This window comes from Hirundo rustica, chromosome 3 (genome assembly GCF_015227805.2).
Source record: "Hirundo rustica isolate bHirRus1 chromosome 3, bHirRus1.pri.v3, whole genome shotgun sequence".
Lineage (NCBI taxonomy): Eukaryota > Metazoa > Chordata > Aves > Passeriformes > Hirundinidae > Hirundo > Hirundo rustica.
In genome coordinates, this window is record NC_053452.1 from 45,074,912 (window position 1) to 45,357,792 (window position 282,881).

At 41.4% G+C, this 282,881-nt stretch overlaps 3 protein-coding genes and 2 long non-coding RNA genes across 6 annotated transcripts; 2 read left to right on the top strand and 3 right to left on the bottom strand.

Moving 5' to 3' along the window:
* The first annotated feature begins 27,822 nt into the window (after positions 1-27,822).
* Positions 27,823-198,318, top strand: SLC35F3 (solute carrier family 35 member F3). Of its 2 annotated transcripts, XM_040059258.2 has the most exons (8): positions 27,823-27,923; positions 28,186-28,415; positions 149,330-149,654; positions 185,443-185,662; positions 191,300-191,425; positions 193,767-193,959; positions 195,513-195,602; positions 196,647-198,318. In XM_040059258.2, the coding sequence occupies exons 1-8, from the start codon at positions 27,871-27,873 to the stop codon at positions 196,889-196,891; spliced, it is 1,482 nt and encodes a 493-aa protein (XP_039915192.1). In that variant the 5' UTR covers positions 27,823-27,870; the 3' UTR covers positions 196,892-198,318. The 2 variants fall into 2 exon arrangements, with proteins under 2 accessions (XP_039915192.1, XP_039915193.1); XM_040059259.2 differs by lacking the exons at positions 27,823-27,923; positions 28,186-28,415 and adding an exon at positions 133,991-134,124.
* Positions 198,319-205,514: 7,196 nt separating this feature from the next.
* On the bottom strand, positions 205,515-208,240 carry LOC120750612 (uncharacterized). Its single transcript, XR_005700071.2, has 2 exons — positions 208,178-208,240; positions 205,515-208,068 (listed from the first exon to the last, which is right to left on the bottom strand). It is a non-coding gene; the product is annotated as an uncharacterized LOC120750612 (long non-coding RNA).
* A 118-nt stretch (positions 208,241-208,358) lies between these two features.
* Positions 208,359-210,114, top strand: LOC120750174 (cytochrome c oxidase assembly factor 6 homolog). Its single transcript, XM_040058485.1, has 2 exons — positions 208,359-208,564; positions 209,645-210,114. Exons 1-2 carry the CDS (start codon positions 208,421-208,423, stop codon positions 209,738-209,740), a joined length of 240 nt encoding a protein of 79 aa, XP_039914419.1. The 5' UTR covers positions 208,359-208,420; the 3' UTR covers positions 209,741-210,114.
* A 522-nt stretch (positions 210,115-210,636) lies between these two features.
* TARBP1 (TAR (HIV-1) RNA binding protein 1) lies at positions 210,637-242,565 on the bottom strand. Its single transcript, XM_058419768.1, has 30 exons — positions 241,728-242,565; positions 241,539-241,636; positions 240,665-240,734; positions 239,683-239,831; positions 238,963-239,015; positions 237,933-238,030; positions 236,716-236,851; positions 235,567-235,663; positions 234,648-234,737; positions 233,795-233,933; positions 232,026-232,122; positions 231,549-231,724; positions 228,443-228,540; positions 227,647-227,808; positions 225,895-226,088; positions 224,963-225,218; positions 224,677-224,865; positions 221,301-221,500; positions 221,077-221,148; positions 219,914-220,034; positions 218,979-219,089; positions 218,277-218,426; positions 217,057-217,143; positions 216,297-216,493; positions 215,705-215,786; positions 214,186-214,357; positions 213,728-213,919; positions 212,665-212,789; positions 212,042-212,178; positions 210,637-210,988 (listed from the first exon to the last, which is right to left on the bottom strand). Exons 1-30 carry the CDS (start codon positions 242,563-242,565, stop codon positions 210,823-210,825), a joined length of 4,752 nt encoding a protein of 1,583 aa, XP_058275751.1. The 3' UTR covers positions 210,637-210,822.
* Positions 242,566-258,671: 16,106 nt separating this feature from the next.
* LOC120750689 (uncharacterized) lies at positions 258,672-278,736 on the bottom strand. The gene is made up of 3 exons (XR_005700103.1): positions 278,631-278,736; positions 261,802-261,886; positions 258,672-258,801 (listed from the first exon to the last, which is right to left on the bottom strand). It is a non-coding gene; the product is annotated as an uncharacterized LOC120750689 (long non-coding RNA).
* Positions 278,737-282,881: the final 4,145 nt, after the last annotated feature.

Here is a 282,881-nt window from a genome sequence, read left to right on the forward strand (position 1 = left end):
CATGAATTTGCCTTGTAAGCATTAAAGATCTCCTAGCCTGAAAATCTGTACACAATTTGTTGTTGCACAGTCTTTCTATTTCCACCCAAAGTACCGTTTAAATGAAGGCTACGTTAAGGCATCCATAGGCAGCACAATATTGCAATTTCATGGTCTGTCACAATGTCAAGGCTTCCTATATGATAGGGTTTGGTTTGCAAAAGTAATACTATCTCAATGCAATTTTTTTAGCAGCACAGAGGCTACTGATGCTGAAAAACCATCTTCAAGGTGGTTTTCATGCTCCTGCTGGTTCCAGGCTAGATTAGAGTTTGGAGTATTTTGGGGCAAAGCCAAACAGCAACTATAGCAGCTCTTCACAGTCATTTGAGGCTGAGGCAGTGACAGGAAAACTGTATCCTCTGCAGCATTAATCTGCTCGAGCCGTGAGCTCATCCTTTCTGACTCATCTGCGGAGTACTTTCCAGTTCCTACAACGGGCACAGGAGTTGGTTTAGCAACTTGCACAGACTTAGTTCACTCTGCAAGCAGGTTCATCCCATGATCTGAAGGAGGAAGGTCCTGTGCAAAGCGCTGCCTATAAACACATGCCACCACCCACAAGAGAGTGTGCGGTAAGCACGCCATGGTAGAGCTGCCAGAGGAATAGTAACTACTCTCCTTCCTTGATTTCCAAACATTTTTCTTTCTGACCTCCTATTCTACTCTGGTGTATAATAATTTTAAGTGCAACATCTCTCCTCACCATACTGAACAGCCCCTGCTACACAAGTAATCCAAAAATTAATTAAATTGTGTTTAATCAAAAAGTAAAATCTCACTGTCCAGGATATGCCAGTCATCTGCTTCATCTATTCTATTTCTTGTTTGGAAGACTGCAGTGTCTCCAAATTCCTGCTCTTGCTTCAGAATACCATGAAGAAAGGTAATAAAATTCATCCAGGTATAATACTCTGTGCTATAGGCAGACAATTACCATTATACTTTTAAATATCTTTCTGTCTTTATACAGAACACATTAAACTTAAAATTATGCATTATTTTTATATGATGAAAATCAACTAAAACATGGTTCAAGTATGGGCTTATACTGGCATGAAATAACTGAATGAGTCACACAAGACTCCTTTTGATAATACAACTTTTTAAATTTTTTACTTCACTCCATCACAGCTCTTTAACTTCATCCTCCCTCAGATAATGCTATTTGAGTAAAGGGATGTTTCCATGAAAGATCTTGTGACAAGGAAAAGTTACATTAAAATGACACCACTAACAGAAAGGCAGCATAGTCTTTTCTTTTACATGTGATGTTTGCAGCTCAAAACCCTTGAGCTGGTTATATACTTTGGAACTGTTTTGTTTCACGGCTTAAAAATCCTAGTGTTTTGCTTTCTAATACCTTAAAATAGACAGAATAGTTTAGCTTAATGATCCCTCGGAGGCTGATGAGTATTCAGCTAGACTCAAAGCTACATCCCAACAAATTTCAGGGGAAAGTGGGCTGGGATGTTCATTATTCAGAGAAGCAAGGATACCCTTCCAAGGAGTTTGCATGTCTCAACACTCAACTGGGATAGTCTTGAGGAAAAAAAACCCATAACTTTTCATGAAGTTGCAAATGGACCTGTAGAAGAAAAGTGCTGAAAAGCAGGACTCTCCTGGCAGAAGTAACCAGCTTTCAGTCTAGTCAGAAGGAGAGACACTGCATAAAAACATGCTTGCTGCACACATCAATTCTGATTCATCCCACAGAAATGTGGAGAGACATTTTAACAGTTATTTTTAGGATTTGTCTTGGTTTGCAGACCGAACCACAGTCCAGCCACCGGGCGTGCTCTGGTTTTATTTCAGGCAGTAAGGAGAACTTGACAGGTAAGATAGAGATCATGTATATTGAAAAATAAATACTCTTATGGATCCTAGTAAGAGCAACTATGAGTCTTCAAATGAAAATAAACTATTTTCTCAGAAATAAATCCTATCTCTGTCTATTTCCCAGGATTTCTATCCATATCACTGTGAACATCATACTATGAATGGTAACTGAGAACCTGTCCATTCATTTTATTATTGTAAGTGAACTATAGGAATAGTGATGTTTCTTACATACAGAAAAATACACACCTTTTACAGTGCCTTTTTTTTAGGAGATGAGAAATTTTCACCTGTATTCCAGTTCAGCAAAAATGCTGAGATAAAATATTCTTTAGCTTATTTTATGGAGTCCAACACAAAAGATGCTGAAGTAGGAAAATCTAAAGTCTTAGGACATAGCAAGCTGTGTGAAGAAACAAATGAACTGTAGGCTTCAGCCTTCATACCAGTTTTCAACTGGTTTCTGTTTTCATGGGTTTTCATTTGTTAGGTACTTGGGTTCAAATACCAAAAAGGTGCATTGAAGCAGACCAAAATCTTGCACATTGCCAGTTTAGAAACAAGTAGCACGCAGGGGATTCAGCATATTTGGAAGTAATATGCAAAACCATGGCAGAAAGATAGTTTCTGTGGAGGTGACGTAAATGTGATTGTCAGTTTCTGAATATTATCTTGAAAACTCTGAGGAGAAAAATACCTAAAGCAAGGACAAATAATTATAAGTGCTCTTAAAGTCATTCCCAATACTGTAAGGCTGCAAAATCACCTCTGCAGAGCTATTTGGCTCCATGTGTAGGAGCCATGACATAGACATCTGTCATATCCACAGGTGTTCCTCCCATAAATAGAACTACTTTTTTTTTTTTTTTTTTTTTTAACTTCCCAGGTTACTTGTCTCTAAACACTGATTATGACAATTTTTGCTTGCCCAGATTAATACCACTGTCAGAGTACAAGTGGAAGTATTTACAGAATACAAACTGCAGAAAATCATGGAGTATATTCTACTTGCAGCTGCTCCTTTGCCACAGTTCAGGTTCTCTTCGTGTTCAAGGATTATAAGTTTAAAGCAATGGATTAGCAATACTGAAAAGGTTAATATTCCATTACTAATGCGTATTCCCAGGTTTTAAGCAACATTTTTCAAGCTGGTAAAAATCTTTATGTATGTATCTGCTCAGATAAGTCAACCAACAGCTTTGTGATACTGAAAATTGGAGCCTAAGAGCAGCTCAGTATTGGGAGGACAATATAGGATATCAGAGGACTCTGTACCCTACCGGCAGATCTCCTAAATCCTCCTGATGATCCACATCAGCCTTTGCTCTATCTGTCCCAGATCCCTGTTGGAGCAGAAAGAGGCACAACAGCCCTGGGGCCACCTGGAGTGCAGCCGTGAGGTCCCACAGCAGCACACAGCACATCTGCCAGAGCTCTGATGCTCACTTTGCAGCCTGCTGGATGCTTGTTACCTCTTCCCAGGTAATGAGGAGGACTGTGTTTTCCCTGGTGACTTCTGCACATCCTGCATAATGTCTCTGTGTGTCTGTCTCTCCTTGCCTCCCACTACCTGATAAGCTTCTGTCCCCTGTGGCCAGCACTGCACAAAATGATCGTGTGCAAAAACAACTCTTGGCCTGGTCTTACAGCTTTGAGATGCATGGGAATACTTCTGCAGAAAGTTGCAGGTAAGTTGCAATCACAGAATGGTTGAGGTTGGAAGGCATCTCTGGGGATGATTTAGGCACTCTGGGGATGATCTAGTCTAGTTGAGCCTCCTGCTCAACAAGGCTTTTGCTAGGGCAGGTTGCCCAGGACCATGTCCAGATTTTGGATAGTTTTTAAAATACAGAAATAAAGGCCACCATAGTAGCCTCCAACATCTTTCAGAATAGAAGGGACAGTCTACAGAACTGCAGGAGTGTACCAGACCATGCTCTGCAATGACACAGTGTCACATGAATCAAACCCCTCTATTCTGGGTCGGTAGCCTGTACTGACCCAAAAAGTCATCTGAAAGTAGGATGGTTCAGTATACATTCTGCCCTAAAGATGTGTTTAGACAGGGAGAAAAGGCATGGAGCTCATATGTAGAAAAAATGATGGGAGGAATTAAAGACCCTGTTCTCCACAAACTAATTTCAGCCCAATGCAAAGACTGACTGAAATACACTGGTCCTTCTGCAAGTGTAGAGGACCCCTTGCAAAGAGCCAGCATGAAGGAACTACATTGTGTCATTTTTCTGTTGTCAGGGAAATGCAAAAAATGTCCAAGTGTTTCTGGAAATTCAAGCAGTTTTTCTATCACATTGGCGTAAAAATACATGCTCCTAAGCATTTGTGCAAAGGCATCTGCAAACAAGAAAAGTGCTTCTCAAGACCTTCATCCTATGAAAAAGATACTACATGGTGTCCTGCAGTATATAGAATGGTTTAATTATGAACTGAAATGATTGTGTTTTAGAAGAAACACCTTTGCCTTCTTTCTTGTCATGAGACGTTGCCATCCTCTACCAAATGAAAAGACCACTTCTTCCATTCTTTTCACAGAACTCCTCCCATGCTTAGTTATTTTGGGGTGGGGAAGGGACTGGTTTGGGGTGTATGTCGGCATTATAAAATAGTAAAAAGATCTTATTTTAGTAATATTAAATGTCAGTCAGTATGTTATTTAATTTTGGTTGGTTTTTATAAATGAAGAAACAATCTGCTTTCTGTGAAGAAGAAAGACATTTTAAATTCCAAACATTGTAAGGCTCCAAAGAATTAATCCAGGAGATAAACCAACATATTCTTCTGAAGACACTATTGATTCTATAGAAACATGCCTCCATCCAGAACTTTACTGTGAGGTAAGAAGAGAGAATTTGCTTCATTAATCATTTTTACTCTCCTGTCACAACTTGGTCACTGGGGACAATGGTAACCACATGGCAGGGAAGCACAGAGGTAAAAGCATCTCCTGCCCTCCTAAGTAAAAACAGACTGAGCAAGGTGCAAGCTGTTGTTCAGAGCTGGCACTGTGGGGGCTTTCCTTCAGCCACCAGGTTGTGTGTTACAGAACCTAAAACTGTCTTAGTCATCTCCTGCTAAAAGACATCTACAATTGTGTCATCATAGCTTCAAGATTTAAAATGTCAGCCTGTAGACCCTGTGAACCTGCAGTGTGGTCATGCCCCTGCCTTCTTGCACCCTCATTCAAAAAAAAAAAAAAAAAAAAAAAAAAAAAAAAAAAAAATTGATATTTCTTTAAGCAGACTTTCCTTAGCTAGGGGGTTGCACTGCTGGAAGTCACTGAGGAAAGTACTGCGACGTGAATTTTTGAATTGAATGGACAATATTATTACTAAAGTTTTATCTAATATAGGAACACAAGGATGTAACAAAATCCCAGGCTTTAGAGAGTATGAATGCTTTCCTCTGCCATTCCACCACTCCTCTCTTTAGGTTTTAATAACGCTGCACATATACTTCCACCTTCCCTGTTGTCATTTTCTCTAGAGCCATCGAAGGCCACCCTCTACATAGGCAGAACGCCCCCATAAGCCAGAGCTGGGCTGGTATTTTCCTTAGACAGAATTTCAGTGATTTAGTTCTAAAAAAACAGGTTATGAGGCGGCAGGTTGTTGGCCAAACAGAACACAGAAAGGCAGGACGTGCCTGGGGTGGTATGGAGACTTCCAGTGGTTTAACTTCTGTCTCTCCATGGCAGTTTCCAGAAGCACACCATGCCAAGATGCACATCGATAGAGTTGGTACCCATGGCATTCTTCGCTGGGAGCAAAAGCTGCCTTGCTGAGAGGACAGCCCTGCTCTCTGGCCGCTACATACAGCTGGCTGCAGTCTGCTGGATTTAGAAGTCAGGGAGGAGCTAAGACACCAGAAAACTTGCTCGTTGAACATTCCATTAAATTTCTCATGCTCCCTGCAAAGTACCACAGAAAAATTGCATGTGAAGATAGGAAAGGACCTTTACGTACAGATCTTTCGGGCAAAGTTAGAAAGGAGGGGGCACGCGCAATGGCCGTTTCTGACCCAGGGATCGCCCAGGTTTTCCAAGTAGCAGGCCACATCCATATACTCAGGGCTCCATTTCAAAGACAGACACACAGCAGCAGGTGCTGTGGAAGAGATCTGCACCGCGCTGCATCCAGCGTGTCCCGAGCCTGGCGGTGCAGCAATCCAGGGCTCCCCGCGGACCTTCTCAGCTGAGGCACATCGTCGCCCCAGTGTCACCTGTACCACGAAGGGCAGCAGGCTGCTCCAGAGAGGGGCCAGCTGAGCTGCTGACTCCTCTCCACACATCATGAAGAAGGTAAAATTATGTAAAATTATGCAAAAGAGGACACAATTTCAACCACAGTTAAACTTTCTTGGAAGGCTCTTTACAGGGTTTAATAAAGGTTAAAGCAGTACACTGCTTGAAAAACTATTGCCACAACTACAGAAGTTAATACAGAATACCTTCTCTACTGAGATACTTCAATAACATCTATTTAAAATGCAATTGGAAGGATGATTTAAGTTCCCTATACATATTCAGAGAACTTTCTAAGGAGATCTGCCATGGAGAGAACCTATTAACTTTTATATCAGATTCTCTAGGAATCTCCCATAAATTGATTAGCATCCAAACCAGAAAGTACGTGACTTTGCCTCTCTTTCCCCCGAGAAGGAGTTTATTTCTAGCCCTCCCCTGCCTCTTAGTCCTAAAATGTCTTTAGAAACTTATCATCCTTTCTACAAAAAGATACTAAATGTTGGGTTTCTGCCAAAGTCATAATTAATAGTCAAGCAACCAGATTCACATACTTGCCTCATCTTTTCTATGTTTAATAAATATATATTCTAATATGGATAATATTTTTTATTGATGACACAGAGTTATAATGATTTTTATATTAAGGGAAGCAAAAAAAAAAAAAGAAAATACTACCAAGCTATAACCTCTGAAATAATTAAGATAAAAAACAAAAAGAGGAATACATAAATTTGTTTCATGGGTGATTCCCTGAGAGTTAAATTTCATGCAAAGTTAAAACATGAGCTTTCTCATTTGAAATTTTTTATTTTTCTGGATTACATCGATAACTACTGCAGGGATTTGTTTTCTTTTTCCATGCAGACAGCTATGTACTATAGTCAATATTCTTAGGCTCACTGTTGATAAAATAAAATAAACAAAGTACATTTTTAAATCTTTCCCTGTGAGGAATATGCTTCAGCCCTTTAATCACTTCACAACAATTCTTTGCACTCATTTGATTTTGCAACATCCTTAAAAGAATGGAGTAGGTAACCACAATGGTCTATTGTAATATCAACCTCACCAGCCCACAAGGAGTTCCCCTTTCTTCTGCACCCTTTACTCCTAGACATTGGATGAGCCCACTTTCCAATACAATTGCTCTAACACCTCATAACCCATGTGGAGGTACAAGCACCCTTTAATTTCCACTGTAGCAAGCAGCCTCGAAAGGGTTGAAAGGAGTCTGCTTCCCCCTCTTGCCCAGATCGCCTATTAGGCAGGGCTGCTCTACAGGGAAGCTCCTCAAGACAGTCCTGGAAAGGATGAAAAATGAGAAAGGTTCATAAGAGATCTACATGTAGGAAATGAAAAAGAGAACCCTTTGCAGGCTCACACGGGAAGAGTAAGGGGTCTTATTCCAAACAAAATTCCCCATGTTCCTCATACCAACACAAAGGAGGTCCGGAGTCCATCTGCTGGTACAAAAATCTCACCCATTCTTGCTCTGGTATCAATGGTGCTAATTTGTGGTTTCTTATTTGAGGCTAGGTGGGGTAGGCATCTGTGCCCCAGGCACCCTGGGAGAAAGGGAGCCCTAAAAAGCCCTTGCCTGGGCATTCTGCAGGTGGCTGTGGGAAGAGGGAGGTGCCTGTACTTGTGCTGGGCAGCACAGCAGGTGAAGGCTAATGGAGGAGGTGCAGTGTGACCTCAGCTGGGAGATGTCAGCTCTGAGTCCCTCTTCAGCAGCAGTGAAGTCGCAGAACTGTGCTTCAGGAAGCTGCCAGTTGCTGATAACTGGTGAGCACAGAATGAATAATTACTGATGTGGGTCCTTCAGCCTGCCCCTGCATTCAATCTCTTCCTCTGGTTTGGTCTAGTCATCCAAAACAACTCCCTGCTTCCTCTCCTCCCAAAACTTGGTAGCTGGCACATCATAGTTCAGTGTATGGGGACTGTGGTTGGGTTTCCCTGTTTTGCCTGTATATAATGTACAAAATTAACTTTGCCTCTTGGGGTTTTGGATATCAGGAACACACTGGTGAGAGGCTGGATGGGAAAAGAAATGACTCACAGCAATTATCAGTTGAAACTAATACTTTGTTACAAATCCCTGTTTCCTACTCAATCTTATTATTGCAAAGTTCCTATGCTAATCAGAATCACAACTTAAAAGTATCAAATTTTAAAACAATAAGAAAAAACCAATTTCTCAAGCTTCCTTTTAAATAAATATTACATTACTTGTTTTATATATTTATTTCTTTTTATAATGAGGTTTGGGGGTTTTTTTTAAATATCATTAAGTGCAATCTTGCTTTCACCAGGGAGACCGTGTTTTGTCAGAAAGACAATTGTTCTTTTGGAAGTGTTAGACTGAAATTTGTGGAAAGTGTTTGCATGGATCCCTGAGACCTAAATTCACCTGTAGTGTCACAGCTTAGGCTGCGTAAATCTTTATGATTTGCTTTTTTCTTTTGTCCTTCATAAAGCTCTAATAATGGTCCCGGTTGCAAATAATGGCACAGACCTAGGAAAAAAGACATAATTGATTTTCATGATGAAGAAGAAAATTGTGTTACAATAACTGACATCTTTATTACTTCCCTACACTTTACACCTTTTTTGAGTATTGTATGAATAGGTTTATGCAAAGTATGTTCCCATGGGTTTGCTTGAAGACTGCCAAGCACTCATGCTAAGTTTGTTTGGACTCTATCATTTTATGTCAGTCATACCAGAAATAAAAAGGAGATGTGTTTGCCACTGAAGAACACACCTATAAATTCACATAGAACAAGAGAAGACAATGAGGGAACTGGAAAGGAAAAACTTAGAAGAACTAAGTTTTACCTGACTGGACTGTGTAAGACACAGAGGGTCAGGCCCCTCTTGTAGTTGTTACACCTCCATTGCACAGCAGGAAGCAACGAAGTGGGATTTTGAAATAATGTGAATAAAGGAATTGGTCTCACAAGGTTTGAGGGAGGCAACTGCATATACTTGGGCATCGACAAATAAATATTCTCGCCTGAGTATAAAGATACACATGCCTGTTGTATGACAGGCTGTCAAAGAAAACAAATTAGCAAAACTGAAGTTTTGCTTCTGTTAAACTGTTTTGCTAATTTGTTTTCTTTGACAGCCTGTCATGCAACAGGCATGTATATCTTTAGAAATTTAATCTAGAGGTGGCTAGACTTTCTTATATTGCCCAGTCCATAGACCCAGAATTCCTGCAGATGAAGGTTTGGGTGCATGGGTCAGTGTCTGCTCTTCTGGGTAAAATGAAGACAAAACCATCCTTGGAACTACACCCAACTGATTCCACAGAGAAGGGGCTTTTTTCTGCACTTTTTTCCTTCCCCAACCACCCACTCTATCTGCTGCACATTTAATGAGGTGCATGCAAAACCTTATTTATCAGAGGTGCTCAACTCTCTTAGAAGCTCTACCAATAGGTAGATTGGTATGTGCTCTCTCTTTTCTACCCAAAGAGGCAATAAAGAACTGCAAAACAGGGTACATAGTAGAGATTTATATTATAATTTGCCTTTGATGTTTGTGTCAAATATTTCAGCATTGGTTTCAAGCTTGATTTAATTCCCTAAATGTGTTAACAACTAACAACCATCAAGTTTTTTTCTAATGCAACTTATTAAATGCACAATACAATATACAGTAAGGATTTAATTACATGTGCATGTGATTATGCTCACAAAAATGTATTGCAATGAGCTTTTCAATTTATAGGCAGGAAATTAAGTTCTGTGATTATGTGACAACATAAAATCAGAGCGGTGAAACTGGAATCTGGTTCTTTCTTTTTCTTGGTCTATTGTCAGCAGACGACTTTGGCCCATTCTCCCTTCCATGTAGCTCAAAAGAGATTTCTTGGTGAGAATCCAGTGTGAAACTGGTAATTTAGAGACTTGAGAAGAATGTGTTGTTGCCTGAAGTATGCAGGGGTATCTTGCTTCAGTGCTGGTGAGCAACAGGGCAGTGCCCCACATTTCCTCAGCTCCCTCACTCAAACATGAGGCCTTTTAGAATAGAATACATATTTTAATCACAGCAAAACACCCCTCAACACAGAACAATTAAAGCTGGTTTTGGAATATGCTCTGTTCTAAGGTTCAATCATGCCATAAGATATACTTGTGAGAGGGAAAAGGACAAGCTCCACAACCCTCCCTGTCCCACACAGAACAAGACTTCAAATCGTAAGTCACCGAGGATGAACACGTTGAACCTCTGAGGCTGCTTAATTGTGAAAGTATGGCTTACGAAATACAGTACTGATACCAAGATGACATGATATGCCAGTTTCGTATAATGCTTTTTATAAAACATTTAACAGAAAGGCTACAAGAAAACCAAATTGATACTTTCTGAGTAAGGGATTCATTCTTATTTCAGAAAAAACACATTGAATAAATATTGCGCCTACAGTACAATAAGCTCTTCATAACAGTGATACTCTCTGAAGTAAACTTTAAATTAAAGGATTACAATTAGCTCTATGTTTCCACAAATACAGTCTGGACCTACTGCATCTGTATGAATGCTTATTACCGAAGTGTATGACCCTCAAAAAAGGAACAGCTGTGTCTGAATGCTCTCAATAAGAATTCTCCTTCAGCTGAAGTATCTGTGAATACTTTTGTGATCATCTAACTGCAGAGACTGGAAGACAGAAGGAAACAAATGGAATAAGGTCTTTGCTGGTAAGGGTTGAGACATGCTGGAGCTTCAGCATGAAAAGGACTGCTGAAGGACAGGTTGAGCTGCCAAAGGAGCTATTCCTTGAAAAACTTGCTTCTGGGCTATGGATGGGGATTTTATGCCAAAGATCAGTTAGGCATATGCTGAGAAATACTGATAATGAATCTAGGACTTGGATTTCTCATAGAAAGTAGATAAACCCTTGTTAATTGCTAGGAAAACCACAACATTCAGGTCTTCATTTCAAAGTAGCCATTATTAAGATACTTCTAGTGACCTTTCCCCCTAGAAGCTGATGCACTTCAGGCACACTTCCAGCTCTACAGAAGACGTTTTATGTGATTGCTGAGTATCAACTGACCTTTGTACAGAACTGCAGAACTTAAACATAATGTGGATCAATGCTGATTCCTACTTACAGTTACATAATTCTTATATGAAATTTCTTTGTACTTGTATAATTGTTTTCAGTACAGTGAGAAGAGAGAGTGCTTGCGATCCAAGTAGTTAATCTTGATTAAGCTGCAAGGGGAAGCCACTTATCACACACATAATGCATTAACTGAGTTATAAAAACTCTTGAATCAGTGATCTCTAGCAGGTATATTCTGTGTTAGGCTGCTGGTATACTGCTGTGTTATGGTTTACTTGACCTAATAGGAGGAATATATTATAACAATTTTTTAACTATCTTAACAAGAAATATAAATACTCTATCTGGTTCTTCATCTTCATGATCATAGGACATATCGCAAGTTGCTAGTGGAATACAAATATTCATTATGTTAACAAGAAGTAGGATATGTATCTTTGTAATACAGAATACTAAACATTGAAGTATAGCTTTTTAATGTGGGAAAATAGATATTGCATAATCTGTGTTAGTAAAGATAAACCTTCCAGGTGTTTCAAACTGTATTGCATAGGAGAATACAGGTCTCTTGCTTACTCTAAAGTCCTTGTTTCCTCTTTGCCTGAGAAGATTGATATTATGGAGGAAAAGTGGGACTGAGGAGATGATGTATATCTCACTAACATTGTCAGGTCATCTTTTGAGTTTTTACTCCTATCCAGAGTGAAAAGGAGGACTAACATAAAGCTGGTAATAATGGTTACTCTGGCATGTGACCTATGTGCTCAGCAGGTTTCTGTTGCCACTGCTGAGGGATCCATTTGAGCCCATTCCCATTCTGTTTCAAAGTGTCTGTTTGGGTAAGCTGTATTTGATCTTCAGTTTGGTTGAAAAATAAGCATTATTGCTGCATCTTACAGACTGCAGTATAAATGAGATCTCTGCAATAGTTAACACTGATCTGATGGAACTGCAAAATTAAGAGATTTGTCTTGTGGAGCTATGAAAACCATAAGAAAACTCAGTAAAGGGAACCTCTGTAAACATCTTTGAGTATTTTCCTGTGCACACTGGTTTCTCAGATTGTCCTCTCTTCCACGCTTCACGAAAAGCAGGTGAAATTTCCCATTTCCTTGATATTGATTAAATAGTTCTTTATTTTTCTTGCTCCTGAAGACAGATAATCTTTAGAAAAGTATTCTGAAAACCGTGTGAATCCTGTTGAATGAGTTGGAGGTACATTATCTTCTCAATGATCTCAGAGAAAATGCCTCACTTTAAGTCTCAGTAATGCTGTCTATCTGGCACTGGGAATGCTTACAGGGAGCGGCAACACCCTCAACCAATTTGGGACTCTAGATAGGATTAAAAGTGTAATGATGAGGTACTGAGTTCTTCCCTACATTCTCTTCCACATGAAGGTATGTGGCTACTGCTGAATACAAAAGTTCATCTTCTAAAGGAGTCCGAAATAGGCAGTAGTAGATATACACACAAAAAGGACCTGACTTTATACTTTTGGAATATCCTGTCTTGGAAAAAGGTATATTAGATATCTACAAATACATTATTTCTAAAAGGCTCAGGTGAACATCCCATGTTCTAACTTTTCCAAAAACTAAAGACCTGAGCAAGTGCACTTATTAATATTTACATAACCACAGCACCTGCCCAAATTCTTCTCCATATTTCTAGATCTCCTATTTCATATGAAGACTAGACAAACTCTTTAATACTAGAATACAGTTTGGTTCTACTGTACTCTAACAGGGCATTTTGATTAAAATTAACAATTGAGCTGCTAAGAACAGGTAAAACAAAGTCCTGGGTTTCTTGGTTTGGGGTTTTCTAATTAAAAAAAAAAAAAAATCAATTAGGTGGGAAAAGTCCTCTAAGATCATTGAGTCCAATCTATGATGAAACACCACTTGCACACTAGACCATGGCACTGTCAGTCCAGTCTTTCCTTAAACTCCTCCAGGGATGGTGACTCTACCACTGCCCTGGGCAGCCCGTTCCCATACAATCACCTTTTCTGTGACAAAGTTTTTTTTTCTCATGTCCAACAAAAACCTCCCCTGGCACATCTTAAGACTAAGTCCTCTTGACCTGTCACTGGTGCCTGGGAGAAGAGACCAGCCCCCAAATGGGTATAACCTCCTTTCAGGCAGTTGTGACCCTGCGCTCATTTTCTCCAGGTTAAACACCTCCATCTCCCTCAGCCAGTCCTCAAAGGACTTGTGCTCCAGACCCTTCACCAGCTACATTGCCCTTCTATGGATATACTCGAGCAACTCAATGTACCTCCTGAACTGAGGAGCCCAGAACTGGATGCAGTTAACTTGTTAAGCTAATGTGCTTTGAAAATTGAAACTTGGATGCAATCTTTCTACTTGCAGATTAACGATATTTAAGTTTCCAGTTCAGGCCAGGACAGTGAAAAGTTATGTGGTCCTGTTAGGAAAAAGAATTCTCTACAGGTTATGTTTTGAAAATTAGAACAATTTTTCTACTTAATGTCTCTGACATTTACTGATATTAATGAATGCCAACTATAAAAAAAGCTTACATGGAGAAAGATGATATTCTGGACTGCTTGAATGGTCAAGCAAATGTTTTCAGAGGTGTTAATTGCACCATTCATCTCAATAGGATTCTGGTGCTAAGGCCAAATAGTGACAGCCTTTTTAATTTCCTCACAAGTGATCAAAGCAGCCAAGAGGAGAAAAATGCTGTTAAAATTGTTTTTATAAGATCTTGATAAAAGCTCATTTAGTTGAGGCAAATGGATGGTATTTTGGAAAGTATTGTAAAGTCTGATCTGCTTTCCCTTCTGCTCAAATGCATTTTCTCCCTGTAAATGAAGAGTATGCATGAGTCAGTGTCAGCCTTGGCATTCCAGCCAGCAAAACAATTCTTAGAATTCAAGTGGCTCAATATTTTTCAATACCAAAATCCTTTTGTGCTGATGGTCAAGTGGAGAAATGTGGTGGGTTGGTACTAGCAGGACACCAAGTGCCTCCCACAGCTGCTCTATCACTCCTCACATCAGCTGGGAAGGGGGAGAAAAAAACATAATGGAAGGCTCATGGGTTGCAGTCAGGATGGGGAGGAATCACTCAACAACTACTGCAAGAGGCAAAGCAGACTTCATTTGGGGCAATCAGTTTTAATTTACTACAAATCACATCAGAGTAGGATCCTGAGAAAAAAACCCTGCAATCTTAAGACACCTTCCCTTCACCCCTCCATTCTTCCCAGGCTTAATTTTACTCCTAATTTCCACTATCTCCTTCCTCATGAGCAGCACTGCGTGATGGGGAATGGGGGCTGTGGAAGACTTCATCATGTTTTCTCTGCTGCACCCTCCTCAGGGGAAGGAGTCCTCACACTCTTCCCCTGATGCAGCATGGGGTCCCTCCTGTGGAGGAAAGTTCTTTGTGAATTTCTTCAGTGGAAGTCTTTCCAATGGGCTGAAGTTTTTTACAAACTTCTTCAGCATGAGTCCCTCCTGCGGACTGCCAACAAACCTGATCATTGAGAAGCAACTCCTTCCCTTCTTTCTCTGATCTTGGTGTCTGCAGGGCTGTTACTCCCACTCCTCTCTCCAGCTGTAATTGCTCTTGCACAGTAACTTTCCTCTTTTTAACTAATTATGTTATCCCAGAGGTGTTACCGTGACAGTGTTTTTGCATGTCTGCCCATAACAATCCTGAAGGGAAACTGGTGCAACTTCACTGGCCACAGAAAATAGATTCTCTCTCACATTGCCTTTAGGTCTATAATCTGATCAAGGGTCTGTTCTGAAGCTCTTACTGAATTTCTGTGATGGATAAAGACGATGATTATAGTCTTGAATATGCCAGAAAAAGAGACACTGAACTGCAGGATTCTAGAAGCTGTCGTTATTAAGCTGGTGAATGTTCCTTTGGTGAGAAATCTCAGCTGTACATCTCTGACTCAGAACCTCCTTGGAATCCAGAAGAAATATTCTTATTCTAACAAGGTCAGTAGTTACATTGTAAGAACCTGGGCAGCAGACTCTAGTCACTCTAGAAAATGCAAATCTAGCCACTGACTTAAACATGTCAGGATGGAGATGGTGATGCTATAAAAGCAGTGCAAGTGTGAGTCCTATTTTCACATCCAATGTGTGCTGGAGGATGTTCAATCCTTAGATCAGTGCTATAACCATGTGCCAGAGGTTTAGGAAGATCAAAGCTCATTCAATCAATCTTATAAAGTTCTTTTATTCAGGTATTGTTCAGTGAGCCATTAAGGGAGAGAAGTGAAAGAAGAACACATAATCCTGAAGTTCTACACTATCTTATTAGTGATTAGGCTAATCACGAATAAATTATTAGGGTTTCTTCAGGAAACTGGACAGGTGGACACAGACCTGTGTCCTGTTCTTGTTGAGTGAAAAATGTTGAAAGACTCCTGGTGAAAGCTGCAGACAGGGTCAGCAGAAAAGTGGCAGGATATAACTGACTGAAATAATAATGGTGAAGTGCTAATGAAAGGCATATTCATTTGTGTTTTAAAAGCATTGTCTTCATGTCAGAATGAAGGCATGAGTTATTCTGCTGTTTTACAGGGTTTTCATTTTTCTTGGTGCAGAGTGCTAACATAAAACTTCAGTGCTTCCACTGAAGAAGAGCTCAAGAAGCCAATCTAATTTTTTACACAATCATGTCAATAAAAATGCTCTGGTGGGCTTTTACCTAGCAGTGCTGGAGGCACTAGATGAACACCACCATCAGCATGGTTTAAGACACATGGCAGTCCCAGTCAGCCTGGGAATCCTAGGATTTTATTAATCTTCTGCAATCTTTGTCTTCATTTCTTAGAGCTTTCATCCATAATTTTTGGTTTAGCTCTTTGGTTTTCTGTTTAGACTTTACCTTTTCCTGTCCTCTTTGAATTGTTTTGCTCTCAGATGATGCTGCCTATAAAGACCTCTGCAATTAATAATCAATATTCAGTGCATTCAGCTTCCATGTTCATCTAGTCAAAGGCGAGCATGCACCATTATTTCCTCTCAAAAGTTTCCAAAATGTATGGTAGAATGCAATTTAAAAAAAAAAAAAAAACAACAAACCTCCAATAAAAGCAGATGATGTCTATGTGATTAAAGTCACAAACAGCTGTCATATTTAGGGGCAGTGGTGCTTATGCTATTGCACTTTGTAGGCCACTGAGCCAAAGTATTTTGCTGTTTCGGGAGATTATTCTGATCAAATGTTGGGTACTGAGATGCATAAGTACACAGTTGTTTTGGTCTACTCCAAAGTTCTTGCTCTTTGACTCCTGCAAGTTTTCATAGTACTAGAGATAAAAATTGTTCAGTTAGTAAGCTCAGAGTTTGCTTTGGCATAAGCACGGAATGGTGGCTTTTAGAATTACTGGAGTTATTTGATCAGCATCTTTGTAGACTCTGTCATGTTTCTAATTTACTCTAAAAAGAGAGCTCAGTTTCTTTTAGCCTGAAGTAGAGATCAGTGCCCACAAGCAGCCCCCTCGACACACCAGCTAGGATATTAGTATGCAGGGCATTTTCACAGCAGAGCTATATTGTAGTTTTGTATGTGTAGACATGAGAAAATCAATATGCTCATTGTAATCTTCAAAGCAGTGGAAAACTACAAATGCATGAACAATGGAAAACAATGCTACTATTATTCTAACAAGCATGCACCTGGTGGAATGAAGAGGTTTGTGTCAGTGTGGTATTGTTGATTTTCATTCTAACGCTGAATCTTGTAGATACGTTTTATTAAGCTAATATTATAACATCTTAAACAAATTACTGTATTTTATTGCATGGACAAGAAGTGCTAGTAATTGAGTGTGGCAAAAAGTAAATGACTCTCAGATTCTGAACTGAGCTCATTACAGTTGCATCTAACCATGGTCCACAGAGTTACTGTTTACCATAGAGTTGGGGTGGCAGGGGGAATAGAGGAAGGAAGACAACTATTTACAGAAGCTTCTCTAGCTTGACAATTAGAGCAGAAGCTGCAGACTAGCCAGAACTAGAAGCTGCACAATTAATTACCAAGGCCTGCAAAACCTAATCTCTCCCCAGGAGACAAGCAGAGCTGAAAGTTTCAAGTTCTTTCGAGCACAGAGTGCCCTCACCTCTTGTTTGGCCCTTTTCCATGTTCTTGGCTCACTGCTGGAGAGAACAGCCTCCAAATAAAAGCTGTGTCACCTGCCCACCACTCTGCAGCACCTGTCAGTCTCATTTTAAGTGATGATATAGCTCAGCATCCCTACTTCATGTTGTTATGGTGACTGTGGGAACCTGATGCCGAGCACTGCATCTGTCTGCTTCTCTACTGCTAATGATCCTGCTGTGTACAACTTCAAAAGGAGCGGAACCAATGGGGTGTTCTTTAAAGCCTGCATGATCAAAGAGGTCAGCAACTACAAAACTGTCCTTCTATTAAAAAATTTATTCTTGAGTTGGATCCCAGGTAGCGGAAGGGAGGGTAGATAAATCTCTTGGTACACTGCTACAGGTAGATTCTTTGCTTATTTAGGGTCCAACCATGTTCCTGCAGAACATGGCAAAAAGGCCCATTTGAGCAGCCTCCCGTAGGGCCCACAACTGGTACAGCAGCTTGGAGAAGGAGATGATCAATGCCGTGGTCTCGAGCTAAGTGTGTGTTTGTGCAGACACACATACTTTATTGGGAAGGCGCTAACAGAGGGTAAGAACACGTATATGTTGGCACATGCCTCGGCAGTTTCATATTACAGAATTGCACAGTTCTCAGGGGATATTTTCCTAACATCCCTTCAGCTCTTGTGCCTTTTGCTTAGCGCTGGTAATTGAATCTATGTAGGTAAGTAACTTAAAACCAAATAAAATCAACAGGTGCTTAGGGAAGGTATAGAAATGAAGTACGGGTTTAGAAAAGAAGTTTTTTAAACTCAAGTGAAAAATATAATTGATCAGTGAACAACATAATGGTTACCTCTTCATCCTCAGCCACAGCCATATGAGAGGCCTTACCTACCTCCTTTATATCCCAAGAACTTTCTGTAAATCAGATTATTTGGTCTTTCCCTGACCTTTCCACTGTATATTTGCTTGTCTCACTGGTCTGTGTCAAGTAATACCACAACACAGATGGCATGAGGTGCAAACCGCTGCAGTAAGATGGACCTCAGAAGATAAGCGGGTGCTCTGCAGCCATCCTGCTTATTCTAGAACAAGGTAAGAGAGGGAAGGCTGAACCTCAGAAGAAAATGGCATGCTGATAAATGTTATCACTGGTGGACAACTACAGGCCTTCTTGTATGATGCTCAGCTATTTAGATTCCATATTAATGAGTTCTCAAGGATGTTCACAATTTTTTCATCCCAAAATTTCCTTTTTCTGCTTCTGAGTAGTAGGAGGAGGTTCTGTTTTTTTCTTGGTGCTGTTTACTTTTCCCTTGTGATTGGGATGCTTCTGTTTTGTCATTTTGATGACTGCCTCACTCATGTGACTGCCTAAGTTCAAGAAGTGTTGGGACAACACTCTCAGGCACATGGTATCATTCCTGAGGATGGTGTTGTGCAGGTCAAGGAGTGGGACTTTGATCCTTCTGGGTCCTTTCCAACTCAACATATTCTACCACTCCATGTGGTGAAATTGGAGCCATGGAAGCAAGCAGCAGTGCTCCTCCTACCAGCTCCCTGCACTGCAGACTGCATGGAAATCTCTTTTGTGCCTCATTTTTATCTTTACAAAATGTCACCAAAGAACCTTTCTGAAAGTTAGTGCTACAAACTGCATTTCTGAAAAGCATGACACAGATAACAGATAAAGCAGCTCTGAGCTGGCTCATAGGCCATAGAGCTGATGAGCATCTATGAGTAAAGCATGAGAATCAAGAGAAATTAAATTTTATCAGATGAAATGATAACTCTGGAGGGGGGTGAAAAAAGCCTTCATATTTAACCAGAGAATGGGCATTCAGAAAAGGGAAAACAAGTCATTACACAAGCCCCGGGATTTATTTCCTTTCAATCTTGTTTGACAACTAAAATGTAATAAAATGGAAAAAGCAAGGAGGCTGCAAATAACGACGTAGCTATTGACTAATGCAACACAAAACATTAAATGTTATAATAGCAGCAACAGCAGCAACACTTCCCTCAAAATCTAATATTGAGTCTGTATTTTCACTGGTGGGATTTTGGCCTGGCACATGAAATAGCTGCTGCCAGTGAGCAATGGAAATTTATGTCTCTGCTGTGGAGAAGAGATGGACAAGACTGAATTCATGCTTTGATGTGTGCGTCCCGCTACTTCCATAGTGCTGATGGAGGCTGCACCAAACATGCCTAAGGAAAATATTTTGTTGTTTTAGGATGGAAAACTGCTGTTGGTAAATTTCATGTTTGTTGTATATCTGTTCAAAGTCACGAGCAGAGCTGAATATTTCTGTGGTGTTTTTTTGTTTGTTTGTTGTTGTTGTTTTTAAATTTGGCTGCTAAAATTAGGCTTTAAAAAATGGCTTCTGTATACTGCAATATCTCTGCTTGTGTATAATATTGAGGAATATTACACCAGGTGAAGCAGAGAACATCCACAACCACTGGAGGAGGGAGGGAAGGGAGCCTGACTTGGCTCTGCAAGGACAAGGTGATTAGTTATGGACTAATGCAGCCAAACTGAACGTGAGGAACAGAACAGCACAGCCACCTCAAGAACTGCATTGTGTGGGTGGGCTTTTGTCTTGAATGGTATCATAGTAACTCACAATTCAGCAGGTGGGAGGAGAAGACACAAATAAAGGTCCTTTTATATATGACAACAAAATACAAATTTTCTTCCTAAGTGAAGTCAAAAGCCAGGCTAAAATATGTTGTGATGAGAATTTGTTTTGTTTTAGTAGATAAATATATTTAAGGTTACAAGACAATAATTTTAGTCATAGCTGAGGATTAAAACCCTCGTTACAAATGTGTATAAGTACTGGAGGTTTACAAAACACTGTCTGTAGCTCAGTGTTCAGGAAGTAACAATGCCTGTGTTTTATTGGGGCTACTTTATTTTTTTTTTTTTTTTTTAATGTTTATAAAAGTTCATTCAAGGCAATATAAAAATCCCATGTGAGACACAAAAGATGCAAATTACATCTTCATTGCACTGTAAAGCATAAAAAGTTGCTGGTTTTCAACTTTTTAATATGTGAAATATCAACTGCAGGCGAACAATAAAAGAAAAAATATTTATTCTATTTATTTGTCTCTTTTTATCTATTTGATAGAACTAATTTTTTTATTTCTGGCAGGCATTAAAAAATCCAGTTAGGGAGGTTTGTGATATCCTTGTTTTCTCTATTTACGACAGATTCTAAATGTCAAGGCTAACATTTTTACTTATTTCTAAAGCCAAATACTCAGTTAAAAAACTCCCAGTGACCTGAAGAAGACTGTGGGAGAGAAACATTCTTACATATCCTCTGTTTCAGGCAGCACTGCCATTTCCTGAAGTGCCATGGAATTCTCTAACTTAAGAAAACTTGTAATTTTTGTCTTTAGATTACTTTTTCAAGGACAACATTTGTATTGTAAGACAGATAAGGTGTCCCTTTTCTAATGAAGACTTGTAAGCATAATGTGATCTCTTCCCTACCTACATGTATGGTTTTAGTTTGCCTTCCTCATATTTATCATGTTGTTAATAGGGCTCAATTTTTCTTTGAATTTTCTCACATTCCCCATTTTTACTTTAACAGGAATTTTGCATGGGCCAGCAAAGGAAAACCTTTATACGAGGAAAACCTTTAGCTCAAAACCAATAAAGGTAGCCCAGAAAAAGGAATATAAAAATGTACTTTAGAAGAAACATTACCAAGAGAGGAACACAAGGTTCTACGAACTTTTAAGAGCTTTATGTGCTTAGCTTAAGCAAAAATAGAAGTTATGATATTTGCAATAAAATTTTATCGCGGTCACATTTCTTTTGAAAATACAATAAAGAGACTGATGACAAAAAATCATGTCACCCTTCACAATGAGAGCCTACCTGTGAGTTCAGAGATTAGACACTGAAAGTGACTCTACTAAGCTGATGAAGTTTCACCAGTATGAAGTAGGTTAATTGAGCTTAGAGGATAACTTTGACATAAATTTTAATGGCTTGAAACTAGTGTGCTTCTGTTGAGAAAGGCAGTTGCTTGTGTCTACATAGAAAAAACTATTTCTAACTAGGTGACCAGAGGTAAAGAATGTCTTAGCTACCTGGGACATTCACTTTGCATATTTAAGCAAATAGTCTAAAATAGAATGTTGAGATCTGTTTTATAAGCTGTTGTGTATTTGAATTACAATGCAATTTACTTGACAATAAAACTTTCTGTAGTTATTGTGCCACAGATGAAGGATTTTAAACAATTATGTCATTAATCTTGATCTTTGTGATGTTTTGATAGGCATGATTATGTACACATGCTTTTCATCCACTTTGTCCATGTCTTTCTGAGCTGTATTTACTTTTACAGACTGTGAGGCAATAGTTAAAGTGGTGTGGTGTATCTGTGTGAATTCTTGCAAATGAAAATTTAGCTTTAGACCATCCAGTGATGCTAGCATAACTTCTAGCTACCAAAAAAGAGAAAAAGAACAAATAAAACACAAAAGCCCTGCTAGAGGACATTGGCATATGTGGCTTTTTCAAATCTAAGTTTTTGCATGTAGCTTTCCAATCAGCATGCACAACAAAATAAGGCCTGATGCATTGAATTGCATATGGAGAAACCATACTATTTAACATATTGTTCTGTGTAGTAAGCAGCACTGGCATGAATGGGCAGAAGGGACATCTGGACAGTTCAGGACTATAGCTCTTGCAAGGTCATATTCTCCTGATTCAACCTTTAAGAATATGATTTAAAAGCTTTCTGACTTTCTTCAGCAAATGGCCTTTGGCAGGATTAAGCTGCACCACTGCCAATCCAGCTCAATACCAGGCATGTTAATGAGGTGTATTAGCCTTTTTATTAATTCTACAAGCAGGGTAGTACATTCAGCAGTGACTGAGAAAGCTTAATCAAATAATCTCATTGTTCCAAATTTATCACCACAATAAAAGCATCTACTAAGGAAATACAAGATGAAAGAATTCATTTTTAATGCTATATCATTTTCCACTAAGAAGCAGTGCAGCCTCCAGGCTCACAGTGGTGCAAACATCTACCTCTCTGTGGGTATGCAGTGTATAGGGGTGTTGCAATCTGCCAGAGCGACCTGCATAGCAAATTGTTTGCCCCTGGTTCTTACTGTTGCTCTCACCAACAATTTATACCCTGAACAGATTTACTTTTTCTAATGAAGTCTTTCAATTTCAAAAAACATCTGGAAAAAAAAGTGTAGCTAAATACAGTGTTTATCCATGATATGATGAAATCTATCCATTGCAGGTGACAAAAGGTGAACAAAATACACCTTTTTGCATATTGTGGGAAGTGAGGTCTGAGTTGGTCTAACAGAATAATTACAGTAGCTTCCAAAATTAATTCCAGGTGTGGAAAAAGAAGTATGCTTAACTTACAAATAGGACTTAAAATGCACACATGAAGTAAGCAGCTTTGCCCCACACTTTGGAACCATATGGCAAAAGTGTAATCCTTTTTTGATCTTCTATGCTTCTAGATCAAAAATTCAGCTGTGGGTTTTTTAATGTTTCAGGCACATGTGCAGCTTCAAACAGCTGCCATTAATTTCATACAGTAAAAATTGCCTGTCAAATCAGTTTCCAAGTGTTCCCTTCTCTTCAGAAATCTCTCCTGCTGAGAAATTTGTGCAGTCCAAGGCTAGTGACACATTTTTTTGCATAGCAAAAAAATTCAACTTTAAAACACCTTCAAAACTAGAAAACAACCCATAAATTTATCTGAAAGGTGAGAATTATCAGGTTTTCCTTGCAACTAGCACAACTTCCAGATAAGCAATTTAAAACACAACATGAATATTGTGCTCTAGTTTGCTAAAGCAACTTCATTCCCTGAGCACAAATCCAATAAAAGTTTTCTCTCAGGTTCTTTCTGGAATCCTTAATTCTCTTTTGTATATCTTTCCCCCCCTCCCTGGTCATTTGGCTCGCCTTTCAGCAAATCTGTGGGACAAGGGCAAACTAGGAGTCATGCAAAGCTAAATACAGAAAACTTGCAGTACCTCGGTTTTGTAGCCCATTATTCTCTAGCACAAATAACGTGAAATGGCAGAGCATGAAGGGATATCAAGGCTGTACAGCATACCAATGGACTTTGAGATTGAAACTTCTGGCATTTCTCAAGATACGGTGTATTGAAGAGATCTGTTGTGTATTCTTTCATTAACAACTCCTACAGTCCTTTCGGGGCTCTTGCTGGAGGATGGAAATGATACTATTTTTCTGCTCTTTGCATTTCAGGTTTTGATTTGAACTGGGAAGGGCTCGTACGCCACAAAGACATGATGAGTTGTCCTAATTTTTTTTCTGCACTTCTCATCTAACAATGGATATCAAAACAAAAAATAGGTCTGTTTTCCATTCCAAATATAAAGGACTTCTATTTTCCACTGTGTCTGTCAAAGAAAGAAATTGAACAGCTTATATTCAACCACTTCAAAGTAGCAGATTAAAATCAGCTTTCTATAAAGCAGCATACCTCCCAGGAACTGGGACACTAACTCTGTATGGCCTTTCCTAACCAGAGCAGGCAGCTACATTGTGATTTACAGAGCTTTCCAGTTGCTTTCAGCAAGGTGTCATGACAAAAATTCTGATGCTTATTTGGTTTTGCCATGCATTGCAGAGGGATCCGAGCAATGTGAGAGCTCACGTGAAAAATTTGCTCCCACTTGTCTTAAATTCATCTGACTGCTCTCTCAAGCACAGTGTAGGTTTCTCTACTTGAGAGAGCAAGGGTGATTCTGTTGGAGGTGGCCAGGTTGAGTTTTGCTTCTAATTCAGTCTTCATTTGGCCGTTCTCTGCCTGCTGTATCAGGTTTTTTTAGTTCTCTAGGTTTATTTCAACCATTTCAAGATGGTGTTAAGTATTTAAAAACATGAATGCAAGTAAATACCTAGAATGGACTAGAAAGTTTCTTCTTTTTTTTTTTTTTTTTTTTTTTTTTTTAATTGCTGATTCAAAATATTTTGTATGTGAAATGAATTATGCTCAGAGTTGCATTCCTATTCAATCTAAACATGCTACAATTAGTCCCATGGATAGGACTGGAGTAATTTGGGTTATGCAGCAGCATTATATTTGTGTGGATGTCAAATCAGACCCCAGCTGGAAAAAATTAATAGCTTTGCCATACAGCATTTTCATATATTATATAGGACTTTTATCACATATATTGTATTTCTGTCCAATGCCCAAAAACCCTTGGGGCAGGAATATCTGATTAATGGCTTGGGCTTATACCTTCAGTGCTAAACACACAAATACTAAGAAGCAGGACTATGCATCAAATGCAGGATATTTGGTGAGAAGGGCACTTGCTTAAGTTTTTCCTTAAGGAGGGAGCTAAGTTGTCTTCTAAAGACTCAGGTCCTAAGGCTGATTTTTATGAACTGGCAAAGAAAGAACACATCAACTTCATGCTGTTGTTCATGTAGTAGTGATTGTTTTGTTGCCCTATGAAACATTGTTGCTATCAGTCTAGTATGTCACAGAACCATTTAAATGTAAAACTCTTATCTTGGGATGGGGGTTGGAAGAAATAAAAAAAATGCAGCTACCTTTCTCATGAAATGAGTAGTATTTTGACAAATGTAAACTTCCATCCCAGAGAATCTTCTGGCAAGCTAGTATTGATGTGAGGTGAAAATAAATACAGTTCAAATTATATTTTCCTTTGATATGGCATCACACTGTAGACAACATAATGCTAATATATCTTAATGGCTTGTGCCTTTTAAGAGCTGAATATCTTTCAAGTATATAATTTCACGTTGCCTGGAAAAACATAAAAGATAGTATATAACAGGACAGAATAAGGCACCACACTCTAGAATAATTACTTATTGTTCCCTTGCTATAGAGCTCTGCCTTTTAAAAAAATACAGTTTCCTAACCCTTCTGTGTTTGAATGATTACAGGTGTTTTACTAAAGTAATAAACTCTCACTAGTAAGAGGTCCAGAAAAAGCTGTTTATTGTGGCTCCAGCTTGGTGTTGCATATCATTTTGCCCATATTCCTAAAGCAGTTATATTCTGCTTAGCAAATTTTTTTCTTACACTTTGTAGAATTGCTAGAATACTACAATATTTTCTTCTCCTTTTATTCAATATCTTAAACAGCTACATAAATCTACAAATTCCAAGTCATGTGGAATCCCATACTTTATGCTTTAATGTCCAATACCATATTGTAACATTTCAGTTTTAGCTACAATGCTTGAACAAAATTTAAAAAATATACATGAGAATTTTTACTTGCATGTCTCCAGCAACTGCTATTTTTAAAGAAGAAACATCACCTACAGCAAGGTTTGGTAAGATCCTAAGAGGCAGCTGTTGGTAGATGTTGCTGTTGCATCTTACTACAATTTTGAAGTGTCACCTTTATTAAATGTTTCAGTGAATTTTAAGATGTTCACTCCCATGCTTTTTTTTTCTCTCTCACAAGATGCATGCTCACTTCAAGTTTGTCAGTGCTGCCACCCAAGCTGTCCAAAGTCACTTGTGTGCGTGAGAGGAGAAACACCCATCGTCGTTTCATTTACACCTTGGAATGACAGCAGCTGGGGAGGAATAAAACCACTGAAAAAAATTTTACTGGGTAGAAGAATAAGATGGTTCTGGTGTATTAAGGTGGATATGTGTGCAATAGGGTCTTTGACTTCCACAGCTGCTCTGTGGTGCTATAGAAGTTGGGCAGCTAAACACATCAGTGATGGATGCAAAACTTCTAGCAGGGCTGAACCAGCTTCTGCTAGTTTGCACCAGCCCAAGCCAAGAGACAGGTGAGCGCTCAGCAGGTGTCAGTCACTATTGGCTGGTCAACGTTTGGTTTACTTCATTATTGGAACCCTTGCTGGCTCTGAGGCTGTGTTTTATTTCTAGACCTATAATCATGGAGGAATTTTCCACTAGATACATGCAGTATTACAGGAATTCTCAGAATAAATCCTATCCTTGTCCACCACTTAAAGCCAGAGAGAGCATGGACTGTGCATATCAAACGAGGCTGGTCCAGTCTCCAGGCCTTTGGAGGCCTGACTGAAACAATCCCATTCATGCCTGTTATCATCGTTCCTGCCCTAATGCCTTAAAGAGACTTAAGTCAAGACAGTTATCAGTATCCTTAGATTTAGTGAGCATTGTGGTTTTATCCCCTCATCTTAACCAAAATCATCATTTGTCTACCCTGCTAGGAGTTCTGCCATTGCTGGTGAGCAGCATCAAACACCTGTATGATTACTCTATGCACTGCTAGACCACTGATGTTTACCTGTAGTGGATTTTGGAATTGGCTTCCTCACCAGCAAATGTTCTTTCTCTTCACAGGCTCAAAATAAGGGTTGGAGAGGAAATAAAATTAAGTTAGGGCTTTATTCAATACATGTGTATTTAAGATGATAATTAGTTGTGGGTTTTTCTGCCTGCTGGATTTTTTTTTTTTTTTTTTTTTCACTTTCCCTTTCTGACTGATAATGGTGCAGTGATGCTGTGATGTTCCCTTCAGTGGCAGTGAAAGGTTGCATTTAACTGATCCAGCCCAATTACACATTTGATACCTCGGTGGTTTAATGTTCCAGGTAAACTGAGCTAGTGCAGTGCTGAAAGGTAACAACCTTTTCTCCTTGGACTTGACTTCCCCCCCCCAAATATATATGGACACATACATACAAAACACTCTTTGACTTCAACTATCTATTCTTCTAGGTGACCAAAATTTTCCCAAGAATTTATTATCAGATTTTAATCTTACTCGTTTGTGAATGAATTCTTTGTCTAAGGCAACACCTATACTCACACGTTCATTTAAGCTTAACTGCATGTTTGCCACTTAAGTTAGGTGGCGTGTTAAAAAATTAATAAAAGTAAAGGTGAGTTGATAGAAGGCTGTGTGGCTCCGGTGCTGGTCCGGCGGTCTCACGGGAGTGACCAGGTGGGTGCCCTCGTCAGAGGGGTCCACGGTCACTTCAGAGCCAGCCCTGCTCGGGCCGCCCGGCCCCGCGGCGCCGTTCGCAGCCCGCGATCCCGGAAGGGAGGCGGGAAGGGGCCCGCTGCCGGGCCGGGCGGGCGCGCCCCGGGGTGAGGCCTCCCGCAGGGTGAGGCCGCCCCGCCCAGGGCCGCCAGCGGCGGCGGCGGGCCCGGGGGCTCCCCCTGCCGGCGGCCGGCGGGAGCGCGCGGGGTGGGGGGCGCGGAGCGGAGCGCGCCCTGCCCTGCCCGGCCCCCGCCGCCGGCGCTCCGCGCTCCGCAGGCGGCAGCGGCTCGCAGGCGGCGGCGCTGGCCCGCCCGTCTCCGTCCCTCCGTCCCTGCGCGCCTCTCTCCCTGCCTGCCTCTCCCGCCGGGGCCAGCGCCGGCCCGGGGACCCTCTGCCACGGGGGCGCCGCCTCGCCGCTCGCTCCTTTCCTTCCTTTCCGCCTCTTACCTGGCCGGTGAGAGCCGCCGGCTCGCCCCGCCGGGAAGCCTGGGCGCCCCTCAGCCATCGCTGCTGCTCCCCATGGGGATCCGGGAGTTCCCCAACGGCTCCGCGCGGGGCAAAGCCGCCACGCTGTGAGTACCCGCGGGGCCGGGCGGGCGGGCCGGGGGGAAGGGGACGCCCCACACCGCCCCACCTCACCTCACCCTGGCCGGCGGCGCCGCCCGCTCCCGGGGATCGCTCCGGTGCGGGGCGGCGAGGAAAGTTGTGGGCGCCGCGGGCTCGGGCCGGCTCCCCTGCCGGCGGGGCTCCCGCCGCCAACTTCGCCCGGGGTGGGCGCAGGGCGGCGGCGCTGGCGGCGCGGCCCCGGGCTGACGCCCCTCTCCCGACCCGCAGCGGCATGCGGCGCTCCCCCGATGTCAGCCCCCGGCGGCTGTCCGACATCAGCCCTCAGCTGCGGCAGCTCAAGTACCTGGTGGTGGACGAGGCCATTAAAGAGGACTTGAAGTGGTCGCGCTCCGTGGAAGATCTCACCAGCGCGTCCGTGGGGCTCACCTCCATCGAGGAGCGCATCCTCCGCATCACCGGCTACTACGGCTACCAGCCCTGGGCCGCCAGCTACAAACGTGAGTCCTCGGCACGGACGGACGGGCGGGGGGGGATTGCCAGGACAGGGGCGAGCGGGCGCTGCCTGGAACTGGCCGAGGGATGTGGGTTCGAGGGGCCGATCGCTTTACCGCTGGAACAAACCTCACTCTTGGAAGGAGGTGCCCTCACTCTCGGCGAGGAATTCTGTGCCCGCGTTGCCTTAGTCCTTTGGCAGTGGCTGGCTCACGAGAGCGTGGTGCTGGGAATGATGACAGCTAAATTCTGCTAAAAAATAGGTCAAATATTTGTCTTCATGTTGCAGGCATGCTTAGCAACGGTGATTACCGTGGGTTGACAGCTGTGTAAAAGCCCCTGCACGCTCATGCACATACCATTTCCACTAGTAATGCATTATCGGTGTGTGTTTCCGTTGTTTTAGGACTCTGTCAAATTTTCTCGGCACTTGAGCTGGATGATCTGTCTTTTCCTATGTCGAGTGGAACTGTTTCTTCCGTATGGATACACTTGAGAAAGAAACTTCAGATGATAAGGAGAGGTGTAGCTGTATTCCTTCACATACATGATTTACAAAGGAAGCATTACCTTGAGTCGGTGTAGTATATCAACTAGTTTGTTGGGGTTTTTTATGTGTAATGCTCTATTTTTTGTCCATCTTTTATCATGTTTATGTCAATTGTATGCATTAAAAAGTTTTAGAATAGTTTACCAGTTAATTGAAGTCATAACATTAATTTGGTTGTTTTAAGGTCGTTTATAACATCACAGGGATTTCTGTTGATGAAAGGATTTTGCTGTAGCAGAAATCGTCGCTTTGCTAGAAACACTGGCTCTGATAAGGTGGTTATTTTCGTATTGTACTTCCCTAAGTATTAAGTGCAAATGGTCTGAAATATTTACTACCGGATTATCTATGTGGCAGTGTGTTTAATAATGAAATAGAATGATACATGGCACACAGTACTAGTTTGTTTTTTCTCTGAGGAAGAGCTGCTCCTGATTGCCTGAAAATAGGACTCTACTAATAAATATTCTAATACTCTTCTGTGAGAGCCTTTTAAAAATTTCTTTCTTTGATTGCAGTTATGACGGAAAAATCAGATATTTGCTACTTTACTCACTAGGAGTATGGTATTTCTATAGGAGCAATTCTATATTCTTGCAATTCTATATTCTTCTGTAAGTGCCTGGACTGTGGCTGTTCTTGAGAGTAAAGCTTATTCAGGCCAGTTTTAAGGATCAGATCATATGTGGATGCCAGACTGAGTTGGATGTTAATGATTCTATCTGACAGAGTGACTAATAGTCTAGCTGAAGTCACACTGAGCTGCTATGGCTGAACCTTCTGAAATAATAAAGGTCATGCTGGCTCCTCAATTATAACCTATTTGTTGAAATTTATAACTCTGTCTGAAAAAGTTAATAGCAAGCCTAAGCCTGCTATTCTAGTTACTTTTTTTTTTCCTCCTAATTCGATCTGAATAACAAAATTATATACTTGAGTTATAATGGTGGGGAATAAATATTCAAAGTGTCTGAGTTTCATAAATGTATGTCTAGAAATAATAGGTTATGTAAATTTGTTGCCAATTTAAAATCTGAGTTACTAGGAACATAGAAGAACACATAGAAGAAAAGAGACATCTCTACAGCATGGCTTAAGGAGAGCCATGTTGATCTGCATCAGCTGAATAGCTGACTGAATAGGGTATATCATCTAAAGTGGGAAGACATCCTCGTCACAGGCACTTTGAAACATCTTTGGATACTCTTTCAAGTTGGGCTGATGTCTAATTTTGTGATATGGACTTGTGACTTTGGAGTTAGAAAATTTTTTTGGCTCAAGTACTGTGAACAAATGATTTTTGTTAATCTCAAATTGCAACTTGGGTACTTCTTATCATCTTATTTTGCATCCTCGTAGACATTTGGATGCACTTTGATTATAATTATGGACTGCATTAATAATGGACCTGTTTTGCAGGAAATAAGTCCATAATATTGTCCGATCTAGATTTATTTAGTGTATTCCTCTTGGTGACATACTTTTTATTGCAACTAAATAGCCTGGAGGGGCAGAGCTACCTCTTTTGCATTGGAGCGTATTCCTTTTGTACTTTATTTAGACTGTTTATATATATATAAAGGGGTATGTATGGATGTATAAAATTGAGAGATTCAGAAAGCTTTTGCTTATTTGGTTGGTTTTGTTTTAGCAAAACTTTATTAGGGAAACTACCACTGATAACCTGAGATATTGTTACCACGACCCCAAAACTTGCTTGGAGAACAATTTGAAACATACCAGGGTGCCTCAAGGTTATATAGCAACTCCAGTATTTAATATTCTTACAAATTAGTCAGAAAGAGAGGAGGAAGAAATGAAAATGTGCTAAAGACACAGACTGGTCTGGATTGGACAGAATGAGACAGGACTCGTGACATTGCTGTAGGGACACCTGTCCCAGCCAGGTGACTCACTGAAATGTCAATAAATGTCATTCAGTTATCACAAACAGAAGCCTCACATTTCCTGAAAATGCTAAAATTGCCTGCCAACTTTCACATTACATTGGCTGGTGATTTTGGGACTGTACACAGCTCAGGGAAGACCTCTGCTGTTTGACTGCAAACCAGATTTTAGGAACTGGAATAATGTAATGTAGCTCCTGCGTGTTAGGATGCTTTCTGCAAATTTAGTGAACTACTATAATTATGGTTATCTGCTCTCAAAAAATATTACAGAAGGCTCTGAGATGAGCAAGGAGAAAGAGTACAGGCAATCTGTAAAGAACCTCAGGAGTTTTTGCTGGTTACCTTAAAGAGGTTGAAACAAAAGTATTGGAAAGTACTGGCACATGTTGCTTAGGCAGATAGAGAGTTTTTCTTCTTATTTTATCATAAGAGAAAAAAGGCAGACTGGCAAAGAAGCTGAAAAGCCATCAATGAAAGACTGATAGAAAAAGAAATAATGTCATAGAAAACATGTAATTTATTCTTGAGATGAAGATTTCAAAGGATTATAATAGCAGAGACAAGATCTAGAATTTGATAAAATGGGGAACATATTGGAGAGAATATTAAACTTCATTATCCAAAATTTGAATTACCCCCTCCTTAGGCTGTGAGGAAACTTTTCTTGAGGGTTTCTTGTGCTTCCCTCCACAGCATCTACCAGCCTTTAGAAAGAGGAGTGTCCCCTGATCTAATCTGGTGGTTCCTGTTTTTCTGAATTCTTTGATTTCCAGGGTAGCTAATTATGTGGTTAACTGCTCTCCAGTCTAAATCAAATATTCATATGTGTTCCGTGGGGAATATTTTGCAGAATGTGATTTGATTTTTCAAGTATAAAGGCAGAGGGGGAGAAACAGATAAGATGCAGTCAGATTGTAGATTCATACTCTTATGTAGCTACCAATGTAACAGAGCTCAACAGCTGTGAAATTCTTATTATCAGTAAGAGGCATGTTGACTTCTATTTTTTCTTTTAGTTAGAACATAGGGATCAAAGACTTTAATAAAACAAGCTCCCAAAGCAATGCCATGAGGTTTGCAGATCCCGTCAACAGTCTTCTTGTTGTATGGAGATGAAGCTGTTGTTAGAGCTGTATTAGCACTGCTGTTCTCTTCCATAAAGGTTATGTGAATTCTCATGATTTCTGCTTCCGGAAGCCTGGGACTTCAGTTAAAGAGCAGAGGCAATTTTGGAGGTAAACAGCCGTATTTTAAGTTTCCATTTCACAGCATTGTCAGTTGGAATTAGTTTTCTAAATATTTTTCAAAGTATAGTTCCCTAAGACCTTTTCTGCACTTGAGAAATGTAGGTGTCACAAAACCTTTGTACTGTCCTCCTGGTCAGTATGGAAGGCTTGTCTGTTTTAATGATTGTAGCAATTGGCAGGGTGCTTGTTTCCACAGGAAATGTTCACAGCTCTCACCTTTGCCAAACATCCATTTTTCTGTAACTAGGTCTGTTTTCTGGTGATTCAATATCTCAGTGTGTCATTATGTGATTAGTATTTTAAATACTTGAGTGGGCTTGAGCCAGCTATCCCTGTTTTGCAATCTTCTTCCTACAGATCACCTGCTTCTACTCCTTGTTTAAGATTAGGGCTTTTCTTTTAAAGCAGGGACTTTTATATATCCTTAGCATGCGTTCATAAATACAGACTTGTTATGGACAAATCAGGATTATATGGGCCTTGGCCTCCCTCTTTTATTCATTTGTATTCTTTGTGTGCCTAGACTTTTCCCTACCTGCATAAAGAAAATTAAGGGAATGGTATGTACTTTTAACTCCACTTAGTTCTGTTTATTAGGAATTGACTACTGTCTGTGGATATGGGCTTGTGAACATACATTTCTTTAAGACTTTGACCTTGTGAATAATTCCAGGTTGTCCCAGTGATAACTTTTAAGACACATGATGTTCAGATGAAAGGGAGAGATTGTGTCCAGTGAATGAAGTTCTCTGGCTTTGCTTCTCCCTGCTACTTTAAATATTAATTTTCATATTTTTGATGTTTCTTCACAGTTCTGTCAGCAATAACAAAATAAACCCTATAATTTTAATGTACAAAATTTCAATATGGTACTCATCCACTGTGTAGTACATTAGGTCTTGACCTGAATGTGGAGTTTAGGTGCTGACACCAGTATCAGTAGCATACTGGAACACATTGGCTGAATAACCTGAAGATTGCTCAGAAAGCATAATTGTCTGATTAGGCCAATCACAAAATTATATCATAGAATGATTTGGGTAAGAAGGGACCTTAAAAGTTATCTAGTTTCAACCCCCCCTGCCAGAGGCAGGTACACATTCACTGAGGAACACAATCCTCATCCAGGTTGGCCTTGAACACTTCCAGAAATGGGGTACTCCTAACTCCTCTGGGCAGACTGTTCCCAATTACAGACTTTGATAGCCTTTCAAGGTAAGCATTTAGTGTTGGTTTTAGCTAATTAAATGTATGAGTACTGTACCCTTATAAATATTAAGAGTATCAGTTATACAGCTAAAGACCAGTGTTTCCAACGGCTCCCCAGTGTTCCTCCTTGTGATTTTCTTTTCATGTGCCACTGAATGCTGAAATTTCACAGTTGCTAAAAGCAAATCCAGCGAGGATATGAATCAAGAGAAATTTGTGCAAATACCACTTTCATGTATTCGCATCTGAGGGAGAATTTAACTTACTTTTTGAGGTGATGTACTCCAGAAATTCAAAGGTATAAGTTGAAGACTATAATTTTCTCTGGGAAAAGCCATTTTCAGGCCAACTGTAAGCAATTAATTTAAACTGATTGCTTGCATAAATAGTGGACTTTAATAAGTTTATAACTAATGCAAGGCTTGGTGGCATCGTTCCTGTTGCTGTTTCTGAGGTCATATGATTATGTGAGAATCTTGCTTTTTAGGTGAAAACATGGAGTAACGTCTAGGTGTCTTGCTCAGTGCAGCTATCCAAGTTTCTCTTCCCAGGGTCAACCTATAGGTCAACAGCCCTTCTACAACACCCAATCTGTAGGTCAGCACTGAAGCTTAGAAGATGAATAAAAATATGTGCTATATATATATGTTTAATATAGGCTTATGGTGTCTGAGGCCTGATTTATTATTTAATCAATGCTCTTCAACTCTTCATTGTCAGTACTAACATCAGTAATTTTTATGTTACCAAGAAAACCTAAGAAAACACGGGAACACCTACAGGCAGGAGAATGCAATGGTGATGATTTGCTTTGCAGATTTAAAAGTACTGTAGCACTGTTGTTTCAAATGTCAGTTGCAATTATCTGCTGCAAGCTAAATTGACATGTGGTGATACATGAACCAGGAATATTCCTGACTTATGTCCACATGACAGCTCACACAAAAACTTCTTAGGCAATTTCCTCCTTACGAAGCAGTCACTGTGGCTGAGAAGAGCTGTCCCCAGAAACAGTCTCATTAAGTATTTCAGAGACGTAATCACAAGTCTGTTTGTATCCCAGGTACTACAGGATATGTTTCTCTTTTGAAAGGGAACCCATTGGCTCTCGTGGGTTTTAGATCTCTGTGTGGTCTTACGACTGAGAATGAGCACAATCTGGCCACCTGAGGCAGGCCAGAGCAGTACAGGTACTGAATTCTGAGCAGCTGCAAAGATGCCAAGTGAATATTTAAAGAAAAAGCTTTTCAGAATCTTCTTTTTCAAGACAATTCCAATAGAGAAGAAACATGAGGGTTCTTAGGCTTTTGAATTGGTAAGACTTTTTTGGCCAGTAGTAAGCAGAAAACTTAGTTCTGTTACACTACAGAGCTTAATTAATCACAAGCTTTAAATTTCTTGCTGGCAAGCCAAGCAAATTCTCACTTAAGCTGGTTTGCTAAACATTTTTGATTGTTTCATAAATATTTAGCGAATGGTAAATGCTTAGTGAATATTTAGTAACTTGTTTACTCAACAGTTTTAATTGTGTAGTGTTAAGTAACCACCACTGTTAACTAGGCAGGTGAATAAATATTTTGTGGTTTGTATCTAGTTTTTATGGTGAAGAAACTAAAAATTACTGCCTGCAAAATGGGCCATCTTTTTTTGTTTGTTTGCCGCTTAAACAAATGAATTCGTTGGTTTCAGTATTTTTCAGTGCAGATTTAATTGCATATAATCTTCAGCCACTTATGCAAAACAGTTAATGGGACAGCAATTAAGAATCTGTTGATTTCCAGCATTCATTTTATACCCTTAATGAATGTTATCATTGAATGCTGCTGTGTTAAAATATACCCATGAAGTCTCCACCGTGAAAACCTACTCCTAAATCTAGCTGTACATCTTTGCAATGTGAGGACCCATGTTAAGAGTTTTGAAGAGTGTTACCTGGTATTTGAGAATCCTTCCACTGGAAAACTGCATTTATTTGTTGCTAAAAACACATAATACTCTGAATTGATATGGAATAACGAGGGACCAAGTTCATTTTGAAAAAGTAATTTGGAAACTCTCAAGAATTATGAACGAATACTTATTTATTTTTGGAACTATTTTTATTGCAGACTCTTCCTCAGGGTAAATTTCTGTAGTAGTTCTGGAGCGCACTGTGTAATGGATATTTGCAGCTTTAAATAATGATTTCTTTAATTAAAAAAAAATGTACAAGATAATAGTATTGAAATCACACTAAAAAGCCTGTGTTGTCCTATTGGGGTATCAGATACTGTTGTGTTATTTGAATTTTACTGAAACAAAAAGCCACAAAAGGACAACGACCAGCAATGCTCATTAGCTTAATAGCTAATTTTACTAGATTCTAGCTCATGTCAGGGCTGTCTTCAAGGTGAGTTTTCATGTCATAATCTCTCTTCCGTGTAATGAGGTGTTTGTGTTTCGTATTCCTTGTGTAAATTGCTGATCATTTCTGCCATTTACTTGAGATAAAATAAGCCTCAAGAGAGAAAGACTGCAACCGGGTATAGTGGCAGTATGTATCACCTGCCAATGGCAGGGAGCTGGAATCAGGCGATCCTTAAGGTCCCTTCCAAACCACATTGTTCTGTGATTCTATAGAAAGTTATGTCAAGGCCACTTTTGGGCAAGCACCATTCTTTGGAACACGGGGGTGTAGTTCTGTCCCTCTTGCTGTTTTGAAAGCTGAAGCCATAGACTTTTCACTGTTGAATGTGAATGATGACTACTCTGAGAAGATTAATAAAATGAGTACTTAGGTTCGTAGAAATTTATCTGCAGATTATGGTTCCTACCTAGGCAATAGCTTGCCTTCATGTGGTACACCTTACTGTAGAAACCACTTCCCTTAGTATTTATGATTCCCTGTTTGTCTTCACTACGCACATGTTCTTTCATCTCTCAGCACATCCTTGGAAGAAAAAAAAATGCTGTGATTGTGTGGGAGACCACAGAGAAATATTTTCTTTATGAACCACTACATGAAGTATCCCTAGACAGAAGGGATGCAGTGGAGATACGCCTGATTTAATTTTCTTCAGAATTTGAGAAGCTTGTTCTCCACTCAGTCAGCTCCCCATATAAATAGTGCATCTGAATCCTTTCAGACACCTCTATTTTTCTCTGGAACTTGAGGCCCTAATAAGGTTCATTTTTTTACCAAATGTGCCTTATTTTGTTTCCTGTCATTTTGTTTCTGTGAGCGTATCTGGCCAATATAGGAGTTGGGTTGTTTTCTGAGAAAAGCTCTTCCAGCAGTGTTGGAATTTAGGCGGCCTCACATTTAGAAAAATAACAGTGACATCACATAGCCAATAGGATATATTAACTCAGCAAGCCAATCATTTGAGGGAAGAAAATTTGAATATTTGAGCCTCTCCAGGATACAGGAATGTAACTGGTTTCTAGAGGAATAATAAAGTCTTAATCTTGTAATTAAATTTTCTTTTTGCTTTGCTGTAACTGGCCTCTGTCAAATAACTCATGAAAAGTGCCTTATTTGTCTAAAGGAAGAAACCAGATTTTCATTTTTGAACACTGGTGCAGAGTCCTATCAATCCTATCAATTATATTGCAATATGATTTGATCCAATAGTGACTACCCAAAGAGGTTTTTTCCTTGACTCTTACGTCAGAAATACCACAAATTTGATGCTTTTCCTCACTGTCTTTTCACACCCGATAAGGTACCAAAGTAGTGTGGAAATTGACATGCTTTTCCACTGTCCAAGTTGAGAAGGCCAAGTCATTCCACCCATTCCTCACTGCTGTCTCGTTTGTAGCCCTGTGGCAGACTGGGGGCTCTGCCTTGTCCAGAATATCTTGCTTTGGCTTTGCCAGGTCTGTACAGTTGTGTGAACAGAGCACAGGTTTGTACTCAGGTGGGAGGTAAATCAAGGACCTGCTCCTTCAGAGTTGATGAGCTTGTGTGAGGATGGTGATGGTGTATTCATGATCCTTTCCTGAAAGCTTGGAGTTGTCTTTCCTTTTCAAACAGTAACTGCTTTCCAGACAATCTTGTTCATTGGGTGTTCAGTAGGGGTTATCTACTTGCAAATTTTTGCCCTAGTTGAAATATGCAGTGCCAGGATTAATATCAATGGTGCAGTGTTTGCACTGTGAAACAGGAAATACAACTTCATGGCTTTATGATTCTGTTGTCTCTCCTGCTCACTTTATGCAATGTTTTTTGGAAACTTTAAGACTGATTTAATTAACATGAAGCTATTTGTTTTGAACAAGTGAAGATGGTAATCATGCTTACTTTTTCAGCTTAGATGCTGACTACCGCTTATGCTTTTGGTTAGCACTTTCCATGGAAAGGAAATTAATGACAGAAACCATTGTTTCTTGTATTTTTGCTGAAATGATTTTTTGCTGCATAGAGTTTAGTGTTCTACTGGCTTGGTAACTTCTCAGCTGCAGGTCTTTCTTCGCTTCAGACACAAGGCATTTATAATGTAAATAAATATGTTTAGGCTTGATAACCAGAGGCTAGTTAAAGAGAAGAAATTACAATATAAAGGTAGAAAAAGGCAGTCAAGAAACAAGCCCCTTAAAGTCAGTGGAGCCATGGAAAATGTCTTTAAGTTAGTAGATTTGATTACTTTCAAGTTGAGCAAGAGGAGTTAGAAAAGAGCAGGAAAGCTATTCTTTTTACAGATTTGGCTTCCTGACACTTCTACATAATATGTTGTGACTAGAGGCCTCTGTTTTTCAGGACTTGTTTTTCAGGTATTTCTTGCATACCTTGCAAGTGTATTCCATGGGCCTGAATTTGGGAGCATGGGTTTTGTGCAAGCCAGAGATTATGCCCAGACAAGGTGAATTCTGGTGCATTCAGGGGTTCAAAAGTGGTTTAAGTTTTTTTGTAGACATAGGAATGACAGATGGGTCTTGACTTGGAAATGAACATAAGCTCACATTCAATTATTATTGTAGGTATGTCATGGGACTCCTACATACAGCCACGTGAACTTTTTTCAAATATATGGGAAGTAAAGTCCTCCTTATCAGTCTGGGAAATTACATGAGTAGGAATGAAAACTTGGTTAACATGAAGGAGCGGAGCTACTGTGTGCATGGCTTCAGGGATTTCAGGAGGATATCTGATTCCTGCCTGATTTCTCCATCTTGCCAGGTTATCTTGGGAGAAATACGAAGAATGCACAAAGACACCTTAAATGACTGCCTTCCCATGGTTGTTGGCTTGTAAGACTCACAAAGATCCTCTTAGAGGGTGCAGTGTGGAATTGGATCTCTGGTTCCAGTTCATAAAATTACTTCACAGTCCTTGGGAAGTATTATTTGATACACAATTTTTTAATAAAAACTTTCTGTATTTGCTTTTCTTGTTTCAAAGAAAACTTGCTTTCAAACTTTACAGCTTAGTAATGTGTAGTTTAATAGTTGTAGGAAAATCCTTGTCTTTTGCAAATAGTGATTTCAAGAGGTAGAGGTCTGTATATGTGGTCTGACTTCATCCAGAGTGAGAAGTGGTTTTGTGTTTTATAATGTTTCTCCAAATGGAAACAAAAACGGGAGTAAATCATAGATGCATGGATGAGTAATTTCTTTATAGAGAAATGCATGGACAAGAAACACATCTTGTGCTGGGAACAATACTTCGTGCCTTCTGTGGCTGTTATGCACATAGTAAAAACTGCATCTCACTGGAAATCATTCTGGCAAACAGTATTAGGCATTCTGTATTTATTTCTACAAAATGAAAAGAGTTTTGCACAGCATCTTTTTAGGAATCTTTGCAATTAATATTACTTTAAAATGATACTCATATACCAGAATGTTTTATCTCTGCACATCAAATTCTTTTACACTCTACAATAACATTTCTCTAAAGGCACAATATCTTATGTCTACATAATGAAAATACACTGGAAGTGGTACTGAAACTAGAATCTTTAGAGTATAAGCCTAAGCTCACTTACAGCTCTCTAGGTAATTTTTGTGATGAGCTTACTGAACAAGGGAAACAGGGAAATGCATCTCAGCATCAGTACAGCACTTTTTAATGTATTATTTAGTTCTGATAATAATGAGAGAATTAGAAAAGCTTTTGGGGTAAATCCCTGACTCCAGCCAAGCCCATGGTACTTTTCTTAGTAACTTCAGCCAAGCCAGGTTTCAGCTACCAGGCTTAAGTCTTTGAGTTTGCCTTTTAAGCAGGCTTCCTGCTTTGTAGGCTGAACATTTGTTCCTAAGGCAACTGCATCCAATTACACCTACCCATACATGGTCTTTATTATATGTTCCTGAGCACTACTGAGGAGTTCAATTTAAATTATAGAATAATTATTTCTTTTAATAGATGTGCAATTTTAAATTTCTTTAAACTTAGTGTTTAGTTAGTACTTAATAGCTTGTCCCAACATCAGTAGAAAGCATCTACAGGAATTGAGAAGAGGCCACTCTTTCTTCCCATTGCCTAGGAAACTGACAACCAGAGCCCGGGAGCTGAAAGGAGAATAAGCATGCTTACAATTGTTTACAGCTTTAGGTTGGCAGTAAAGGATTGAGACTTCTAACAGGGCATGCTATAGAAGCACCAGTGTAGGAAAAAAACTCCTCAAACAGGTCTGGTACCAACAGAAAATTTTGAATTGCCCTAGGCTCAAACTCATATTTTTGCTAAATAATAAAACACTGTTTGTGTCTTTCCACTTCAGATGTAGACAAACAATATGCCCGTACTAGAGTGGGCGTCACTGAATGAGTCTGAGGCAGAAGCATTTTGAAACAGTAGAAGCAAGGCATTCTAGTTCATCATTTGTATAAGCAGCAATTTGGAAGCCAGTTAGTTTTTGACAGCCCTGGCTCAGTCAGGTAAGGAATAAGAACATATAAACCCGGAACTCCTTGCAAATGTAAACAAAGGATAGTGTGCATTGGGATGGAGTTAGTGTTCTTGGAGAAATTTGAAATGTTAGACATAACAGAATGTTGTACATCCAGCTTAGGTTTTTGGTTTTGTTGCTGTTCTTGTTAAATTATCCCACCACAAAGCCATATGTGTGATGGAGAAACTCGCTGGTGAAGTTTAAAATCTATCTGATGAAGCTGTTTGAGTTAGTGCATTAACCTCTTATCTCTTCATTTTCAAAGGCCAGAATTGTTCCAGCTTCATGTTGGTAAAACTGATAGAAGCTAAGAGGAATTTTGCCTAACTAAAACCAGTAACTAATGGCATGAAGGAATACTGCAGTCCTGAAGGGAATTGAGGGTTCTGGTCTGACTCTGTAATAGGTTTGTGAAAGTTGTGCGGTTTGGCAAGCTTGGATACTCTTAAACCTACAGAGAGTCCCAGAGCATGCTCACCAAAGTATTTTTACAAACAAAATATACTATATTACAAGGCTAGAGTTTCTTTTGCTATTAGAATTTGTTCTGCGCTTTTCAAATGGAAGTGCAGACTGGATCTGGTCCCAGCTTCCAACTGGGAGCATTTGTGTTGCAGCTATCTATTGATGTAAACATGTATAGAAAATTCCCTTCCAGCCAGGAGCATTCCCCTAGTGAATGTCTAGTGAACACTTGTTTCCTTCACATTTCTTCCATGCAGAAGGTAATTAGACAGTTGCTGTTTTTGATCATCCAATTATCTATAAGAAAATGATCTTTCTTACTTATGCTAGCTGAGAGCAGCATGGGAGCAATGAAAGAAACTGCCTTTCTCTCTGAAGCAGTTCAAAGAAGGAAGAGGTAAAACAGTCTCAAATGTTGAGGTAATTAGGACCTTGGAGGGAGGTTTGGAGGGAGGTTTGTAGAACCTATGCAAAGTTGCCTGCCCAGTTGTAGCAATTGTACCAGAGAAATAAGAGATCAAGAGGCATAAATACCCTGGATATTAGCTGCTCTAGCTGAATTACTGGCATTGTAAAATAATTGGAAGATACAACAACATCAGCACCTTGCAGAAAGGCTTCTTCAACTTGAGATGTATAGCTCTCAGTTCGAGGTTAAAATAGTTGCACTGTAATCTGCTTTGTGTAACAGCTGTAACAGCAGCTGATTTTACTAAAAGATAAGTGGTTATATAAATCCCAGCTCAGTGTTGAAGCTGATGAATTTCACTGACAGATTTCAATAACCAACCTTGCAAGTCTGATCTTTCTTGGTTTTTTTGTTGCTGCTGATTTATTTCCCATTAGGCTGAATTATTGTTACCTCATAAAGATTATTTCATTCTTTTTTTTTGTTTTTGTTAGTGTTAAAATTAGAGCAATTCTCAACCATTACATAATACAAATAATAATGCGCAAATAATTTTGCATTTATAAGCTTTTGGGAGTAATTAATGAAGTATAAGCATTATAGTAGTTATGATAAGGTAACATTTCAGGCATGTCAGCATTGAAGAAGCATTTGGACAAAACCGATAATTATATGTATTAACTTTTGGTCAATGCTGAACTTGGCAGCTGGATGAGATGATCATGGTAGGTCCTGTCCAGCTGAATTTATTCAATTTTTTTCCTGCTCTTCATCTCTTATAATTTTTTTATGTTAATGTTACACCATTAAAATATTACTGACCTTATCCAGTAACCAAAATAATAGCCTAAAACACCCATGGGTGTAATTACAGCATCATGCATCTGCTTTGCAATTGAAAAATAGGTCTTTAGCAGTTTTATTCAGTTAAACAATGAGAAACTATATTTCGTTGGACTTACTGAGTTGCAAGGAAATGTCACTGCAACGATTTGATACCTAAGTTTCAAGCCTGCAGAATTACATATGGGTACCTTAAGCTACGCAGAAGCTATGTGGCTAAAATTATTTGTTTGTACTGTTAGCTTTGAGAATGTTAATTATTTGTATTGCCCCAGGCAGTTGGTTTTACCCAACAGTAAATGCAAATTTATTTTTGAAAGTACTAATTTAATATTCTTCACATTATAAAATATAATTTTTATTTGTCTTTGTTAAGTATAGCTATCTAGAAGATTGCATCTTTGCTCTCATATATAAATTCTAAATCAATTTGTGTGTGAATAGACCAATTTTGGTTTTGGTGCAAACATAAATAATTCCATGCACTGTCAAAATACTTGAGTTCTCTTAGTCATTTTGTCCTTTTCAGCATAATCACTGATCTATGCTTAATTTTTTTCAACAGTCTGATCTTGTCATTTTTTCAGAATGTAATATAATCCAATGTAATTTGCATGCGCTGAGCAATTTAGCTTGACACAAAGGTCTGTCTATATGGAAAAATTCTTGTGACAGGGTTTCTTTGTGGTTATTTAATACAAATGAAAACCTGTATAAATTAGTGTTTTGATGGATGTTTGACTTATTTCAGAAAAATGTATTTCTTCAGGTAATAAATATGTGTGAGCAATTAGGCATTGTTGCAAAAAAATCCTCCTCAAACCAAATACATCATTCATTTTATTTAAATTGGTTCTCTGTTGACTTTAACGAAGTAAAGAACTAATTAAGCAATACAAGCTTGTAGAATACAGCTTAAAATAAGTAGCTTGGAAAAGACAAGTAAAGGGAATTATCAGTTGTAGGGTTTGGGGGAAACAGCATTAAATTTTCAGATTTCTTTCTGAAATGTAACTATCATTCAAATGCCCTGGATCCCAAATGCAGATGGGACAATGTGACAAGAAACTGTAGCTACCTTTTCCTGGTGTTTTTGTTTTGGTTGGTTGGTTGCTTTGTTTGTTTGTTTTGTTTCTAGTTTTTTTTGTTTGTTTGTTTGGGGTTTTCTTATGTGTTCAGATTTAACCTGGGTCAGGGTTTTGGAAAGAGATTTTGTTACACATAAGTCTTGTAGACTGTACAAGATTTAAAGTCTCTTATGTAGAACACAACTCTTCATGTTCTATATAAACAACACTTGAGGGACAATCATCTTTAAGTAGCCACTATTAACCACACTTTATTTGCAAGTGATTAGCTGCAATTTGAACAAAGAGAGTGTTGGGAGAGGGAGAGAAATTAATCTTACCTGCTGGGAGGTGTCCTGTGGGAAGCTGTACTGTTACTTTCTGTTCTCCAGCCAGCTCACTCTCTTACTCAGAGTCCTCAACTTCTTCCTTTCTGCACTCTCTATCCCATTTGCCATTTCAATTGTCTTTTCTCTCAGCTACTGATGATATTTTTTTTCCTCTCCTGTTTAGGTTTCTTATCTGTGATGGTGAGATCTCTTTCATTTTCTAACAGCTGGCTGCACTTCCAGCTGCAGTACTAGTCATGTATGGATAGACCAGACCTAAAAGAAAAGGAAATTCAAACACTCGAACAACATTCTGGACACTGATGTGCTAAATAAAACCCCAAAAAACAAAAAAACCCTGCTAATATGTTCTGAATTTTCCATGGGAAATTCAAGGAGATAAGGTGGCCAGCGCTAGAAAGGCAACTCACAAAGCAGTTGGGGAAAATGGCAAAGGGGGAGGCTGGTAAATAATGAGTTGTACCAGTTAATTTTAACATTTAAAATGAGTGAACTTAGGTTTCTAAATAGAGACGGTGTACAAATATTATGAATGTAAAGTAGTATCTGTCCTGCAGAGGAATATATTTCCCAATTTGTTTGTGTGCAGTCAGTCATCTCTAAGAATGAAATGTTAGTAAACTGTGTTGAAGCTCTCTCCCTCCTTTAAACCAGTGTTTTCGGAAGAGCTGGACAAACTGTCTCACCTTCCCTCACGGCTCCTGCAGGCGAAATGAGAAATGTCGGTTCTCGCAGCAAATGTCACATAACTCACCTGAGTTCTGGTTTTGATAGTCATGGTGTGTTGGGCTATTGATACGCATATATATGGCAGTTAACAAAAATGATTTTGGCAGTAACAGAGCAACAGGGATTAAATATGGAAATCTGAGGAAAACACACTGAATCAATTCGCTAAGTAAAAGATTCAAAGCAAAATAAAACACAAAGTGAAAGAGATTTTTATGGAAGTGTAAGAGTACGTGGGTGAGATGCCATATGGAGCATTGGGTTGCGGGCAGCCAAATTTGCATCTGATGTGAGGTCTGTGAAAACTTGTAAGGAAATAAATAGGATAAGAAAACACTGAAGAATAGCTAAGGCATGGGAGAGGTCATGAAAGTTTCAAACAGGTCTGAAGAGCTAGAACTGGAAAGAAAACCAGGCTTCTCTTCTGTTGAGAATCTCAGAAGTGTCAAGGTTTCTGGTATCTTCATACATTTGTTATACTGTTATTTAAATGCATGATGAGCTCGAACATTAACACATGAACTGATTGCACCCCAAATAAGTTTTGTTAAAAGGTGAGTACTAGCAGGGCTGTGTTGCAATTGTACTCTTTTGTTTTGTATGTAGACAGAAAGAAAAAAGCAACTTAATCTGAAATAACCAAATGAAAAATCCCACACGGTCTAGTATCAGTAAAAAAATATCTTTGCGTATAGCCATATAAATACTTACAGAGAATGTTAAGAAGTTTCCTTCAGTTTGGACATTTCCTTCTCTCTATACTATATCCTAAGCATCCGCAATAAAAAAAAAAAAATAGTGGTCAGGTCTTGGTTATGCTTTTTCTCACCTGGTATTGTTTCCTGACTTAGAAATTTGTTGGCCAGCAAACTCAACTGTCCCTGATAAGGGACAGAGAAGAGAGACATCTTCCATGGAAAGTAGATTCTGTGGGCAATGAGGTACAATTGTGTGATCTTAGAACAAGCAGCAGGGTCTACCTGCTATTTTCTACAGACATTGTTTAGGCTTGTATCAGTTCAGGATAACAGGAATACAGGGAATGGGGTAATATATTGATGTGGTCTGTGCTCTAGAAGTGGTTTGTACTGGAAACTTTTCTGAGAAAGGTAACCCTCCCCTTCCTTCCCAGATAAATTTTTCTTGGCAAAGTACACTGGAATCCACAGTTCTCTCACCCTCCTTTGCTTGTTGGCTGAGCCTGTCCATATGCAATATTCCAGATATCCAAATCAAGATTTTAATCCTGATGTTACAGCGTTCTGTGCTTTCCATTGATTTGAATATAAATATGATACACACACACGCAAACCAAATATATGTGTGTACAGTGCTAGAAGCCAGTGCTGTTGGGCTTTTAGTGTTACCTTGGTGAAATATGTGTTCCTGAACAGAAGCAGCTATGTTTTATCAGAACAAGTGCCGCAAGAGGACATTATGTAGTGATCCCCACTGCAAGCTTGGAGAGTTTCTTTATGCTGTCCAACTGTTCTTGCAATTAATTCCCCTTCCCCTTTTCTCACAATTTAATTTTTTCGCTTGTATAAAGCCCATTACTTTTGCACTGAATTTATTGCCTCTGTCCCAGCTATGGATTTGTTCATCTAAGCATATTGCAAAAGTCTTAATTTAGCCTTTTTTACAGTTGGAGCAATGAATATTGTAGTTTGACAGCCAGTTATTTCAACTTGCATAGAGCACTCCTTGAGTGGTATTCACAGAGAAATGGAAAAATTAGTAAGGGAGTTTGAAAGAAACTCTGTTTTCCTGTCCAGAAGAAAAAAGGCAAACCTCTTTAGGGAAAAACAGAGGCAAGGCATTAGGAAAGAAATTTGTGCCATTTTCCTATGACTAAGCTGTTCTGCTAAGAAGTGTGTAAGCACCCACAGTGTACTAAGATCCCTGTTTTGAATGCTCAGTGGAATTCAGAGGCAGATTTTTAAAAAATTATTATTATTTAGGAGTTGGAATGTGTATTGAAAATTTATTTCAAAATACTGGAAATTTTTGTGTTTTCCACAATGCATAATGTTGAGTGGGTGATGAATAAAAGTATAATTTGAAATAATATGACAATACAGTTATAATGGGGAAGTTTGAATTTTTAAAATGGCTTCTTACTCAGTAAGGTTTAGGATCCACAAACAGGGTACTGTAACCAGAAAACACCACAATTACATTGCCAAGCCCCAAATCAGATATGTTTATTCTGGGCTGGTACAGTCCTTTTAAATTAGACTTTTTAACACCTGGATATAGCCTATTAGCCCTTAGAATATTTCTTTTCAGTAACTCCTGTTACTTGAGGATAGAAATACAGGAATTGCCATGATTGCTCTGAGTTAAGTCCCATCTGATTGTTATTTAGCTACAGAAGGAAAGCAAAGTTAGGCAGGTCTGAGAAAGTATTATGAGAGAACTTGTCCAGAAAGTTGCTGTTAGTTTTTTGTGGGGGGGGGTGTTGTTTGTTTTGTTTTGTTTTGTTTTGTTTTGTTTTTTTCCTGATCCCTTAGAGTTAGATGGTAAAAATAGGAGTTCACATATTTAAATTCAGGTTTTGAATGTTTTGGCAGGTGGCATCTTACAGGTTCAGATAGCATCTTAAAATAAACTAACAGCTTGCCTTGGTACATTTAAACTGCAAAACAGAATATATTGTGCCAGTTATGATAAATTATATGGAATAATTATCTTGGGCCATGCAAATAGCAGTGGAGTTTACTGATTTGATTGTCACTAATTTACTTCAGAATTCTCAAATACCTGACAACGTAGAGCAGGATTGAAAGGTAACAGCAATCTGACCATGAAATAATGTTTTGCTAAGCAGTAAAAAAAGCTTAGCTGCCAAAGTAACAGTGAAAAAATATCAGAACATGATGTCATCCCCCTTTATGCCATGTGTCGTAGGAAACAAACTTGTATGAAATGGGAACACAAGCAGGTGAACCAGATAAAGGAGTATAACCTAAAATGTTTCTGTGTCTTAAAAGTGTAAAAAGTAACTGCATTGATGCCTAGGCATTCCACACAGTTTTGGTGAAGAAAAAGAAGATTAAAAAAGTAATTTTTAATTTTCAAAAGTATCATCAGAAGATAGGTATATTTTCTTCTTGGTCTGTTTCTCAAATTAAATTATGTGTATTTTTTTCTGCCATCAGGAGGCCTTTACAAAAGTGTAACTACTGTTCAGTTACAGGGGCATTCATCTCCATTAAGTAAAAAGCAAGCTGGTCACAAACTGTTGAAAAATGCAAAAATGTCTTTGAATGTAAAGTGTAAGTAAAAATTCACTTATTCTGTTTCACTCTTGTGAAAGTTTGACTTTGTCTTTAATAGAGTTCAGATTTTCAGTTATTGTTATGTTTTCTAATGTATTTAGCATGTAATACCGAAACCTTGTCTCTCATGCTAGGTTTTTTCACATACTGAACCACCTCTTGAAAAGTTTTTCTTACATGGTGTCCAAAAAGATTTGTAACCCTGATAACAGATACTAGTTTTGAATATTCTCCCAGCTTGTCCAGGCATCAGATATATTTTGTGATTTTTGCCGCTGTGTTTTCTCCCCAGACCAGTTCTGTTTGTCCCCTTGTTATACCCTCATTTGATCCTGTTTATTTTGTACTATTGGGGGAAAAGTGTTCTAAATAATAATTCTGTTACTAATGGTCCCAGTTTAGCTGGATTCTGAACGTTGTCATAATATAAATATTAATAAGTTGTGCCCACTGCTTGTAATGCCAAAGCTTGGTGTGTTTCTTGTCTGACATGGGGAGGCTGCAGCCCTGCAAACCTGTCAAATGACGTATGTTGTGACATGGCTGGGAAGGAGGGATTTTGTGTGGTTTAATGGGAACTAGCTCATGGAGTCAGACAAAGCATTTGTGCTCTCCTGGTTTTGCTGGAAAAAAGACATCTGTATTAGTTGCATAAATGTTTTTCTTTTCTTTAACAGAAAAGGGTAATTGAGAGAACTTTCCTGTTTATAACATCTATAAATATGAGATGGGGTGTTTGGATTTGCTGTAGAAGTTTAGAAAATGCTGTAGGTTAGAAAATGACTCGAAGAGGAATGCTATTCTCTTTTCACGTGTCCTGCAGGATAGGTTTGGACCTTTACATGTCTTTATGAGTGACCTGTAATAACCACGCCAGAGGTGAGTGACCTCAGACTGGGGGCAGCCTGGATCTTTCAGGTGCACGCTGCTCCACAACTTGGATCTTTTACACATTTTTTAAAATTTCTTTTTCACCAATTCCAAGGTGGCTAATGCATTCAGAATGATTACATCATGTTAATTATCAAGAAGTATTTGACAAGTTGTGTTCTTTCCCAGGGTGGAAGTGTGAAGTGCAGGAATATAAATCAAGCCTTGTGCAGAACAGGCTGAGATAGGAAGTGACTAGAGATGGGACAGAGAATACCCTTATTTTGTTATAAGCAAATTAAAGTCATCTTTGAATCTAAGTTCAGGAGGAAGGGAATGACATTCAGCACATCCTTGGCAGTGATTTTTCTTAGCGCCTGGTGAATTGACCTGTCAACAGAAACGTGCAGGAAATGGTGACAACCCAGCAAGGGAAGTGAGCAGCTTGAATGATGACCTCTTCCCTCTCTGATTGCTGTGGCTGATAGCTCCCTCCTGTATGGTTTTTCCCATTATGTAATTCTTTTATGCATTGCGCAGGAAAGGGGGCATACCGAACCAGGAATGAATCTCTGAGAAAATTTCTGGTTTTGATGTTGATGCTTCTTCAATATGATGGCATCTGCAAGGAAGGTATCCTCTCTTGATCTGTCAGGCTTAGCTATCCTCTGTACGACGCAGTTGAGAAAGATATTTTTCACTGCATGGTGGTCTTTTTGGGGAGGGATATGTCTAGTAGAACAATTTATAAATTAATGCAATTATGTTTTAATTGAGAAGTATTCTGATGTAGTAACAGGGTAGGGGGTTCCAGTGGTCTGGACAAAGTGAGCAGACTTGTTCAATTAGTAACATTGCATGGCATTTTTCTCCTTTTACAACAAGAATGAGATCTGCAAAAGCCTGAATGCTGAAGGCTGGCATTTCCCCTTGTTTTTTGGAGGCTGTGTATTATGCATCTCACTTGCACCTTTGGAAGTTTACTGAATTGTCTTTCATTCTTAAATGAAATTGAACCATTCCTCAACTCCAGCAGAGTGGGCTTTTGTTTCAGTCCTAGATTTGTTAGTGATGGGCATGGTAAACTGCAGTGTATTTTCTTTCCCTTAAACAGATAAATATATAACATTATTTAAAGGGCTAGGAAAAACTCTCATAAGTAAAACCTAATTTTGAAAATTTAGGGAACTTTATGCCTAAGTAAATACATTATAATTTATTCAAATCATTCCAAGCAAGTTTCTAAAAGTGATCAGTGTAGCAGCTTTGCTTGCTGCTGAAGTGTTAAGAAAGGTCAAAAGTGAAAGAGGTAGCAGTCCCTGGTTGTTTAACCAGGACTGCATTTTTTGAATGGCTGAGCCCACTTTTGGTATTTGTAATCTCTTCTGGAGGAGTGGAAAGAATTTTCTTTTGATTGAATAAATCAAATGAGTAAGCTTGGAAGATGAAGATCATATTACAATAAGAAGCTTCTTTTCTGCTTTGTGAATGAACATGCAGTATGTGATTTTGATTTTGTTGGGTTTTTTATGTTTATTTTATACTAGCTCTCCAGATTCTCTTGAGCCTCCTTTTTTTAGTCTAAAGAAACCCAGTTCCTTCGTCCTCTTCTCATAAGGCTTGTTCTGTAGATCCTTCCCCAGCTCAGGGTCCTCTGAAGTACTACAAAAATTTGTTCAGTGTGAGCTTATTCCATCCGTTCTCATAAGTTTATATTAAACAGTTTTAAGCAAAAATGAAAAATAAGCAAAGAGTTTTAAATAACCTGACTTAACATTCTTTCTCTTTAATGAGAACACCCCAACTCAGAAGCCACTGTGCTTTATTCTGTCATGATTCCACATTTTCATTATTTTTCAGTTACCCATCAAAACCTGAGAATCTACAGTAATTTAACATAAGGAGAAACATTATTCATATCTTTTATTTAACACCTCCTTCTAAGCATCCTTCGTTCTTTGTACAGAGAGAATAAAAGATACCAGCTTTTTTTTATTTGTTTGCTTTTTGCCGTCTTAGTGATTTTTTTAGGTTCTTGTCAGTACCTGAAAATGTTTTCCTTTCATTCCAACTTGTGCAGGTGATTTCTTTTTTACTGGTATTATTATTACTTTTCCTTCCTTTGGTAAGAGTAGTTCTGTAGGTAAGTGTGGATAGAATTCAATGCTGTTTTTCGGGTCAAATACCTTATTTCATTCTAGCTTTTTCTGGAACTTTGAGACCCTACTAACTTTCTTTGTTGGCTGAAGCAGCAAACTCAGAGATTGCCCTTATTTGGACACATCACTGCAATGCTTTGTGAACAGTGAGAAAAATTTGGTTTCTGTTGAAGGGAATGTGACTGTTTGGATGAAATTATCAATATTCCTGGTGATTGCTTAAGTATATTTAACCATGTGGTTTGCCTTCAGTTTTTATACTGCTTAGGTATAAATTATTACATTATAGTATTTCTTAGAAAAGAAAAAATTCCACAGAACAGTTGTATGTGGTTAGCTTCTATAGTTTCTCATTGAATTATTTGTCATTTGTCCCCTTGGTTGCTATGATAAATTAACTATAAGTAGTTTTATATGAAATCTTTTTTTTCCTTTTTCCTTTTTTAATATTTCTGCTCTGTTGATATATTTGGTATTTTTCCTGACACCTCCTGTTTGACTGTCTCTGCATGTTTCCATCTTATGTAAAGTGTCTGTAATTTCATTTTCATTAGACGTAGGATACAAGGTCTCTTTTTAATTAACAGAGGAAGACATAGTCATCTCTAATTCTCACAGAATTTTTAGGTGACCTTTTAAATCACTGAAACAAAAATAAAATCAACTTTCATTTAGACTTTCACCTGGAACTTCCTATCTCTATTTCTTATGTTTCTCCTAGAGTAACCTCAGTTCTTCCTTATGTTTTTCCTTTAATGCCTTAAAACTTCTGGCTTACTAGATAGTTGTGTTGATGTTGTTGTCGTTTTGGGGGGTTTTATTCTGAAGTCAGTGTTACATGCATAAAGCAGTTTTCTTGCGGAAGCTGTTAGGTATGTGCCTAATTTAGTGCTCTTGGTCCCAGTGGATCTTATGCATTATATTCACTCTTCTTTTGCAGTCTTCTTGCTTGTCTTTCCTTCAGAACCTGCATCTGGCTTGGGGGTGTTGTAACCTGTAGCCTCAATACATCTCAGCTGTTAATGCAACCAGGTGGTCTGACCTGCATGTCAAGTGCTGGATTCTAAATGACATATTTGCTGCATAGGAGCACTGTGCACTACCACTATGCTTTCCCAGCACTGCTGTTCTTCACAAGTGATTTCGGGTTTTAATAACATTGCTTAATTGAATATTTATCAGATGCCCTTGCAAACTGTTGTGTAGAGCTTCTGTAATTAAGTTTTAGAACTGATGAAATCATCTGCTTCAAATAGTACAAAGGAATTGTTTATTTTTCATAACGTAACATGCTTTTAATTGAAATAGGCCAAGGGGATGTGGAGGATATTGTTCTGTGGCAGGGCCCGGTTATATTATTGACAAATTGGGTTTTGCTGGAATTTTTATGGTGCGTTTTTTGTTTACTTAGCGTTTTGTAGTTTGTTTGTGCTTTGTGATTTGTTTTCTTTTCTAGTCTTATTACACAGTCATTGGTGCCTGTGAAGGTGATATCCTAATTAGTTAGCAGAACACGATTAAGGCTGTAACAGCCACAATTTTAAAAGAGCAAAAGTGTTAGTTGTTCTCTGGTTGGCATGTTACTAAAAGATAGGAAATTCTGTTGTAAAATGAATGGTATCTTTTCATTAATCTGAAATTTATCTCAGAATCTCTCCTTAAATGGGGAGAAGAATTATTGGAGAAAGTAATACACTGCTAATAAAGCTATGCATTTAAGACTAAGTCTATGGAATATCAATAGGACAGTAAGTAATCTAAAAATACCAAAACAGTTTAGAAATATGGACAGATACAAAAGCTGAATTTGAAAAATTGCTAAGTCACATCCACACTTGTGAGAGTTTTACTTTATACAGTTTAATTTTTTTTCAACATAAATATTTGTTAGAAAGAGAAAATACCTGTGACACAGCAGTACTGAAGGCTGTCTGACAGTAGGAGAAATACCATAGACATGAATTTATAATGAGATATATATGGAGGAAAAGTATGGCTTTTCATGCATCATCATCCCATCCTGGCAAAAAGGAAATTGAAGCAATGAGGGAATTGAACTGCATATATACTTAGTTTGGTTCTGAGCACCATCTCCTTGGTATATTGTCAAACTTGAATGAACCCAAAGGGAATAATGTATTTTGTATTAGGTGGCTGGAGGGGGACATGTAAGAGAAGAATTGCAGAAATTAATACAGTATTTGGCTTGCTTAGGAAATAAAAGGGACTGAAACACAACACATGCTTAATTTAGCATTCACGTCTCTGGAAATAGTAAAGGAACAACGATTCTGTTTTCTACAGACTCAGCATTGCCTGAGACAAACACATTGAGGAGTGGATTTGATGTGCTTTTCTGGCTGTGAAGTGGAAGAAAATGCTTGGGGAGGTGTTGGTGGAGTTGTACATCTTTGGTTTGTTAGTGGTCACCACATGTAATGTATCTACTGAACCTTCATTGTGCAGGAAAGTATCTTAAGGAGTTCACGTGTACCACCATTGCATGCTTAACAAATAGGTCCTGCTCTGTTTGCAAGCACATAAATACATCGTAGCTTTCTGCAGGATCTTGTAAGTTATTAAAAGGCAGTGTAAGTGATAGAAGCTAGAAGAAATTTATATCCACGTGTCATGGGCTGAGACAAAGCAAATGGATCAAGGACATTGAAAGCCTCAGGAACTCAAGAAATGAGTGAGTCTCTCTACATGTTTGCTGCAAATAGCTAAACTTACTTTGTTTTCCAGGTAATTTAAGTTAATTAATATTGAATTTTTACCCATAATCATGACTGATGGCATACTCTTTGTCCTGAGGTTGACACCAGATATTATTCTCATTGCAACATTGCAGAGTCCCAATCACTTTAGCACATTTCCTAATAGAAGAATATTGCTCTTTTTACTAGGCACTCCAGTTTCTCTTACGATATTCAAGTATTCTATCAAAGATGTAGTAGTCTCTAATCTTGTGAGTTGCATCAGAAATCATTGCTTAGAAAAATTAAGGACATAGTAAAAAATATTTATGAGGCTTTTTTGAGGTAATCTCTGTGTCTAGCAAACTTTCTCCTTTCTGAAGAAGAATTTTTAAAATAAAATGCTTAGTTTTTAGCTAAAATATACTTCTTATCAATGGCTGTAGTTTTTAATGCAATATCAAAGCTGGACTTGCAGTTATGTTTTAAAATGTCAGCTTTGCTTTAAAAGAGAATCCATTGTGCATGATTGTAATCAGAACGAAGTACAGTCATGGAGAATTATAAGGTAAATGAAATGAGACCACATAAAACTCACTTTTTCATGCAGTCATTTCATATGCCTGTTTTTTATCTTGCTATTATTTGGGGAAATTTAATTTTCTATTTTTAAAATTATTTGGAAATAATTTTAAGAAATATTTTGTTTGAATCTTACTCCATTTGTTTCCATTTCTCCTAAGGTCAACATATCTTCCTTTGGTTAGATTTTTGGTGTACTGATGTGTCATGTAGGTCACTGAGGTCACATCCTGGAATCTCTTTTCTCTTATTCCCTATATGAGGTGTTTTGAAACATTTGCTTTGTCATTATGTTTTGTGAATTGTCTGAATATGACTTACTGTGCACTACAGTGGGGTTGTAGGTAGAAGACCTGTCATATACTACGCAACACATATCAGGGAAAATGTCAAGAAGCTTTGGTGTCCTGCAACATCTTGGAAAACTTAACAGGGAAGATGAAGGTTCTCACAGTTTCATACTTGGATCTACTTTTGTTCCCATAAACGTCAATGGTAGAATTCTCCTGGCTTCAGAGCAGTCAACGCCAAGAACTATGAATGTGCCAAGAGGGGCTTTCAAAAGCCCTAAAAAACCACAATTTGATTAGCTAAGTGACCAGTAGCCCTGAGGGAATCAACCAAACAAAATCTGTACTTCCCTACATTCCACTCAGGTTCTTCAAACCGGTGACGGTTGTGACTTTGCTGAGCGGTTGTGAGAGGCATATCTCAGGCACACTGCGCACAAGTTTTAGGTGCTGTCACCCATAGCCTCGAACCGTCTGGCAGACTTGGCAAGAGTTGCTAGTATGAAAGCCCCTCAGGACAGTCCTGTTTGCAGTGCACGTTCTTTGCTCAAACCCAGTGTCACCTCAGCTTTTAGCTGTTCCAGGTCAGATACTTAAAACCAAAGCTTTGCATGGGGATGGGTGAGCCATAGGTGCCTATTCTCTTCTGCTGCTGTGTGGTAGGGCAGGCAGCACAGTGGAAAAACGAGCTGGAAATAGTGAAATCGTGCACTCCCACAGCAAGATTGCCACAAAACATCTGTTAATACTTTGGCAAGTTGTGGAGGAGCTGGATCATTTACTGTATTGTTGCTGAGGTTATTGATAGTGCGTAACACTGCAACTGGTAATTGGTGCCATGTAGTGGTAGATGTACCCATCCACATGGTTATTAATTGGGCTTGTCTCTTGTTTTTTTTAAGAGAGGCTGGGAGATACTAAACATGATGGAAATTATGTATGCCCTACAGTACCAATAATTTTAATAAGATCTTACATTAGTGAGATACCCTGTATGTTTATGAATCTCTTGTACATGTTTTCCCAATAGAAGCAGAATAACTTAAGCATGCAGAAGAATTCCCTGTATTTCTCTAAGAATTCCCATTCTGCAAAGTGCCATGGTGATACAGGCTTGGTCCACATAAGGATGAAGAGTAATGTCAGTTCACTTTCCAATGATGCCCAACCTGTGGGGTTTTTCCTACTGTTGTTTCATCTACTGTAATTTCAACCTACTACCAACTACAGAGACATACACTACAGTGCAAAGCTTAATTATAGCCATCTGAAGAACAGTGACAATGAATCAGCTCTTCACCAGGCTGAATATTAAAATGACTCAAAATAAAATATTTGCAGCATTTACAGATGTAAAAGATTCTGTGGTTGCTGAGCAACCAGGGAAGAAAAAGCAAACAGGGGACACTTTTCTTCAGTAGTGGTGGGGAGCACTGATGCTTCCTTGTCACTGGCAGTAGTATAAAATGGAAGACCACCTCCTACTAATGTAGGTTTCTGCTCAGATGAACACATCCACCTCCTTCTGGATGACTTGACCTTCACAGAAGGTCATTAGCTAGAAGATCAATCAGCTGTGAAAGCACTTGCACAAATTGCGGGTTGTGTAGCCAGCCTTGCTAAAGAGAATGTGTGGAAGGGGAGTCATCTCTGTAGCAACTTCATTGGCCTTTGGTTCAATGCCTCTAAGCATTTGACTCAGCTATGCCTGTGCTTGCTATTTTGTCATTAGACACCTGTCAGGGTGATGAATAGTTCATCACAAACATCAAGCCTGGATTCATCTAAAGCTCACTTTTTATTCTTCCCTCCGTGGATTGCAGACCATTACTCCCTTCCCTGTTGCAGTACCTTTTCATGTTTTGTTAGGTTGTTAATATCCTTGTCTCCCCTTTGTATTTTGCATCCCTTTGACTTCTGTGTGTAGGTCTCTGTTGCCTGACTTCTGATGGTCTGATTCTGTGCAGGTGTCTGCTTTGTGGTTTGTAGCTCCTCTGGCTGGGGCCTCAGCTGCACTAAATGTTTGGCGCTCCTTTCCTAGATGCCGCTCAGGCTGCAGGACTGCAGGCCCGTGTGGCGCTTTAGGCAGCAGTGTAGTGCTGTGCTTAGCTTACACCTCGTGTGTGGGTCCAGTTGCTGGAGGAGGCTACAGGTGGGTCCCTCCCTGTGCCTTCTGGCCACAGCCTCACCATAAGGGAAAGCACTCGGAGTGCATCTGTACTAGATGTACCCAGTGAGTCTCCAGGCTTCTCTTCTTCAGACATTCCAGACAGCAGTATGGTCCCAGTAAGTTCTGTTCAACTTATGATCTACAACAGCCTGCATTTCTACAGAAATGCTACTTATTCCATATTAGTGTTACTGGGTTTTCCCACCAGCACTCAGGACCTTGCAGTTATGCTTGCTAAACAGCATCCAGCCTTTCCATCAAGGGTTTGGTGAGACAGCACAAACTCAGGTGGTGTTTGGACAGCTGTTTCTGCTTTCCCTTGTGTAGAAAATAATGTATTTGATGCCAAGTGAACCAGGAAAGTGAAGTACATAATCACATAGGGAAATTATGGCAATGCCATAGGGATGGATTGAAAGTGAACTTTAGCAGATGCCTAGTGATTCATAGGAGTAATACTATCTTCCTCTGCTCTGGATTTAATACCAAGGAGAAGTTTCAGTGATGAGATCGTAGAAAAGTAATGGAAATTCATGAAATTATTCTCTTACAAAGGAAATGGAAATGATAGTTTCATAACGTAGGAAAATTCAATATTGAAAATACATTTTGTATAGTTTTGTAGTGTGTGCAGAAAAGCTTTGGTGTACTTGCTATTTGATGCTACCATCAACCCCTCCTTCTTCCCTTTTGAAAATATATTGAGATTGGGTTTGCTTTTGTTCGTGGCAGAGTAAGACAAAAATCATACCACTGGCTTTTGTTTTGTTGTTTGTTTTTTTTTTTCTCCTTGTGAGAGTTCTGCTGGTAGGAAGAAGAACTATACAGGGCAGTGTAACTTACCTAATATTCTGACTGGTGCTTAACAACCATCTTCTCAAATGAGTACACATCCCTGGCCCCACACTACAGTCATTTTCATAAGTCTGTGCTTTGTAACTGGCCTTTGTATTTTCCCAGTGAATTCCTTCCACATGCTTTTACAACCTGGATAAAACTGTGATTAAAAAAATGAGAATCTTGAAGGTTCTTTATCTTCTGTGTTTTATAAACTGAAATGTGTAATGTCTATAGATTAACTTACCTAACTGTGAAAGCCTCAGATTGTATAGGTCTTTCTAAAGTTTCAGATTGTCAGAATACTTTTCCTACTACTATGTTTGGTTTTAAATGCTTGTCTAAGCCACAAAATGCAGTTCCAGGGCTTCTCAAGTATCAGTATCCCAGACACATTATAGGCAAAGCTGGGAAGTAAATGTTGAGGGGGTTTTTAACCACTGTTGCTATGTAGTAACTTGCACTTCTGCATGTCTGGATGAGTACTGGGGCTTGTGCTTCCATGTCACTTATGCTTTTGTGTCACTTAAATGCTTTTGGAAATTTTTCTTGATGTGTTTGACCATTAATTCAGAAGTCACTCAAAGGTTCTTAAATCTATCTGTATTTCAGAAGTTCACCATAACTGTGCTGAAAGTCTGAAAATCAAAATTACTTTCCTTTCTTAAGGCTGTGCTGTTTTCTTGTAATAGAACTAAGTCCTGTGAAATTAAAATATAAAAAGCTTCACTTCTGATTTTGCAGTAATTCTCTACATGCTTAATTTCAAGTACAAAAACAGTTTGTGAAAGATTTTAGGAATAATAATGTGAGTTACATTTCAGCAGTGTGTGTTTTGGCCACAGAGACTGGGGGATTTTTTGTAAATTGGAGAACCATTTTCAATTTGCTTTGTTTTAACTGGAGGAGCCTTTTCAATCTCCTTTATTGTAGAAGTTTATCTAGAATTGGAGCAGTAAAATTGTTCATATAATTTAAGGCTATGAAAAAAAATTTGATAAATTATTTTTTAAAACCAAAGTAATTTCAAAAGGCAAGTGCAATCACTGCTCTTTGGGTTTTTTTCAGTCATTTCCCTCCTCTCCTGCCTTTGTTTTCTTTGCTGTTCAGCTACCTCCAGGCTACCATTTTCCTCATCCATCCATTCCCCTGTTGTTGTATTCTTTCTTGTCTTTGTTTTACTGTTCTGTTGCTCTCTGATGCAACATTTCTAGTTCCTTTGATTTGCTTAAACAAATGACACTGCAAAAACAGTACCTGTGTGCTGCAGGTTTGATTTGAAGTCTGAGACCTCTCTGAGACCTCATTGTCCTTCAGCATTGAGAACCGCAAATATTTTAAGGACATGCTGCTCAGCAGCTGTAGCATTTTCTCTCTTATGACTGGTCAGCAGGATTTTCCCTCTAGACTTGAATCTGTAGGCTCATAAACTCTTTTATAAAGTGTCTGGCAACTGTTCACAGGAAGGTGATTCAGGGATAAGCAAAACCGGTATTGGTAAATGAGATTATTCATAGGTGGGTTTAATAAATGATCTTGTGTGTTGAATAGCAAATGTAATTAATTATGCTTTTCCTAACAGTGGAACTATTTCAGCAGCAGAAATAATCTGTTCACATCCACAGGAGTGCAGACATACTTGGGGTGCTGCTGGTAATTTTCAATCAGAGCAGTTTCCCTGGTAATTTTAATATCATTGCCAGGGAGCTCATGGGGAATTGAAGGTGAACAAGCAGATCTGCGCACGGCAGAAGCTGCAGAATGTCCCAGCATAGCCACTTTGCCTTTGCTCTGAAAGCAAGCAGGTGACACAGGCCACAGTAATCCATTACCTGTCAGAGTCCAGATGTTGCCCAGGACCTGCTGCTGCCAGCCAGGCCAGAGTGCGTTTGTGCATGTGTGAGGAATAGGAAGGCTGAGCAAAGCAGTGGAGCTGGGGACATCAGCTCCAAGAGCCCCAGGATCTGTGAGGCACTCTGCTGTGGTGTGAGACAAGGTGTGGTGTTTTTCTGCCAAAAGGTTGAAGGGCCTCTCCCCAGGAGATGAGCCATCTGTGAGATGAAGTGAAAACATTTTTCTAGCATCCTGTAGATACTTATGCAGTTTACCTCCCTCTTGCCGTGCCTTTGCTTTCAGATTTAGTACTAACAATGGCAGTAATATTGAAGTGGCCTGGCAGTGGGGGATGCACACAGTCCCAGTGTCTTAAAATATTTTTATCCAACAAAATTGGACAGGCATTGCCATTGGCAAGCTAGCTCGAGTGGGATTGACATCCAGTCTGTCTGCAGCCAGTGTGCCTTGATTGCTCCTGCAGACCTGACCTTTGCTGCAGGAAATACTGAACGATGGCCATTTGTCCAGAGGGGATCTAGGTGCTTTGCAGAGGCAGCCACCTTGAAAAACCTAATACTAAGAAGTTTTAGCAATTCTTTGGATGACACAGAGAAGCAGTGCTGGTTTATATGTTTGCGTATGAAGATAATTTTGGACTAATCTGTGTATAAAAGCAGTTGTACAAAATGCAGGATGTAGCTTGAATTAGACTTAAAAACCACCAAATCCATCAAGCCAGAAGAAAAAAAATGGTGGGGATTTTGTGGTCAAAAAGCCAATTAAAACTTTACAGAGCTTATAGAAGAGATTTAAGCTTAAGGCCTCCATGAAAGCTTCAGAACATATGCCAAAGCAGAAAATTAGCAACAGTTTGCAATAGCTAATTCTTTCATTGAGTGAACTCTGTCATCTTGAGTTGTTAGTGTTTATAATCTGAATTGACTATACTTGTTTGAAATGAAAAGTTGAGGTGGGGTAGATAATGGGGAAATAAAAAAAATGACTGTGTGTGACCAAACAGCAAAAGTAAGTAATCCATATCTGCAGTCACTGGTATAATGCCAAGTTCAAGGATGATAATGGATAATTTTGAAGGAAATGATAAACAAATTCTTGTACTATAATTCACCCACTGTGCTTACAAAGGTCTATAAATTTGTCTTATTAAAGAATTTGTTTAGAAACACTTTCCATACCATTGTGTCAGGGGGGGATTTGTGGGCTGAAGATGCACAATCCCAGCACTTTGAAGGATCCTTCTTTTTTATTTCTCCTCCAAGGGGAAAACATTGGGAACCACAAAATATTTTGTAACTTTTAAAAGAACAACTCTTTTGTATGTAGGCTGTACCTCTGGAGGATCCATTGTGCTGGTCCTGAATGTATCGAACTAGGAAAGGGGTGTAACCAAATGCTTCAGTAGGATTAGTTCTCAGTACATGATACTAATTATGTTCAGTAGATAATGGAAAGTGTTGCTATTGCAAGCAACCAAAGGTGTTTTCAACATGAGTGGGTATTGGAGGCATCACCTGTGGGCAAAGACACTGCTTCTATTCACTGGGTACAAAGTGCTTAATAAAATGTTTTATTCCTCTTTATGAACAGCAAAAGTATGATTAATATTAATAGCAATAACAGTATCTGGCAAATAGTAGTATTTAGCAACCAAGTCTATTGGAAAAGAAAGTGTCTCAGGAACCTTGCATGGCATCTGTGATACACTGTAAATTTTTCTAAGGTTTCTATTCAAAATATTCTTAGTTATAGAACATTCTTAGCTGGAACAGCATAAGGACAACTGTTCGTGTGGATTCTGACAAATATCAGGTTTATACGTATCTAGGTCAAATTGATCTTCTGGATTTGTTAGGATGGATCAGACTGTGTTGAAATTGGCATTGATCTGCATGAGGTTGGGGAAAGGTATTCTGAAATACTTTCCATTTGCTCTTAATACTTTTTCCTATCAACAATCATTACAAAACCTCAGACGATAAGGCCAGATTTATTATCTCAGTACTGTCTTATTCCATTTTATCTGATTCTGCCATTCACCTTTATCTTTTTATTACCAAAATTCTTGACTATTCAAAGGAGTTAAATGTTTAAAATTGGATGTACTTTTAAATGTTTGTTTCTATTTGCCAGCTGAATTTTTCTTTTAAATAATCCACCAAGAAAAAAAAGTAATCCCTTGATTCATACTAATTCTATTGATTTTGGTGGGATATAGACTTACAAACGTAACTTTCTAATTATTTCAGTTATTACTTTTAGAAGGAAAAGGAAAGACTAGGATTCAGAAAATGAGTTAACAGAATTGTGACTGAGATAGCATAGCCAAGAATGAATCTGGTATCTAGAGACAATTATGAATGGCGCAGATTATGGAAGGTCAGACATCAAGGCTCTTCTTGGGAAAAAAACAACAGCAAACAACAAAACAGCAGAAAAGTCTGGTTCTGCTAAAATATTCTCCCTTTTAGAGCTGCAAATATGATCCAGGATTCATGAATCTTGATATTCCTTAAAGTTAACAAATAACTATGCAAACCTGTGCTTCATGCTTATTAGTCTATGCTAATCACGTGTCTAGTGTCAATTCTTCCCCTAGTACAAGTAACAGAGAGATAGTGCATCCAGAAATATTTCACCTTGCTTGAGTAAAGTTTCAGTAGGATACTGTGAGATTATTTTTTTTCTCTTTAGTTTCACTTTAGAAGTAGCAAAATACAGAGAAATTCTCATTTAAAATAAAATTACAAAGACACAAAAGTGGAGTAATTTGCAAATGCTAGAGTTTAAGTTGACTGTAGAACCTGGATGTGACCCAGTTTGTGTAGGTGAAGCCATCAGAGTTTCTGCATCCAGGACACTGCAGACTCTGTAGGCAGTCAGTAGCTGGTTAGGTCAATCTTCTCCATGTGCTTTTGCTCACCACTGGCCTTAAAAAAATTTTTGATCCTGTACTGACCCTTTGAAAAAATTAGACTGATTGGAAAGGATGCTGCTCATGTTTTAGGTTCTGCAGTTGCTAAAAATTTGTTAGCTACATTTTCCCTAAAGCATACCACAAAGGAGGGACAAGACTGTGTTGTTGTTCTGGACACAGAGTGTGGCATGTCAGAAGACACATCACTCGGCCACATGAGAGATTCAAGGTTTGCTGGGAATGCTCATGCTCCACCCAGATATACAGAAGGTATGGTCTATAACCATTCCCAAAGGAAATGGGAGAGAACCCTGTTAGACTTGCCAGGAGGAAAACAATCAGCTAAACTAAGAGAGACTTAGAGCAGGGCTCTGCCAGCACCTAAACTAAGAGAGACTCAGAGCAGGGCTCTGCCAGCACCCACCACACCGCCCTTTGTTACATCTGCCTTTTGCTCCAGGACAGGAATAAACGGCAGCCACCATTGCAACTGCCCCAGGTAGGAGGTTTAACAGTGTCATCATACCTACTGAAGAGGTGCTTGACTTCCTCACCACCCACTTGGCCACCTGCAGGATGGGAAGCTGAGCAGCTCTGTGGGGCCTGCAGACCTGCATTCAGAAGAAGGTGACTCATGGCATTTATACAGCAGTGGATATAAATTTGTGTCTCTATCCCAAGGTGCCGCTACAACTGTGAGCTTTGGGAGGAGCTGACACTGCAGCAAGCTTCCAGCTGCATCCTTGTATCTTCTGCTTTATAGTCCTCTCTTGTTTATCTTATACAGATAGAGCTGTTGCTGCAGGATCACTGTAACAAAATGGAGTTTCTCTTCTGTGGCACCACTTGAAGCTTGATTACACTTCTGTACTGACTGCTGCATTGTTTTCTTCCTGTTATCCACAATTACATGGTTGTTTACAAATAGACAGAAGAACATGCTTTCTTATTTACATATCTTTGTGTGTAAAGCTCTTCAGCCTAATGTGTTCATGGCAATGCTGTTACCTTGCATGTGAACCAAATGTTGATCATTCAGATTTTTAAATCCCCTTTGGCAGGCAATATTAGAACTTTCTGTGTCACTTTGCTGTCTTTTCCAAAGTCAAGCTAGAGATTTTCTAGCTAGGCTTGATACAAGTTGTAGGAAGTGGTTTTGTGGTTAGAGATGATTTTAAATGCAATTTGTTTGTTTAAGACCACAACTGGAATTCAAAAATCCTTCTGATACTCCATATGATCCTGTTAAGAAAGGGAATGTATTGTGTAAAAGTCAAGAAATGTATGTGAAGAGTTATAAATGCAGATTTGAAGGTGCAATTCCTCAGAGGATTTTTTAAACTGAGGTTCCTTCCTGCCTTATGATTGTCGAAGTAGTAATTATTCCAGAAGTGTAATAGTTGAGTAATATTTGGGACAATTTTCCATTCCTGAGGTTGTCACTGAAGAAGTAACTGAATACACAGTGGTGTGTTTTTGTATTTAAAGGAAAGAATCATGAACTTTTTACCATATGCTAGATAATTACTTTTTCATATGTATATATGGATATAAAGGAGAACAAAAAACCTCTGAAAAACATATCCCTCTCTTGCAACTTTGAATTTCACTTTGCAGACAAATGTCTTAGGTTTTCTTTGTCAAACAAAGATAATACAGAAATTGAAGTTTTTTTAAAGAGGTAGAACTTTATTATCTTGCTGAATAAGAGGAGGGTGAATACTGTGTCTGTGAAACTTATAGATGATGTGGAGGTAAGAGTTATTATGAGGACAGAGAAGTGCATAGGAGTGAGAAAACAAAATCCTCTTTTAGAAATGTAGGGTAATACAATGAGGAATTTCAAGATGAATGTGGTAAAAGCTGTAATTTATCAGACAAGATTAAGGTGTTTACTCATGAGCACATCTGGGAATATGTTGCATTAGTCAGAACATGCCTGAAGCTTTTATGACCTCTTAAGACAAGGAAAGTATTAAGAATATTTTTCTAGATTACAAGTATTTTGATGTTTTATGAGGAAATTATTACCACTATGTTTTCTTAAATGCATTTGAATGATAATATGAGTGCAGACACACTGGTAAATAGCAGAGTTTTGGCTCCAGATTCTCTGCTTTTCTTGCCTGGGATTTAGTCTGGAAAAAATCACAACTGGAGAGAGTTTGTGGCTCTTATATTAGAATTACCTAAACCACTGCATGTGGTGCAAAAGCAATATAGACAACAATATATTTATGCTGTGTTTGCAGCCATCATCTGGAAAGCTCCAAGAGCAAAACCAGACTTTAGATTGACTGTCTGGCCCTTCCAGACAATGTTGTGAAGAAGCTGGGGGTAATAGTTCCAGTATGAAACCTCTGTTTATGCAGCACCCCACCCACACTGGGTCTGACTCTTCTCTTTTACTAGTGTTCATAAACATCCCTGCTTACAAGATTCTCCAACAAAATATTTTAAAGAGTAGCAGACGTATATTGTGCATCTCTTCTCAGCCTCCAGTGAAACTTCCATTTAGTGTAAACATCAGGCAAGTATGACAGCCTTCTTCCTGTGAAGATGATGATGAATTCTGACTTCAGGGGCAAATACAGCTCAGTTATAGTCAGTGGCAAAGCTCCAACTGACTTGAGCGGAACTACTATTTGGCCCTTGGTGTTCATCACATCTCTAGCTAGCTAAGGATAGAGTAAAGTCTGGAAATCCATGTGTTTATACTTTGCAGTTGTTCCTCAGATCATTTTCTGTCAGCTCCTTAAAGCTCTTTGTGGTTTTTTTCAGTTCAGGAACTTGAATTTCTGCCACATTCATGCTTGGAAAATCTCAAGATTTTCAGTGTAGTCCTATCTACATTGAAAGATGAGTATGTGGCTCAGATTGGTACAGCCGTGGGCACTTATCTTAGAAGTTAAAATGTGTTCTTAATTTTTCTTGCTCCTACTTGCCTTGCAGAGTGTATTCACAATAGAGCAGGTATATATCCTTTCCACTGTTGCCATCATCAACACCTTTCCTTTTCCTCTTCTGTAAAAACCCCTGCAGAACGTCAGGTGATGGATCACAAACACTTCTGAACTGCATGAGGTAATGACCAGGACATTGTACTACGTCAGTGTGGCTCAGACTTTGCCAGCAGAACCTTGGATGGGAGACAGAGACGTGGGATGCTCCCCACCACCAGTCTCTTTACTTCAGGACTGCAAAAGTAATTCTGTCTGAGCTAGGACTTGAAGGGGTCACGTACGTACTTTGGAGCTCTTGTTTCTCACACTCTGTGTCTCCACGTGGCTCAGCGCAAACCGCGCCATGCATGTAATCAGGTGGCTAGAAACAGGCTTTTAAAGGAGAGCTGGAGACTTCTGTTTTACAGAAGTGCAGAAACTAGGGCGCTAAACATACCTTATGAAATTAGAGACACAATTCCTTTGGTCCAGGTTGAGTTTTGGATGCTAGCAGCTGAAAGTTGTTTTTCATTAGCAATCCAGGACGCCTTCCATCTGTACAGAATGCAACTCGTTACCTTTCACTTTCAAAAACTATCTTAAACGTTTTTGCTAAATAATTTTCATAAAAAGATTTGATTAGCAACGTATACAGGAATATGACTGACAGCACTGTCATCTTTAAATGCCATTAGAGATGCTTGCAAAGAATCCATTTTATTCTGACTACTTGGATATAGGAAGGAAGAAATTAATTTATTTTTTTTTTCCTTCAGACAGTGTATGTTTTTGAAGATCATAAATAAATTAAGAAATTCCCATTTAATCCTGCTTGGCTTCAGTGATGTAGATCTTTTGACTTGCAACCTGAGAAAGCCATGGATTATGTTTTGTTTATCAATGTTTTTCTCAAATTACCATCCCCAAATTGGAAGCACAACTTGATAAAAAAACATGCTAACAAAACCCCTCCATGCAACAAGCAAACCCCAAACATAAAAACCCACACAAAACAAGCAAAGAAAATCCCAAATCTTTATCTCATCTTGGTGTGGTCAGTTTGCCGCTGACTTGCATTTATAACTTTATTTTTCCAACAATTGGAGCATATAAGGAAGGACCATTTAAATACTGGATATCATTGTGACCTCTGCTAGAAAGTCTGAAGAGACCAAATATCAACTAAGGGAGGAAGAATATAATAGCAAATGATTGCTTAGAATGCTGAAATATTGCAAATAGAAGAAAGAATCCCATTTTTCTAAACTGACTCCGGGGAAAAAAGGTCCTTTAGAGAAGCTTGAGAGAATGAGGCCTGAAGATACCTTTTGCCATAACTTTCCTCTTACTTGAAACACATTCTGCCTTGGGTACATTATTTCCAAATCTCCCCGTCATGTTCTCTTTCAAATCAGTCCACTAAACTACCAGCCATGCTGAGTCTTACTATCAAATTTCTGAAAAGTGTACACAGTGAATTTCCATACGTGTTTGCTGTGCTTGTTACAGGATGAACTTGTAGGATAGTAAAAAGAATTGAATGGAAGCATAAGCAGGGCATTTTAGTGAGGGTTTCAATAGGTGAAAGTACGTATGGATGGAAGTTGGTGGTTGGAAGTGAACACTAAAGGGAAGTGAGAGGATGAGAACTAGGTAGATGCATAGCACTACAACAGGAAAACTGTTGGGATGAAAATGCAGTAAACAGGTCTTGATTACTTAAATTCTTGTTGCATAGCAGTGAGGCTGAAAATAAATTTCTTCCAACTTATGGAATAAAATATTCTGATTTCTACCCCCATATTGTCTCCTTTGCTCTCAGTCTCTGTGATACCATCACGCTGTGATCATACATCACACTGTGAAAATGTGGTAGGAGCTGAGCCCAGAAAATATATTGGAAACGCAGCTCCCACCCTGACCATCTAGGTATAATTTCAAGAGAGCTTTGAGATTAAGAAAACTAGAAGTGTTCAGTTCAGTGGAAGCTGTAGAATCAGTGGAGGAATTAATTGGAAATTAAGAGAGAAGTAGACAGAAAAGTTATTTGTATGCAAGTCATGCATTAATCTAGCCATGTTTCAGTTTTGGATGATAGTTTGAAATCTGTGGAGAAACAACAGGAAGAGGATCTTTAAAGTCAGGGTTTGACTTAGCACCAGAAATGAGGAAGCTTTGTAAATTGTTAGCCCAAAGATGGGGCACTTACAGATTAAGGGCTGAATTACAGATCTTGGGGAAATTCACAGAAAATGTAGACACATCAAAGTTTATTCATGATTAGATCAGTGATTTAAAGCATTATAGTTCAATTGGCTGTCGTTGGCAGACATCAGGTTAGTTTATTACTCTTCCTTTTGATGGGCACTCCAGTGTCAAGCACCACTAGGACAGCCTTACTATATCTCTTTTTCCATGTGTTCCTGTACAGAGGAGTTATCCAGACTGCGTAAGCATAATTTTTTTGTATGATAGTTAATTTTAAAATTTTGCTAAAATCTTAAGGTGCTGGAAGGAAAAATAGTATTTGTTTGAATAACTGAAGGTTTCTAACATACATTATGAATTACTTCAGTCTTTTTGCATAATACTGTTTATATTTGTTCAGTTTCTGGACAAGTCTTACTAAATGAGTTTTTTTCAACATCTGACAGTGATGGATATATTGTAAATGTGAACACAGACAAATTATAAATTTATTAAGAACAAACTATTTTTCAATAGAGATCTGTCTTCTCCCTGAGAGTATTTCTCATGTACCTACCTATCCAAGATTTTCAGTCCTCCTTAAGCTTTTTGAAATAATCTTGTGTTTATTATGTCCTTGGACTGCTTTATTTCTTTGTTTTCGTGGTGTGTGGGTTTGTTTTGTTTTTTTTTTTAAACAAACAAACAAAAACGGATGTCTTTGATTTGGCAATCTTTGTTCATCTGTTTGCCATAACTCTAAAATTGTGTTGCTGTAGCAATACAGAGGGAGACGTTGTAGTTTGTGCAAACCTGTCAATTTTTTCTGACTCCATGTAAAACCATTGTAGAAAATCATAGGTCGGTCTAACTTTAACTTGTGTAATTTCTTGTGGCTATTATCAGATATTTTGAGAACAAGGTAAGAGCAGGACACACATAAAATAGGGGTTTCCTGGTAGGGAATTAATTCCCTGTTCTTGGAATTCATTTGCTTAGGGTCGTAGGATTTCACAGCGAAGAAGAGTACACAGTACCTCTTTTCACTTGAACAGGGGGAGAGGCAGCAACCTGACGGTGTGAAAAGGGAGAAATGGCTGTGGACAGCAGCTACTGAACAACACCTCATGTGAACAGAGCCTCTTTGTGTGAGTCAGCCCCGAGGACTGTGGAATGCTGTGGCTCTTCCCTGTTCAGAAACCTCCTGTGCCTGAGGTGGTTCACAGATGAGACTGAGCAGCTGTGCTAGCACAGGTAGCAACAGGGCAAAGACAGCTTGAGCACAAGCTGACATTGCTGCCCATGCAAGACAATGCAAGGGTCCTAATATATTTTAGTCACCGTTTTCATTTTCTCCATGAACCTATACACACATAAGGCACATACTTCTCTGTAACCCGTGTAGCTGCCCCACCTACATGATATAGACTGTATTTTTTATTAACTAACTCATTGGGGGATTTTTGTTCATTTTGTCAGGCTTTTTTTTCTCTCTACTTGAAATGATGCCTTAGAGACTTCCAAGTGGCATTCTTCTCCCTGTCACATTTCTCTTGCCATTGATTTGTTCTCTTGCTTCCAGTAGAGGCAAAATTTCAACCAATTTTTTAGTTCTTTCCTTCCATGTAATAACTGATGCAGCAAACAATGTCCACACAGCTCTGAGAGTATCGTTTAAGTTGCATGAGTGCAAAGATTTTCAGAAATGGAAGTTCATATGTTGTAGCTATAACTTAAAGACTGTGTTCTTCAGATTTTATTTTACTGTTTCCTGGCAACAGACTGGGGTTTTTTTTGCTTCATCTCTCTTTAGTAGGTTTTGGGAATACATTTCTAATCATTAAATAGCTGAAAGTTAGTGAAAAAAAAAAATGCCTATGCATTCTTTTTAGAACATTATATTCTTAAATTAATTTGTTCTCTTCCTCATCTAGAGTACTTGTGTGCTGTAGCTTCCATATCTTTAGCCAAAGGCAAAAGTCTAACTGATGTCTTGAAAATAAATAATTGCTGCTCTCTGGATTAACTACATCTCATGAGCCAGCAGTGAGCCCAGGTGGCCAAGAGGGCCAATGGCATCCTGGCCTGGATCAGGAATGGTGTGGCCAGCAGGAGCAGGGAGGTCATTCTTCCCCTGTACTCGGCACTGGTGAGGCCACACCTCGATGCTGTGTCCAGTTCTGTCCCCTCAGTTTAGGAGGGACGTTGAGATGCTTGAGCGCGTCCAGAGGAGGCAACAAGGCTGGTGAGGGGCTTGGAACACAAACCCTGTAAGGAACAGCTGAGGAAGCTGGGGTTGTTTAGCCTGGAGGAAAGGAGACTCAGAGTGACCTTATCACTCCCTACAACTTCCTGAAGGGTGGTTGTGGACAGCTGGGGGCTGGTCTCTTTCTTCAGGCAGCAACTGACAGAATGAGAGGACATAGTCTCGGGCTGTGTCAAGGGAAATATAGGTTGGACATTAGGAAAAAGGTTTTCATGGTAAGAGTGATAAGGTACTGGAATGGTCTGCCGGGGGAGGTGGTGGAGTCACCATCCCTGGACGTCTTTAAAAAAAGATTGGATGTGGCACTCAATGCCATGATCTAGTTGAAGTGTTAGGGCATGGATTGGACTCGATGATCTTGAAGTTCTCTTCCAACACAGACATTCTGTGATTCATCAGGAAATACTGAAATACTGGCAGATATTAAATGTAAATGCTCCTGGATAGTAAATGTATATAAAGGAATAAAGCAAAGCAACTCAAAATTTAGATTTGGGGAAAAAAAATCACTATTTTATTGTATAGGATATGTCTGAATGTACAGTGTTTGATGTCTTGCTTCTTTAGATGTTGACTTGTGCGTTCTCCTTTTTTTTTTTTAATGTTCATCAGTTCTGTGTGAGCCCAGATCTGAGGGAGTGAAAGCATGTGCATACAATGCATAATATAATGCTCCTTGAGGAAGTGTGTTGTGTACAAGAAGAGCTATACTTGGTCATATCAAAGGCCCGGGTACTTCAGTGTCTTCACTCTGTCAGTGACTGTGAACTGTTTTCTACTGAGGAGTAAGGTCAGGACAAGCCCATACTGACACCTGTTTCTAATACTGCTTCCAATATCTGCATCTCTGTGACTTCCTGGGCAAGATGTTGTTGCTCCACTCAGACAGCATAATGAAGGCTTAAAATAAACATAGATGTAATTTGAAGCACAATTTTTTACCATTATTGTTTAAACTGCTTTTGATAGAAGGGATAATCAGCATCCTTATTTTGAACAGATTTTTTTTATCTGTGGCTAAAAAACAAAAATCATAAACTATAATTGTGTTACTAAGAACAATCTGAGGCCATTTCAAAATGAAGCTTGCATTACCATAAAAGAAGTCCTGCTATTCCTTTGTCTAGAATATACTCTTTTGTTGGCTGTGTCCTTAGAATTTGAGCAAACTGAGCATAAAAGTCTTTTTCCCCTAGAATGTATTTCAGCACAGACTCTTTCACATTCCCACTTTTTGTTTTGCTCTATCTATACAAGTGTCAATTACTGTGAAGTACCTGACCACATTTGCAAGTAGTTTTCAAGCTTTTGAACTCTCCCAGATCTTATAAGGTATTAGTTGCATTCAGATTTGCCACACTGTTTTTATTTTTGTATACTGGCACATAACATCTTTAAAAAACCCCAAACAAACGCTTGATGTTCTTTGATGAACTGCTGGATTGTGTTTTATTATGAAGTTTGCCTTGAAAAAAAGGATGAAAAACATGTATTAACCCTTTCTGATGAAAAGCAACAGAGACCGTAGGGTATTTCCTCTCTTATGCCCGAGTATATCAGCACATAAATTTGCCCTTGCATCCTCCTTGCTTCCATAGGACTAAACATCAAAGTAAAGTTACTCACCTCTCCTTCCAGGACTGCTTGTTTTTTAGTATTAAACACTCCAGTGTTGGTTGGAGCGTTTTGTATGTTTGGGAAGAAGAACAAAAAAGGGAATTTCAGTAATCTCTGGAATCCTGGTATCTGTTCTCCTGTATGAGTACACTGGCTTCTCTAGCCATCTTTCTTCTGTGTTTCAAGGATATACAGCTCTGTTTCCCATAACACGTTACCTTTTGTAGGAATGGCAAATCCACACCTCGATTCCAGATCTGTGTGTAAGTCAAGGTCAGGGCACTCCTCTGGGCTGTGTCCTGGGAAGCCATCTCACCCTGGCAGAGCTAAGTGCAGTAACAGGAGCCACAGGGAGCCAGTGCTAACTCCTGACGTGTCCTCTACTCCATTGCAGTTGCTGAACTGCCTAATTTTACCGCCTGTGCTAACCCGTGTGCCCCATTCTGTCACTCCCCTCCCTCTCTATGGACGGGGGCTGGATTCTGCTCTCAAAGCCCAGCATCACCGTATCTAGCATCTTTTTGTGAAGCAAATCCTTACTATCTTTTCAACTCTTAAAGCAGAGTAATGTCACTTCAAGACATTTTAAAGTCTCTTTGCAATGTCAAATGTTGCTGTGATTAAGCGAAGTATTTGTGCCAATGTATGGTATCTCATGAATCATTCAAATAGCTAATAATGGACAATCTGTATTCTGTAGTTTGATCACAGATTTTTTTGCTGTTCTTAGGGATGAAATGTGAACTCTGCTGGTACAGACTGTCTCATTCTTGTTGATAATAAAGAAGCTAAAAAACCTCCAGACATCGCATTAACTTAAATTTCCCAGAATCAAAAAAAAGGCAAAGCCTTTTCATTATGAATGAAGAAAACTTAGTAAGCATCAATTTCTCATCCAGTTGACTTGTCTTTTCTGCTGAACTGATTCTGTGGCGGGCTGACATTGCCTGCACACCAGGAACCCACCAAAGCTACTCTATTACTACTCCTCCTGAGCTGTACAAGGGAGATGGTTGCTAAGTTGCTGTACACATCCTAGGCAGAAAAATTAAAAGAAAACAAAAACAAAACAAAAGGAAAACAAACAAACAAAAAAGCAAAAAAAAAAAAAAAACCACACCCAAAAAACCCCCACACCCAACAACAACAAAAAAACCAAACCCACCCCACCCAAAACAAACAAACCCCAAATAAACTTCTGGACAGTAATTTTTATTGTTGACCAGAGAGTTTAGTCAAAACAGGAGGAACTGTGCTGTGTGCAGTAACAGACCCCTTTCTAGTGCCCACCCCAGCCGTAGAATTCTCTCCCAAGAAGTGAAGGCCCTGGGAGGTGCTGCTAAAGTTTCTGTATAAAATCCTTTTTATTGTCATTCCCACGCAAAATGCACAATTACATCAGAATAAAACAGGAAGAAGCTTTTCCGCTTGTAACTTCATATATTGATTAACTGTGCTCCTTCCCAGCCGATGCAGTCAAGTTCCTGTTAAACCCAGGTGTGTTGCTTCCTCCTTTTATGTCCACAGAACAGCCTGGCTTGCACCTCCCTGGGCAGCTGTGCTCAGGGAAAGAGGGCGGAGAATCATGATTCACTTTGACAGTGCCATAAAACTGAAACATTTGTTCTATACACACAGAGGACTGCTGATTTACTTCATGTTTTTAGGTTCATAACTCAGGAATCTCTGAAATTTGCTTCTGAATCTTATACATAGATCAATTTGCTTTGTTGATCAATTGGTATTTTGTGAAAATACAGCCAAGACTGTATTGTCAACAAATAACGTGCACAATCCTCTTATTTTTCAATGCCACTATGAAAGACGTTTCATATTCAATAGCATCATTTGAACTACGCTCAAAGTTATGTAATCATATATTAATGGAAGTTTCAATGTCATTTTACTATGGAAAGCTATTTCTAAAGACATCTGAACTTTAATGACTAAAAATAGTAATAAAAAAAATATATATTTCATTAGACTTGTCTGAATAATTCTGATTTATACGAAGAGATATAAATCACAATTATGGGGTATCTATCATTAAGCACAGAAGTTAAATCACGGTATACATTTTACTCCAATGGGCTTATGCCCATTTTGAAAGCAAGTCACTTACGGCAGTATAATTCAGAAGTTCCTACTATGCTGTTTATAAAACTATTCCTAAGCATGTTCCTAATAGTTAGTTCCTAATTGTTCAGATCATTTTTACAAAGAAACTTCTGCACTGGATTATCATCTGTATTTTCCCTGCAATAGAGAAGCACAAAAATAATCTCATGGGCTTCCTCTTGAGTATGATCATCTTTCAAATTCCAGCAGTTGCAACAGCCATGTAAGAGTTGGTGTAGGCTCTGTTTATTCTCTCAGTATTGACCTTTAGGCAATTGCTGGAATTTTTAGCAAATTTAAAAAATAATATGGGTATAAAAAACATGACAAACCCCAAGCTAGAACTTGCTGGAGTCTACCTCTCAGTGACATACATCTTGAGTTATCATACTTCCTTACTAGGGAACAGGAATGTGTCTTCATGTTTCTGCTGCTTTCTGCCAGTGATAGCATAATCCGTTGACCTTCCTCTTTTTTCTCAGCCCCTTGGATCAGAGTGAAACATGATGGGAAATTATAAAAGTTGATCTTTCTTTTCTCTCTGCATTTCTATTGTATAAGATATTGTCTAAGATAATTTTCTTTCCTGTTCTGTGAACTTTCTTTGTGTAATTAGTGTCTCTGAGGATACACTAATATTAATATTTACCTGTTTTTTAGCAGAGCAGGAAGGCCCAAGTTTGTAATTATTTGCTGATCTAAGTGCCAGTTTTTAGTTTTATTTTACATCCTTTTATTATTGTAAATGCATTATCGTAAATTTTTTGGTCTTTGTCCTGTATTGGCACTTTAAATGTGGATATAAATGTACTGAGAGTGGAAACATCTGGCACTTTGTCTTGAACTGACTCTTCACAGCAAGATTTTTAACCAAAAAAAAAAAAAAAAAAAAAAAAAAAAAAAAAAAAATCTGCACACTCTTTTCTTCCCCTTGGAAGAAATCAGTAGGTTTTATTTGTGCAAGAGAAGTGTCCAAGTGTCCTCAACACAAGAGTTAAGCAACCTTCTACTCAGGATGGCATCCTTGAGGTCAAGAGAAGTTTGCTTCAGCTATTGCTGACAAAATTTAATCTTTGAGGTCACAGAAAAGGGAGATCTTTACGGGAGTGGTTGGGATCATGAGATTTATCCTGTATCCATTGTGTACCTGAAAAATGACATGGGAAGTTTCTTATCAAAGTTAATTTGGTCCAAGAATTTAATTTTCAGCCAGATGGCCGAAGTTATTCCACCTGTTAGTGAAATGATAACCATGAACTAACACTTCTCTACCCCATTCTGCATGATGGCTCTTCCATCACCAATCTCCTGAAACACATATTACTTTTTCTTTAAATTTGTGATTGTATGGATAAGCTTACTTAATATATTGAGGCATGGTTTACCTGTGAATGCCGCCCATGTTAGGAGAATCCTTAGGAGCTGTACTGGGATTAACCAGCAATGTTAGCAGCTGAATATTGTAGTGCAGAAATGAAGCTCAAAGTGGAATTGTGGAGAAATAACGACCCTGTCCCCCCTCCACTCTTTTCCTTGATACATCTGTGATAATTAAGGGTCTTTTTAATTAACTTCTGTGTCAGACAACCTCCAAAACTCTTAACTCATAACACACTGAAGTAGTAAAGTGCTGTCTCTTGATTTATATTGTTATTCAACACATATTCACTTCCAGACTACATTAAAGTGAATTTTTTAGTGTTCTGAAATGTGAGTCCAGGAGGTACAATCTTCAAGTGAGTTGGCTTAATATCAAGCAGAGTAATTTCTTTAAGCTGCATAAATAGTTAAGTTGTCAGCATCCAAACCAATGTACGCAGTTACCCACTTCAAACCTGTGGGAACAGTGTGGTTGCATAAATCATCTCTCTTAGGAAAAGCAGTTGTGTAACTGGATTTGTAATTTTTACTAGAAAATGAAAACACCAGTACTTGTAGGAAATGCTCTTCGTTTTGATAATTTGAATTTTTCTTGGGCCATCAGAAAAGTTATTTTGTGTAACAATGTAGTATCAGAGCCTTCAGCTGCTCAAAGCTATAAGAAAGTGCTTAATACTTCACAGTATTTTCAACCTTTTCTTAAAATAATTTTGCATACACACTTCATTGCCTCAATACAAAATAGTTGAAAAGCAGCTTAAAAATAATGAATTGTTTTGTGGGAGATTGTTTCTGTCCCATCTGGGGTGCCAGTTGTTTCTGCCCACTCAGGGACGGCAGTTGTTTCTGCCCATCCCAGAGACGCCAGTTGTCGGGGGCTCCTTTTCAGGAGCTTAAATTCCCCGGCATTCAGGTGGTTTTAGAGTTCTGGCCCTCTGCAAAGCTCTGTGCCAAACACAGGAAAAGACGGAGTCTTCAAGGTTACATGCTTCGTTTATTAGTTCTTATCTTACAATTTTCTCAGTGTCCAAAAGATGTTTGCCGCGGCTCGGACATCTAGTGACTCCTCCTGTCTCTGGGCTGTCCTTATCTTTTATACTAATTGCTACGTATTCTTTATTTACTATTTATTACCAATGTCTATCACTATTACTAAAAAGGTCATCTTTACTCTGACCCAGTCCTCACAAACTACTTTGTGCCAACGTCACTGCAGAAATGGAGTGAGGGAAGAAGAATGAAGGAGAAAGAGACAACGCCACAAATTCTCCATCTTGCCCCATTCACTTCAATGCCAAAAATTCCAAACCCACTGTTTTTTCACCCTGTGATATACTAAACTACTATTTTTTACACCCTTGTGGCCTGCAATGCTTCCTGCAGTGCAAGAAGCCTCTCCCATGGACTGAAATCAAATCCAGTGTCTCTCTGAGCTCTGGGCTCTGGGCTGGGGTCCCAGACCCCGCTGCCCAGGTCTCTGACCCTCCAGGGCAACCAGAGGAATGCCCTGGACTCCCAACAGGAGATCATTGAATTGTTGATAATAGTTACTAATATGTTGATTGGTAATTTTATTTGAAGGGTAATGTCATAATTCCAATTTGTTTTACAAGACAACTTTGTAATGGTGAAAGTTAATTTTTGATTCTGGTTTATTTTAGATTCTGCTGGCTGATATTTAGAAAATAGTCCATTGAAATGTCTGAAGGTTTTCTACTTAGCTACATAATATAAGTTTATTTCTTTCAACTGACTGAATTAAAGAAAAAAGTAATTCAGGTTACTTTTTAAGATGTCTGTGTACTTTTAAGCTCTTCTATAAATTTGACTTGTTCTAGATGAAATTAAAAATCTGAGGTAAAAAAAAAAAAGTCTCTTGATAATTTTGCTTTCTTCCGGCTCTACTTTGGAGAATTTATATTAGCTTAAGAACTGTATATCTCTGCAAAAAAATTTCCTACAAGTAGTGATTTCCTAAAGATTTTTAATCTTAGAAGTAGATGATACGCAACTTTGCAGTCTGTCATTTTTTTCTCAATTTGCTAATGTTACAAGTTCAACTAACAATGAAGATCGCTTGTAATCAAAGGTAATGAAGGAGAAAATTAACTTCTTTTTTTTTTCAGAATATGCCTCCTTTGCATATATGGTTTATAAGAATATTACTGTGTGCATTCAGTCATTTTCCATTCTGATTTATGGTATATTTTTTACAAAAGAAATGTAGAAGAGGGAGAAAACGAGACAATAAATAGTACAACTGCAGATACTACCTGGAGGAATTACTTATATTGTAGCTAGAGGGGCGTTTTGTGTTTCTTTTTCTTTCTAGAAATATCAGAAAGACTTCAAATTCCGCTTTCTTTAAAATTATTCTATATTCCAACATTTTTATCTGATCTTTCAAAAGAGTTTTTTTCTTGTATATTTTTTAATTCAAAAGCTTGCCAGAATGTGTTCCTGTATTTTGTAAGGGTTGTCCATTCTGCAATATGAGGAAATGGAGAATATGATGAACCTAGAGATACAGGTTTCAATGGATGTCCCAGCCTTTATCCAGTTGTTAATAATGAATCTGAGGAAGATGTCTTTCTAATGCATAGCACTTTATGTTGCTTAACTAGGTTTGGGTAGTTTTTCAAACACAGTTTTGTTGAGGAGGAGCTGGCTACATCCTGATCTGAAAGGTACTGAGGGGTTGCTTCTAGGCCATACAAAAAGCAGTAGAAATTATGCTGTACCTTTTGAATGAAAAACTGAATTAATGTGTTTTTCTCAGGCTGATGATTTAGTAAGTTTCTAATCTCTGTGAGCTCATAAATATGATTGCTGTAGGTGCTGTGTGGCACCGGAGCATCTGGCCTTTGCAGTGTTTGTGGTTGTCATGGGTTGGCATAGTTTGGTTTTTAGTTCAGGAGGAATGTGGAGTGTTGCCCTGTCAGGACTTTGGAATCGGTTTGGAAAGGACAGGGACTTACTGGAGGCTAGTTTTACATATTGCCATCTGCTTTGGCCACTGAAAATGTTGAATGCGATTTTGGGAAGTACCTATATAAATCCTGATTTTGTTTAAGTTAGTCTTTTTCTTTTTGGCTAGTTGAACAGGTGACATTGAGTTGGGATGTGTTGTTGGCCAGCTGGGCCTGCCGCTCCCCCCACCTTGGGGAGGAGAGGTTGTAGTTTAATAGTAATTACTTTTAAAATGTCTTCAGAGCCTTGGAGCTCTGGAGCAGGGAGCGATCTCTGCTGCACTTTTTTTTCGGCTGGGCCGAGGTTGCTTTGATTGCTACTGAGGGGTAGAGCTCTCCTCCCTCTTTTTTTCTTCTGGTGATTTTTAGGTAGAAAGGAAAAAAGTGAAGGAGGAGAAACCCAGGCCAATCTGAGAAGCAGCGGCAAGTAGAGACTGCTGCCCAGCAGAAATCACATGGGCACTGCAGGCCTGGGCAGATTTAGCCTTTTCCTGGCAGCATGAAGCTTCCAAGGCCTAACCCTTCCCTGAGAGAGAGAAGAAAGAGACAGAGTGGATGTAGAAGAGACACGGCATGAAGTCAGTGGAGCAAGAGTGAAAGAACTGATAAGATTCTTATAAAAGGGATTGAGGATGTGGACATTTTTAACTGGACTTCTCTGATGTAAACTATGGAGAAATGGACTGTTTCTTGTAACATCTTAATGTTGTTGGGGGAATGCTGGTTCTAGTCAAAAGTTGGGGATTTATAGAATTGGGATTTAAGTGAGAATCTTAAAGCCCCTCGCTCCTAAGGTAAAAAGAGGTCTCAGCCTTTGAGACAAAGATGATTTTAGAGAGAAAGTGATTTGAAGCCTTTGGCTCCTGGGGTAAAAGGAGGTCTCTATTTCTTTTAAGATGGAGATGATTTTAGAGAGAGAAGAGGAGAATCCTTGTTTTATACTAGAAAAAGCATTCTTAAACAGTACCCAGACACACTGAGAGGCCCATGAGTAGCCAGGGGAAAGTCTGCTAATGGCTGGAACAGCACAATCTGCAAAAACTCCTGGCGGTTGCAGATTTGTGACATTGGGAGCCACCAGACTGTTTTGTGGCAAATGTCTCCATAGGACTTTAGAGAGTCTCCTCTCCCAAAGTGATGGAAGATTATGTTTAAATGGTGAAACTGACTGAAAAATCACAGGTTGTGTCTCTATATGTTGTTTGTAAGAAAGTTAACCATTTGTAAAGGGAGGGAAAAGTGTTTTGAAATTTCATTTTGTTGGGTTTTTTTCAACTTTTTTACCTTTTCCATCCTTTTAGTGTGTGTTAATAAAACTATTTGTTTATTTTTAAGCTTGAGCCTGCTTTGCTTCTCCTAATCCACTTCTACGGGGAAAAAAAAAAAAGAGAATAAACACTAAGACCATTACACTAAATTTAGTAAACAAAATTTGGCGAATGTGAAACCATTACAGTGGTGTACAAGTCTGTGGCTGTTGTTTAAACTTCAGCTCTGTACTCGGCCTTGGAGGTGGGGTAGTGTGTATGTGCGCAGGTGCTGTTTTGAAGTTTGGACAGGGAAGGGGAGAGCTCAGTTAATCTTTTTTTCTTTCTGAACTCTCCTGCTACGGGTGGCATGTTACTGACACCTCAGTGGTTCAGCTTACCTAGGCAGTAGCCCTATAAACTTCTGCGGAACCTAGTGAACTTTCTGAAAGGACCAAACTTCCAAAACCCCATTTCTGCTTTTTTCTACCTGTTTTTGGTTTTTAACTGGCCATCCACTGCATTAAACTGTTCCATTAGTTAGCAGATGGAAATAAGATTTTAAAATATGCTGCCTTTTCCAACATTTGCAGTGCTAAAGCCAAACAGTGCTGAAGAGGAATATTTCCCTGGCTTAAAATGTCTTTTAAAAATTGACTGCTTTGAAGTTTGAAGTGTTAGAACAAGTCCTTGTCACAATGGATTAGTGAGCATGGAATTTATCAAGCTGTCACCAGGGCTTTAGGACTTAAGAATGGCTGTGACAGTCCAGACCAGGGATCTGTCCAGCATGGTATCTTATCTCAAACAGTTCCCGTGGCAAGCTTTGAGGGCAGAGTCTCAGACAGGGCAGGAGTGCAGCTGTAGCTCCCCAGAGTATTCTCCCTGGCTCCCATGGTTTGTGTTTCAGGGATTTTTTGAGTATCATTGTCATTAGTTGCCTCTGGTAGGCACTGTCAATGCGTCACAAAGTGCTGCCTGGACAAGGAACCTTGTGTGTGTATCAAGACATAGCTGGTTACTCAGCCTGGTGTGCCCTGAAGGAAACATGCATATGTACATGGGTTGGGAGGCAGCAGCTCATTGAGTCTAGTCAATCACCGTGGGGTCTGCATGCCCTGGAACTGCTGTGTTTGTTGACACTGGTGTGAAGATTCATGCTCATCGTTGAATTTTTAAGATTTTTTTTTAAGAAAAACTAGAAGTTAAAAAAAAAGAGAAAATTGTATGCATAGATGTCACAGCTTTGTTTTCAGGATTTGAATCCTGGACCTTACGTACTTTATTAAATTCTGGTTGCTTGAACTTTGAGTGTCTCTAGAATGGTTCACTGTTTTCAGTTCACGGTATTGGACCCAGCAGTGGGACAAAGTACTGTGGGACCCTTGGGCCCGAAACTTGCTGCAAACTTAGTGAAAAGGAAAGCCCTGTGGAAGCTGAGCAGGGTGAGAGCCCGCTGGCTGACTGGATGTCCTAGGGTGACTCTGTATCCCCCAATCGTCTATTGGGTGCAAAGGGGAGGGAAGCGCAGTTTGTTTTCCCCAGGAAAACTCTGCTCCTCGGAGTGACCTTGAAGCAGGGGAGTTGGAACACTGCAAGACCAAAGAAGCTCTGTTGTTTTTTCCCCCAGGAGTTAGTTAGTTAGTTTAGCGCTAGCGTAGTGAGACCCTGTAGAATAGCTGAAGCATTTTTTTCCCTTTTTTCCCCCCTTTTTTTTCCCCTTTTTCTCCTTTTTCTGCCCTCTCCTCGGAACTGTTCCAACCTCTCTGGACTAAGGACCTGGGGGAAGCACCGGGGGCCTCCACAGGGGACCCACCCCACCAAGACCAGCCCTGCACATCTCCTTTTCTCCCAACGCCAGCGGAGACGGAGTGGTGGAGCACAGTGACTATCTTCAAGGAGACTTTCTCTTTTTGTTATCCCTCTGTAAGAGGCATGAAGCTCTTGTCATCGGGTATTGTGCTGGGAGTGCTTTGCCTGTTTAATAAACAGGTTTTTTCCACTTCTCTCTGAGGAAGTCTTTTCCTGAACCGGTTCGGGGAGGGGAGGGGGGCCCCGTGGGAGGGTTTCTCCCAAAATCTGCCTGAAACCAGAACACTGGAAATGCCTGTAATGTATTCGTGAATTCACATTAGCTACTGTATATGCACTGCTTGCAAAGACAACCCATGTGGGTAGACAAGTTCACAGCTGGCTTTCTCCTCCCTAGCAGGGAGGCTGTGGAAGGGGGAGGAATTGCTTCAGGCTTTTCAATGTAAACAACAACAACAACAATTGCAACAACAACAATATTATATTGGTTTGTTGTTTTGTTTTTTTTTTTCTCTGAGATACTTGGGAACTACTGATCTTGCTTTCCTTTTTGTCAACTGCACGTCTGAAATCCACTTTGTGCTCCCTGAATTGGTGTGAAACATATTTTGAATCTAGTAGGCAACGTGAATAGGAAGATTCTGCCCTGGTTTTCTTCTCGTTGTACCTTCTCTCTTAAACATGAAGGATTCCATCATCTTTATATGCTGTGTGCACACAGAAAGAAACTTGACCTTAGATACTTTACATATCTGTGCAAAAAGAGTGCTCAGAATATGACATAGATTTTACATTCACTTTTCAGTATGGGTGTAAACTCTTTACAGTGGTATAAGCACAAAGCTATCAAAAATCAGAACTTAAAAATAGGAAATCTGAAGCAGAAACAATTAGCCAAGTCTCATGTAGGTACAGGTGATTGAAGTTGAAGTTGAAAGTCTCCCTCTCAGAAGTAATGATGGAGCCAGAAATATCTTTAAAAAAAAGAAAGTCTTCTCTAAATGTAGTCATGGTGCATTCTCTTAACTGTTCGTGACATTTCTTTCTTTTCAGGACTTACTTGAATCCTAGCCCTTACATTGTGCTTTCATTTCTTGTTAATCAGGGTTTTTTACCATTTCGCATTCTTTTGATCAAAGGGTCTTACATGCTGTGACTTATCACTCAACCAAATCATGCTCATGATGTCTCACCTATACAGTACATTATTTTATTGATTTCCACACCCCCTAGCATTTTTGGTGCTTATCGCTGCAGTATCTGAAGCATAACAGCGTAATAGATTGAAAGGAAACCTTCAAGGCAGTGTTTCATACAGGGTCATTCTAGCAGTAATTTTAAAAGAAAATAAAGCAATTTTTCTGTCATGATAAAGAGCATTCAGGAGGAGGAACAGAAAGAAGAGGGAAAGAAACAAGAAAACATTGTTTACATGAGGAAACAAAAAGATCAGTTGATAGGAGAGCTAGCACAGGTAGTAATTATTCACAGAGCTATGGGCTTTTTCATACAGGCTTTAATGATTAAGGTCTAAGATGTGAAGTGGGAGTGGTGAGTGAATTTTAAAGAACAGTGTCTAAAGTCATACATTTGAAAATACTAGGTTGGGGTGGTTGGTTGGTTTGTTTTTTAAAGAAAAGGCATAATGATAGTTTGTTTCCTTCCTGACATTACCCTGATTTGTAGGTTTATTTTCTCTCTTTTTATGAGTACATGTCATTTATTTATTTTTTTTTCAACTGTCTGTAGATGACTGTCTAAAATAATGAGGATAAATGTTGCGTAATGTGCAATATGTTTTATCACAAACACACACACACACACATATATATAGGTATATAAAATTCTGGATGTGAGCAAGAAGTAAGCTCTTTGGCATTACTAAGCCCTGGGCTTTGAGCAGTTGCATGGCTAAAGCAGAATTGAAGGTTGCATATGAACAGATCAGGCAACAGAGATGTGACCACAAACCCGAGGACATGGTCAATGACACCTCCATGAAAGTGTTTTGTGTGAGCTCTGGTGGGTTTTTAAAACATGTAGCATGCTAAAACTGTTTGCTAGATAAAAGGATCCCCTTGGCCATTTCTGTCACATAATGCCAAAACCATTTTTCAGCTAACCATATATGTTTTCAACTGTATATTGTATATTTTCCAGCCTTTTGGGAAAGTTTGGCTGTATTTGAAAGGGTTCTGAAATTAGGGCCACAGAGGCACCATTGGGATTTGAAAACAGTTAAGGAAAGAAAGCACCACCTCTTTTTGCAGCGAAGTCTTTTTATAAATTACCCTGCATTTATCTTTGCTTTTTTTCATGTGCCAGTTCCTTCTGCAGACATCATCTTACACTTCCCTCAAAAGACCATGAATCAGTAAATCACAGTCCGTTACAAGGTCTCCTGTGCTCTCTGAGAGTTTGAGTCTACTGTGGGAGTAGTAAAAACAGCAGGTTGCCTCACTTGCAGGCCCCTATTTGAAAAATAGCATTGTTACACAGTGGGTAGAACTATCAGTCTTCATCTGGAGCTTTCAATGTGAGTAACTTGTAAAACAGAAAAATTGGTTTTGTTATTTGAGCCTCAGAGTGCTCAAGCAGTGAAAAATTATTATGTAAAATTTGGCGATATACTACTAACGCGACTGCCTTTAATGACTATCCTGATGTATGTAGTTCATGCATACTTAGCTGAAGAACCTGTGTGTGCTTTTGCACTTGGGCACACATGCATTTTGCATATTCCATCACATGTACCAAATTCACCAAAATAAAGGGACTAAAAAGTACAGAAAGAGTGTGGTGAATTAAAGCTAAAAACTTTCACACGCTTCAGATTCATGAAACCACTGTAACATGAGACAGAATCATAGAGCAGCCCAGACTGGAAAGGACCTCAAAAGATCATCTGGGATTACCTAGCACCCTGTTCCATTGCATCTTGAACACCTCCAGTGATGGGGAGTCCTCTCACCATATCCCTGGGGAGGTTTTTTTGGATGCCTGAATGACATCTTAGTACCAGGATATGAATAGCCTGGAGAGGAAGCATTCAAGGAGAAATGCTGAAAACTGCCTTAAGGGGAAGTAAGAGTGATTTTTCCTTGTTAATTTTGTGTGTCAGAAGCACCTAAGCGGACCAGATATGAGTTGTCTTGTTACCTTTTGAGTACAGAAAGAATATTTATAAATTGTGTGCTAGACTTCACATCAGGCAGTCAATGGGGTAACAAAAGCTGATAAAGTGCCATCACAGCAGACCAACAGAAGAGGAGTCAAATGGCTGCAGGTAACTTCAAGAAGGTTATGAACTTCAAGGCTGCACTATACACGTTTATTTTTTAATGCAATAATTTAAAGTGGAAAGAGGGAGCTAATTGTACATGGTCTTGATTTTAGCAGGATTCCACTGAGAAAACATCCTGCTGTAGACATACAATTAGGCTGGTTTGACTTGCTAGAATCTGTCTTTTCAGATTACAGGGAGATGCTTCTGAGACACAAGAAGTGTTGCTAAGGCAAAATGCATTAAGAATTAGATTCAGTGCTTCAGGGCACTGAATAGGCATTTTTTACCCTTAGAATTTACTTGTTTGCACTTTTCACAAATTGCACTCAACTCCTAGGTAGAGCTGGTGGTGGAGAAAATAGGCAGGTTTTTGTAAATTCTTGATTTCCAGGTAAAGAGCTGATCTTTCTGAAACATGGGGATTAGTTTTTCATCATTAGAAAGGAAAATCCATACTGAATCTGATATGAAAACTCTACTGTGAAAAGAAATTTGTATCTTCAATTCATAGTCTTAGTTTGGTCATAATAGCTACAGGTTTATCAGCTAGATTTCAGAACAGCTCCTCTGGAGATGTAGTCATGGACTGTTTTTTCTAGAAACCACATTTCAGATTATGTCAGTTAGTGACGAAAAACCTGCAGCAGGGCTTAGGAACCTTTTTGATGACTCTGTGATGTTGAAGCTCACCCAAGAGGAGAGGGCTTAAAAAGATTTATTACCTCTCAAGCTTAGCAGATTTCAAGGGTCTTGAGGAGGTGACGGGCATCTCTAGACAGAGAACTTCTCTGTCTGGAATATATCTTTTCTTATGCCTGAAGTGCTCAATTGTGACATTTGAGATCTAATTTTGCACTGAAACTCAGCTGCTTCTTATGTTGGATTGGGCTTCTTTTAAGTAAATGAATTGCCTTAGGCTTTCTTCCTTAAAATATGACTCCTCCAGATGCCAGTTTTTCTTAAAGGAAAAAGAGCCTGGTACTAGCTACATTTGGCAAATGTCTCTCCCAAGAATTTCTGCAAAACCACTTACTGCAGATCTGACCAGTTTCAGCCCCAGGCTTGAGGGAGATTTGCCTAGCACTTGTCTGGAGATCTGAGCTATTTATTAGCTCAGCATTGCTTTTTATTGTGAAAATATAAACCCCACAGTGTTAATGAATGCAAGTAATAATAGAGAGATGTATTTAGTGTAATATCCAGAGTCAAAACGTGGCTGTCTTTTGATAATGGAGCATCTCTATAAGGTTTTGTATTGATTAAGAGTAATAACGGTGAAACAGAATCCCAAGTGTTTCTTGGTATTGAGTGACTATTTCTATCCCAAGTCAGCTGCTGATGCCAGCCATGCACCCACTGCTTACATTGTTCAGACAAGCGCCTTTTCCTTCCCATGCTCTAGAGATGCAGATTGTGCTGAACAAGCGGAGATTCAGGTCAACTTTTGGATTCAGTGAACTCTGTTTGGGCTGACTTCAGGAGAGATTCTCACCAATGTTGTTTGTGGTTGTTCTTGGGTGGAACAGAGGGTACATTCACTTTCCTAGTATGATTCATCCATTTTCTGTGTTTCTTTAAACAGTTCTAACAAAAATTGTCTCTCTGCTTATGCTGAAGAGGGATTATGTGTGAATAAGTCTATCAGCCTTGAGACAAATAGGTTGTGTCCAATGCATGGATCAGCAAGCTTTGAAAAAAATAAATGCCTAACATGGAACATTCAGCAATTCTTTTTCCCTTGAGCATTTCAGCTACTTTGGCTTCTCTTAAGAGTATCTTGAGTCTCCATCCTTTGAGAAAAGCTATAAATTGTTCCATTGAGAACAGTATTTATGTGGTTTGAATGTTTCCTGGTCTTCAAGCCCAGTCTGTAGTCTAAGTGGTGTAGAGCTGAGTTCTGTAGCAGTGACAGCTCGCAAGCAGATCTGTCAGCTTCTTCAAGAAAAGCAGTAGCACCGTTAGAAAATATGGAAATTTTTCAAGTGACATATTCCTCTTGTGATGGTGATACATACTGTGAGAACACTGTTATCAAGAAGATATTCTTCACTGTTTAGAAATCAGACAAGATTTTTCTTATCTGTGCTTTACTGAAAAACCAGTGGAAGTTCCCCAATCTCCTTTGGTTATTTTCTCAGGGACTTGTACATTCGTAACATGAACAGGTAAAAATACATTTCTCTGTCTTTAGAAATCTCACATACATTCAGTGGATAAAAATGCCTCTGCTGGGACCTTTTAATATCTAGTCAGAATGAACAGCAGGAAAACCCCTTCCTAACAGAGCAAAGCCTTAGGGATTCTGTTTGCTGCCTTGCTTTGGGTGGCAAGAAGCTTTTTGTAGTGGTGTATACTCTTGAGTTCTCTGGTTTTGCACAAGCCATTGAGGGCCATCTCAAATATCTTCTTAAGAATCATCCCATAACACAGTGAAAAAAATACTATTTTAACTTGTGACTTTAGACAGACATGTGGTTGTTGACCATCAAGGCCTTCCATATCCAACTTCCTTGCATTTCTAAAGAATACCTACCATGGAGGAAATTTAGTGTTCTCTGCTGTAAAAACATTCAACCATGGAAAGATTTTTATACAAGGTTTTGCTTATTTCAGAGGATCCCTTGGGAGCCCAACTCAGAGAAGCCCATCAAGGAGTTCTGGATGGTTTCAACTTGCCTCAGATGTCATTGCTAGAGGCTTCTTCTGGCAACCCTGAGTTATTGCCTCTATCAATTGCAAGCAAAAGGGGATTTTTCATCTTATCAACCAATTTTGCTAACAAGTGTGGCTTGACAGCTCCATTCAGGATGCTGATAGCTTTCATTCCAGGCTTCAGAATACAGTGCCCAAGGGAACACTCAGTGAGCTACAGCAATTACAACTTTCAGCTGTGCTTTCTTCACTCCTTTTGTTCAAGCACAGGGATTATCTGACATAAGTTTAACCCTGTCATCAGCTGACATATTTGTTTCCCAGGGTCTCAGGTCACTGCTGTTGGCAGACCGGCGCACACATCAGATTTCCTGGTATATGTGAGTCAGATTATATCTTTGTGGCTTAAACCAAACTGTGTCTAAGCACTACAGTTTAGTGCAGGCTCTTGCAGACCTACAGCAATGTTTACAGAGTGCTCCATCTAGGCTAGTTTACCCTGCCTCGCAGACAGGCTGTTAGGCTTAGGTGCCATAAGAAATGCCATTAAATACCAATGCCATGCCCAGGACCCAGTTTAGCTAATTAAGAACCAGTTTGTATGTCTCTACTAAACTCCATCATGCAGAGTAGAAATTAACTTGACTCCTATATAGGTATTGTGAGACAGAATTGCCTATTTGGCATTTCTTATTAAAATGATTATAGGAATGTTCTTTTCTTGGGTGGTTGGTGAGGGCATACATCTGCAGGCCAATGGGTACTTCTTAACTGAAAGGTTTCTCATCATGAATTGTCACAAGTTCCTAAGTAATATGTTTTGTTCATATTTTTCCTTTCACTCAAGAATATTGGATAGTTGTGACTTTTCTGTTCCTTCCTGGCGTTCAATGGATTTAGTAATGGCACTTGCATGAGATGGAAGTTGTTCAGATTTATTAGAAACTGCTGCTTTCTGAGGCCAGTGGGTTATGTATTAAGTTTAACTACCACTGTCCCTGCCTGGCTGGAGATTTCAATTACGGATACATAGCAGGGCCAGTGATTATGAAGTATTTGCCCACCACGGAGTCCTGCATTCACATTTTAAGCACAAGTTCACAGCCATAACACATGGGAGGTAATACACGTGGATTGGATCTGAAAGGAAATAATGTTCTCTCACAAGGAGGCACTTTTATCTGGAGATGAATATTTTGTACATCCAGATTACTCCTGAGAAACATTGTCACCATCCAAATTAATAGTAGAGGCTTTCCTACTAAATGGAAATTCTTTGCAAGTGGAAAGCATTACTTTCTCTCCTAGCAGTTCTATTAATGACATTTCTCTGGGGTTCTCACCCTGTATTAAATCTCTCAAACCTGCCTTTTGATGTCAGCTAAATAGTAACCATTTTTCAACTATAACCCAGTTCCAAATTTCTTTCCCTCTTGCCTTCACAGAAGTCTCTGACACTGGGTATTTTCCTAGAAGTCTGGTTTTAATTTTATTCCTTTTTTCTTTTGCCATTTGACACTTAACAAGGTGACTTGGCCTGGTCGTAAATTTAGGAATACTACATTCAATCTGTAGATAAACCAGCTTTAATATATCTTGATATACAGTTGATCAGCAAGAGAGCAAATGGTTAAAAGTTTGTGAAGATGTGCTCCATACCTTGGAGCACACAGGGAAAGACATACAGGCACTCCAGGTCTATGTGGAAGAGCACACAGTTGCCCTGAATGAGCCTGCTCTAGAGTCAGGAGCTATGAAATCATTTCAGCAGCGCTATGCTCAGCCTGTGTAACGCCATCAGGGAATGGATCTGATAATCAGCCGAAGGACACAGCACTCTTTGGTCTCACCAGGCACCAATCCGTGCAGAAGTCCCTGTCATTTGTGTAGTTAGCAGCCCACATGGACATTCCCAAAGCAGTGTTCACCAAGCTACTGAGATATACCCACAGAAAACTTTCAGGTTAGTCCTTTGCTACCTACACAACAAAGCAGTGCCCAACTTTGTGGTCTCTTACATGTGTGATGTCCCACATTAAGTTCACCAAAGTCCCTCCTTGGACTTTCCATGCAGTGTTTGCAGGGAAGTAGCACTACTAGCAGGTAACTCATAAAGTGAGTAGGGGACAGGTGTGAAAAGTACAGGGTTGCAATACTTTAAAGACCATGCTGAAATTCATAGCATTTGTCTCATATCTCTTTGATCTTTAATTTCCTTTTTGCTGCATAATTTCACAGTTGTGTGCTCAAAATGAGTGTGCTCAAAATGAGGGACATGAAAAATCAGAATGAAGAACTAAGCATATTGTGTCCTACCAAAAGGCACATAGAACTTACTTTAGGCAGCCTGAGTGCTCTCATTTGCATTGAAACCTCTTTCTGTAATTCTAGTGATGTGAAGAAATGTTAGAAGCTATATTTACATGTAGTTTATACCCAGGGAAGTATAAAGGGGTGAAGGCAGCTGTCATGAATATAATTAAGACTTTCAGTGGAGGAATGTTTTAAGCTCTAATGAGCAGAAGACTTCACAGACCAATGTAGAGCACTGGTACCAAGTTACTGAATTCTCCCGCCCTAAAGATGAGTTGGGAGCTCAAGCTGTCTTGCTCCAGAGGGGTGACAACAGCAGTGTTAAGAAAACATCTTTCTTCTGTTTTCAGTCCTTCTACTTGCATGTTTCCTGCCAGGATTTTGGGAGCAGATAAGACAGGTGCTAGAGCTGAAAGAAGGCCACTGCTGCGGGCCAGTGTGTCGCTGCTTGAGCAAAGCTGTGAGAGGTGATGGCAGGAAGGTTAGAGAAGGAGCAGCAGTAAGGAGGGGATAAGTAGGAGAAGCCAACAACAAGAGGCTCTGGTTAAGAGGGATTAACAATAAATTTTTAGCACACTGCTGTTGCTCAGTATTGAGTTTATTGCTTTATTATTTAAAGATGGATAAATACAAGATTCAACAGTCCTAGGAAAAGTAATTTGATATAACCCATTGAGATTTGTACTGAGATGACTTTATAGCATCCTTACAGTTTCAGGAGCTCCATAAAATTGATGGAAACATGGCTCTTGTTAATTGTTATACATTTTCTCCCTACCAAAGCACTGGGAAATTAACTCAGTGTGACTTAGGAGCAAATATGTTTCTCCATACCCGGAGCTGGCAGCCAAATGGGTCATGTGTAAGCTGGCACTGACTGTGCAGGTTCTTGTTTCTATTCCTGGGCACCAGCTGGGAAGAAGCAGACTTTTCTCTCTTCTGAGGACAGCAGCACTGAATATTGGCAAACATTACTGTGCAATTCAGGAGCAAAACATTATGCCCTTTCAAAATGCAAATCCTTTTTTTCAATCTGAAAAAACTGGCTTTGAGTACCGTTTCATGACAAGATGCTCACTGTCCCCAACAATCCTTGCAATGGGATTGTTGCACCTTCCCAGTCAAAGTAAGTGAAGAAAGAGGCTGGTGCATATAAGACTTACACACCTGGTGATGCATAATTTGCAATTATTTTCCAACCAGCTCATAGCTGTACAGCTGAGCAAGCTAAGAGATGAAAAATTAATCACTGAGAAGCTGGATTTGTTAGCGCTGCTGAGAAGCCTGAGACCTAGGGAGAACCTTTCTATTATCCTGCTGTTGGCATTTCTTGGGCCTTACTAGCTTGGATGCTGGAAATGCCCCTGCTGAGGGAGTCTGTGTACTGCCTGGAGGGTCCATGTTTCATTTCATTTTCTGACTAACTTGTTCTCTGTGGAACTTGAAGCTCTCATATCTTTTGATTTGTGATGAAACAGGAGATGTAATTTTTTGTTTTCTTTACTCTTTCTCTCTGTTGGAAGGCAGAAGCCCTTCTAGTCACCTGTAGGTTCTGGCCCAGATTTTTGGGATTATATACCCAGGCCTCCTTTTCAGTTTATACTGCAGTAACTGTACAGCTACTGCAGTAGCTGTATCTGCTAGGTTTTTTGGATGTCCAGTATTTTAATCACTAAGATTTCCAGAACTGACAGTCAGAAATCCACAAGGGAAAGCTTTAAAAGCAGCAGATGATGATAATAATAATAATAATAATAATAATAATAATAATAATAATAATAATAATGATGTAACATTTTATTGCTCTTACCTGTTCATTTTGTCATCTTGTGACTGAATCCCAGAGTGCATGTGCATCAATTTTTGACCATGTTTCCCTAGCCAACTGCACTAGGAATGTTTGTAAAGGTATTTCAGATTCTCACAGGGACACGTCCACAATTGTGGTAGAGGCAGAATAGCAGTGTCTTGAGAAACTGCATGAAATTGGGAGAATTGCAAATGCTATAGATTTCCCTCAAAAGTCTGGCCTTAATGAAACTGATACGATTCTTTGCACAAAGATTTCATTGTTTATTGCTGCACTGGGATTTTTTGCAGCCAAAAGCATACGCTTCTTTTTGGTAGCGTCACAGTACCCACAGATACATTGATAATTCCCTCTCCTGTGTAAACTAGCTAGTGGGCAATTGTTTCCTTTGTGTCTTTAAAATCTGCAGTTTCCAAAGGTACCCCTCACAGACCCCCACATTCCCACAGGATGCTCTTCTTGCTGTGCTATACCCTGCTCGTCTCATTTCTTACCAGACATGACAATTTAACGCCTTCTCATCGCTGACACAATGTGGTTTTGAGCCTATGACAACAGAGTGGGAGTCAAGTCTTCCAGATTATAGCAGCCCAGAGAAATTCAAGCAGCCGTGTAGCTGCTCTGCTTGGGATCAGAGTGCAGCAAATGGAAGATGGCTCGGTCTGTAAACTGTAACCACATTCAGCTGAGCTGAGCCTTCAGCAGAGGCACAGGGGTCTGCACCCAGACGTGAGCTCAAAGCCCCAGATTTGTCCTGACAGCCCTGTCACTGGTGCAGTCTGGCCAAGATCCGTGCTGTGTGTGATTGTCCCCACCTGTAAAGGGAGATTTATTTCCTTCTTTGTAAGGGGATAGAAATGTTCACTCTAATTTTAGATGTGGTAAAACACGCATATGTGTGCATGCATACGTATAGATGCAATACATGTACATACATATATGCACACATAAACTCTCTAGTCCTCCAGGATTTGTTTCAGTCAAGGATTGAAAGTCATAACTTCAGGTCTGGGATTTTTATTTTTTTTTTTCCCCTGAAGAAACCATAAATCCTGCCTGATTTTGAACTCTTATTTCTCAGACCCTAAATCACCATCCATTTATCTTGAGATTTCATGCATTGTCTGATGAGGAGTGTTCTGAATTTCAAAACAGCTTCCATAAATTATTTAGAACTGAAAATGCCATGTTAAAAAAAAAAGGTAAAAGTAAATAAACTGAGTATCTTTGCTGGTGATGGAGCCCTGAGAATAAAAGCAGAGAGGCTTGTGCTCCCTCTTTCGACCATGGCCGGGTCAGAACATCCTGAAGCTCTGGACAGCAAGATCTTTGGCATGACAGAATGTGTGGAGAGTACATATGTCAAGAGACTTTTCATACTTCAGGAATGAAGCTGATTTTGCAGCTGCAGTCTGAAGTAAGGGAGAGAAAAGAAGGCAGCTATCTTGCAAAGAGTTTGCTAGCCTTTGGATTTCTCTGCCTAAGGAGTAGTCGCTGTGTACGAATGTTTAGTTCAAGAAATGCAGATAGGCACATATTAATAGAATTCTACCAGTCTCAATGGGAGTCTGCAAAACACAAGCTCAAATTAGCAGAAATGTCAGAGTCTTTTGTCTTGCATCTGCTCTCCTTCCCATCTTGCTTTTTGAACTGTGTTTTGTTGAATCTCACAGTTCTTTAAAGCTGTGGCATTCAGTGAAGGAAAGGCTCACACATTCACACTTCAAATATTTAAAGTCCTCTTTAAACTCAAAAAAGTAAGTTGCACTCTAGAGTGGAGGGAAGCTAGGACTGCCAAGTGCTGTATTGTATCAGCTGCTTGATCTGGGAATGCTCCCTCCACTCTGGCAGAGGTGGTGAACATCCTGGAGAACCGCACTGGGGCTTTATGGTGAGCAGTGACACAAGTTGCCCAGAGAGGTTGTGGAGCCTCCATCCCTGGAAATATTCAAGATATATGGATATGGTCTTAGGAAACTGGCTCTGGCTGACCCTGCTTGAGCAGGGTTTGGAGTAGATGATTTCTAGAGCTCCCCTCCTACCTCAGCTCTTCTGTCAGTCTTTGATGAAAATGGCTTTTCATACCTTGGAATTAGCGACTTAATTCAAGTCTTCCTGGCTTGAAATGGCGCTCGACAGACTTGTTCTGAAGTGCTGACACACAGCACTTGGCAGTTTCCAGAAACATTGTTCATGCACCCTGGTTATGGCCAAGGTGTGTCTGGTGGTGGTACTGCTCACAATCCTGCATCATGCTGCCATCTCCTGGGATAGCCACTTCGTAACTCCTGCCTCAAGCTACCTGGAACCTCCTGGTCACTCTCCTGTCCTTCCTCATCTTCACTAAACCACAGCATGCCTCTGTGAGATCAGCAGTGTCACAGAGGATGCTACCACGCCATGGGAGGTGTTTCCCGTTTCAGGAGGCCAGTGGCTGGGAAGGTGCTGGTGAATTGGGTAAAATGTGAGGTTTAGAAATCTCTGCATCATGTTCCATGACTCATTCCCCGGGACAATGCCTGTATGGCTTTGGCACCCTGGAAGGGATTGCTCTTGTTGGGTCCCTTCTCTGGAGCAGCCTCACAAAGCTGTGCAGGACTGATGCTCTGTAGAAGAGGGCAGCAGTGCAGTTAACTGAACCAGTTAAGCTTTTCTGATCGTAGGCTAGCGCCAAGCGGTGCTGCATGTTTGATAGTCATACCACAAGGGATGAAACAGAGCCCCATGCCCAGCTAAACTCCTGTGTGCACCCTAAATTCATCAGGGCTGCACAGTAGATGTAGATGTACCTACTATCCATAAATTCTCGTTTATATGCACCATTGGTGCATCTGCTGTATCTGGAGACCTTATATAACCAGGAAACTCTTGAACTGTGGTCATTAAACTTCTTCAAAAATATGTCTAGATGTAAGTAATATATACTTATAAACAAATAAATCTGCTGCTTTGGGGGTTTGAGAACAACATCTAGTTTCTTGTGATGTTGTTGAAATGACCTTAATATGCTGAACTTCAGTGGAGTTCCTTCACCTGTGCTACTAGTTTTGTGAGAAATTTCAGGGGGCTTTGATAATGATTACCTATGCTTTCCTCACTGTGTTACCCTGGAATTCTGCAAGTTTTCTCTTATGGAATAGAAGTGACCTACGTTAGTGTTATACTGCATATAGAATGACTGCTTGTGTTTTCTCACCAGAGTTTTTTGCAGTTAGAAGTGAGTTGCTGGTAAATTAAAAAAATCTCCTCTGTGTGGAGAGAGATTAAATCTGGACCTATACTTGCATATAGATCTTTGTGGCCTGTTGTAGTCAGGTTAATGTAATTTGCTTGAATGTTTTTTGCAAAACACTTTTCCTTGAAAGTTCCAAAATGCAGCAAGTTCATTCACTCTTCAGGGAGTTTTTCTCAGTTTATCAGAGAAATTCTTAACTGCCAGGTACTGTTGCAGTTTAAGGAATATCCCAGCTCTAGAAGGATCTGGGCTCTGAACTAAGGTGTCTGGAACTCCTTCCTTATGGGAATCATAAGACTTCTGGAGTCTAATGATAAAAGAAGCAGCTTCTCCGATGTCCAAGGAGATGTTAAACTGGTATTGGGGTGAATCCGTTTCCAGGGCTGGAAGGCTTCATTGGCACAAACGTTTGAGGGGTTGAAAGGATTAGAAAATGTATCTGAACACAAGGTGGCACTGTAGGAATTAGCTTTACAATGTTTAATTCATTTTCTGAGTTAATGGGGTTTTTTTGTGGTGCTCTTAATAGGCCCACAGAGAGTATTCTTGCTTCCACATCTGTGTTTTCAGGAGTTTGTAAGGGCATATTTACTGTAATATTAATAGGCATCGACCACAGCAGTGTGGCTTAACCGATCACAGGCTCTGCAATTTTCACTCTGAAAAAGCTGAACAAACACAATGCAAATACTAACCCCATCCCCACCCTGTTTATAAAAATGTGGAAATATAGAGACTGAGGAGCACCTGTAGTGTTGACTAACTTACTGACTTGCTAAGATGGGCTTGATCTGTATCATCCATCTCCTCTTCCTCTCTTGGTTGCTTTGCCCTATGTATAAAATGTATGATCATTGGGCCAGTGGCATTACTTTGATTCTACTTTGCATGCTGCCTCATGGGGATATCCAGCATGTGATCAGATTTCTAGCATGCTGCCTCATGGGGATATCCAGCATGTGATCAGATTTCTAGCATCTATTAAAATATACATCAGCTTCAAGTTAAAAGCCACGCTTTTAACTATTGCCAGTCTCAGGAAGTTTATCTCAAGGGCTCTTTATATCAGTATCTTCAAGTTGTGATAGCCACTTAAAAAATCTGTAAGTTGAAGTCAAACTTACTTTATTGCTGACTTGGGTCTGGTGATTTCACGTCTCATTGGTTAGAAATGCAGTGGAACAAGATGTTCTATTGAATTTACAGAAGATTTTCTGAAGTGTTTCTCATTTCTTCATTGCTCTTTCATTTTCATAGGCATGAAAATGTTTATAAATACACATTTGGTCATGGTTTTCCTTGTTTGATGTCATAAAATATACCATGCACATACAGCATTTGGGCTGAGAAGCTGCACAGTATTTTTTTTCAATGTGTTCACAGATGCTGCTCCAATCAATAGAACTCAGAATCCTATCATCAGCCACAAGCACTCAGAAGCTGTGAACTGATCGTCACAGTGATGGCATTTTCTCCCAAATACAATATGCTTATTTCTACTTATGGTCCCAAATGTCACATAAATGTGTTTTTTGAGCCTGGTGTCTTAGGACACAAATTGTACTTAGATGGTTGGTTCAACCCTTCTTTTCACAGTGTTATGATCTCTAAGCATTTTTATTGAAATACCTTAAAATACTCATGTCATCAATTATCCAAGAGCTAGAGCTGTAGCAGAAGAAAATATGTGATAGAACAATAACTGCTGGAAACATGTTCAAAATTTTTTTCACACAACTGCTGTGGCCCTGAAATGTGAAGCTGTAAGTTTCTCTGAATCTCTTCAACAAGATTATTTAGCTGTGAATGATTGCCTTCATACAATTAGAGAGTTCTTTATTTTTCTGTAGTTTTTTTAGTCCCAGAACTTCCTGCACTGCCTGTCAGTCGTGGTATCACACAATGTTGATATCACAATGACTAAAAGCAATGTCCCTTGTCATGTGGTGCCAATGCCTGCCAGGGTGTCCTAGGTTACAATGTAAAATGTGCCCAAAGTATGTATTCTATCACCATCTACATGAAATGTTGAAACTAGGTTGGGCAGTGTTTCCCCTTCCCCCTCCCTCCAGACTATCTTCTGTTAATGGCCCATCAGTGCCCTGCTGCATGACTCATAGATAACTCCCTCCAGGAGCTATCTCTGTTTAATGGGCAATCAAGAACCCATTACAAGACTGATAAAATGAGGTCAGCCCATTGTGAGATGCTCCGCCCAGGGGGAGGAGCCAAGCATTCCCACCTGGATATAATCTGGGATTTGGGACAGCACAGGCAGCCTTACCCACTGGATTCCCAGAGGACAAGAGCTACCAGACCTTTCTGCAGGAACACTGCTTCAACAAGACCACTTCATCTGGACTGCTACCACTACGGTTTCAGGTTGTATTTCTGACTCTGTCAGTGATCTTTTGTACCTTTGCATGTGTTTTATTTTATTTTACTTTTTTTTCTCTCCTATTAAATTGTTTTTTCTGACTTGGAGTCTCTCGCTGGTTTTGCCTTCAAGCCAGCACACAGGGAAAGTTACTACTGGGAAAGATCAGGGTCCAGCTACTAACCTAAACTAAGAATTTTGGTCTTACTTTTAGTTTGTGGCTCCATCATATGTCAACGAGTCCATGTCAGATAATTGTATCAGTCAAGTTTTATATGATTTTCAAATAAAAGCTTGCGTATAAATGATGTATGGTACCTGCCAAGGAGGTTTGAAGGCTGTCCACTGATCCAGAAGGACTGGAGTCATCTGGTCTTCCTTTAAAATATCTCTAGTTTGCACAATACTTCATAATCTGGAAAGAGAGAAATTTTATAAGGAGCTGCTGAAACCTCCCAACTCAGTGCTAGTGCATTGCTTAACCAATTCTCTGTCAGAGCCACCATATAGGCACTCTCCAAGAAACTCAAAACCATTTCTCAGCTATGGTATTCCCAAAGTCAAAACTTGTAGGTGGCGCCATGTCTTTCCATCTTCATCTGTACATCCACCAGCATGCTGAGAATGTCTCACAGCTGGAAAGAAGATGAGAGACTTGTGTCAAGAAATAATCTTGGCTCCTGGGAAGCTGTAAAGTTTAGCCTGTGTTGGGTCTCTGAGCAGCTATTTTGCTCACAGGTGGCCCCGCTCCTGAGGATGCCTTGTGCTCACTCAAGGTCCTGTGGCAGTGAAGCCGCAGATTTGAAGGTGGTAGTGGTACCAAAGTGGTGTATAAGCACCTTCTGTGTTCCTCTTAGTTTTATCATCTAGGCCTCTGTTCCTAGGGAATCATTTGTCCGGCAGATGTGAGCTCATTGACACATGCTGGGAAGGCTTGGCTTAACTCTACTTCATAAGGAGGATATGGGTTTGGCAGTGATTTGTAACTAAATAGTTGCAAGCCTTTATTCTCAAACTACTTTGAAATGTGACAGCAGCAGACATGAAAATAAATATAAAAGCTGTATTTCTGTTTTTCAATTTTTTAAAAATTTTATTTTACTCTTTCTAAGTGTTTGAAAATGAAGCCTGGGTGAACATATGTGTATTTATTAAAACACTTAACTAGGAAATTCTTAGTGAAGTGAATCATCTTGTCTCTGGGCAGGAGGGATTGTATAACTAGGTAATCCTGAAGGTACTTTTCAACTGAAATGATTCTATAATTCTATAATATCAATAGTTGAAAGTGTCTGTGACTGTATCATCTTGAGTGTAGAACAAAAATACATATTCACAAGTTGATTTTCTTATTTACCTAACGAATTAGGGAAGTTTTTAAATTATTTAGACTTTACGCTGTTAATAACTGTCTAATTTTACTGTTGGGTGTAGTAACCATCCAGTTAAATTAATATTTTATATATGCTAATCACAGCAGTGATCCATGTAAGACAGTTTTGGCCATATTATGTTTACTCTTCGATACTACCTAAAGCAAGTACAGATTTCATGTGCATTTATTTCAATTGCAGCTTCTGCCCTACAAGAAAATGCCTGGTTATTAAATAATAAAACTCAAAAAGTAATACTGGTGGGCTTAATTTTCAGAATTTTTTAAAGTCCTAAATAAAATGTCAGCGAACAGAACTTCTCAAAAAATGAGATTTCCAGAGCGGAAAACAGCAGAAAAGATTGTCAGTACAAGGGACTGAATTCCCATTTTTCCCTGGTTTGGGCTAGCAGGTATGGTAGGGGGTAGGCAACAAGAGAAGCGTATTATTGTGGCTTAACAAATCAGTGCCAACCAGCTGGGCTGCACAAAGTACCACGTGCACAACTGCTTAATAAAGCAGCTGGAGAGAGGTGCCAGCTAATGCATTTTGTCACCCTTCTGGAGCAGGTGGTGAACATCTGGAAGGCGCAGTGCTGTGACGGTGTTGGGGGGAGGCACAGCACCTCCGTGGGCACAGCTGGGGAGCAGTGGGAACAAATATCCCTCACACCTTGGAGGTACACAGGCCTTGTACCTATGATTGCACAGGAGGGACTCTGGCCTGGAGCATTCCTAGTTATCAGTAACAGAAAAAGGTAATGAAAATGAGAAGTTTACTTATGATAATTCAGTGGATCTCAGCTTTTTCTAAATACAAGACCAGTAGTGTAAATGGCACGGATTCATTTCACAGGAACAAAGCCTTTTAAAAATAAATATTTAGTTACCTCTTGGAAGTTCGTATTACGTAGCTGAGGAAGAAGAATCAGCCTGATTTTTTCTTTTTTGTAGACAGAATAAAGGCTACTGATGCCTCTGTTGACATACATAGGTGGATACTGTCAGCTCTTATCTGAAATGCTCAGTGATATAAATATTTCTTTGTATTGGTCTACAATGTGAAAGGAAAATGATCAAATATAAGCCTAAGTCTCATTCCTCAATGATAGATTTCCTCTGCTTTGTTCATAGCAAATTAAAAAGACATTTGAAATCAGGTAGGTTTGAGATTTGATTTGGAAGATGTAGAACTCTAGCTTATAAATAATAATTTCAATTGATCTATAGCAATTATCTGCTCATGGTACATTACTTCAAAAGATGAAAACTGAAGTGTAGGTTAGAAAAAGCTCTATGTTGCTATAAATAAGCCAGTCACTTTTTGATGAGACAGAATTTCTCTTTTAGTCAGGAACTTCTGCAGATGTCCTAAATGACCTGGCTGAGACATCTCTCTGTAATCTGTTGCGCTGCCACTATACAGCACCTGGGCTCCTTTCTGAGGGGCAGGTGCTGGCTCAAATGTCAGCTCAGATGTGGAGTAATCTTAACCAAAGGACTTGGACCTGTTGGGTGCTAACTTCCTCCAGGTCCTCCCTTAGGCCTGAACATACGATTCTATACCATGTTTAAGTAAAGCAGGTGATGCTTTTCAGGATCTTTAAATCTTGACAGTTTAAATTGAAGTATAGCAGTCCTATCCTTGTGCTTCAAGGAGACTGTTTCCTGCTCTCTTTGTTTTAGGCATTTCTGACCTGGCCTTTCTGCCAGAGGTTTCTGTATCCTAGAAGGATGAAGCAGGGTTTGCTTCTCATTTGGACACACTGCAGCTTAAAACAAAAACAAACCAAAGAGAAACCAGGGAAAAAAACTGTGGAATATAGAGATTTCTTAAAACAATAGGAAGCTTTGTCTAGGAAGACTGAGAAGTTCACATTCAAGGTAACATGGTCACAATTGACTCCAAACTTTTCCATTAGAAAGTATTTACTGAAGCAAGTGTAGAAGTCAAAATGCCTATCTTGTATCACATATTTACATCATTTCCAAAAAGCTCTATCATCTGACAATGCTTTTATTAATTTTTTTTTTTTTCTTTAAGTAGTCCTGTAAGGAGCAGGGAGTTGGAATTGATGATCCTTGTGGGTCACTTCCAACTTGAGATATTCCATGATTTCTATACGTAACAGACAACCTAAGGAATTTACAGCGGGAAAGGAACTGCTAAACAAAGAGAGGAAAATAGTTCCTCTTTCATTAAGCTCTCTGGCTGCAAACTCCTGGAAAGCAGAAGGATACCACCAGAGATGCCACTGTATATTCTCTCTCTCCTTTACTCCTCCAAGCTCCTGTGTACAGTGTGCCCAAAGACACCCACAGGTGGGGACACTCATAGATGCTATACGTGATGAAGAGTTTCATTAGGGTCCTTGTTTCTGTTTTTCACGTGTGTAACACAGTGACAGACGCTCATTTCCCTGCAAGCTCCTCTGCCTGACAGCAATGTCAATGTTTTAATTGTACAGATAGTAATATTCTGTGTAAGGTTTTGCAAGGTGGCTTCCTAAACTCATGGCACATTCATATTTTAAGTTTGAGGTGGAAAGCCTTGAAATGGTATCTAAAATGAAAATGAATTTGTTTCCTACTTTAAATAGTTAAATTATTGCAAAATTTCCTGAAGAGATTTCATTTCAGTTATGATCAAAAAACCCCAATTGTTTCTCAGTAATAGCACTGCATTTGTGATTTCTCATTAGCACTGTGACTGTGGTGAGTGGTACAGAGTGATGGTTTCTCTCTTCTAATGTGAGAGAGAAGGTCTTAATACTTTGTATTTCTCAATAAAATACTGTGGGTTGGTTTTCTTATTGAAAGAGTTTATATTCACTGGAATGACACAAAGGATCACAACCTATTAATGTATTCCCACCATTTATTGAACGTCTAGTGAAAGTCTCTGGGCATTTGTAGTCTTACTTTACCGTAAGAAAAGAGATGGAGCAATCAAGATATTTCTAAAAAGTCTCATAGGAGATCATCTTCCAGGAAGCTAATACAGGCCCATTTTGTGAGCAATTTGCCACTGGCAGAACTTGCAACCCTGAAAAACTGATTCACAGTAGTAGGAGCTCTTCTTTATTATCTTCACTGGCACTGTTGGCTTCCATCAAGGTTTGTGTAACTTTCACCCCTTGCAAACCAAAGAGAAAGCAAATAGGAATTTACAAAGGTGAGAGTCTAGACACTCCAAACCTTTTGCCACATCGGCATCATCTGGGCATCATGTGCATGCATTGGGATGCAGGAGATAGTGGAGAAGGTCATTCTAAGGGCTTGAGCTTACCCTTTCTCAGGTAAATTGCTGCTAGAAACTTCAAAAGTTTTGGATTAATAAGGTCTACAAGTATTTTTTAACAGCACCAGTTTCAAGCAATGAGGCCAGCTCCAAGGCAATACCATTTGCAGCCACTCTACCACCCTTTCCCTGTATTGAAACAAAATGTTTCAAACTTTGTTGGCTGTAGCTGGCATCTTAGGTCTATATTATAGAATCACAGAACAACTAGGACACAGGATAAAAATGGTAATAGATTAATGAAGCAAGCTTCAGTAGCAACTCACATTATTCATATCTGATGATCGAAACCGTGATTTTAAACAAGTTCTGTTCGCAAAGAGAAAATGCTTGCCTTATTAGTAAAGTGGCAGCTAAAATACGTGTGTCCTACACATATCTATTGTGTCTATCTAGCAAATAGATTTGTCTACAAATGGCAACATCTTATCATAGGATCACAAATGGGTGTGGTGGATCATCAAGGGTGAGCCAGAGCAAGGCAAAATTCTATTATAAACATCTATTTTTGTTTAATAACTGTGATAAAGGTCCCTTTGTAAAGGTCTGACAGCTATTTGCTGATGCTGGCAATGTCTTCTTTTTTCTAGTTGAAAGAAAGCCCTGTGGATACAGTTAGAAGCCTTTTCATTTTCTTGATCTTGGTGGTCCCAATGTAGAAGTTTAACATGCAAAATCTTTCATTATTAAGGAGTTAGATTTTGCAAATTTAGAGCATTCTGGCATGCCTGTGTTGTAAGGTTATATTGTAATAATCAAACTCTCTTTTGTTCCCAAGACATTGGCATCCTACTTTATTTTCAATTTGAAATGTAAATATTTTTCCACCACTCACACAGGCATAAGCACACAAATTGATGCATTTGTATACAAGTTGTCTAGGCCCAATGGAATTGTAATAAAAGAAGAGCATATACATGGATCTTAATATTCCATCTCAGCTGGCAGGGAAGAAGAGTAGTTCTTAAAATCTGTTTCTCATGTGAGTCGATTCTGGTTTTCCAAGGTACATAGCGAGCAGTATCTTTTCTTTTATTGACATGGAGATAAAGATTTGAATTAAGAAATTGGCCCATAACAGGCAACTGAGAAGGAAAAATAGCAAAGTGAGAAAGGAAAATATTAGAGAGTGGCCCAAAACTCTACAGCTTCAGGAGCTAGTGTGCAATTTCACTTTTGGTTGATCATTTTAAAGAGCGGGATCCTGTTGGCACTTGTTCCAGTATATTTGCTTTAATCTTCAAAGTACTGAGTTGAGAAGGAGGTGTGGCCGGATAAAAGAATTTGAATTAGAAACTCTTTAGAAGCCCATTAAAGAGGTTTACAAGATATATTTGAGTTTCCCTACCCTAGAACTCTCTCTTTGAGTGTCTTGCTTTCTTTTCTTTCACAATCTGTCTTAGAAGCTATTCTGTTAATTAGGTAAAATGTTAACCTTTTTAATGCTCTACTGCTCTTGTTCTTATAGGTCATTACTCTTTCCATATCACTTAATTTACACTATTTTTTTTTATACTGATTCTTGCAAATACGTAATAGTCCTTTCCCCACATAACATCAAATTTAGAAGACTTGTCTTATGTCAAACTCATTGTTCTTTTACATCTGACTCCAGTGGAGTTGTCTCTCACTTTTAAGGAGCTCATTCTCCAGGGATCATAGTCTCTGAGGGACAAGCCCCCTGGATGTATTCACAAAACAAAGTCAGTAGGTAAACACTATATTAGCCAAGTATTTCCCCCCTGAGAGCTGGCATGTTGTGCACCTGCGCTGTTCTGCCCAGAGCCAGGTGTGTTCGTGTGTTTGCAGGTTTTATGTCCTGTTGCAACCTTTGGGATTTTGTGATGTTGGCAGCCAAAAAGTCAAAAGGAGATTCAGAAGTGGAGGGCCTCTGAAGCATCTCAAAAAGAAAACAACATCTGTGCTGTTTTCTGCACTCTCCAGGCAGGTGAAGGGCTGTCAAATGTACATGAATTTTTAGGCAGCTGTAGAACCTTCCAGATCAAGTGCTAACCTTGAAAAGCACAGTTGGGCTGGAGGGTTTCACTCAAACTACAGAATGACTTATTTAAAAATAAAATTACATACAAACGTAGAGTAACTCTGTGAAATTTAGATTGTGCTTATTTACTTCCACAAAACTAATTGGTATATAGAAAGCCCTTCCCTTGTAGTTTGTTTTAAAAGTTTACCAACAATAGAAAATTATTTCCGTGACACAAGTTATGCTGTATTTAAATGTTTTGTCTGTTTTCATGAGAGATAATAAGCAAATACTTTGTGTTTGAATGCTGTACCTTGGAAAAGTCACTGTCAAAATTAGTAAGTCTAATAATATGTATTTCAGAAAGGACAGCTGGAATTAATTTATTTTCTAGAATGCACATTAATTTCTGGTGAGTAATGCTTCCTACAGAGTGATTAGTCCTATTTTTATATCCCCCACAATTTATCATGGTCTGCCACGTGCCAGATGTATTCATAGCACGGCAGCTTTTTTTTGACAAAGCTGTCCACAAAGCACTGTACACCTTTGATTGACTCTAACCTGTTAATGAGATTTTCAGATAATTCTTTCCGGTGCTTTGGAAGACGTTTCATCATTCCATTGCTTCACTTTATTTGATATCTTACAGACTTTTTAACAGTACAAGACACAGATAACAATTAGTTCTTCTAAAGATGTATGACCCCATAAGAATTAATTCAGAGCAAGTGTTCAGCATAACACCTACAAGAAATGGGAATGCGTGGGAAGTGCAGCCTCCTGTGGTTTGTGGGGTGTGTTAGAACAATGCTGTGAGCAGCTTTTGCAGAATAAGGAGTAGCAGGATGCAGCAGGCTTCTGGACAGCTGTCTGGGCATCTGCTACCATCTTAATAGCAGCTGGTCAGCTGAGAACATCTGATAAAAAAATCTCTTGTCACAAAACCAACATTAAGCGAATGTATCGACTTGTGGAATATATGTACTTCTATCTAGAATAAATATATTGTTTTATTAATAGGGAAGTGTTGCCTTCAATTTTGATTTTACTCTTAAATTTATTGTCTTTTTTGCTACAGTTGTTGTCTTGGGTGATGAGACTATTTCATCCAAATTTGTATCATTTAATTACTTTCCAACTTGAGTTCAAAATTCTTGTTTAGAATTGTTTCATTCTCTTTCTCCAATCTTCAGAGTGTATGATCATTCATTTGGACATTCATACTTCTTGACCTCCTTTCACTGTCTGTAGTTGCAGGATGATGTTGCCTCATTATTTGGCTTTTGCTGACCCAAATACAGTCTGAGTTATAGACTCCAAAACTTTTCATATCAGGCTGTTTTTCAGGTTGACAGCAATACACGGTAATTTTCCTTACCTACTTAAATTTTTAATATTTAATAAATCATATTGAAATTCTAAAAACAGTTCAGAATCTTAATGGCCATTTGAAGGCAGAAAGACCACTGGGAGAGACACTTCACTTAAGGCCATCTGTCTTTCATAAAATGTTAATCATATGGGGTAAGACCCAGCTTGCATCTATATATTGCAATTCTGCATCCAACTGTCTAGCTTGGATCTGAATTTTAGATGTCTGGTGGAGAAAGCCTCCTAAAATAAGCACCTGCCTTCCATGTCAAATGAATGGAAATCTCTGAAGTGCTCCAGAGGGACAACCTGCCTGCTTGCATCCAAGCATCTAAGTAGGTATTTATCTCTCAGCTCAGTGGTGAAATTGAAAAGGTAAATTTTGCTTTAGTAACTCAATAGGTAATCTGTCACCAGGTGTAAAAATAAAACTAGCAAGTTAAGATCGGCTTATGCAGCAGTGGCACTGGCATGAAGAGAAGGCATGATTTAATCTGTTCAAAATTCCACCTAAAAACACTACCAAGGGCATTTTATCTGATGCCTTTTTTGGCCCAGTTCAAAAATGGTTATTTGTGAAAACTTGCTTTAGCTGGAAACTAGATAAACCAGAAAACATATTTGCCTCACTTTAAAGGTCCCTTCAAAGGATATATTTTTTAAAATATTTTTTAAAACAGTTGAACTATGGGTTAGTTCAACAGCAATACCTATGCACACGACCTTAACCGTTTAGATGCGGAAAGTTTTTGTAGTAGTCCAAACTTAACACTGTCAGCAATCAGCTTGATTGACAGAAAAGATTCTTATTCTATAAGCTTGTAATTTAAAAGTAAGCTTTCAGCAATATTTTCCAATAAGAGATGTAAGAGTCCATCCTCAACAAATAACAAGGAAAAACATAGATAAACTTTTAAAATAAAAATATGAATCTTAGTAGAATTTCACATTGTGGTGGTATGAGGCATATTTTTTTGCCAAAGGATGTGGACAACATGGCGTCCTAAGACAGCTTTTTGAGTAGCCTTTAGTTTGACATGGGCTGGCATTATTGACTTCAATCTGAAGTGATCTGGAAAGGGTTGAGTCCAAAGAACAAACTTGATTTTTAAAATAAATCATAGAAAAATATGCACAATCGGAATTTGACTGATGTGTTCCTGTTACTTCGAACAGGTTTTGATATACAAGTCTGCTACGGTAGTTCTTAATTTTAAAAAAGGCTATTATTCTCTAAAAGTCCATGAACAAAACAGAAGATGAAAGGCAGTGTTGTGACCAGTGCTATACCAGCAGACACCCTCCCTGACCATGGCCAAGCTGGCTGCTCGGCACTCTAGACTGTCTGAACTGCTTTGGTGGTTTCCTGGGAGGAGGGCAAGGGTTGATTGGTTCAGGACTGGCAGCTTGTTTCTATCTCTTCCTTAATACCTTCAGTATGAAAGGAGAAAGTACTTGACTGAGTTGCATATATCAGCTGGGGCTGATACGGGCCAGAAGGGTCTGTCCAGAAGCCTCACAGGAAAGGCGGGGGCAGAAACATCCCCTCCCAGCCCAATGCATCCTTTTCCCCGCTTGCCACTTCCCCACACTGGAAGGGGTGTTGGTGCTGGTTGGCAGCATCGAGGCTGGAAAGTGCATGGACAATATGGACCACAGTATTACAAAAAATTCTCTGAAGAATTTATGTTGTTTTTACTATTCCTGCTTTGCTCAAGAATCTTCATACTGCAATGTCATGTTGCTTTCACGTAAGAAGTAACAAACTTTTCATCTATTTACAAGATGAAATCAGCATTTCTTCTACTTCAGTAATTCTATATTTCTTGTAAAGTTTCCGTGTTTGGAAGCTTTTTCATGAGAAAAATATGATTTTGCAATAAACATATTAGGTCTATGGAAATGTGTATCAAATCTATAGTCAGTTAAGATGATACATGTAAAGCTTAAAAGTAAAGCTATTGATTTGAAATGTTTATTGGGAAAGAAGCGATGTGGATGTTCGTGAATTATGGATGTTTCCCATTGCTAAATATTGCCAGTAAGCTTAATGGTTCCTCTTTTACATTTATTTCAGTTTCAGTATCGGTTGTAACACATCCTAGGATTTAAATAATTGGAGTAATTTCCAAACAGAGTGTCATTGGTGTTTTCAGTTCTGAGCTAAATGTCAATTCAAGTGCAGAAAGCAGCAGCTGTTAAAAGGGATTACAAAAGTCAATATTTAGACTATTGCCAGTGTCTAATAAAGCTGATTCTTGAACGTATTTACTGGGTATATCAAGTGTATAGAAGGAAGGGCCTATTTGTCTACAAAACACTTGAAAGAATAATATTGCTGGCAAGTATTGTTAGAATAAATAGCCCTATGACAGTACCTTCTGCTTGAGGAGTGTATGTGTTTATATGAAATTATTCAAATCATGTTGATCTTTCCCATTTTAATAGTTCTAAAAACAATTCTAATTATTCTTCAAAAAGTACCTGTCTATTCCTTATGTACCCTTGAAAACCTTCCCCTTCAGTTATTGTAACTTCAAAAGAATCTTTGGCTCCTGAATTAGTCAAGGAACATTTCACAATGTGCTTCTTTGTAAGTTTTGAATGATTTCTGTGAGAATATATTTAAAATCTTTTGTATGCCTGATCCCTCTTACACATGGTACTGACAGCTGAAAGATGAATATTTGGCCTGGCATTTAAAGTTAATGAAGCACCTGAAGCTGTAGAGAGACACCTATTGTTATAGATGGAGTTTTGGGGACCTTAACCTCTTTGATTTCCATTAATTTCAGTGGAAATTTGGCATATTATCAGCTTCTGAAGTTCCTCATCTATACATACCAGTACCTTCAGGCTTCTGACTTTCAAATATGTGACCCTCAAGGTACACTGTCTTTAATAAACTCAGCTTTGTAATTTGCTCCTTGAACTTAGCCACTCGAAATTCCTTTCGGGAAGACCAGCATTACGGCTGCAATCACTTGATCTTACAACGTTTCCCAACAGGAAGATAAAACACCAGCTAAGACAACAACAACACTAAGATTTTCTTCTGCATGTCCTTCTGGGTGCCTGACTTTTGTCCCACATCCACCAGGATGCTGTGCCCTGCCCAACACGCTCTGGGCCGTGAAGGGTTTGCAGGAGCAGAGGTTCACCAAGCACCGTGAGCAGCTCCTGCCCCTGGAGAGCAACCTGTGCCTCTCAGGGGAGGAGAGGGTGGGTGATTGGGGATCACAGGTCACAGCCCCAGAAGTGAGAGGAAAAGAAGACAGCCTAAGTGGTGTAGAAATTAATCAAAAAGGGTGAAATACACTTTCTGTCTAAAGGGCATTTGCGTTCTACACAGAGCATGTACTGGCATGCCTCAGCCCAGTGCCTACCCTGCAGTGGCAATTTCAATAGCCTTACATCTCTTCTTCACTGCAGCTGCAGAGCATCCCTGCTTCTACTGTGGCACACTTATATGCTGATAAGTAAAATGTAGTTTTTATGTTTTCTACTGTAACACAGAATTTCATTCAGTGACTTGTTTCTGTTGAATTATCCCCAAAATTGTCCCTGCTATGATTTTGGAAGCCGAATCTAGTGATGCCTTGGTTTGACTTTACATCTGTAGGCTGGGGATTTGGTGGTTTCCTATTACTAACTAAACCACAGGCCGCTTTCAGTAATTCATAGGGCAGAACCCAAGTTATATGTGGTCTCCCCCAGCTCAAAAAAACCCCCCAGAAACTGAAAAGAGAAGAAAAGAAGAAAGGTTTTTGATTTATTCATTTCACACAAGTCTGTGAAATCAGAAGAAGTAACTTGGCGCAAAAAACAATTTTAAATAATAGATTTCAAGGCTCAAAATAGTCATCTCGTAACACCTAGGAAGTGCTGCTCCAGCTCAGTTCTTGAGTGTCTGTAAAATTCCAGTGAATTTAAAATCAGTAAAGGGAGAGAGAATCGTTCCTTCAGCAAACAGGGTTAAAGAGAGGACCCCATTTAAAAAAAAAAAAAAAAAATCAGGATACATTGGCAGTTGCCTTTAAGATTAGAACCAGAATTAGTTAAGTGAATAGGATTCTATCAACTCAGAAGTTACAATAAATAGTAATAGCTAAACTATTTGTGGAAATAAAATGAAATAAATCAACATATTTTAAGTCTCATGGAGAGCACTGGAATTCACTGTATATACTTTAAGATCTTTGCAGATACATTGCACCTCAGTTGTTAATCATGGACCAGATTTTTGTCTAATAGTGACCTGATACGACATCAGACAAGAAGACTGTGTGTGTCACCACCAGTAGATCGCAGTCGTAATGCTGAGTTGGAAGTATCTGGTTATGGATTGCTGTCAGGAACTTCAGAAAGAAATGTAACCGGTAGGTTCAGGTTGTGCACCTTCTCAGCACATTTGCTGAGAGGAAGGAGCACACTGTTGTGGTTTAAGCGCAGGTCTGGGAGCCAGGAGGTCTGGATCTATTCATGGCCATGTGCTGTGACCTTGGCTAAGTCAGGTTATCCTTTCTGGGCTCCTGCACATCCGGTGTTATAGCTATGCTTAGATAAACACATTGCAAAGTGTTTCTATTGTGGTCACTACACTTCTCTTCTGAGGGCATCTTTGCCTTCAAGGCAATGGCAGTGGTAGGGGAGGAGCAGGAGAAATTTGGGGGTTTTTTTCCCAGGTTGAGTCAGTAACTTCCCCAAGTTCATAATTAACTTCAGTGTTACGTGTGTCTTTCCTCCAAGAACTGTCACCCTGCATGCCCCAGTCAGCTTTGGTGGGACTTGGCTGTTCTCCCCATCCAGTGAAACAGATAGGAACAAGTAATGCATATCTAGTATTTAATAATCTGAACTCCTTGCATGCTCCTTTGCAGTACGTAAGGCTGTAAACTTCCCTGCTGAAAGGAATGCTGAGACGAAGCAGTAGCAAGAATCTCTCTTATTTGTGGACACTAGAGGGCATTAGAGGAATATTTTACTAATAAATATATATATGTATTTAAGAAAAAAACCAACACCTAGCGGGCAAAATAATTCCCTAAATCTCAGAAGTATCAGTAGTGACGCTTGCGGCTGGAGGGTTGTGCCAGGGATTGACATTTTTAGGTGCTTACCTGGATTGTTAGCAATCCATCCATTGCTATTCATACAACATTGCTAATCTCTCGTATCTCAGGTGTTAGCTACAAAGGACACTCTAGGTCCTAAGATATGTGACTGAGTAACATATTTGTGGCTGAACAAGGCAAAAAAATAGGGGATTACGGATTTGGTTGTTCATATTGTGGCTGATCTCAGTCCAACCACTTCTGCACCGTGCTTCCAGATCAGGTGGGGAAGGAGAATTTGCACAGAAGTGACTGCATCTTTCCCTTCTGGACACAGAGCAGGTAGAAAATGATATTTTGCTTTGTCTCTAGCCATGGACTGGATGCTAACAGTGATGCAGAGAACAAGAAAACAAACAAATAACCAAAAACCCAAAACAGAACAAAATAAATCAAACAAAAAAGAAGTCAGCAATGTTGGATCACTAAAGCCACGGGAAGATGACAGTGTTCTGTGTACAGCTCTGTTGGGGTGGCTTTTGTGCAGAAGGTGGTGGGTGGTTCTGATGTTCTGCTACCCTGTGACGGTGAGAAAATAATAGTTGGAATATGGAAAATAAGAGCTGTTTTCTTTACTGTCTGCGACAGGGAGCTATGAAATTCTGTCAGTATTAATGTCATAAAAGGCAGAGCAATGTTTTCATTAGTCTATTCTGCTACAGTTTTTCTTTCCTGTGGCAGCTCTCACAGATAGAACAGCAGCAGGAGAGAGTAAAATAAAAGGAATTAGTCTGAATTTTTACTGCAGGCTTTTCATCACAGAACACGAGTGGGAGGCAAAAATAATAGGAGCATACTGCCATCAGGTAGAAAATTCATAATGTAGAAAACTGCATAAGAACACACACATTTGCTGTCAGATGCTGTGTAATGGGGTTTGTCTCTCACTGGCGCTCACGATTTTCTAAGAACAGCTGAGAAGGGGCCCTAATGCCTGAGCTCATTGCAAGCACTGATTATTGAACCTGAAGGAAGTTCTGGAATTGCTATATGAGTCACAAATTTTGAGTACATTTAGTTTATGATTGCATGAAACACCTGTACTGAGACACAGAAAACACTTCATCTCAGAAAGCTTTTGTCTGGTTGTCTTGGCATCACCATCAATGTATTTGTCCCCACGTCACTGTCATGACAGTCTGATCTTAGCTGGAATTCTCAGCTGTTGCTATAATCCAAAGACTAAATCCTGCCTCCCAGCAACCATGCCTGCTACTGTCTCTGTTTGAGGAGATTTAAAACTTCAGCAGTTCACAAGTCTGTGACCAGTGGGCTGAATGGGCTTATTTTACTTGGAATTTAAAGGCAGTTCTTGATCATCCTTTTTTGTGCAAGTGTTGACAAACTCATCATTTGCCTCTGCTAAAGAAGGTTTGACAGATGTGGCTGCACTAGCAGAGTACAACCCTCCAAAATTTACTTCTTACTAGGAGTGATTTTTTTCTTGTACAGCTTAATCCAGAAATGAAATCAGGTGGGTCAGCAGAAGTGTTTCCTGCCAGTGTGACAGCCATACTGGGCCATTTTCGGGGAAAGTTGCATGCTTTATGGGCTAGATAGTGTTTCACAGTCCAGACTGGTGCCCTCGTTCTGGAGAAGTCTCTGGTGTGTAGGTGAGGTCTCGCTGATGCCAGGGGCTGTACTGACTAGTAGCAGATTCCCTCACTTGACTGGGGCCTGAAAAGGAGAGGCGGGTGGTTCCTGCCATTCCTTTGGGAAATTAGGGGAAGGAACAGCTTCCAAATTTTTCTGATACTAGAGCCCATGCTGAACAAACAGGGGACATGTCCATGCATAAAACAAAAGTGTGATACTTGCTCCTTTTTGCCAGCCTGCTCCAGCTAGCTCTGAGGACACGGATTTGAGCAAACAACCTGCCTATCAGGATCCCCAGAGGCTCCTGCTCCCATCTTTAGCTCGTGCAGACGCATTCACTGGTGCCATCCCTCCCCTGTCATGGTTCCCCTAGCTAGCATGGCTGACCTGGCCCTGGCACTGACCGAGCCTGCCCTTGCTCTGAGGTGCCAGCAAGCCCTCAGTAGCCCACACAGAGGGAAAACAGCCTTTTGCAACACCTGTGCAGTGCTGTGATTTTTAACTTCTGCGTTTGTGTGTTTTAAAGCTTTGAGAACTCACACTGTGCCCTGGATAGCTGATCTTTTCCTTACATTACCTTGCATTTCACCGTAGCCAGGCAGTGTTGTTTAAGTTCTCTTTCTTTCTCATACAGAAGGCCAAATAGCGATAAGCTCCTTCTCCCCTGCCTTGCCATCAAAGTCTGCTCGATATTTACCTACCCCTCAAATTGTACTTTAAGTGGGCTTTTTTCATCCTTAGGTTGTTAATAAGTTCCCAGCTGAAGGCTTTTCTCAGATGGCATTGCAAATGTTATCTCAATTACACAGTGCTGCGTTCAGGGCACTTGCAGTGGGACGAGATTGTCTGCCACAGAAATAAAGTGTTATTTACAGTAAAGACACTTAATGGATGCTGGCATATGTGTCTTTGTAATGTCGTATCTGCATGACTGACAGTGAATGCCAAAGAGAGCAGCAAAGGTTTCTTTCCTACCTTTGACTCCCACTATTTGGCAGAGGAGTGCAGACAGCCTAGCTCTCAGAAATACTATTTTTGTTTTGCACAGAAGCAAGGGAATGAGACTTTCTGCTGGCATGTGCACTTGATGCCCATTTTTTATCTACTTGAACATGTGCAGGAAGAAAAACCATGGTAACAGAAACTAGTTATGGATGAAACATCCTGGTGAGTATTTCTTGAAAACAGTATTCTGAACTGTCTGAATAATTACAGTTCCTTCTCTCTGTGGTGCTTTCATCAGATCATGTTCTGCAGTGTGGTTTTGCTACTGTGCATTATGCATTACTGATTTAATTCCTACCACAAAAGAGGTGCAAAGTCATTTCCAAAGATGCATAGATACTGGCATGAATTTAGACAGGAACACTGAGGTGACAAACCCAAACTAAGCAATACAGTCACCAGTAGATTTAAAAATCGACTGTGATAAGGCAAATCTTGTCCAGACATGAATGATATTTTGAGAACTTCAACTGCATGAAGTTTATTCTGGTCAAATTAATTTCCACTATTATTTCAAAATAATTCTCCTCTAAACAATTAGACTGGGAATAGGATGTACCTACAATAATATTGAGAGAGTGTTTCACTCAGTGGACCATTGTTAAAGACCAAAAGTTAGAATTCATATTGAAAGCAAATGGAATTGGAAGTAATTGGAAGTAAAACAGTAGAGTTGTGGGCCATATGGAAGCAGTTGTGAGTGTTATGAGCAACTGATAGGATACAAATGTCTATTTTTGTCTCTTCCTCCAGTAAACACTTACAGAAGGAATCCAGCTTCAAACTGTACACTTGCTTTGTGTTAGCAATAAACAGCCATTTGTTAACAATGATCTGTTTTGATAACTCTGTTCTTTGACATTTCAGGGTTTCTATCTTTGAAAATGTTCGTCTGTGCTACCCAAACTGCAGTTAACTCTTCTCAAGTCACTTACAGAAGAGCTAGAAGCTCATGTCCTCAAATTCACTCATGCTGCTTCATAACCAGAACATCTAATAATCTCAGTTTTAACATCTGCTACCCCAGGGTGCTTCCCAGCACAGTCAGCAGTGCCTCTGTATGGCTCAGGTATAAGGAAATGGGCCTCAGAAGGATTGGAGGAAGAGAGGGTCAAGCTGCAAGGAATTGACTTGAAATTAAAGGACAGAAACGGGGTAGAAGAATGGCACAGGAATGAAGGGGAATCACGTTTGTTTGTTTGGCTGAGGCAGAAAGGGGTCACCAAGCAAACATGTAACGCAGACCGTGACTTGCCAGGGGACAAAATAAACTTTCGAAGGCAAGGCAAGCAGGAGCCTGCTTGACTTGTTGACTTGATCAAAAATCAGGGATGAAGGCCGAAATGGGCAGGCAAAAAACAGGACATAGGGAACTGTAATGCATAAATTCACCAGTGTGACTAGTTATGGGCAGCCAGGCAGATGCTTCCTTGTCTCTCTCATGGCTCATTCTGATTACTGGAAGGTAAAGCCTGCTAGGCTGACTGTAACTGAAGGCAGCAGCTAATGCTAGAAGATTGTTCAGAATTTACAGCCTCCAGTGTTAAGTACTCGTGTAGCAGTATTACAGAGAAAATACAGAGATGCATTAGGGATTATTTTGGCACTTTCCTCATACTTGCAAGGTGACCAGAGATGGCAAGGCCACCCCAAGCACTCTGTGTTTTCATGCTGAAAATTACTCCACTGTTGTAACTTTTAATAATGCTTTGCACTTTCATGAACGCTCACCTGATTCAAAGTTCCACGAAGTAGTTAAGAAATAAGGGATTTATATTTATTTCTGGTTGAAGGGTGAAATCATGAACAGAACAACAGTTACTTCCTCTGTTTAAATTTCAGTTGCTTTGTTTGAAACTGAAGCTCAAGGCAGAAGGCTTTGAAGCTTACCTTTAGTTATTTTAAGCATCATGTGGGCTGCAGCAGAGTAGGAGGGTATCACTGGCAAATAAGCTTTGTATTTTTGACAGGGAGACTTGTGGTGTTTCAGTAAGCTGGATCCTTTTGCAGCAGAAAGACTGATATGTGTAGCAGCATTTCTGACATGTGAGGTTTTTCATCTGGAGAAGAAACCCCTTCCTTTTGTAGTAAGGCATCTTTTGCATCATTCTTGCAGGATGAGAGAGGGAAGCTTCCTGGTTCATCTCCTGTGCAGGCTGACCTCAGATAGCATGTCCAAGAGACATGCCGTAGGTTCTGCCTGACGATTTGTAGGCAATGTTTAAATATCTAGGTTGGTGTAAGTTAATTGTTCAAGGAGACTTTAAAGTAAAAACAGGGTTGACGCTGCTGGGCAAAGCTTTAGCATATCATAACTGGGTTTTAGGGTTTTGATGAGCTTCAACATGTCAGGACAAATTATTCACTTGCATAGTGGAAGTTTCCTCTTCCCCCTCCTCTCCAAAATACAGAAAGCCTAAAAGGGAGCCAGCTTCTATTAGTCTGTCCACATGTCTTCCCCACAAGGTCTGCAGAGGTTCCAGCTCAAAGCACATATGGAGAGTGTATGAATACTCAGTAAATTTACAAGAAAAATGTGTCGTTGTTTTCTTCCTGAAATATAAGGTCGCTTGGGATCTTAGGCAGGAAAGATTTTAACACATTTGCATGTAATACAACTATTCATACTAAGGATTCCAAAGTTGAAATTACCTGGAAAAATTGTTGATGATGTGCGAGGCAGAAGACAATCTCAAACGACTGCCCTTAAAACTGTGCCAGCTCTGTAGAGCTAAGACACTAAAATAAAATTTAGATTGTGGTTTTCACCTGAAATGGATGAATTATAGGGCAAAAATATGTATTTTAATAATCACTTTGCTCTGACTCAGTAGGACTGAAAAAGGAAAGTTAGAGATGCACTTGAATTCTGGACTTGGCAGTGTACCATGGCCTGAAGAAGTGGAACAAGATGAAGGACACTTATTAAACTTTGAGGGTTTGACATAGTTGCGCTCAAGTGCCACAGAAATTAAGAGTCAAGGGCACTCATTCTGAAAAGCAGAACTTGGTTTAGGAACACATGCATTTTGGGGGATGTAGAATTAAGAAAATGATAATGGAAAAGGATACCATAGTGTATTTAAAATATTACAAATGTAACACAGGGCAGTATTTGATAGCTTTTATGCTATAGACTTCATAGCCCAGTTGAAACACTTTCTTCTTTAAATCTTTCTCATTTGTTTAGGCATTGAATAATATGAGGCAAAATATATTATTAGCTGGTCATTAGGCAGTTTGGGGGGTTTACTCCCATCCCTCATATTTCTTTCATGTTACATATTCTTCCTACCTTATCAAAGCTGACAAACTAATGAACGGGGCTAAAATTACTTCATACCGCTTTTAAAAATGCCTTATTTTTAAATATACAAAGATGGGTGAGTAGTCCTTATTTTAAGGAGTGGAAGGAGAAGCTGCACATTTCAGACTGTTTTCTCACTTACTTAGCATAACCATTCTGCAGGTGTGCATGTCCTGTCACTCCTAAGAAAACTCCTTATTTACAAGGTGGTCAGGAGAAGCTCCTGATGGTGTCTGAGAGAAAACAAAGAGGAATACATGGGTAACAGAAAGGAGATGTGTTATTCTTGTCTGAAGTGCTCGCTGGGTGTAACCCTTTCACAGAATGTGCTTTGGATGAAATCCTCTCTCCCACAACTAAAACATTTCATCTTCACTTCAGTGCAGACACAAATTTTACCCAGGAGCTTTTTCCACCAATGCTAATTACCTTTGGATCATTCTCTCTGCATGAAAGGATTGTCTGGGGAGTCGGTAGCAAGGTAATTTCCACTGCTAACAGCTCTTCAGAACAACTAAAACTCAAATCCCAATTTACAGTGTTTGTCTTTTGATCTGTTTTTAATACTGTCAGCAATGGAAGTGCTTCTACACTTCACTGCCACATACCCTACTTTCAAACTAATTGATGTACCCTGCACAGCTCAGAGTAACTAAACTCTGCTTCTTTCCTCTTGTAAGGAGAGATTAGTCATTTATCTTCCAGCCTTACAAGTTTCTCCCCTTTTCCAGGTTTCTGGAATACACGTATCTTTCCATGCAAAGATATTTTTGTTAACCTGGGGGTCACTGAGGTGGTAAATGAACAAACCCTTACATACCTTTGCCTGTGAGGCAGGACTGATTTCTCCCCAGCACTTGATCATAAGCACCTCCAGGGCCTTTGGGTCTCTTCATGGATACCAAGCTGCAGACACAGTGGGTCCAGACCCCTTTTCGTCTGGATCCTTGCCTATACAGGAAGAAAACTCAGGGATATTAGGTTGTCTCAAATCTGTTTCAAATATTAACCTAAATACCCCAAGTTTATTCTGGTGAAAAGTGGTGCTCCAGAATCAAAATGCGAAGTGGAAAACAGCAGCCTGCATTGTCAGAGTACCCCACCTGCATGGCAGCCAGGACTCTGAGTGTGACCTCAACAGTGGTAGCCAAGTGTCCTTTTGGCAGCAATCCCCTCCTCATGGAGTGAGTCTCCAGAACTACCTAGCACGACAGGGCAACTTAGTTTGCCACTTTGATTTGCTTTGGGAGCTCTCGTCTTTTTTGAATCTACCCTGTTCGTCTTTTTAGGGTGGATTCCATCTTCTGTCATCTCAGTCTTAATATTCACCATCAGGTAAATTTTGTGCTTATAAGCAAATGACTGTGATGAAGCAGCCTTTTACCTTCCTACCTGGCACCAAGCTCTGAAATAAAATGATGCTGATATAGCAAGTGGGGCCTTCCTTTTTCCCCACGGTGTTGCTTAATTAGCACATTCCTTCAAGCTGGAATGGTGGCTGCAATTTGTGAAATAATAACTGTGCTAGTTACTCATGGTAACTACATTTCCAGGACTGCATCATATTTATAAATCATGTGTCTGAAATATTCCCTCTGCCTGTACTAACAGACTCAGCTTTCTGTTTGCTTAGAGTTGTGCAAAGGCAGCACACACAACGTACAGCAATACAGCTGATGTTTTTACCAGCACTCCCTCCATGCACCATCCTGCCCCCACTTTCCGTCGGGGGTTTGTTCCCATCACAGCGTTGTCGCTGCTTACGTGGCTCCACACTAACAACAGCCACACATGGCTGCAGCCAGTGCCAAATACACCTAGGAATACTGCAAGCAGAATGTCTTGTCTCAGCTCTAAAATGCATAACAGAGCCAAATCAGAGCAATCTCGAGGTGATTGTAACAACCAGCCAAAATGGCTGAGTGAGGAGGAAAAGCCCTATCACGCTTTGTGTGAAAGTCTAAAGCATTTTGGTGACTTAGAGCCCAATTGTAGTGCTCTGACAAAGATGTTTTGTAAAAAGCAGAGCAGCAGTTTCTGCTGCTTTTATAGGGAAACTCAAACTGAAGAGAAGTATTTGAGATAGGCCATATTTTAATAGCAAAATAAGTCACTATGCAGTATATAATGAGTTCTAAAATAATAATCTTTTCTTACTTGTTTATTATCATGCACCAGTTATCTATGAATGCATAGACATTTTGAGGAAGCAAATAAAATTAGATGTTCTGTCACTAGAATTACTTAAATAAAATTTTCAAGTTTTTTTTTTCTCTCTTGCCTTCTAGTTCAAAATTACAGGGAGTTTTCTATAAAGTGTGTCTGCATGACATTTAACCTGTACATATGACATTTCAAGTTGTCATGTGTACAGGTTATAAATATGATGTTCTGAATACCTACACAATTTTTCTATACTTCTCATAATGTTCTTTTATCTGGTAACCCAATGTCTGGTAGCTGTTCACAGATGGAGCATGCCTGGTGTGAGTCCTTTGCTCTGTTTTTTTCAATCTCCACTTCTCCAAAACCTTCTACACTTTCCAGCACTCCCAGTGGTCCAGCTCACTGGCGAAAGATAGTGGTTCACTGAATGTTTCCTTCTGTGGGACTTCTATTCTTCTACAGTTCCATGGACTTCAGCAGAGTAGACCAACTGTGCACTTGGTGAGTTACTCGGAGTTGCCCAAACCAGGAGCAAGTTTTCCAGAGATAGCAGCAGAAGTTCCTCTGGTGACTCCTGTGGAATTTGGATCTTATCTTCAAGACCAGGCTGCAGATACCTTTTTCCTGGAGGGTCAATAGGCATCGTTCACACAGTCAGCTTGTAGGCTTGTACAGGTATGCTCAGGAAAGTCAGGACATCGCCTCATTCAGGTAGCAAACTGAGCTTCCAAAAGGGAAAACAGAACCTTCCTGCTTCACTGAAATTCTTTGAACGCATCTTTATCCCTATATGATCTGAAGAGAAAGCAGAATATACATCCATAGAAGTAGCAGAGAGGGAAGTACTTGGTCACAAATTTTGCCTAAAAGCGCTGTCAAAAGCTGCAGGAGTTCTGAGGTCTTCACCCAGGATGGCTGAGCACGACCTTGTACTGGCAGAGCTCCTGGGTGTCTGGGTGCACGCATCTCCTCTCCCCAAATGCCTTGCAAGAGGCTTGTGCCTGTGCAGAACATTTGTGCTTGGTCTGGGGAGCTGGGGGCACCTGTGCTCTGTCACAAATGGATTTCCACAGGCAGCGCTTCACCCACAGCAGTGCACACTTCCCTCAGCTGCTGCTGCTTGGAAGTCCAAGCGGCGACTTACTCTGCTGGCATCCACAGCCTGACTGTAATACAGGTTTATCTCATCCTTTTGCTTCTGAGAAAGTAATTTATCTGTCTCAGGAGATTTAAATGATGGGCATGTGTAAAGTGAATGAAGACAAATGTTGTCTAGCAAAGCAATAGGCTACATTCTTGATCATAAATGTGAAAACATAGTTATAAATAAGAATGCTAAATAAGGAAGCTGAGATAAAATCATATATATATGTGAAATATTCTGACTGTCTTCTAATCTTTTTCTGAGACAACTCTTAGCTGTTACAGCTGAGTACTAATCAAGAGTTCAGCATGCTGCATTGTAGAGTGTAATAAATTGTGGGCTCTCCTTGCACAGTCTTTGTCTTGGATTTTCTCTAATACTTAACAGCTGTCAGGATTACAATGTGTATAAATGATATGTCAGAGCAATTCTAGGACCTCTGCTTTCCTATTAATCCATTTAGGGAAAAGTATTGTATTTGCAGCCTGGGTTGGCTGCAAATGTGCTTGAGACATTATAATGGATATAATGAATGTTCTTGTAATATTGTTGAAACCTGTCTAGGCTGCACTGTGCAAAGCCTCCCTTCATAGGAGAGGTGACCTTTTACAACAGACATATCCTCCTGTGAATTACATTGCAGGCTCTTCCTGTCCCAGACAGAATGACTGTAATGTGAACATTCCTCCTTTCTGTAGGTAAATGTGATTTACGTATTATGAAAGGCAATACCTGTACAGCATTTTGAGCTCATGGACAGTTCTCTGTCTCTCTTAACATTCAAAACATTAAAACGTGACTTAGTGTTTTCGGTTCCTTCTTTTCTTCCTCTGACTTCTGTCAAAGTTGTTGGCAGGATTAATCACATTAAATCAGACCACTAAATTTAAAGAAACACAACCCTCCCAGTCTTTCTGGGTTCCACACTGAAGTAGCGTAATTCCCCGTAAGTATAAATTTCTAATTTATTACATTAAATTTGTCTTTTGTCCTCAGTTTTGTCCAACAGTTCATGGACCAACTCCAGCAGGAATAGGAGAAAACAGGAGGGGAAAAGACCAGAATCACAGAGAAGGTCCAGAATCAAGAGAGGATGGAAAGACAGAGCTATATCATTTAGAGAAGGGTTAAATAGGAGAGAGCAAAGTGAGTGCAGAGAAAATAAAAAATGGTTGAGGGATCATGTTTCAGTCTTCTCCTGTTTGAATCTTCTCATAAAACAAGGAAAAAAGGGAATTGATTTGGATTACTTAGACAGTAAAACAGATAGACAGCAGCTGTGAAACTGAGAATAGTGTTTTTCACATGGGACAAAACTAACCTGTAGGACTCCTGCAATGAAAAATACACTGAGACTGTAAGTTCAGCAGGACTCAGGAGAGGATAGGACTTTTTGGGTGGACATCAAATGAAAGGGAAATGCGTGTGTCAAGGGTTAAATACATGACATGCAAAGGAGGAGGCAAATCAGCATCAGTAAAACACTGATGAACATTTTTAGCTTTAAATATCTACTTAAAACCACTCAGCAAATCACTTTGTAAGCAGCTACAGAGCTCTGAAGATGTGCTCAAGTTGGTTAAGTTGAAGCTTCATTATTTAGTATTTTGATTATATGCCTGGGCACTTTTTCATCATATGAAGCCTGAAATTGAAACATGCTGAGGGGTAATGTCAGCAGCAAGTATATTAAGCATGAAATTATGAACCATGCAATACAGCAGAAAAACACAGAATGCATATGTATCAAAAGGTGCAATATTTGAAAGCAGTCCTCCTGTTGCCATTGCTCTGGCTTCAGCTGATGAGGCAAAGAGCCTGCTTAATATACATGACTTCTGTCAGGAATCATGGCATGTTACTGACATGACAGATAAAAGTGTATGACTTACCATATGCTATTTTATATGACTATAATAGAAATTATTTTTTCTGTGCTCACTTTCCTTTGTTCTTGTGAGTCTGAGACTCAGTTCAAGTCATTCTTGGGATCCATGGCAAATTCCTAAGGCTCCTTCACATTAAAATATGTACTGAGGAAGGAACATCTGAAAAGAAAAATGAGAACAAATTTAAAAAGGCCTTTGCTTGAGATTTATATTAAACCATTCTGACACACTCTTGTCTCTTATGTATTATCCACAGTTGCTTTGCCTTTCCCATCCAGACATATTTGCCTCCTCCTTCTTATTCAGCTTCTTCCTTACTTAGGCTTTGGATTCTCATAATCTTCCTTAGTGCTGAACAGCAAAAAAATTTCCTGCAAGCCTGGAGGACCTTCTCTGTTCCCTTTCATCCATCTGTATTTTCTGCAGCAGAAGTAGCAGTGATTCTAATTATGGAATTTCTGTAATCATTAACATTTTATAAATTATCTGTTTCTTCTTTGAGATGGTCCTATTCCAGCAGCAGATATTCTGCTCGTATTCTCCTCTGTTACTGGCAAATTGTTGAGGTTTTGGCATTCTTCAACCGGCAAATAAGCTCCCTTCCCCATTTGCTACATGGATACCATTTTCTGTTACTCTCTTTTTAAAATGAGGTTTGTTAATGCTCATGTGCAGCATATAAGCAGGCAGGAGAATATCACAATGTTAGTAGATAAGTGAAAAGGGAAGCATTAATGACTTCTGTTTGCTCTTCAATACCTTTCTCCTCAAAGCTGTGCAACTATTTAAAACAAAACAAAACAAAACAAAACAAAAACCACCCCCAAAAAACCTAATAACCCAACAAACAAACAAAAAAAGCCCCCAGAGCAATACCAGAATACCAGAAGCCCAATGCTCTCAGCACTGATCAGGCAATCATTGGCAGTTCCTTTGGGTAGCAATTTCATCACACCAAATACATTGTACTTGTTTTGAGTTGGAAATAAAAAAAGAAACATAATTTCTCCAGGTGAAACACAGAAAAAATACAGCAGATTAAAGAACTATCCCAAAGCTCCTGCTGATGGGGTTAAAGGAATGAAAGGTAGGTATGAAAGGTAGAACATAATGGCCCTGGTTGTTGCCAGTATATAGTGGCATCACACTACCATTTATAGCAAAGTTTTCAGCGAGTTTTGGTGACTTCCCTTGAAGCAGAGAAAGCAACTTTGAAAGTACAAACTATCTGGAGGAGAGACCAACCTTGCTGAATTTGTTATACATCTCTGCACACTGAAATGTAGTCATTTTACTGGTATTGCAAAAGGATGTGGTATCTCTTCAGTTAAAGACTTTTTCTGTTAAAAAAAAAAATAAATCAACAAACCCCAAACAACCCAATTAATAGGAGGAGGAGTAAAAATCACTGTGAAATAAAATGTACAAGGGTTTTGTTTTGTTTTGTTTTGTTTTGTTTTGTTTTGTTTTGTTTTGTTTTGTTTTGTTTTGTTTTGTTTTTTCCCCCCTGCAGTGACACATGAAGGGAATGATAAGAAGAAACAGGATATCCACACTAGAGATAAAAGGCTTTTCCAATGAATGTAAGATGCTCATCACTACTTCTGGTGGTATTCAATGATTACAGCACATGATAAACAGATGATTCTACCATTAGGGATGAATTGTTTAGAATTAGCAATTACATACTGCAAAGTTATGTTTGATAAGACAGAGGGGAGATAGGGATATAGCGAGATAAATACAAACGGCTTGGCTCAATGCTGAAGTAATTGAAATGATCAGATAGAGTGCCAATATCTAGGTGTTGGTTTCACTGAAAAATAACCTCTGTTGGAGCAGCTGTATGGTTATATAGAAGATAAAGAAGACTTCTTTGTAAGTAAAAGGACTTAAACCAGTCCTGCTCCTTAGGGATTTAGACAGTTTGCAGTCAGACATCAACTGGCAGTTAAATTGGGTGAAGCTTGATGTGGGTGGTATAGATTGACTAAAATGTAAACAGCTTATTTTCTTATCTTCATGTACATAATACACTGACAGAGGAGGAAGAGCAGGGTCAAAACTCTTCTAAATTTATAGCATTAACTTAGATGAAGTATTATTACTATTAATTACTCTTACTATTACTATTATTACTATATGACATGGACTGAAGCATAGAAATTAGGGGGCAGTTTTCATTCTAAATGTATTCCCCTAAAAGCTAGAGCTGAAGTTTGGAGGATTTCTCTGAAGTGCCTCTGCAGTTAAGGGAAGGAGATTGATCTAAGAGATCTGCATCTGGATCCTGTCCAGATAACTAAAGCATTCATATTTTTAAAAGCAATTTTCAAGTAAATTTTTGCACTGCTAAAATAATGAAATGGATGCAAGCTGTCCGTGAATATCTGTTTGGATGCTGGTTTGGACCGATCTCTAATTCTTTTTTCTCAGCAAAGTGAACTTGCACTCACAATATTTGCATTGTTAGTATTTCATGCCCTTCCTTGCTGTTGCCTTAATTGCCCTTTTAAGATTTGTATGGTTCTGCCTCTTTTCTGCCTTTAAATTGTTTTCTTCAGCTGATGCTGTTTGTTTTGTCAGACACAGAAGTGTAATTCAAAAAAATGTCTCCCACAAATAAGCCTTCTATGACCCTGTTTTACACAGTGATTAAAAGAGTAGCTCTTAAATATAAGAATGAAAAAACTGTTCTGAGATCCTGGTTGAAAAGCCCAATAGTCTTTTCTCCTGTTTGACGGGCAAAAACTTATCTCAAGATTAGTCATGCAGTGGTCTTAACTCCTTGTAGATTTAAAGCTGTGTTTTTATTCTTTGATCTATCTCACACAAGCCTTCCAGGCAGAGTTCTGCAACCTCCCTTGTTCATCCAAACAATCAGGAAAAGAGCACAAGATATGCTTTTCTGGTAGAGGAAAAGAAACCAAGAAAAAGCTTGTCAATTCCCATATGATAATCTTGTGCCAGGGCACCACATATGCTTTTTTGATTAGGGTTTCTGAAGTTCCTTTAAATGCACTAGCTATCCCCTATACAGTGATGAAGGGCTTCAGCAAATAGGGCCTGAGAGGCCTTATAACCTTCCAGTCTCCTATAAATGCATTTGCTTACTGATTTTCCCTTCTTTTCTCTATGTGTCTGTTGTTGCCGTCATTTTAATCTGCTCTAGAAAGTCAGTTCTAGAGAAATGCCTTTAATGGGGGAAAGACTGAGCTAACAGCAAGTCTTATGCTGACTTGTGGTGAAGTGCTGGCTTATTCCTAGTGATGTCTGAAAGAGCCAGAGAGCCTGGACTGAGTCTAAAGCTTTATTTTTTTTAGATCTCAATGAGCAATACTCAGTTTGTAATTACATTTTGCATTAGAAATGTCAATATCTAAGCCAGGTGTAAATTCACACTGAAGAGTTATTTCTTTTCAGTGAGTTACTACATGAAACAACTGTAAGTTATTTGCATGGTGTTTTATACTTAGTTAATCAGGAATAAATCGCTTCATTTTTGTGCTATATATTTCCATCAGGTGGTATGGGATCTAGATTTATGTTTTGAAGCATTGAGGGACTGTATATTGCATTGGTGAAGGTTTTAGACTTAAGTGAAAGAAAAAGCAGTTGAAGAAATACTTGCTGCTGCCTGAATTATCACACATATATAAATAATAAAGCCCCAGCCGTGTTTGTCTCCTGCCTGTAACTGCAGCAAAAAGTACTTGTGATTTTAATTACTTAGAGCAAAATTCAAGTGGTTTATTTATATCAACATAACCCTAGGACAGAATTATAGTAATGTTCTCTATACACTGTCGGAAATAACATGCAAGGTATAAATCTGCTCTCCTGCTGCTTCTCAGTGGAAATTTAATCTGAGATCCAGACCTTCATCTGCTCGGAGTGGGAGAGGGAAGAAGAGCATGAACAGTTAACTCAGGGGGAGTTTTCTTGTTCCACATCTCAGGAGGAGGTTTCTTCCATGGGTGCAGAGGCTGGAGCCTGTTTGATGGAGGTTCACTGCAATTGAAAGGGGGATGAATAGGCTGTTTCTGGCCCTCAGGTCCCTTGTCCTGTGATCATCCAGGTATCTGTCCTGTTCCTAGCAAAGATCAGAGCATGCCTCATCCTACTGTGACACCAGAAGTTGGTGCTGCTGATTCCAGGGTTATGCTAAGACCATTGGGTACCAGCCAAGGTACCTCTGATGCAGGGCAGTTGTCTCCCCGTTACTCCTGCTTCATATCTGTGTGCTATACATTGAATGCTTCTGTGGAAATACGTGACAAGAGTGCTTTGTGTGACAGGAAGGATACAAATCAGGATAGGATAGGATAGGATACTGGATTCTCCAATGGATTTGTCTGGGTGACCATAGTGAAGGGATCAAACTGCAGCTACAGAATGAGTCTGAAGCCTCTTTGCACAAGGACACATTAACCCCTAACAACACATTATAGGACAAGGACCCCACTTTTAACAGAAAATTGTAGTTTTAGTGGTGTGTTTTTCACTCCATTTTAAAGGAATGGGATCTGATGAATTCCCCTTCTCTATCCAAAGCACACATGTACATTCCTCACAATAGGCAGTTGCTTCAGTTTTTCTGCATTAGCCTAACATTCTTATTATTTCCTATTCCAATTATGTTTTGTATTTGTGTTCTGATGCTTGCCTGAACTATCGTCCAGCTGTTTTTGGCTTATCCTACTTGGCAGTCCTCACTTTCCTTCTTTATCTTGGATTTTTATGCCTAATGCTTTGCCCTCTTTTAGTTTTCCTGTGTATTCCTAGCTTATCATGACCCTCCCTCCAACTACTCTATAAGCTAATATTTTTTGTTTTGAAATTTGGTTTCCTTTTAGCTGTTTTATTTTTACGGTTTTATCAGCAATGGCAGTTCCAACACAGAGTGCATTGAATGCAATAACAAAGTTCCTATTAGTTCAAAATAAAATCAACTGAGTCATGGGAATGTTAAACCATGTGCCTAATCTTATTACAGATATCCTTGGTACTGTTAATTAATCATCCAGATTCATTCCCCAAAAGCATTAGCCAAATCCAGTCTAGAAGTTGGGGGATTAATGATAAGCAGCAAGAAGGCTTTATAAAAGGTTGTCCTGTTACTACATGAAAGTCAGGGCTTATAGCACAGAATGACACGTCTTTGGTGCTCACAGCCATTGTCACATAAGCACGGAACTTGGAATTTCTACTCCGGCATTTTTAAAAATCGCCATGACTATTTAAACCAGATCTGTAAAGATTTAGCAGTTCCTGCTAGTAAGAGACAGCATGAACCCACTATAACTTCTTTCATCTTGTACTGCATGAAAAGAAAAAGACGAGATCCACCAATGGATATTCACCTCCCAAGGAAAGTTGTAGAAACCATTGCTTTTTGAAACACTGTGTAAATTGCAAACTCCTAAACATTGGCAAGGATCAAGCTGACAAAGGATAAAAGCTGTGTATCATACAGAACCACCACAAACAGCACATATATCTTGTGCCCAGGTGGGTAGGGAAAAAATAAGGTAGTGAATTTAGTTAATTACTGTAGTAATTTATGTGCCATAGTACTGTCTCAGCTGAAAATAGGGAGAAGCATGTGAGCGACTAAGAGAAATCATAATTTTCTTCCTGTTTCTTTCCTGGCCTCCTTCACAGATCCTAAGCTGTGGTTCTTCTATATCTGCTGAAACCTAAGGCAGTGTGTAAAACTTTCTCACCAATATCTGACCAATGTGTACGAAATATTTTGGAGCTAGGCTGAATTTCCTATCTGAAGAATTAAACATGCAAGGGGTTTTTTTCTTATTTTAGATTAAATTCATCAAATAGAAAATACCATGTTACAACCCTGCCTTGTTTATCCAAAGTAAACTGTTGGAAAAATCTTCCCATTTTCCTCAGTCTCAGCCCTCTCTTGAAGGCTTCTACAAACACAATGTTGTCTAAGCAAAAGACTGAATTTAATGCAAGATATTTGGGGTAGATGATACTCTTGGCTGCCCATGCATTTGTCTGATATAGCTACCCTTAAATCTGTGGAATTATTCTAGTTTTACATTGTTATGAATCTCCTGACTATATCCATGGTCCTTCATGTAAAGTACCTTCTTTCTGAAGGGACAGAGCAGCCCTCCTAACTTTTCATCCACGACCTCAAGCTAGGTTCCTGTCTTTGAGTCTGTTCTTTTAATCAAAACTCCCATGGCCTTGAACCAGCACAAAGGACTTATTCTTCCTCTGTGGTGCTGCCCATGAATAACAGTCACTATACCTTTGCTGTAGGCATTCATCTGACATTGCATTGTGCAGCAATGCACTTGTGAGGTTAAATTAATTCAGTTTGTAAAGATGTATAAGGTTATGAATCAATTTATGAACATCTAGAGTATTAAGAGAGGTACTTGTTGGTCTACAAAGCACTCTTTCACTGTCATTTCAAAAATTCATATTTAACATGTGACCCAAAGATTTTAATTATTCTTGCACTAGAGATAAAAACCAGCAGTAATATATTCACACTCTGCACTAATAATAAAAGGCATCCTCTTCATTAAGAAAGGGTAATAGATTACAAATATTATGCCTGTTAGATAGACTCTGAGTGTTGAATAACAATAATGCTTGGATGTTCTCAGGGCTTTTCAGCATAGGATCTCAAAAGCACATGAAGAAATTAGCCAAGTTTTGTCCCAAGGTACTGATGAGTAACCGGTGGCAGCAGCTTAACTCAGGCCTGGTGCCACGATGATGACAGAGTCTGAAACAGAGTGGGAGGATTGCACTGCCACTGCTCACTGCACACACCAGTGGGTACTTTCAGATTTTGCAATAGGCATTTCCACCCCAGCATTTTTCTCCCTTTTCCTTTTGCCAGTGTCTGAAGGCAGGTACTCATCAAGGAAACAGGCTTGCATTTCTGTCTCACAATAAGGTAGCTGGGACCCAACTGTAATAATATGTGCCCTAATGGCAACTGAAAGAAGTAAAAGGAAAAGCTCCCCCCCCCAAAAAAAAGAGAAATAGCCAGTGAGCTCAAGAAAAACAACTGGCCTCAGTGAGAGACTGGTGTGATCAGGATAGCAGGATAGGGAGGATATAATTACAAAGCATGTGGTGCTAAAATGCTCATCCTATATAATTTCTTTTAAATAATATCTATTATTGAAGGGGGAACTCAGTGTGCCAAACTGATTGGTCTCTCTGAGGGCAATCAGCACAGCTACTTGCTTTAAGCATTTCAGTGAGAGTTCCCAGGAAAGTTAACCTGTTTGCTTCAAAAGATGTGACTTGCGGCTTCCTGAGAATTAACCTAGAAGCCCACTCTGCTGAACCTCACTTGGAGCTCCTGTGAGGAAGCAGGACACACTTGGAAAATCTGGGGAGAGGCTGTGCCTAGGACATTACTTTTAATCCTCACCTTGAATTCTTCTGGACATAGCACCATTATTGTGCACAGTCAGAAACTTAAATCATAGAGCAAAGGGTCTGAGAGCTTGAGAGGTGCACAGCTTCTGGACAGCTACAGCAAATTTGCTTTGAAGTTGTAAATGGTGAGGTCCAAGACACTTCCAAAAATCCCAGCTGTTAAGGGTTGTGATGGACATGAACAGTTAAAAAAGAAGGCAAAATTGAATGGGTTTTTTTCTGTCTGTGTAACTTTATAAGTGGAGGTGGCATTCAGTTCATATTTCAAGCTCTTTAGTATTGGCACAGGGAGGAATTTGACAAAGGAAATACATGAAAGAGAAATGAAAATGCAAAGGAAAAAAGAACCAAAGAATTACTGACAATAAAAAATAAGAAGAAAGACAAAGTGCAGAGTATACACAGGAGAAAAGGAAAGAATGTAGTTATTTAGAGTGTTTAAAATCAGTCTTCCTGGTAAAAGGGCAACACAGGAATCAGTCTGGATCTGCTGACTCTTACACATCCCTGTATTTTAGATAGGCAGCAATTTTCTTCCTGGCAAATATCTGGCAAGTTATTCATCTAAGTTGAAATCCTCTCCATTTCACAGCCATTGGGAGTGCTTAAATCCTGCCTAATCTTTGGTCCAAGCAGCTGGCAGCAAAACTTAAATTGGACAGATTTTGTGATTTCCTTCCTAGAGCACTGTCTGTAAAAACAGGGACTTGAAATACGGAATATACCTCCTCAGAAGTATCTTTACTGTTATTTTCTGAAAGATCTTTGGATGCCCCTTTTTCATCTTATTTCATATTCCTATCCTGCCTGATACAAATTGGCAGGGCAGTGCAGAGTTCTGTAAATATTCAGGTGAGAGATGAAAAAAAGAAGTGATTCTGTCTTCAGTTCTTATTGTCTGGTTTTGGATGCTTGAGGCCAAGAGCATGTGCTTATTTTCTCAGTTCTGAAAGAAACTTTGTTGAGGACAAAAGGTCGACTCACAGACTGAATTTGTTTCTTTTCTTTCTGAGTCAGAGTCTGAACAATAGATTTTTTTTTTAACCATGTTTTAGATATTTTAATTCTGTTTTCATATATTCCAGCTTCAGATGTTTTTCACCTACTCTTCCTTCAGTGCTCAAAGCGTGAGCTACTGTCAAACATGGTCTCCTGGCTTTTGCGTCCTTGTTAGAAGTCAAGTCCTCCTAAACTGGGGTGTTTCAGGAGTAGAGATTTAACTCAGCTTGCACACTGTTTATGACAGCAGAAAACATGCACAACTACATTGAAATGCATCTCACATTCAGTGCTTTACAAAAACAACTGGCCAGGAGTGGGCTGCTGGTGAAGAATGTAGAGGTGATGCGCAGTTATTTTTAACACTGTACGTATCCTAGGTAATTAAAGGTTTAAGTAGATGTTGCTGCATTGTTGATGTTGATGGTGTAACAATGTCTTTTTTTATGAGTTGAGGTGATTTGGGTTCTTGTAGTCAGTGTCCCATATACAAATATGCAAGGAAAAACAATTGCCCGATAAACCCAGGAGGATGTTAAAACTCTGAGATTAAATCTAGCTTTTTTCATACATTTTGTGGAATTCACCAGTATTTTTTGGAATGCAGCTGTTCTTTATGCGCAAACCCAGGAGAGCTTCTCATAAAATATTGGAAATAGTTAATATTTTATGAGACTTGGAAATAAAATCCAGCAGTGCCGTCTCCTCCCGTAATGCTTACAGCATTTATAAACAGAAGGATTAAAAAAAAAAAAGAGAGGAAGATATTCTCACCAGGACTTTGCATCTATGTCTAGGAACTGTTGGACATGTTGTCGTGCAGACAATCTGCAGCCCTTACGGACACCTCACGTTTCACTGTTATCTGTAGCGCTCTCTTCTGATCAGGTTTGCAGAGAAGGCATTCAGGTATAGCAGTGACCCTACAGCAGTGTCTGTGTGGGGCCGTCTGACGAACACCTTTGGCCAGGGAGCTTTGAATCCCTCCTCTTCCTTTCTCCTTCCCTTCACAGCCTTGTTCTGTGAATTCAAGACACGATACTAATAGTCACGGAACTATTTTGGAAAAATGGAAAGACATTGTCCTTACAGCTAGGTTAATATTGCAGAGAAAACCTGTATGTAAATTTGACAGAAATGTGAATTTGTTCTGAATGGAGGTTGTGAATGTAGGAGGCTGCAAACAGAATAGTGGTGGATGGTCATCAGACAGAGCATCTCAGTGCAGATTTCAGAATGATAGCAGGACAGCAACCATTACTTCCAAAATAGCTAATATTTGTGTTAGAAAAGAGATTGTAAAGTTATTAGTTATTGTAGCCAACCAAATGTAACAAAGCATTCAAGTAGAACAAGTCCTCACAAAGAGACTGATAATTATTTGTGGAGAATATTCACCAAATTACTTCAAATATACTAGAGGAAAGGATCATTTTTTTCCTGGCAGGTTGTGGCCAATGTTGGTATTGTGTATGTGTTTGACTCCTAGCACATGAATTCATTCTGGTATGAGATGGAGCTTATTAGGAAATTTGCTACACGAGTAAAAGTCCACACTCCATTTCCTTTAAGGTTGCTAAGCACAACAATTATTGCCCTCAGTGGTAAGGCAAGCACATAAATTAATAAATGTCCTATTAATGAGTACACTAAACATGAAAATGTCTGAACTGGGGAAATACCAACTGTGCCTGTTAGCAACATTGTGTTTCATGTTGGTTAAACAAACTAGCTTACAGGATAAAAATCAAAGGCCGTAGCACACATATCTGAGAATTTAGTTTTGTCTTGAATCTATCTTCTTGTGTAAATAATCTTTCAGGAAAGTGATTATGGTACATAGGTTTAAAAGCAGCGCGATGCTGAGTGTTAGCACACATACAAAGGTATATGTGTACAATACTATACCCAATTACTATAATTTTTTAATCAAAAATGAAGAAGGGTAACCAACTCTAACAAAACTAGTCCCATCAAACTACAAAATTCTTCAAACTGGGCAAATTCTGCCTGCCTTATCCTGAATTTTTAATCCTTTTTCACATCCTTGCTCTTGATTGGTAATAAAAATCTGCCTTCTCCAGTTTCCAAAGTTTGAGAGTTTCCCTCTGCATTTGTAAGCTGCCCACAGCCCAGACATCCACCAGTTTCTCCTCCATTGCCTCCTGAATACAGGAGTGGTGTTTTAAAGGTGAAAAGGCATAAAATTGACTTGAAACTTTACCCCATGTGAATCAGTTTTGCATTGCTTATACTGTAAGATGCTTATGGTAAATGAAATTAAATGTAATCCAGCAGTAAATGTGTTAAAGCTTGAGGAGGTGGAGATGCTGCAGCTACAGAAAGTAACAAGCCTGCTGCCAAATGCAGCTTTCACAGCAAAGTCCCTGGAACACCGTCCTCAGGCACCCTAGTCTTCATTAAATAAACAACTTTTTTGTTATTGTGATATGTGGCTGGTATTTTTATGCACAGTGTAAGACAGGGGCCTAGTGTGGATCGCTGGTCCAAGTGTGTGTGCCTGTAAGGGCAGCAAGAGAAACCAGAGACTGTTAAAATGCTCTGGGCTTGGAGCTGAGCAGAGCTGTATGAGAGTCAGCTGTACTTCCCACACACACATCGGGCAAAAGGTTTCCAAGAGCCCGCACGCGTTGGATGTCCCCTTCCCAGTCTGAAACCAGCCTTAGTTGGATATGGAATGTCCTCAATGGCTTTGAAAGCTTCTCTGGGTGACTAAACTGAACCCTGAGGAGCAGAAGCTTGAGTGCTGTGGCCGTGCAAGGCATCATCAGAGGAGGAAGGAGGACAGGATGCCTCAGCTCTCCCGCAGCACCAGCTGCAGAGGGGGCCAACCAGCCACAGGAGACTTACTGCCATACACATCCTTGACGTTTGGAGTTCCAGGCTTAAGTAAAATACTGCAAGCCTGAGACGTGTTAACAACTCTGCAAAGCCTGAAATATTACATGTGTGCAGGGTTAAAGAAATATGGCATCCAAAACCCTATTTCTTCAATGCGATTTTCTACGTGAGCAGCACCACTCTCCAAGTAAAATAATGTACTTACATTATTTTGTACTTACTTTCCTTTAACATAAAATAATGTACTTACATTATAATGTACTTACTTTTCCTTTAACAAATTTCCTTTTAGAAAGAAATGAATGCTCAGCAACAAAGACTTTTTAATAAATATCACTTTAATTCTTATGACCATCCTGTTGATTGCAAGTGTAACCAGAAGAGAAGTCTGATTATTCTTGCACAACCATTTACCTCTGGGAAAAAAATTGATGACATTTGGATGTAAAATACTGATTTAAAGTTTTACTCCTTATATATATAGCTGAGGCTGAGATGATCCTGGAAGATCTGTGCAGAGCAGAAGCCGGAGTTCTCCAGGTTCTGGTGTTACTTGTCATCTGAATCTAAGGGAGTCTCTTAAATTACGTGGCTGTATTTTAACTACCTGTGACCCTGAAGTTTCTTCCCAAAGGCAGTGTAAAATGAGTTAATATTTTATCATGTGCTTTGAAATCCTCAGGTAACAGGCACTGCAACATCGCAAAATATTTCATGGACAGAACCATCCGAGGTGAAATCTGCCTCTCTTTATGTAACTTCTTTCGATAACCAGAAACCAATTGGACTCTGAGACTAAATAGTGCAATGAAGCAAGATGGACCCACGGTTCTCAAATGCCTATGATCTGTAACATCGCAGGAAGCTGAATTGGTCAGATAATTCGACTAAAAAGTCTTGGAAATGACCATGAAAACCAGGAATGTTTGTATTTCTTTTGACCAAGCTGATATTTTGTAGTCTTAGCACTGAGTACATGATTATTTTTTTCAGAAGAATCACTTTGAAAGTAGCCTAATGATTTTTGTATAAGGTTCATCCCAAAGGTTGCACAGAAGAGGCATAGGAAACGCAAAACATCCTGGAGCTTCATCAGACTGCAGATCAACCAGTGAGACCCATGCAAACTAATAGCGTGAAAGCTTGAGAAAGCTTGCCTCTTAAGTATAAAGAACATTCTAGCCAGCAGAAGTAAGGTGGTGTTTTCCCACGGTTTCCTGAAAAGTCTATCAGGACTGATTTTCAATAGCTACTATTTATATAATTAAAGAATACTTTGGAATGTTTGTGGAGTATTGATGGCTGCCCAGTCTTGTTTGCAAAGTACACTCACTTTAATTTGACCAGATCTTAAGAAATGTTGAGTATTTGCGCCTTGTCTGCTGACGCGTCTCAGTTTGGAACCTGGTAAATCTGCAGAGTATTTTCACATCCACGGAAACAATCACAAGGAGCAAAGGGTGCTGAGGTTAATGTGTTCTGCATCTTGTGAATTCTGGTGCTTTGTTTATAGTGATATAAATCTTTTTTACATCTTTCAAACTCATTCATTATGATGTGTTCTCTTCTAAATACACTTGCATTTTGTCTTGTTAATTACTGCCAGTTAGATTTTTGTGCTCTGACAGAGGGGTAGCTCTATCACACGTTGTTGGGGATCTTAAAATTATTGCTGAAAAACCCAAAAACACCATAAAAGGTTGCTACATACAAGCATCATCCAGTTGTGACATACGATATTTTATTTAACGTGTGCGGATACGGACGTACTTCATCGCGTACCCCAAAAAGCAGTTGTAAAACTGTGTTAAGAGAGCTGTAGAGTATGTGACTGCAGGTATTGGAGTATTATTGGTAAATCCATCTTGGCTGCTGGGTCGAGTTTTGGTCTCCCTCCAAAAGGATACATCTGGAACAGAAAGGTGAGGATGGCAGAAATTACTAACGGCACGGATGAAAATTGACTCAATAGTGGCTGGACTTGAAGGAAAACAAAGGAAGGGTAATACCGAGTAAATAACGGATTGGTTCGGAGAGTGTAAATTCTCCTCTCCGCTCAGACAGTGCGAAGACAACTAAGCAGAGCGTGACGAGCCAGGAGCCCTTTCCGTGCGGCGCGGCAGCCCAGCGCCGGCAGCCGCGGCCGGGAGCCCGGCTCGCTCCGAGGAGCCCTGGCGCACCGGCGGAGCGGAGCGCTGTCCGCAGCCGCATTACGGTGCCGGCTCCCCGCGACCTCCGCCGGAGCCGGACCGCGGGGCCGGGGCCGGCGCCGTCCGGGGGCTCCGCAGCGCCTCTCGCCGCGGCGTCCGGGCGCCTCCCCCGCCTCGACCCGGGGGGCGGCCCCGGGAGCCCTGGGGGCGGGCGGGGGGGGGCCGTGCCGGTGACGTCGGGTTTGCAGCAGCCCCGAGCGGCAGCGGGCGGGCGGGCGAGCCCCAGCCCCCGCCGCCCGGTGCTGCGGCAGAGGGCGGCGGGCCGGGAGCCGAAGCGGGGAGCGCCGCCGAGGAGGGCTCCGGCGGCGCCAGGATGTAGGCGCGGGGCGGCGGGGAGCTGCCGCCGGCGACGGGCTCGCCATGAAGAAGCATTCGGCCAGGGTGGCCCCGCTCAGCGCCTGCAACAGCCCCGTCCTCACCCTCACCAAAGTGGAAGGTAAACCGCGTCGCTGGGAGCGGGACGAGGGTTTCCCGGGAAGACCGGGTACCGCCACTGGGGATGCTCCGCGGAGACCGGGTACCGCGACTGGGGATGCTCCGGGGCGACCGAGTGCGGGGCAGGGGCGATGCCCGGCGGCGGGGGACGGCGCGACTCGTGGGCGGCCGGTGGGAACCCACGGGGCGCGGGGCTCCCCGCCGCCGGGCATCGCCGGCGCTTACCCCTGTCCATCGCCCTGCTCGGCCCAGGGTCTTTCCTCGCCCGTGCTCCAGAGGCAGAGCACCTCTCCGGACCTCCCCCTGGGGCTCGGGAGTAGCCCCCCAAACCCGTGGGGAAGTAGCTGCCGCGCGGGACCCATGGCAGGAGGGAAGGAAGATCCTCAGCAAATTTGTTCTCCCGATGTGAGGAGCGCAGCCCCGTGTTCCAGCCATCTATTCTCACCTCTGTTTGCCAATCCAGCTGCATGGTAGCCGTGGAGTTGGCGTTTTACGGCCAGAAGGGACATAAGAGCCAAAGAGCAGTGAGGGCTGGCAGACCTTTAGGGACCACAGGGACCTTTGAAAGCTTTCAGGGATCGTGGCTGGGGACCTTGAGGGCAATGATGTGCTCAGGAGGGTTTGCTGGAGAAATCTGAGCGTGAGGAGCTGGTATCTTGGGTAGAAACCTGTAAACCATGTCCTAGAGATGGAGGAGTGATGCGAAAGCAGAGTGCAGGTCAGGAAGCTGAGCCTGTCTGAAGGATGGATACAGAGCTCAGTTCATGAAGGAAGAGCAAAGGGAGAGCTGCTGGTTTGGGGGATACCACTGGGGTAATGTCGTTGGTTGATAGAATGGAGTTGGTGAAAGAAAAAGGTTGGCATGGGGGAATGGAAGAAGGAGAGGCAGAAAAGGGATGAGTAGAGTGAGGCAAAGAGGAGGAACAGCTAAAAAAAGGGAATGATCGTATGGTAAGACATAAAATGTGAATGTGAGACCCCAGAGAAAGCTCATGACAAAGAAAAAACTAATAGTGAAATACTGAGAGATTAATAAAGGAAAAGAAAAAATGGTAACAAAAGATCTGTGGAGCAGAAAGTGAGAAACTGCAGAAACGTGCAAGAGGAGAGAAGGAACTAAAGGCAGCAAGTAAGAGTGGACATTGAGGAGTACCTGAAGGTTCTTATTTCAGTTCACAGAATATTCAGCTGTTGCATTCCCTTAACACAAAAACCACCTACTGCAGAGAAAGGAAAAGGCATTCCGGATTTCTAATGGGAAGAGCAGGCTTGATCTTCATTAGACTATAATTAGAATTTTAAAAAGCCCTTAGAGTTGACCCCGTGCACAGTAGAATGTTTCTCTCAAGGTTTGCATTGGAAGCTCCTCTGGGCAAGGAGCTCAACTCCCTTTCTTTTGGTGCACTGCACAAGCTTTATGAATCATAAATAATAATAACCTACCAGGTTCCAGCTTTGAAATGTGGGTCATCTCATTCCTCTTTTACCAGTTCAAATACAGTTTATTACCTACCTTATATAGAAACAGAAACGGAGCAATCTTTCACTGTGCCATAAAATTGAAACCTTTCAAGCATTTCCATGTCTGCTCTGCATACCAGCTCTCAGATACCCTACTGCTGCCCACCAGAGACTTTGTTGACCTAGTTGGACTTTTCCTTCTTTACTTCAGATTCCTTTTTCCTTTATCATCAGTGGCAAAAATCTAAATTGCCTTGATGGTGTATGATAGGGAGTTTCTTTCCTTCTCTTTCATGAGACAGACTTGCTCTGAGAGCTTCCTTTTCCAAACCAATTGACGAGATTTCCTTCCAGACTAAAACTAAATAATTTTGCCAGCTGGTGTTAAATCCATATATTTAAAAAAAAAAAAAAAAAAAAAAAAAAAAAAAGTAGTTATAGGCAAAAATAAAGTCAGACAGCTGGCACACTGTAGACTGCTGACCTCCCTTGGCCTGGCTGCCATACCTCTGGCAAAGATTTGTATTCCTCTGGTAGTCCGAGTCCATTGCAAAGGCATAGATAATGCTACAAAATGCTACAAGAGCAAGACAGCAAAAACTTTCATCTGCTTCGAAGTTATGATTATTTTCTCACCTGTCAACCACCATCAAAGTGTCTCAAGGACCTTTGGCAGAAGCACCAGGAATATGTTTCATTCTAGGATGGTAAGTCAAGAGGAGCCTTTCATGGATATGCATTGCTGTAAAGCCCTCCAGTATTCCTTCTATTTTCCTGCCAGTGCAGTGACTTCTTTGCTTTAAAAGGAAGATAAGGACTCTGTGCATTCAGAAGCGTGACTGCCATTTGAAATTATTTCGGAGATTGAATCATCAGTGTGCTCGGAGCCTGCTGTACCAGCACTTTTCAAGACAAGTGTGTCTACATGCACTGCTCAGGCAGGCAGTTACCATACCATGTGTTTTCTGTGCCTGGTACCGTTGTTCACCCTTCGTATTTTGAGAAATGTAGGCTTGGTGCCTGATTTGTGCTTGTTCTACCCTCTGTTGTTTTTCTCACCAATTTCTGTCCACATTGCAGTGGCCATTCCTCTCAGACCAGCCAATTGACTGGTATCACCTGTTGGTACATGAAAGCATAGTGTGCTTTGAGGCCTGACTTGTCTTCCTCAGGAAGGTGAATATCTCCATTCTTGCTCTGCATCTCGGGGTCTTCCAGAGACAGGTAACATAACTTTGACAAAGAACTGCAGAATAATCACCACACCAGAGAAAACACATCCTCAATTTAATTAGCCCCGACTAGGAGATGCTTTTTCCCGAGCTTTCAGCACAAAGGAAATGGTATTGCAACCTCCCCTATAGCACATTTCCTCTGCATTGTTCTGTCAGGAATGAGTGACTGATGATATTCCAAGTTTCTTACAAGGCAAATGGCACCTCTCTGCTATCAATTATTACACATAGACATGTAAACTGACCTGCCATGGAACCAGATGCTGCCGCATGTTCACCTGGAGCAACCTTGTCTGCATTGCTGGAGCTGCAGGGAATTTGTATAAGTACGAATGAGAAATAAATCTGGCCTTTAGTACATTCGCATGCCTGCAGGGAATTCATCACAAGCATATCAACACTGTAATTGTTTTAATAATAAATCTTTTTCACTTCTTTAGCAAGCACAAACTAAAGATCCCAAGCACAGCAAAAACTTCCATGAGTAGCAGTCAGCTTCTTTAAGAGAGGAGATTCTTATTATCCTCATTTTGCAGATGGAGCAGCTGAGAAACTGCAGAATGAAGCAACTTGCCTAGAAACAAGCAGCACATCTTTTCACAGAGCAGGCAAGAAAAGACCTACAGCAGATAGGAATGGACCCCCAGACTTCCCACTTTGTAGCCATAGGAGGGTCATGAATGGATGCAGCAGGGGTCGGAGAAGCCTTTGTTTATTGAAATCAGTGACTAAGGCTTCATTTTCAGGAAATAAGCTCAAATGGTGCATAATTTCTGAATAAATACTGTGTAACTATTAGCAGCATTCTGCTGGTGGCATCCAAAGGCTTTGGTAGTCAGGCAATGCTTTATGACTGAGCACTAGGGCAGACCTTGTGATCATTTCACCCAGGACTTCACAACTGTAGGAGCAAGGTTTGGTGACCTAGTCTTTTTCCCATGAAAGCCATACATGGCAGGCCTATGCAGTGTTCATGCATCCTAGAAAACAGAAGCAGCTGGTGAGCAGGAGAGGCCGGTGTTTCGGTGGCTCAGCCAGGGCCGTGGGTTGGGGTGTGCTTCCCCACTGAAGCAGCCTTCTGCTTCACTGAAGTGTTGCCTTCTGCATGGAGAACTTAACTTTGAAAGTGTTCGCTCTCTGCACAGGGGACAGTGTTTAGTGTGAGCAGTCAGGGCGCTTTAACCCACCTGGCTCTTGCTCCTTAGCTATGGTAGCAGTTTTCTCCCTCTCCTGACCAGAACTGGTGAAGGTAATGGTGACAGGTTCTCATGAATGGGGCTTTAGGTTTGCTGTGTGTCTGCTTCTCCTTTGGACCTACAGCATGCAGCCCATTACCACAGGATAAAGATAATGGCACTTACTCAGCTGACAGAAAAGCAGTACCCTCTTCTGTGGGTACTGAGTGTTAAGTACACATGGACAGTAATTACACTCTGGCTTTGGCCCAAGGCAGCTTTTGCCCAATTTTTGTATTCCTTGCAGTATTTTCAGTTAGCACAACAGCATATTTGAGCAGATAGCCAAGATCTTGTTCCAAAGGCGTGAGGAGTTTCTCGTTGCATAACACCTGGCTCACTTCCCAAATGGCACCATGCTTTCTTAGGCTTTAAACAGCCTCAAAATGAGCTGCTCTTAGCTGTGCTAGCTTACACGCTGGGGAGTCCCTCTAGCTTATGTCTGATCATGTCACTCTCGTTGTTTTGTCTACCATCTTGCCTGTGCAAACTCATGAGTTATAGGTTTGGAGGTGACTCATTACTTTTGCACTGTGTCCCCTCCTCAAATGATACAAAAATAAAATAAGACCATTTTGATGTTACTAAACTAATGCCAGAGAAGGAGTTTTAATGCATCACAAAGCAGAAAGAGAAGTTATTAAAGATTTATCTAAGCTTCCTTACTTTAGTGGCTGAAATGAGACAGTATGTACGCACAATGGACAAAAGTAGTTTCATTTACAATAACGCAACTTAAGAATGACAGCATCCATTGGATCATCTTCTCAGTCCTTCCGTAGATCACAGGTCATTACATTTCACCCATTTATCCCTAAATGAAGTAAGGTGCATTTTTTAGTCATCTTGAATCAATTTAGGCATTTGTTTTCAAAAAATAAGCAGATTACTAATCCACCTATTTAATTATAGACTTCTCCCATGAGAAGTTGGAGCAAGAACCAGTAAAAAATAAATATGAAGTCACCAGAACGCATTATTCACTGTCTCCTGTATTTTAATTTTATAAATCTTGTAAAAGAAATTTTGTCCTTTCCTGATGGCTGATTATCATAAACAGTAGGATTTGTAACTCGGTGTAAGAGCCAGAGTTCCAAAAGGACTCCTAATTCAACATAAAAGTCTAAGTTAGCTCATGTATTCCCCAGCAATTTCCCAGGAACAAGGCTCATATATAGGAATATTTATGTTGTTGCTTTCCGAGCACATAATACTCAGTACAGCACATTCACTTATGTAGTAAGCAGCTCTCTCCGCTTGGCTGGAGCACCACTGCCAACCTTTAGTCCACAGCCCAGTTAATCTTTGTTAATTATAAACCGTGAGATGCCACTGCAGACCTGGATAGCATCCTGAGGAGGCAGGAATTTGGCCAGTGAAAGAGGAGGTTTACTTTGTAGTCTTCACTGAGCTTTGCTGACAGCCACTGCGGCATAAGATCAAAGGCAACAGGAAACAAGGTGTTTTTAGCAGTGCAGAGCTGGCTTGCTTCTAGGCAGAGCTGCCCACCACCTATTGGAGAAATCAGGTACCCGGTTTCCCATGTTAGCTGCCTCGTTCCAAATACATGGATCCTCTCTCTCTAGACGTAATGCAGGGTTACTCCACCTGGAAATTTTGTGAGCCCTACTCAAGGCATGAATTTTGACACAAGATCAAGCACCCTTTGGTTATACGAAAGTTGTATTTTGACTCTTCTGGAAGTATTAGGTATACATTTTGTTCACTATCACTACCTCTGACACCAAGCCTCCTCAACTGAAAAAACCCAAACAATTGTGAACCCCATGATCCTTGTCATTCAGTCATGGAGAGTACAGAAGTGAGGAGGTAAGAGCTCGAAACTCCTTTTCCACAATTACCTCAAATTCCCTAGCACAACTCTCAGTAAGGGTAATATTTTATTTGTGACTGAAAAAGGCATGAGTCTGTCTTCCGTAGCTGACTGAAACAAGTGTGGAATAGTGGGTTGCAAAAGCCTTTCTCACTGCAAAGAGGATGAGGGAAGTATCCAAGAGAAAATAGAAACTAGAATTTCTGCATGTAATGTGTTTTTGCGTGGAGTTATACTGAGTACCTCAGTGCCCACATGGGTTTAGCCAAAACTTTTTTTTTTTTTAAAGGAGGTTCAGATCTTGATGAGTTTGCTGCTGAGAGGTGAGGAGGCATCTCTTCTTCCTTCCAGGAGATCACTGAGTAAATTATGTGGGGACTTCTGTGCACTACTCTAACCCCTGTGAGCACTCTCAAGTCTATGCCAAGTCCACACTAGTATCTAGTTATTGGTTGACAGAGAAAAAATGTTCCAACTGTCTTGATCTGAACTTAAGACCTAAGAAAAGCATTGTGTTTGAGGTTCAATAGCAGGTTAGGCATTTAGCTCCTAGGAGAAAAATCAGGTGGTTTTGGAATTCACTATGGAAGAAACCAGTGGGCTACAGCAGTTTTCTGTCTGAAACTGCGCTTACTTGAAAGCCAGGCAGCTCTGAGTTTTTGAGAGTTCCTTAAGATTGAAAGAACATTGTCTTGTTTTTGATAAAGTGCAGTCAGCAGAGTCTCAACAGCTGGCATGAATTCACTTATCTCCCTGTATATATGCACTGATATAAATGTGCTCTTTATATTAGTATATAAGTAATTGAATTCCCTTGGATATAAAACTATTACTCAGGAAAGACATGTAGCACTCAAATGCCTGGATAATTATTACAGTAGTTTCCTGCAGAGAATCCAGTCTTTTTTACCATCTCTCAACCCTTTGTTCAGTCTGAAATTTGAACAGACTGATTAAAATTTGCCCTGAATACAGTTTTGCTCGTATCTGATTTTTGTTCTAATAGAAGTTCTGCTTCCATAACTCCTTGAAGTAAGTGGTGAAATTCCTATTGACCTTGTCAGGTAACTCACTGTAAGATTCAGTCCAATTTTTATTCAAGAATGCAATGCAGAATAATACCAAGAACATGTAACTTATAATCAGTGTTATTCCTTGTGTGTGGTTACTTTCCAATCCCACAATGCTGCTACTGTAAAAAATACCCAGTATCTTCCATTTTCACTGTGGACTCTGGTCATGAATTCTGATTAATAATAAGAAGGACAGTATTTAGGGGAATTCCTCACCTCATAAAATTCAAAGTAGAATATCATAATGAGGCCCATTCGAATGCAGCACTTTTAATGGAATTTCAAGGCAGCTGCCTCTGAAGATGGGTTAAATGGATTAAAGTCCAAATTGCTGCAGTATGAAGTCGATAACTTTTCAGTTCTCTTTATATACCACCAACAGGAATTAGAATATGTATTTTGCAGAAAGCCTTGCTGGCACATTTGACAGAGGGAGAAAGGCATATGTATGCTAGGGAGGAGAAATTGGCATATCTTCAAAAATATGTGGAGATAATTTAATTCCAGCTCTTAGTGAGTTTAGATATAATATTTAGCACAGGATAAAACAGGAATTAATATATACCAACCATCAGTGATAAAACCCACTCTATCTGTGAATAATACTTTAGGATATGAGAGTACCTGCTACAAGAAACTTGGGCCTATTCGATACAAATCAAGCAATATGGATGATCTGGTGATAGCAGTAATATGGGACAGATTTCCACAGATGAGAGTCACCTTGATTGTCATTGAACCAAAAGTCCTATTTTCTACCCTGCTGTAAATAAGGTGGGAGGATCAGACAAGTTCGAGTAGCCTGCATAGATTATTGTAACACTTTAATAATTAGTTGATTTATACTATGAATTTCAGTAGCAGAAGAGGGTCTGAACCCAGAATGCTTTTTTCTTGGTTTGAGTTTTTGTTCATGCAATTTTCCCTATTTTCATATACCTGCGTCCCTTATTCTGTGGCCTCAAGCAAATTCAGACCTTCTGACCTAATAGGTTAATACCCTGGGTTTGTTCTTTAAAATAATTCTGTTGTGGACTTTAAAACTATTTTCCTTGTTAATTTATTCTGAATTTAATAATGCTATTTCATGATCAAATTAAGTAAAATTATTTTTATCTCATACTGTAACAGCAAGGTATTTAAAGAAACCACTTTAAACTTTTCTCAAATAGCATCTAAAAATCCATCCATGCAATGCTGTGTTGATCAAATATTCTAATTTTAAAACCGATTTAATAAGGTTTTATGGGGTTTTGTAATTTTTCCATTGTGATACATTAATTGATATTCAATAAAAAATAAGGTACTGATCTTTTAAACCTTCAGCCCTGACCATGGTTGGAAAACTGGGGAACAGTGAGCAAACCCAAAGTCATTCCAATGCAGTGTTCCAGTCCCACCCACCAGCCACCCACAGGGACTCGCAGCCTTCCTGTAGGAATCCGGTAGCACCTTCCTCAAAAATCACACACAGCTGCCATATGGGCCTGACCAAAAGTCCATCGGGTCCTGCCTCCAGCTCGGTGGAATTGAACAAGAACATGCATTTTCTAGCCATTCATCTCTCACAGTGTGGGTGTGCTGACAGCTGCAGCTTCCCCAGATGTAGGAAAAGACTTTTTTCTGCTTTGTTCCTAGTAATTTTTGGCAGTTACTTTGCTTTTTTTTCGCTGCTCTTGAACACTGAGTTGCCCTTTTCTATGGAGCATCCTGTGAAGAGCTCATAATCCCCAATGGCCAGAGCCCATCGCTGAGCATGCAGCGCCTGGGTTTGTTTACTGCCACCTCTTTATCAGCACACTTTCTCCATCTGCCAGTGAATGACCCAGTCACACCGTCTGTCATCCCCTGCAGCTGGCCACTGCCCTTGCTGACCTGCCTAACTTCACATCATTAGGAAGCTTTGTCACCTTGTGGCTCACTCCCTCGGTGGTGAAGAGTGCAGTTCCCACAGCAAACCTCTGCGGAGCTTTGGCCACTTCCCCCATTGCTGTGTATACTCCTCACTGGTCTCCTGTCCTGTACTGAGCCTTTTATCCATTCCAGCACTTTCCCTGTCTGCCTATTTTCCATAAGGCTCCTTGAAGTGGGATTTTATCAGGAGCCTCTTCAAAACCTGGAAAGGGTAGCTGCATCTCCTTTATCCATGTGCCCGTTGTCCACTGTCAGAGAACACTGGTGAGGCTGCGGGATGAATCATCCGGTTTGCCCAGTACATAATGCTGTCCTTTATGCAGTCTAAGATGTCCATCATAACCATTGCTCACTCTCTTTAGCACTTAACCACTCTGTTTCAAAGCTGAGTTGGCAGGTAAGTGGCTGAAACCTTTCCTTCAAAAGCTGGAGGTGTGTGCCCCTCTTCAGTAGTTCAGTGCATTGAGCAGCCTTCCACCTCTCTGCTAGGAGCAGGAAATCCATCTGCCAGAATGTCCACAGACCCTCCGAGGCCAGGGATACCCAGATAGCAGCAAAACTGGTTGGCTCAGAATTGAAAACATCCTTACTTACTAGGAAAGCATAAATTCAGGAGGTCATTTGCCCAGAGGAAAAAAAGTGAGGCCCTAGCCCTGTTCCATGACTACTTCAGACACAGAATGGAAATATTTCTTGGAGATGACTCCTAAAATAAGAGGTGAGAACTCTCAGATGTGTTTTTGAATCCTGACAGAGTCTGGTTCTAAGAGAGGCACATGGGTGTCAGGAGTCATGGTCCTTTGGCATAACCAGGAACAGATTCTTTGGCATCTGATAAGCTCTAGTGGGATTGTAAGGAGGTTACAGCTGCTACAAGCAAAGCTAGAGCTAATTTGGAAAATGGGGGAACGTCCCTTGATGCAGAAGTTGGTCTGTGCGTTCTGTCATTACAACTGAGCAGGAAGGTTGCTACATGGAGATTACTGGCTTCCAAAATGAAATATTAACAGTTTCTCAAAACCAGACACCAGGATGATGATTCATCTGTGAAAGGAGAGGCCATCGCTGACAATGGTGCAGGAAAGCTGCTCTAGGTACTGGGAGGTCTGCCAGGCAAGGAGTGAGTCCCTGAGATTTCACTCTTTAACCTGACTGACTGCAAAGGAAGTGCCTGGGCAACAGATCTGAACAAATACCATCATTTCAGAAAGCTACAGTGGTAATTAGAGATGTAAATCACTTCATTAATTTGGTATTTCATCTTCACAGGATGATGCCTCAGCTGGTTTTTAACAGCTTAGTTCAAAAATCTTGAACACCTAAATGATGCATGGTTAGTGTGGTAGGAACAGGGTAAAAACTGTGGTAGGCAAGAATGGGATAGAAACAAAATTTGAGGAGCTTGTGAGTCTTCTATGGAGGCAAATAATACTGGGTATCCAATATTATAGAAGACCACCATCAGAAGCCATCACGTGTGTTCTCTGGTATGTTGGAACGAATTGTCTCCCACTGATCTCTCCAGGTAGCAGATACTGGGTGAAGAAGTCCCACAACATTCAAGGCTGTGAGAATATGCCTTGGGTAATATCTGGCCCTGATCCCCCTGCATGTCACAGGTTTGTAGAGCTCTAACCATGCTGAGAATCAGGCACTGTCTTACAGGACTTGCCTCAGCTCCTTCTCCCCTCTTTATGATAAGCATGTATTTTTGCAAGCTTTACAAACTTGTTCTGCGCAATGCTCAAGCAGTTACAAAACATTTGACAGGCTGGCAAAATGGAAATACCTTCAGGATGTCTCATTTGTAACTGTCAGAGAGACCTGTGAGGGTTGTTCTTTTCATTTTTTCCAGAAGCCTGATTTAAAGAACTGTTTAAGAATATGTTTACTTTGAAGCACATTCTTAGCCTGGGGAACCTGGAACCATTGTGCATTATCACTAGGTATGTGTTTGGGTCCCTAATAGGCAGGATCTTAGTCTGTAAGGGTCACTTTCTCACTCTGAAGGCTTGGAAAGGGCGCCCAGCACTTGTGTAATGCTTCCTTCCCTGAGTTGCTGACTAGCTGACAGCAGCTAAAGCAGGTCATTGATGACAGCTAAATATGTTCATGTGTTCAGCTCTGAGTCCACCAGCGCTGTCTGTGGTGGCTTTACCCTCTGTTCCCGACAGCAGTGGTGGAGAGGTGGGACTCATCTCACCCAGCTTTAGACACCCACACCAGAGACACCTACTTCCAGCTTGTCGCCCCAGACTGTTTAGAGCTGGTGGAGAGAAACAAGCACTCCGAGGGAGTGATTCATCTGGCTCGTTTTAATCATCTACTTCAGGAGGAGATAAATCGTGCCATGGAAATGTCTTTTTTCTGTCTACTAACTATGCAGAAAGTGTAAATCACTGTCTCAGATACACAAGTCGGCACGGCAGATGTCTCAGACTAAGAAGATGAACGCCACCCTTGGTTTTTATCAGTATCATTTTTTTTAATACATACATTTAGGTATAGTGTGGTCCTACAGTAAGCCTATAGTTGTCTAGCTGTGCACAGGAGTCCTAAGATTCTTATACAGACTTTAGAAAGGGCCTGGACAGCCTATTTAAAGGTGTTTCCCTAAATGGTTTAAAGGTGTAGTGCTTTCCCATGTCTCTTTTGTTTCATGGCCTTTAGCTGGGTCTGTGGAGCAAATAGCCTGGGTATAGATGGCCCTTGCTACAGGTATCCAAAGTCATCTGAGGGAGGTCTTAGCCATAATAGAAGAAACAGAAGGACAGCTGTTTTCTGGGGCTAATGGCATTGGCAGTAACTTTGAAGATTATTTCCTTGCTTTGTTTCTGAATGTCATGAGAGAGAGGCTGGACTGAAAGGGAAAGAGGAGGAATGGTTCCATTTGGGATTTATGAAAAAGGAAAATGCATGAACAAAAGGGACAATGAAAAACCAAAATTAGTAAAAGCAAGACAAGCATTTTCCCTCAGTATCTTAATTTGTTCTTTTGGGGGATACAATAACATACAGAGCAGTTTGCTGCAGAAAGCAGTAGAAGAAACACATTAAAAGTCTGGAGAACTAAAATTCTTCAATATCCTGCCTCATCAATTCTAAAAAGACATTTTGCCATCTTTAAATTCTTGTGCATTCTGTTGCCAGTTGACTCTTGTGCAGTGTTAGAGAGAAGCTTTTCAGCCGTGTGTGGCTTTAGTGCCACCCCATTTGTGCACCTGTGGTTTAGGTGACGAAAATGTCCCCAGCAGAGACACAGGGACTAGACAAGGCAAACTACAGCTCTGGATTTTGTGTTTGCCAGCTGGCAAATGAGAGTAAATGAGAGGATGAGACCACATGAGTGTATATCATCTGTAGGGTCCACCCTCTCCAAAGAAGATCTGTTTTTGGGGGGAAGATTATGTCACAGGTATTCTCCAGGTCAGTGATGCATCCACTGGAAAAGTCTGTGCCCATTTGGCGTCTAACTCTCCAGCTCTTGCAGCACAAGCAATCATGAGGATGCAATAACATTTCACTGACAGATACTACAGATACTGACAGATACTACAAGTGTCAGCTTGTAACTGTTAATCATCAGACAGTGATTTTTACCACTATCATCATAAAATCCATTGTGCCTGGGATAAGTTTTTAGTCACTCCATTCTGTAAATGCATCAGAAGAATGAACATCCTTAGAAAGTTAACCTTTCAGGTGCAAGTTCATTTTAGAAGTTATTCATACAGTGTTGTCTATTGCTGAAAGCAGATGTTTCTGTTGGTGTGTTTAGCACAAAATTAAACATACCTGGACAAGTAATTTTGCCTATGTAACAGAGAAAACATCAGTAAATTCAGCTTTAGGGTGCAATTGCTGTGGAACAGCGTAGAAGGCAGTGATATTCATGCAAGCTGTCCAGGTGAACTGCTGACTCTTGTGTACGTGCACAGTACAATGGGGGCCTGGGCAGGTGGCTTCAGCCCTTCATGGGGGGAAGATCTTCGCCACAGTGTCTGTAGTGGGCTGTCTGTCAACGCTGTATTACCAGATGTTGAGTGTCTGGTGCATCAGACGGTTGTGATTGATTCTCATTGTAGAAAACATAGCACAGCTTCAGTGCTGTGATTCAGAGCACCAACTCATCTGAAAATCTCATATACCCTAGTGGCTTTAGGCACATTCCCTAATGTTAAACATCTTCAGCGGGAGTGGTTTAAATCCTGGTTTCCTGTTTCCCTGGGGAGTAACTGCAGAAAGATGCTAATGGCAGATACCCCACTGGCTGTCTCAAGAAGGAGGACCATTTTTGCCTACCTCTCCAAGGAGTTTCAAAAACATAAATTGTGAGTGAGCTTGCATTGACACAGAGGCACGAACTCCTCTTAAGCTCTTGTTTGGCACACTGGCTTCCTGAATTAGTTTTTTCTGTGCCCAGAAACCCAGTGGTCCAAGGGAAGAAGGATGCGGGGTTTTGTTAGGGTGTGTGAAGTGTTTGGTGTTGCAGTGATAATGCCCAGGAGAAAACCTTGAGTGGAAAGGAAAAATTTGATAATCATTTCAGGACTTGTGTGGTGGACAGCAAAGAGGGTGCTTCATTACATGGTGAAAATAAAAGAAATGAGTGGACCCTTGTTTGGTATGAACTGAACCCTGACACTGGTCTATGTAGCAAGTGAGGCAAGTGGCATTAGTTACAAGCAATGCATTACTGAGAAAATGCTTTAGAATTATTTTGAATGAGCTGAGCGTTCGCAGGCCAGTCTGCTTTTCAATTGAAACTTTTGGCAGGTGGCTTGCAACCTTTCCATAATGTGTTTAATACAAGGTCACATTAACTTTGGACAATTCATTGGGTTGCTGGTGCATCTCTTGTTATGTGGGAGGCTGCCCACACAATCTTCTATTGAAAACTGAAATAAGTGGAGAGATCAGAAACATCCTTATCTCTCTGAAAGCCACACAAAAAGGCTAGGTGTTTATATCTTGCTGCTGCACACTCTTTTTAGATATCAGGTCATCAAACAGAGGCCACAATCCTTCCTGTTATAAAATACAGCTTTACTAGGCAAACTAATGGTACTTTTAGCTCAGATCATGCATTTCTTATCTGTAGGAAAGTGACTAAATAGTTCTTTCCAAAGAAAGAAACATTTTCTTTTAAAATGTATTAGGTCATATAAATACAAATTTAGGTTAGCTTGAAATAAGAGATTTTCTGTTCCACATACTAATTCGCACCATGATAAGGAGGGATTTTTTTTATGTGGTCCTCTCTTAGCCTGCCTTGAATAATTATACGTGTATGGCGATGATACAGCCTCTCATTCTCCTGGCTTTGCTTACACATTTTCACCTTTCAATGCACACAGTAAATTCTGGACAGATTTGAAGTAGATTCCTGGATTTTGACATGAACTACTGTTGCTTCCTGCTTTAGGTGAATGAACCAACTAAACTGCAGTCAGCCTCTTAGAGAAATCACTGCTGAGTGTTGTGTGTGTGTGTGTGACTGACTTCAGCAGATGTTGAATGGGGTGAATTTAAGAAAGGCAGGTAGAAAGCCCTAAAGGCAGTGGCCTGCTGCTGAGGTCTGCCAGCACGTTTTGATCTCTGTGAGAACTCAGCCAGCTGACCTCTCTTTGCTCATCCATTCACAAGCTGGATACACGATCAACTGACAGCTGTAGCATAGCCAGGCTATAACAATTCATGTTTGAGGGTTGAAGGGGCAAAGATTTTAGGAGAAAAATTTCCAGCAGCATGTCAGGCTTAGTTACAATGGGGCAAAGCTCCAGTCCAGTCTCAATTTGTGCAGGACTTGAACTAAAAAAAGTTAGGATTGTCTGGTCAGGGATGGACTTCAGGGCAGCCTGTGTGTTGGTCTTGTCTTTGCCATCTGGCTACAGCCACAGGAGACTTGTTTTCCCAGGGATCACTGAAATGCCTGGTGATCCAATTCAGTATTTATCATGCTATTTATGTTGCAGTCATTTTGCTTGACTTCAAGATGAAATATGTTGCCCTCCCTCTCTTTTAAGAAACACCGTATTCCATAAACTGGCCATTCCTGCATTTTCCAAGACAATAACAATCTCAAGTGCTGTTATAATCCCCCTTTGCTGCTTTATCAAACACAATACCACATTTTTCATTCATTTACACATCCTAACAGCACGAGTTTAAGTGGCGTGTTAAGCCTTTCTATGTACGTCAAAGCAACATGTAATTTTCACTTCCATTTTACCCAGGCTTCTAAATCTGGAGGTGATAATTGTTATTTGCATTCTAATTATGCCTCAGTTCAACCAGAGGCTTCGCAATGATCTAAAAACAAAGGACATTTTGTGGCAAGATCCGTGGGTTCCTTTGCTGGTAAAGCTCCACGAACCTTCAGAAGGGCCTAAGATTTGAAAACTGAAGTGCAGGATGGATTTCCTTAGTAAGCCATGTGTTTTCCTCTCCGCAGGGGATGAGCGCTCCCGGGAGTCTCCAGCCCCAGCCGAAGCACAGATGCAAGCTGGGGTGGAAGGCAGTGGAAGGGTGAACCGCTGCTGCTGGAAATGTTCCGTGACGCAACTCAAGAAGATTTTCTGGGGCGTGGCCGTGGTCCTGGGTGTCTGCTCCTCTTGGTCGGGTTCAACCCAACTAGCAAAACTGACCTTTAAGAAATTAGATGCACCCTTCACTCTAACGTGGTTTGCAACAAACTGGAACTTTTTATTCTTTCCTTTGTATTATCTTGGACATGTTTTTAAGTCAGCTGAAAAGCAGTCTCCAAAGCAAAGATACAGGTATGGCAGCTTTTGGTTTTAATCCCGTGGCTCTTGCATGCTGCTCTACATTTCACAGACATTTTGTTCAAATCAGTCAGTTACATCAAACTTGTGTTTGCTCTCCTCTCCAGGTTTGTTAAAGGATGGTCTGAGTTAATTTTGTGTCCTATGTTAGGTGCTATTATTATTCCTAATATAATTTCACTCCAGCAGTAAGAAATCCAGATTTATTTCCAACACGTGCAAGTCATGTAATGAAAGTCTTCATTTTCTACAAATATTTATCCAGAGTTTTCTGCAAACATAATTTTTTTTATTAATATCTCTTTCTCCTATGGGGCACAGTCACCCATGGCTGACTTCTGTGTCAGTCTCTGAGTAAGCTAAGTTAGCTTTTCTTTTCCAAGCTCAGGACTAGAGCAGAGCCTTGAACAGCCGAGTAAAGAGTACTGCAGTATTTTCCTGGCGCTATGCCCTTGACATCAAAGGCCAAGCTCTGATCCCAGTTAAATTTGAGCTGTTATGTTTATTTCCGGGAGGAAGCGCAGTCATAACCAAAGGCAGCACTTTGTCTTCAGCACACCTTGTCTTTATAGCAAGCCAAACCCGCAAAGCCTGAGTCGCTCATGGAAAGCCCTGAGTGCCTGTCCCCCGTGAGAGGCTGAGGATGCTCTGCCTGCTTGAAGGACTGCCTCTCACTGAGCACTCCTCAGCTCTGCTCTGCTCATTTTGGCCTTAGAGGTGTCTGGGACAGATGGGATGACTCAGCCATCAAGATGTCCCATGTCAGAGAGCTTCCCTGATACGTGGAAGGATGTGAACCACCTTTTCCCCTTCTGTTACACAGTGGGGCTCACAGACTTTTAATGAAGCAGCTCAGAAAAGTAAACAGTAAGAAGTACACATTCCTCAGCTCCCAGCTGCGCAGCAGCAAGGTGGAAACTTACTACAAGAAAAATCTAAGAAACCAAGTTACTCAGGAAATGCTCTACCTCAGATGACTAGGGTTAAGAAATTTTACTGCTTAGCCATCATTACAGTTTCTCCATCTTTTAAATAATATGGGGGCTGCAGATAATGGATTATGACCATTCACTGCAGGTTCTAGAGCAGGATCCAGAAGTTCTAAAGGTATTTTCATAAGTGCTGTGTTTCCTGCAGTTCCGTATTTGGGTTGTATTTGTTCGTGGCAAATGTGGTTGCTTCAGAGATAAGAGGAGTATGGAGGTCACAGAAGGCTACAGTTTAATCTAAAAACAGCAACAAATGCTAGCCTAAAAGCAAAAACCTTTTTGTTTATTTGGTTTTAAGTATTCTTCTTCCCAGCTGCTCTCAGATAACGTTTTAAATACTGCTGAATTCTGGGGTGAGCAGTTGTGGTTTGCCAGATCCCTGGGCTTAAAACCCCAGAGCATTGTACTCATTGCTGCAGTAAATTGATACAGCTGGTAGTTGTCTTTCATTAATTAAATGAGGGCTGAATTGAGAGCAGGTGCAAGCCCTGCAGCCTGTTTGGGATGCAGGGGGACATCATTAGCTGTAGGCTTGCCCAGGCTTCATAGAGAGTGTGTGTGTTTTGTGTCTGACAAGCAGACTAAGTAGGGTTAACTTAGAGAGGTTTTTCTGCTTGTCAGGGAAGATATGTGCATTTGGAGATGTGGCTGTGGCTCCCAGCTTTGCTGCAGATTTGTTCTGTGGTTTGGAGCAAGTCACACTGCAGACCTCTGATTTCCTTGTACTCTCTGTTCTTTTGGAGGAGCCTGTGCTTTAGGGAGGAAGGAGGACTCTGCCTTACCATTTGTTTACTTAGGGTCTGCTTCAGCATGTCCCCTGTCTACACTGAGGCCTTTTGGTGGTGCTGCACCAAGAGTTACTGTGAAATTATTTACTGTTCATCTGCTTGCTCCATTACAGCTGAGAGGTCACATGCATATACGTCAGTAAACCTCAGCATTGCAGTCCAGCCTCCCCTCCTAATTATTCCTCCTTTTCCCATGTTATATATGTTTGCAAATATATAGAGAAAGAGATGCACAGGGACTTGCAGCTCCATATGAGGCATCACTCCCTTCAGGAAAGCTTGCAGTCCAGGTGTGGTTGCACACATTAGGGAGATATTTCATAGACTTCTGGGTCGTTAAAAGAAGACAATTCTGACCTAGAACTGTAAAGAAGCTGGCATAATAATTTTCTACTTCTTTTATCCTTCACTTTCATCTATATTTTACATCTTATCTGAGCTCTCTGGCAGGAATTTGGAACAAGATCAATTAAAAGGCAATAGTGGGAGAAGGGGAAATACTATGCTAAGTCACCTTAGCAGTGAAGTAGAAAAGGAAGGGGTTCTCAGATCTTGCCTACACAGGCTGTTAAAATCCACAGGCACCTAATGTTTTTGGCAGCAAAGCTCCCCCAGGAGTCCTGCCCGCTCACCTCAGCAGGACTGGGCTGCTCAGTCTCCCCTCCACCTGGCACAGGCTTTCCCACTGCCCCTTCCTGAGAGCACCGGAGCCAGCACGTGTGCTTTGGTTACCTCCCTGTACAGTTAGAGGGCATGTAAGAAACAGCAGCCACCAGGAAAAATACACAAAAAGGGGAGCATAAAATGTAGCAGCAGTGAATAGATGCATAGTCCCTCCTGCACGGGTTGTATGGTTTATTACAGTTTTTAAATTCCTATTGTATTGTTTATTACAGTTTTTAAATTCCTATTGTATTGTACCAGTATGTATGCTATGCTGTAAATACATAAATTTTTATGTTTTCCGGTCTCACAAGAAGAACATACCTGTCACGGACGTAAACCAGTTTTTAACTGCTTTATGACAGAAAACCAGATTTTTTTCCCCCTTTTTAAAGCACGTATAATAGTAGTAAATTTGCCACCAAAGTTTTGTAGTGATACATTGAATGTAAGAGCAGGTTTATTCAGTTTCTTTATCAGATTTTGAGTACTAGAGCACAATGTGAAGTATTAAGGACTTATGATTGAACCATATTGCATGGTAAGGAACTTGCTGTTTTAGCTGAAGTAGACTATCAGCGTGCCCACACCGTGGGGACAGAGTCACTCTTCATAGCAAACCAGAACTCATGCATTCGCTTCCAACTGCTGCTTCCCTGCGCAGCTCCGTCAAATGCTGCCAGGATTGTGCCTAGTGTAGACTGCTCAGGGAGAACTTCTCCTGTGGTTGCTACCAAGGGTGTCGTGGTGCAGAACCGTGTGCATGGAAGTGATAAGGAGAGCTCTGGAAGGCCACGGAAGAGCATGCCAGGGTCAGCATCACTCTCCTACTTCTCGTGCAAGTGCTCACTAGCTAAAAATAAAATTACTGTAACTAAATTATTATTCATTTCAACCATTGTCCAGTCCAGAAATAACACACATAATGATTTGTGCACCTAATGCATCATTTAAGAGTACTTCATAGTTTTTGCTTCCAAACGGCTTTATAAAATGACACATTCAATCTGATGAGCTATCCTCTATCATACATACATTATTAATTTATGAGGTAACATAAATTAAAAGCACTAGGGCTTATAACTCCCTGGCTACATGAAAGATTAAATTAAAATCTCTGCAAGATATTGCTTAGTTTTGTGTATCTCTAGGCAGAAAATGCGCCTTTTATAAAGATTCACCCTCTGTGTTCCAGCTGGGAGGAATAATAGAGGGGTTTGTTCACATTTTAGAAAAATACCTCAGAAAGCTTGTTTATTTTGCTGGTATAGTCTTATCTAATGTTTTTTTTGAGAAAGAAAGTACTTTCAAGAATGGTTTTCAGGATTATTTATTTACTTACTTATAATTTAGATCTTGATTTTTATTTCATAAAGCTTTAGGACTAAAGAAAACACCAGAAGCTAGAACTGAATCTCTTTTGAAATCTTGAATGCACCTGATGTGTTGGGTGAATGAAAGAATCATCACAGTGCAGACCCTGCATTGATCTGCAACCACATTTGAACATGATTTAGAATGTCCTTTTTCACTGATTCGGAGTTTTGTCTCTATATTGCCCCCAAATTATTTGCCACTCATCTTCCAGAATTTGAAGATTTTTCTTTGAAAATAAAGAAAAGGTTGCAGGTAACACTGAAGTATGGTTATGTCTTTGAAACCGAATCAAAATACTGGGGCAACAATGGTAGAGGACTAGTGTAGTAGATCCCACTTATTCTGATATACCAACATATTGACTTCACAAAAGTCACTTTTGATTTATGTGCCCATGGGCTCAGAATCAAGATTTGGTTCTTCAGGGGCCACGAAGTTTCAGTGCCATAGCTTCATCTGAGGTCCAGGAGAATGTGGGCCAGTTTCTAGATGTGATTCACAGGTATTTCTACTATGATGGAAAAGGTGAGACACTAGCTATCACTCCCAGTAATACAACGAGTTGAGTCCATTAGTTTGATCCTGACTCATATGAAGTGCAATTCACTGCACCATGGGCACTGCCCTCCTTTTCTGCAGCAGGAAGAGAATCCCGCTGGTTACCAAAGCCCTGGCCATGATGAAGCTCTAGGGGGAAGGAAGGTCAGAGCCATTTGGCATGACTGGATGCTGTTTTACTATCGATTTTTCTGTGGTTTGTGTTCGTGAGTCTCTCTTACCCAGCAGCATTAAAATGTTGCAATGTGGTTAACTTTTGGCATCCTGCTGATTTATATTACTACTTAGATGGGTGCTTCACCACCAGAGCAGACAGCATTAAGAGAGTCATAAATAAGCTGTGGAGGCATCAAGACATGACAAATGCAAGTGTTCTTAGCACATGTCACCCAATGAAGCATGTTTTCTTTCAAAAAAACTTCAGTTTATAAACACTATTTGTCTAATTCAGAACATTATCCTTAAAATAATACCTATTTACTTTGTGTTCCTCAAAATAAAATCACTTTACATTTCAAGTTAACATAAACTTCTTGGGGAAAATAAAAATAATAATAAAAAACAACCAAGGAACAAAATAAACCATTGACATTAAAAGATAAAGCATCTGATTCCTACCCGAGTTTGATAGAGACCAGTTAGGAGTAACTCCAGATTAAATCAGTTTGATGTCTACAGCAAGAGATCGGTTTGATCTCTACAGTTGTCTCTCAGGACTCGCCTTTGCGCTTGGTATCAAAACAATTAAAAGAAGATGTGGATATTGTACAAGAGGTTTATGATACTTGTAGTCACCTTTGTCTCTCCTGCAGATATCTGAGGTGCTGGCGGTGTTGTGTTATTGATAGACCACTGTATCACTTCTCTGGCTGTTTTCAGTGAATATGCATTTTTCTGCCAGAGGTTCTAGCTGAAGACAAGGCCAAATTGTACAACCAGCAAGTTGTAGTAATGTATTTGAATAGTTTAAGTTATAATGTAGTGCTCCAGCCAAACCACCTGTAGTTATTTTTATCAAACCCTAAAGAATTTGTCAAAGTTACTGAGACATAAACACTACTAAATTAAGAAAGAAAAGCCTGAAAACCAAAATACCAAGAATGCAAGAACTGGATAAAGGAAGCCCAATGAAGTAATGGACTGTAACCAGTCACATTTCCTGAAAGTTGTGTGCTAAACACGTAGATGAGATAAAAGCTCCAATCAAATAATATGTGATCGCGGGAACAGTAGACTTAGAATGTATAAATATAACTTAATGTAAACAATAAATAGCTTCTGCTCAATCATATTAGTTAGTTGTTTACTGCTACGTGCTGTACTCCTACAGCAAGTAGCAGTAGTCATGAAGCCTTCTGCTGGAACAGCATGAAGTTTGTGTAGTTTGCACATGCCCAGCGTCCAACCTGCTGTCTTTATGGCATCAAGCTTGGTCATGGAGCATCCATTTGGGCTGAGCTCAGCTGAAGCCCAAGCCACAGGGCTCAGGATGATGCTGTTGCTAACTTCTGTTCCTCAAGTTAAGTGGTTACTACTTCCTGATGAAACCTGCAGTAGCTGCTGTTTCTTGTCTTTTGAGGAGGAAAGTGTCCCCATGGGAGGTGGGGTGGGTGTATTGACACCCCACAGGAGCTCTCTAGGTGGCCTCTCGCTGCTGCCTTGACATAATACAGCGATGCTGTACTACGGCCAGATGATTGCATGAGTCGTGGTTTCAGCTGCTTCTTCGGGAAGACTTGTTTTCTTAGGTGATTAAAGATTAATGTCATGGTCTCTTGGTCTTTATGCCTCCTGAAGCAAAATTTTCTCAGCCAGCTCTCAAAAATATGCTCTACAGGCTGTCTGTTCTTGATAAAATACCAGCTCCAGAGTTTTCCTAGAGTAGCCTCCTGTTCACATCAGTCTCCTCTGAAGACAGTAGCAGGGGTTGGATTAGGGAGGAAATGTGCCACAGCTGGCTTCTCAGTGTCACACTGCATATTCCAGCACTGCCAGCTCGGAGCTGAATGTCTGGTTTCCCCACAGAATCCACAGGGAGAGCAAAACCCACAGCACAAATGTGAGGCATGTAAGGTGAACAGGAAAGGGTGAGGAGAGAGAGAAAGGCTGTGGTCAAACAGGCTGCTAGTTGGAGCCCTCCACCATGCCAGATTTAGGCACCTAACAAATTGGGACCCTGCTCCTATCAATGTCTCCCATTGAAAAGCTTAAAAAACTGCTCCTGGAGCATGGTGAGGGTGATAGTTCTTCTCTCCCTCAAGTGCATGGTATGGAGCTTGGTACCTGCACCAGACTCCTGATGTGAGTGGCTGGCAGAAAGTCACAAAATGAATGGCCAAGTCCTAGCTACTCTGGAGGGAGCTCTCACAATGGTAAGCCTGCATGGTGGGTTTGGGAATGCAAGGTGGCATTTATATGCTTACTTCAGTTTCTAAACCTCCTGGAAATACCTTTGAGAGATTTCTTTTAAAATTCTGTTTGACTGATTTGTTAATTCTTTCTATTCAGATAGCTATCACTGTCTCTGAGAACTCATGTCTTAGCTTTTGTGAGAAAATGGCCATGAATCCTTCTTCAGGACACCAGTCCTTTCTAATTTAACCTCACAGATTATACTTGGAGTTTGCATTTCTTTTTCAGATCGTGATGTTCTGAAAAGAGCATAACATTCATGTCCTCTGAAAAGCTTTCCCTTAACCTGAAGAGCCTTCATCTGTTGAGAATCACCTCTTCTGGGCTTTTGGGCTTCTGTGAAGTGGTAGTTGTGAATAAAAATTGGCTACTCCCAATTTTTTTTGATCAGGAGAAACCCACATTCTTTAATCTTGAGCTTGGTTTGCAAAATCATTCCAAGGATGATTGAATTAAGTAATGTCCTGTAATTTTGTCTTGTTGTTCCATTACTTTTGTCTCCTCTGCTGTGGCTTGAACAGATGCTTCAAAATAATTACATTACCTGCCTCCTATGAGGTAACAGTGCTTGAGGCAAGGACTGGAAAGAGAAGTAATTGTTCTTGTAGACTGCAGACGGGGCATGTGCTATGAAACAATGTATTTATGTAATGGCTTTTGCTTGGAAAAAAATGTTGTGTCTTGCAGCACTGAATGAATCTCTCTCTGGTCAGTAGTTAAACTGCATTTCATTAACACTGCCTCTGGTTACTTAAGCAAGCTGCCAAGCTCCCACACTGCTAGGACTTTTCCCAGGAGACCTCAAAAGCAAATCTGCTTCTGCTGGTCCCACCCAAGATGATCTGACCTCTCTGCACTCACTGAGACCATGGGACAAAAGCAAGCCAGCCTGAAGGGACCTTGGGTCACCTCCTCCCGTTCCTGCCTCCAGGCATGACCTGCACACACAAACAGAAAAGTAGCTGTATTTTATGGCTGGCAAAGGAAAAAAAAGGACTGGGAAAAGAGTGTGTGATCGTGTTTACTGCATAGAGGAAGAAGCAGAAAGCTGAGGTGAGCACAGATTTGCTGGTTTTCTAATCATCATAACATGGAAGAAGGTTTCACAGGTGGCCTTTTTGCAGAATGTTGTTTAGCTTGGTCAACACACCAAGTACCTTGACCCCAAGTGCACAGACTCATTAAATGGGGACTGTCCTAGATAGATTCACCATTATGTTTATAGCAGCAACAAAAATAACAACAAAACCCAGGAAGCAGTGATAAGGAATTCTGCTTTTGTTTTTTTCCAGCCCAGATCTGTGTCAAAATACCTTGAAGGCCTCTCTACCTTTACAGCTGCTTTAAAAAAGGAAAGTGCATGTATGGCAACAGACTTTGTAGCTATAATTAACAGCTCTCAATAAAGACGGATGATACAGTGAGAAGTGTTGGAAGCTGGCAGTACTACAGAAGTGGAAAAAACCTATTTGTCCAGCTGCCTAGTGGTTATGGACTGTGTCCAGATTTCCCAGGATTGTTTGTGTTTGTATGGAAATGCAGCCTCATATAAATGCACACATACCTGGCTGAGGATCCTGTTCAGTCCAGGTCTCCAGGAGCTGGCCACCCTTGCTTGCCAGACAAAGCTAAAAGTGGTAGAAAGGGACAAATAGCCAAAGGTGGAGGTTGGCAACAACAGAGTATGAACAGGGCATCATAAACTGAAAAACCCTGTTGAGCAGCTACATAATGTTGTCTGTGAACATCCATAAGGGCTTTTGGAGGGAAATAATGTTGAGGTATGAGCTGATGGGCAGACACATTCATATATGTGTTCACACAGTCATGTACAACCATTTTGTGTTTTCCAATGCTAAAATACCTTTCCAAATAGTAGTTTTTTGCCAGAGAATCTGATCAAAAAATGGGGACGGCAAATAACATGTGGGTTTGTTACTTTGTTCACCTTTGTTACCTTGGTTATCTTTGGGTGATAGTGAAGACTGCTTCTCTTCATCCTGGCCGTGGAAAAGGAAACAACCCTCCTGTTGGTTTGCTTGCCAGTCCTTGGGGTCAGAGCTACCACTCAGTGAGTTTAAAGGAAAGAGCCTCATTTGCTTTATGGCTTAATGGTCATTGCCATATCATTTGGGTCTCTTGGCTAAGCAAGCCTACGCTAAGTCTCCTGTGGCTGCCTCATCTGTTCCCTCTTCCTCAAATCTCTGACAGAGCTCTTCCCTACCTAGAGCAGGTGTTGGTTGCATGTGGTTTGTTAATTTATAAATTGTGTCCCTTCTCTTTGGAGCTGGGAGCTGTTTACTCATTTACTGAAGCTGTTCATTTCACAAGCAGTTAGACTGCTGCAATCTCCCCTTTGTATCCTCAAAAAACCTTCTACTGCCTGAGTGAAACATTCAGATTCCCACTGGGGGAGTGGGCCTCTGGAAGCCTCATGTGGAGGATGGCATCCCCCATCTCTTTCAGCATCCTCAACTGTTAGGCCTCAGGGATCTCAAGTCCCTTCAAGCACCCATGAGTGCCCCTTCAGTGACAGAGTATTATTAACCTTCACGTAGTATACTGCTAAGATGAACCACCTTGGATGGTATGAATCCAGGTCCATTTGCTAGAGGAGGACTCTAGGTCTTTTTCCTCTATGTCATCTGGAATTGCATGTGAAAAAATGTTTTGATTCACCAAAGTACTGCATTTTTTAAACTTTATTCTCTTCACTGTTGTAGTGGTTTCACGTTCGCTAAATTTTGGTTGCCAAATTTAGTGTAGTGGTCTTAGGGTTTATTCTCTTTTTGTGGAGAAAAGTAAAGCAGGCTCAAGCTTAAAAATAAATAGTTTTATTAACACACACTAAAAGGATGAAAAAGAGAAAGCTGGGAGAAAAACAAAACAGAATTAAGCTCCAAAACACTCCTCCCTCCCCCTGCAAAGTGTTAACTTTCTTAGGAAACAACATATAGAGACACAACCTGTGATTTTCAGTCAGTTTCACCATTTAAACATAATCTTCCATCACTTTGGGAGAGGAATCTCTCCAGAGTCGCATGAAGACACTTGCCACAAGACTACAATAGTCTAGTGGCTCCCAATGTCACAAATCTTCAAACATCTGGAGTTTTTGCAGATTGTGCAGTCCAGCCCATTAACAGACTTTCCCCTGGCTACTCATGGGCCTCTTAGTGTATCTGGGTACTGTTTAAGAATGCTTCTTCTAGTACAAAGCACAGATTCTCTTCTTCTATCTCTAAAATTTTCTCTATCTCAAAAGAAATAGAGACCTCCTTTTACCCCAGGAGCCGAGGGCTTCAAATCACTTTCTCTCTAAAATCATCTTTGTCTCAAAGGCTGAGACTTCCTTTTACCCCAGGAGCGAGGGGCTTTAAGATTCTCACTTAAGTCTCAATCATATCAGTCCCCAATTTTGACTAGAACCAACATTCCCCCGAAATAACATTAAAATGTTACAAGGAACTGTCCATTTCTCCACAGTTTACCCCAGAGAAGTCTGTCCACTTCTTTGATCCCATTGTCCAATAATCTTAGCAGTTCTTTCACTCTTGCTCCACTGACTTCATGCCGTGTCTTTTCTACATCCACTCTGTCCCTTTCTTCTCTCTCTCAGGGAAGGGTTAGGCCTTGGAAGCTTCATGCTGCCAGGAAAAGGCTAAATCTGCCCAGGCCTGCAGTGCCCATGTGATTTCTGCCCCTGGCTGCAGAGATGCAAAGCCCTGCTGATGGGGAGGCTGGTGCATGTCCTCCTTTCCACCCCTCGGTCTTATTTAGCGTGGATCAGCTCAGATTTGTTATAAAGCTGCAGGTTTTCTTTCTCTGCTGCCAACTGCCCCTGAACCGGGCCATGGCTTGGCCGCCTCTGCCGCAGCCCCGGGCACGTGGCCAGCACTGCCGAGCTGCAGCTGCCCCCCTCCCTCACCAGCAGCCAGGGGAAAGGGGGCTCAGCCGGGGAAAGGGGCTCAGCCGGGGAAAGGGGGCTCAGCCGGGGGAAAGGGGGCTCAGCTGGGGGAAAGGGGCTCAGCCGGGGAAAGGGGGCTCAGCTGGGGGAATGGGGGCTCAGCTGGGGGAAAGGGGGCTCAGCCGGGGAAAGGGGGCTCAGCCGGGGAAAGGGGGCTCAGCCGGGGAAAGGGGGCTCAGCTGGGGAAAGGGGGCTCAGCTGGGGGAAAGGGGGCTCAGCCGGGGGAAAGGGGCTCAGCTGGGGAAAGGGGGCTCAGCCGGGGGAAAGGGGCTCAGCTGGGACAAAGGGGGCTCAGCTGGGGGAAAGGGGCTCAGCTGGGGGAAAGGGGGCTCAGCCGGGGGAAAGGGGCTCAGCTGGGGGAAAGGGGGCTCAGCCGGGGGAAAGGGGCTCAGCTGGGGGAAAGGGGGCTCAGCTGGGGGAAAGGGGGCTCAGCCGGGGAAAGGGGGCTCAGCCGGGGAAAGGGGGCTCAGCCAGGGAAAGGGGGCTCAGCCGGCCCGGGCCGCTCCCCGTGCAGGCAGCAGCTCCTGGAGGCCTGGCTGGGCCCGGCCTGGCCACCCAAGGGCAGCAGGGTCTGACCCGGGCACTCCTCTGCTGCCCACAATGTTACCGGGTGACTGACCTGAAAGCAAGAGAGTGACCTGCAGGGAATCAGAGTTTTTATATGGGTACTTTCTGAAGTCGCATTTGACATCCTCAGTGGTCAGAACAGATGCCAATATCCAAAGCTAGCCTTCTGATAGGTCCCTGTTCTTTCTAAAGCAATTCTAAGGTCCTGACACGGAAAAACACTCCACATTCCTCTAACTGAAAAACCAAACTGTGGCAACCCAGGCCAACTGAAAATTGTATCTTGCCTTTTCTGCGCTGGAACTGCAACTTTCTTCACTTGTCTGGCTTATTATACCTTCAGCTGGAGCACATATAGATTTCCAAGTACGATATTGGATAATTCTTCCAATATTAAAAGCTCCTATTCAATAGGACACTGGAAAATAGCAAGAACTTCACCTCTGTTTTCATTACATCTTGAAACTGACTGGAAGAAAAATGAAACCACATCTCTGTAATGTTGTCTGGTATTTTTTCCATCTAACAAGTAGTAGTCTTGTTAGACCATCTCACTGCAATACCCTGAACATCAGGAAATAGAATCATGGCATAATTCTAGCTGCTAGGGACCTGGGGAGGCAGCTCTAGTCCAACCTGTTCAATGCAGAGCCTCATCATTTCTACCTTTTAATTTTGTTAATGATTATAGGTCTGCAGACCCTGAATGAGGCAGAAGTGTTACTAAATTTAGGTGTGCTCTATTGCATCGTTTATTGTGCTGTCTCCAGGATATCCCAAAATTAGACATACCAGAACATATTGCCGTGAATGTACCCATTCTGCTTCTGTTTGCCCCTTTCTGCCATGGCAATGTTTTTCTGTCCTCAGGAAGAGATATGTTGATTCAAGCAGGGAGCATTTTATTTATTTTTTATTAACCTTGAAATTTAAAAAGAAATCATATTAAGCTACTAAAATGAGAGCTTAAGTTATTTTTAATAATCAAATAAATTTTCACCTAGCATTTTCAGGGTTTTGTGAAGTTCTCTGTATTAAATGTGATGGGTACAGGCGGCACTTGACCCTATCTAGAATAATTCCACTGAGACCCAGACAGAATGCTGATTTCACCACAGAATGGCAGGGATCTTAAAGATCATCTAGTTCCAACTCCCCCACCGTGGGCAGGGACACCTCCCACTAGACCAGATTGCTCAGTGCCATCCAACCTGACCTTCCAGGGATGCGGCATCACAGCTTCTCCAGGCAACCTGTTCTAGTGCCTCACCACCCTCACAGCAACTAATTTCTTCCTAATTTCTATCAGAGAGTGTCTGGCTGAATGAATATTAAAAATAACAAATTAATAACTATTTAGATGTATTTCGTCTTGCAGAGGGGAATTCAGGTTTTGACCAGACGGAAATTCATCCTGATCCTCCACATTACTTTTTGAGAAGTGTCTTTTGATTCTGGAGAAGTGAAATAGAAAAACTTAGTGTTGAAAAATAGTGTGCCAGAAGAGGATATAGTGACCTACAGACACATGATCAGCTGCTTTCTGTTAATATGGATGCAGACCTGTCCCTTGCTCATAAAATTTTAACAATTAAGGCCAACTGTCTTACAGAATTTAATAAAGAGCTCTATTGATTTCATAGGTTTTTCAGACAATTTTCAAAACCATGCTTTTCTGTAGTTCCAGATAGACCCTATGCCATAATTTTCCTATGCCCTATCAAGTTCCACATGGATTTTTTTAGCACAGTTGTAAGATAGATCATGTAAGATAGATAACTGTACAGGAGTATGATAAAGATCAGCTAAACCATGGATTGAGGAAGGTGAGGGAAGAGCTAAGTGACATCAAGCAGAGTAAGAGAGGTACTTGAAACAAGGAAGGTGGTTTCTCTCTGTGTGCTAGTGAGCTGTCAGGAGTCTGAAAAACAAGAAGAACCTCAAACAGTGGTTAGTGCATGCCTTGGGAATCAGAGATGGTGGGCCAAATGTTGTGTGTTGTGGAAACAGAGTGCATGAGTTCTGCTGAAACATAACATTTGCATGAGTGATAGTACCTACAGCTGCTGTATGAGCTAAGCTGGCTCAATAAATCCTGTGTGATTTCAGTGGACAGTGTGCTTCTCGTAGCAGTGCTCGTGTATCGAGTCCTGTGGCTGGCTGCCAGCCTTTGGCATGGGATATACCTGGGCTTGGTTTGGCTCAGCAGCCATCCAAGTGATAGAGGTCCAGATAAGTCACTCAGAACCACCTAGGGAAGATAATAATCATACCACCAGGAGTTATTTCATGTGTTAACAGATTTGTTTCTTAACAAGAATGAATTTACAAGTAAAATTTACCAAACTGCTAAAGATATCTTCTTGTGGTCTTTTCAAAAGTAAGCAGTGAATTGGCTTTTTTTGCAGGTGAACAGGAGTAATAATGAGGAAATTGCTCTTGAAAATTGTGCCAGTTATATAAATAGTTAATTGTGGCCTTTACTTTTGGCTGTCAAGTTGCAAACTAACTTGTCTGCTACTTTATATTTCTTGAGTTTTGCTTTGTTTTAAAGATTAAAACAAAACAAAACAAAAAACAGCTGGCTTCCCGGATGTGTTTGCTGCAAGAAACCAGACACAAGTGGTTTCGAGAAACTGGAGACAAGTGTGTTTCCTGCATAGCAATTGTGCTAAAAACAAACTGTTCTCTTTGTCAGTGTGGCTTCAGACACTTTCTACTATTATGCTGCTGGTATCTGGAGTCTCAAAGGGGCTTTTGTCTAGCACAGAACAGTAAATAACCACAGATTTTGAGGACATGTAGAAACATCTCATTAGGGATATTTGAGAGAGAGATGACAAATAAAGTCTTGGTATCAATCTCATGTTGTGATATGACTGTGCAACAAATTATCTTTCCTCAAGTAACTCAGCTACCAAAAGCTACAGGTGGGTTTGTCTTCAGAAAAAAGCTCAGCTTTTGCAAGCCTTTGAGCTAACAGCCATGACCACACAGTTCTGCCACGTGAAGCATGCTGATGGCATCTACTAGATGTTGTGCAGCTGACAGGAAAAAGATGCAATAGTTCATTAGTTTTTTCATTCTGTTTAATTCAGACATTTTCAAAAGGAATGGCACTGAAAGCTTTGTCATACTGAAGGTGCATAATAATTGCATCAAAATTGCCCATCTGCGGCTAAAGCAAGATAATTGCCTAGGCGTGTTCACATTTGCAGGAGAGATTTTGAATAATAAATGTTTATAAAGCCCTTCTGTCATCATGTTATCCAATCCTCACCCGTGAGCCAAACTCTCGGTTCATTTGCACTCTTTTCAAACCAAAAATATCTCGCATTGGCACAGCTCTGGGGTGGGTGAAGATGAGAATCTGGACTAGTGTAAGTTACCTGTAACTGACTTCCAGCTCCCCAGCAACATTCAGGAACCAGATGGAAAGAGAGTAATCAGCAAACCGTGCTGATTCCTTGCTAGTGTTATTTTCTGTATCTTTGATAATTAATTTGACTAATTACTAAGATTTAGGAGTGCCAGTGCTGATTTTCAGTGATGCTGAATGACACTCCTTCCTGAGCGGCAAAGCTTGTCAAAGGGTCAGAGCCACAAAAAGCCTAAGACACGTGTCCCATCCTGCAAACAGCCCTAAACAAACATCTATATGTGGCTTCCAGCAGACTCTTCCTCCTCCTCAGGAGCTTCTCTTCACTGCCAGAGGTAAGGTGTAAGCAGATCCACCTCCACAAGCACAGACAGGCTTTAGATACAGTGGCACTGGCAGCAGCAGGTGAGATGCAAGCCATCTTAATTTGGCTTCTGGTGGCTGATCTAACCTACTCCAGCAGATAAGATCCTTAGCACACACTCAGCTCACCCAAGCCTTTGAACACACTCCCTCCATGCTCGACAAAATGCAAACAGCTGAAAGTTTAAGTACATGGTTTAAGTGCATGCTTACCTGGTCAATCCCTCCTCCACAGGGACTCGGTTTATAGCTGCCTCTGTGTTCTGATGATCTCCCCTTTCCTGGTAATTAAAGATGTAAATAGCACTGACCAGACAAGATTTGTTAATGCAGCTTTGTTTCTTCTTCGAGAATGAATTAATTGATTTTTCCATTAGACTTGGTACAAATCACGCTGACGTCCCCGTAGTCCTCAGTGTGCCTGAGTGTTCCCAACAGCTGTGTTACAGTCATCACAACACATTTCATGCCTCTCCCCTGCTCACAGAGAGCTGTTCATTCCAGCCCACCACTACACAATGAACAAGAGCAGGTGATTTGCAGTGAGATGGAAAATGTCTCCAGCTGTATGCCAGGTTCACCTGTTTTCGGCCACTGCATGCCGCTGGTCTTTCTGCTTGAACGGGAACTGTCATTTCTGATGTGGGATCCCGTCAACAAAATTGCCACCTGCCTCCCCCATGACCAGCTAGCTGTGTGTTGTAGTGAGATTTTCAACATGCTGTACCTCCTGGGTAACCCCACCATGGCCATGGCCAAGCTGACCAGCTCTCCAGCACTGGGAAGCTGGCCAGCAACCATAGGAGATAACTAAGCTGGTGTCCCCAGCTACCTGGAGCCCTGTGCACCTCAGAGTGCTTTGTGCACCTGCCTTAGTGAGGTGCTTTAGACCCCTTCCCTGCAGTGGCAAGGAGCCTGCCAGAGGACAGCACCCTCGCTGCTAGGGATCCAGCAGAGAGTAGGATAGCAAAACAAGCATTGCCTCTGCCAGTTTGCTGAAGAGATAGCTGAAACTACGTTACTGCTTTTGTCACTCTTCCTGGGAAACAATCTGTAAAGAAAGTCAGACTAAAATTAGTAACCATGTGAACTACTGTTCAGTACATTTTTCTGTCTCTCCAGGGCTTAAGCTTATTGAGTAACCTCCCTTTCTCTCAGCTTCATCACAGCGCATTAAGTTTTGAGAAAGGGCTGAGTTCAAACACTGAAGCTCTTTATTCTAGTTGTGTAGGTGCAGTATTGATAGAGCCAAATTTAACAGATTCCCTAGTGCACATTTACAGGAAAATGAGCCAGATTTTGTGTTAGGTACCTTGGGAGGAGAGGGGGAAGGGAATGACAGATAAGAATATCACAGGGCACTGTGACTCTGAATGACTCCGTTGCTGAGATTTAGTGAGGCGTCAGGATATTTTGGGTAGCATTTTTTGAGGTTCTGCTGCTGGATTTTCCATTCTTGCTGAAGGCTGTGGTGGAACTGTAAAGATTCAGTTGGAAGGAGTGGTGAACCAGTAGTAAAAGCTGTTGGAAATGTCCCCTTGTGGTGTTGTACATGTGTGTGTGTGTGTATATAGGCACCATTTGATGTCAGCTACATCCCTTTATCCTACAAGAACAGGGATTTCCCAGGGAGGTAACAGGCTCTTTTACTTTTGACAACATTCATAGAACATCCTACAGATCAGGAGCTCTCCTGTAAACCGTAAACTGTTGAAAGGAAAGTGAAGCCACAGATTTTGTGCTTTCTAGCTCTAGGATCAATGTGGGGTCAAGCTCTTGAATGGGGTGGAAAAATTCCCTTGCGCAACACATATCTTACCCTGGGGGTCTGGACAGAAAAGCACAGTCTCCAGGATCAGGCCCGAGTTTGTTTGCTGAGGGAGCTGGCACCTGCCTTGTCTCATCAGGAAGAAGGCTGCTCATTCTCAAACATCTGTCTGCAAAGCGCTGCCTGGTGCTGCTCCCAAAGTCCCTTCCTCCCTGCCTGCAGACAGAGTCAAAGCCTCAGGAAGAGGACAAGGCACCCCCAGCACTCACCTGCCTACAAACCTTCCAAAAGGGAAAACTCTGTCTCTTCAGAAAGTTTTTTGACTTTCTCCTGGACTGAAATCCCACCATGGCTGATGCCCTGTGTGAGAGACACTGTATTTAACCTTCCTGCATCTATTTTAAGATCCAAATTGATCACCCATAATTCCTTTTGAAGCCTATGGGTAGTGACAATCTTCAGCCCACTGGAAAAGTCAGTGCATTAGTACCTGAATATGGATTGATGTTTTTAATTTGGAGTGATCCTCCTAGGATTTCAATGTGAAGGTGGAGTAATCCAGTCATTTCTTGCAGTTTGCTCATTCGTGCTATCTGTGGATTATTTGTCAAATTCTTTTTGTATTATCTTGATGAGAAATTTAATCAATCTCACCAACACCAAATCATTTGTGTCTGTTGGTTTACTTTTTAGGGTGATTTATGCATACATTAAATGTGATTGCAAGCCATTTCCTAACACATGTAAACCTCAATTGTCAAATATCTCCAGGGATGCTCTGAGTTTCAATATCAGCCTCACATAAAACACAATTACCCCATTCTGCCAGTGAACATGAGCAAAAATGGATATGGGGAGTTACTAAAGCAGTAGTTTATCTGTTTTTTCACAAATTATAATTAGTGAAAACTCTCTACTAAGAATGCATTGACCACATACCCTAAACTTGGTATATTCATCCTTGTTACAAATGCTATTGATAACAAAGAGAAAAAGGGCTAAATATATTTTTACTGAACAAACATAACATTCATGTCAAAGAGCAACTATTATTAGATATATTAGTCTTTTACTATGTATTTCAAAGCTATTATTCCATGTTTTCTTTTTGGACAGTTGATATTGTTTTCTTCCATCCCCTATGTAATCTTGAAGCTGCCTGCTCATCTTCTCTCACATGCTGGGATTATTTTAGTTTATGGCTCAGCCCACCTACCAACTATTTCAGCTCCTGAGATGCAGTGAGCTAATTAACTCATCCATCATCTTACATGTTCTTCAGATGCCATGAGCAATAAGGAGACTTAGTCTTAATCTTTGATGTCTTACTTTTTCTCCCAGGCTCAGGGCTCTGTGACTTTACTCAAGCCACACACATTTTCATCGCTGAACAGTTGATTCACTTATTTTTGTTCTCTGCTTATTGACTTCTAATTCCCTTCCTCTCCTAGAGACATGCTGTATTAAATCTCCATTATCTAAGTCCATGTTTGCTTCTCCTATCTCACACAGTCATGCAAGCATCACTATTGCTTAATATTTGTATGAAATTAGCATCCAGCAAATCCTGATCTGGACCAGCTTGTGCTAGGTGGTTTTTCAGCAGGGAAACAAACACAGCACCTGTGCCACAGGAGTTTGCCATCAAGGCTGAGACACATATCTGCTAAAATCTGCCAGTTTTTGTTTTGTCTGGTGAGGGCTGACTTCAGCTCCTGGTCAGCAACTTGTGGAGAGTCTTTGGTCCCACAGTACTTGCCAAGGGAGGCCATGTCCAGAGAAGGGCAACAAAGCCGGGGAAGAGTCTGGAGCACAAGTCTCATAAGGAGCAGATGAGGGAGCTGGGGTCATTTAGCCTGGAGAAGAAAGGAGGTTTGGGGGAGACCTTATCACTCTCTACAAGTACCTGAGAGGTTGCAGTGAGGTGATGTCAGTCTCTTCTCCCAGGTAACAAGTGACAGAAGGAAATGAAATGGCCTCAAGCTGTGCCAGAGGAGGTTTAGATCAGGTATTAGGAAAAATGTCTTCATGGGAAGGGTTGTCAAACATTGTAACAGGCTGCCCAGAGAAGTGGTGGAGTCACCATTCCTGGAAATACTCAAAAAACATGTGGCTATGACACTTGAGGACGTGGTTTATTTATGAATATGGCAATGGTGCTAAGTTGATGGTTGGACTTGGTAGTCTTAGAGGCCTTTTTGACCTTACTGATTCTATGATTCTTTAAGGCTGGACAGAGGGATGGGGACATTGGAGAGATGCTTTTCTCATCTCTTCATGGACCTCGCCGTGAGCCTAAGTAACACAAAATGTGTTGCAGTAGCAGAACCTGGCAGGTGAACAGGAAGGGAAAGAATTACAAACATCCTTGTAGACGCAAATAACCCCAGGATTTTCAAAAGGCTTGGGTCCTCTTCTGCTTGAGATCTGTTTTCTGCCTACATAACTCTGCCTCAATCTCCCCCAGTTCATGTCAGAATATGACATAAGGTGTCCAGATCCTACTAATGACTGTGACAGAGGAAGCCTTGTGTGAGAAGCAGGCAAATGACGAGTCTCGTTGAGAAACTCCCCCAGAAAGCTTGCAACTGAGCTCAGCTTAGCTGGGCTGGCTTAACCAAAAGCAGTTTATGAAATAAAAGGTTGAAAGAAATTTGAGAGTCTTAGAAAGATGTAAGTGCGCTTTTCCAGATAAAGCCAACAAGTTATTTGGTTAAATTAATCTATGTCTGAACTTAAACTGAGGTAAATGCTTACTGAGTATGTAGGCTGTGATAAATCCCCAGCAGTAATTCTGTTAAAATTTTCAACACCCCCTGCTATACATGTGTAAGGATTCACAGGCACACTGAAACATAGTGAACATAGGCCAGCTAACTATGCTTGTCTCCTCTGTTTTTAACCACTCTCAGAACAGCACTGTGCCTCCTCCTCTCTTGCTTTCTGCTATAAACCCAACCATTTTCATTTCCCAGGCAATCCACTGTACATGGCTGCAATTGCACTAACCATAACTGCAACCAAAGGGCATCTGATCCAAATTACATAGCGTGTTCTGATGTTGGCCTCTGGAGCCACAGATCTGGGAGAGAGCCAGAAGAGCCATTTTACAGTTATAGTCTGTCACAGGCCTTAAAAATTTGTTATTAAAATGAAGACAGAGCAGGCACACCCACAGGGCAGGCATTAATCATGGCTAGATAAGGTCCACGTCTCTCCTAGGTGGCAAGCTGCAAGGTTTCAGCAGGATCCGGCACTTGCCGCAAGGACGCCCTGTGCTTCCTTCCCTCATAGTGCTCTTACCCTGTAATAGCAGGGAGCAGATTTTTCACTGCTCTCTGTGCAGCTGGTCTGGAAATAGTGTGATGCTGGAAGGAAGGATCACAAGGTCATTTTCCAAAATGAAGGAAGGAATAAGCATGTCACAGGAGTAGAAGGCGGAAGACAAATGAGCCCAGTAATTTCGTGTCTGGCAAATCCTTGTCTCCCCTCACTGCAGCTCGGCTTTCAGAACCAACAAGCAGGAGGGAGGCTCCTTGCACAGCCCTTCCAGTCTCACCCTGTTCTCCCTCTACCCATGAAATCCAAGAAGATGCCATAAACTGCAGCTGTGTGTCACAAAGCTATTTCATTTCAGCCAAAAATGAGTGCTGTAAGAATGGCTATGCTGCATGCTTCACTGATGTAGATTAGAAGGAGCTTTACCCTTCTAGTCATAAATAGTCAAAGAACAGAAATTACTGTCGTGACTTTAAACCAGGCTGTAGTACATGGGGGTCTTCCCTAATATTCTTACATTTTAGTTTAGAAATCTTCTGTCGTAAAAGGATGTTCATCTGTGCTACAGTCAATCCCGTGGTATCTAAGCATCTCAATCTAAGAAAACTCTTTAACAGGTCTATTCCAGACATTTTATTCGAGCCATTACCAGAGGCACATCAAAATGTAATACCACAGAAGCAGATAGCAGCCAGAACATTTCCAGCATGAAATGCATGATCTATTCCAATTAAGGGAAATCCACATTAAAAGTTGTCATTTGCATTTGACACTTTCAAATGTCACAGTCATATTTCTGAGACAAATCCAGATGCCATGTTTCTGAGTCACCTCAAGTTTATTGTCAGCAGTCAGTCTCTGCCACTTGAAAGCAAGGGCTCTCTTTGCAAGTCTTCCAGGAGCTCTCATTAGACAGACCTTCACCCTGAATAATCTGTATTCTTCCTCTATCTGCTCTGCTAATTCACAACAGGTAATGATGCTGTTTTCCCTCCAGAGATGTAGTCTTAGTGAATCCCAATCACCCTGCACCATCACAACATGCAGTATGGATGGTTTCTTGTCACAGGAAGAAGTCCCAAATTTGTCAGGCCAAGCACATGCAGTGCATTCCTAGAGGGCAGTAAAGTCCAAGCTGAGCTGTGCAGATAATCAGGAGCTTACGACAGTGATTCATAAAGGCAATAGAGAAGTACTTTGGCTCTGTACTTATACCTGAGTTGTTTAGAGTGCTTTAACTAATGAAATTTTAGTTAATTTTCACTGCTCCTGAACTGCTGGGAGCTACACTTGTGTTACAGGCTGATTAAAGGTACATGGCTAATGTATCCAAGGTGGGTTAAGCAGCAGAGCAGGAAGAGAAAGACAAGAAAGTGGCAGCTTGTCCCAGGGCACAGATTTCTTCACATGTGCCATGTCCCTTGTGCCTCCACTGTCAACTGCCAGAGATAGGACAGGGCTTGGCTGGACCCAGGCTGGTAATTCCTGTGGGGTCCAGATCCATCTCTTCAGAGGCATCTCTGAGTGAATGCCTCATTGACACAGATTGGGCAGAGAAGGAAGGGATGGTTTATGCTGTATTAGTCTTTCAGTAATTTTGTTCCCAGAAAGACAAGTACGGCATTTGGACCAGCAGATGTGTTTTCCAATTCATTAACTCAGGAGTTCTGCATCTTATTCCGAAAAGTTCCTATATTTTTACCATTACAAATGAGGGCTCTTTTCTGTTTTTCAGCCTTTAGCAAAGTAAGTGGGTATGTTCAGCAATGACTGGGTTGAAATCCTCGTTCTCGGGTTCACAGCCAAGATCAGGATGGTGCTAGCGAATATAGCTAGCAAGGCACCAGCTCGCTTCTCCTCAAGGCCGTTTGCAAAGTGCTTCTCTGAACAGAACTGTTTTCTTTGCACTGAGGTTCACACAAAGCAGAGCCAAAAGAAACCATTTAGTAGGCAATAAAAATATAAAATAAAAAGAACAAGTACATAAAAATTGTCACTAGGAAGAAGAGCAGTGTGTGCTGTAACAGCCTTATCCAAACCACGCTGACATTACCCCCACACATGCACAGCAATGACAAGATGCAACTGCTTTGTATTTTCCTACTTCTATGGCACCAGACTCTGGCCAAAGACTTTCGGTGCTTCACTACCTCTGATCATGTAAGAGGAAAACCTTAAAAATAAAAAATATATCATATAAATAATATAACATTTTAAAACACACAGATGAGGACTATGAAGGATCATATCTGTGGAAGGCTTCAGATTCAAAACAAATTTCCGCCTGGCCTCTGAAGAACAGCTGTGTACTCCATCCAAACACATAAATAATAATGGTTAGCATCCTGTTCAGAGGGACTCTCATGGCTTCCTTCAATTTTTAGTCACAAGCACCATTTAACTCCACCATCTCAAATGCAAGTCTGTTTTTTAAATATGGCAAATTGGGAACTACCTTAAGTATCCTCCACCACGGTTCTCATTTCCGGTCTTTCCAGGGACTTCAAATAGATCTCATTTTCTTATAACCTCTACGCAGTGTAATCACCTCTGTGCCATAATCCTTTTGCTTACTTGTAGAATGAATTAATTTCTATCTGATCCCTCTCTTTTCTTATATTTCTTTTCTGTTCTTTTTAATATCACAGTTGCTTTACTCCATTTTGAATGAAGCAACTCAAGGCTAATAACCCCATTAGGTATTTATGTTACTATTTTCTGTCAAAGGGGGATGTTGGCTGAAAAGTCTAGAATGGGACATTGACAGCAGCTGGAAGAAAAGTCAGTGCCAAAGGTGGCTGCTCTAATAGCCAACAGCGGAGGCACGAGGGTGACCCACCCATGTGCCACTCCATACTTCCAGTAGGAACCAGAGAGGTAGAAAAAGCTACACCATTTAGGAATTCAAATGAGCATGAGACTTACTAGCCATGGCAGCTGACATCTGCTTTAAAGATCTCATCCGACCAGTGCAACTATATGCTTAACAGGTGCATTGCAGCTCTTTGAAGCTGTGGTATGTGTTTCTCCTCTTTCTAGACCCCAAGTTCACACCAGCATCATCAGGCAAGGCTCTGGTGGAGTTTGTCATTCCTAACACTGCTGGGTGACATCTGCATCTGTCGCTGTATATGGATTGCTTTGTAGTTGTCTTAGTTTGGAAAGACAGGTGTCTGCCAGGGAAAAGCTGGAGCTTCCCTTGGAATGGAGAATGTAAATCCCCTCCCTCTGAGTTACTATAATTTTGAAATAAAGGGGCTTTCAGGCAAAGATATGGGAATAGGAATAACAGTTCTTTACTAGGAATATTAAAAATGTAGTAGTACCAAAAAACACAAAACAAAACAAAAACAAACAAACAAACAAAAAATCAGAGTCAGAACATGACCTGACATCCTGTTGGTCAGGGATTTGGTAGCAGTCCAGTTAAGTCCTCCTGTAGTGACAGATGTAGTTCTGTTGGAGTAGAGATGATCCGGTAGAAGACTTCAATGGTGATGCAATGGGTCCAGCCTTTTTCTGGGAATCCAGTGGAAACAGGCTGTCCTGCTGTTCTGGACCTCAGGTTTTATCGAGGTAGGAATGCTGGGCTCCTCCCAGTGGGTGGAGCATCTCACAATGGGATGATGTAATTTTCTCAGTCATGCAGTGAGCCTTAATGGCCCATTAACAGAAGATATTCTCCTGAAGGGAGGATGGGTTGTGGAAGAGATAGAGAACGCTGCCCCACCTGGTTTCAATAGCTGGCCCATTAACAGAAAGGCACCTGTCCCCTCCCCCCTGGAGTTATGAGATAAAGAAAAACACCTCCTCAATTGGTTTCAGCTGATGCGAATAGAATACATCTTGCATTGCAACCCAGGACAGTAGTTCTCCTGTGTCAGTGGCCACATGCTGGGGAAGATGCAGATGGGCATGTGGCTGCTAATGGCAGACCTCAGCAGATACCTTTTCTACTCTGTGCTTTCCCAGCCCACAGGCAGTCCTCCTGTCTCCCATGCAAATGACACATTTCTCAAGAAGAGAACCAGCTGTAGTTTCTTTGGAATTGGAGGCTGCTGACTTGAGTAGAGGAGGAAAGGCGAGGGTTGCCTACTTCCACAATTCTGAAATGTCAAGGGCTTTTCACCTGGGGTGTCTGGGGAGTTGAAAGGAGCTGATGGAAGGAGCTGGAAATTTTCTGAGCTGCAAAAGCAGGCACAAATCATGTTCCTAGAACTGCTCTGCAGTAGCTCCGCTTCCTCTCTGGAGGAAGGATCTATCACAAAACTCAGTATCCTGCTCACTTCTTTGGAGTGTATAAAGAAAAGCTCACAGCCTGCAGATTTATGGGTCATGAAGCGGAGATTCATCTTCTGAACCATATAAGAATGAGTGGCCCATCAGTCCATAAGCATAAAAAGAGCTTGAAAGAACTATGAAGATGACAACCCCTCAAAGTGCAAGAAGACTGAAAGACAGCTGTGTCTTGTATTTATCCTGCAGACCTGACTCTTATGCTCAGAAAGAAAACAAAGTTGATGCTCTGTACACTTGTACATTGAGAACAGTCTACAGAGAAGATTTTGTTTTTATATAGGATCCACGTACAGTACTACATGTAATTTCACAAATTCCTTTATAACTCTGAAAAGTCAGGAGGAGAAAATTCATTGGAGAAAAGGCTTCTGAACTGGCATGTGCACGATCAGGTTTATTATTTCTTTTTAATATTTCCTCTGCAGGCCTTATTTATAAAGATAACAATAAGCTATATTGTAAGGCTATGGAGGGTAAAATTCCCCTCCCTCTCTTCAAGAAAGTACTTTCTTGGCTGTGAAACTTGGGTCAACAGTGCCTTTTATGTAGTCACATAAAAGAGGTGTTAAGGGATAATATAAAGGGTCATTAGTAGGCTTTGCTTTCTAGGATGCATTCTGAAATTTTAAAAGAACTCTTGTTCTAAGTGGATAACAGGTGAAATCCAAGAGCATACATAGGTGATAAATGAAAATAAAACCACCTTTCAAGTACAATACAATCTGGCCTATTTTTTGTTATTTTCTGCTGATTTTGTTCACTTCCATTATTTTCCACTATAGACTTAGTTGACATTCATTTGGAATTCAAAAGACAAATTTCACTTAAATTGTTCAAATCAAAAAATTTCAAAACTTTTTTCAGAATATTTGTAAGTTCTTTTGTTAACCTGTACCCTTCTTCAGAAGCTTCTGATTCAGTGAATGGGCATTTTGTTTCACTGCAAATTGAGTGAAAATAAACATGTACAACTTTTCAACCAACATTTGTAGAACAATATTGTAGAGATGTTACCTTCAAAAATCTAAACCACAGAAGTGCAGCTCTTCACTGGCTTTATAGCTGCCTAATCCTTCATAGTACATTCTCTTGGCGTTCCAGCTACTATAGCTCCATTTCTGTACTATCTGGTCCTTTAAAAATACTGTGGGTGTCAGTATTTTTAAATTTGTATGTTTACTGTTCAAACGAAAATTTGCTTATATGAGGAGCAGAAAATTTCATGCTTCCCTTGGACAGCAAGAAATTGATTTCAAGCCATTCTCAGTTACTGTATGCCACTTGAGGGACTTTAATGTTACAGTAGCAGAGATGAAAACCATTGAATTTCTCTTACATGTTGCTCTGGTTTTGCCACTTATGCCAAGTTGTTACACAAATTTAATGCAACTAACAACATCAATGTTTTCTGAAGGATTAGCCTGTTGGGAGGAAGGTCAAAACAAGTAAAGCTGCTTAGAAATCTCAGTCTCAGAAGCAATGGACATTGTATTTTCTAACACCCCTCCCTTTTGGCACCAAACTCATCGGCTGTACTCATTCACCTCATGTAAATGACGAATTTCTCAATCTTTCAGAGGCTGCTTTTCAAATATTGCAGTGCTCTGAAAGGTGCTGTTCAGTCAGGCTCTGGGATGAGGATGGATGCCATCACAGAGTCTTGAAACCTCCTCACTCCAATTCCGTGGTCCCCTCCTTGCTCTGCTGCTGTGTGCAGGACTGGGATGACTTTGTTGAAGAACAGAAAGTAAGGGAGTAAGGGCAGATAGTGCTCTGGTTTTGTGTTAAATGGATAGCAGCAGTACAACTAAAAAGGCAAACAAACTTCAAACAGAAAAGATTCACCTGTTCTTGAGAGGAGGTACTCTAAAAATGACCACAAATACAAGTATTTAGAAAAGATTATTTCCTTTCTATATCCCGTTTACTTAATGCATCTAGGGGCAATTTGTGCATAGTAAATGTCAGCTTCTCTGTTATGTCACCAAACTCTCAGCTTTCTTTTTTTGTATAACTTTCTTCCTTTTCACAGACTAGCTGCCAAGTTAATGGTGCGTCTTTTGGTATCTCCTGACTTATCAGGAGATACCAAGAGGCACTGATTGTCCCTTCCTGTTCCCAGCTATCCCCAGCATCCCATCATGGCACTGAACAATTAGTAGTTAGGCTATGAAGTTGATTAGTTCAACCAAGGCTGGCAGTGCCAGCAGCAAGGGCTAACAAGAGATTAGCCCAGCTGGAGCCGTATCTCCACATAGTCTCTCTGACAATCCACAGGTGTAAAGGTGCAAATTAAATATGTGTGTGAGGGTATATATACGTGTTTCAGTAACAGCTGTGTCAGGGTGTTTGCATAGCCAATTTTATCACTGAAATATTTCTCTCCTTGTTTTGCCTCGTCTTGTTCCTTCTCCCAAGATGCAGCAGCACTGCTGCCCCTCCCTTCAGCACTGTACTTCTCTATCAGCAGAGCGCAGAAGCCAAGGCAGCAACTACTAGAAAAGCATTTTATTTTTGCATACTTTTTTGGTCTGCCTATGCCAACCACTACAAAAATCCAATTTACAGGAGGCCAGCTGGCCAGTTTCTCCTAAGTTTCATTCTGACTATTCCAAAAAGTACTAAGTGGTTCAGGTCACAGCTAAAGAGGACAAGCTGGATATAAAGCACATCAGGGCATGCTTAAGATATCCACAAGCAATTGCTGCACAGTTTCAGTGTCTGCAGGCCTTTCACACCCAGAACATCCACTGACGTCAATGGAAATTTTGGATGATGATGGAGAGCAGTGATGATGTTGACTCCGGCAGTCAAAGCCTTGAGAGTCTAATGTTTAGGTTTTCTCTGCCTCGGTTTGTATATGCTGTCCCTCACCACACACCGAACGCCACACAAATGCTTGACTGCATTTACCTCAACTCAGCCCTGGGAAATAACAGCGAGCCTGTACCCTTGTACCTCACTGCCAAGGGGGGACAGGCTGGCTGGGGGACTTGTCCAATCCAACACTGAAAATTTGTGACAAACCTTCACTATGGACCTCAAATTCAGCCTCCTGGTGCATTTTCCAAGTGCTTTCCCTGGAAAGCTTTCCATGCTTTTCATCTTTTCAGTAAATGAAGTACTGAAGCGTTGCATAAAGTGCCTCTCCAAACTCCTGGGACCTGCAGGGAATTGCCTAATCCATTTGGGTTACATTAAAAATAATCTGGGTTTGTGGTTTGGGTTTTCTTCCAAAAACCTGTTTGATTAACTAAGCTTTTGAAGGCAAACATTAGCAACTGGCCTTGCATACTGGGCCATGCAGTTTAGTTGTGACTTTGGTGCCAGTGCATCTCCCAAGTCACCCAAAACACAGCCCCTGCTCCTTAGTGTAACACCCAGCTGCATGGGCAAGGAAAAAGGCCCTGAAGCAGATCTTCTGACAGCTGGGATGCCCTTCCCCAGAGCTGGGATGTGTCCCGAGGCTGGTGATGCTGAGGAGCTGTGGTGCTGTGCTGCTCTCTGTCCGGGAGAAGCTGGACCTGCAGAGGTGAGAGGCCTTCCCTTCAGGCAGGCAGAGCCCCAAGTGTTTTTCTAATTGCAGCTGCAGAGGATAAAAGTGAAGAATAAGAGCCTTTAGGGTAATGGTCCCTCTGGAGACCCAGCAGCCCCAGGCCACTTCCATGTGACTGGTGCAGAGGGAGATCCTCAGGAAGGTCTGAATTCATCAGTATTTAGTTGCTGCAGGCAGTCAGCATCCTGTTTTTGAGGATGGCAGCAGTCATTAGGTGCACAGTACAAGCTGGAGTATCCCTGCTGGGCTTAGGCCTTAAGGACACCTGCTCAGCAGCCAATTTCCTGGGATGGAAATACTGCCTGCAACACCTGGCTGGGCCAGCACGCTCCTTGAATCCCTGTCCTTGTTGCTCCTTGATGAACCCAAGAGGAGGAAGAGGTGCAGTCTTTAACTAGCAATGGTCATCTTCAAATTTTATGGCCAGCCATAATCACTGCACAAATTGGATTTAAAGAATCAATGTTTTGCTTTGGGCAAGAAGGTTGTTTTAAGGGAATTACAGAGCCCTGTTATGAATTCCCTATTTCATTCTTGGGCTTTTTTGAACTCATGAGTAAATGCTGTCAGATGATGTGGTGCTGCTCATTTTCTCAGCTTGCTCCATAGCTCCCTAAGGACTGTCATTAGCTTCCATGCAGATCATTAACTGCTCCTCACACCCTGCTGTGGCTGCCTGTGCCTGGCTGTAGGTGTTGCTGTTGGAGCTGACAGTCCTTTTGCCTGTACTCCATTTGGGCGTGGTGGTGGGTCCGGGCGTACTCTTCATCACACCCCACTGCGCAAGTGGGTCTGTTCCCTCCAGCTCATCTTCCAGCCCTGTCTCAAACACCAGCAGGAACTGTCCCTCTGCTTGCACTGTGGGAATGCCAGTAACCCCCAGGAACCTTTGAAGCTTTCATTCCCCTCCTGCCCCGTTCAGCTTCAGGCGCTGCTGCTGTGGAGGGGAATGTCCAATGTGAGTACCTCCTGGCCCCTGCTTTGGTGGGCTCTAACGAAGATTTGAGGCCAGTCCTGAGTGCTACACCAGAACAAGTCAAGGATTGCCTTTCTCGTGGGCTCAGAAAAAAGATGCTCCACAAAGCAATCTTTGAGTGTAACTAAAAAGCTCGTTTCTGTGTTCAAGTGTGATGCCTGCCTGGTCTGTGGCTGTTTGGAGCTTGCACATAGCAACAGTCTTACATTTTATTTGTATAATGCTGGTTGTCTAGAAGAGCATAAAGTACTTCAGGCTCTGGGAACCTCTGGTGTGTAAAGGCAGAAAATGTTGGATAATTCATGATAATTTCAGCTGCCAGACTGCTGAAGGTATCTTGACGCATTAAAAGCTTCTTCTTGCCAGGAATACTTGTTGCATTTTCTGAAATGTGTTTCGGTCTTGTTCTTTTAAACTTTTTTTATTTAAATGTTAGTTTAAACAGTCTCTCATTAAGGTTTCTGAGTCTATTCTAAGACTTGTCTTGAAAATGTGTATTCAGGTGGTTTGTAAGATTTGTATTATTTGCTTCTTTTGGAGCCATTCTGGTGTATTATGTAAATCCATAGCTAAGCATTTCCTGGGACCATTTATTGTGCAAATGTTTAGTAAGGCACGTGTGCAGTGCTGAGCAAAACCAATTGCTTCTGTCTCCCTAGTTCAGAGAAGGTCAGTCTGTGGATTTTTTATTTAATTTTTTTTTATTATTCTTTAAGAGAAGACAATTTTTTTCATTCCATTGCCTCATCAGAATGTATTTCCTGCAAATGAGCTGGAAACTCCCAGAACAGATAAAAGTTTAAAGGCAGAATACCAGCCCCAAACTAAGTGTAGAAACAAGTAATCAAGTCAGTCACAGGCGCAGACATTTAAAAGTGGCAGGTGGGTGCTAGATTGGTTTCTGTGGTAATTTCTTGCATTTAATATTGTGCTTACAGAAAAATATGCATGTGATGGTGGACATTAAAAAGTCATGAGTTTATTTTAGATAAGCCACCCTTTGCACCCATCTCCAGAAACCAGTGCTGTCACTGGGGCTGGTGTTACCTCTGGGGCTGCAGTGCTGCCATTCCCGTTAGGAAGGGTATAACGAGAGACTGAAGGGCCAGGGTTTTCAGCCCTACTTCAGTCCCCAGCCCAGACAGACTAGACTGGATAAGTACAGACATCTCTGAGGAGCAACAGGTCTTTGGCCATGGGCTGCAGCGTTCCTCAGTAGGCAATGCAGGCAGCAGGGCAGGCGAGGCACACCAGCACAGCCAGGACAAGTCTCAGACCTCTGCCCCATGGAAGCTGAGGAGAAGCTTGTGCCCTCCAGCACCTGGAAGCAGTTTTCTTGAGGAAAGCTGCGGGCAGAGTTATACCAGTTTTGTTGCAGGAGCCTCAGGCCAGCAGGGCAATAAAAGCCATGGCAGGAGTCCTGGGCATCTCTCTGCAAAGTGCTGAGACTAGCAGGTTTATTCACAGCATTTTATGATCTGGGACACACCACAGGAGCCTCCGTGCAACTGTTCCGCTGGCATGTGAACCTGTGGTGACTCAGGAAAAAGGCGCTCAGGGACTGTCTTGATAAGTAACAGGAGCTGGCTATAACATAAACATGCAGGAAAAGCAAATCCCCGTCTCTCTGAAGGTGCAATCAACAGGCATCCCTCATCCTGCTACTTTAAAGCACCTGGGGACTTTGCTTCTCTGTGCCCCAGCTTGCACATCTGTAAAATGGGTTTCATGAGCTCACCCTTCTCTTACACTGCTTTGAAATGCACCCACCTGAGAGGCTGATTTTGTCACAACTACCCTTTGGGTCAGTGGTGGCTCAAAGGGGAAGGAAGAAGGGTGGAGGCATGGTCTTTCTTTCTGCAAAACACATCTTTACTTTCCTGGAGGCCATTCTTGAAGAATATATTGAGTTAACTTGCATTTTTTATCTGTACAGCAGTCGTACATACCTCCGTTTGTGAGCTTAATGCATGAGATATGTGTGGTCCTAACAGGATGAATTACAAAAAATGTCCTTGTGCGTTTTTTCCACTGGAAGAAATTAAACTTGAGTCTAGCTTCCTTCTCTCCTATTACTGTCAATGCATCTTGTCTCTCTGCTTTGCTTTTGCTTTCTACAGCTGGCTTGCAAGTCCTCCCAGAAGACATGGCATGACATTTTAGTCCGTGTCTTTTTTTTTTTTTTTTTTTTTGTACATTGAGCAGAAAATGTAAGACTGTTGCACATCTGCAGATTATTTATCCATGCAGGCCTAATTGGTGCAGGGATTAGCAAAACATGTTTTGCCTGCCAATCTCTAATCAAGAAGACGAATTCACTGGCACAGTGGTGGCTTTGCTGTGCTCCAGGGAGGTGATGCTCACTCTGCTGAAAATCAGAAGCAATTTAGCCAAATTCAATTTGCAGGTACAGACCTTGCAAGGTCAAAGTAAGAAGCGCAGTCTACAAAGAAATAATATTACCTTCTAAGAGCAACAGCAGATCCAAATCTGGTTTGGAGGAAGAGGCTCCAGTATGAGCACTGAGACACTGAAAAAATTCTAGCAGAAGTTAACAGTCTGGAAAGGAGAAATAACTGACTTGTGCAAAGTATTCCCTTAGGATGTGTATTACTCCCAGAAATTTTCTACTTTACTGCAAATTTCCCAAAGATGTAATGGCAGTTTCAATGCTTTACAAACCTTTTTGGCATAGGTTTGTTCTGCAGAGAGTATCAAGAGACCAAACGCCTGGCCTGCGGCAACACACTGTGTGTACTTTTTCTGGTTCTTGTCTACCTTTCCTCTTCATAGGTGGGATTTTCAAATTTTTTTTTCAAAATGGGGGGAAAAAAACATTCATTCCAGTGTTGGCAAGATTTTATAAATTTATTTGCATGAGCTTCAGAGAAGTGGGGAAATATCACCACTTACTAGCAATGGTTAAAGACAAAACAGGCAGTGGAAGGTGAATAGTGTTAAATATATAATTGTGAACTCAGTGGGGAAAAAGTGGAGCTTTACTGTCATATTTCATTTGCAAGTTTTATTTGACTGCAACACCTGCTTTCAATATAATTAACTCTTACTTAGCATAGAATTTTGGCGCTGATGACTTCTGATTTACTTCACTGGGGATGCTTGGTTGCAGTGATGGAGTTATTTTGCTAATATTGTGCTGGAGACTCGCCTAATGGAGTAGCAAATTTGCCATTTGCTGGGTTAATGAAGATACACACTTAAAAGAGTCATGAGGAGGAACAAGATCTAGTACATGAAAGCTAAAGAAACTAGCAAACAATGTAGAGTTAAGACACCAACAAAAGATCAGTCAGCCTTAGGCTTTACCGTAATATCTTTTACCCCAGTTCCTGTAGTACTATATCCGTCTTCGGGTTGTCTGAACATGGACATGGCACTTCTAGGTGGAAGCAAACTTTTCTGCATTGCTGCTGCGGCAATAAAGCCAATACATTTCCCTTCCAGTCTCCTTCCTCTGACATTTCCATTCCAGTCTCACACAGACCTTGGCTGTTGCCTTTGTTAATGCCTTGCTTTTATATTTTAAACCAATTGCTGTGGTTACAATGGAGCACCAGCTCATGATGGCAGAATCAAGGAAAATAATGCAGGAAGATAGTTTATTTCAAAAATACACCATTACACCCTGCAATGCCACAGCTCTTTGCTGTGTGCTGCCACCTTATCTGCATACAGCTTGGCACTTGCAGGAATTTACTCCTCACACAGAGGATTACCGAGATTAAGGGGGAGATCATCCCAGCAGAGGGGCTCTGCAGGGCAGCTTCTCTGCCAAAGAGGGGCCATGCTCAGCATGACCTGGGAATTCACAGGGCCAGGGCACACCTGAGCTTTGCATCAGCCTTCCACTATAGCCTTTCTGGCTGCTGTCCACACCCAAAGTCCAGCTGTTCCATGGGCAAAGCAGGGTGTTCCCAGCAAACAAAACTGTACTGTCAAGAGAGCACCAAAGCAGCTTTCAGGTTGAGGAGGCAGGTGAGAGCAGCAGCTGCAGGATTTCTGGTAATGTGACCAGGAGTAGGTTTGGTCAGTCTAAGATGACAATTTCTCTTTTAACACAGCGTGAGGGTTAACACAGTGGATGTGCCCATGTCTGTGCTGGGCCCAGAAATTAGTGGACAGCAGGAACAGCAGTGTTCAAATGTTCTGGGAAAATATTTAAGCTGAAGATTCTTTTTTCTGGAGGCATCCCTGATTGTTTTGAGGTTACAGCACAGGTAATTCCACTGTCCTGCCTTGCTTTGCATAACTATTTATCTACTGTTACTCGCTGAAAATTCTCTTCAGCAAACACTTCCGGGTGTGGCTTCACAGCAGGAGCAACAGGGCTCCCTGGGATGTGGGTGCATGGCTGGCAGCACCCTCCACAGCCCCAGGAGTCCTCGAGGAGAAGCTTCCTTACGGCTCTGTGCTGGGTAAGGAAATCTCTGCCATAAGGAGGTCTCCTTTGAAAGCCAGAGCCAGCCTATGAAAAGTAATTCACGCTTGGTGAAGCCAGCCAAAACAGCTAAGAGGAAGCTTTATTGTATAGGGTGGAGAGAGACTCCCAAAGTGTGCCCTGCAGCTCAGGGTCACGATCCATGTCAGGGCAAGGCTGTCCTTTGGGGCAGCACGGCCCTACACTGGATGCTTCAGGGATCCAGGCTGCGATATCATAGGAATCCAGTGGTATTTACTAAACAAGAATTAGACCCACAAGACAGTAAAAACCCGTGTTTCTGCTGTATATGAAATAGTGATAGCCAATTCTATATGTGGAGAACAGATTTTTGGCAGGAGGAACTTTTTTTCCCCAGGATGAATCCCAACATAAATTCCATTTTTGTCCTTTCATTTGGGTACAGCCTTCCTGTTCCTCTCGTACTAATCTCGCTTCACGTCATTAAATTTTAACCGTGCCTGTGTGTTTTGTTTTCAGAGCATGAGGCTGGCTGCCTATGACACCTTGGCCGTGAAACCCTCCATGGTGTATTAGGAAGCAGGTTTAAGCCTCTAATGAAGTTTGGGACTGGCTTTTTCAGCGTGTCTCTGCTTCCTTTTGCACTCTGTGTGTCCCCTGTGGCAAGTGGCTGGTACAGTCAGTGCTGTGCAGGACTGAAGACCAGTGTTTGTGGAAGGGGAGACTGGATCAGGGCCACATGCTGAGCACAGGCGGCATCTGTCAGGGTCATGAGCATCTCTGAACAGCCCAGCACGGCTCCAGCAGGTGGGAAGTCAGGCTGTGGTTTGTAGTGCAGATGGGCAGCTCTTCTACTGATTCAGAGAGGCAGTTTACAGGTTGGGCAGAGAACAGGCTGCTGCCAGCAGGCAGTTTCGCAGAGGACAGGGGACACTGAGCGACACAACGCAGAACCAGCAGCTCAAATTAAAGTGTCCATGTACAGCAGCCAAAGTACAGGGTCATCATATCCAGAGATGGGTAAGTTCTGCATAGCTGTGATTTGATACAAGGGACTGGCAGGCAACAAACCCCAATAAACGCAAAAATTGTGCTTCCTCTACCCTGCAGTCTTTTACCTGCTGTAGCAGAGGGGTTGTAAGCTGAGTAGTTTTGTGGATGTGGAGATCTGATGAGGCTCAAAGAATGGATGAGGGCATTTTAGGTATTCATCTGGTACACAGCCCTGTTTTCTGGGAAAGTGGATCAAAACAGTGCTTTCATCAGTGTCCAGATAATGATCTTTACATGCCCAGTCTCAGGAAACAAACAGCTTGAAATTCGTGACAGCAGTGAAAACCTATTGTCCATCATTGTCGGCAGGAAATTTAATTCTGCTCAGGTTTCGTCAAAACCCAATAAAGTGCTTCAGGGGAGTTTGCAGGTTTGGAAGTGAGCGATGGCAGTGCAGGCCAGGGCACTGTGCCGGCTGCCCCACACACACCTTGCAGGCGGCCGGCCGCAGCCCCAGCCCCGCAGGCGGATTCATTCCTTCTTTGTGTTACCGAATTTCCCTGCGGCTGGCAGCTCCCAGCTCTGCTGGCCGGCAGGCACAGGCTGCAGGCAGGTTTGCCCCCGGCGCTGCAGCCCCACGCCAGCCCTGCCGGCAGGGCCAGGCTGCACCCCACCGCCCCCTGTGCCCACCGCTGCACTCGGGACACGAACAAACTGCTGGTGCTTCTGCTCTTTGTGCCGGGGCTGAACCTGCTCAGGCTGCCTCCTGCTCAGGGACTCACGGCATCTCCAGCCTGGACTGCACACATGAGCTCCTGACCCCCCGCTGCTGCTCCAGCTGCTCCAGCGTGTCCCCAGGTGCTACCGTGCCGTGTTCTCCCCTCACGGGGAGCAGGCAGCCGCTCCTGCCCTGCTGCTGCTGGAGATCTGAGCCGGGTCCCACCCCTTGGGTGGAAACACCCCAGGCCGGGCTCCTGCAAGGCTTCTTCCAAGCCCCGCGTAGGAGATCAGATGGGCATCGGCTTCCCACGGCTTCAGCAGGAGCGGGGAGCTAGGGGCTTTGCTGCCAGCCCTGGGCCCTCCGCATCCTGGTGCTCACAGGGGTGAAGGGAGGATGGCCCCGCACAGCTTCAAGATGTTCACTGTGGTGAAGGGACTGGTGGAAAGAGTGAGATTTCACCTCCTGTCGTCACCTCTCCCTTTGCTCTTTCTTTGCAGCCCCTCCCATGTTTGCAGCCCCTGCCGGTTTGTACCCTGTGCAGGTGCTGGCTGTTGCAGCAGAAGCTGAAATTTGTTTTTTTTCCTACTCTTTAAGGTGTGTGCCTCTCTTTCCCCAAAGGAAAAGAAGAGGAGCAAAAAAAAGCCACGTATTTGCTGCAGACTGTGACTGGCTTATGTAATAACACTGCCTTTCTCTCCTTGTTTTAGGGAGTGCTGCCGATTTTTTGGAGACAACGGCTTGACTTTGAAGGTGTTTTTTACCAAGGCAGCACCCTTTGGTGTTCTTTGGACACTCACAAACTACCTTTACTTACATGCAATAAAGAAAATAAACACTACGGATGTCTCCGTGTTGTTCTGCTGCAACAAAGCTTTTGTGTTCTTGCTTTCATGGATCGTTCTGAGGGACAGGTTCATGGGAGTGAGGGTAAGTGACTCCTTATCTCTCTCTCCCCTCTTCCCCCTCCCCCTGGTGTCTTTCCTTTACCCCTTGCCTCCTGCCAGCTGAGTCAAGAGCACCCATGCAGACAGCTGCACGGGTACAGAAGTCCTTGTGGGGCAGGGATGCATCCTTCCCTGCAGCTTTCCCAGGTGCCTGTGAGCTCCTGGAGCCCCTGGCTCCCCCAGGCCAAAGCCTTTGGGCAAATTCCTTCAGGAAAGAGTTAGCTTGCACCAGAGTGTGTCACAAAGGATATGTGCTGCTGTGGAAGTGTGCCAGCCCTTGCTAATGCCTTCCAAGTGGCCATTCCCAGGCCGCCACCAGACCTGGTTGTTCCTGACTGCGCGTTCTCGCAAGCCCTGGCTACGCACGCTGCACTTCTGATCCCATCCCGGGGATTCAACAGGGCCCTCACCTTTCTACGGGTGACAGCAGCCTGGCGGGGTGGGACAGTTCTCTTTTGCATCCGCGTCTGTCCGCAGCAGCTGAGACAGGAGAGGAGAGCTGGGCTGCCCTCGCCCACCTGCGGCCGAAACGCGTGTCTGCACGTGTCGCTGATGGAAGATTGGTGTCCACAGGGACTTGCCTTTGGCCAGCAGCTCTTCTGGTGGCAGCCCAAATGTTTGCTTACACCCTTAGTTCTGCACCCCGTGCGAATGCCTGTGCAGCAGCAGCAGCAACAGAGCCCCGTGCAGAGGGTTTACCAGAAAACCCCTCGGCAGCCCTCAGCACATCACGTCCTTCGGCAGCAGAGTGGGTGGGTGGGTAACCCACCACCCTGGAGCCAAGGAGCTGCTGCCAAGGCCAGGAGTAACTGCAAGGAAAAGGCACCAGTGGGTCCCTCATTCCTTGCTTTGCCAATTAATATTAATTAATAATCAAGTTCAACAGCAATAACTGTAATTATTGCTGTCTCCTGCCCACTACTTGAGGAGCTCCCTGCTCACCGCCTAGGCTGGTAGTGCTAAGAAGAGGTTGTTGCATGGAGCAGCTGAGAGTTAACTTTTCCGGAAGCATTCCGCTCTGGCAGGAGAATTTGGCAGGAGGGCTTGGCCGGCCTTTCAGTGGTGGCAGCCAAGAAGCTGCTCAGGGGATGGTTGCAAAATGTACCTGCCAAAAGCTCAGCGTGGCCAGCTGGTGTCTGCCCACCCCTCTGCCCAAGTAGCCCTACCCTGAAAACAAATTAACTGTGATTTTTGAGTGCACAAGCAAGGGTATCCTGAAATGATCCTGGAGCTAGGGAAGTCTCATTGTTATCAAAGTTGGCTGTGCTGGCCGTTTTGATAAATGAAAACAAAAAAAGGTATTTTTGTGTCTTCATCTCCCTTGTGGCACTGCCAGCTGTAGCACTGGTGGGACACCAGGAGAGATGTCCTACAGAGGGGTGACCACTGCAGCCTGCACCTGCAGCCTGCTCCTCACTCTGAATGTGCCATCTCTCACCGTGGGATGCGGCTGCGGTGTGGAGGGAAAGAAGCCAACCTGTGTGTGCAGGGACACCCACATACTTGCTGGAGCAGAGGTGCTTCTTGGGCTCTCCTGAGTGCATGGCCATGATGGAAGAGCAAGGATGGTCAGGGACTTTCCAGCAGCTTCTTGGGCAGGTTGTCTTATGCCATGGCAGGGGACATGCCCTGGGAGATGAATCCTGTTCTGTATGCCTCCACTCTCCGAGGGGCAGAAGGAGTGGAAGGAGAAGAGCAGACCCACGTGCTGGTCCCAGCCATGTCCAGCTGTCTTTTGTTTCCTGCACTACTTTGGGAAAGCAGCGATGAAGCAGAGAAGCAGAACAGGGGCCAGGGCAGTGGTGGCTGTGTGATACCCCTGCCATGTGTTCAGCCCCTCCCTGTGGAACCTGGCATTGGTGAGATTGTGGCAGGGGCCTTCCCGGGAAGGCACAAGCTGTCTCCTGAATCCAAGAAGGAACACAGCTGTCTCCTTCCCAGGTGACAGGCAGCAAGGGACCTGGGTGCAGAAAGAAGGGGTTTGCAGACAGACTGGGCTATTTGCTCTTAAGCAGTTGTGGCATCCTGACCTGTGGCAATATGAGAGTGAGGAGGCACTCGTAGGGATTGGAAGGGCACGTGGCCACACAGCAGTTCTACCACCCAGCTTTGTGTGGCCCGGGAGTGCCAGGGCCTTCCTCTCTGCAGAGGGACATTGCATGGAGTCTTTGGGGACAATCGTCCTCCTCTCTCTTTTCTCTCTTTTCTGTCCAGCCTACGTGAAAAGCAACAGGCAGAAAGAGTGTCAGTGCTGGGGGAGAGCCTCAGGACGACCCCAACACACTGCCTTCTCCCTGGGACTTGTGACCAGGAGGAAAGATAGATGCTGGTGCTTCCCTGGGAATGACCATGGAGCTGCAGCCACCACACAGCCTGGCCCCAAAGCCCGTGGTCCCTCGGGGCCACTCTGTGTCAGAGCTGCTGACCCTCTTAAAGGCACCCTTTCAGAGGGTATGTGGCAGACAAGGCTGCAAGGGGAGAGTGCCTCCCCACGCTCCTGCTCCATCCCCACACCAGTGCAGCAGGGTGGATAGTGCCACAGCAAAGCTCTGGCTGCACATTTGGGTGTCCCTGTTCATGCTCACTGACAAAGACAGGGTGAGAAAGGCAGCCACTCAGCGGGGTTAAAGGAAGTACAAGTATCCTATTTGGCCTTCAGAAGTGCAACTACTAGCTCTATAAGCACATAAATCACAATTTGGCTGAAATTTAAATATAAGGGCAAGCTACAATTTCGCATCCTTGCCATTCAGGTGCTTTTAGGTGTCTTCATCTCCCGAAATGAAGTTGAGCTTTTCCCCCTTGCCCTTCACTGTGCCCAGAGAACGACTGACTGGGCTGTGAGCTGTCAAAGACGCACACATAATGAAGCTGTGAGTGCCTGAAGCATTGCCTCTGCAAACCCTGCAGTGCTGTAACATCTGTGGGCACTGTGGTGTGTGAGCAGCCTGTCACCACCACTAACAACGTGCTTGATAGAAAGGCTGAAAGGCTTTCCGAGACAGTGTATGTGACACCCCTGGCAGGTCAACAGGAGACTGCAAAGCAAGGCCAAGACTCCTCTGACACTTGTGACATGCTTGATGGAATAGGCAAGGACCTCTGCCCCAGCAGAACTGTTTGTAGGCTGCATTTATTTGCTTGGATCTTTGACTTTGGTGTTTCCCTCCATGCTACAGTGAATAAAACAGCTCAGGATCCAAGAGAGCCTTCACCTTCAAGTGCCTCCTGTGTGCATAACATAGACAAGCACGTCTGCCTGTGGGACTTGGAAACACATATCCTATCAAATCTCAAACTGTAGAGACATGGTGTCTTGGAAGGTGCTCTGAAGCTGCTCAGTTCCTGATGTTAACAGCAATGCTGGAGACTTTTCATTCTGCAGTTTGTGCATGCACCCCCCAAGTTTCCAGTGCAGAGGCATTACAGCTGGGGGGGTTGGGGCAGGCTTCCTCTGCCGATGCACCTGGAGGTGCCAGCTGGATGCCACAGCCTGGAACATGGTTGTGGTTCTCCTCAGCCCTCCAGTGAAGGCCAGACAAGCCCCACACAGCTGACAGGAGAACAGCCACACCTGGAGCAGATGATCCAGGAAATGCTGCATCTTCCACTCTTTGTCAACTCACCTGTAGCACAGGTGATGTTGAAGTTCCTTGTATCCTTCAGCTAAGCCTGAGCCAGGTACTTTGCAGCTCTCCCAAGAGTCATAGTGAGTCAGAGCAAAGGTTCCTTTGCCCCAGAAGCCTGCCAGCAGCAGCTGCCTGTAGTGGACACCTAGAAAAATCTAAATAGGAAAAGCCTGTAATGATATTTCCTCATGAGGCTTTCCAGCCTCCAACAATTTGATGCTCAAGAACTTCCTGAGATGGAAGCAGTGTTTCTATAGCTAATAGTCATTGATGGAATTTTTTTCTTCCATGAGCTTATCCTTGTAAACTTTACACTTCCACAGGGTATTACAGCAAAGCTTTCCTTCACTTAATTATGTGTTGGGTGAAGGCAAATCTCTTTTTCCTTATTCTGTACCTGCCTCATGCTAGTCTCCTTCAATGACCTTTTTTCTTGTGCCTCTGAAGCCACACAGAGTGTCTGGATTTTTATTTGACAAGCATCAGCACACTGGTGAGAGAACTGCCCCCTACTGTAGAACCATGCAGGGGGGGGGTCTCTCCTCGCATTAAAAAGAAGCTTGTCCCGTACCACAGGGCCCAGCTACACCACCACAGCTGTGCGTGGAGAGACCAGATGCCAAGAGGGCTGCAAGCCAAGCCGCTGTATCTGAACCTCTCCAGATCTGCAGCGTGTGTGCCCAGCCTTTGCAGTTTGTACTGGGCTCCACCCTGATGGAGTCATAAATCAGCATTCTGCCTTATGCCACCCTACCATAATACAGCAACACCTGTGGAGAAATTGACAAGGTTTTATTTGCAAAAATGGGCCATTTTTATGTCAGGGGAAATGGAAGGTGTTGATGTGCAGGAAGGATCTGCTGGATAACTGTCCAGTCTATGGGTATACCCTGGCACCAGCCCCAGCTCAGCCCAGGGAAGAAGCTGCTGATGCTGCTGGGCTTGGGACCTGCAGCTGGTAAAGAGACTGCCTCACCACATCTTACTGATCAGGCAGCAGCAAAGCTTGGCACACAGACTTTCCTCCTGCATCTTCACAGCAGCCCTGGTATCTCTGGTGGGAAGCAGAAAAGATGAGAGGATGTTCATGGATGTGTAGGCAGCTGCAGACTGTGGATGGGGCTTAAAACCCCAGTCTGGTCCCGGGAGAGAGGACAGTTGGCTGGCACTTACCCATCTGTGGATCAAAATAAACTAATATCCCAGCCATCTTGGAGGCATCACCATGACTGTGCAGCCAGAAGGCCCATGGTGTAAGCAGGGTGTGCACAGCCCTGCAGAGCCAGGAAGCATGAGCATGGAGAAAGGCCTATTCTCCCCAAAATGAACACCCTGAGAGGCTGGAGATATTGGGCAGGACAGTCCCAGAGAAGCCAGGGGTTTTTGCTGGCCCTGGTAAATCAGGGCGGCACGTCCCCTGCCTTTGTGAATGCTCCCTCTGTTTGGGAGACACCCCTCAGGCACTGCAGTGTGCATAGCTGGCTGAAAAATAACCTCCTCCTACTCTCCGAAATGACTTGTCTAGACTGGAAAGCAGTTGCATGAATTTTATTCCCCTGTTTATTTCTATAACATTTTTCCTCCAAAACTTCAACAGGACTCGAAGCCTTTTCTGCAAGCTCCAGGGAATTATTACTTGTGTATCACTGTCATGCGCAGGCTGCAGGGACCCACTGATGGGGAAGCTCAGCGGCAGAGATTAAATCCCCACCTCAGCTCAGTCGGGGGCACTGAGCCCTGCAGCCGGGCCTGTGGCACACGCCCAAAGCAGCCACTCCACTGCAGCTCTGCCTGCAGCTTCCCTGCAGCCAGGGAAACCACGAGGGCAGGCAGCATCTGCTCCCTGGGTGCCGGCCCGGGCTTGCTACTATTTTCTACATAAGCAGATGATGCAGAAGTACTGCGCTGGCATGTAAATCTGCCTGCCTGCTTCTCCGTCGTGGGGGTTGTCTAGTAACACTTTCTTGCTTTCTTTCTTTGTCTCCAACCAGATTGTGGCTGCTATATTTGCTATTGCAGGGATAGTTATGATGACGTACGCCGATGGGTTTCACAGCCACTCCGTTATTGGGATAGCCCTGGTGGTGGGCTCTGCCTCAATGTCTGCTCTCTACAAGGTAAGCACACCTGGCTCTTTCTCCCCACAAAGATGCCTGTCACCCTCGTCACTCACTTTGGCTGTTCCTGTCTTACTTGCAAACCTCTGTGCAGTTCAGTGCCGTGTGCCCTTCTTTCAGAGCTCTGCCATAAGCACACGGGCTCTGCAGCACTGCATTCAGGTGTTCACTTGCTTTGATGTCTGCTCTCACTTAGGTTAAAAACTCCTATTTCCTTGGAATAGTCTTCTCCAGTGCTCCTTCACCAGGGGGGAGGATTTACAGATGTCCCACCTTCATGAAAAACGAGGCCGCTTTTCCAGAGATTCTGGATTTAAGCACTCCTTCTGGAAGCACCCTGCAGAGATTTAGCTTCTTCAAGTGACTTTGTTACCTCCCCTTGCCAGTCCTTCAGTAACATCTGTAGCTTGTGTTGGGCTTAAAGCATTGCTTATCATGGAAGCAGTTGCATCCTTAAGATGCAAAGCACATGCCTATGAATCAAGAGCTCATCCTGAGCAGCTGGATAAGCTGCACTACGTGAAAGATGCAGCCTTCTCTGCTGAGCAGAGCCACTTCACTCAGCCTGAGACACTTCTGGGCACTTGCCTCTGTGCTGCTCATAGTGCTCAGAGTCACGGTCTGCAGTGAGGGATAAGCATTTGTAGAGCGTGGTTTGCCCACCCTGGCTCAGATGCGTAGATTAGGAGGAGGTGTAGACAGCTTCATCTGGTCTAATGAATTGCACTGTACCAGTCATCCAACAGGAATTGGCCGGGAGAGCCCTGCAGCCCTAACACCAGCAGTCCAGGGAAACTTGCCAAACTGAGAAGCATCTGCCTGTGCCCCTCACTCAGAACAGTGCTGCAATGCTTTCTGCTCACTTTTTCAAATCAGATGGTATCCTACCTTAGGAAGGTCATGAATTTTTGTACAGCTCATTCCTCTAACAGAGCATTTCCTTGCTGTGTTAGACCAGAGACATGGCCCACCAAGGCAGGGAAAATGAAAGGCTGGAGCCTAGCTGCGTTCCCTTTCCCATCACACTGCTGCTCTTGCTGGGAATGGGAGTCTCAGGGCTGCTCCACCAGAGCCCGTGCACAGCAGGGTGGTGCTGGCAGTGCCAGCAGGGTGTTACTCTGCAGTGTGCTCTGCATGCCAGGACAGATGAAGGTCTGCAGCTTGTTCTGCAACACATGCCGCTGCCAGCGCTGCTGCCACCCTGCTCTTGCTTTCCAGAGTCTGGCTCAGTTCCCCTAAGGGGTGTGTGCCAAAGGGACAGGCAGATCTGCAGGCAGACGGATCTCACCACGTGCAGCAGAGCCACTGCGTGTCTGGGCTAGGACAGGTCGAGGTGGCCCTGCTGGGGGCAACACAACACGCTGTCCTCGGGTGGCAAATGAGCAGTAAGTGGCTTTGGGGACATTCTGCTCCACATTGCAGAGCAGCAGCACAGCTGCACGGGCCAGTGATGGCTGTGGGATGGCGGGCGTGGGCACAGCCCGGCTAGCACAGCAGCCCTGCCGACTTGCCTGCTCTGTGGAGGCGAAGGAGAGAACCGACACTGGTGAGGGGGACTGCCAGTGCAGCACAAACCACTAAGTCAGAGTCCATTGGCTGTCCTGGTCTGCAGCCGGCAGCAGAGGAAAACTCTTCCCAGACCGTGATATCCAACAGAATCTCTGCAGCTCTGCGGTGGAAAACAATGCGGATTCCAGACAAGACCTGTTTGCAGGCAGTCCCCAGCCACAGATGAGCTGCTCACGTTCTTCATTTCTCATTGCCCAGGCTGCATCTGCACTCTGGGCTGTGGGGCTGCTGCTCTGCTATCTGTCTCCCGGAGATGAGTTCCCAGGGAGAAGGTGGAAGGACAGCCAGTCAGCACGGACTGTGCTTGCCCACCACCACAGCACTGCTCAGGTGGTAGCCAAAGGCCTGGACCAGTGATGTCTCATGCAGGGAGATTCTTCGTCTAGATTGCTTCATCTCCTCCCCCCACCCTGCTCCACAGTCTTCTAAATGTCAGGTTTTCTGGAGGTGCAGAAAAAAGACTGGAGGGTCTAAGCTAGGGTTGAATGGTCTGAGTTAGGGTTAGTGACCTTCCCTTTCAGGACGAGCACAGATGAAGGTGCTGAATCCCCTTTCTGCATGGACTCAGTTGGCAGCTGCCCCTGCCTGTGTTCCAGGGGGTGCCAGGAGGGTGAAGGCTGGGCCATGCAAGCTGCTCACCACAGTTTCACGAGCAGCCATCCCAAGTGTCCAGCAAGCATCACTGCATCGGTGCCAGAGCAGAACACCAGCCTTCCAGGGATGGGGTGGATGCGGTGCGAGAGAGCTAAACTCATGTATTTTCCTCTTTTAGGTTTTATTCAAACTTCTTTTGGGCAGTGCTAAATTTGGAGAAGCTGCCTTATTCCTGTCTGTGTTAGCTGTCTTCAACGTCCTCTTCGTTACCTGTATTCCTGTCATCCTTTATTTTACCAAAGTGGAGTACTGGAGCTCTTTTGACATCATTCCTTGGGGGAACCTCTGCGGATTTTCAATTCTCTTATTGAGTGAGTAGATGGGGGCGAGGGGGCTCACACACTGCTCGGGGGGGAGGAGGGTGCCAGAAACCAGCCACTGGTGGAAACTGCAAGCCTCTCCCAGACTGGAGCTGTTTTCCCTTCCTCTCAACATAATTATTAGCTTGAGATATTATGAGAGAGCCCATTCCCAGGGCAGTGAATGAATTCCCAGGGCACTTCTGCTTTTATTACACACCAAAATACTGTGGCTCTCTCTAGAAGATGCTGTGGGACTAAACTGTAAAGCTTGTCCTAACTCCTACCCACGAACTCTGTGTGACAGAGACAGGTGACACTTGCCCAGGCTGTGATGGAGGCAGCCCTGCTGGGAGGGCATTACCTGGGGCTCATCAGCATCCCCACAGCAAGGAGATTAGGCCAGGCCGGTCAAGGCCAGACTCCAATGCCTCTGCTGCCTGCAGCAGTAGCTAATTGCTACTCCTAAAGAGGAGGAAATTTTTGAAAATGTACGGTTGCGCAGTGATGGACATTTTGATAGGTGGCAATCATCTCTTCTGCTGCCACTGCTGTGCTGCCAAAGGAGCCCAGCAGGGAGGAATGCCAGTCTAAGTTTTAAAGGTTACCAGAAACATGATGTTGTTCATTGTTAAACTAGATGTGTTGACTTGCTGCCACAGTTGGTCCCTAAACTAAATGACGCAATTTCATCTCCTAAAACATTAATTTCTACTGGATATAGCTCTTCTTTACCCCTGTCTTGAGTCCCAGCTCCTTTTACCCTGAACAATCACAACTCCAGAAGTATCTCCAGGTTACCTATCAGTGGATTCAGTGAAAGGTGTTTGTAAGAAAGCGGAGCAGAACTTGGCAAGCAATCCTTGGTGTGTGCAATACCTGGGTACTACTGGAAGACAGTCAAAGCCCCAGCCCCCAACAAGCCCAGTATTGGCAAGGCTCTCCTGACTCTGCTAAAGCTGATCACCTTGAAACAAGGGTGAATTTGATCCAAAGCAATTATTAACTTGTCATGAAACACCCCACAAACTGCATATGGTATCACAATGGAGTGATATTATAATCATTCCATAGTAATGATACTATAATTTCATGGTATGAAATTGTATTTAGCAAGTTCCTGCCTGGAAGAGGGCTAGATTTACAGCATCTTCCACCTGCAACTGGAGGCAGCTTTTCTACAAAAAAGTACCCAGACAGAAGCTCCTGTTCAGCTGAAATCTCCCAGATGAAGAGTGTTAAGTCTTTCAGCAGGGCCAAGGGGATCACTGGATCAGTATAAAGAGTGGGAATTACTGCACATGACACTGAGAGACAGGCTGTACCCAGAGCCCACCCTGATCCTGCCACTGGACTTCAGAGGGATACAGAGTTCCCCAGAAGCAGCAATGTCTCAGGCAGGTGGACATGCAGCAGACAGAGCTTTGTCCTCTGCTATCTTCAGGAGAAACAACAGAAGCCCTTTATTTGAACAACAAATAGAGTAATAAAGCGTAAGTGTTTCAAGTGACATTCCTTCTGCCTAATTTCACTGTACTAAAAGACATTTTTCTTTCCTTCATCAGCATTCAATATTCTACTAAATTTTGGGATTGCTGTTACCTACCCCACCTTGATTTCTCTTGGAATTGTACTGAGTGTCCCAGTGAATGCAGGTAATATTTTCTGTCTTTTGCATCTTAATGAATACATTAAATCTGTGGCCTTTCAAATACACAACAGGGATAAAAGAAAATAGATTTATTAAACATGTTTTTCACCTTCTCTTGAAGACTTACAGAGCTAACACTGATTAAAAATTTATTCTATATGCGTTAAATATGTGTTGTATAATATTACATGAATATTCATAATCCCTAAAATTGGTTTTTAAATTACTGTCCAAAGAAGCCTGCATACTGAAAAACAAAGTAGATTTGAAGACATTCATCTCTGGGCTGGAATAAAAACCCATGGATAAAGCAGAAATCAGTTCTTGATGATTTCTTCAAGGCAGGCTTAACACTAAATTCAAACAAATAAAATTGCTTACATTTTAGAGCAGATATGTACTAGTAACTCTGCTTGCCTCGGTAAATAACATCGCGGGCGTTTATCAAGATCACTGGACAATTCAATTTTGGACATGGCCAAAATTTACATTATACAGTTCTCTGACAGTTTTTCTGAAATTTAGTGAAAGCCAAGGGGCTGCAGGGTCTGAGAGGGCTGGCCAGGGGAGTGCAGACACAACCCCAACCTAAAGCAGCTCCTCAAATCCAGCATGCTCAGCATGCAGATGGCAGCTCCCAGCGTCGTGCTAGGTGCACGCAGAGCTGGGCACCGCTCTGGCAGATTTGGCTCCCAAAAGGTGTGATCTCCCCAGAGCGAGTGGATGGCTCAGCTCGGGCGGGGTTTCTTACTTCACAGGGCACTCAGGGTGACAAGAAATATTTGCAATCAGGAGCTGCTGTGCAGGGAGGGGAAATAGCCCTTCCACTGTGTCCCTGCACCTCAGCAGGAATTCCTGTGCTGTTGGTGGGCATGTACCTTCCTGTGTGCCCTAGCAGCAGGGAGTAGAGCCCCTGCCATCATTGCCTCCATGGCCATGTTCTCCTGCCACAGCCAGCCCTCAGAGCTGGGGAGGGGAGGGCGAGGGAAGGGGATACTGTCCTGATGCCTTTTCCCCTGTAATAACACCCGTCCAATGTCCCACACAGTTGTTGATCACTACACGAGTGAAATTGTCTTCAATAGCGTCCGAGTGATCGCCATCATCATTATTGGCCTGGGCTTCCTCCTGCTGCTCTTGCCAGAGGAATGGGATGTCTGGGTAATAAAGCTCCTCACGCGTCTCAAAGTCCGGAAGAAGGAAGAAATTCCCGAAGGGAACGGAGACATTGCTTCAGGACTGCCTAATAAAAGCCGGAGAACTCGCCCTTCCATGTCATCCTTTGCTCATTAAATGCTCTTTTTACCAAAACTTTGTGGTTAACGTTACATATGATGATGCAAAGGTCTTTTCTTGGGAAGAAGCACACCTGTCCAACACGGTGTACATACCTGTACAGTTTTGATATGACCGCCATCTAAAGCATCGAGTCTTGGCATGTCCAGTTTGCTTGTACTTTTTTCACATCTGATCTTTCACTTAAGTAGTACACTGAAAAAAACTGCAAACCAAGAACCTCTCTTCTCTTTTTAAATGAATGTAATATATAGTCAAAATATATTTGCATAGGTTATTTTAAAGAATGACTTTCATGAAAAGCAGGGCAGACATTTTGTACATTAGGTACCGAATGATGCATTGCACACTGTGATTTAAAAGAAACAAACGCTATGCTACATCACATGTTTATTTTTGACCAGAGCTGTACTTTGAAAGTTTTCAAGGAGCAAAAAAAAAAAAAAAAGGGAATCTTTTGGGGGATGGGAAAATGGGGTGGAAGAGTGAAAGGAAGATTTAGAAATCACTCCATGTAGGTGAGCGCATGTTGCGCTGCAAACAGGGAAAATTCAAGCGCAAAAAATGCTTGCACTAAAGCATAGAGAGAAAGCAGTCTAGAGCCCAAATCTCCTTATTCTGCATATGACTGTAGTCCACGTTTAAAATCATGCAAGAGAAATCCAGTGCCTTCTACAGAATTCTTGTCTTTATCCACGCAGAACCAGGTCCTGCTGCGAGGCACTTGCAAGGGCAGGGCTCAGGTGTGTGGCCCCAAGGGACCCCAAATTCCCACCGACATCAGGCCGTGGCTTCTGTGGGAGCGTGGGGCCCAGGGGACTGCAAGTCCGAGCGCAGGAGACCTGGTTCTCTTCTCACTTCACAGGTTTTGCCCCTGTGTGGAGCTGCGCTTGATTAATGCCAATGTCAGGAGGGGGAAATCTTGGTCACGTGTGGGACAATCCGACCGAAAACGATCAAAGGGGCTGGCAAGAGCGTGGTTGCTGATGTACAGTCTGAGAGCATGGACTAAGGGGGTGAATCGCCAATTGCTTTTACTCCATAATTGTGAGTGTGAAGAGTTAAAAATGTAAGGTATTTACATCAAATGTAACACTTTTTATGAAACTTGTAAGCACCAGGATGTTTACTTATGCGATTTTGGTTCGCCATTAAATTTCTATCTGTGATAGATCACATGCTATGTAAAAAGGGGGGGGGGGGGAAAGGTTATAGTTTACTATTTTTGAAGTTTACATTGTTGCATACAAAATTAAAAGTGTTCTTTTGAACTGCTGCCATAGCCTAAGGTCCCTGCTACCACTGAGGTCCTCTTTGTCTCAGGCAGGGGTGGCATCCACTTCAAAGCATTTTAGCAAATCAACTTCAGATTCCATTATCTGTTTGGCAAAGCTAAATAATAAAAGATTTTAAACTCAGCCTCAGTCAATGCTATCCTTTTCCTTCTCTTGACTGAACCTTTATTGCAGTTCTGCTCTGGGTAGTATTTGTGCGATCAGAAGGGAGAGACACGAAAAAAGCAACCGAGGCTGCATCTCAAGGCACCGCTGAGGTGTCTGTCCAAGACAGCAACGTCTGCTCCACACTACCCGCACAAATCCACCTAGAGGGATGCTGTTAGGCACCAGGCAGGAAACAGACATCCAGCAGAAGCAGACCAAAGGAAGAACTGATCTTTGAATGCATCGGTGAGCAGCCATATGTGCATAATGCTAACAGGTATTTAGGGGAGTGCGTGGGACACGAATTTGTAACATTAATCGTGAATTAATAACCAGGCCCTAGTCCAGGTTGTGTGCTTGTCCCCACCATCTTGCTCGATGACCAAACACTAAAGACTTGCTAACAGAGATTACACCCCTGAATTTTTATATCTATTTCTTTGGGAAGGGGAGGGTAAAGGCACAAGACAGGAGCACAGGTACAACTCAAATAACTGCACTGAAGGGCACACATAGAACCTGACCTCAAAACACCCAGATTCAAGTTTATTCCATCTTCGGACAAATAATTTTTTCATCCTTGAGGATGTCATCCTCCCCAAGCCTTCTCTCTGAGCAAGGCCAAAGAAGAATACATAAGCAGTCATTCCATTTTCCATAGTCCCACAAAGAGGCATCTTCTGTGATCTCCACACTTCATTTTGTTGTGTGTTTGATGCAGCCTGTAAGTATTCAAAAGGCTCCAAATGCCATTTTAAAAACCGCAACTAATGTGTGTTGTTAAACAAAAGGGAAGTGGGGTTTTTAGTATTCAATATGGATTGTGGGGGAATTTATGCACCAGAATGGACAACAGCATTAGTAAAACTGTGATTTACCAGATGCAACTAAGTCACTGCTTCTGTTGGCTCATCCTTCCTGAGAACAGGCTAAACACAGGTGAGGGGCTGGGATTTCAACCAGCACTTCATAAACCATCTCTCTTCTGAGTGGGAACTGTCCAAACTAGATTTACCCATGTGAAGCCGTTCTGAGCTAGCCATATTAACCAGATGGAATCCACCTGCATTTTTTCAGGCAACGCCTTGCCCTAAGCATAAACACCTGACTTGACAGTAAGCCACTGGGTAGAAAAACCTTCCAGACAGAGAAGTCCAGGATGTGATTAGGAGAACCAGGATGCAGCATGTCCATACGATACGTGTGCACATCTCTAAGTGCCAAAGCATCACAGGTCTGAAGCTGAGGAATGAAAAAAACTGGAGTTGTTGGCTTTCACCAGAAGGACAAGCCAGAGCAAACCCCTCTGAGAAGGCATTAGATGTAACCAGGCCACCCTTCAGGTGAAGGTGAAGGTAAGATGGAACTCCTGATGTCAGTCAGACTGTGAAAGGATGCCCAGGACAAATCCAGTGCCTTGGAGAGGAGGGCTGAGCCGTGGCAGATTCTCCCGATGCCCTCAGAGGCCGAAGCTCTGTGTGCAATCTCTGCGAGTCAGACCCACTGCTGCCCTGAATGGACCCCACTCTGCCCTGCAGGGCCAGACCTGCTCTGCGCCACAGAGCCACACAAGCCTGGAATTAGCACTTTTAGCTCACCATTGGCCACCTTGAACCTCCTCCTTAGGCAGAACTGCAGGTCCCTCCAGCAGCACCTTCAGGTGTGTCTGAAGCTGGCCTCCTGCATCATCACTGTGCATCTCCTGCCCCCACAAAGCACTGCCAGCCACAAGTGTCCACCCTTCTTCAAAGACTGGCAACTTCTGGCCCCAGCTTAGCCCTCAAAGCGTCTAGTAACCATCCAGTGAGCTTGTTATAACAGCAAGTTGAGGGAAAAAAAACTCAGAAAAGCAAGTAACATCACCAGACCTCATTGCAGCTGCTGGTTTTCACTGCTGCACAACACAGCAGTGAGAAGGCACAGCAGCCCTCCTCCTGCCTTGTGTGCCTTCGTCCTTGTCCTGTTCTCCCCTGCTGCTACCTCTGTAATAATTTTTATTGCAACTCTCCACTGTGACTGCATGAGCCTTTTATCAGCACATGGGTCAGAGATGGGCTTATTTTAAAAAGCTTTTCCTGATCTTCTGTCTAGAATGGCCATATTCATATCGGTAGTCTTCAAAAAACAGCCATGAAGGGCAGAAATCCAACTACAATAATCATCAGATGAATAAAAGACACTGAAACCAGCATGTAGCTTAACTGCTGTGGGAGCTGAGGGTAGACTAGCAGGACCTGTAGGTCACCGAGTTCTGGGGCTGAATTGATGTTTCCTGTGAGCTCGGGAACAAATCTCCCATCCCCAGCTCTCCAGAGCAGTCTAAAACAAAACCAGTGCAATACTGACCTGGTCAAAGTTACTAAAGACACTGCATCCTCAGCTTAGGAGAGGGCAGCATGAGCAGGCTGACACCATTTCTGGTCAAAAACCTGCCCGCTATAGTGTCTGCAGGCCCCAAAACAAACAGAGGAGTGAAGGTTTCCCTGTGCAGTGAGTGAACATGAAAGCCTAGATGGATTTGCATAGCTCTGGATCTCATTCCAAATAAACTCACAAAGGTGCACAACTGAAGCTCACGGAAGCACCCTCCTCTTCACTGAAAAGGATGCAGATTCTCCAGCCCTGCAGCAGCCCTAGGAACAGCTCCAGCCACCTTGCCTCGGCTGTGCGGGCTCAGACAGCAGCCCGGGACTGGGCATTTCTTCAAGGAAGGGGGAAAGAAAAGCAGCCAGAAACAGTGCAGCTCATGTGAATCAGAAGCACAGGAGAGCTGCTGATAGAAGCAGAAAGAAAAGCCTTTTGTGAAACACCTTCCAGGGCAGGATGCCCTCCTGTCCATTGCAATGACTCCAGTCTGGAGAAATGGAGCCTGTGCCCATGCTGAGAGCCCACAAACTGCAGCGAGTTCGGCTCCACGCCCCTGCTCGTACTGCAGAAAGGATGGAGTTCCAAGGCCTCCAGATCTGAGCTATTAAAGGCCAAGGCTGCTTCTTCCACAGTCCAGTCCTCATGCAAGCTCTCTCTGCAGAAACTGCCTGCAGAACTGTATTTTGATGGATGAGCTTAATTACCTCATAATTATTAAAGTAGAAGCAATCAGATTCTCTTCTTTAGCTGGCATGTTCTAGGGCATTTCCGTAATAATCTGCGCCTTATGCAGAAGTTCTGAACATTAAAAAAGAAGTAAGGAAAAAAAGAGCATAAAGATCTTATGATCTGTAGCCTAAAAATCTTCTAAGGGGAAATAAAACTCTTAAGGATAGGACCAGAAGCTGGAAATATTTCTGAAAATAATAAACCTTATACTTTTCTACCTGAAACTAGAGGGATCTTCATACAGGCACAAGATCATTTTAAAGAAGATGGCAATTAGTGTTTATCTGAGTATACTTTACAGACATATTTGGATGCAAACAACCTCTCACAAGTGAAAAGTGGAACTTCTAAGCAGGAGTTACAATTCTGGAAAAGGCTTAAACAAGGGAGGTTGTGGAGCTCACATTAGCAGTGTACTTAGGAACCTGTCATCTACAATGACCTAGAGACAGTTCTTTAATCCTACAGCTGATGCAGATGAACCTTTCATAAGAGAAATCTAATTTTCCAGCTCTTTATCCCTAGGTTTCCCTCCTCTTCTAGATTCAGTCCCCCTAACATCTCAAGATAGCCATCAGTGCATTGACTGGCAACAACAGCAATCAAAAAGCTCTTTTGCTGTTTGGCTACATGACAGTGACAGATCCCCTCTCAGTGTTAGTCTCTTGAATCAGTAAAAAAGTATTATCAGTAAAGGGGTTTTTGACCAGTCATTTGATCAATCAGTGACAAAGAAGACTGGCCGCAGCACAGCTCCTTTAGTAATCTCTCTCCTTTTGAACAGCAATAATTTTTTCCTGCTATTTCCTGCCTCACTACTCAGTTATTAAGCCATAAGAAAATGTCCTTTTATCCACAGTAGCTTTGTTTCTTTGGTAAGAAGCATCATTAAAAATACGTGTAGTGTTTCTGATGATCTCCAAAAAAGGAGCCAAGACAAGTCTGCAGAAAGTCATCCATCCTTCAGACTCCTTCTAACATGAAAGGACAAGTCAACTGAGAGACTGAGATTTTTGCCTTTCCTTAAGGGAGGGCTTTCTTGCCTACCTTCCATAGAATATTTACACCAAAACTCCAGATTCTGCATACATATATATATCCACGACTGACCCAACCACTTAGAAGATTCCTGAATTAAGACCTGGATTCCTGAGAGCTGCAAGCAGCAGGATTCGTAAAAACTTCAAAAACGTGAACTTGTCTTTCCTGGCTATGAGCATGTATTATGGGCCAGTGAATGCAGCTTTCCAGTCTCCCAGCAATAGGTCTCACTGCCCCTTTGGCTTCTGAAGCTGCCAAGTGTTTAATGACTGCAGCCTAGAAAGCAGTGTAAGCTGCATCATGGTCTCCTGGTGATTTTTGACCCAATTGTACACTTTAGATGCCTTCCTGACTTGCACACAAAGCATGTGTGCATGTCTTTCATTGCGTGATTCTGGATTTGGCCAAAGGCATGTCACTTGCTGACGCGGCTGCTAAGAAATTTGATGTTGATCTTGGCAACAAATACTATGTTTGAGGATGATGCTGCCTCTGTGGATGTGTAAGCAATCCCACCTGGTACAGCACACCTACGTTTCAGACAATGTTTATTGTGCACATAAGGTAATCAGTGCAGCTGATGAGTTATTAAATGCTATACTTGAATGCAAGAATGCAAATGGGTATTTTACAAAAATATTTTAGGATATGCTTCAGTCTTAGGGAGAACCAGGAACCACTTCCTTTCTTTAGTACATAACACGTCACAGAGATTTGAAGACATCCAGTTAAACTCAAAAGATGGTTTTCCACTCTAGTTACGTAGCTTTGAAAACTGAAGTCTGCTTGTAGAACAGGCAGATTTCCAGTTTCCCATCTAGCTTTCCTGCAAAAAAGATAAGCATCAACATTGTTGCAAAGCAAACTTGGAGAATTGCTAAGCAGGAGCCGATAGAAGAGTGAGAATTAGTCAGTCTTCTCACCATCGCCCGCTTTTCCCAAAATACTCCTTTTTCTGTTTTCTTCCTTTCTAGCAACTGAACAAAAATGGAATTCTGGCATTAAAAACAAGTGCCTACAAATAATGTAAATTACTTCATCACCCTAAAAGAATCCAAAACCTCCAGTTTTGGGGCTTTTTCTCCACCATAATCACTACTCCTCGAGGCACCTAGTGATTTTCAGCCCACGCTCCACAGAGTACCTCACCGATGTCCACGAGAGGTCACGAAGATAAGAGAAGCCTTTGCTCAGCAGGCTTCACATCACCAAGCACAGGCCTGGAGAAGGAGAAGAGTCACCATTCTGTCTGTTCCTTCTTCTCTGTCCCCATGCCAGCCTGCACAGATGGCTCCTGATGACCGCCCGCAGCCAGCCCTCATGGAGCTGCACAGAAAGCTGGGGCAGTGTCCCCACCTCTGTCCCTCCCCCCGTGTCCCGAGCCCTGGTGTGCTGCATCCTCTGTGTTCACGTCACACTCCCTAGTGCAGGGATACTCATCACAACACCCAGCAAAGAGAGTCTTCTGAAGAGATCGAGTTAGGAATCCCAACACACGGTTAAAAACCAACCAAGCAAACCCAGGTGATAATCCTCACCTAAGGGATCTGGAGAACTGATCTGCTAAGGCTACCCTACAAGAGCCAGTTTCCTTTTCCCTCATACACTCCTCCTTTTTACTCATACATAGACTTTTGCTTAAATTTTCAAAAACCTAAATTTTTGCTAACTCATTGCAAGTTTAGGCAAGCTACTGTTAAATTCACAAAAGCAAAACACAGAGCGAAGCCTTTATGAAATAATGAAGACGACTGCTTTACATAAGGCCATAGAAAGTACAGTATACACTTATTAAATGTTTCCAAACTAAAATTATTGTTTGCGGCTCATGAGGATTCCTTGTGTAATTTACTCCTTTTTAATAATAAAACAACGTACAATTCATCATTGTAATGATTTGATGCTTGATAATTAATTTATTTCACCAAGCATAGGAAGAATGAATGGCTATGAAATCAGAGAATAAAGTCAAACAAACGCTCTGGAGAGGAGATATGATCAAAACCAGTACAAGTGAAAATAAGCCAAGAAAATGAGCAAATGGAGTAATTCCAACTAAAAGGACAGAGATGAAATAAAGAGCAGTGAAAAGGACAAAATCTTGATAAAATCACTCCTGAAATCAGAAAAGAAATGCATATAAAGAGAGAGGAGACAAATTTGAAGAAATAAAATATTATAAAAAGGAAACAAAAATTCAGAAACAAAGTGAAAATGATAAAAGGGAATAGGATGACAGGAAGGGCAGGGAAATTGATCCAAGCTTGCCCAATTAATCCTCATTGAAATCACAAGATTTCATTCCCTTTCCTGAAAAGAAATCCTTCCTTTCAGGAAAAGGAATGAAATCTTGAAATCAGAGAACAGAGTTGAACAAATGCTTTGGAAAGGAGATACGATCAAAAACAGCGCAAGTGAAAAAAACGAGAAAATTTGGCAATTGAGTGATTCCTAGCAAATGGTCTGAGATGAAATGAGGGGCACTGAAAAGGACCAAAACTTGCCAGAATTACTCCAATTCAAATCCTGAAATCAGGGAAGAAATGCAAATATAGATATAGGAGCTGAATTTGAATAAATGAAATAAAAAAAAAAAAAATTGGAAACCGAGTGAAAACAATAAAAGTGAATGGGATGACAGGAAGTGCAGGGAAATGGACCCAAGCTTGCCCAATTAATCCTCATTAATTACTCCAATTCAAATGCTGAAATCAGAAAAGATATGCAAATAAAGAGACAGGAGATAGATTTAAGAAATCAAATGAAAGACAAAAGAAAAATGCCGAAACCAAGTGAAAACTTAAGAATGAATAGGATGACAAGAAGTATTGGGAAAAGGAGTCAGAGTTACATCCTTATTGGACTTTTAAGAAGGAAGGTGGGATGGAGAGAATTTTAATATATTGTTCTCTTGAACCATGTATTTTAAAATTTTATTTAAAAATTATTTTTATTCCACATCAGAAGAAACATCCCCAGGCTTACCTCATGTAAGATTTCCTTATTATTTCCAGGAAAATAAATAGTTAGACAAAGGGCTATACTGCTTAAAGAACTCACTTTTATATTCAGTTCCCTGGAAATCTTTTGTAGCTAAGGTTCATACATCAGAATATTTCAATGAAACAACCACAAGTTAACTGAACTCCTGGTATAAGCACACAGCTAGAGTACATCAAGGATTGCTTCTATTATTGGTCGTGGGGACACCTATAATATACTAATTGCTTCCAAAGTAAAAGGAAAAATCATTATAGTTACAAAGGAAGAATCTACTGGGCAAATTTCAATTAAATACGGGGTTAGTAAGGCTGTAGGTGAGGGGTGAGCTGTTAGGCATTAACTGGAAGGCAGAGCACACACAGTGCCCTATCCCAATTAGCAAGAACAGGCACAATAGAGCTTGAGAGCTGAACCACTGTACAAACATCACATGATTCACTTCAGCACACTGCTGGGAAGAGTTTCAGTGCGAAACTGGCATCTATTTCTCCAACATCTATCTCACTAACTGCTAAATGGAAATGTAATTCAAAGGCTACAGCTGTGCTGACCAGCACACCTAACAAATCTGGAATTTTTCCTCCCATATTTCTAGAACATTAGCCTATTACTATAAATAGCCCACTCATTACTCCCTGGACACATTTCCCAAAACAAAAAAACTAAAGATAAATACTTAGAATTGGCTAACTAGCAACAAAAAACCTCCACCCCCTTATAGACAGCAGTTTAACCAAATGGAAATATTGCCATTAAAAATTTATTATCTGAATCTGTGTATTTTTTTATTCAGCCACTTTCTAAAGCCCTATCACTAAATTTCCCTAAGATCCATTACACAGGGTTATTTACAATTGTCTCCAGTGAGTATTTTTTGGGCTACAGGTCATTAAAGAATAAACTATTTATCACAACTATCCCAGATGTGCTATTTGGGCTTTGTGATTAATTATATATACTCACATTATCCCCTCCGTTTCATAAATGCAATAACTAAACAACTTTACACACATCATAAATTTTGAAATCTAAAACACAACTGGCATTTCCTATTCTAACATTCCATTATCACATGTTCCAGTCTCGAGACTTAACATTCATTTTCTTTTCAATATTCACGCACGTAAAACCTGGCTTCTCAAAAGCCTGAGCGCAAAAGGGTCCTAAGAAAGCGACAATACAGATTTACCTCTACATTAATTCTTTGCAACATATAAACAACTGGATTTCTATTTTCGCGGTAACTTTAACTGGCCTTAAACCCCTTGTTCTGTTACTAGGAACCATGTGACTGCATTTCTGTCTCTCACCTACCGGAGTGTAGCGAACAGAAGAGAGTTAACCAGGCAGGGCAGAGAGCAGGGACAGGCGTTACACTCCGCACGGTGAGCAGCAGCACTCGCACCGCTCAGAAAGAGCCTCCCTTCCCAAGGGATGCCTGGGCGTTTCAACAAACAAAATCCCCTCCGGACCTGGCTGGTTTGCGAGGGGGCTCTGCTGAAGAAGTGCAGAGCTTTGGCCCTCTCCTAAAGCAGCTCTCATGTACCAAGATGAGTGAGCCACCTGCAAGGAGCAGCAGGAAAGGATGCCCAGCGCCCACCAGCGCCCCGCGCTGAGGAAAGAAGCCAGCTCAGGGCAGGTTGGAGTGACACCCAGCCCCTGAGCCGGCCGCGGAGCGTCAGCAAACTGCCGGCAGGCTCCCAGGAAAGCTGCCGGACATTCCGGGAGCTGCCCGGAAAAACAGCCTAAATCTGGGCATCTGGGAGCTGCCAAGCGATCAGCGGCTGGCAGAGTTAGGCTCTTCCCAGAGGCCAAAATGTCACCTTTCCCAAAACTGCAGTGTGTTACTATGGGAACACGAGCCGTGGCTTTCAAAACTGCAAAACAGGTCCACATTTCCAGGTGGAATTGATGCATAAAGGGAGCCCGCCAACTCCTCGGCATAGAGGAAACGCCAGGGAGTCCCAAGTGAAAGGATGACCAGAGTCGTGCCTCTGTGCCCTGCACCAGCGCTGCAGACTTCGGTCACCGCCGCGCTGCCCCCGGGCCCCTCTTGCTCTTTCACCACCGTGACTATGAGCACATTTTTCTTTCTCTGGAGCAACCAGCCTGACTGAGTGGCAGAGTTCATTCCAAGGAGCCTTTCTAGAGTGGTTTGTCCATGCTGAATGAAATCAATGGGCCAGCTCTCAGGAGGAACCTTGCTGCAAGGAAAACTGTCAAAAATGCATTATACGTCTATGCTATCTTTATCAGCCTTCCACCCAGTCACTGCCTTACTGTTATGCTATTTAAAGTGTGGCGAATTTACCATGCTCTAAGTGCTCTCAGGGTTTTCTTCCCCCCCCCCCCCTAATTCCTTAAATTCACAAAGCCTGGAGTAGCTCAGACCACGTGCCATTGCTCAGCATTACTGGAACTTGACTTCCAGCTCCTAGGGCTTTAAAAATACCACATGGAAACCTGTGTCCCCAAACATTTTACACGGCGATTTTATCCAGCTGTCATGCGCCAAAAAGGAGAGCAGAGACACTTCCTTTCTTTGAGCAGACAATCCACCGAGGCACGGCACGGAACTCGAGGGAAGAACAGCTGCAGACGACAGAGGACGATACCGGGGGAAAAAAAAAAAAAAAAAAAAAAAATGAAGTACAGAAAAGCACATCACACAACGGATGTTTTTATTTGACGTTCCAAATACCTTTTGCGACAGCAGCCCCGAAGAGAACGGGACGGGGAGAACTCAGCGCGGGCACGGCGGGGCGGGACGGGCGGCAGGGAGGGAGGGAGGGAGGGAGGGACACTCCGGGCCCCGCCCGCCGCCCGGGAAAGCGCCGGGATCGCTTCCGGGGCACAACCTTGGCTGCGGGCGGCTGAGGGAGCGAGCGAGCGCGGGGCTCCGGCGGGCCCGGGCACGGCGGGCAGCGCTCGGACGGCAGCCGGGATGGCGGCGCCGACGATGGAGGAGAGGAAGGCGTGCTGGGGGGCCCGGGACGAGTTCTGGCAGTGCCTGGACAGCCACGGCGATGACGCCGCCGAGTGCGAGAAGCTGCGGCGGGCCTTCGAGTCGCGCTGCCCGCAGCAGTGGGTGAGCACCGTGCGCGTCCGTGGCGGCGGCGGGACGCGGCTGCTGCCTGGGGACGGCGGCTCCAGCTTCCTGCGGTGCCCGCCCGCAGCTTTGCGGAGAGAACCCTGCACCCCTGTCGGGCGTAGCCTGGTTTGCGGGCTGGCTGGGAAAGGACAGCTCCTGAGCGCACCCCCGACCTGGCCCGGCAACTTAGAGAAGCGGTGTTAAGGGTGTAGTACAAAGAGAAAGGAAAATACGGTCTCAGCCTTCCTGATAAACATACAGGGTTATTGTTTTAATTTAAAAAAAAAAAAAAAAAAAGTTTTAGAAGATACTTGAAGTCTGGTAGAAGTACCCAGAAATTCCTGTTTGAAGGCCAGTACAGAAGGGAGCTGCCACACAGGCTGTGCAGGGCATGGCATTTTAAAGACCGGCACCTGCTAGCTTGTGCATAAAAGTATTTTTTTCATGCAGTGTAATTTCACAGTAAGGCACCTTCCTGCATGTAACCCATTCCTGTGTTTTTTAGTTTCCTGAGCTCAAGCTGTAGTTCTTTTTTAGTAGGCACTGCCCTTCAGTCACAGGGGTGTTTGAGGGTCAGAACAGTTCCCGTTGCAGGTGTAGACTGAGGTCAGGTAAAAAGCCTGAGCACTTTCACAGCTGCTGCACTGACTTCCACTTGGAACAGTGCAGTTCTGCTCTTTGCTATCTCTAGGGATGATGGTCTCACCTGCAGTGCTTTGCACCGTGCACAGCAGTGGTTCTGGACACTGAACTCAGAGGTTATGTAGGCTATGATACCATAGAAAAAGCTGCTGGACTTTGCATCACAAATCATTTCTGTTCAGAGCAGTGAAAAGAGAAAAGTGTCTAAGATCTTCATGAGGTAACATGGTGGGGAAGTTAAAAAAACTAACATTCACTTTCAAAATGGTAATGAACCCCCAAGAACTAAACATATCAGACTCAAGCCTTCAAAAGAACAAACTCCTAACTAGTGCATTAAAATTCTCCTTAAGTTCAGTGACCAAAGACTGTTTACACAAAGCCCCTTCCTCTTGCTAATTTCTTCTAATGAACATCGTTTCTCTTTTTAAACAGGTTAAACACTTTGACAAAAGAAGAGACTTTTTAAAATATAAAAAGAAGCTTGAAACAGAAGGGTTTCATCCTCCACAAGCTGCTGGGAAGTCTTAGGAACTCTGCTCTCAAATCATGTGAGAGTAACTATAGAAGGAAGAAGGCAGAGAAAGCAACAGAAGCTGCTTGAGTGCAAGAACTGGTAATGTAGCAGTCTCCCTGAAATGCAGACTGCTCTTCCTGTTGCCAGATCTCATGTGTCTGCTAAAAAAAAAGGGTCATGGACAGATTTTTGATGAATTTAAGTCAAAGAAATATGGTGCAGGGCTGTCCACAAATTTAAGGGTTTGAATGTAAAATTACTAAAATTGTTTCACAGGAATAAATGATTATTTAATACTGCAGTGTACGTACTCTAAAGAGAAAATTAAATTGTTTTTCAGGAAGTGAACCAGCATTTTCCTAAAATAAAAAAGTCCATTCCAACTTGCCTTCCTTATCAAAAGCAGTAGGTTGTATAGTAAAATTTGTATTTGTATTTCAAAGTATTTTAAAATACAGTTTAAGTCAGATATTTATACAACAGTGATCATTAGAAGACCTAAAGGATCATTTGCATGTAATACATAATTTTCTGTTTTGAGTATGCTCATTTTTTATAAGCAGTAGGAATTTTTACATTGGTGATAGGTTTTCAGTCATTATCTCTGCTAGAATTATGTTGTTATTTATCACAATTCTCACATTATGACCTTTTATAGGATTGGATTCCCTTAGTGATGCAGGTTTATTTAAAGGTACAGACTGTTTACAGCAGAATTAATAAATGTGACTGTAGAAGGCATTTAAACAAGGAGCAGCATTGAATGTAACTATATAAGTGAAGTTGCCTTCCAAAAATCATATAATCTAGTATATCTAGGTGCTGTGTTTTGATTTTGGGATTGTTCACTGTACTGTGCTGACATTCAGCAGAAAAAACACACACACCACATGCAATATAAATAGTATTTATTTCCAATGCAACAATTTAAGGAGGTAAAGTATTAAGGCATTTAAAAGTCACTCTGAACACTACAGAGAACAGAACATGCAGAGTTGAGAATTCTCGTTCACCCTGAGTTTGTATCTCACCTATGCAGAATTTCACGTCGTAGCACCGTGGGAAGCCATCCAGTAAGGCACAAGTCTCTGGGAAGTTACTGTTGTTGTTTTTGCTTGATCACTTGTTGTCTCGTGTACTCCCAGATCAGCAGAGCTCCGCTCACATGAACATTGAGCGACCGAATAATGCCCTGCTGAGGAATTTCCACACAGACATCCAGATGGTGAATCAGGTTGGCTGGGATTCCTTCATGTTCATTTCTAGTAAAGAAGAAAGGGTTACTTGTATCTGAGAGAGGGCACGTGTGTTCCAGAAAGCAAAGAATACAAATGTCAAAACAGCCTCCAAACACCTTTTGGCAAATGGTGCATCTGCCTACGGGGTAAATGATGACAGGAAATGAATTTTTTAAAAGCGGTAATACATTACAAAGAAAACATGGAGAGAGCGCTGACTTAAGATTTGATGTAAAAAACCTGGTGGAAGACTCAATTTTCAGTTCACTAGTTCAGCAATAGCTGAGCACCCAGCATGAAGGCTCTGCTCTTTTTTTTTAAACTCCACATATAGTGAAATGACCATGGTATGAAGCTGCTGGCACAAGGAAAGCTCAACTTCCCACTTTACATTCAGGTCTTGGCATAAAGGACCATCAAAACAACACACCACAGGATACTGAATTCTACTGGTAATTAAAACTATTGTTTTTAATTATAAGAAACCAAAGTGATCATGAGTGCTCCCGTCTGAATATAAGCTACGTATAAAAAAACTGGAAAAAAACTTTGTCCTAAGGGGACAGGCAGGCCCTTCTTCCTGGTCTCACTCAGTAGCCCTGCAGTGCCAGGAGCTTTCTCACTTGTATGTGCTTTACTGCAGACTTTTTAGCTGCAACATCTATAATCTCTCTCTCTAAAACATCTATATTGCACGTAGCTATAGATAAGATATAGATCTATATTTAGATGTGATACAGTGTGTCCATCTTGAGCTCACCACAGCCCACGTAACTAAACTGAACAGATGGTACCTTTAGCACTCCAAGAAGAATACAACCCATGCTGTTGCTACCTTCACCCGTTATTGAAAGGTGTTACAGTGTATGGACAGGTTATTAAACCTGAGAAGCGCCATTCAGTTGGTATCAATACCTCATGGTCCTTAGCACACAAAGCCGAGGACTGCTCTTTGCAAAATCATTTCCCATTCCGGAATCACCTTTACCGGTGTCACTTGGATTTCATGTGACCAAATTCTGACCAGAGAAAGGGGTGGGCTGCAAGAGGCAGATTCACAAAACTCTGTGCTCTTACCCCAGCAATAATAGTGATTTCTCTGGGAAGCAGTATTCTGTAAGGTCGAAACTTTTAGCTGTCTGCTCCACACCAATGATAGTGTAGCCTTCTGTTTTTTTCTGCTGTAAATAATCAACAAGCTGAGATGGTTTCACCTGTGCATTAAAAGCAGAGAAAAAACAAAAATACTTAAATATCATCTTTCGTAAACTTCTGAAGTTATTGTCAAAAACCAACCAAACAAAAAACACTTGGGACACTTTTTAAGATGAATGACTTTTTAATCCCCCAAACACTCTGTCCATATGCATAGCTTAACATTTTAAAAGCTCTTCAGCAGTAGCACAAAAAGCTAGGTAATGCCACAAAATACCCCCACCAATACAATGAAGAAAGCTATAACAATGAGAGCTCACATAATCAATTTATCACAGCAATAAGTAATTGCAAGTATTTTCTAAATTCCTTTTTATAAGGTTGACCCAAAACATACAAGACTAAGTGTCAGAGATAACAGCAGGAGCTTCCATTAAACAAAAAGATCATTTTTTCAAGATAAAATATATAAGACTCTGAACTATGCATCTGACAAACTGAAGATGCTGAGTACACTTTTTAGCTATTAAAATGTTCACATTCACCTCAACAAGGGGGAGCCACTGCTCTGCAGAAACACTCAGATGCTGAAACTGCTTATCCTGTATATAATGAAGACTGCCAACAACCAGTGCAGATGCTCCAAATATTTCACTTGTACGACATAAACCTACAAAAACAAGAAATAAAGTGATTTTTGTGCAGAAAATAAACACCAAGCCAAAATACCAAGTGAAAATGACAAAGAATGCAAAAGAGAAATGGCTACTTTAGTTACCTATTTTTAATTAGTTTCAGGTCTTCCCAGCCACACCTTATTCCATATAAATTACAAGAAAAAATGTTTTGTAACTTAGCAGAAAGACAAAAACTAGAAAAGAGCTGTGTCTGACAACATGTTTTTACAACACTAATTACACAAAGTGAGGGGTTAAGTGTCCAGGCCTTAGCAAGATGGTTTAACACATCCACGCACAAGCTTAAGCTTTAAACCCAGTACCTGTTAAATGAAAGAGCATAACACATAACAGCATTACAATGCAGACAGCACCAGCTTGTGGGCTTTTCATTACTCACTGCAGTTTTTGAAACTGCTAACATCAAACACAACGACAACAAAGTATTTGCAGGATTTATTATGTCACAGCTGACACATCACGAAGGCAATCTTACTCAGGAAATGGGATTCTGCTGTCCAACAGACATGAGAATCTGTAGGCTTACAAGATTTGGCTTAATTTTCACAGAAAAAAAATGAAAAAGCAAGTAATTTCCTTTAACTGCATACACAGTTGAAAAACTCAACTGCAGCAAATATAGAATCAGCAAGAAACAGTATGATTTGCAGCAAAATTCTACTTAAAGCATGCTATCTGTAAGTGCTTCTTTTTTTTTTTTTTTCCTTAAAATGTTAACTGTAGAAGGCCCTTTTCTCTGAAGTGGGTAGGATTTTTTTTTGCTACCAGTTTCTTTCAGGATAACGGTCTATTCTTCTGAGCAGTATTTCAATAATTCTCTAATTATCAACATAATGTGAAAGTAACTTCTATTATTTAACTGTGCTCCAAGGTCTAAAATAAAAGTTTAAAAACGTGCACACAACCTTACCTCCTAAATTGGTAGGTTTATCAATTAGTGAAGCCACCACAATCAATCTGCTGTTTGATTTGCCAAGTTTAGCAGCACGATCCTGAAATGCCATTTCCAAGTCTAAACTAGGAGTGCTGTTCTTCCAGGGTATAATCTTTTTCTGAACATCAGTCCACTCTGGCTGGCTGTCTGCTTCAGCTGAATGTGCACCTGTAACAACAACCTCTATGTTCATATGGATATGCAAGTGGGAGTGAAACTGGTGCTTCGATGAAGAAGATAACCCAAATGGTAATACTGGAGACACCGCTCCAGTATTCCCTACTGAAGTAATACTACTGTTATTTCATGGGACATGTTCTGCTCGCAGAGATGCAAGTTTACTTCAGCTGCAAACCAGAGATCAGGCTGAATACAGATGCACACAGCTACTCCATACAAATAACTGAAATTAATACAGACTGGCTACATTTTACCCATGTCTTGCTGAGACCAGTCACTTGGTTTCAGATCACAAAGCTCCGTCCGGGAATGGCACCACTGAAATGCTGCTGGCAAAGGAATGTCAGTGAATCTGTCAAATTTAGAGAGGGAGATCCATTCATCTTCAGCCAGTTCCGAAAGGCGGGGAAGGGTGTAAAATATCGTCTGCAATGCAACACAGTGCTATCAGCAGAGAGTCACCAGAGCAAGCAGAAACAGATAATGAATCCCTGGTAGTTTAATGGAACACGTCTATTATCTAGCCTCCTACGCTTTTAATACTTGTTTTTTCTTGGTAGTTAATACAGCTAACCAGTATATCTCTCAATATTCATCACTTTACTTATAGTGCTAGCCAAAACTTCCATAAAACTAGACTTATTCTCTAATTAAACTTTTCCTGAGGATCTGCACTGATTACTGTTCTGGAATTCTAGAATACCAAAGAATTAACACTATGCTTCTCAGCACAAGGGTTTAGAGAAAAATCTTTTATGTGTAACACTAAAGATTTTACAAATACTCCTACAGCCTTCTAGTAGAGGATGCAGATTTATTTAATGTCGAAAGAAGAATAGGTGAAAGCATTAAAATCTAGTGGTAAAATCCAGCTCAGCACAACCAATACATCTAGGTAACATGATTCATTAAGGAGGAAAAAACACACATCCCAAGGGAAAGACTGAGAGGGTCAAAGAGTGTAAAACCCAGACTTTTTGTTTATCCCAATGCACCGTTCAAGACAAAGGTGAAGATACACCCTGAACATATTTAAATGCTTCACAAATATTAGTCTTGCTTTGCTGGGTTTTTTTCCTCCTGTTCAGGACTTTTACTTTCCACTATTTAGCACATTTGTGTTCACAAAAATATTCCACAGAACATCAGTTAAAAGAAGAAATAATTTCTTCTGTCAAAGATGGCACTGTTTCTGCAAAAGCATATACCCCATTCATATCATATTCTGAGCTTAGTTCTTCTGTCTCTTCTATTTATCTGTACCCTTATTTTTGCCTTCAATAAACATTTTCAATGATGAAAATGTTTATTCAGCTGTCAGTTACTTGAGCTATATCAAAAAAAGGTGGCCGAAAAAGGTGCTCTGGAAGTGATGTATCTCTATCCCATTCACTTCAAACAATTTGTTTAATAACTTGAAGTTACTTCTGGGAACAGATGCCTTAACAATCCTAATAAACTACCTCAACTGAGTAGATGCTCTTCAGTTACTAAAATGAACCTTTCCAGTCCAAAATATAAAACCTGATTAATTCCCACAAATAGGCACATTCATGACACATACCTCTTCCCAACCGACCTGGGATTTTAACTAAGTACTAAGTAGCAAAACTAAGATGCAATCTTAGTCTAAAGCCCAACACAATCTAGGTGAAGTAATTCTTTGGGGTTTTAAACTAATAATAGTTGATAATTTCATCCCAAATTAGAAGATACCAAAAAATATAAAAATAGAGTTGTAAAACTAGACAAATAGTGTGGTCTTGGACTTGCCTCTAGACTATAATCCTCAACCGGATGAAATATTGCAAAGAAGAAGTGATCTTGGATTCGCTGCCAGTTCCTTCTGGCATTCCTGCAAGTGCAGAAAGTAATGTAAGATACATTAAAAAAGCAACGTGCTGGGTATTTTTAAAAAGTCAATTGTTAGATCAGCAAAAGCAGCCTAATTTATTTACTAAATATTGTATAGGAAAGAAAATACTTCAACAGTTAAATAAAGGCCCATTTTTAAAAAACGAACAGCATTCAGAAAATAAGCTTTATTTATGTTTCAAGAAAGGCCCATAACACATCTCCAAATTCTATTATCAAAATGAATTTCGCAAGAAGCATCCCATGGAAACTGGAGAGTAGCCTATGGATCAGTGTCAGCTTTTAGCTGTTAAAAAAAAAAGAAAGAAGTCAAGACTCTTCCCTATGCTGCTTTTTCTGTATTGTGTCTCTCCATACAGACTTCTTTTTAAACAAAGATTAAAAACCCCCATTAAAGCCCATAAAAAATTATCAAGTGCCATTTTAGAAAATTGAACTTGCTGCAAGTGGCTCAGAAGAACAATGTTGAGCTGTAAAGAATGTTACTAACCCTGTGCCGTGCATGTTTTCCATTTGTTGAAGGCTAGATTCAATAACTGGTGTCAGAGCTTCAAATTCTCCCACGTGCAGCATTCTGCACATACCCCAGATTTTTTTAAGGGCGACTAATGCATAAAGTCGAACGCTGAAGTTATGGCTGAAACACCACTGCAGAACAGCTATGAGGGCTTTCTTCAAAACTGGCTTCTAAAGAAACAAAGACAAAGGAGCTTCTTTTATGAAAAGTTTTAAGGTACCATTCAGAAGTTATGAGTGGCCCAAGAAAAAGTTCCTCAAAAGACACCCTTTTGGAAATCACAAAGCTTTAAAATTATATTGATTCCCTTCTTTCCATCTCATCAGGGCAAAACCTACAGCCCCACTTGTTCTTTCAAAATGTATTCAGTTGCTTTAAAAATCATTATTCTGCCTGCAAGGAAACCTCTACTTACTTCTGATTAAAAGAGCAGCAAGAAAATCAAACCCAGGTGCATCCACATGTTTACTTAAAACTGGAGTAGCTATTCTAGAAAATTTCACAGGTAATCAGGCTCTATGTATGCAGAACAGCTGCTAAGTTAGCTAATTTTCCTAAGTCAAATATTTTACAGAGGTGACAGGAAGTTAGTGTTTTGCATAACAAAGGATACCTTAGTAGGAAGTAGGTATTAAAGAGATATTTAAACCATTTTGGCAGTCTGTTTTCAATTCAGAACTCTGTATGTGCACTGGAAGTGAATAAAGAAAAAACACTCTTAAGAGAAATGTACCTTCTCTGAGGTATTTTGAAGAATGATGTCAGAGTGGGCCAACACTGATAAAAATGTGCAGATGCTTTTTTTAAGCTTTTCTTCATCCTGAATAAAAAAGAATGCATATATATAATTTTTTTATACTTTCTATATTTTCATGCCATGTTCTGCATGTGCAATAATATTAACACTATTAAAAAATCTACGAGTTTCCACAGCCAAATTTATGAAAATACAAGATCGATATGATTAGGATTTCACTTTTCCTAGCATATTATTTGCTTTTTACTAACACATCAATGAGAATGAAGTTTATAGTGGCATAAGTGAGCTAAAATTCAACCCAAGTTCACTGTATTCCCCCAGGAATGCAAAAGGTCAGCATTGCCACTGTCTGGGGCTCCCGCTACCCAGAGCTCAATCTGCAGCTCACACTGCAGCTCCACACCGAGCCATAACATATTCCTAACATATTCCTCAACACCAGGAGAGGCTCTGAAAAAGCAATCTCTATTCCTGTTTCATAAATCTACATGTTTTCTGCTCGCTCTGATGGTTTGAATGGCCCCACTGTGATTTAGTACATTTGTTATCAGCGTGAAATCACTTTGAGCCAACAAATTATCATCTACTAAAATGACAACAATTCCAAAAGCCTGAGCTTTTGGAAGGAACTCTGAAATAGTCAGTTCTCCTCAGTCAATCCTTTCATGACTTTTGGGTATCATCACTCAAACCCTGCTTCAGTTTTAAAATCTCATGACAGAACTCCACCGTGAGAGGAGTCCGTATTAAAAGCTGCAAATTGAATATGTATTATGCAAGTCATGTTCTCACTGACAAAGAGGCTGTGACAAAAAAACACAAAGGTGGGCTGTGGAAACCACAAGTAACTTAGACCTTCAGGCTCAGGATCTAGGGTGTCCATGTGGTCCTGATGGCTCTCATATTGGCCCACTCTGTCTCACTATGCCAGCTCCACTCTGCCCAGAAATAAACATCAGAAAAGGAAATCTCTCGACAGGAGGAATTGACTTTTCTTTGGCCATCTTTAGGTCACAAATTTCTAAGTGTCTCAGATTATTGCTCAGACTCACTTCCAAGCTGAACTACTCAACATCCCACTGCCCCAGCTATTAAAGGAAAACTGGAATACACAGAAAATAAGGTATGGAACAACAAAGTGTACCCTCTTTGTCCAAATTACTCTTCAAGTGGATGCAAAAGGTCTTACTTACATAGGAAAAGCAATCCCAGAATTTATCAAGGAATTGGGGATATTTATGTAGACTCAAGATAACAACCCATTCTATGAAGTATTTCACAGATGCCTGATTATTGCTGAATCCAGCCTGAAAAACTCTGTCAATAGTTCCACACAAAAAATTCTGAGAAAACAAAATTAGGCAATCCTTTAGTATATCGTTAGAGTTGTTGCCATGAAGGAAAAAAGAGAACATTCTCACCTTTATCAAAATATTAGATATATATTATGCATATTAAAACATTTTAAAACCATCTAACTTCTTAATTATGCTTTTCAAACATTTTCTTATGAAGCAGCATTTGATGAAAGTAACACTTGTCAATTTCTTGACTGTTCATAAAATCGCAATGCTTTTACCACATGCAAAGCTTTCAATCAGATAGTCAGTACAAACTTTTAGATAGCTTTAACAGGAAAAATCTGGCCTCCTGAAATTCACACATCTAAGAATCAGTTTCCAGTGCCCTCTGAAAATGCGTGATAAATCCATGACTTCAGACTGAAAGAATGAAACTACAAAAAACTTCAACACAGAACTTCCACATCAGCTACAGGTTACAATGCCTTTTATACCCTGCTGTAATTTAACATACACAGCTTCCATGACACCAAATTAGGTCTTGAAAGTAGGAACTTCTTTATTTATTTAAAAATTAATAGTAAAGAGCAATACCTGGTCAAGCTTTGGGAGAAGAACTAAGAGTGTCTGCCACACTCGGTTTTTAATTCTATGCTGCAAAGAGTTTGCATAATAGCGTGTTCTAGATCTGGATACCAGCTCATCCTAGAAGAAAATTAAAAGGTTTATTGCCCATTCTTCCTTTAAATTTGAATATATGTAAATATTTTCTGTACTTAGAAAGCAGCATCTACTACACAGCTAGGATCAGCACAGAACATAAGCTTAAGAAAATTTATTTACTTAATTTATTAAGAATTAAATTCTGAAGCTTATAATTAAATAATAAAGTAAGCAAATATCTTCTAAAGCTCACTTTTCCCTGCTTGGTCAATCACACAACACAAATATTAATCATTTTTCTGCGGTATTTAATTGAGAGGAATGAGGAACCCACCCATTCCTAGTTCTTCAGAAAAAGCGCAGGATTCAACCATGCCAGAATGTATGGGTGATGTTCTAACAGCATCTGCAGTAATTTACCACTGACTTTAGACTCCTGCCCATGCATAAGCTGCCATGATATAAATGAAAACTGAACCCCAACCTTCTCCCTTATTTCTATATCTAAAGGTATTCTAAAGAGGCAACAGCTCTCAATTTAAGAGGTAGTCTGCAACTGTTAAAGCGAAATGCAGCGCTTCAGAATGCAGCCTAAAGGAATATTCTTAATGGAACAATAGTTACAATTTGGATAATGTTTCAGGAAGCCAAAATACCTGCTAAAAAGAGAGAAATAAACCCAAAAGGCAATTTTTACTATTTTGGTTGAATCAACTTCTGTCTCATAAAGAAGGAAAGAGTATCACTCGGCGAAATCTAGAGAGCCTACACAACCAACCCTAAATGCATCCTGTCAACTGTAAGTATTTTACGTTTTACTAATTGCACTAACGCCACCTTTATATACCAAGAGAAATTAATTTTACCTTATCGAGTAGTTTGATGAAAATGTCTTCCATGAACGTTTTATGCAAGATATTTGATCCATCCAACAGGCACAGAAATTTAACCGCACAAACGCGAACGTAGTGATCATCTCGATTTGTACTGCAAAATATCAATAAAAATAAAAATCCAACTCTACTTGTTTAGACATAAAGATAATTCATAAATCAGCACCAAATATCCTCTTGGTCATACAGCCATCAAGTTGCCTACAGTGAGACAACATACAAATACCCAGAACTGTAATTTTAAAATGCGTTTGTCATTGGTGATGAAAATAATTAGTGAGTTCACAACCTGACCCTGAGTCTATCTAGAGTTCTTTAGTAACATCTAGGTGTTTAATTTTTTTTTTTCTATAGAAAAAGCTGTACCAGAAAGTTTTTCAAATTTTGTGCCTGTAAACTGTAATTTTTTAACAACTAATTTATGCTTACAGTTCGGTCAAATATCTAGTCCCAAAAAACACTTTATTCCTATTAGTTAGCTAGAGACATCTAGAATAATTAATGGCAAAAGTAAAATTAATGACATTATAGGTTGTAACAGCTGCAGACCATCACGAGAAGATATATGATTACCAAAAAGCTCTAGGGAGAAAATGCAGGAGTAGTGAACTTTTGCAGTAGAATTTTTAAAAAGCTCAGGTTTTATAAACTACTGACATATCTGAAAACAAGGTGACAGAACTTTTCCTCTGATTTTCTTCCACTGAATAAAAATGGAAGTGAAACTACACAAAAATTCAACAATCCAGTAGCTAAGATCCCCATTTCCAAGCCTGGAGGCAGAGCCTTTGCCCAGTACACACACGAAAAGGGCTTGCAACCCATGTTAAAAAGCCAAGCTCAAAATCTGACTGCAATAAAACTTGAGTTTCTTAACTGTCTTCCTTACAGTGACAAGGTATTTATTACCTCAGCATCCTAAAAAAAGTATTACTTTATTGAGGTGAGACAATGAGGAAGTAGTTATTTCAGCCAATCAGATTAACAAGTGAGTTGTATTTTCCTGAAGATCCATTTTTCTACAGTTTGTATTTGAATTATGACTATCATATCAGCATCTTTCCTATCAGAACATCAACCAAGACAAAGACACAATTCACATCAAATACTGTAAGATGTATCCTCAAAAGCATTACCTTTCTGTAACAATATTTGCTGCACACTTTTCTCCAAGATTTTCTATGAAGGCATGCACATCCTGAATGTGCCTTCAGAGATGAAAGAAGACAAAGCAACAAAATTAGCAGAATAACATACAAAACCCATTTCCAGTTTTTCAATAGTTATCTCAAAGTTAAAAAAAAAAAAAAAAACCCCACAAAATTGTAAAATAGAAATCACAAAGATTTTTTTTTTATACCTTTGATCTCTCCTAAATACAGTTCCAAAGACACAAGCCTCAGTGATAAGTTCACTATAATTTCCAGCATTTAAGAAAGCATTTGTCAAGGCACTTCTCTCATCAACAGTGGGAAATATCCAAGACTGACAACAATGATTAAGGACTACATTGAAGACTCCAGTCTTTGTAGTGGACAGATCTATGACCTTGAAAATTATCTGAAAATAAGAAATGAAAGATTCAAAACCTAGTTTTCAGAAGTGCCAGATCTTTAGAATAAAATTGCAGTGATATCTATTTTAATGGGTCTCATGGTCTTTTGCATCCTATCTCTGCTCTGCTGTCTTCAGTCTATTTATAATAGATAAGATGATAAGAGCAGGTGAATGGGCAGCAATTGGCCCTGTACGTGCTTATGTTAACAAAAACCAGAACTGGTCTTTGCTTAAACAGATACATTATACCAGATGCCTTAAACAAATCCCCTGCTAAGTGGAATAAATGAGCCAGGGCTTTCTTCATGAGCACAAACCTAGTGTTTTAATCAACTCTTACCAATTTAAGAACAAAAAAATAAACATAAGCAATTTTTTTTACATCAGTAGCCATATCACTAGTTCTGTTTGTTAAGGAGGATTACGTTCATGTCAAGCGCAAGTCTTTGTACAATTTATTTTTTGTTTTTAAGGGGGGCATATTTACAGTATTTGAAACTGCTATCTAATGCTCCTCCAAAAAGAAGAAAAATAAAACAAAACAAGAAAAACGGCCCCGAAATATTTCTTTCCCTTCCTTAGGGTAAGTGCAAGAGTAAATGTCACTTACAAAGTGATTTTTTTCTAAGAAATTGCAAGCATTTGGGAGAGGGAGAATGAACAGGTAAGGCTTCCTAAGAATTCCTTTTTAGACATCAATTAGAGCTGTCCATGAAAATGGTTTTTCAGAAGGTGTAACAGCTCCTAACAGACAAAGCTGCCTCTCTTCCCTGCATTGAAATGATAGTTCTGATAATGTGACAATTCTTTGACAGGAATGCTGGTTTTATAGGGAAAGTTGTTCTGAATTGCTAAGCATTAAAGCACCGAGAAGCTCAATGGAGAACTTAAAACTGAAATACTGCAATGCAGTCTGAAGAAACACTCGCTGGAAAGAAAGCTCTGCACTAGAAGTACGTGTGGTTTTTTACCAAGAATTCAAACCTATTTTCTAGTGCAAAGACAGGCATTGTAACTTTCCTAGTAATTCCAAAATTGAGCTGTTGTTTCACCTGTAAGGAAGCAGCACAGCATTTATTATGCATTTCTCAAATCTGAATTTTTTTTTCAACTGTTTCGCTAATAGTTCAGCACACACAAAAGAAATTTAAGACATTTAAGTTCTAGCATAATTAACATATGAATAATCACAAAGGAAAAAGAAGAGTGCAGCAGAAGAAATTAAGCTAAGGAACACAGTGCTCTGGGTACCTTGTGCGGAAGCCCTGCTCGATATTACCATAGCAATATTCCCATTTTTGACTCAAAAATACCCCTTTGTTCCACCCCTTCCAACTATAAAAAAGACAGAGTGCACTGTGGTAGACAAAATGAAAATTGTGCTTCTGTGACAAATCAACATCAGGCAGTTCCATCCTTTGTTCTCTTTAGCTACAACTGCACTGCCATTGCACAGTGGGTCAGTGGCAACAGGGACTGCAATAAGAATATACATAAGTAGGCACTTGCTTGGGAACTTTATCTTCATTTTCTTATGAAGGGGCAGAAGGTGGCTCGACCAGATGCCCTTTGTTGAGTTTAGGAGACCTTCATGAGCTCCTTGATGCCTGCTGTCATGGCATGTCCCACTGCAGACAATGGGATAGCTGTCACACAGACTCAACACTCAACATTGGCAAAATACACCCCACACAATGCTTGAAATACCAGTGCTGAAGTTAAGGCAGTAGTTCTCAGAATTTAAGCAAGTTTTAAGATCAAGGAAAATAAAATAGTAACTATGGCTCATTAGTTACTACAACACTGAGCATACAATTAGCTGCTACAGATATTAAAAGTAAAAGCCAACCAACTTCTGCAACAGAAGAGATAATTGACCATCTTTAAATACGTCTTATTTTGGCTTGGGTCTACAGGAGATTCAAAGTGTTTAAAGTAGAGAAATGAAAGAATTCATTTGAAGCAAATTTTTAATAGAAACAAAGAGGAAATAAATGGGACTACATGTCAAGGTAATTAAGGCTAATACAGATATATCACAGCCATTTTAAATACCTAGGAAGTGTCCATTTTTCTGTATTTTACTAAAAATAATTTTGGTGTGTCTGGGCTGAAAATAAATTTGAGACATTTGCTATTACTTACAGTCATTAATGTGACACCAGGACAGGGCTGCTTATGATGACTTTAAAGCAAAACTGCAACCCCCTCCCAGCGTGATTTTTGTGCTAAGCACAAAGCAGCACATGTGGTAGCAAATCTCAGCAGACAAACATACTGGTAGATAATTCACAATGTCTTACTGCCCTAGTTAAAAGTCTTGCACTCACTGTGGACTGTTCTGCACAAATATTCAATTAATGCTAAAAGGGGAAAAAAAAAAAAAGAAAAAGAAAAACTCCCCAGAAAGATTATGTAGGAAGAAATAGCTAACAACTTTGCAGGGTATAAAGCTAATAGGGACCAACAGCCCAGTACTGAATACGGTTTTCTGGACTTAATCAAAAAAAGAACACTACAACATAGGCAAGAACACTTGGAGTTCTGGCAGCTGCATAAACCTTACAAAAGAAGAGTAAAGATAGTATTTTTCTTCTTAACTCTGGAAGCACGTCTACCATGCAGTATTAAACTGAACTCTAAGGTGACTGTGGTTTTTTTTTTTGTTTTATACACTGGGACCATCAGAGGAAAATAAGCCTTTAAAGAAGCAGTAAAAATGTTTTAGTTAATACTATCTACAGAATTTTGACCTGTCTAACTTTTCATCTAAGACAGCATTTTCATAAAGAGTAACCTATTAGAAAAAGGCATAATTTTCCCATAATAATAATAGCTTGTGACAATTCAGGTGTCAAATCCTAAACAAAATAGTCAAGAGGAAATTTATTTTTATGTAGAAATAAAATAAATGAAAAAACTAATTTTACTGCATGCAGAAGATACTGAACCATCTAAAAATCAAAGACACATTATTTTTCATTTTCTGTATCAGAAGAACAAACAATATATTTGTTTATCTTCAGTCTTATACTCAGGTCTTTTATCTTAACATTCTCAAACCTTTTCATAAATGAAAAGTTTACAACAATAGCTGAAGGGAAAACAAAAATACATTTTTACATCCAGACAAAGTTTATGTTCCTTCTCAAAAACAAAGAAGAATTCTTGAAACTGACCTCTTTTATTTTGATATATGCTTGACCTTTTGCATTTGCAGCAACAGCTAGAACCTCAGCGTCAAAGACGAACTGAGCAAAAGCTTTTAGATTGGTCCAAAATATTAGCTGTGTGTTGCTCAAAGAGAATATTATTTTCCAAGCCAAATCAAATGCTTCTATGCAGAGAGCCTCTGATGAGTCCAAAAGCTGCAAAAAGAGATAAAAAAGTATTACATTTAACAAAAAAAAAGAAAAAAAAATACCCCCAAAAAACCTATTAATACTGTGCAGGTTTATCTTTTACCTTGGGAACAAGGACTTTCATGCAGTCAAACACAGGCAGAACTTGGTCTGAAGGGAGAATAGATAGGGCTTCTAATGCAGACTGTAGAATTTCTTTTGACCTTTCAGCTGTGGATAGTGCCATTACTGAAGTTTCCTCACACCCTTGAGCCAGTGTTGCAAATGAACGTAAAACAAAACGGAGGCAAATCCACTGGTCGCAAACGTAGCGTGCAGCGATCTTCCCCCATCCTTGAGATGTCGTTTCTTCACAGAAGCTGTGAAAAAAACCACTTTTCTTAAATAAATAACTGTGTTAAGTTTATCCTGCACATTCCTGCTCCACCAGGAAGTGCTTAACTGTACAAACTCACTGTACTACGTCAAGGTGCTGAGATTTATACAATTCAAGGCAAGAGTGGACAAGTACATGGAAAAGAAATCTAAAAGTGAAGCTGTGTTTAAAAGAGAAAAATCAATTATGAGCTTATTCAGTCTCATTAGTCAAACACCTGTAAGAGTATTCAGTGGATACATCACTAGGTGCTGGCTGTGTTCTCTTGTTACCCAAGTATTTGAGTTTGGGCTCTCAGGCTTCCTCTGGGTTTCCCTTCTGAACAGTAAATAATTTACATTTCAACTTGCTTGTGTACATGTCATGGCTTTCTGCAGTGTATATATATTTAATCTGGCCTAAGGGTGAGCAACGTTCATAGCTAGCTCTGGCTTCACAGAACTAGAGGGCTTAACAAAAGAACCTTAGGTCTGATCAATTGCAACTGCTTTAATGTTCTAAAACCTGGATGTTAAGGCAAAAGAGCAACTGAGTGAACAGTTTGTGTACAGAATTCTTGGCAAGAAGTTGTCAAAGAACAGGAAGAGCCAACATCTGAACCACTGCTTCACATTAATCAAGTTTATCCTAGAGAATTACTGAAGCTTTAGCAGACATACCTATTTTTTTCTTCAATATAAGACGGCTTCTTTAAAACTTCATTGAATCGAGAAAAGGAAATGAATTTCTTCAGAGCATCCACAGAAGGCAGAGATTCCAGGTGTGCTTCCAGCCTCCCATCCGTTATCTCACACACAGCTGCAAGTGAAGCCATGCTAGCTGCTTTTCTAATTTGTTCCTTAACCTTTGGCTCCTAAGTAAAACCAAATCATACGTGAACGAACACAGCCCAGCTTCTTCTCATATGATACAAATAACACACCAAAGCTTTTAATAATCCTCCTCTTTGCATCACCATCAAAAAGCAGCAACTCTGCATCCTTCCACTTCTGTATTTTCTTCCCCTGTGCCCAATGCAGCCTGGCTTGGGCTGGGTCAGTGCAATCGCTCACAAGTTACAAGCGCTGACAGCAGCAGGAACCTTCCAAATTACAGTCACTTAGGTGTTAAGTGCAGGCAGCCTGGCTGTGATGGAACACTCCTATCTTGCCAGAATAGTTCATGCACCTTGCTGGAGAGCAATTAGAAAAAAAGATGTGGGTCCAGAAGCCCGACAGTGGAAATTCGGAACGTGACGCAGTAGCTCCTCCAAGCACCCAAAAGATCACAACCCTGCCGTGGTTATTTTGTGTGACAAACACATAAATTCAAAGAGGGACAAAATTTAAAATCACATTAAAAAAAAAAAAAGCCAATAAGGATATAATGCCCGTAGAGTAAGAAAACTTTGATGTTATTTAAATATCTCCAAGTTACACGTGGCTGTCTAGAGCACAGAAAAGATTTCTGTAATTACTCAGAATTTTCTTCTTTCTTCTCAAACTGAAGAGGTACTATATGTGCAGCTGAAGAAACCATCATGAAGATATAATTCCCCTGAATTCAAAATAAGTTGGGGAAGGGCCCCAGTGAACACTAAATTTGAACCAGAAAATGTTTACTTTGAAACTACTGGAAAAAGTATATAAATGGAGGAACAAAATAAAATCAAGCATTGTTCTTTGCTCCCTTAAAATGCAAGCCTAGCTAATCAAATGCTTACAGTCTTTTAAGGTGTTATTAACTGTTCTTGAACAAAACAATAATACCAAACAATTAGACCAAAGTTTACACTGCCCAACAAATCTTAATTTATTTTTTTTTTTTTTATGGAAGTTATTAGTATTTCTTTACCTTTTGAAAATTTATGTATTTCAGATATAGTAGCCTAACACAGAACTATGGGACAATCAACATAACTATATGAAAACACCAAAGCTATGCAAAGTCATTGGGTTGACTTGTTTGAAGCCAACAAACACAAGTGGTAATTTCATTTAATAGTTACTTGATCAGTAAGATTAGTTCACCTTTGAACCACTGAGTACACATAGCTCATGATTACAGTAAGAATTTTACTTTAGCTACACAGACTTCTAAATAATGCAATATTAAAAAACCAAAGTACTAAAAAAATCTTAGCTACAAATATTATACATCCATATTACACTGCCAAATAAAGACATGTGTTAAGGAATATATATGCACACACACATTCACACAAACTATTACTTAATTTCACATTATATATAATATTACCATGCATTATAAATATCACAACAGAAATAAGTAATTGTATATTAACTTACGTTTATAGCATGCCTACATAATTATTAATGCAGAATCTAAATATTATATTAGCATATATTTTAATTACTACTTATTGGCTTGTTTTATATTCATATTTATTGTTGTAAATAATGTTAAATTACCTTTTCAGAATTTCCCTCCTGGAGATTACGAATAGACGCATTTATCAGGGATGAAAGGAAATTCTTGATAAATGGCATTTTCTTCCAGTTCGCTTTCAAGCACAAATTCACTATCTCTGGAATTAAGGCCAAGTACAGATCACAACGCTCCAGGTCACCAACCTAAAAAAGTGAGGAAACAATCACAATCTGAACGAGTTAGAGGAGGAAAATCAAACTGGAAATCAGAAAGAAAGCTACTGGTAATGATGACAGCCGAAGGAAAACGACAACTATCACTGCAATTGAACAACTTTTAATTTGAGGGTTTGTTTGAGGGAGGTTATTAACTTCTAAACCTTAAAAACTGACTTTCAGGAGATGCCATTCTCCTGATTCAACCCTAACTTTTGCTTTGCTTAAAAATTCTCTAGTTTCTTGGGGATAGAAACTTAAACACTGGGCACAGCACTGAGCAAAGATAGTTAACTAAGATGGTAACCAGGCCAAGTACTAGAAATCTCCTAACACCTAACAACTTATGTCCACAGCTATACCAGTGGACATTATGTAGTATATAGTATATGATTTCTTTAGATTTAAAAAGAAACAAGAAATGCAGACTACAGACACTAAACACTACTTGTGAAGGCACTTTTTTTTCCTTCTTACTGTGCCCATTCCAAAAAGTCAACAGAAGTCCTTCTATGCAAATTCACTTTCTAGGTGTTTGAAGATTTTATGTGAACTTTTGGAACACTGGTAAATCAAATTAACAGGCAAAACCACACCAAAGCATGTCTCAGTCATTACTCACAGTGCTTAACTCATTGGTAGTAAGCCTTCGGAGGACAAATTCAAGAATACTCTCCACAGGTGTCACAAGAGATTTCCAGATAAAGAGCAGTACTTCATCTGTGTGGAGGGAAAAAAAAAGTATATATACAGAAATACAGTTCCTTTAGGAATTTTATTATATCATGCAGATTTACTTATGTTACAAAGTTATACAGTAACAGTACTCAAGTACCTAAAAATTACTTAAAACAGCTCTGTACTCTTTTGCAGTGTAAGCCATAAGGCTGAAAGAATCAAACCAGCTTATATTATTTCCTGAGATTCACCATGTATTAGTGAACCAAAACCCACACAAGACCAGAAGACCCATTTTCCAACTTTTAATGCACTTTTGTCCCACTCCTAACCCTTGCACTAATGGCTTATTAATGAACTTAGTCTTTAATAAAAACCAAAAGCTTTTATATCCAGCCATTAACTTTATGTGAAAAAAATACATTTTCCCATTCCTAGTATTTATAGACTTGAAAACTGCTTTTAGGGACTTGCTGATTGTTGATCTGGTTTTTTTGAAGTTTAGAAATAATTCACCTTTGGAAATAGCATAATCTTACAAGATTTGAGCCCAGTAGCTTCCAGGCTTAACACTGCAAATCAAAATAAAAGATTATGACAAAATGTGGTATCGTACAAGAAAAGGCTACCAAGTATACCACATGTACATTGCATTTCACAAATAAAGACACAAGTTCATACACAAGTGAAGCAGGTCACTCTGGTAAAACATAATTAACCACAAACTCACTTTGGTGTGTTTCAAGGGTAAGGGCTCGCTGAAAGCCACAGAAATAATATCTCAGTATGAAAATGGAGTAAAATACTCTGCATGGCCACCTTGTTTTAAAAATACCAGTCATTAGTTTCAGTATTCAGGAGAACTACCCAGAGGCTACAGCTGCTTTTTTTTTTCTGGAGCTGACCCTGAGTAACACTTCCTGTAGCAAAACTCTTATGAAATGGAAGGCCTTCAAAAAACAAAAATATAAAGGGGAATCTATTTCCAGATACATATTGTACTTACTTTCATTATTCCCTACTAAAATGGCTCATTGGACTACATTTCTAATGCTTAAATTGTTTAGAACCAACAATTTTATTATATCAGATTATCGTCATTTTTCATCATAAGTCTCAAATCACTAAAACATCTGCAATTTATGTACATAAAACCTTCAGATAAGCATGTCACACGTAAAACTCAATTCATTACCAGTGCCTCTGTAACACTAGCAAAAGGCAATAATTACCAAAATCTTACTGTTTAAAATAATGAAATCTAACAACAGTTTAGACAGCAAGAACTGTATAATGCTGATCATTTCAGCATGCATTTCAGGCACGTCTATCCCCATTAAAATACTCTTAAATAAAACACTTCCCACTCATTATTTTTGTTTTACAAAGTTAAATTCCTTTATTACTCCCTAGCATTTGATTGTTTTCCATTTGATAAACAGGAGGTTTCACCTCCCATTTAATCAACACAGAAACACAACTTCGGTGTTACACAGCACTAACCTTCCCACCCCTCACCTCAGTCAATTCACAGCTGCAGAAATAAAAGATTTATCACTTGGTTCTCCTGTGCAGAAGGAAGGAGCACAAAAACACTGCGGAAAATAATTTTAAGGAAAGTAATCCTTGTTTAACGTAAAGCTACAATGCAACTCAGAAAGCCTCTCCAAAGACTGATGATGGGCTGAACTGGAGCGCCTCTAGGGCCCTTCAAAAGGATGGGGACCCCATTCAGCCTTGCCATACCTTTGGAACTCTCTTAACAGAGCTCAACATGGCATGTCAAGTGTCAAAATTCCCAAAGGAGGAGCGATCCATTGCAGGTACATTAGCAAGCACATAAAGAAATAAGGCACACAAGGAAATTATTTATTATTGATACAAAAAAAAACCTAATATGTGCTTGCATGTGTTTTGTAGGGTTCTGTTTCAGGCTTGTTCTACCCTTGTGCTGTAGGCTGAATGCACAGTGGTAGCTTAGTGGACATTTCTTCCAGTTTAGCTCATTTCAAGGAACCCAGTTCAACAGTCAGAGATCATGTCCCAATGGGAACTTTAACAGGCTGCGTAATTAGTGCTCAGCATTCCACAGAAACAACTGAAATTTAAGGAGGCAGGGAGGTTGGATTTATACTGCACTTGTTAAAATGAGAGCGGGCATTTATTTTGGGGCTGCATTTAGACATGCATATGAAACCTGGATATATAACCTGAAACTATTTTTGTTACAGACATGAGCCTAGATATGGAGCCTGCCCATTCCAAAACTGCTCTTCTATTCCATGCTATAAACACCCTGAAAATAAACTCCAAAGTAATCTGGGGGAGCAGAAACCAAACACCAAGATCCTTCCTATTCCCATTCAGCATCCCAATTCAATGAAAGTAATATGGCAATTTTCTATTTGCTCTCAGGAAAAACATTTAGGTCTACTCTGGTTACAAACTCTCAAAAGTAGTAAGGACTCCATAGTTTTTGTTCAAACTCTCCTGAAAGGTCTACAAGTTCTAGTGCTCCATCTGTGGGGTGCCAACACTCCCAGACAGACAGATCACCAGGCTTGTATTTCAGTGAGCACCTCCTAGCCTACCAATCAACTCAGAAAACAGGATGTCCAGCAGGATCACTTTGTGCACTCAGGGAACACTCTGGCTGAACCTGTGCCAACTAAGCAGGGCTGGGTTTCTGCAGTATTCTTCTTTCTGAAGTGTCTAAATGATTTGTGGAATCCATTCATTTGCAAAGACCAGGCCTATAAATATTTGCAACGGTCACACTTCAAATTTTAACTGATAATCGAATCCTAATGGATAAGGATTGCTTTCTCAGAAGGCTTCCACGTTCCCCTCGATTCCCAGTCCTTAGGACACCTGTAAGATTGGACCCACAGCTCAAGTTTTGTAACAGACACGCAGGATTGCCAACTTTGCCACTTACCACCTCTAGGCTACTGTTAGTTTGCCACTAGAGCCATGAAACAGTTACGAAGCTCAGCTGGAGTTCAGACTATAATGAACAGAAGACACAGTAGACTGAAGATGTCACTAACCATCTTGTGGTTTGGAACATTTTAACGAACGGGTCTGCAATAACTTCAAGAGAAGCTGAAGGCTTTTATCTGTTTTCAGTGTTGGTATGTAAGCATTACTGCCAAGTCTCATCAAGACATCCAGAAGAGGGTTCAAGAAAGCCTCTAGTTCAATCCACTCTATGTTGCTTTTTCCACTACACAAAAACAAAAATTAAAAAGAAAGTCTTCTTCTGAGTATCTGCCTTAAGTGCTGAAGTTACTTATGGAAATAAACAGGACAGGTTTCCGAGACACTTAAGTATCTTTAGAACGTTACCCAGTATTGCCTGCAGCAACAGCTGGACAAAGCCTAAGGAACGATCAGGCTGACCGAAAGTCTACAGAGAAAAGAGGACAGCTTCCCAACTTCGTCAGGCTTCCCAGCTTCAACTGGATCCTTCAGGAGTGAGGGGATTGAAAAAGACAGAAATGTAAAACAAGGTATTTCATACTTACCTGCATTTATTCTTCATCTGCTCCACGTCAGCAGCCAACAGAATCATTGTTGAGACAAGCTTAGCTTCAAACCAGTCAGGCATAAAGCAATTTGCTCCTGATTAAAGATATTTTAAGGTTTCCACAGTAACTAAAAAATATCTTGCAATACTTTCTAAAGCTTCTGGGTTTGCAACTTATTTTAATAAATTAATAGTACAGAAACAATTAACGCTAATATTACTACTAAATTTTCAGCATTCTTTATCTAGATATAAATTAAACTCTATTGGCCTTTATGCTTATATAAATTTTAGGCAATATGTTATGCAGTACTATGTATTATGTAGCAGTTCACAACAGACTTTTCCACTGCTTTAAACAATACATTAGCATATTCAAATTGATTTAATGAAGAACATAATTCCACTACGCTTCATCTGAAACATCAGCCGTGATTTTGACCACAGAACTAACTACATAAAGAACTAAAACTATTCGGTAAAGTGGAAGTTATAAAAAAATTAAGTGAAGTTTCTCTTTTTATCGATCTTTTGTGCAGAACTACATCATCACTTATAAAATGTCTCTTAAATAGCAGTACGTAAGTCGGTTTTGGCTTTGTTTTTTTTAAACTGGTATGTTTCTGGCTCTGGGAATTTAGAAAACAAAACACTTTGGAGGTCCAATTCAAGCAGCTGGACTTGGTTCCTTTTTTTGGTTTTTTTCCCCTCTAAAGAGCTGCTTATTAGTTAAGTTTCATCTAAAACCAGAATTACAAACATCATTTTTTTTACAAGTGAAATGCAAATGTCTGCCATGCAATTGTAGATAATATAGACCAAGGACTAAACAACCATGTCAGGAAGGAGAGATGATCTGCCAAATTTTTTAGCAAATTTACCCTGGAGCATCAACAACTACTTGTCTAACAGTAAGACAATCAAGTGAAGTTTCCCGGTCTGCAGGAAGTTTCTGAAGCTATTTATGATCAGCAAATTCTGACCTCGCTTTTTTATTTCCTATACGTATAATACTTAAAAAGTGTTCAGTTTTGACTTTTGACAATATAAAATTATATGAAATTCACTATGACTGCGAATACCACGCCAAAAGTTGAATTATTTTAAAAGATCAATTTGCCATTCCTCTCGATGTGCCTGGAAGAATGCACTAACCTGACATAATAATAATTCAAAATGTGGCAGTGAACAAGGAAGGCCCTTTGTAATCTACCTGCACATTTCTACAGGCTACAAAGTCCCTTCCTTGGTTCCACCATGTGGCAGCTCACCTCCTGCAAGCTGTCCAAGATCAGCAGGCTGTAACAACTCAGGAAGGCGTGCAATGAGCTGACAAGCTGCCTCACTCTGTGGCCTCTCCCCCTACAAAAATACTGGGTCATTTTACAAAGCTCTGCTGAGAAAGAACCTGTGTGGGTTCATATTCCTTTGTGCTTTCCTCTGCCCCCTGCATTCCTGCATTTTCAGACACCACCAAAAGAGTGACAAAATAAACCTAATGGACAAGCATCAGGGCAGCATTAAAACCGACTGTTAATGCTTAATGTTCAGTTAATACTGCAGGACTTTAATTTATGGAGGAAAGCTGGAATCGAAAAATAAGATCCAAACTTAAGAATTGTGAATACACTAGTTGGGTAGAATTTGAACAGATGCAGTATAAAAATAACCAAACCATTTTTCTTAAATCCAAGGGATTGTTGTAATTTTTTTTTTTTTTTAATTCTCTTAAAAACAGTGTTTTTTATTAATACACATTTAACTTACTTTCAGATACAGGTGTCTTAAGGTACTCTGCCATAAGACTGCGCACGTACTGACATAGCGACGATGTCCCCTGACGTTCAAAATCCGAGGTCACAGACTTCCTGAAGCACCTGTCATTCACTTGCAGCCAGCTGCAGAGCTGAATTGAGAACAGCATGTTACTCCTTGACCACGCCTGGCAGCTGTGCACCGACATCACTGATTTAACAGCAGCACACCAGAGCACTGCTCAACACAAACTCCCACATCAGCAAACCCACACTCTCCAAGGGGTGTTCACCAGAGCTCCCTCGAGCCTCAGCAGACTACTCCCTTCTAACTACAAATAAAAAGAATGCTCTTCACAGGGCACCTCGGAGCACCCCCAAAAAATCAGTGGTACCAATATAAGAAAAACAACTCCTAAAATTAAGCAATACTGGTAAAAAATTCTCTTATCTCAAAAGGGTTTCTTCCAATCAAGTGTTACCTAGTGAGACCAGCTTTTTTTTTTTTTTTAACTTGTATGCCAAAAATGAACGGAGCAAGATGAAATGTACAGTATACATGAGAAGAAAACACTATGCACAAAACCACTTTAGCATTATATGGCTGTACAAGTAACCAAAAGTTGGCTACACAATGAGCTGGCTCTAGTATATACTATATAAAAGCTTATTTCATCTTTGAACTTTTATTCACAGCATTTCACATCTTGCAAAGACATAAAATGCGTATCCTGTGAAAGTCTACCATTTACAATCTCACTCTACATGGCATGCACATTTTTTCCCTTTGAGATTATCCTGCCAGTGATATTATTACTTCCACCAGTGATGGGTTTGATGAACATAAAACTGACTTCAGTTCTCACCTCTGTCCATAACAAAGTATCTCTCCTTAGGGACTCCTCTGGTCTAAGGGACAGAAGAAAGCTTGAAACTTCTGGGAAGGACACTTTCTCCTGAAGGAATTAATCAAGATACAAGAGCTGTCAACATAATATACAACAAACAATACCTACGTGACAACTCAAGAAGTTTGCCTATATCTGGCAAGTTTCAGTATAAGAAATTTACTTTTTCCTTTTCGTGATTCAGACTCATTTCTGCCTCTTTGGGACCAAACTTAATTTTCCCAAGTATTAGTCTATCTGAAAATAAATGAATGACCGTAAGAATGGTGCTATTCACTTTTAAATTAATGTAGGTAAATGATTAAGAGTCACTCATAAGTACTATTTCTACATTTCTAAAAACAAATCCTAAAGAAATTCATATGAGTTTATAGCTATAACACACAAAATAGAAGACTTATTTAGAAAGCTAGCTATAAAACAAACAAAACCTGAATACTTTGATTACTAAATAACTGTAGTCCTGCAATTTCAACACTAATGCTAGTTTTAGCATTCTGGTATCATGAATACTTTTATTATTAGGAACTACAGGAAAGTCTATGTAGTTTCTATCTGTTAAAACCTGAGTTTACACAGTAGATATGGAATAATATACTATTAACTACCACAAGAAAATCCTACAATAAAACATCAACTAATAAAAAATAATTAAAAAATATTTCTTATGGAAAACCAAAGGTGACAGAAGCATACCATACTTACATAACACAATTTAAATAGTCACTAAAAAAATTGCAAATCCAGCAAAATCAGTATAAGCACAGTAGTTAGCAATTTTTTGAATACTGCTGACCCTGTAAAAAATGTCACTGTATTTCTATCACATCAGGAGAAAAACAAAATAATAAAACAGAACACAAAACCCCAAACTGACCACATCTGTCAAATGCATAGCTGTTTGAAGAAGATAGCACTGAGCAGCACCACGCAACAAAATCTGATGTGTAATCATAGTACACTGGAGGACATCTCTGCAAAGAGGAAAAACACACATTGTATAAATCACACACTTAAAAATGTAAACATTTTCATATATTTCCTAATTATTAACCATTTTAAATACATCTGACTGCATATAACAGACATATTCTGTTAGGTATGGCACAAATACTGCCTCATCACACCACGAACAATCCAGAACCAAAACTACTGTGTACACGTACTTTCAAAAACTGGTAATAAAACCTGGATGAGCATAAACCTGACAAAACAAAAAAGGGGGAGAAGAAAGAACAAAACAAAAACTAAAGGAACAATCCCCATGATCACATCAGTTCAGATTGTTAATTTAATATTAGCATTTCTATCTGTAACAAGTATACAAATATTTGCCAACAAAATCTCACTCAAGCATAGAACTAAAAGAAACTTTCAGTGATCTTTTATCAGCAAAAGCTTGTCTAACATATTTTTTTCTTTTTGTAAAGGGCTTCTATCCAATATTCCTTCAACCATCAGTAAGATTTTATTTAACTGCTCAATTTTGATTAAACTGGAACGACAACTGATTTTTAGTGGTTCTAGGAAGTGAAAGCAGATACTTAGGAAATATCAGTGTGATTAAGATCCATAGTGAGGCCAAGAACTTCTATCTAGACTTTTATTTAGAAATCTTTCTGTTTCCAGCATTGTGGGCTGTCCCCTGATATAGCTTCAACTGCTATTAAACCAGGTTGCAGTGTAAGTAGAAGAAAAGGAAAAAATCTGATATGTATCAACCAGGAAGTATGGAAGACCAGGGAAAAATTTTTCTAAAAAAGCAGAAACTATGAAGATCTAAAATGCAAAAACTAAAGTGGTTTTCTGTTTTTTTTTTTTTTTACTTTATACACAGATATAAATACATTGGTTCTTGAATTGCTTTCCTCTGCAAATCAAACATAAAGAAGACAAAACCTGATATTCCCATTCTGATATTCACCATCCCTTCAGAAGTAACAAATGCATCAAATTCTGGCTCTCAGACTGTCAGCACACTTCTCTGGAAGAAGGCTGTAAGAACACAATGCAGTATGTATTTTACCTTAAAGCATGAAGTCCTTCAGCACCAAGTACTTTACATGCAGGGATAGATGCCAAGGCCATAGAAAGAAACAAAATAGGAACAGCACACCAATGCCTACTTGTCATCTTCTGAATAAATTTTAACAGGAAGCTACCTTAAAATGAAAGTAAACAAAACAATCTTGAGTGATTTTGTGTTCTCCAATGCTTTTAAATAACATGAACTCCAGCAGAAGAGTTCTATTATAGTTTCTGACAATTAAATGAAAGACAACAGAATAATTTCATAATTATTTCAAAGCAAAAAAATTGCATTCCAAAGAAGTATGTCAGTAAGGTGATAAGATTCAGAGACAAACAGAAATAAACCTAATTTTGACTTTGGTCATCTGCGCTAAACACCATGTTCAGGAATGGAATCTTAACTCGATTGTTTTCAGTACTAAACAATGTCTTTTTAAAGTTGCTATTGAGTTTGTGATATGGCTGACCATAGTGATTCAAGCAGTTAAATGGATGCTGGAATGGGCAGAGCAATTCTCAACGAGCCACCACATCTACAGTTTGTGGAAGCAGGCTATCCATCCCAGGATTCCTAATCACACACCCCCTGTTTAGTGATAAAATATATCCCTTGGGACAGGGCAGAGAAATAGGGCACCTATGTCATTACAAGTATGTAAGGTGTTTCCTACCAGAATATACCTGTACATACAGGGTGCTGGTGAGAGCTGATTCAACCCCTATTTGATCCAATTAGACCAGGTCAGACTTCTGGTCACCTTCATTTTAGTCCACACTAGCATCAAAATTTGGAAAAGTCTCAGAAATCCTCCTCCACCCAACCTCACAATAAAAGAACCCTCATCCTGTTCCAGCCCTTGGACTGGGCTCTTCTGGATGTGTCACTACACGAGTCATGACTAAGAAAGTCTGGAGATAAAGAAAAAAGAATCTCCACATGCTGTTCACCTCAGATTTTAGGAGTTTGTTTGGGCTTTTTATTTTTCCATTAATAAAAAGCAAATCTGCTGCATTTTGCCCGTAGAACAATTCTGTAGCTGAGTACTGCAGGATACCTTGAAGTTCCTGAAGACATTTTCTCAGGAAACTCCACTGTCAGGACAACTACTCCTTTTTTCTCTCAAGTAAACACATGACATACCAAAAAATGGCTCCATAGTTTTTATTTTGTTTCCTTGTTTAAAAAAAAGATAAAGGTGAAACTGAACATACCTTTTTCTTCTTCTGGAAGAAGAGTGAGGTAAGTAGCCAAAAACTTCTGTAACCTCATTCCCAAAGGAGGACAGGCTCCTATTGACTGACCTGGTATCCTGTTGGGTTTTAAAACATTAGATACACAACTGGCATGTTAACAGCTTTAGGATTAGATGTTACAGATTTAATCTAAAATCAACAGATTCGGAATGTTTAGACTTGCCCCTGAACAAAAACCAAGTGTCATCCAGCGACACTCCATGAGACCAACAGAGGCAACCTGAGCCTCATGAGAAGTCTTAGGATCCCGGCTATTAACGATTAGCATCAGTCAAGAGATCCTGTAGCTTTCTCTCAGCTTGATATTAACGGTAACAACTTTGTAAATGCTCAAAGATGCACCCTACTCTATGTATGCCAACGTGTTTCAGAATGCAGAAGCTAAAAGAGAAGATTAAGATTAAGGCTATGAAGTATTGATTCAACACAGCTCTGACATACTGAAACACTTGGCATTTGCTTCACCCTCTGAATTCCCATCCACATATGTCCATGGGAAGATACTGCAGACAGAGATGAGAAATGTGTAACTGCTGCAAGAGCCTGCAGAGGTCACATTTGTCCTGCCATATTTAGAAGAAACAACCTATTGTGACTATGCTTTATCCATAATCACCTAACCCAAACTATCACCACTGACAGGCAGTTTTAGCCACCCCCCCTCCCCAAAATGAACATATTAATCCACTGAACTCTTTGTTTCATGGACTTCCCCCACCAGACCAAGTTTGCGACCATCCATTCAATCAAGGGGCATTGAAAATTGCAACAACCAAGTCTTGTCACTGGATCCATACTTCATTTGTTCATAACCACCCACCTCTCCTGAAAATCTCCATCCCTATCAGTAAGTCCAGCAGCACCATTTTTATGAATGTGTTTTCCTTTAGCTAAGATTTTACCCACATACTTAAAGCAGTATTACTAGAACACATTTGCACTGTCCAGAAATCATATAAATATTTGATTAATTAAACCAGTGGTTTACCTGCTGTAGAGGGAACTTTCTGAGAGAGCATCCATTAGCGGTCCAATAACAAACTGAAAAAAGAAACAAGAACAATGGTGAAATGTACATTTCCAAGGCAATGTTACATAGAAGCTCAGTAGACTTATTTCACCAGACTTTAAAGGACAGAGCCAGAAATTGGAGAATACTCTTGTAGTAGTAAACAGAAGCAAAAAGAGGAAGAAACTAAAGAGAAGGGGGACCAGAAGAGTAAAGAAGAAAAGAGATTTTTCCACTAGATACATTTCCCAGAGTACTGAGAAAAATGCAGGCAAATAAGAAATCCTGTCAGGAAACAGATAGAGAAAATAGATTTAAACATGAGATAGAAGGATGACGAAGAGCGAACAAAGCTAAAAAACTTAGGGTGCGTACTAAGGTTGACTTTATTTCAAGTTACTCATCAAGAGGCTGACTTAATTTGTATAAATCAGGAATGTTAACCTCTGAGGGGAAGGGAAATGCTCCTGTGAAGTTTAAATAGCACAATGCACATCATTCCTTACTAAAGCGGAGGCTGGTTGGCCAGTCCCACTTAGAGAATATTTTGAAGTGTGGGGCTTTTATGGATACAGTAACACACTGATTACACTACAGAGACACAATTTGTCCAATTCCAACTACTGAAGCAATTAGTGTTAAGATCTGTTACAAATTAGAACATTTGTTTGTTGTGGCAAGTAACAGCAACACCCTTACCTCTGAGAAACCCAGCGAATTTGGAAGATGTTTTGTTTCATAAAGCTCCAGAAAATGAAGAATTCCTTCCTTTGTCAATGTTTTATTCTCACTTTCAAACATTCGTCTATAAATGCACACGTGCCATGATGGGTGAAACAGCCAACAGCCTGTTTACAAAAAAGAAATTCTTCTAAACTGACAGAGAAATGACAGTGACACACACTAACACATAACATACTGATATTCTGGCCAATGTTTTGGTCTGTTCACGGGACAATTCAAAAAAAGTGACTATAGCTATTAGTTTTATAAAAACTCCCTGCTAAATCTAATTTTAAAATTATCAGTTTTCTAAAGTTAGTCTCTACTTCATTAGTTACAAGTTAAAATGCCTAAAAAGTGCCACGTCCTTCTTCCTGCAACTCTATTTATACCAAACGTTATTTATCTGCAAAAGTTTCACATTAACAACCTTTCTACTTTACAAATCTCCAGCATCTTGCACAAGCTAATTACATGTGCTTCTGTGCCCTAGACACACTGTTGCAGCACTAATTTTATTTATCCTCTCCTCACCTCTAACAAATTGAGTTGGGTTTTTTTTTCCCTTTTTTACAAAGTTGTGCAGGTGAATTGTCAACTACAACCCCAAAAATCTCTGGTTTTATTTTCAAATTATGTTAAGTCAAGCAAAATACAGTGAGAAATGTCCATTTATTTGGATTTGCTGACAGAAAAGTAGTATTCCAAGACAATATAGTAAGCAAGAAATATATGCTACGATTTCTTCTCAGAGCAGAATGGCCACCGCCTATGCACGTCTGCCAAACAACTTATGCATAGAGCAAACCTACAAAAACTGGAATAGCCACCCAGAAAACACCTACTTTGAGAAACAAAACATTACAAAAAGCTGCAACTAAAACAGAAGAAGAAAACAAAGAAGTGAAACTTAACTGACTAATATTTTAAAGATTAAGTAAAAAAAGTTCCACCTTACCTTTTTCCCCTGATATGGCAAGCTCATATAAATTGTTTAGTTTTGGTAATACTGGCTTTATGACATGGATCTGAAATGCAAATCAGGTATAAATAGTTTATATCTCAAACCCAGGAGCTGTCAGTTACTTAGACTAGAATTTACTATCAATAACATTAAGACAGCAATTGACAATGGAGTACATTTAAATAAACCTCCAAAGCCTGTGGTACACAACACTCGGTTGAAAAAAAACCTGATACTTCAATGCTACCATATTTTAAGAAAAATATTAGCTAATAACCATTCAATTCCTCAAAATTGAAACAGCACAAGTATCTAAAATGAAGCGTTGAAATTAATAGTATCTCACTTACAGGACAATGATGTACAAATAACATAGAATAACTACAGGGAGGTAGGCACACGCTAGGAATAGTTAACACCACAATACCACACAATTATGGAAGCCTCATGTCAACAGCAATCTTTCTGCTGGGTATGCTGGGCTCACAAAACCATTTTGATCCAAGGCCACGGGAACTTTACCATACAGACACAGTTCCCACTTATCAAAGAGAGGTTATTAAGTGCAATCACTGGATTTTTCACTAAGCTGGTCTTGCAATTACCTGCACTCCAGGTTCCTGTCATTGCATTACCCGCATGTATTCCAACGACGGAGAAGAGTTCTGAGTTTATTCCCAATAATGAATGATACAGGCTGTGGTTTTAAGTATTTAAGTGTTGAAATAAAAGTATTCCAATCAATGCTGACTTAGGTATCCTCAAGCACCAAAACTGGGAATACTATGCCTTACAAAAGCATTCACATGCGCCACAAGTGAGGCGGGACGTCTGTCTAGGATGGGGACAGATTGCACAGCGCCCCTACCTGGTTTCCTTCCAAAGTTTCCATTATCAAGATGTAAGTTTCCCAAAACCGTAGGAGCTGCTCGTTCTTCTCAGCGGACCACCAGAAGAGACTGGATTCTAAGGAGAGAACGCAAGGACGCGCGTTTCCGGCGGCCCCGCACGCCGGCCCGCGCCGCCCGTCCCTCCCTCCCGCCCGGCGCGCCCGTACCGTGTCCGCCGTCCGGGGGGCAGCGCAGCTCGGCGCGCTGGCCGCCGCTCAGGTCCAGCGCTCGCTTCAGCAGGTAGCGGGCCCGCTTGCGGCACAGCCCGTCCCGCTCCGTCAGCCCCTCCTGCACCAGCCGCCAGAACCGCGGGCACAGCCGCGCGTCCAGCCCCGGCGCCGCCGGGCCCCGCGGCAGCAGCGCGTCCGCCAAGGCGCTCAGCGCCAGCAGCGCCCGCCCGGCCCGCGGCGCCGCGCCCGCGCCCAGCAGCCCCTCCCAGACGCGCGGCAGCGCGGCGCCGTTCGCGCCCAGCGCCGGCAGCAGCCGCCCGGCCACCAGCGCCGCCGCCGCCTCGCCCTCGCCCTCCTCCCGCACCAGCGCCAGCGCCGCCGCCGCGCACCGCGACAGCAGCTCCGGCTCCTCCAGCCGCGGCGCCGCCGCCGCCAGCGCCTCCACCGCCGCCTCCTCCGCGCCCGCCCCGCCGCCCGCCGCCAGCTCGGCCAGCGCGTCGCGGGCGAGGCGCGCCGCCAGCGGCGCCCCGCAGAGCTGCACGCAGTGCCGCAGCGCGCCCCGCGCCGCCCGCGCCGCCCGCAGCCGCTCCGCGCCGCCCGCCGCGCCCTCCCCGGCCCGCAGCAGCGGCCGGCACCGCTCCAGCGCCACCTCCCAGGCCGCCCGCCGCAGCGCCTCCGCCTCGCCCGCCGCCGCCGGCCCGCCCGCCGCCAGGCGCTGCAGCAGCAGGCGCAGCGCCTCCGCCCGCTCGGCGGAGAGCGGCGCGCCGAGCGCCCGCAGCAGCGCGGCGCGGTCCCCGCAGCGGGACAGCAGCGCGTCCGCCAGCACCACCTCCATCGCGGGGGGAGGCGGGGGAGGAGCGGCGGCTGCGCAGGCGGGGGCGGGCGGGGCCCACGAGGGGCGGCGGGAGGCGAAAACGCGGCGTGATTGACTGGCGTGGCTCCGTCCGTGCGCGTTTAAAGTGTTCTTCGTCTTTGGGTCGTAACCCGCCTGCGTGAGTGTTTCCGGCCGTGGTGGCTGCTAAGCGCAACCTGGGCCGGCACGGGAGGGAGATAATCCTAGGTGCGAGCCTCTCGCTTGAGGGAGTGAAGTTCCGTCCCTGTGTGCCATAAAAGCTCTCTCTGCTCTTCGTGTGCATTACGACGCAAGAACGGGCAGCAGTAACGCACAAAATGCCAGTTTTCCCACCTGCCATATTTGTTCTAATCATTTATGCCAAAAGAAGTTGCTGAAACAGGTCGCTGTTGTCATCACAGCGTACCAGGGGTTTGCCTTGTGTCTGCCTCAGGTCAGAAGCATTCCTGGATGCTGGCTCCCTGCTGTTTGCTTCTTAGAAAAGCCCGGGCCACCAGCACTGAGGCCAGACAACAACACCTGTGCAGTAAAATGTACCGGCGCAGACAAAGCCTAACTCAGAAAATCAAGGTGATTTCCAGCTAAGTGTAAATTCACCAAGTGAGATTACAATTCCCATGGGGAAAAAACAAAACAAAACACCACCTTGGGGATCTGCATGTCAAAAGTGATGGTGAACCACTCTCTTGGAAGATGTGGTCATAGGAAAAGGCAAACATGGAACCTTCTGTTCCTGTGAAAGCAGTGGATAACAAATTCCCAGCACAGCACAACGTGGGCATTTGTGGGCATTACTTTGGCCAAGTTGTATTTGCTTAGAGTTTAATGAACAAGAAAGGCTTACTGCAAGTTTTCCAAGTGAGGTTCCACTTAGTCACTCCTCTCCAAATCACATGAGTAGTCTTTCCTTTTCCTGGCTATCCATTTTCTCCAAATGTTTCAGAATTTTTTTAATCTTTGAGAGCCAACTGATTGCAAAGTCACTGAATTTTCCTATTAGAATTGAGCCTGTACTGTGATTATATTATGCAATATAGTCTGGAAAAGGTGGAAATTAATTCTTTTAAACCCTCTAGCTAATGCAGTTTCCATGTGCCTTACCAGTCTGCATGTGTTCTGCTATGCATAAATTACAGAATCTAGTAAAAGCTCGAGAAAACTGTTCAAATTATACATTTTACTCAAATGTAAAGTAAAACTTAGAACTTTGTATCACACACACAGAAACATGTTCCATAGGAGGAATTATTACAACGTATTTTAGCAAATAGGGTGCTTACAGTTGAAATCTCTTACATGCAATAATATATTTTGGTTTTCTATTTGCCCTTTAGTAATTTTTTCATATCCACTTATAGCATGCAGTGTGATGAGTTGTGGGAGTTTCTTTTATCAGGCTTGAAACAATGCCAAGCAGGGACTCCCTTCTTACTACAGTTTTACTCTTCCCTTTCTGGCATCTGTAACAAAATGAAGAGTTAATGGTCTGCACAACAACTAGTAATCAAAACAGAATCAAATATACTAATGTGTTGTGCTGTTTCTTCATTATTGTCTGAATTCTGCTCTGCCTTTAGTTTTATCACAGTGGGGTGCCAAATCTAAAATCTTATTGCACCTATTTAAACGACAGTATTTAAATTTGAACAGTTCCACTGTAGATTGTCTTATCACACAAAAAGGGAGGTCGGGCTTGGGGAGCTTCTGAGTGGAACATGATGACAGCAGAACAAAACAAGCAACTCCAAAAGGTGGATATGGAGTTAAGAGAGAAGATGAGCGAGCATTTTGTAATTTTCAGCGGTGTTTTGTAATTTTCAGGTGTCAAGAACCACACCATTCACTTCATATCATAGTTAAGTGTCTTCATGCTGGCACCCTAAATTTGTGCTTTCCAACTCTACAATTCCAACACATACCCCTGCATCACCCAAGACCATGTCTTGTTCTGTTTTTCCCACTTTCCAAGCTTATCCCAACTACTTCCTGCCTTCTTCCCAAGCCAGCCCTGCTCACAGGCCCCCAGCCTGCCAGCTGCAGGCGCCTCTAGGGTCCCAAAGCCCTTTCAGCCTAGGTTTGCTGCACCAGCACTCAGAACATCCCATACCTGCCAATCTCTCATGTACTCTGCACTCCTATTTATAAGGTATCCTGTATTCCCTAACCTCTCCAGGTCCCCTCCAAACTCAGCATATGACCTAGGCTGAAATAGCTTTAATTTTTTTTTTTTGTTTTGGGTTTTTTGTTTTTTTTGTTTTGAGGGCATGTTGTAGATGCTTTCTTTGTTTCTGTCATACAAGATATTCTCCCTCAATCAGATTAGTATATCTTTAAAATGTAAGACTGAGAGAAATTGCCCAAAGCATCAAAAGCAGTCCACCGCAATTGCAGACAGACCCAAAATAAATGGCCAGTCTGAACATGTCCCCTTCAAGGGCCACTTCTATCTACAGATGACAAAATACTTCTCAGCTCCTTGTAACTCTGGATGTAGAGCTTACTTCACACTCTGCTCCCTTAACCAGGCTCTCTGTGTCATTTAATACTATTACTGAGACAATGAGAGGCAGGACAAAGATGAGAAACACATTATTGTTGATTTTTCTCTCATCTTTGTAGCAGTACCTTTGCTGATGGTGCGGGTTTCCAGCACATGATAACAAGTTGACCAAATTCAGGCTCATTTTGCAATTTAAATGTTTTACAATAGTAGTTTATTGGTTTTTTATCAGGACCCATAATTCTACAACAATTTAGTAACACAAGAGGACTGAGGTTCCTTCATTGGACTCGTAGCTAAAAAATGAGTGCCTTTAGTTACCTGCATATTCTTTTGGACAAACGTATACCTGTTCTTGTGTAAATGCTTTCCTCTGTGATCACACAAACAAGGAATTCTGTACTATCTAAAAAAATTTCTGGATCATTCTAGTGGTTTTTTAGCTTAGAAAAGGATTATGGACAAAACTACAGTATAAATAACAGAAAATTATAAGTCTTGGAAATCCCTACTTATGGTTTTGGAAGGATGTTATGCTGTTACCATAAAAGCCACTGCCAAGGTGCTGAGGCACCACAGATTATTAGAACCCAGGCCAAGTCTATGTCTTTAAAAACTTTCGTTTTAATGCTTGTCAGAGTCCAGGGCATCCCTTCGGTCTCCCTGGAAGGTCAGAGACCTGGGCAGAGAAGTCTGAGACCTGGACAGGGGGATCTGAGACCCTGGCACAGAGCCCAAGAAGACACTGGCTTCGATCCCTGTCCATGGGAAAGGCTCTCCAACTGAGAGATGAATTACAGGCCACAAGAGTGTGAAAGATAGTAGTTTAGCTTATCACAGGGTGAAAAATCATTGTTTTGGGTTCTTTAGTATAGAAGGGGATGGGAGCAAGATGGAGGACTTTGGGCATTGTCCCATGCTGCTTCTTTCTTCTTCATTCACTCCATTTTCTGCAGTGATGGTTGCACAAAGTAATATAAGGAGATTGGGTCAGAGTAGAGATGACCTGTTTAGTATAGGTAGTAGGTATTGGCAAGTAACTGTAAATAAAGAACACGTAACAATTAGTATGAGAGACAACGACCTCGCAGCTCGGGGGCAGTCGCCTGGTGCCCGAGCAGCTGCACAGATCTTAGCTGGGCACAGAAAGAATTGTAAGATAAGAAACAATAAACAAAGCGCTCAACCTTGAGAAATCGGAACCTGAAGACTCCGTCTCTTTCTTGTGTCTGGCTCAGGGCTTTTCAGAAGGCAAAGGACTTTAAAACCACCTGAATCTCGGGAGAAACACCCGAGAAATGATGGGTTTAGCTCACACAACATACGTTTTTTCTCATGGAGGTCCCATACTACCACCTGCACATTTACAGGTAATTCTGCACAGTTCATAAGGAGGAAGGCTCAGCTAACCCTGCACCATGACTTTTTTTCCTTTTTTCCCACATGAGTCTGTGGGAGTGTGTTTGCACAGTGTAAGGTCTCCAGGGGGACCTGGTACATAACACAGCCTTTTATTCCCTCTCACACACAACAATGAAATTAAAAGCCCAGCTGTGTTCCATGCAATATACCCTACCAGTTATTACCAGTTAGTATTTTCATGTTCTCCTCTAGATTTCCTCAGTGCTGTTGTGCAAAAAACCAGCAGCACACATAGTTTTTATACGACTCTCACTCTGAGACAGCACTTCCTCTCTGTGCCAGGGGATAAGGAAAAAGAAATTTACAGGAGGTGAGAAAGGAAAAGAAGAAAATTACCCAATTTTTGTCAGTTTGCCCTAAAGTCCTTGAAACATCTTGCTAAGAGAGATAGAGGCAGAAGTGAAAGAGGAGATCATTGATATGCAGCCAGGAAAGCTGGCCACAACAATTTCCACAGGGTGGTTGTGCTGTTATCTCCTGATCCTCCAGCACTTGTTTCATTTGCCTCCCCACCCCCACAAACGATTCTTCCAGCTCTTCCACATCACAATGCAAACCTGTTATTAATCTTCATATTTCTAAAATGAGATTTAGCTTGTCCCTCCAGCTAGTCCCTTCAGCCATCACCATCTCTCCATCCTCCCTTTCATATCTGAACTTACTGCCCACATACAGTGAGCCTGGAGTTTGTCCTCTGTGGCATCCCAGTCTGATTCGTATATCCCAATTTGACTATCCTGTCTATTACTATTACAGTATATCAGCTATGACTGCTTACAAGCTACCTGTTGAGTTACTAGCTCCACATTTCTACCCCCAAACTTCTTTATGAAAGATGAATAAACACTTTATAATTGCTAAATTTATCTGCAGAATTTCCTCAAAACAAGAACATTCCTATCTACTCACTTACTTGAAAATTACTGTCTGAGCTGTTGGTGTATCACATCCACATCCCCTTTCCTGGCTTAATAAAAGCAATCTTGCCCTAATTAGATCTTGCTGTTGTGAAGATCTGTTTCTTAACCTGCTGTTTTGACCTTGCCACCTCTCCCTTTATGTCCCTCCGCTGCTTCCCTCTTCTGTGCTACATCAAACACATGCTGCTTCTTTTCCCTTTCCATTTCCAGACCCATTAGTCTATCCTTCCTCGTCCTCTTATCTACTATCAAGGCACTGACTTCACGCTGACCTACCCATGCTGCCAGTCTGAGTTGTCCATACATTAGGCTTTCAAGGAAGACTTAATGTTTACCTTGTACTAACTCCCACCTCATTTTCCTCTGTTATACCCCAAGCAACCCTTTGTTGTCACAGTGACACAAATTTTAAGCAGCACGTGTTCTATGACCTTCTGTGATTTAAGGCCCTCTACGTGGACTGATAAGCTGATCCCCTCTCTGCGTGTATCTTGTCATCTATTGGTGTGGCATATTTTCCCTGGTGACAATTAGTACAGTACTACTGGTAGAGAGTAAGGATAACACTAATTGAGATAAATAAGCAAATTAACAAACCCAGAAACCGTCAATGTGTCAAGCTGCAGGGAAGGAGCCTAACGTTTGCAATGGAACTTTTATGAGGCGAGGAATAAAAAGACAAATGTAAAGGTGTCTCACGGAGAGGAGCGCTATGAGAACCCCTTGTTGCCTTTCATACGCACATACTGCCCCACATACATTCACAGTTGTGCAGACATTGAAACTCGTGAACGGTTTGTTCAGATCCAGCAGCAGCTACAGATTTTTCAATCAGACCCGTGTCTGAAGCGCTCGCAGACACAAGAGTGAAGCATTCATGATCTCTGCAGAACAGAAGATGGTGCTGTTGTCACTGACATGTGCCTCTCAGGTTTTTTTCTGGTGAAAAGAAAACAAATCGTAGCAAAGAAATGGAGAGCAGATAAACGAAAAGGAAAGGTGCAGGAAGAGAAGTAACTGCCATTTCTTGGATTTTTTTTTTTTTTTTTTTTTTTTCCCCCCCACTGGAGAAATTTAGAAACTCAAAGGGAAGAATGATAAATGCAGAGAAAACCAAAAGGACTACCTAAAAGAGCAATTAGGAGGAGTGGAGAGGGCAGCATAGATCGACCTCTTACTGCATGCACTGTTCCTCATTTCTCTGAAGACACTGTAAACTATGCTGAGGAAGGTGCTGAATACCATCAGTTCCCCAGTGAATCCGTAAGGAGCGACTATTGATTGTCAGCACCTAGGGTCATCAGGGTCAGCGTGTCTGAAGCCAGGTGTCTGGAAACCAAGACATCAATAAACGGTGGGAATTTTTAAAAATAGCGTTAAGTAATGGAGTGGAGAAGAAGAAAGCTTAATCGGGCAGGCAGCGAGGAGCAGTGACAGCAGGGACCCTCTCACACTGAATCACGGACTGCACGCTTCCAGCGTTATCAGGGCTGTGCTACATGGCTTCCTTTCTTTATCTGCATGGATAGGATATAGCACAGGAAAGAAACAGCAAGGGATCTTAAGGACACTGCAGTTAGTATTGTGCTGGGAGATTGTGCACATCTGTGTAAGAGATTCCAGCATGAAATTCTTCTTTGACTGAGCAGGACAGCTACATTCACCAGAAACACTACAATATTCCTGGGCTTTTTAGGATGTTTACTTTAAAAATAAAGCTGGAGTTCTACTGTTGTAATGCTGTAAACATCCTGTGTTCAGGAGCAGCATTTAAGGGCAGCTGACGAAAAGCAGTTGTGCCCAATTAAACATTCCTAATGATGGGAAGTTAGAATCTACTACGCGGTTTGTCACTGTAAGCTACAGAGTGAAAGTTAAGCTGGTAAATCCCTCCAGTTAGACTGAGTGCAGTGGAATGGTCAGGAAAAGATGAATTAGGAAAAAGAATTAAATATAATCCTTTGCCATCTGTCTTTATTTTGCAAACCTACTTGACAGGATACTGCTGAAATCTGCAGACATTTTTTATCTGCTTCATGTAGCTGAAGAGCATTTGCTGTACAGACTTGAATTTAAAATGCTACCCAATAACAGTCAGCCATCCCACTTACTGTCCTTGTTTGCTTTCCTTTTTTAAAAAAACGAACACTTAGGATTTTTGCTTCAGCTTAGACTGCACCATTAATTTTTGACCTCTCGCCTTCGCTAGGACTCAGAGCTGGGAGTTAAAGGCTAAACAGATTTCCCCATTGGTTTTACCGGGAAGCAAAAGGGCTGTTGAAATGCATGTACTACATTCTTCTCCAGCTTGCAGCCTGAAAAGCATATGTAGATCTGGAAGAAATGTGACAATCGAGAGAATGTCCATATGGTATCACTGTTTCTCCATAACAGTTTTTGTCTATAGGTCTTCTAGAAGACCATGTAAACATGAGCTTATCTCTAAGCACACGCCAGACTATTTTGCTGCCTCTGGATTTTAGTGTACAGGGGATTCTACTGATAATGAACCAGATAAGAGGATCTACTACAGTGGGGAAAATGTGCTGCGGCTTCTGCATAAAAATTTACCAGTGGCAACCCTGGGGGCCTTTAGTCTTTTTAAAGCCCTGGTGTTATTACTAGGAATAACACTACAGGAAGGGGGATAAAAAATACCCCCAAATATAACTAAAGGACAACACAAGGGCTAATCTGGTTCTTACTTACTTCCTTGGGAATAAAGCAAAATGCCACCTGAAAAAAAAAAAAAAAAAAAGACCACACCAAACCTTTTTTCTTGGTTTTGGTTTGGTTTGGTTTGGTTTGTTCGGGTTTTTTTTGTTGGTTTTTTTGGTTTTTTTGGTTTTTTTTTTTTTTTTTTTTTTTTTTTTGTTTTTTTTGTTTTTTTTTTTTTTTTTTTTTTTGTTTGTTTTTTAAGCAGTAAGGGAGGGAGGAAGGAAGAGAGGACAGAGGCAGGGAGGAAGCTTTCACTTTATTTCCAACTCCTATGTATTTTTCTTTGCAGGCGTGAAGGTTTGCATGTCAGCGTCCTTTCAGAATGCACGATTCGAAGACCTTTGTAGCTCTTTGGCTTCAGAAAATAGAGCACTGATGATTAGCTTTTCACAGATGAGCTAAAGTTAATTTGTCCTTTCTGGAAGCGTAGAGATAGCCTGCTAGGTACAAAGAATTATCTTTGGTTTTCAGATCAGTGGAGGAATTTGTCAAGCACTGGTTGAGACCAAGGTTATTTCCTCAGTGGGAATTCAGATTATGAAAGGCCCACACCACTGCTGCCTTCCACCTCTCACAGTCTTTCACATCAACGGGGAGCAAGGGAAAACAGCTTTAAAATATTCTCCTTCATCTTCCATAGTACTTTAGATTACACTCCTTTAACTAACCTCACAAGGAAAAAAGTGTGAATCTGTTGTGCTGAGATGTAATTTTCACATTTTGACTTGTTCATCTCACTTCAAAGAACTTCTTCCAAGTTTATTTTGAGTTCCCCATGCTAAAAATAAAGACCCAGAACAAATCAGTTCAGTTTAGCTGAGAACAGCAGTTTTGGAAGCATTAGGCAAGAAGAAACTCTAGTGTTTTCAAAACAGCTCCTAACACTGTTGTCTTTAATGGGGATGGCTAATCCTCCGTGTTTTTTCATATTCCCAACGACTCTAAGTGGAAGCCTGCCAGTTATTCTGCAAAACTCCTGACTCATTCCAACATCATTTAGGGCCTTCCTAATTGATTGCAGGATATCTTCAAAGTCAGAAGAGGGCTCTTGTTTGATGTTGTAAAAAGGTTTGCCAAAAGGTTACAATCCCTTCTGTTTCGGTAATGTATTTTAAAGATATTGGAATCAAAGGAAAAACCTCCAGACCAACCAATTTTTAGAAATACCTCACTTTTAGAATTTCATTACAAAGACAGTGGATGTTACTTAAAATATATTTCAATTATTAATTCGTTAATTTACCTGGGTCTTGCAGCTTTACTTTGGGTTATTTTCCTGCTGCCCATACATGAACAGCAAAAAAAGAGCACTTGTCATATTGCCACAACATTTCTTTTTTCCTTCACTCTTTAAATCTCAGTCTTGTAAAAAATTATAATAGTAGTCTTTTACACATTTCTGAGGTCTTCCATTAAAGCCTGTTTGAAGCATTTTATAGACAATGATGTATGAAGCCTCAAAGCACATGGCTAAGGTATTTATTACCAGGTTTTTACACTCAGAAGAATGTGCCACAATAATCACACAACTTCAAGACCAGAGTAACTAGTTGTCAAGTTTTGAGCAAAAAGAAATACTTCAATGGAGCCCAGTATTCAGAAGCTAAAACATTTTCTAAAAGTGTGGCTCTCCTCTAGTAGCTGCCTAAAAATGAAGGTATCCAAAATAACTCTCCATCTTCAAGAATCTCGACATTAAGATGGTTTTTTCGACCTCCGCCTCCTGTCACTGCATCTAATCAGTTCTTTTTTTTAATTATGTTGCATAATTCTGAAACTTTCCACTGTAGAGGCATAACACTATATTGTAAAAACTTTCTTTCTTAAGAAAAAAGAAAGAAAGAAAGAAAGAAAGAAAGAAAGAAAGAAAGAAAGAAAGAAAGAAAGAAAGAAAGAAAGAAAGAAAGAAAGAAAGAAAGAAAGAAAGAAAGGAAAAAAAAAAAAAAAAGTCCTTTTCCAGAACCCATTTTCCAGAAGCATTTGGCCTTAGACTAGATCCTCTTCTAGTTTTCACTGAAATGATTGAATATACATCAATGCTGAGCAAAGCCATTTCTTGAGAGGTTTTGCAATCTTTTTCATGGGAAACCGGTTTTATAATACATGCTCATATTTGAGTTACATTTGTAAGCCCACTCTAGGGATCTTTGACCATCTGTGCTATTAAATAAATGGTGTTTTCAGATCATGGTGCAGTTTTCCTCACACAAGCTCCCAGGTTTTGGTCAGCTCTGCAAGGAAGTTCTCAGACAAACTATCATAATACCTGTTCTAGATTTAGCCAAAATGCAAATTCCTGCTTTAGCTTTCACATGAGGTCCTCTCACATACCCATAAAGGCATATAGTTTTTGACAGTAAATGTATAAATGCTGGCTAGTTCCATAGTCTGGACTCTAAGGCATTCTAAAATGTGCTGCAACTAAGAAAAGTAAGTCTAAAAATAACACGGAGGTGTGTGTATGTTTGACTTTGTGTGTGGAAGGGGAATACTGCATTTCTCATCTCTTGATCAAACTATGTAAATATACCCAGTTTATGTTATGGAAATACTTTCTCCACCTAAATGGTACCAAGGCAGATTCATCCTGGACTCTTAAAAGAAGAAACATTTGTATAGATTCTAAGTTGTGAATCACTGTTAATAAGTAACTTGTTGCAGGAGATACTTGGTTAGTCATTGCTTATGGTATGAAGTCCAAGCCAAATTCCTGTTCATCCTGTTAAGGTCTGTAATACAGAATTAAAGCAGAGTCTGTTAGGTATAGGAAACAACCTACAGTCAAAATGTCAGCAAAATGTTCCTTCATTTTAGAAATAAAATTAACCCAAAATGCTGGGGGTTTGGGGATTTTTGGGGTTTTTTTTTATCTTTACAAAATCAGAGCAAACCTTTCCTTTATCTTAAAAAAAAAAATCTCATCTGGCCATAAATCTGGTAGATACATTTCAGTAAGGATTAGCAATACTGCTTCGTTCGGGGCCTCATAAGTGACAAAAGAAACATGAGAGATGAAGGATAAAGGGAAGATTAAAATAAGTAATTATAATCTTAGAAAAGAACTTGATCTTTAACTCCTGCAATAGCAAAGGAAGCCCAGCAGATGGTGGAAGGAGACCACAGTGCCAAAGGAGAGCTCTGTGCATTATGCTTGTTACAGACATTAGTCCTTAAAGTAAGTTACTGACTTATTTTTTCATAATGTCATCTAAGCATTTAAAACAGAAATAGGACCACAATTGTACTGGCTATGCATTTTGTGTCCAAAAATTTCATGATTTTGACCAACATGGCAAATGTACTCTTTTTCACTATGGAACTGAAGCTTTGTTTTAAAGCCAATTGACATCAATGACAGTAAAAAATCACTTAACCAATAAAAATGCTGCTGACTGCCTTTATTTTGTGTCGCAGAGTTATTGTGTTTGTCTCTTTTTTGTTTATTTGTTTGGGGTTTTTTTTAGGGGGGTGGATTTTTTTTGGTGGGGGGAGTTTTTATTTTGCCAGCGTTTTGATTTATTATTCAGGTGCTGCTGAAGATCATATCTGCATTACCCAAAGCCATAACAAGAAGAAAAAGACATTACACTTTTCAGATCATATTTGCACTCTGAGTGACAAGACCCTGCAGAGCTCCCTATCTGCAGCAGCTTTCTGTCATGAGTGCCAGTGAAGACCTGGAATCCAGCAATATGTCTGCTCTAATCCTAAGAAATGTACAATTGGAGGCTGACATCTTGTTTTATCTGGTTCATTCTTTAAATATTCTCTCTTTCTCTCTCTCTCTCTCTAACCTTTATGCCTGGCTTATGTCATATCAAGATAGACATTAAACACCTGAGAGATGATCCAGATCAAAGGCACCCCGAATTTTCTCTGTAAAGGATCAACTATTATATAAAACTATCAGTGTTACTGCAATTTTGGTGACACTTTCAGTAATTAGAACGGGCTTCAGAAATGTGAGGGCAGAAATGCTAGCAATAGGGAACCCCTTTTTAGGAGTGCTAGTGCAGAAGTACTGGATGACAGGCGGTAGCTCTGTCATCAGTGACAGCATGACACACCTCTTCCTACTCATCATTCTGGCACCTAAATCCCACAGGCACCCCAAGCATTTCTTGGCCTTAGCAGAAGACCCATAAAAATACATTCCCCAAATAGTTTTCAATCAACCAGGCTCATTTTATTACAGCAGGTAGAAAATAAAACTGTTTAGGTCCTTTTTTGATTAGCGGGCATCTTATTGTTTGGGGGGGGGGGGCACTGGGGAGAGGGCATGTATCTCTTGCTGAGTGATGTTAAGTGGCCTTAGTTTTTGGGGTAACTTTTGCAGACTCAGTGGCCAAGTGCTCAAGCTTGAAAAGGTTGCTGTAGGCACACTGTCTTCTACAGTCCTTCAGAATGAACAGCAGTTGCTTATTCCTGCCCTCAGTACAGTTCCCTAAAATGTGTTTATAAGGTGCAGTGCCAGGGCTACCAGAAATGTCACTCCTCCTGCGCTCCTCAGCAGGCAGGGAAGCCTGACAGCCCAGGGTTGTGCTCCCCTACAGATTGGGACTCTGCTTCTCCCTGTCTCCCTGTCTCCCCTCTGCCTCCCACCCCGACTGCAGCTGCCTGCTATCTGCAGCTCAGCCTTTCCATGCTGCAGGTTTATCCCTCCCCCTGTGCCTCCTGCGCCCCTCATTCACTGCTGGCTAAGGTCACATTGTCTTCTGCTGGGATATCCGAGTCCCAAATGGGTGCTTCAGTTTTGTAGCTTTAGTCACCTTTGAGACCACAGCATTAAACATGAACAGCATAACCCATGAGAACCTTAACATATACATTCCTAATATGCCTCGTTTTATAGCTAATGTACTGGGCTGGGGTTTTTGTTGTTGTTGTTTTGTTTTGGGTTTTTGTTTGTTTTCTTGTTTGTTTGTTTCCTCTTCAATTCTTGTGGGAGGCAAGGCTATTTTCTTCTGTGTCTGAAGAGGCTGTTCTTTCATGCCTTATGTGTTACTACCTGAAAGCAGCCTTCATGTTGGAGTTGGTGTATCGTTCACTTGTGAGCACAGATGACTGCATTCTGCTTGAGCTCTTCAGCAATGTATTTCTGGGGTACCACACCTATCCCCACAGTCACGGCTCTTTTGCTTTGATCCATGCCCTCTCAATCAGGTCTGCAGAGTGCATAATTCACTGTAATCTCTGTGTCTTCTGTGCACAGCAACCTAATGTATTGGAGATTTCAGGGAAATACATATTTACAAATTATATATTACGTGAGCAAGAACTTACATGGTCAATAAAATACTTTGCATCCCAGAACATGGTATGTCCAGCAGAAATAATCTGATACAAATACCTTGTCCTGCTGGTAGTTCTGTGACGTCTTTATTTCATCAGTCATGGGAGGCTCTGCCTTTCGCGTGTTTCTTCTGTACGCGATTGCTTTCATTGCTGTTAGTCACATTAGTGATGCCACTGCACACGGCACCAGACGATGGAAGGAGATTGAGTCGGGTTTTCTGTGAGATTGTTTCACCGTCCAAGAACAGAGGTGCTATGTATTTTCTTCATGTTCTTTGGCATTAATAAAATTTCAGGCATTTTAAGTGCTAATTTGACTTTGCCGTTTGGTGGCAATGCTGTGGCGGTAACTGAAGGGAGTCCATTTGAGGATGGATTGCAAGCAAACAGATGTGTTCCCACTGCATAGGATATTCTGACTATTAAAGTACTTCATTGCTTTAAACTGACCCACTTGACTAGATGTCTGAGTAGCAGCCCAAATAGCCAAATTTGGGGTTGGGAGGCAAATTTGTGTTCTCCTTATGGATTGTGGAAAGAGCACTGTGCTTCTGATTTTCACTGTTGGTTGCCCTAAACATGGCACAACAGACCACCAGATGTTGGCTAGCCTCTGTCATATTTGGTCAGGACAAAGTATTTCTGCACAGACTGCAGATTTCCTCTGCACAGACTGCAGATCCAGAGGAGAGCTGGACAATTCCAAAGAAAATGTCTGTTCCCTGTCACCTGGGTATTGTGATTACCTTCAATCTGTTTTAGTAGATCCAGTAGTCTTGAAAATGGAGACATTTCCCCCTGCTTTCAGTCCTTTCCTATAGAAAAAAAAAGTTTCTGTTTGGAGGTATCTCCTTGTTCTACTGGAGACAAAAAAAAATTAAGCTGTAGGTTAGTAAGAGGAACATGTCTTTTTCTAAGATGTGGAACTGCTATATGTTATGTATCTGTCTCTTTATTAGAAGTAGGATAATTAGGTGTCTGTTTTTTCACATGGGCAATCGGTGTATTCTCTGATGGTACCAGTTGTCCTGATTGCAAATCTGTTCAGGAGCTGTGTCAATGATTTGCACATATGCGAAAGCTGTGGGAGAAAAGTTGTCAGATAGGCTGCAAATCCCAACAGACTCTGGATGGAGTGTGTGCATCTGAGAGCAGGAGGTTTCTGTATGCTCGAAATTGCTGAGGTTGGTCCGGGCTCTTGGGAGATCAACAGATGTCTCATACAGGATACTGTAAACAGTCCCCACACCAGGATGGTTCTATTCAGCACTAGGTCTGTTCCCAGACTCATTCTAAGTGACAGATGAAGGTGGGATCATGGTGTGTCTCAGCTTCTTCCATCCCCAGAACACGACAGCCACTGCACTGATCCCTCAGAGTTCTCTTAATTCATCTTGCTGACAGCACAGACACTCTACTGCTTCACACCTGATCCCAGCAGTGTTCACAACCATTTGCATATGCTCTTCTCCTGGATGTGGCAAGGTAGTTTCTTTCCCCAAAAGTTTTTGTCAACACCCTAGGTACCATTAATGTCTTTGTTCTCACCAACATGGATATTCCCTCATTGGTAAGAATTCAGTTGAACAGCCTTTTCCTGCTTGTTGAAGGTACTTCAGGTTCCAGAAAGGGGTAGGTTGTCTGGCATCTCAGCATCCATGCTGCCTGTGTGACTTGTTACTTAACATTACTTAAAAATGTCTTCCTTTTCTGTTCCCTCTACTGCTCCAATTATTTGTTCTTTTTATTCTGTAGTCATTCCTGGAGGCACAAATTGAAAAGATAGAAATAGATGAAGGCAATTGTATGCCTGGAAGACATCCTCCCCCTCAAACACTTCTTGATATGACTCCCAACAGCTTCGTTGCAAGGATGATAGTGAATATTGCCAGCTCGGCACACATAATTATTTTCATTTTAATTTGTTCTGCATCCATTGCCCGCATGAATTGTTTGCTTCAAACTTAAAGCCCCTGTATGGTGACAATTTACTGGATGCAGCTAGAAGTTGAGGACTTGCCAGCATCACTGATTCAACCTGCAATTCACTTTGTCTAATGGCACGGGGTCATTGCACTTCTTTAATTCAGCTTTGCATGGTTACAATTCCTTTCCCTCCTCTGGCATAGCTGCGAGGAAGCCTTTGCATCCTAATACATGTAGCAATGTCCTACTGCCTCCTTAGCATTCATTTTTCTAACTATGTGCTGCTGCTCTCTCTTGGCACATAGCTCAGAGTTCTGGTTTTGCCCTTTTGCACCATATTAATGTCATTGCTGTGCATTCTATCGTGCACAATTTTCTCACAGCACTAAAGGTCCTCCCTGATGCCTTCTGCTTCATATTTATGCATTTGCTTTGGATATTACTTTATGCTTCTCGGTTCTAACTTCTGAACTAACCATGTCTACCCCACCTACACTCTGCTCTGCAGCAGCTTTAGACACTCCTATAATGTACTATCACTGAGGACAGCTTTTCTTTCAGCAGTCTCATTGCACTTTTTTCCCACTTACGAATCTAACACTAATTATTTCAGGTTTAAGATTGCATACTCGCATGAGTCAGCCATTTTCTGCACAGTTTGGCAGCATACCAATTTATTGTTTCTCCAGCTTCTCGATTATACAACTGTGGGGAGGATACCTTCCCTATGTGTCATTTTTCTGAGGACTGGAAATGCTTCTGAGACATTTCTAGGATTTTTCATGGAGTTCTTCCAGTCTGCAGTTGGTTTACATCCAGATAGTGCAGAAACACATGGGAGTTATAACCCAGTACAGCTAACAGCAGGAATGGGCTTCTTTTTTCTTCCTGTTTACCAGGTCCCACAGCAACGGGTTGGTTACCCCTTGTCACTCTAAGGAAAGGCTAGCAGAGCTACTGCCAATACTTCCTCTTTTATTTTCTGCAGCTTTGGGGCAAGAACTTGCTATGAGCCCGTGATGTCTTCTCTGTACTTCTGGGTTTTGGGGAAGTGTAGTGTTGCCTCTTTTTTCCAGTCTTCACAGCTGTCTGTGGTATATGGCTGCCTTGTCTCTTTTGTCACAGTATCCAATGTCTGCTCTGGCACTGAATACGAACCTGAGGCAGAACCAGGGAGCCAGTGCTGGTTGATGGTTCTTATCTTCTTTATCTTACCTTTACCTCCTGCTCTGGGAGTGCTTTGATGGCAAGGAGCTCTCCTGTTTTCCAGCAGAGCTACCTTCTCTTCTGGAGCTCACACAGCTGGTCCCAAAAGGAAACTGCCAGGTCTTCCTTTGTTGTGCCAGGACAGACTCTAAGTAGTCAGCTAGGGAAGGACTATTATAATGGAGACTGAGGATTTTGTACAGGAGTCAAAGCAAGAGATGGCTGTGCAGCCTGAAAGATGATCAGAAGGTAAAATGACAAAGGCTGGATTTCTAAAGACATTATACTGCCAATTAAAAGTCTGAAATCTTCCTGGCTTGCCCTGCCCCAGAAATTCAGATCAAATCATTCACTGAGCTGTTCCCACAAAAGGAACTGGAAATTCAATAGGTCAGATTGTCAGCTAGAATAAGGCCACTGACTCCAGGGGAAATACTCCTCTTTCTGTCATCAGAGAACCTGGCCCCATGACCACGAGCTTCAGATTTTCCTCATGGCTGTTTCCTTGGGGCTTACATCATCACCCTGCACAAGGAGAGTTCAAGGTGACAGTGAAGAAGGATTTTCAAAGAAGCAAAACAAGAGACCCAAAAAAAGCTCAAGTTCATGCTGTGCATCCAAAATACCACCTGGTTTAGTAGATGTGTGGATCAGTATCTTCCTCAGGTTCCATGTGATTAGTGCCATAGCCCAGTGCTGAGTCCTTCAACCCAGGACCAGAAATGGTGGAGGCCAAGGACCCACAGAGCAGCTGTGCTATGACTTTGCTTCTTGCCAGACCCATCCCATTTCTGATACTTGTGGCATTGGAGTACAGATAAGGAATGCCTTAAAAGCGTTAGCTTCCCTTACTGTTGTCGCCTAACCTGCTGTTCATTAATACAGAAGAAATATCTTTTATATCAGTTGTACAGTAAGAACCCAAATTATAAAATAACATGTAAGATTTCTAGGATGAGCAAGGCCAATGAAAACAAGTTTTAACAATTCTGCCTGAAATTTCCAAAGCATGACATTCACTCCCAGGCAGAAATCCTGCAGACATTTGTGCGTATCAATTAAGAGGTGCTAAGTCACTTCTTCAGCCTCATAAGGCTGCTCCATCAGTGAGATCCAGCTAAAAATCAGGAAGAAGAATATCAGTGCTGCTATGAAGAAGTACGGTCATTAGCTAACACACCTTTTCTTGCGAAGGCATGAGTTCAGTAATTTACTGGTTCTTTCCCATTACTGACTACCGTGACCTTATATGCTGTATATCATATTAACAAAAGAAGAGCTTTGGTGTTATCCCTCCCTGTCCTCTCCTGTCACCACAAACCTTTTATGTGAGGACTGAAAATCTAAACTGTTTGTTTCAAAATTGTCAGAACAGCAGGGGTAAGAACTCTTTTAAATGAGATACTAATTATTAATGTGAATGCTTTCCAAATCCATCTTCTACTAACTATCTCAGTGGAATGATTCAGTTGAACATTGCTCAGTGAGAAGATCCATTTCTCATACTTCTTTAATTTTTTATCCATTTGTAAAGTTTCCCAAGACCTAGCCAGCAATAAGACAGCAAAGAAATTGCCCAAGGCATCCTCTTAAAGAAGCATTATGGGCTGGGTTTTGTTCTGCCACAGATTAGTCTAAATTGGTAGTTATTCCATGATGTCAGTGAAACTGAACTGCCAAAATGCAGAGGCGAATCTGGCCCCATGATCTAATTCCATGATGAAATTGCTCGTGTAAATAAATGACTGCTGCTGTTCAGTTCTTTCCCCCCTACCCCCCACCTCCTAAGTGCTCTAATGAATAATGAGTTTTATGAATAAGCTTTAATGAATGACTGACTGCATTTTAACGGCCCAACTAATAAGATTGTAAGTTAGAACACTTTCCTTCACACTTTCCTCTGCTGCCCTCCTTTGCATCCCTGAACAAGAGAATTGCCCTTTTAAACCACCTGTCAATCACACACACAATTACGACATCCCAAAAGGTGTTATCAAACAGCAAAAGTGGCCAGTTTTTAATTCCAGGAAAGACATCCCACATTTGTTTTAAACATCTAACTCAGGTTTCAAAATGCAAGTGCTGAAACAGAACAAACCTCTAAGCATTTATTCCTTCCTTCCCTCCACCCCCCAAGATTAAAAACCATTCATTTCAATCAAGTCATTCAGAGGAAGGCTGTAAAATGAATTACATAATTAGACACTTAATATACTGCGCAGGGAATTTTAATTTCAGATGAAAATCAGGGAGGCTTTTCGAAAGCTCTTCACTGAGGAAAAAAAAAAATAGTGGTATTTGAAGACAGCTAATGCTTTTCACTTTAGTGCTACTTTTTGTCTAAGTTCTCTAATACTCTCAGCATTACTGAATAAATCTTCTTGAGTTCCATCAGAAAGGGCAAATATACCCTTAGAGGGGGAAGAAGTCAGGAAGACAGTGAGACTAAGGACCTAGTTATGCCAGGTTACAATGCAATCACAAAGAATGAAGTGACTGCTTTCTCTGGCTGAATCCTATGGGAACCAGTTTGGGGACAATTTTCAGAAATGTCTTCCAAGAGGCTGAAGCACAAAAGTCAAAAATGAAGGTACCTCCAAATGGGTCTGTACTTCTGAAAACATTCAGATACCCAAAGTCATATGAATAATATGTATCTGATCCAGAAACAGTTTTAACCAAACACCTGCTGACCAACACAGTGGGATTTTACGGCTGCAGCCTAAATATTAATCAAAATTTAAAAAAACCAACCAAACAACCAGCCACTCCACAGAAGAGCTAGAACGTAATTGGATAGTTTGCTATCTGATGAACTTCACTGTCTCTGTAACCAGTCCATCCTGTTCAATCCTGTTGGCTACTCAGTTCTGTCCTGCTTGTATTGACACATTCTGCAGGCTGTTAGCCACATTACTGAGTCAGGCAACACCAGAAGATGACCCACTAGCCTCTCAGATTAAACAAGAAACACTAAACAAGAGATAATAGTCAAAGGGGAGGGAATGGGAACAAGTCAACATTACTCAAGGGTTAGAAAGATGTTCCAAAATGTAATCTGTGTTCATTACCTTGAGTAAATATACAGTCAACCTCCATTTGCACAAGCCTTAATCACATGAAGTAATAATTTCAGGGGGAAAAAACCACATTCCACCAGTATGGAATTTGTGCAATGAAATACTATTCCCCACATGCGCCCCTCCCAGACTTGGGAGCAAATTCATTTACCTGCGTTACTTTCACTTCTCACTGATAACTTTCAGATCCATCTGCCCATACCACAGGGAATGCAGCAAGAAGTACAATGGTTCTGCTGTGGGGGGAAAAAAAAAGTCCCAAGTAAACGTGGAGACAGAAGGAAAGGTTAAAAAACTCATGATTAAAGTATTGAAATCCTCTGGCATTGATCTACATCCCAGATTACCTCAATTTTACTACACTCTTTCTTTTTTTGTTTTGTTTTGCACTTTTTGTGAAAGTCAAAACTGTATTAAAAGTACACTTAGCAGTAAAAGTCCATAGTATTTATATTCTTTTTTTATTTGGATTTTTTTTTCAAGTATTGAACTAAACTTTGTAAACCTGATTTGCTCTTTGGGTTGCGTGTGAGAATTCTTTTTCTTATTTTGTTTTGAGAGGGGGGCTGAGGAGGAACCTCCTGATCCTAATAGAAACCTTTGAGGGTTCCCTCATACCACATCCTGCCAATCCCATGCACTTTACTAGATGCATAATTCAAGTCACTGCAACATTATTCTCAGCTTAGGCTGGCATTCGTCACTGATGGTGGAAAAATCAAAAACGAACCTGCCCAAGAAATCAGAAGAAAACCATTATGGAGATTTGTAGCATCTAAACACTAAAAGGTTGTGGGGCTGTTTTCCTGAGGAATTCTTCTTGTTGAACAGGAGGAGCACAAAATCTTCTATCACAACTGGCACACATAAAGATGTGCACCAAAATCTTGGCTCTTTCTTCCATGTCTCATAGGCAGTTAGAAACAACAGGGTTGTTAGTCCTTTGGGCAAGAGGTATGGGCCTTGCAAGACCGCTGGAAGTCCCTTCCCAGAACACTTGTCAAGGAGCTTAGGCCAGCAGCTTAGAGTCACATGCCATTCTTTCACTTTGATTGCTACAGAGGACTGATTGGGAAAGAGAAGGGATCTGTCCTGTTTTTCCAGTATTCCAGCTCCCAGCCTCTTGGGGACCTGACACTGAGGCAAGAGCCATTGCTCTGATCCTTTGTGTCACCAGGTTGCTGGCTCTGGATCCTGGCACCCTGCTAACCTCTGGAGCCCCACCGACTCTCACCTGGCAGCTCTGCAGTACAGTCCTCAGATGTTAAGCTCCAGACCTCACAGTGAAACGCAAATGTTTCATTTTTAGATGTTTTTGAAGGTCCCCTCACAACACCTCTGGCTTCATATAATGCTCAACAAAACAACAGCAAAGGCCTACAGATAGTTAAGTCATCTCAGGGCACAGTTAGGTTGAACAAAACCACCAAAAATCATATTTTCCAGCCTGAGTCAACACAGAGCCTGGCATTGCACCCTAACAGCCAGCATATCTGGAAGCAAATGAAGGACCCATCACTGACGCCTGGCAATTTTGGAAGTATAATATCATAAAAACTTATTAAAATCCATCTCAGAGTGTCTTGCTTCTACACAGCACTTTTTGTCCCCTTTAATTTTTTTTATGTTTTCAGCTGCAGGAAACACCCCTCTGCCCTTGGAACTAGAGGAACTGTGTCACAGAGATCAGGGTCCCTTTAAAGTTCATGTGGTTACAACATTGCTGTCCCACTTCTATCACAAACAGTGTCACTGCACATCTGGTCTGGCTGTGCCTGTTTTCTGCATGCCCTTTCCTGCCTAGGGATCACCTTGAGCAGATGTCACCCTCCATCCAGCGGCTGGTGAGCAGCCATGGTGGCACCGATCCAATGAAGGAAACTGATGAGCCATCATGTTTCCCCATCCAATGCCAGCAGGGCCCTGGCTTGATTGCCCTCTTTAAAATGCTGCTTCCAGATGGAAATTCCCACTTGGAGAAAACTCTCTAAAATGCACATACCCATAGGACATTACTGCCTAAAAACAAGAAGAGGAGTCTGTTTATGTCTCTAAAGCCTGCGTCCCCACTAATCTGACTCCAGGCCTCGTTATTCCTGTTGTGCTCACTGCAATAGTTCACACTGTCAGCAGGAGGATGTATCAGGGCTGTCAAGCACTGACTGACTCAGCACAGTCAGAGCTTAAGAATTCCCTGAGGATGGATGGACAGAAGTCGGCATGGAGGACAGAGACACCAATGTTCAGCTCAAAATGGCAGCATGGGGAAGCTCTCCTACAAAACACAAAACAGCAGCAGGCCAATTCAAACTCTTTTTCCCAGCTACAACCTTTCTCTCCTTCTAGACAAAGATTAGAAGCTGTTTCAGTCTGACTGGTGTTTAATACTCCCTGGCCCACTGTATGAGATGCAAGAGACATGCACGATGGCAACATGAAGGTTCAATGTGCTGCTTTCCCACAGTACTGAGTCTTGAACTACAGACCATGCTTTCCACATTTGCACCATATTTTCTGAGTGGGTCAGACCCACAGACCTCCTCTGCTCCCCTTCACACTACAGACCTGCAACAACGTCCTAATGTTCCTGCTGAAGAAGCCAACAAATAAAAAAACTCTTCTTGTGGCATATCTTCTACAATAAAACACTTCTCATAATGGCAGGTGTAGAGAAAAGATGTAGAGAGGGTGGATGAGGTTCTTGGAGCACTGCTTAGCTGTGAGGACATTATTTCTGCATATGTTCCAGAGCTGCCATTTCAAAGATGATGCTTTGAGTGGGATTTGTCTCACTCTGCTTTAGATATCTACATCTGAGCAAGTCACCTTTCATATTCAATGCAGATAAAGAGGCATGTCTGGGGTGTGAATCATCTGATTTACTTTATACATCTCCTTTAGACTAAAATGAATCACACTCCAGAAGTGCTTATTTTTCTCTATTGCCTATAAAGGGAATCAAGATGAATACTCAGATAGTGACACCTACATTTGGTCAGATGACTCTTACCCTGCACCTGCTGAGACACATCTTCAGGTAACATGCTCCACACAGGCAATCATTACTCTCACTCACCCATGCCAAAACCTATGATCAAGACAGCAGTTCACTCAAGATCCCACTCCAAAATCTGCTACATATCGAAAGCCAGTACAGGGATCTGAACATAAGTCTTTCCTACAGAAATTAATGGGGGAAATAAGAGGGAAATGTATTACTGTATTGAAGGAAGCCCCAGAATGGAAGGGTAGAATTGGAGCAACATGCCTGGAAGGAATTACCATTATTGGCATAGAAGATGGGAGCCCACCAAAGACACTTAGTCCAGGGTGGGGTCTGGGGAACATGATCATTTCCACTGGCAACTGCAACAGCAGGAATCACAGATTTTAAAAAGAGAAGTTATCAGCTATTAGTAGCTTCTGAATTTTTCACAAAAACCAAGAGAAAGGGAAAAGGAAGTGGACAACACCCGCGTTCATGCCTACAGGGCTCTGTGAAGGCAGGTATAGTTAAGACTGATTCCCACTGCACTCACAACACTGAAGACCTGATGAGCACAGAGCTCAGAGAAGTGGCAGCTCTCCTGTTGGCATAGCCTTCCACTTACATGAGAGTGGCCATGCCAACCAGTGATCCCTACAGCAGGTATCCACCGCCTGTATCCCTACAGCAGATATCCACTTCTGTCCATAGCCATCGGCAGCCTGTGAATTTCTCTGAAGTCCTGGTTGACTTATACCCATTCTACATTTGTATTATATTCTTACTTACCTTCTTTTATTACCTTATTTTATTCCTATCATCAGCCACATGCTGCCTGTGTTTATTGTGGGCAAGCTGGTTGGAAGATTTCATTGAGAACCAGCTCGTCTCATGACCATGATACCGTCTCACGACCATACCCGGCTCATAATGTGGCTTTTCAGTGAAACCAATCAGAAACATTGCCTTGCTTGACAGAGCACTCATTACCCACAGTACTGTTTCCTTGACCCATCAGGGCAAGTTCATAGACATCCTATCTGGGTGTACTCAAGGTCCAGAAATCTCCCTGTCTCTTGTCCTGTTCACATCCATGCCTTCAAGAGCACTCACTCGCTGTCAGAGGCGTCCAAAAATACAGCATGCACTTCTCACATGAGGCACGTACTAGCCAGAAATAACCGGTGTTTCCACTCAGCGTGGCTATCTGCCCTTTGGTCTCCCAAGCATTCACTATACCCACATTCTGCAGCTACGCAAGGAAACATTCATTTGCTCCTTGTCCTGGCCCAAGTCTCCAGCAAGAGATTTCCTAAGTCAGGGCATGGGAGGACAAGCTGGGTTTCTGCAACTGACACATGGAGTCATAGCACTGTGAATATCCATTAGCACAGACCTATGAAATGTCCAGGACAAATATGAATTTTGGACAAGCACAAACAAAGCAGATTTTTATAATATGGATAAAGTGTTGAAAGATTCTTTTATTTTCATAAAGACAATTCAAAACATCTGGAATCTCAAATAAGTCTCTGTACACAGTGTTTTAACCCAAGCTCCCTGATATTTATGGAATTTCCTGCACTGCACTCTGAGCAGAGCTGACTGGCTGAGGTGAACCAGGCTTCTTTCCTGTGTTAGGAGAAACAGCTGAACACAGAGCACCTGCTTTGGGTGGACAAACACAGTTAGCTGACAAGCCATTTTTTAATGAGTCTATTTGGCTGAGTATCCATCCCAAAACCAGGCCTGAGTTTCTAAATACTCTGGCATCACAAAAGGACATGTGATACCCTTCTTTCACAACTCCTCCTCTGCTACCATAGCATCTGTCACCCTCTCCATGCATCTGATGAGTTGACTCACCTGTAGGTGACTCATTTCAAACTCTGAAAACAAAAGGCTCAGTGCTGGGTCTTTAAGACATGCTAGTTGTCGCCAGTGCTATCTTTCCGTAACAGAGGAAGACAAGTGAAGCCAAAGCAACTATGTCCTTCAGACTGCAACCTGAGGACCTGTGCTTACCATCAGAAACCCACGCTTTCCTAACTCAGTATTTCCTCGAGCTGCCACTGACTTTCTCTGCTTACCACAGCAGGAAATTGCACCATATGACACCTGCACAGAATACTGAGCATTTGGCTTAAAAAGCACAAAGTCATGGGGAAACAATGATTAACTGTAAATCACCATGGAATCCAGTCCCCAGGGGAATACCTGCAGACAGCCTAGCAAATTGGTATGGATGTACATTAGCTTGCCAGACTGCATCCAGGGCTCATTTAATGGAGTATTGCAGCAGCACAAACAGAGGCAAGATACTGCCTAGTCCTCCAGCAACCAGTTTCAGTGATCTGTTTCAGAATATCACGGATCAAAACTACTCCTATTAAGCTGGCATGCCTAATGAGGCAAAAGAACATCATGTGTCAAATCTGTGCCAGCCTCAGAGGATTTCTTGCTTCAGACAGATTTAAAAGCTGGTCAGCACAGCATCTGAAGGTTTTCATCCTGGCATCAAGCATGGGAAGAGGACATAAAAAGTTGAACTTATCTGGGGGTTTGTAGGTCATTACCAGTGCCATGAGGGTACTTCTGCATTCACTGAGGTCAATGGCAAGGCTCTGGCTGCATCTTTGGGTGCATAGGCAGGGAGCATTGAACTGCACCCAGAAACAGGGGGGAAGTACTATTGGAAAGCCGACAGGAAGTGCAGGGCTCAAGGGCAAGCTGGCAGCCACCTCTTTCAGCTGCAGCTACTTGGTGACTGTAAGCAGTACTCTTGAGTGACAGATGTCTTAGGGATTCAGGTATCACTGGAATTATCAAAGCCTAGCTCTTGGTGGTACAAAAGACCTCAACTTGCAGCTTTCTGGGACTAGGAGAAAGTTAATTCATAGAACCATAAAAATTCAAACCTGCTCAAGAGCTGACCTTCATTCAATAATCTTTTTGAATAATGACAAGCAGTCAGGATGGATCAATTGTGTTTTCAAGGCTCTGTTTCTAAAGGTTTTGCTATGAATTTAACTTTACCTCAGAAAACACCCTTTACAGCAGACAGGAGCCTTGTGTTATATATAGAAATATGTGATAGTAATAGACACAAAGGAGCCACAGGGCTGACAGTAGGAAGGGTCAGGGCTTTGAAGTCAGATTCAGGGCTCATTTCACTTGGTAAGAAATCTGGGGTTCGTAGCAGGTAAATGGAGGTAAGGAGGCAATCCTTGGAGGGGTGAATTACAAGTTCTCTCAGAGAAGGAAACTTTTCCCTTCCCTTTGCCCTCCCCATAGTGATGATCCTGCTATGGGGGCTTCTCCTGCCTCAGCCTCTTGTCCCTGCAGCACAAAGGCAACCTCTCTCAAGAAGGCAACCACAGTCCTGTCTCTGCAGCAGCCAAGAGGCAAAAGCAGCTATAGCTGGGATCAGTTCTGCTTCTGGCATCTGTGTTCAGGCCCAGCTGCTCAGCTGAGGCCTTGCTCCTGCCTCTTGCCGGGCTGGTAACCTCCAGCCAAACACCCTTGGGTTTGTACATCAGTACTCTCCACCTGCCTCCAGCACATGACCCTGTCCCAGTTTCGGATCGCCCTCGTGAGTCACATTTTTCCTACCTCCCTCTTCCAGCTCTCCCAGAAGGGTGGCAGCATGGGGCCAAGAGTAGGACCCATCACTATCTGGCTCCAACCCAATGAGCACCAGGCTCTGTGAGGGAAGCTGGTGTGCAGAGCAAGCAGCTGAGCTTGGTTATCTCTGTGTGGGATTCAGGTGTCACCAGGTTAAGGGGAAAGCCAGTTCTGCCGGCACTCCGAGACAGTGGAAGGCACGGTCGCTCCTCCCTAGGGATGCTGCTGTAGTGGGTACTCCATGTTCACCCGCTGAACTGAGTCACTCCTCACCCGTCTGTCAAGGGTACAGCCGGCCACGAGAACTGGAGACAAGGGCAGTGGCCAAGTGTAAGGACAAACAGGCCCAGGGCTCAGGCAAGAGCATCAGTTCCCTCACAAGTGTCTGTGCACGGGCGAGTGCGCACGCCTCACCCGAAGGGCTCAGTACCTTCCTGGCCGCTCACACAGGCTGTGGGGTCGGCCTGCTCGGGGATCTCCCTGCTCCCGGCTGCAGGCCTTCCCGCTCCCCGGCTCCTTCCCTTCCTCCGCCCCGCGCCGGCTCGCCGTGGGGGGCTGCGCAGGAGACGAGTTCCAGCGCCGGGGTCAAATTCCTCCAGCAAGGGATCTGGAAATCCTTCAGTACTGGCTAAAGACTGCAGACTCACAGAGCTCTCTGTCCCCTTGGCAGAACTGAGTTTCAACCAGCAGAGTAAAAGGTTTTCTGCTCGGTCGGTGGTTTGCGTGAAATGCATACAACAGTGATAAATTATCGTGAGCGCTTTGTAGTGCTCCTTGACCGAAATTAAGTTACTCACGAAGTGATTTCTTAGAATTATTTCTTTGCTCTCTCTTCCCGAACTATTAAACTACAAGTCTGTGATTAATTACCACAGCAAACTTTAAACTGTCACCTAAGAACAAAAGGTCTTTTTGATAGCGGATGTTTACTTTCAGCTGAAAGGGCACACGCTCAAATATTGTTCAGTGTATCTTACTTGCATTTTAATTCTTCGAGTTGAAAATATCATTTGGCTGCACGGAGAAGCAGAAAGGTGAAAATGCCACCGGATAAAACCTCAGACTTTTTCCTCACAATTGGCACTTACAAATGTCTTCCGGAAGCTAGAGGTCACTGCGCACACAGTCCCACAGCTTTCGGGCATTAACCTGAAGTTATTGTGTGGAACTGGAATTCCTGCAGCAAGGTCAGATAGTTTATCCCAAATGTTAGCAAATTCCAACAATTGATCTAACGCAGATGCTTTCACTCCCTCCTAGGGGATGCTCCGCAGGCGGAGGAGTGGTTTTGAACCAAGGCTGCTGCTTCCTCGGTGCATCCGAACGGCAATCCCGCTGCAGACGGGCTTTGTGCTTCACCCAGATCTGACTGTAACTGCTGTGACCCTCCCCCAAAAGGTATTAAGCCTCATCTACATAGATATATAATTTTTTAATACATAGGGCAGCAGGAGACACTAGCTACGCTGTCACCTAAGTGTTTCTGGAAGAGGAAAAAGAGCTATTCAGCATTAAAGATTCAGGAATGTCTGTTGACGTATTAAGGAAACAACCTCGGGGGACAGCTGACACGGCTCCAAGAAGCATTACCAAGGGAACAGTGACGCAAATGTCTTCCATTTTTACAGGCTGGCAGCTCGCCAGGTTCCCTCGCCTGATGGCTGATGTAATGCTAATCCCTATCTGGGTTAGCGCTCGGATATCAACCACAGCAGCTCACTGTGCTGCAATCAATATAGCACAACTTTTTATAGAAGAGCGTATAAAAAAAATTCTGCTCTAATCTACTAGGAATATGTACAGTAGAGTAATGGCAGGGGAAATTTAATGGCTAGCCTGGAGCTCACCCAGCGTGTGCTTTTGCAAGCGTGCACGTGTGTGCGCAGGCTTGTACACAAACCCATCTACACCTCAAATAATGGCAAGTCCAGGCGAGGGCCACACATTGAGAAAGGGCTGGCTGTTCATCACGTACAAGAAGGGCCTTCCAATTCCTTTATTAAGTGATGTGTTGGCAGAGGAAAACAAGCAAAATGGGACTGGAAAATAAAATGGGTTATCAGTCATAGCATGGAATATAATGGATGTTTCTGTTTTAATGACAACATTTTGGAGTTCAGTGAGTACCAGAGGGCTCTGTGGGGATTAAGGAAGCCTTACAGGGCACCTCTACAGGGCAGACAGCACTGAGTCAGAGTGAAGGATGCACGGTGGGTCAGTAGCTGTCAAAACCCACTAGCCCTGCAGTCAGTGTGTAAATTCCTTCATAGTGCCACCAACACCAGCACCTTAAGACAAGAAATGAGCGGGAAAGGAGTCCAGAGATACTGAATTACCATGCAATTATCTGAGGAGCAATTTGGCTTCCTCATAGAAGAAGGATTTTGAAATCCAGAGTAATTTCCAGTTATTATAGTCCTGGCTTTATACCATCTACCATGGAAAACCTTTCCACTGCTTGACTGCACATAAACCACTCAAGAGCACTGGTTTGCTGTGAGCTGATAGTGCAGCTTCCTGCTTCAGCACTCAGTTTCCTGTAAGGGATAATCCCCTGTCAGTTTATTTCACAGGATACTGCTGTCAGAACTGTGAAAGTACCTAAGGGCGTTCTTGTCCCAGATAAAATTTTAAGATAAAATCCATTTGTAACAAAGTAGATTAATTCCAGCCTTATCCTATGTTTAACTAGTGTGATGAGGAATTATGCAGGGCAATACATTGTTTCCTTCTATTCCCCCTTTATCAGGTAATATTTAAGGGAAAATTTCGGAAGACACTACTTAAAAATAGAAGCCGATATTCCAGTAATATTATTGGTCCTTGGGTTAACTCCTGGCAGTTTTGAGAAGAATATTAAGAACGTCATTCAGGGTTCCCAAAGAGGGTCAGCTTCACAGAACAGCCCAAAAGCTGGGTTGGTACTTTGGGAAAATCCAGTTACGTGCTCTGTGGAGATTAAAAAGGCAATACTCTCAACCACATCTTTCCCCAGGCCACTCTCAAGGCAATCTTTCTACAGCAGCTGGTGTTGACTGGACTGAGTAACTGACCCTACCTTTCACTGCAGCAAAAATGAAGGAAATCCATGTCCATTCATGTTAGGCCATACCTACTCAAGCAGCACATGGCACAAAGCTCCCCTGAGATGCTCACCAGCACCCACCTGCAACCTCACACATTCGTCAGGCGTTCCCTGGTGTTTCTGCCTCTCTTTTGCCAGGAGCTGCCAGGGCACAGTGCTGTTTGTGGCCATCCCTCCCTCCTCTGCTCTTCATTCCCCACCAGCAGAGTCCTGGAGACTGCTGCAGTAGCTTCAGAAAGGGCTGATTGTGGGGGTGACATGGGGGCGGTGGTCTGCAAGAGAATTTTCTGGATCCCTCCAGCAGGTAGAAAGGCTCAAGGAGTGAAACAGGGAAGAAGAATGAGACAGGAACTACAAAAAAAAAAAAAAAAAAAAAAAAAAAAAAAAAAAAAAAAAAAAAAAAAAAAAGAGGACAGCATTTGGCTTCTTAACTTCTTCCTTCATTTCTACACCTTTGGTCACCAGAAGCCATTGCCCTCTTCCATCCACCCATACTGCTCAGTGCTTCCTGGCCCAACACTGGCTCCTCTGCTTTAGTTCCCAAAATACACGCTAAGCAAATGGATAGTCTCATTACAACAGCCTCATAAAACAGTTGAGAGCATAAATATAATTGTATTACCCTCTCTTTGATTTGTGAAGAGGTAAAATGATCACCAAAGAACTCTGTTTTCCAGCAAAGGATTTAGCTGAGGTCGCTCACGTGTCAGTACGGGAGGAGAAAGCGTATTTCCCTTTCAAAGAAAAAGCAAGAAAGAGTCAAATAGCTCACACAAAGATACATTTCAACACACTTTATACATGTCAGTGCTCCAGACATGCCCTCCCTTTGCAGCACATACACCTGTAACAAGGAGGGAACTATAAGCCCAATCGTCCTCGCGGACAAAGATGACTTCATGGGATTATGATGCAATACCAATGTGAAAGGAGTCCTTCTTATGCAATCTATAGGACATTGGTACATTTTTTAACATATGTGTTTATGTTTCCTTAATATTTGATTAAATTCTTAAGAAAAACACATTCTAAAAATTGTGATGTAAATACAGTTTGTTGTGCTTGAATTCTGAATTAAAAACAGTCTCCATTATTTTTTCCACATGCTCATACTATGTTATATTAAAAGCATACTCTGCCCTTACAGACATGTTGTGTGCTTTAAAAATACTTTGCACAGTTGGAAACATCCCAGTGCCAGCAAATGCAATGTGGAGAACCTCCTCTGTAGCAAATGACCATGTAGCACACTGACCATGGGAAGTGATCTCCAGATCATGCATGAAGAACTTGTTCTGTATCTCCATGCTGCACAGGAAGGCTCCTCAGCGTCCAGCACTGCTGAGTGGAGCACTCACCTCTCTGGAGGACACAAACCTGACTGAGAAGACTCCAGACAAGTTAATAGTCTGGTCTAGGTGGCATATGTATTCTTGAATTTTAAACTACAAGATACATATCAGTTAGCACCAGTACCCTGCAAGGTTCATTGCCTTCCCAGCTTCTCTCATACTTTTGGTGGGGTCCAGTGGTCTCTGACAATCCAATTAATGTGACTCAGGCATTATCACACAAACTTGCTTACTCTAAACACTCCACTTCATTGCAGAACTCCTAGAAATAGTCAGAGACTGAAAAGATCATTCTATTATTTTGCTTTTATATGTTAATGCAAGGCTGATATTTGTAATCCCTAGTGATCAATTAGTAAAACTAGGTGTATTTCAGGGCAAAATCCTTCAACAAAATTCATAGGAATGAGAGAAGTTCATAGTTTCATTCTCAGAGAGAACATGGTTCTGTGTTTTCAGTGTAAGAATCATTCTTATCCAGGCCAGCAGCATCTGGGGATTTCCACATTTTTCCTATGTATAAACAAAATAAACTTGGGGTGTGGATCAGTCTCAAGTTCCAAAACCTCTGATTCCCTTCCAAAATGAAGGCCATGTCAGGTGCAAAACTGACTCCAGTTCCCAACTGGAATAATATATCCTCTGTGTGCAGAGCTGGAGTCAGTGTGTTTGTGGATGGATTTGTGTCCATTCCACATTAATGGCAGGGTCAGAAGGAAAATATTAGTGAACAAGTGCATTTTAAGCACCTTCCCTTTATGATGTGCCATCCTACGCCACATCAATATACATTGGCAGCAAGTGAGAGATACAAGCCGGCTCTTAGGCTTTAATACCCGATGGCATCTTGATGTGATAAAAACATGGTTGAACAATACGCAGGAAATACTGCTAATGGAAGTAGACATTTAGAAAAGAAAAAGCAAGCATTTCTTTGCCTGAGAAACACTGAAATGGAGCATTCTTTCCTGAATTCATGGAAATACATTTCCTTTATTCTTGTTAGCAACTCTGTGGCAATTGGTGTTAATTTTCCTCCTGGTTTTCATGTTACAGTATCTTTTATGATATGGTTCCCTGTCTAAGGCACACACTGGTCAGGGGCAAGGCTGAGATCTGTGAACTCTCCTAGCAGCCCTGTGAAAAGCAGGACTTGTGCTCCCATTCAGGTGATGACCACAGAACACAAAAATTCTATTCCTAAAGGTAGAGGAGAATCTGCTTTAGCCCAGAGCACAGGAGCCTGGGTTTCCTTTCATACTCCTGCACAAGCATATCTAGAAAGGGACTTGCCTGTTCTGTTGTAACAGGTGTCACAAAATTAGATGAACAATAACCTTGGTCTTAACAGCAGGACATGCCTTTGAGGATGCATTTCTTAGTGGCAAGACACCCACCAAAGGTGAACATTTGGCCTTATGCCTTAAAGTGGGTTTGGCCTTATGTCACCCAAAAAACTGAGCTGAGACCTGGCCAGGTGAATATTGCCCAGTGGTAAGATTGAGGAGGCCAAAGAGAATGACACTTCTTTATCCTACCCATTAGGCACTCATGCTCTGTCCGGCTGCGTGCCACCTCACCACTGAGTCTCTGACCATCAGAGGAGCCGTGCTCGGATCTGAGTAGCTGGAATCACTTCACCCCCGGGTCATTACGATATTCAATTATGGCTCTGTACTTAAGTGACACAATAGCTACGGGAATTGAAAGCACAAGAACTCCTAACCTCTGATCCCAACTCTACAACAGAATCCCTCGCTGGCTTTAGGCAAGGTACTTAACATCTCAGCCTCGGTTTTCCCATTTGCAGAAGGGGGCTAATAATACTCAGCTACCTACTCCACAGGGAAGTCCTGAGGATTCATTACTTATTGTAAAGTGGCTAAAAGATGAAAACCTGCATGTAAGAGCCAAGCGTTATTACAGTTACCAGGTTTAGCTTCAATTTTTGAGATTTGCTTTCCTCTTTGAAATGAGAAAAAGTGTTCCTTTTAGTTGATCAAGATTAGTGTTCTGCACTACATTTCCTATAGAAATGGGAAGGCACCCTGGGAATATGAAAGGAAAGGAGAAAAATGTGTCCCTTTGGAACCCAATCTACCTTTCACATCCTCTCAGGAAATTGTTTTGAAAGTGTCCGACATTTGGTGCAATATGCTGCAGTCACAAGGCAAAAATTTTACTCTTTCAAGAATGTTTTATGAGCCTCAGGAATAAATCATCTCTAGCAGGGATAGTGAAGCACAATGCTAAGAATTTGTGATTTTCCTCAGAGGTAAAGAAATTATTCTAAGCTTTTCTCCAATTTGCTCATGAAGCTTTAACAAGAAAATACCGAGGGCCATTCTGGCACATCGCTGGGATATGTACTTCAAGAAAAACCAAGGGGAGTGTTTCAATTGACCAAATTATTTCCTTCAGTCTCAAGTGATTTAAATGTTTGATTTTTAAGCAACAGTTCTGGTATGGCAAACTGCTTTCATGGCAAGGCAGTCAACGTAAGGCTTGGTCAACATCTTTAAACAAACTGGCATAATTGTGTGATGGAAGGCGGGGGGACTGGTCATCCTAACATGAGCTGCTCTGAGACTACAGTCTGCAATAAATGGATGCAGCAAACAAAAGGACCAATTCAGTATTTTTAAATGCTGAGATTATTGGAAACAAAGGAAACAATTTTGTCACCCCAGAAAAAAAAAAGAAAAAAGTCCTTTTATGATTGTTCTGAAAAAGCCCCCTACCATGAATGGTTGCCACTCCTAAGAATTCAAAACATGCAGCTAATGCACATGGCTCTGATTCCAGCTTCATTAATACGAGATTTTGGCACTGCAGGAGCACCTCCCGTGTGTACTGGATCTGTATCTGGCATAAGCACACCAGTATGTTTCTGTTGAATTAGTCAGAGCACACGGTGTGGTGTTTATGCCAGTTTTATGCTGACTGGAGGAAAGACGTTACCTGATTCGGTTCAGCATCTGCCAGAATGTGTCAAACATATCTGAACCAGCATAGTAAGTTTGTGTTTGTTCAGTGCTTGGCTGCACATGGCTATGATGTCCTGGTCCAGCACAGAATGCTTTTTGCTCCAGATTTTTATTTTTTAGACAAAACTGTGATTTAAGACATACAGTGCAGTTACACACCTTGCTTATACTAACTAAGATGTTCTGCCCATTTACTGTAAGGTGTTGTTTAATTACCATATTCATAACAGAGATTATATAATTCCAGAGAAGAAGCTCTCCTTTGATGTTTACTTCCAGGCTTCAGGTTCCTTAGAGAATTCAGGAATTGTCAGATGCTTCCTGAATATAAAACACTTATGTCTCTCTTCAATAAGTAAATGAAAGGCACCAAGTTAACGTGAGCAAAGCATATGAAGAAAAGAAGTATTAGATCAGAAGAGAAATCTACTGTCTGTTTCTGCTTTTCTCACTTCCCATTGACTGGGGACTAGGAACAAGCCACCCAGCACTCTGAGTTGTTCCACTTTCAACAAATATTGGTCAAATCCTGCAGGATCAGAGCCAGCTTTGAGACATGCTGGCAGGAGGATTCTGCTAGGATCCTCCCTTCCTCATCATCCCTCCCAAGCAGAACAGAGTAATTTGCAGCAAAGTGGGTGGGGAGGGTTCAGAAATCTTTGAGCCCCTACAGCTTACTCAGGCGACACAGAGGCCAGCCACATGTACACTGGGGATGTCAGCATCCCAGCTATTTTCTAGAAACAATTCCCTCTAAAGGGAGCAGTCCTTCAGACAAAGCCTTATGACACATCCGGGTGACTTTTAGGCTCTTTTCCTTTTCTTCTAATTACTTAGTCATGGAACCCAGAATAATTAGCCATAAGTGGTCAAAAGAGCCACAGAAACAAAATGCCTCTTGGGACATTGCAACACAATGCTGGACTAATAAAAAAAAAAAAAAAAAAAAAAAAAAAAAAAAAAAAAAAAAAAAAAAAACCACCAAACTTAACCTAAGAACAGTGTGAGGCTCTTTGTTTCACCTGCTTTCTCCTATGTCTCTGTCTTATTATTCCTCCTTCCACCTCTGGCTTTTTTATTTTCTCCACATAATTCTCCCCTGTCTTGGTTTGCATTCCCTCTTCTAAAAAGAATTTTCTTCTCTTGTTCATTATGTCACACCTTTTGTTTACACTACAGTTTTACCTACTTCTCTCATTTTTTTCTCTGGTTGTTTCCATTCATTCCTGGCCATTGTCATCCTCAGTTTCTTTGGCCTCCACTGCTCTTCTCTCCACTTCACTTCTCCCTGTCTGATGTTCTCTCTTCTTTCATATTTGCATCCCTGAGGAAATTAGGTTCTTTCTTGAGACTTGACTCTTACACATTCTTATTCCCCATTCTTGCAGTCCTTCCCTTTCTTTCATTGTGTGTTATTCCCTCACACCCCACTTCCCTGCAAACTTTCTGTACCCTTATCCTTTAGCTACTCGGCAAAATGTCATTGACAAGATATGGATGTCACTACAGCCACAGGAACCACAGCCATGGGAGTGATGTTTACAGAAGCAAGACTGGGCTGAAAAGAAGCTCTGCTTGTGCACAAGCTAACCCATGGAGAGTTTTTAGTTTGGCTTATCAGAGGGTGGGTCAGCAGACAGGAAAATCCCAAGCTTATCTGTTTGTCCTTTGCATAGCTATGCCTGTTTTGTCATTGTTACTAATCCTTCCCCACTTTCCCAAAGAATGTTGTGGGTGCTGCACAGATCAAGGGCTGTTGGTTGTCCCTTGCCTTGTCCCTCTTGGAAGTGGGGAGGGTTACTGTGGCCAAAAGCACGCAGTAGCAGAGCCAGATCCCCTCTTCCACTTATGTTGGTATGCAGCTTGGAGTCGCGTCAGCTCTTTGGATGAGATGTTCTTTCTGTGGCTGGAAATTGCATCAGAAGTTCATCGCAGAGGACAGCTGAGCCACCAGGCAGCAGCCAGCAGTGCCTGTTAGGGTGCTTTGCACTCCCTTCCTGGGCTTCACCCAGGTAGTTCCCTGCTGCACTACCAGCTGATCCACAGGAAAGACAGGCATGAACAAACTGGGTGCTACAGCTGGTCACTGCCGTGTAGAAATAGTGCACAATGCAAGCTGCTGTGATGAATCCTCTCTGCTCATGGCCAGCCTTCACACTAAATTCTCTCTTCACTGTGAAAACGTCTAGAAACTATTTGGACTAACTCCTTCCCAAGGGTACCATCACTAAGTCAACAAAGTTGCAGTATAAATGCATGTGTCCCATTGTTAGGGGTGGGAGAGGCAAAACTGACAGGGGTTTGTCAGGAACACCCACAAAGATCCCTAGACACAAAGCAACCAAGTTTAAAGATCCAAAGGCCAGTGTCTTGCAACAGCCGCAGCCAAGCACAGTCAAGCAACAAACGAACATTTGCTTTCCTGCTTCATATCCTTCCCAGTTCTTTCCTTAAGAAACGTGGAGGATTAATAATTTTGGCCGCAGAGCCTGAGTTCACACAAACACATATGAAACCGGCAAACAATACTCCCATTAAATGCATCGAGAAGTTCAGAGACTGGAACAACTCACCTCCAAGAGCTTCACCCAAGTCCCACAGGAAGGCTACAGTGGAGCCAGAAATAGAACCCAGACCTCCTGACTCCAAGCCCTGGGCCCTAACAAAAACACCAGCTTCCCTCCACCAACCCTCTCTTCATACACTACACTGACCAGACTGGAAAAGGCATTCAAAATAAATAAAACCTGCTTCTCGCGCCAAGTTTTAAAAAACATTTTCTTGTCATGGCTGGTTGTTTTTCTCCTGCTAGACATTAAGCAGTCTCCATGAGTGAGACAGCTCTCCTTTCTTCTCTGGGAAACACAGTTGTCTCCCACATGTTGCACTCAATGTAGCTCAAAGAAATGTTTTAGGAAATTCCCCCTAATTCGGTGAAATTGTTACCTTGGCAGTGGCATGCTGGAAACAGGACTGAAAGATTGCCTTGGAGCTTTTTTTTCGTTTTTCCTTTTTAAAGTGTACAGGAGAGCTCGGACTTCAGACGGGCTGCTGAGGAAAACAGAAACTCATGTTACATAGGAAGGATTTGGCAGGCCTGAACACAGAAATTTCCAGAAGTGTTTGCGTGGCAAGAGCTCTGTGCCAATCCACATTTTTTAGCTATTCTGGCTGCATGCCCAGCCAAAAAGAAAGTCCTGTATCTCTGCACAGTTCACTGGCTTCCCTGAGGAGTTTCCATACTGCATGGCAACATTGGATAATCTCATTTGCGCGCCAGAAAAACTCCTGCTACTTACACTGTTACTAAATACCAGATGTGCTTAATAAAGAGTAAGTGGAGCCAAACCTAGGGTAATCACATAACCTATCATTAACATTTTCTAAAAACAAAAAAATGCCATTGGAACAGCAGATTACTGTTTTGCTTTGTTTGCTTTACGCCCTGTAACGGGAACCCCTGGGGTGCTGGGAAGGGAGCACGGCAGGAGCAGACAGCTCTGGCACAGCCAATGACATTGTTTACAATCACACCCCTGCACATCTGAAACATGTGTGAGAAAGTAAAGGCTAAGCAGATTTCACTGTGCTGGCGAGGGAGAGGTGGATTGCAACAGGAAGTCTACGCCACCAAGAAAGTGCTGGAGTCTCGTGTTTCTTCATTCCGGGGAGGTGGCTGGGGAGAGGGGATGCAGCAAGGGCGGCGTGAGTTCGGTCTTTCACGATACGTACAACCCCAGGTCCCTGGTGCACACAAATACAGGAGTGGACCTTGTTCCTTGAAATTTAATGACGGCCCAAATCCTCCAAGCCCATTTAAAATACATTTTTGTGTGAGTCAGGGGGCCAGTCACCACACAAAATGTGTGTGCACATTTATTATGGGTTTAAATGGATGTTGCACATGTGCATATCTGATGCTGACCAGACCCTTGAGGAAAAAAGCTGAATCTCAGTGATGGCGAGAGAATTCTGCTGTGACAGGCTGCTAAGAGGAGGGAGGCAGATGCACCGCGGTATCTGGAGCACCGTGTGCCCTGGGCAGTGGAAGTACAGAGAGCAGGGACTCACCCAGCCGTGAGATGGGCAAGGCCTCCCCAAAATGAGACATGGGTGAAAATTCTTGCTTCTCCCTCAGCTGTCTCTGCAACTGATGGGAGAATGGACTGAAATGACTAGAAAAAGAGCTTTTTTCTTTATTTCAGCATCTACTAAATTGAAGAGAAGCCTGGCAAATGCGTGCAGACCAGCTCCTTGCAAGGCCACCCTTCACAGGTCTGCTTGCTCGGGCTGTGTGGAAAGCAAGATGAGGGGATGGGCACAGGGACAAGTCCAGGCCTTGCCTGTTTTGTGCATGGGCAGGGAGCAGGAGCGGTGAGTCACTCCCAGCACACAACAGCCCCGAGCGGTGCTGCTCTAGGCCCTCAAGGTAAACTCTGACCCAAGTCAGTAGGAGTCGCAGCTATGCAAAGCTGGGATATCTGATGCCAGGAGCTGTGCCAAGGGCACGGGGTGAGGAGGTCACGGTAGGTGTCAGCCTGCCACAGCCCAGGAGCAGGAGGGCGGCCACAGCCGAGTGTTCACATGGCTCCCAGTGTGACTGAACCCCAGTGTTCTCCAATGCCTGGATACGAGGAGAGAAAAGCCAGCAGGCCAGGGAAACAAAATGGTCTTGCTGCTGCAAGTCCACCACTTGTGCCGTCCCTGCTCGGCCCCATCCATTGCACCACTGTGCAAGGCCGTGCCCACGCTCCGCCTTTCCCCACGAACTCAGCAGCGCTGGTCCCAAAGGCTGTGCAGCGTGTCGGCGAGTAGCACGGCTGCCTGCGCTGCCCCTGGGCCAAACAGAAGGTACAATCCTGCTTCCCAGCATGGGAGCCAGCTGCACAGTGGTAGTGATGGAGCACTCGGGCCAGGCTTTTGCCTGATGTAGGTGTTGCTTGGCTGGCCCTTAGCCAGAGGCTCAGGGCAGCAGATGACTCAGGGCACCAAAACAGCCATGTCCCCACCAGCTATTCTGTCTGCTCCACAGCACTGGAGAGCTGAGCTTGCTGCTGCCACCACTCGGAGGTCAGGCTGAGGAGGATGTGGTTAGCCTGCTGAGGGGGTGAAACTCCACACATCTCCCACACATCTCCCTCTTCCAGCTCCACCCTTCCCCTTGTCCCAAGGCCAGAGTGGTCCTGGCTGCTCAGCCTCCAGATAGAAAGACTTGGTTTCACCTGTGCTACTGAGGAGCCCCAAAACATCCTGCAGTATTCCAATCTTGTTGCTGGCACCTTTCCTGTCTTTGTCACCATAATGTCTTGGAGGAACTTGGCAGCCAGAACAAGAACAAGAAGCCTCTTTCATCCACAGGTGCAGGCACAGAGTGACCAGATTTCCCAAACTAAAAACCTGGGACAGAAGTGACCTAGCCAGAAGCTCACTCCCTCAGTCTGCCTACTCCCTGTCAGATGGAAGACTTCATATCAGTGCAGCTGCTAGTTCAGGGAAGCCTCACCCCACCAGATGTGGGTGGTGTGCAAGAGAGCCAGGAGAAAATTAGGTAGCGGCTGCCCAATCCTATGTCACTGTTTCCACTTCAAGGTTTAAGGATCTTATAGTCAGGAAACAGCAGAGAGGAGCAGCTAATCAGCTGCACAAAGCCACTCCCTCCTTCCCCTCACTGGTCTCAGGGTCTCCCAGGCCTTGCCCACCCTGACAGATACCTCCAGCTAGCTGCTCCCCTCTTGGCATCCCCCCAGGAGGCTGAAGGAATACTCAGGCAAGGCTCCTTGACTGTAAGGATCCAGGCACCTCCACACACCCCACCAGACCTGTCCCCTTCCTTGCTGCGCTGCATAGGCCACCCCAACTTGCAGACAAACTAACACGTTCTCCTAGAGCTGCTTCCAGGAGTTCAGCAACTGCACTGCTCTTTGGAGTTTGGTTTGATTGTTGGGTTGTGAAGGAGTGCCCATCAGATGGTCCTGGAAATGAACACCTCACCCCATTCCTGGCTGGCGACAGGAAGGAGAAGCTCCTGCCAGGCAGTCACACGGCACACCACAAACAGCTCGCTCCACTGCCCTGCCAAGTAACAAAGTCCATTGCCGGTAGGAGACTTCAGTCTGCAAAGTGGAGCTCATGAGCTTTATAGCGTTGTGATGCACGTGAGGTTTCTATTGTCTGCCGTGGCCGAGCAGAACTGGAGCAACACTTGGCAAGGCATTGTACAGCTCTGAACCGTGGGGCAGTCCTTGACCTGAAGAGCTATCTCAAGAGAGACAATAAAGGCAATAAAAGGAACAAGGAAGCAGAAGGGACAAAAAAAGAATTTGTAAATATGACAGTAGTGGCATGATCAGTGTGAAAAGAGGTGGGGTTTAAGATCTTAATTAAGAAAGAGCTAAGGAAGAGGTATGAGAAGAACAAGAGAAGGAAAGAGCAGGGAAGGCAGATGAGATGAGATGAGACTGAGAGGAAGGCAAAGGAGAAAGGGAAGGAGGCTCTGGCAGGTTCCTATTACACCTTCTTCTGTTCCCCAGCAGGCAAGATATAGGGAAAGCGACATGAAACATCACATGCAGTGAAGATGCAGAAGGTGACTGCTTCATCCTTCATTTCTTACACCAGTAAGCCTAAGCTGACCCTGTCTTTCCCCACGTCATGGGGCTGCCACAACATCTACTAGTCCATCAATCAGAGCCAAAGTTGGACAACGGGGCAACACAATGTCAGGGAACAACCACAAGGTAATGCACACAGGAAAGATCTGTTAGAGCTCTGCAACACATTGACAGGTTTTATCTTATCTGTTGCCAGGACGGACAAAGAGCTGGAGGGACGGTGAAGGTCAATCAGGCACTTAGGAGATCTCAGAACAAGGGAATAACTGATTACATTGAAGGACATCACATTTGCAATTAGGGCTTTGCTCCAAAAGTGTGGGGGAAGTAGGCTGTTTGTCTTCCCTAGTTTGGCAGAAGGAAGGCTCCCCAGCAACCAGGAAGGTTCCCCTTCCTACATGCCTACCAGGTTCCGAATGAGAGAAGATGAGCAATAAGCCTGTGGGTATTAACAAGAAAAAGACTTAGCACAGAGTACTTCTGGGCACAGCTCTATTACCAGTAAAAAGCATGATGAAAAGCATACTTTCTTTGATGAAGCCTCATTCAAGTGGTTTATGGGTAAAGGTGAATAATATATATCACA

Excerpts from the sequence above, each read along its gene's own strand:
- LOC120750174 (XM_040058485.1), top strand. The coding sequence starts at position 208,421 with ATGGCGGCGCCGACGATGGAGGAGAGGAAGGCGTGCTGGGGGGCCCGG. Across the intron at positions 208,565-209,644 it reads CGCGCTGCCCGCAGCAGTGG|GTTAAACACTTTGACAAAAG; the intron begins GTGAGCACCGTG and ends CTTTTTAAACAG.
- TARBP1 (XM_058419768.1), bottom strand. The coding sequence starts at position 242,565 with ATGGAGGTGGTGCTGGCGGACGCGCTGCTGTCCCGCTGCGGGGACCGC. Across the intron at positions 220,035-221,076 it reads GCAAATATTGTTACAGAAAG|TACAAATCGAGATGATCACT; the intron begins GTAATGCTTTTG and ends GATATTTTGCAG. Across the intron at positions 215,787-216,296 it reads GAAAACATGCACGGCACAGG|GAATGCCAGAAGGAACTGGC; the intron begins GTTAGTAACATT and ends CTGCACTTGCAG.
- SLC35F3 (XM_040059258.2), top strand. The coding sequence starts at position 27,871 with ATGGGGATCCGGGAGTTCCCCAACGGCTCCGCGCGGGGCAAAGCCGCC. Across the intron at positions 191,426-193,766 it reads CAATGTCTGCTCTCTACAAG|GTTTTATTCAAACTTCTTTT; the intron begins GTAAGCACACCT and ends TTCCTCTTTTAG. Across the intron at positions 193,960-195,512 it reads ATTTTCAATTCTCTTATTGA|CATTCAATATTCTACTAAAT; the intron begins GTGAGTAGATGG and ends TTCCTTCATCAG.